The 248581-nt window shown below is 58.6% G+C and overlaps 2 protein-coding genes, 1 long non-coding RNA gene and 1 other non-coding gene across 6 annotated transcripts; 2 read left to right on the forward strand and 2 right to left on the reverse strand.

The window, feature by feature from the left end:
- Positions 1-4470: 4470 nt before the first annotated feature.
- SH3TC1 (SH3 domain and tetratricopeptide repeats 1) lies at positions 4471-62361 on the reverse strand. Of its 3 annotated transcripts, none has more exons than XM_043906087.1 (17): positions 62230-62361; positions 36720-36912; positions 31809-31901; positions 28705-28832; positions 27355-27460; positions 26525-26671; positions 25777-25969; positions 24547-24623; positions 23439-23634; positions 20658-20791; positions 17958-18002; positions 14404-16071; positions 11668-11848; positions 10097-10370; positions 9019-9169; positions 7845-8041; positions 4471-4810 (listed from the first exon to the last, which is right to left on the reverse strand). In XM_043906087.1, exons 2-17 carry the CDS (start codon positions 36862-36864, stop codon positions 4589-4591), a joined length of 3957 nt encoding a protein of 1318 aa, XP_043762022.1. In that variant the 5' UTR covers positions 36865-36912; positions 62230-62361; the 3' UTR covers positions 4471-4588. The 3 variants fall into 3 exon arrangements, with proteins under 3 accessions (XP_043762022.1, XP_043762021.1, XP_043762024.1); XM_043906086.1 differs by lacking the exon at positions 62230-62361 and adding an exon at positions 43455-43767; XM_043906089.1 differs by lacking the exon at positions 62230-62361 and adding an exon at positions 43384-43714.
- A 22049-nt stretch (positions 62362-84410) lies between these two features.
- Positions 84411-98541, forward strand: LOC122696291. Its single transcript, XR_006341728.1, has 3 exons — positions 84411-84566; positions 88234-88235; positions 98529-98541. It is a non-coding gene; the product is annotated as an uncharacterized LOC122696291 (long non-coding RNA).
- A 13667-nt stretch (positions 98542-112208) lies between these two features.
- ABLIM2 (actin binding LIM protein family member 2) lies at positions 112209-243444 on the forward strand. The gene is given in 23 exon segments (XM_043906090.1): positions 112209-112342; positions 131297-131440; positions 143618-143801; positions 146001-146070; positions 146072-146117; positions 152921-153047; positions 155951-156044; positions 165736-165823; positions 170930-170988; positions 179434-179511; positions 186942-187088; positions 189204-189236; positions 190856-190976; positions 192782-192880; positions 198678-198779; positions 199309-199362; positions 206755-206807; positions 207459-207600; positions 219704-219765; positions 226789-226843; positions 228378-228385; positions 228597-228677; positions 241676-243444. Coding segments are annotated over 23 exon segments (1986 nt in total). The 5' UTR covers positions 112209-112317; the 3' UTR covers positions 241790-243444.
- Positions 202094-202176, reverse strand: TRNAL-UAA. Its single transcript has one exon. It is a non-coding gene; the product is annotated as a tRNA-Leu (tRNA).
- Positions 243445-248581: the final 5137 nt, after the last annotated feature.

Below are 248581 nucleotides of genomic sequence, written 5' to 3' on the forward strand. Positions count from 1 at the left end.
TTCTGTGGTCGGTCCTCTGCTCGGGGTCTCGGCAGAATGTGGTCAAGCTGGGCCCTGATCTCATCTGAGAATCAGGAGCGCCTTTCAGGCCATGTGGTCGTTGGCAAAATGCAGCTCCTTATGGCTGCAGGAGGGCGGTCCCATACCCTGGAGGGCTGCCAGCTGGGGACCGCTCAGCCCCTCGCCTCGTGGCCCCCTCCACAGGACGTTTGCCCCATGGCATTCTTCAAGCTGGTAGATCCTGTCTTCAGTATCCCAGCTCTCTGCAGGGAAGGCTGGGCCCGCTTATAAAGGACTCACCCGATTAGGTCAGGCCCACCTTGTTTGAGAAACTCAGTCAACTGACTAAAGACCTTAATTGCATCTGCAAAACCTTCACCTTTGCACGTACATAACCTAACTAAGGAGAAGGAAATGGCAACCCACTCCAGTATTCTTGCCTGGAGAATCCCATGGACAGAGGCGTCTGGCAGGCTACAGTCCATGGGGTTGCAAGAGTCGGAAGTGACTTAGCGACTAAACCACCACCACCTCCAACCTAACTAAGGGAGGGAAATCCCATCACATTCACAGTTTCACTCAAGAGAAGGGGGTTATATTGGCCGTTTTAGAATTCTGCCTTCCCTCTGGGTGAAAGCACATCCTTGTCTTTACTCATTGTTTTACATCAACCCTCACTGTCAATGATGGGGGAAATACTAGCTATGCTGTTGTTAGGCACGAGTGGTAAAGAACCCACCCACCAATGCAGGAGACATAAGAGACATGGGTTCAATCCCTGAGCCAGGAAGATCCCCTGGAGGAGGGCATGGCAACCCACTCCAGTATTCTTGCCTGAAAAATTCCATGGACAGAGGGGCCTGTCAGGCTACAATCCATGGGATCACAAAGAGTCAGACCTGACTGAAGCGACTTAGCACACAGTCTTGTTAACAGTCTGATGAGGAACACACCCCTTTTACAGATGAGAAAAACTGAGGCTCACGGAAGGCAGGGCACACTGACACACAAAAGCTACCTTCTGCTGGGTGCTCCAGGTCACAGCAGGCTGGAGGGAGGCAGAGTCCAGACTTGACCTCACACAGACCCCTGCCCGGCTGTGGGAGACGGGTCCCACCACCACGGAGCCTGTGACTGACAGCCGCCCCCCCGGCCCTGACCGAGCCAGGCCCCGGGCACCCACAGAAGCACAAGCTGACGGCTGAGATCCCCGAAAATGTGGAGGGTCACGGCCAACGCAGACCCCAGTCTGAGCGGCATCTTACATCCCTTGCAGGCTCTCAGGGCTGTCTAGCCACACCTCCCCACTCGCAAGGGGGACCTCCGGGGCCTGCTTGAACCCCTCTGATGACAGAGAGCTCCCTCCTCCCTGAGATGAGCTCTCCCTTCTCTGGAGGACTCGGCCCAAGGACCCAGCCTCATGCTGAGACACTCCCACCTCCTTGCGGCTTCAGACCGCCCTTTGTCCCGAGGTGATGGGCTGCTGTGGCTTCACCTTCATGATGGAGATGACTCATGCTGTGCCTCCTTGAGATGGCCACTCTCCCTGTCGGAGCCTCAGTTTCTTGTCAAAACTAGGGGCTAAACCTGGACTTGGTTCTCCAAGGGTGGAAACAGCATGCTGGCGGGGAGTTCCAGGGCCTTGCGATCAGGAAGGGTGCTAAGGGTGCAGACAGCATACTTGGTGGGGAGTTCCAGGGCCCTTGAGGTCAGGAAGGGTGCTGTGTGACCCTGGGCAGGTTGCTTTCCTTCTCTCTTTGGGAAAGTGTGTGGGAGAGCCTTCAGGGATCCTCGCAAGGAGCGTGATTTTATCCGCAGCCCCAGGGGGCTCCTCCAGGAGGGGACACTTGTTCCCCGGTCCGCATGTGGCTCATCCTATGCCTGGCCCGCAGGGGTTACTGAGCTTGCACACAGTAGGTGTGCACACAGTTAGGTGCGCAGTGAACCCAAGTAGGGAGGTGACTGGATGGATCCAATGGAGACACTGGGGTGGCGGGGCCCCTGGGCTGTGTGCTCCAGTGCTGGACGCACGCCTGTCTCACACCCACCACTCTGCTGAAAGAAGAGGTGGGGCCTTGCTTCCCGGGGCCCTGGCCACTGCCGGAGCAGAGCAGGACTGGAGCCCAGACGGCCCGGGGCCCACGGCAGCCAAGCGCTGGCCTCCACCTGCCTGCTCCGTGCCTCGGCCACAGATGGGGGCCGAGAGTGGGGGCTGGGTGCCCTGCGGCGCCTGCCTGCTCCGTGCTGGTACAGTGTCTCTTCACGCTCAGGACCCTGGTGTGGGGTTTGTTTTTGGCTACAGACGAAGAAGAGACTGAGCGTCTGAGAGGCCGGGCGACTTGATCAGAGTGACTCACGCTCTGGTTCCGGGTTCCGTAGCCTGCGGTTGCTGAGGCCCGGCCCTTGGCAATCATCACCGCTAATCGGAAACAGGCCACCGTTAGCCCCAGCTCTGAGCCGAGCCCTCGGCTCCTCAAATCCTCACTTCAACCCCAGACGCAGCGATCATCAGCCCTGTCGTAGTTACGACCAGACTGGTACTCTGAGAAGTAAAGCTTCTCGCCCGAAGCCCCACAGCCTCTACGTGAGGAGCTGGGATTTGAACCCACAGGTGGGATGACTGGGCCTCACCTGGACTTCCAGGTCTGCCGCCGCAGAGCAGGGGGTCCTGGGCTGCCCGAGCCCCCAGGGGGCCTAGGGTGTGGGGCTGGGACCCCGGGTGGGAGCGGCGGAAACCTATCGGCTCCTGGACAGCCAGGGACGCTGCGGGTTCTGAGGCAGGTGGTGAGCCAGGAGTGACCCGGGCCCCACCCCGCGCGGCGCAGCTGCAGGCCCAGCCAGGCAGCTGCCCAGCAAGCCCATGACCTCCGAGCGCTGTGACCCCGGGGTCACTGTGATGGGGCTTCCCACTGCCCCCAGCACGGGCCGTCACGTCTTCGTGTTTTCAATTGCAGCGCGGCCTCCGCCCACTGTGCGAACCCACCCAGCCCTCAGAGAAGGCAGCCCAGGGTCAGGGTTCCAGGGAAGTCTGTTGGCCCCGCTGCTGGGACCTGCTCCCTCCCGCAGGGGAGCTGTTGCTTCTGGAAAGTTCTCTGCTGCCCCCTGGCGGGAGAGGCCTGGGTGGGGGGGGGGTGGCGGCCTGCAGGCATCTCTGAGCAGGAAGAGGACTTTGGGGCTCCAGGACCCCAGGACCACAGAATGGTGGAGCACCCTGCCCGCCTCCCCTGACCCAGGCCTTCCTGGCTCCGCCTCCTGGGCGCAGAAGCAAACTGGGGCTCTCCTGACTCTGTCTCCTTCTGTTAATGAGGGTCCTGGGGAGAGAGATGGGAGGGGCCATGACTGCCCGGTGGTCCAGGAGGCTTCTTTGGGGACACGGAGATGTTTAGCAACTACACGGAGCAGTGGTTGCACAACATTGCAAGTGTTCCCTATGCCACTGAATTATCCACTTTCAACGTGATGTGTGGGCTTCCCTGGTGGTTCAGATGGTGAAGAATCTGCCTTCAGTGCAGAAGGCCTGGGTTTGATCCCTGGAGCCCACTCCAGTACTCTTGCCTGGAGAATCCCATGGACAGAGGAGACTGGAGGGTGACAGTCCACCGGACCGCAAAGAGTCGGACCCGCCTGAGTGATTAAGCACCCACATAGGCACACACACGATGTGCATTTCATGTCATCAAAAGGAGACGCTCGGAAGGGCGCCATGGGGCTGCCCATGGCCTTCGAGCCTCAGCGCCCCATCTGCGCGTCCGGAGCCGGTTTCAAGCCTGCCTGAATTCCCAGCCCTCAGCGGGTCGCTGGGAGGGACAGGAGAGGGGGCGGGCAGGGCCGGGGTAGGTGGTCCAGATCAGCCTTTAACTACACTCAGCGCTCAGTGGACGTCACGTGGGCTGGAGTCCCTGCCTCCGTGTGTCCCGACGGCTGACCGGGAGCCGCAGGTGGGACTGGCCGGGCTGGGCCACCCAGGTGGGGGAATACCTGGAGCCCCTTCCCCTGTCTCCGTCCCAGACGAGGGGCAGAGGGGTTTGGGGGAGGTCCCTGCCCTCAGGTCCTAACGGGACGCGATGTGAGGCAGGGGTGAGTACACCGGACTCCGGCTCTCCGCCCCTTCCTACCTGCTGTGTGACCGTGGGCAATGCACCGAACCTCTCTGTGCCTCCGTTTCTTCAGCTGTTCATCAGGAGATGAGCAGTCCTGACCTCGAAGTGTGGTTCGAGGATTCAAAGCAGAGAGGACCCAGGGCTGGACACTCGGTGAGGGTCTAGGGAAGGGAGAAGGTGCCCAGGGAATCCCACCATCCGCAGCTGACCGTCTGGGGGTACCTGGCCTGGGACGGCTGGACTCCCAGTCCTTCCCGCCCACACCCGAGGATGGGGTGCAGCAGCGGAACGGCCCCCCGGGGACAGGGCCTGATCCCTGGATACTCTCCAGGAGGCAGTCCAGCGAGGGGGGAGTCTGGGGACTCCAGGAGGCTTTCTGCAAAACACATTTATTGCTGCTTGGCCCCCTGACCGCGTGCCTCCCTTTCCCAGGAAACCAGCCCCCGAGACCCTGGGCCAGCCGGAGGCCGTGCCTGCGAGGCCTGGGCTCAGGACGGGGGCCCGGGGACCAGGGGGCCCCGGCGGACGCGGAGCTCGGTGGCGAAGGTCCGTGCCTTCTGGTAGAAGAAGAGGGACATCTCGCGGTCGAGGAGCGAGTGGTGGTAGATGGTGGCCAGGCGCGTGCAGAGCTTCATCTGGGCCCGCTTGTTGCCCAGGTCCACGGCCGCCGCCAGCGCCAGCTGGTAGTACCCGGCCGCGTCCAGCGGGTCCTGGAGACAGATGGCGAGTCACCGAGGGGACAGCACCGCGCCAGGGCAGGGGGCCTCGGGGGAGCTTCTCCCTGGGCTAGGCCCCCAGCCAGGGCAGCTCCAGGGCTGGCCCGTGAGCGTTCCAGGTGGGCAGGACACTTGCTCGCCCCAGACAGGCCAGCTTGGGCGCCTCTGGACGGGCCCTGCATGTTTCCCCCAGGGAGGAGCCACGTGCTCCTCCCACGGCTGCCTGAAAGTGACCGGGCATCTACGCAGGCCTGGACTGGCGTCCTGATGGCCCTGGGACTCCCGATGGTCCAGGGACCACCCTCCCTGCCTTGGCCCTAGAGCCGGGGCCTCAGACCTTGTAGTATCCAGTCCCCTCCTCCCAGAAGCCTCTTTCCTGCTCATCCCTGGGGCCTCTGGAAGATAATCCGTGGCTTCCCCTTGGGCTGGGCTGAGGTCTGGGAGGCTGGGGTCTGAGAGGTCCCTGCAGGGCCACGTGGCCCAGGGTGGCCTGGCTTGACCCCTGCAGCCCACGTCCACACTGATACCAGCATGCCCGGCCTTCCCTGCGCCAGGCCCAGTGCAAAGAGGCTCACAGGTGTCACCTCTCAGAATATCCTGCCACCCCAAGGGGACGTGAACCTGTCCCCCCAACCAGGGCACAAGCTCCCAGTTCAGATGCATCTTTGCCCTGAACGCACCATCCCCAGGCTGGGATGTCCCACGTCCCCTCACCCCTGCCAACTTCTGTCTCCCACCCCAGTCTCCACGTCTCCCACTGGAGGTCACCCGAGGGCCGGCATTAAACCCAAACTTGACTGTCCACTTCTGCTCACAGGGGCTCCCCAGGACAGAGGACAAAGTCCAAAGTCACCAGCCCTGGCTTGTCACTGCCCCCCGCACAGAGCAAAGGCCCAGGAGACAACAGAAGCAGGTGTGTGTAGCAGTTACTGTCCCCAGGCCAGGCGGGGGGACCCTGTGTGTGTGTGTGTGTGTGTGTGTGTGTGTGTTCGGGGGAGAGGGCAGGGAGCCAAACACAGCTGACTCTGGGCAACAGAAACCACAAGATGCAACCAGCCCTGAAGCACAGGGAAGCTCGGCAACGTGCAGGAGCCTGGGAAGCACCTGACAGCCTGGGGTGGGACGGGAGGGCTTCCTGGAGGAGGGGGCGTCCCAACTAAGTGGAAGGAACTGGCCAGAGTGGGTGGTGGAGGGGGCGGGGTGTGCATTCCTGTGCATGTGTGTACACGTGTGTGTAGAAGCTAGTGGGTGGCAGGTCTAGGATTCACACCCACGTCTTTCCTAGTCTAAGTCTAGCTCCTTCTGCTACGACAACACACGTGAGCTACAGACGGTCCGTAAAGACAGCACAGCAGCCCCCCACCTCCAGGACAGAGCCCTCGGGCCCCCTTTCTCCACAGGGCCGCAGGGTCCCAGTCACCGAAGCCCCAGCCCACGGCCCCTCATGCTGCCCTAATCAGCTGTCCGCTCCTAGCCTAGTCCCCTCCCTGTCCCGTGGGGGCACCAGCTCCTGCTGCAGCAAAGCCCGTGGAGAGCCAACCACACACATCCTGAGCAGCCCGGGGCCTGGACCTCGGGGTGGGGGGCTCAGCTGCAGGGGTCAGCACTGCCCGCAGAAGCCCCCAGCGCTGGACACAGCAGTGGCTGCAGGGATGACGTATGGCCAGCAGGTGTCGCCAGTGCGTAGTCTGGGCTGGGGGTTACCTGTGGGCAGTAGGGGGTCTTCCTGGGCCCCAGCTCCTAGCTGCCGCTGGCTGGGGAGGCGGAAGGGGAGAACTCAGCCCCGGGCTGGGGCGCCCTCCCTCCTCAGCCAACACAGATCAGGGACACAGTGCAGAGGCAGGGGTAGACCCAGAGTGGGGCTGACGTCTGCCTGTATGGGGGCGGGGGAAGGGGCAATAGGGCAGACATCCCCAGGCCCTTGTCCCATCCACTGCAGGGCTCACAGACGAATGGAAAAGTGGCCCCAGCTCCCACCACTGCAGCTCCGACTGGGCAGGGGCTCAGCCAGGGTGCCAGGTGTTCCTGCCGTAAAATTTGGGGCAAGTCACGCCCCACCCGAGCCCTGGTTTCCCTCTCTATGCAGCAAGATGGTAAAGAGTGCACCTCCTCTCCCCCAATCCGGGTGATATGAGGCTTCTGGGAAGGAAGAAAGGAAGAGCTCTGCACAGACTGGCAGGCTTCCTGGAGGAGGTGTCAGGGTGTGGGCTGTTCCTTGCAACCTGAACATGAAACGGTTAGCCACAACCCTATGGACTGTAAGACCGCCAGGCGGCTCTGTCTGTGGGGATTCTCCAGGTAAGAATGTGGGTTGCCATGCCCTCCTCCAGGGGATCTTCCCAACCCAGGGATCGAACCTGCATCTCTTATTGTCTCCTGCACTGGCAGGCGGGTTCTTTACCGCTAGCACCACCTGGGAAGCCCAGCTTGCAACATGGGTTTCTGGGAATAATGGTGACACTTCCCCCTTGTGGTTCAGCTGGTAAAGAATCCGCCTGCAATGCAGGAGACCTGGGTTCGATCCCCGGGTTGGAAAGATGCCCTGGAGAAGGGAAAGGCTACCCACTCCAGTATTCTGGCCTGGAGAATTCCATAGTCTGTACAGTCCGTGGGGTCGAAGAGAGTCGGACACGACTGAGCGACTTTCCTTTTCTCGCTTTTTCACTTTCCCCCACCCCAGGAATGTCTTTATCCACCTCCTACATTTTTTGTGGCTCACTCCTGCTGGACAGTGAAGACAGCTTTGCCGTCACCCCATCCAGAAGGTCCCTGCCACCCAACTACACTCATTTCATCCTTTACCCCGTGGCAGCTTCCCCCACTGACCCTGAGCTCTTGAGGGCAAGGCCTGACCCGCCTGGAAGCAAGGACAGTGTCCACTGGCCTCGCCTGCAGCTCACAGGGGGGCCCAGAGCTCCAGGGAGACCCCCGGGACTTGAGGAAGAGGACCGCGATGCCTCCCAAACACCCAGAGCCAGGCGACGGCCCCCACACCCCGGCACCCGGCCCTGCCTGCACCCCTCTGAACCTTGAGGTCGTAGAAGATGATGTCGCCAAGCGCCAGGTACACCTTCACGTAGTACAGGGTCTCCTCGTCGAACTCCAGCGGCGAGGTGCAGAGCGCCAGTGCCTTGAGGTAAAAGTGCTCGGCCAGCTCGCCGTGGCCCAGCCGACGGTGCAGAGAGGCCAGCCGGTGGCAGGCCACCCGCTGGTTCAGCTGGTCCCCTGGGGAAGTCGAGGGGGGCGGATGCCATCTCACAGTCCGGCCAGTCACCTCCCGGCCCCGACCCGACGTCCCATTTGTGATAAGTCACTTCAGTCGGGTCCAACTCTGTGACCGCACGGACTGTAGCCCGCCAGGCTCCTCTGTCCACGGGATCCTCCAGGCAAGGAGACTGGAGTGGGCTGCCCTGCCCTCCTCCTCCCGTCTGTAAGGGGCACCTAATGATGCCCGCTCTCCTGGCATCTCGGGGATGTGGCAAAGTCGTGGAGCAGGACACCCCCCAGCCCAGGCCTGCATAGAGTCCCCTGGACAGGGTGCTTTGCTTACTGTTCTGACTGGGAGAACCCAGAAGCCTGCAGTTTGTGCCCCTGCAGACACGACCTTTGGCCTCCCTGCTATATCCTCAGCCGCTTCCCACTCCATCCTCGGGGGGAGGCACCAGACGAGGCTGCCTGCAAAATCCTCCCACTTTTGGGGTGAGCTCTGCAAGACCTGGAGGCCCACCACCCCCCCCCCCCGGGGGCACACCTACTGTGCACTCGGCCCTGTCGGGCTCCTTGCCTCGGGGAAGACAGACGGCCTAGAAGAGCCAGGCATGGAGGGACAGGCCCCCTGAGAGGCGGACGGGGTTTGGCCCGCAGAGAGCAGTGGGGCCTAGGGGCCAGCAGGGCGGGGAGGACCAGAGGGCACAGCGGGCAGAAAGGCACCGGGCGGCCCCGCCTGGAGGGTCCCCGAGTGTCCGCGGTGCAGGGCGCCCCAGCCGGCTCCCTGGCCAGCAAGGGAGGGGCAGGGCGGGGGGCGCAGAGCTGCCGATGCTCAGGCGGGGCGGGACAGGTTCTCTGCTGCCCATCTCAGCAGCCTGGCCCGGCGGAGGGGGGTGGGGGGTGGGGTGTGGGAGAGGAGCCTGCGGGCCAGGGGACCAGAGGCCCTGCCCAGACCTCAGGGGTGGGGGGCTCTCGGGGCGGGGTGCAGGGCTCACCCAGGGTGAGGCTAAGCGCCAGGGCTGTGTGGGCAAACTCCAGGCCCTCCTGGGGCGTCTCCATCTCAGCCAGCAGCGCGGACAGCTTGTTGCAGAGCCGCAGCTCGGCCTCCCGGCTCCCCGTGGACACCGCCAGGGGCAGCGCCCGGTCCTGGAGGAGAGGGGGCAGGTCAGGCCTACCTCCTCCCACAACGGGCGGCCAGGCCCATGTCGTCCCGAGGGCCCCCAGGTCTGCCCCCGTGAACCCACAGGAGCTTCGTGTGCTAAGTCACTTCGGGCATGTCTGGCTCTTTGCGACCCCGTGGGCTGTAACCCACCAGGGTCCTCTGTCCATGGGATTCTCCAGGCAAGAACAGCGGAGCGGGTGGCCACGTCCTCCTCCAGGGGCTCGTCCTGGCCCGGGGATGGAACCCGCGTCTCCTACACCTCCTGCACTGGCATTGGCAGGCAGGCTCCTTACCACTAGCGCCACCTGGGAAAGCCTTCCCACCAACACCACACCACCAGTTCACAGCTGTGTGCCACGCCCAGGGCCACTGGGGCGTGAGCAAGGGGTGTGAGCCTTGCCCGTCAAGCTACACCGCACACCCTCAGACCAGCCCTGCTCCTCCTGGGTGCAGGGGGGCCTGACCAGGAGGGTCCAACACGCCCTGGGCACTGAAGAGGCTACTTTTATCTGTACCCCGGGGCCCAGCCACATGCGAGCTGGTCAGACGGAGGCGGAGACGCCGCCCTCCCCGGGAGGCACACGCAGACATGGGCCCTGGTCCCAGCGGCCCTCCATCTGATGTGCTGTGTCCTTGGACCTGCCCCTGCGCCTGTCTGAGCTGGTTTCCTTCTCTGTAAAAGGGGGCCAGGCCCTGCCTCCCAGGGTTGTGTGCATCCCTGGGAGGCGAGTCCTCTGATGGGCGTTTCTGGCTCTGTCCCGCCCAGGCTGGGGCTGGGGGTTGGGACGGTCCCTGACCAAACCACCCGGAAGCTAAGCATGTGTGCAAGGTGGGGAGGTCCTGCTCCCCAGGAGGGTCGCCCCTGAAGCTCAGTCGCCTGGACCCACGGGGCAGGGGTGGGGGACGCTCACCCGGTAGAAGGACACCGCTTTCTCGCGATCCCAGGTCCCGTTGAAGAAGATGTCTCCGGCCTCCTCGAAGAGCCGCAGCCCCAGGCCGGGGTCCCCCGTGTACAGGGCGGCGTTCTGCGCCGCCTGGATGTACAGGTCCACCAGCTCGCCCTGCCGCAGCACGTAGTAGATCTTCCCCGCCTGCAGCCAGGCCTGCGCCTCCTTGTCCCTCTTCAGCAGGTCGATGAAGACCCCCAGGCTGCGCTTCGTGTATTCCAGGGCGGACCTGTAGGCCCTGGGGTGAGACGTGGGTGCTCAGAGCAGGGCCTCCCGGGCCGGCCGCCCCGCTGCGTGGAGGGGGACCAGGCTCTCCCTGAGAGCCCGTCTGGACACCCTGGACCTGGGGCATCAGGGGGCTAGGCCCAGAGCCTGCGCGTCCAGGCTGGCGGGAGACCGGGGCGACACATGGCCCTTGTCCAGCAAAGGTGAGGAGGCCTTCGGGAGGGAAGCAGGCAGCCGTGGGGCCTTAAGGAGTGAGCGGTTCATCTCTGCCCCACCTCCACACACACAGGCCCACGTCACCTCCAGACACAGCAGGGGTCGTGACCCTTGGGCAGTGCTTGAGAGCCCGTCCAGCCAGGGGTTCTGACACGGATGGAGCCTCAGAACCGCCCAGGGGGCTGGTCAGACAGACACAGATGGCAGGGCCTGGCTCCCAGAGCTGCTGGCTCAGGAGGCCCGGGTGAGGCCTGCCACGCGTGTGTGCTCAGTCATGTCTGACTCTTTGTGAACCCGGGGACTGTAGCCCACCAGGCTCCTCTGTCCATGGGATTCTCCAGGCAAGAATACTGGAGTGGGTTGCCGTGCCCTTCTCCAGGGGATCTTCCTCACCCGGGGATCAAACCTGCGTCTCTCGAATCTCCTGCATTGGCAGGCAGGTTCTTTACCACTGAGCCCCCTGGGAAGCTTAGGAATGCGCATCTCCAACCAGCACTCAAGTGAGGTGGACGTGCTGACCCCGGGACCCCACTTTGAGGAGCGTTGGTCAAGGGTGCTGGCCCACTGGTCCTGCTGAGGCCCCAGGGTGAGATTCATCCCTCCAGAGTCCTGGGGAATCCAGCCCCTTCTCTGCTCTCGGAGAGCCCCCACACTGGATGGGGTGTTATGAGACTCCGCCAGCCTGCGAGCTGTGTGGTCCAGCCATCTGTCCCCCTCCCCTGGTCAGGACGCTCTGGGTGGGCTTCACACGTGACCCCGAAACCCTGCTCCGGGGAAGCAAGTGGGACGGTCACTGTCTCCTGGGGACGAGGACCCTCCAGGCACACACGGTCACTGTCCTCACACATGAGGGGACAAACGAGGGCCAGACTACGTGGCCTAGTGCTGGGCCAGCGGGAACACACTCAGGGCAGGCCGGGGTCAGCTTCCAGAAGCCGCCACGGCAGGAAGGATGACTCAGGGACACATGCTCCACCCCCACCCCTTGGGGACAAGACGGGGCCTCCTGGCTCGGCGCCCGCCTGACCCTAAGGACAGAGGGACTGTCCTAGGACGGCGTCCGGCACCCTCCCCGCCCCGGCGCCGGGCCTCACCGCTCGGTGCCCAGGGCCAGGTACAGCTGGCTTATGGTCTCCAGGAGCTGCCCCTCCAGCCCCTTGTCGTTCGCCCTGCGGGCCAGCGAGAGCTGGAACTCGTGGTAGACGACGCACCGGGCCTCGTTGGGCACAACCGCACTGTAGAATTGACAGAGCCGCCGGACGGCGAGCAGCTGGCCTGGCGGGAGACGGAAGGGAGAGGCCCCATCAGGCACCGCAGCGCCCTTCGAGGGTCCGCGGCCCCGGCGGCGCCCCCGCCCCCGTGAGCTGGGGTCGCTCCACGTGGGGACAGGCTGGGTGTCCGGCTCGGGGTCACACAGCCGGCCAGCAGCCGTGACGGGGCCAGGCAGGGCATGTCACAGATGCTCGAGGAACGGCGTTGATCCCTGGGGAGCTCCCAGGCTGGGCGGTCCTGGCTGCGCTCCCCTGATGGACCGGGACACGTTTCTGTCTCACAAAGCTCCTCCCAGCCAGACAGGGGCTGCATTCGAGCATGCTTAGCTGCTCAGTCGTGTCCAACTCTTTGCAATCACATGGACTGAAGCCTGCCAGGCTCCTCTGTCCATGGGATTCTCCAGGCAAGAACACTGGAATGGGTTGCCATTTCCTCCTCCAAGGGATGTTTCTGACCCAGGGCTTGAACCCATGTCTCCTGCATTGGCAGGCAGGTTCTTTACCAACTGAGCTGCCAGGGAAGCCCGAACAGGGGCTAAGCCCCCACCAAATGGATCACCAGCTCCCCCACAAGGCAGACAGACAAGCCAAGTCCAAAGCTGGAGCAGAGGACGTGAGGCGGAGATGGGATTCACATCCGGCTCCTGCTTTCCACAGCCGACGCGCCTTCTTGAAGCCGGGCTCCAAGCCCACAGCTTTACTCACCTGTTCTAAAGCCAGAGGACTGGGAACAGTTGGGAACTTACACTATTGAAAATGAACTGGCGGTGTAAGAGTCAGACGTGACTTAGCAGTTAAACCACCACCACCAAATCACCAGTGGGCCAAGGAATGGGGACTTCCTTGGTGGTCCACTGGTGAAGACTCTGCACTCCCAATGCAGGGGACCTGGGTTCAATCCTTGGTCAGGAAACTAAACCCACATGTTGCAACTAAGACTTTGCATGCGGCAACTAAGACCAGCTCAATCAAATAGCTAAGTATTTTAAAAAATGAACAAGCAAAAAAGAATAAACATTTCAAATCAAAAACCTAAAGTTCACCCTTAAGAAACTAGAAAAAGTTAACTCACTCCAAGTCAAGCAAAAGAAAGGAAAAATCAAAGTTCAAGCGGAGATGATAAAATAATAAAGTAGAGAATAGAAAAATAGAGAAAAGCAATGAAACCAAATCATGGCTCTTTGAAAAGGTTAACACAAGTGACAAAATTTTAGCCAGACTGACCAAGGAAAGAAAGGAGTTAGCTGAACATGACTAAGATCAGGAGGGAAAGATGGGACATCACTACAGATCTTATGGGAATAAAGGGGGAGCTGTGAACGGCTCTATGGCAACAAATGAGATGACCTAGATGAAATGGACAAATCCTAGAAAGACACAAACTAGTGAAATGGACTGAAAAAGGAACCTCAAGGACTGGGTGACCCTGGGTGTCCCCGCGCTGTTCCATATGGGGGAGGGGCAGACCCCCTGACCCCCTGGGGAGCCTCCTGGGTCCCCCAGCTCTGCACTCCCAAGGTTGGGGGCATGGGGGGGGTCACAGATGGTTTCTGAGAGGCCAGTGGGGGGCCACGTGCCCTTGGTGACCACTGCCCGCCCGTGCCCAAGGCCGCAGGGCAGGTCGGGGGACCCAGCTCCTGGCTCCTCCTGGAGGTCCAGGGGATTCCCCTTCCAGCCTCACTGAGTGGAACCTACATCCCTCTATTGCTCCCCAGTGCTCTCAGGAAAATGCCAAACCCCAGCCTGGGGTCTTGGGCCCCTGCCTAGCTTCCCACCTGAGGCTCTCACCACCCATCACCCGAGCCACTCACTCCAAACTTGGCACCACCCTGCAGGGCCCATCACTCACCCCGGGGCCTTTGCACAGGCTGCGCCTCCCGCCAGGCCCCCTCCCTCCAAACTTGGCTAAATTCTTCTCATCCCTGGGATCCCAGACTCAACAGCCGGCCCCCTACCGGTCGGGGCCTGGAGCCGCCCCACCATCAAGCTGAGCACCTGCTTCTGTGGCTCTCGTGACCCGAGCATCTGTTTCCTGTGGCTTGACCACCAGCCCCCAGCAAGGACCACTCGGGCGTGTTTGCTAGTGGAGACCCGCCCAGAGCCTGCCACTTGATGAAGCAGCTGCCCCGCATGCTCTGAGCTGGGGGAGGTGTCTGGAGGGCCCGGCTGTTGGGAGACGCTAAGGATACAGCACCAGCAAAGCACCCAGTATGCAAGGCCCACGTGGCCGCTTTGGCTTGGCGGCCCCCCCGGCCTGGCCTTGGCTGCGTCCGGGGTCTCCCACTGGCTGTCTGCCCGAGATGGCCAGGATTCCTGGCTTCGGGACTCTCAGTGCAGAAAGCAGGGTGGTCCCAGGCAAGCCGGGAGGAGCTGGTTGCCATGGTGACATCTGGCCCAGCACGGGGCACCTCAAAGCACCTGCCAGTTCCCACTACTAGGCATTCTCGGTGGAGAAGCAACCGCTCGCCTTCGAGTCGTAAACCCCAGGACTCTCTGAACAGACACGGAAAGAGCCCTTGCTGGCTGGCGTCCCAGGCAGCCGGCGTGCCCGACACTTACTCTCCCAGTGGTCCATCTCCACGGCAACCAGAAAGGCCCATTCGTAGTAGCACTTGGCCTGCCGGGCGAGCGCCCTGCGGATGCACAGGTCCCCCAGCCGCAGCAGCACCCTGGTGAAGTCCGGGCCGCCCTCCCTGCTGGGCAGCCGCGAGAACAGCTTCACGGCCTCCAGGAGGTAGTGCTGCGCTAGCCCGCCGGCGCCAGCCTGCAGACACAGGGCCCCGAAGTTGGCCAGGACCACCGCCTCATTCCGCGGGCGGCCCAGGCGCCTGGCCACCCTCAGGGCGCGGTAGTAGCCCTCGGCCGCCTGCCGGGTCCTGCCGGTCCTCTTCAGGGCGATGGCCGTCATGTTGGCGATCAGGCCCTCCTGCTCCGAGGTGGCCACTGCCGCCTCCAGGACGGACTCCAGGATGTCCAGGGCTGCCGGGCTCTGTCCGTGAAGGATGTGCAGCCAGGCCAGGGCCACCACGTGGTCCATGACGGCGCGGCCGCCCAGCCGGGCGTCTGTCTCCACGGCCTGCGTCATGAAGGCGATGGCCCTGCCCTGCCACCCGTGCTGGCTGTATAGCTGGGCCAGGCTGGCGTAGATGGGGCCATGCAGGGCCCGCCCAGAGCCGGAGGCCGGGGAGGCCAGCGCCTGCCGGAGGTAGTGAGCGAGCTGGGCGGGCAGCACGGGGAGTCGCGGGCTGTTCTGCAGGACCAGGGCCGCGCTCCGGAGCGCGCTGCCCAGCGAGCCCCGTGCCCGCATCGAGGCCACCCTGACGCAGCTCAGCGCCAGGTGCGGCAGGCACCTTTGGCTGTAGATGCCCGCCAGCAGCAGGTAGCAGTCCGTGGGCCAGGAGGCGCCCGGGGTCCCCGCCACCCCGGGGAGCAGCAGCAGCAGCCTCTCCAGGAAGGGCAGGGCCTCCTCCGGCTGCTTGAGGCGGGCATGGTGCTTGGCCAGCAAGAAGCAGGCCCGGGCCTCAGCTTGCGGGCTGCGGCCGCCGATGGCCCTCCGCAGGGCCAGGGTCAGGAGGCCGGATTCGGCCTCGGAGCTGCCAACGTGGCCGGGCGTCCCCAGGAGCAGGGCCAAGGCCTTGGGCACCACCTGTGCGCACTTCTCCTTGTTTTTCTGCCGCAGGTGGACGGAGGCCAGGCAGGTGTACACGGCCGCCACCAGGACCAGGTCCCCGAAGCGGCCCCCGAGCACGCCCAGGGCTTCCTCGAAGTACACGCGGGCCTGGGACAGCTTCAGCCGCTGCACGCACAGCCGTCCCAGCAGGAAGCAGAGCCTAGCCAGGGCCATGGGCAGCCCGGCCTTTTTGGCCACCCCGCGGGCCTCGGCCAGCCGCCTGACCAGCTCCTCCTCGTCGGTGAAGCCGCCAAACACGCCGCTCAGCGTGGGTGGGGAGAGGTCGTACAGGCCCTGGAAACTGGCCTGGAACCCGAGTGCATCCAGGAACAGCAGCTGGGAGCCCAGGGCCTCGGGGTCAGCCCAGTCATCTCCCGCATCCAGGCAGAAGGAGGGTTCCTTGGTGTCCGGCAGGCTTGCTCCGCTGGACGCCCTGTGGACACCGGGGGACCCTGGTTCCTCGGGGCATCCCTGGCAGGACTTGCATTGTTCTAGAACATTCTTCACCTTCTTCAGGATCTCCCGTGGCTCTGGGTTCAGGCAAGGTGGGGACATTTCTGCAAATGACCAAAACGCCCGGATGGGTGAGAGCGGGATCTGAGTCCAGGCAGGGCCAGGGGCGTCCCTTCCCTGGTTGCAGCATCCCTGTCGCCTCCCCCACAAGGCTGCCCTGGGCATCTGAGGTTGCAGTGGACCGCTGGGCACATTGCAGGGCTGCAAGAGTGACTTTCCATGAGAACATGGAGCAAGCTGGCCAAGCCTCTACCAACCTGCGTGCCTCACTGAAGTCCTCCCCTCTCGGCCACGTGCAGGAATCCCCATGACATCAAGCTGTGGCCAACCAGAGCTGCTGACCAGTGTGAGCTCCAAAGCGCCCTCAGAGCTGACAGTGCAGTCTGTGTCCACCTGCCCAGCTCTAGCACGGGGCCCCTCTGACGGGGAACACCGGGAACGGCTCCCAGACCCCGGGGTCCCCCTCGTCCGGGCTGGTTTGGGAGTCTGGTTACTAAAGGGTTAAAAACGAGTGCTGAAGAGTCTGGGGACAGGAGCTGCCCATGCCTGCCCTGCCCGCCTGCCGAGGGCCTGTTGGCCTTGGATGGACTCAGCGCCCGGAGGCATGTCCAGCCTTGAGGAGCAAACAAGCTATGTTTCCTGTTGGGCAAACACGCGCTTTGAAGGGGAATTTGGAAGGAAAGAAGCGGGAGGTAAAGACTCTTCTGTTTCAAGTTCATTGTAAAAAGTGTGTTCAAAGCTATTAGCCTGTAAAGGCTAGGAATTAAAAAAAAATTAAATACGGTTGAGCAGCAAATGTACAGCTCGACCGTGTACTTGATTAGCTGAGAAACGCCCACGTCCAGCGGAGGCGCCTGGTCTCCCCTGGGCATCTTTCTGGACTATCCTTGTTACCCTGCCCCCGCAACAGCTGAGGTCCTCCTGAAGGCAGCCTGTGGAAATCCGGGGAGTGGGGAGGGCCCCGGGATAGCCCTGGGACCCCGGGGGCTACTCCCAGCCTTCCTCCAAGGGGCCCTTCCGTGTTTGCGTGTGGATGGATCCCATTCCCCGGAAATCTCAAAGGGTCCTTGGCTCGTGTGTCCCCAGGCTGTCCCTGACGCAGACCCTCTGCTGTGGCGGAGATGGAGGTGTGGGAAAGAGCAGGTCCTCCAGGGACTTTTCCAACGTAAGTCTCCACAGTAGCGCCCTCTCCACCCCCTTCACCTCTCCAAGTAGTACGCAGGGCAAATTTCAGCTGCTCTGGGTTAAATGAAAGAAACCCAGGGACTTCGTGATGGTCCAGTGGCTAAGTCTCCGCCTTCCAAATACAAGGGGCGTGGGTTGGATCCCTGGTCAGGGAACTAGCTCCCACCTGCCCCAGCTAAGAATTTGCAAGCCGCAGCCAAAACCTAGTGCAGCTCAAAAAAAAGAAAGAAAAACCCCAGAGTCAGGCATAAGCTCATCCCTGGAGGCTCAGCTGGTAAAGAATCTGCCTGCAACGGCGGAGACCGGGGTTTGATCCCTGGGCTGGGAAGATACCCTGGAGGAGGGAACAGCTACCCACTCCAGTGTTCCGGCCTGGAGAATTCCACGGACTGTATAGTCCATGGGGGGGTCGCAAAGAGCTGGACATAACTGAGCAACTTTTTCACTTTCAGGCAATGGCGGGATATGCTTCTTTGCTGGGGACAGTGCAGGGGGCCAGGCTATGGGCTGGGCAGTGGAGAGGTCACCCCACCAACACTGGGGACAGTGCGGGGCGGCGGGCACATTCCCTGGGGACCTGCTGGGCACAGTGCGGAGGGAAGCCTCACCTCTGCTTCACCCAACCTCCCCACAAGGCCAGACCGCATGTCACCAGCTCTTCCCCGCAGAGGAGTGAGGTCCCCGGCCCGCGCCACCCCGAGGCCCAGCCCCACGCCCCCAGGGCTCCCCTGTGGGAAGGACGTACCTCGTTCCTCCTCCTGCTGCTGCGTCTCAGCTTCTTCTGACGTGTCTGAAAAGTCAGAGAGAAGGGAGGCATCACCCTGGGACCAGTGCCCTCTGTGCTGGGGCCGAGGCGGGGGCGGCTCTAGGACGGTAACACCCCTGACACCAGCACCGAGCAGGGAAACGGTCTGGCCTTGGCCAGGGGGGCAGGAGGGGCATCAGCCAAGAAGCCAAGTCTTCCAGGACGCACCCCCGACCCCTGCAGGCCTCCACCCTCCCTAAGAGGCTGCCTGCTCCTGCTGCCCGCCCTCTGGGAGTGGGGGCCGCGCTCTCCCGATGCCGCCGGCTCGCCCCGGGGCTGGGCGGCAGAGCTGGACTTGCACCCCCTCCTCACCCCACCACCAGCACTCTCCTACGCCTCGGTTCCCACCTCCTGGAAACGCCGAGGCTGACTGCCCGCTGCGCTGCCAAGGAAACCAAAGGAGAAAAAGAGCTGTAAAAGGCCAGGGGAGTGTGGGGAGGACCCCACCGCAGCACCAAACAAGACTCCCGACGCAGCCTCTCAGGAAGAGGAGAAACCGTGAGCCAGGCTGGCTTAAGGCTGATCCGCCGAGGTCTCAGTTCTCATTTAACTGCTATGCAGAGCACATCATGTGAAACGCTGGGCTGGATGACTCACAAACTGGAATCAAGATTGCTGGCAATATCAACAACCTCAGATATGCAGATAATACCACTCTAATGGCAGAAAGTGAAGAGGAACTTCACAGCCTCTTGATGAGGGTGGAAGAGGAGAGTGAAAAAGCTGGCTTAAAACTCAACATTCAAAAAACGAAGATCATGGCATCCAGTCCAAACACTTCGTGGCAAATAGATGGGGAAAAGTGGAAACAGTGAGAGACTTTATTTTGGGGGGCTCCAAAATCACTGCAGACGGTGACTGCAGGCATGAAATTAAAAGATCCTTGCTCCTTGGAAGAAAAGCTATGACAACCTAAATAGCATGTTAAAAAGCAGAGACATTAGTTTGTTGACAAAGGTCCGTCTAGTCAAAGCGATGGTTTTTCAGTAGTCATGTGTGAATGTGAGAGTTGGGCCATAAAGAAGGCTGAGCGCCAAAGAATTAATGCTTTTGAATTGCAGTGTTGGAGAAGACTCCTGAGAGTCTTTTAGACTGCAAGGAGATCAAACCAGTCCATCCTAAAGGAAATCAACCCTGACTATTCATTGGAAGGCCTAATGCAGAAGCTGAAGCTCCAATACTTGGCCACCTGATGCGAAGAGCTGACTCATTGGAAAAGACCCTGATGCTGGGAAAGACTGAGGGTAAGAGAAGGGGGCAACAGAGGATGAGATGGTTGGATGGCATCACCGAGTCCATGGACATGAGTCTGCACAAACTCAGGGTGATAGTGAAGGACAGGAAAGCCTGGCGTGCTGCAGTCCATGGGGTGGCAAAGAGTCAGACATGACTGAGCGACTGATCAACAACAAAGGAAGGAAACCCATTAGTTTAAATCTAATATTGGTGGGAAAATTCTTAAAACATGTGCCAGCGGGCAAGCAGGAAAGATATGCATGAACATATGCTTATGTGTATGTGTACATATGTGTATATATATGTACAAGTGTGGGCGTGTAGGTATATGTGTGAGTGCACGTGTATTCACATGAGCATGTGCATATGGACACATACATGTGTGTAGGTGTATGTGTGTGTTTGGGTGTGTCTGTGTGTACTCATATGACTATGCGTGTGTGTGTGTGTGTACACATATCCGTGGGGTGTGTCCACACGTTCCTCCCGCAGGAGGAGCGGATGAGCGGGAACGCTGCGTCCCCAGGGCCCAGGCAGGGGCGGGTAGGCCTGTCCTGCGCCGTCCCCTCTGCCCACGACCTCCGGCTGTGGCTGCCGACACGCTCCCTCCCTCTACTGTTCGGACCGCAGTCCTAGGCCCTGTTGCTCCCCCGGCCCCAGCGCAGCCGGCGGTCTTAGGCTGGCGCCCAGAGTCAGAGAAGTGGCTCGGCTGAGACCCGTCCCCGGGGCAGCCGGGAGGCTCAGGCCCACCTTCCTGCCTCTCCCGGCCACTCCCCCTGCTCCTGCCTCTCTCTCCTGTCACGTCCCCACCTGCTCTGAAGGCAGCGCCAGCGTCTGTCTGGCCGCCTGTAAGGGCCCAGGGGCTGGCATTCAATGCTGCTAATGATGGAGGAGGCGGAAGGTTCCTTAAGGGCAGCGGGATGGGGTTGCCACCGCGGACAGTGGACGAAGCCGGAGCCGTGCCGCACTCCGCAGGGGGGACAGTCCAGCCTTGCAGCGTGGTGCGGGCAGAACAGGGCCGAGGGGTGTCGGCCGGGGGCGAGCTCTGCACCCTTCCTGGTCTTTCCGGGAACCTGCCCTAAGAAAGCTGTTCTAAATCACAGGCTGTAGGGTTCTTCCCTGTGGCTCAGACGGTAAAGAATCTGCCTGCAGTGCAAGAGACCCGAGTTCGATCCCCAGGTCAGGAAGATCCCCTGGAGGAGGGAACGGCCACCCGCTCCAGTATGCTTGCCTGGAGAATCTTACGGAAAGGGGGGCCTGGCGGGCTGCAGTCCACGGGATCGCAAAGAGTCAGACACGACTGAGTGACTAAACACACAAGGCGATTCCAGCTGCAGGTCCTCAGAGGTCCCCGGGGCCATCCTGAGGGGTGGGAGGAGCACCCCCGTGTCCCCCGCCACCTACCCAGGCTGTACACCGTGCAGACATTGGTGCTGGCCGTCCTTCTCAGCAGCTGCCTGGCCTCCTCCTCAGAAAAGCGCCCCTCACGGCTAAAGAAAGACCTTTCTTCTTCACTGAGAAAAATCACATTTTCCAAGCTGGAAAAAATAAAGCGCATGTTAGATTGCACATTTCCAAGTACACATTTCACATGAAGACCCTTGTCCCTCCCTCACTTGGCAGACAATCCCTGCCCAGTGATGAAGACACCGAGATAAAAACAAAATAGGTCCCACCCTCAAGGATGCTTCATCAGGCCAGAGGCAGACACCCAGCAGCAGGAAAGGCTGTGACAGATGCAGCTGATCACAGTTTCTGGAAGGGGAGCTCCTGAGCAGCCTTCAAAACCCCACCTTAAATGCCCCTTCCCCTGTGAGGCAGGCCATGACAGGCAGGCAGACTCAATCCCTCCCCACTGCAATCTCTCACAACTCTTTATACAACACGGGCTCAGAGCACACGGGTACTCAGAAAAGTCAGGCCGAGGAAAAACAGGAAGGAACAAAGCGAGGGAGGGAGGGAGTGGGGGGAGGCAGCTTCTGCTTATAGAACTAAATTAACGGCAAAATATGAAGCTTTCAAATGTACTTCGAAACTTAAGAGGGAGCTATTATGGGAAGTAAAAGAAACCCGTAGGGTGGATTATGACACGTTAGACATAATAAGCCTGTATTCCTCAAAGAAGTCAGTGTCCTAAAGCACAAAGAGACGGAGGAACTGTCTCAGATCAAGGAGATGAGACTCAAGACAAGTGATAATATGGGGTCTGAAATTTTCTTTGGCTCAAGAGGGGATCACTGGGAAAATCAGCAGGATCTAAGCTCTGCAGAAGACAATTCTATCAGTGTTAGTTTCCTGATTTTGACAGTTGTGCTGCGGTCATGAAAGCGATGTCCTGGTTTCAGGAAACACATGCATTATTTAGGGGTAAAGGAACGTTGTGTTTGCAACTGACTCCCAAAGAATTTAGGAGAAAGAAAATGAAGAAAAAAACAAACAGACAGGAGAAAGTAAGTGTCATAACATGTTAACATTTGGGCAAACTGGGTGAAGGACACAGAGGAATTTTACACTCTTTTTGCAACTTTTCCTTAAGCCTGAAATTATGATGAAATAAAGAATAGTCACCAGAATGTACATTAAACAAAAGGTAAAAGACCCAGATCTGGCATAGGAAAGACGTTTAGAAAGTATTTGTTGAGTAAATGAGAGAAGTTGTTGGCGCTTCTCTGGTTGTAAATAGGATCACCGGCACTGGGCCCTGTCCACCTTCTGGGTTAAGGGAGGGCAGCAGACCAGTTCAGACCCACAGCGACTGCAGCGCAGACCCTTGGCAAGCTCAGGACGTGTTTAAGTCACATGGGGCCCGGCTGTCTGTTGAGACATTGCGGTCTCCCCAGGGACGGTGGCAATCATCTAGACCAAGGGTGCCCAAACAGTGTTTCACAGAACACCAGCTGATAGGGTTTGTCTGGAGGTCAGATAAGTGTGAAAAGCACACTTCGACAGGACGAGGAAAAGTTTCACGCTCTGGGTGCCTTCCTTGTGCTGGGAGTTCCACCAGCCACGGCACGTGGAAAGCCCAGCCCTGCTGACGAAGTTTGAGATGAAACCTTGGGGGCAGCACGCTTTGGGAAACTAAGGTCTGGTTTCTACCGTCAGCATCAGAGCCCAGCCCAGCTTCAATCTGCTTCTGATGAGCGGGCGGAAGAGGCTCTGGAGCAGACAGGCCCTTGAGTTAGGGAACAGAGTGACTGGTAGTACCTGTCAGGATGGCAGAGTGGCAACCGAGACTTGGTCTTGGAGGCACTGAGGTGCCAGACAAGAATGAAACAGGACGCCAGGGCTAATGGGGCACTAGGGACAAACATCTCATGATGGACCCAGGGGCAGCTGCCTGCCCAGTAACAGGTCTTTTCTACACACTGACTCCTGGGTGGAGGTCTTAGCAAAAGGCCAAGAACATGCCTATGCTGCTGACCCCTCTCTAAAGGTCGCCTCCTCCTCCCCTGTGCTGCCCAGGGCCAGGTGGTGGGGACCTGGAGGCGACTGGACAGGCCTGGCTCAGAATTCCCCAGATGGGGTCGGGAGGCTCGCACAAGGAAGAAAGCACAGCCAGGAAGGGTGCCGCTCCCCGCCCCCCAGGGATGGCAGACAAGACCAGGGGCCAGCAGATGGTCAGAGCAGTGGCCTCTGAAATGCGGGTCAGCAAGGCCTGGGTCCCAGGGGGCCTTGAAGGTCAACCTTATTTGGAAATAAGACCTTTTTAGACGGGATCCAGCCAAGGATGCTGGTGTGAAGAGATGATCCTGGTTACCCTCACGGGAAACAGGAGACGCGGTACAAGCACACAAAGACAGAGGCAGAGGTGGGGTGATGTGACCACAGGCCCAGAGCCGCCTGGAGCCACAGGAGCTGGGGGAGGCGGGGAGGACCCCCCGGGGGCCCCCGAGGGGCAGGAACTCTGCCGGCACCGGGATTTTCATGTCCAGCCTCCAGTCCGGCGTTTGAAGCCCTCAACATCTTGCTGCTGGCCCCGCGGGCCCAGGACACCCACGCACGTGGGCACCTGTGTGTTTCAGGGGCCGGCCCCGGCCACCCTTGGGGGAAGGGCAGGAGAGGGTTCAAACAGGAAGCGGAAGTCAGGCCGTGGGGACGGCGGGGCGGCCCCGGGCCGGGCCTCAGCCCTGGGGACAGAGGTGAGGGTGATGAGGAGGAGGAAGGGGCAGGGCCTCAGCCACTCACTCAGACGCCTGGCCCTGCACACTGATGAGGCTCGTCCGCACAAATCCGACCTGGCCGGAGGCTGCGTGCCGGCCCAGGCACCAGGGCAGGCTGGGCACCTGGGCGCCCAGGATCTCGATGCGGTCACCGCTTTGGAACGTCATCTCTTCGGGCCCTGAGCCCTGGCAGTCCGCTACAGCCAAGGCTGGGCCTACGGCTGCGGGAAAGAGGCCACGCACAGTGAGGGTGGGGCCTGGGCGGGCCAACAGGAGGCCCTCAGGCACACTGCTGGTATCCCCAGCCAGGGAGCTCGCAACTCTGCTGAGGACTGACCCAGCGCCCGGCCAGGGTCGTGAGACCACAGGGCTGGGTGTCCACGCGGTCCTGGGAGATGGGGCCTTATCCCCACCCTGAGCATAAGAAACTGAGGCCTGGAGATGTTGATCAACTTGGCCCAAGGGCCCACTCGGGGCACATTCAGCTGAAAATGTTCACTTAACAGGTCCGCAGGCCATGCAGACATCAGTCAGTCTGGGTCAGATCAAATGCACTGGGCCTGATGGTGGCTCAGAGGGTAAAGAATCCACCTGCAATGCGGGAGACCCGGGTTCGATCCCTGGGTCAGGAAGATCCCCTGGAGGAGGGCACGGCTACCCACTCCAGTATTCTCGCCTGGAGAATTCCATGGACAGAGGAGTCTGGCGGGCTACAGTCCATGGGGTCCCAAAGAGTCAAAGAGACATGATTGAATGACTAGCACACAACTGGGCCAGGCTGTTTTTTCTGAAGAAGACCCCTGCCTGCTCCACCCGATGGTCTGAGGGTCCTCCGAGGGGTCTGACACAGCACCAGCAAGAAAGCAGAGGCCGCAGAGGTGCTGGTGGGCAGGGTGGTGCTCAGTAGGGGCAGAGCATCCGGGCACCCTGGCCTGGCGTCCCTGGGCGCTGTGAGTCTGGGCCGGCCAGTGGACCTCTCTGAGCCTCCTTATCGTCTCAGGAACTGGAGAGGATCCGAGCTACCTCTTCTGGCTTGGGGAGGACTCAGGGGAGCCAGAAGCTTCTGGAATGCAGGTGCCCGCCCACCTCAGCCCCCTCTTCCCCAGGGAAGGAGGACCAGCAGAAGCACTTACCCATCAGCTGGACGTCCGGCACCACGGGTCCACCCAGGGGGTCGTTGACGGAGTCCTTGGGGACCCTGAGAGCCCACCTGGAGCGGGATGAGCGGGGATTTCAGATCCGGAGCAGGTCAGAGCCGTGCACAGAGCACAGGCCACGGCCACAGGGCCCTGAGCAGAGGCCACTGCCTGCTCCTGCTACATGCACACGGCCCCCAACACACACACACCTACACATACACACACACACCCCTACACACACACACACACACATCTACACATTCACACACACACACCCACCCCCTTCTACTCCCCCCACACACACCTCCCACACCCACGTACACACTCACACACACTCACTCATCCCAACACACACACCTACCTCCCCCACACCCAAACACACCCACCAATACACACACACACCAACACACACACACATATAACCACACACCCACACACACGGCCACAGGGCCCTGAGCAAAGGCCACCGCCGGCTTCTGCTGCACGCACACGGCCCCCAACACACACGGCCCCCAACACACACACACACAGACACACACACTCACCAGACACACACACACACATACACACATACCTACACACTCACACAGCCCCCCACACCCACACACACACAGCCACCCACACACAGACACACACACCCAGTGTGTGGCCTTCAGGCCCAGCTTGCCGCAAGCCCTCTGCCCAGGTGCCTCCTGCCGTTCCGCAGGCTGGTGTCCTCGAAGAACCTCCCTCCATCATCCACGGACTATTTTGCTGAAAATAAGGAGGTCTAGTTTCTCTCTTCACTTCGGCTGCCAGGAAGCTCGAGCTTGACGCCCACTTCAGCCCAGGAACAGGAGCCTGCGAGCTGCCTCTCCCCGCCTTCCCCAGGCCTTCCCTGCCTTGGTTCTTATTTGCATGGATCCCTGCGTGCTCCCTTACTGTGGGCACAGGCTATGTGGCTCCCTCAAAAGCTTTCCGGAATGAGCCAGAACATGAAGCCAGAAGCCCAGGCTGCACACCCCGGCCGTCTCGTCCAGGGCAGTCCTGCCGGGGAGGTGCCACTGTCCTGCCATGCCACACGCTGAGAACGGTGGAAAGTGTGGAGGCCGTGTCTGCTGGGGCTCACACTGGTCCCCAGCCACCCGCCTTGGCTGGCGATCGACCCCGGCCTGGGGGAGTTTCCACGAAGCCTGCCAGCATGCGGGACCCACAGGAGGCAGAGAAACAAAGGTCGGTACCTACTGATGGAACGGAATCAACGGCTCCAGAGTGGCTGCTGCTGCCCCCTCCTCCTCCGAGGACGTGCCAGGACTTGGGGCTGAAGAGTCCACAGCCGCGGCCATGTCTGCCTGAGGACCGCTCGGAGGCCGCCTGAAGGGCTGGGGGCCGTTCTTCACTCTCACGTGATGGTCGGGACACAGGACGAAGAAAGGCCCTTCAAAGTGGCAGAGGGTGGTCACTCAGGCGGCTGGACACAGCGGGCGGCACCCCCTGGGGTCCCCCAGCCCCCGTTTCTGCACCCGCACAGTCTAGAGGCCCAGGGACCCGGGCCAGGAGGCTGGACCCGGGCTGGAGTTCCGCATCCGCCTGGACTTGGCCAGGAGGAGCCTGGCTCAGCCTCAGCTTCTCTGGGACTCAACTGGGCTGTGAGGGGGCCAGATGGGTGATCCCGAGGACCCCCCCACTTGGATCCCCCTCACACCCCTCAGCAAGTCTGGCTGTAGCCAGCCTCCTCCCATCCTCTCTGCAGCCGCGAAGGACCAACTGCTAACGCCCTGCTCGCGACAGGCTTGGAACCCAACTGTGAGACCCCCAAAGCACTCACAGCAACAGCCGGGCCAGGAACTCGGGGGTCGCTGGCAAAAGCCCCTTTTCTGTTACTTCTTTAGGGACTTTCTCTGCCCAATGTCCCCTCAGTGTCCGCTCCTCCAGGGCCCTCCTGCTGCGGGGCCCCGGGCCCTCCCGGGTGAGCCGACATCACCTCGCTCACCTTCCTGGACGAGGAGGCTCTCATACGCCAGCCTCAAGGCGTCCTCATCCACCTGGACTTGGACGGCTGTCTCCTGGTCCTCGTTGGGCTCGAGAAGCCAGAAGGCCTCATCCATGAGCAGGTTCTCCAGGCAGTGATGAGTGAAGCCTGGGGGAGCGGACAGCCCTGGTCACCAGCGGACTCTGGGTGTGTGGAGAGAGGCCCTCACGGTCCAGCGCTGGCCGAGCCCTGCACTGACCAGGGCCTGGGGGCCAGCCCCCTCTGCCCTTGGGGGTTCATGGTACTGTCTACTACCCGAGCCGGGCCATGGGGCTGACCCTTCAGGCTGCAAGAGGACCAGCCGTGACCGTGGACAACTTCTCTGGACTCTTTACGTCCTCTAGGACCGTCAGGCTCCTCCTCTGTGACTTGGGACAAGCGTGTTCAAGGAGAGCAGGACACGGGGAGGGTGGGCACAGCCCTGCTCTGGGGATGCAAGGCACTGTCGGCTGAGTCTCACTTCTCAGCCCTCAGGCGGGGATGGGGCAGAAAGGTTCCCAAGGAGAGGTGCCTAGCCAGTCAAAGCCTTGCTTTGAACAGGAGAAGTTTTGGAAAGAAAGCTCATAGGCTGAGGTTGGTGGAGGGTTTCCTCTATGTGCTCGGCTAGGGATAGCCCGGCTGCCCTGGAAGCCAGGCTCAGCCCTGCCCATCACATCGATCCTCACCAAGGACAGGTGGCCCGTGGAGAGCTGTCGTGAACGCACCTGGTCTTAAGTCCCGATTGGGAACATAAAGTGCTGAGTGCATGCCAGGAGTCCCCAGAACCCTTTCTGGGAGGGTCACCGCTTTACCGAGAGCATGGTAGGTGGAAAACTTCCAGATTTCTTCAAACGTCTTGAACGTCACCACCATCCGATCCTGGTCACTGTGGATGGACAGCAGCCTGGCCGACAGCTCCTTCCAGGGAAGAAACATGTGAGAAACAGTCCCGGGGGCTTTGGGGCGTCTGCCCGTCAGCAGAAACGTTTCACGGGAGTGACCTTGGCAGGGACGGGGTGGGGCGGGGGCGGGGGAATCACACCTGATTCCTTTACTGCCAGGCTGCTCCCCTCCTGCTCTCAGACCAGCCGTGGCTCCCCAGTGCCATGCCGAGCTCTTCCAGAGCTGGCGGCCTCCATGCCCCCTCCGTGACTCAAGGGCCTGCCTCACGCCCTGCACACCAGAGGCCCCCGGGTCTCCTCCACGCAGCCCTGCCCAGCCCCGACCTCACCTCCCGTCCCCTCCCGCAGCAGCAACTCCGACTCCAATCCTAAACCCGGCGTCCCCTCTCCTGACAACTGTCCCGTGAACCCTTCTGGTGGTGCCGGGGCCTTCAAAGGAGCACCAGCCGGGACTTTCCTGAGTGGTCCAGTGGTAAGAATCGGGGAGTGTGGGTTCGATTCCTGGTTGGGGAACCGAGATCCCACTTGCCGCAGGGTAACGAAGTCTGCCAGCCGTGGGTACTGAATCCCACACTGGAAAGCCTGCATACTTCAGTGAAGACTCCGAACAGCCCCTCGCACACACAAAACCCAGCAGATGCCGACCAGAGGAGACGGAGTGCTATTATCGTCTCCACTGGGATTCAGAAATGAGGCCCCACCCTCAACCAGCCACCCAGCCCTGGCATCCCAGGGGCATCACCTCCCCACCCCCGCTGTCGAGTACCCTGGGGGGTGCTGGGGGCACCCTGCTTGCAGTCTGCTGACCCTCACGGCAGCTCCGTGGGGTCACAATTCTAAGCATCCCAGTGAGTGGCTGAGGAGGCCGCATTCACAGAGGCCAAGGGGCGTCAGCCAAGGCCAGGCCGGGCTGAGTGCAAAGTCAGACTCAAGGTCGGGAAACTGAGTCCTAGAGAAGCTGAGGCTGAGCTAGGCTCCTCCTGGGCAAGTCCAGCCTCCCGGCCCTGGCCCCTGGGCCTCTAGAGTCACTGCGTGGATGCAGAAGCTGGGGCTGCATGGCCGCCCTCTGCGGCTTTAAGGGCCTTTCTTCATCCTGTGTCCCGACCACCACGTGAGAGTGAAGAACGGGCCTCTCAGCCCGAAGTCTCCAGACCTCCTCCTAGGCCCACTGCCTTCTTCGAGTCATCCTCCTCCGCCCCATTCTCAAGTGTGGATCCCGTGCCCCCTCACTCACCCAGGACCCCCGGGAGCCAGACTCACCCCCAGGGCGCGGGCCACCTCGCAGCTTTCATTCTCCAGCAGACGGAGCCGGGCCCGCAGGGCCTGTTGCAGGTTGGGGTCGGGCAGCCCGCTCTTCCGCCGCACCGCCAGCAGCTGCAAGGTCAGGTCTGGAAGCGCCAGGCAGATCAAGATGGGAGGAGTGGCGTGGGGTGCTCCCCCGCCCCCGCCAGCCCCCCGGCCCGCAAACCTGGGGAGCCGGGTTCACACCCCACGTGTACCGCCTGGGAAAGCTTCGCAGGCAGCCTGTCTCCCCTGAGGCCAGTTCCTGTCCTTGTAAATGAGTCACGTGCTGCCCACGTCGTAGATAGACGGGAGGAAGTGGACTGTGTCATCGCCCCAGGGCAGGCCAGCATCTGTCTGGCCTCCAGCAAATGGCCTCCAAGTCACCGTGACCTCCAGCCCTGATCTCTCCCTGGCCCAAGCTCCACCGGGGCACCTGACTTCCAGGAAACACCCCACAGGCACCCTCTGCCCCCCACCTCGTCCTTTCTTCACCAGCTCCAGAAAGACCACAGCCCCAGCCCTGCCCGGACCAGCAACACCTGCCTCCATCACCCTCCACATGGGCCCAGCAGCCAGCCCCACTGACTCACCAGCAAAGCCAGGCTGAACCCAGCATGCACACCCACCATGGCCCTGCCCCTTCGGTCTGCCTGGGCAGTGTTTGGGCCCCGGCCCTCTCTCCAGATGGTCCCCTGGTCCGCAGAAACCAGAGGATCCCCTCACAACCACGTCTGGCTTATGGCACACCCTGGCTGTCAGCCCCCCGGGCAGTGCCAGCCCCTAGAAACTTCTGCAGCGATGGGCATGCCTGCTGTCTATAGCGCCCCATGGCGGCCACCAGCCACACGGGCCCATGAGCTCTTGAAATGTGGACAGTGTCATCAAGGAATCAGAGTCTTTATTTTATTTATTATTAAAAAGCAGAGACATTGCTTTGCCAACAAAGGTCCATCTAGTCAAAGTTATGGTTTTTCCAATGGTCATGCTTGGATGTGAAAGTTGGACTATAAAGGAAGCTGAGTGCCAAAGAATTGATGCTTTTGAACTGTGGTGTTGGAGAAGACTCTTGAGAGGCCCTTGGACTGCAAGGAGATCCAACCAGTCATTCCTAAAGGAAATCAGTCCTAAATATTCATTGGAAGGACTGATGCTGAAGCTGAAACTCCAATATTTTGGCCACCTGATGCAAAGAACTGGCTCATTTGAAAAGACCCTGATGCTGGGAAAGATTGAAGGCGGGAGGAGAAGGGGATGACAGAGGATGGGATGGTTGGATGGCATCACCGACTCAATGGACATGAGTTAATTAACTCCAGGAGTTGATGATGGACAGGGAAGCCTGGCATGCTGCTGTCCATGGGGTCGCAAAGAGTCGGACACGACTGAGCGACTGAACTGAATGGAACTGATGTTAAATTTAAGCATAAATGGCCACACCCAGCTACTGTATTAGACAGCACAGAGGTAGTGGTTTTCCATCTCAGGAAGAATAAAATGCAAATCCTTTCCACCTTCTCAGACACAGCCTGGAGCCGCCCGCCCTTCTCTGCCTACTGCCTGCTTGCGGTCTTCTCTCTGCTGCTCTGAGACATCCAGGTGTGCCCCCCCCAACCCCACCCCACCCACCCCACCCCAGGGCCTTTGCATTCTTCATACTGTCCCCTGAAGCACTCTCTCAGACCAATTCCTGCCCGACTGGCCACTCTAGAATCCTATCTCAGCTCAAACGGCCCCTGCCCACCCCTACCCGGTCCCCCCCAGGCTCCAAAGCTGGGGAAATAAGGGGAGGGAAGAGAAGGGAAGAGAGACGGTGGAGGGAGAGAGCCCTCTGGGTAAGCCTTGCACCTGCCTTGGAAATTTTCAGTGCCCCTTCCACCACGCCCCCCTCCCACCACCTCCCTGCAGGAGACTCTGGGATCTGGAATCGGGCCCCCTCCCCCAGCAGGAAGCCAGCCAGCATTTCTCAACCAAGTCTAAGCGGTGGCCCTCCTACTCCGGGAAGAGGGTAGGGTTGCACTTTCACTCCCATGATAACCTGCCTCGTGGCTCAATAGCCCTGGTCATCCTGAGTGACCACAGGCAGCACTGACCACCCGAAAGGCTGGAGGACAGACGACTGTCGAGGCAGAGGTGAACTGCCAACGACACTGGGGTCCCTGTGGCCCCCACCCCCACAACTGGCGCTCCAGGGCGGGGTCTCAGGATAAAAGACTCCTTACTACCCCTCCTCCACCCGGGACCACCTCCCAGCATCAGCGTCTGCGGAAGTCCCGCCATCCTGTCCTGAAAGCTGGGATGCCTCTCCCAGGGGTTGGCGGGTGGCCGGGGGGGGGGGGCCCTCCCCGGCCCTCCCCACCCACCAAGCCCCCAGGGTGCCCCTCTTTGGGTCTCACTTCTGGCCTCCGGGGTGACACCACCTCCTCTTTCACATGTATGTGTGTTAGCTGCTTAGTCATGTCGGACTCTTTGAGACCCCATGGACGGTAGCCCACCGGGCTCCTCTGTTCATGGTATTCTCCAGGCAAGAATATTGGAGTGGGTTGCCATTTCCTTCTCCAGGGGATCTTCCCAATCCAGGATCGAACCCAGGTCTCCCACATTGCGGGCAAATTCTTTACTGTCTGAGCCCCCAGGGAAGCCCTCCTCTTCGGGCAGAAGCAAACAGTCCAGAGAAGGCCTTTGCAAGTGCAGGTGCACCCCAGCCTTCTGTCCCCAAGGGAAAATGCAGAGTCCCGGGCCCTACCCCAACCTCCCAGCGTCAGAAGTGGCCCAGGACCTGAGCATCTGCCTTTAACAAGCCCCGCCCGCACCCAGGAGGCCGTGATGGACAGGGAAGCCTGGCGTGCTGTGCTGCAGTCCACGGGATCACAAAGAGCCCAACGCGACTGAGCAACTGAACAGCCCCCACCCCCATTATGATCTTAAGGCAGGCGTCCAGCAGCCACATTAGAGAAGCCTCCGTTAGACTCCGTTAGCCGGGAGTCCACAGAACAGTCCAGGCTGGAGGGAAGGGGGGACACCCAGGGATCCCACATTCATGAACCCGGCACAGACTTAACTAGCAGCGTGGGGATGCCTACCTGTGGGGCAGGACCCCATCTGGCCAGGGGAGGGCCCAGCAGCCCGCTGAGAGACGCCGGCAGCCGGAGCAGTGTCAGTAGCAGAGCAGGGTCCTGTGATTAGGGTGAGAACAGACAGCCTCAGCTACTACGCAGGCACCAACCCCAGGTATTTCTGGAAGACGGGAATGTCCACGCCCCTCCAAGCCACTGTTCACACCCTTCCTCCACAGTCACAGAGGCCAGCAGGGTCTGGAGGAGGTCTTGGGCTTCCTTTTCTGCAGTAACTAATTACTCCACCCAAGCAGCTTCTGGAAACTGCACAGTGTTATCTGGGGTCAGAAAAGGGTCTCACTGGAGCCAAACAAGGTGTGGGCAGCAGTGGCTCCTTTTGGAGGCCCCGGGGTGAGAATCTGTTTCCTCGCTGCTCTGGCTTCTAGAGGCACCACATTCCTTGGCGTTTGGCCCCTCCTCTGTCTCCAAAACCAGCAGCACCAGCACCTCAGCCTCTCTTTGGTTCCCATCCCAGGGTAATCTCCCCATCTGCAGAGTGTCAAGCCCCTCTGCAAACTCTCTTTTGCCACAGGAGGTAACGTGTGTGCAGGTTGTAAGGATGAAGACGTGGAGTCTCTGTTGTTGCTTGTTGCTCAGGCGCTCAGTCGTGTTAGATTCTTTGAGACCCCATGGACTGCAGCACGCCAGGCTTCCCTGTCCATCACCATCTCCCAGAGTTTGCTCAAACTCATGTCCATAGCGTTGATGATGCCGTGCAACCATCTCATCCTCTGTTGAGCTCTTCTCCTGCCTTAAATCTTGCCCAGCATCAGGGTCTTTTCCAATGAGTTGGCTCTTTGCATCAGGTGGCCAAAGTATTAGAGCTTCAGCTTCAGCATCAGTCCTTCCAATGAATATTCAGGGTTGATTTCCTTTAGGATTGACTGGTCTCCTTGCTGTCCAAGGGACTGTCAAGAGTCTTCTCCAGCACACAGTTCAAAAGCATCGATTCTTCGGCGCTCAGCTTTCTTTCCCTTGTGGCTTCCCTTGTGGTTCAGCTGGTAAAGAATCCACCTAAATGCATGAGACCTGGGTTCGATCCCTGGGTTGGGAAGATCCCCTGGAGAAGGGAAAGGCTACCACTCCAGTATTCTGACCTGGAGAATTCCACGGACTGCATAGTCCATGGGGTTGCAAAGAGTCGGACATGACTGAGCGACTTTCACTTCACTTCAGCCTTCTTTATGGTCCAACTCTCACATCCATACACGACTACTGGAAAAACAGCTTCAACTATGCGGACTTTGGTCAGCAAAGTGACGTCTCTGCTTTTTAATACACTGTCCAGGTTGGTCGTAGGTCTTCTTTGTTGTGTTGTTTAGTCTCTCAGTCGTGTCTGACTCTTCGAGACCCCGTGGATTGTAGCCCACCAGGCTCCTCTGTCCATGGAATTTTCCAGGCAAGAATACTGGAGTGGGGAGCCATGCCCTTCTCCAATAGGACTTCTTTGGGGGCCTCCATTCTGCTGACCACAGAGGGGAGGTGACACTCAGGGGGAGTGCAAGGTCTGGGCAGACGGGGTTGCACCCTCGTCCAGCTACACCAGCCAAAAGCCGGGGGGCCACGGGCCCTCTTGGCCTTGGGAGGTCAGTCCTCTGCTGGTGGTCCCTGCTCCAGCCCCCAGCCTCGAGGCCAGCCCCCAGCTTGCATCTTGGCTAGAGCCCCCACCCCTGCCCTGCGCATTTCCCTCATCTGTAAAATGGGATGAGCGACTGGGACCTTCGGATGGAGGGTGATCTGATCCAGAAACACCTGTGGGTCCAACAGGGGTTGCTGAACCTCAGTGCAGCCTCCTCATCACCCAAGGGACGTCCCACTCAGTGCTGGGGGTGCTGCCCATTGACCCTGGACTGGGCAACATGACCGGATCATCTCTGCTTTCTCCCCACCTGCAGTCCACCAGCCCCAGGCCTGTGTGGTCAGAGCCCATTTCCAGTCCTTGCTTGCTCTGGGTCCCCAGAACAGGGGCTCAGAAAAGCCTGTTGAGTACAAATAAGCGCCTGGCACCCCATCTTGGCTTCAGACTCCATCCTCCCACTGAGGCGGGGGCTCCTTGAGGCATGGCCGATTCCAGGGCTGGGGCAGGGAGAGCAGAGATGGGACGTGAGCGTCCTGGGGCCCCAGAAAGCAGGTGGTGCCCACCGGATGTTGGAGAGGTGTCACAAGACCAAATCAGGGGCCATTTGAACAACAAAATAACTAATGACAGCAACCAATAGCGTCCAGAGAATGAAATAAAGACCTCTGAGCCTGCCCACACTAAAATAAGTGAGTGAGTAACTGGGGAGAGGGGACAGTTCCTCGCTTCAGTGAAGGTCAATTAGAAAGAATGTAGAAAGAATGCAGCATTAGAAAGTCACCATTTAGCAACCATCTTCATGGCTTTTCTGGTGGCTCAGACGAGGCCTGTGATGCAGGAGACCAGCGTTTGATCCCTGGATCAGTAAGATCCCCTGGAGAAGGGAATGGCAACCCACTCCAGTATTCTTGCCTGCAGAATTCCATGGACAGTGGAGCCTGGCTGGCTACAGTCCATGGGGTCGCAAAGAGTCGGACATGACTGAGCGACTAACATGGGTGAGTTCGAAGAGGGATGGAATAGTCACAAAGTTCCCGCAGGCTCCTTACTTACGACAGAGGGAAGAAGGAAGACTTTGACAGTGACGTTTACACGGTCAAACATCCCCTTAATCAAGTGAGCAACTTGAGATGTGAACGCCACCAGGGGCCAGACCCACGGACATTGGGAGGGACCGAAGGTGCTGGGGGTTTCTGCCCGAAGCACCAGCCTGCCGTCCTGAAGAAACACCCGCCTCCACACTGCGGCACCTTCTGCAGGCTGACCGCCTGGAATCGTCAAAATACCAACCTTCAGGTTAAGAAGCTCCAGGGACACACGGCCACAGAATGCAAAGCCTGACCAGGGTTTTGTTTGGTGGAAAGGAGGTTACGGGGACAGATGGTGGGATTGCAGTGAGGTCTGTCTGCAGGTTGTCTCACCCAGGAAAGTGAGTTTGGAATCATCTCACTGTGAGGCCACATGAGCAGGTCCTGGTTTTAGAAAAGACACCAAACAATGGGGGAGGAGGGGCGTCATGTCTGCAGTGGACTCCTAGACCATCCCGGGAAAACATAACCCCTGCCTGAAGCGCAGAGAGAAGGCAAAGTGTTAACATTTGAGGGGTCTAGGTGGGGTGTGTGCACACGCTCAGATACTCAGTCATGTTGGACTCTTTGTGACCACATGGCCTGTAACCCGCTGGGCTCCTCTGTCCATGGGATTTCCCAGGCAAGAATACTGGAGTGGGTTGCCATTTCCTCCTCCAGGGGGATCTTCCCGACCTAGGGATCGAACCCGCATCTCCTATATTGGCAGGTGGGTTCTAAATCACTGGGTCACCAGGGAAACCCCCCTAGGTGGGCCAAGTGGGAATTCTTTGTATTGTTTCTTGTAAATTTGCTGCCCATTTGCAAAAGAAGCTGAAAGGGTAAGGGGTCTGGGGAGATGTGATGGGAGCCCACAGGCCCCTTGGCTGCTTGGGGCTGGGGAGCCTGGGAAGACCAGAGGGGCTCCCCGACCCCACTGCGGGGACTCCTAGACCGTCCTGGTGCCGGCGGATGCCAGCCGTGTTGTGGGGCTGGAGGGGCAGGAAACACCAGGCTCGTGGTCAGAAAGCCCCTGGCTCGGTCACAGCGCCGGACGGAAGGAATCCCGTGCTCTGGGACTCACGGCCCCTCGGGGGCTGGGCTGCCTTGCGGGAGGCTGGTCTGGCCCACGTGTTTCTGGCAGGACCCAGCCCCTCTGTCTCATGGCATCGAGCTCTGGATGGGGCCGCGATCCCGTGAGATCCCCGGGCCAGGCCCCTACCACTCCTCGGAGCCCCTCTTCTGGGCCAGGCAGGTGTCTGACCACAGGAATCAGCCCCCTCGATGGCCACCCACACCCTTCCTATCCCCACTGACACCCCAAAGGACCAAGAGAACAGGAGTGAAAACACCTCCAGTCACCAAGCACGCACAGTCCTAGGCTCTGGGCCTGCTGCCAAGTATGAGGTTTTGTTGCCATTCTCCCAAAGCATCGATCATTTGTCAAATACTTATCGGGCACCTGCTACCTGCCAAGCCCTAGAGCCTCCGTGGCTGACTTAAGCAGGTGACTGGGATGGAGGTGAGGGTCTGACTATGGGAAGATGGGAGAAGGACAAGGGGACAGGCTGTCCCTGGCTCGAGGCCTTCCTCCCTGTCCTTCCCTGCTCTCCTCCAGTTCTAGAGACAGAGGTCCTGGAGACACCCTAGGCCACCCCGCAGGTTTCCAAGTGGGAAAACCGAGGCCCACGTCCAGCAGTGGTCCAGCGGCAATCAGGATGGAAACCGGTCCCCCTGCTGGCAGCCCAGCCTGAGTCCAAGCCCCTCCTGTGCACACCTTGGCCGGTCTGGTGGGAGTCAGAGGCGCTTCTGCCCTCATCTAAGCCCCCGTCCTCTCCTTCCAGGAAGTAATCCTGCCCAAGGCCTGGCCCAGGCGCTGCTCCTTGCCACCTCCCCACCCTGGGCCTGGGTCTGCTTACTGGGGGGAAGGAGGGACACCCCACCCTGAGTAACCCCGGGGGTTCAAAGCCAAGGACAGAGCAGGATGGTGGGAAAACAAAGTCGTACGAGAGCTGTGACCTCATCCGGGGCCTTGTCCCTGGAATCTCCAACCCTTGCCCCCACTGTCGGGCCAGTTTATCACCGATGTGACCCTGGAGAAGTGCGAGGTGGGCCCGCATCCCTCTTAGGCACTCCCTGGGCTGGACACTCTCCATCAACACAGGCAGTGACGGCGCGGACGCCCGGCTCCGTCCCAGGGTGGGCGGGGGTGGACCCACACGGTGCACTTACCCCCTCGGACGGTGGCCCTGGCCTCCTCGGGCCGTGGTTGCTCCCAGACGACGGATGTGCTCTTGGCCGCTTCCCGGACCCTGCGGTCACCACTGCCCCCCGAGGGCCCCTTCTCCCTAGGGGCCGGCTCCGCTGGGCCCTCCATGGCTGGCAGCGGCCTCAGTGCCAAGGGCTCGGCATGCCAGGCTGGCCTCTGTGGAGAGAGCAGAGGGCGGGGATCAGCAGCAGTCCTGGCCTCTCTGAGCGGCCGGGATCAGCGCGGATGTGCCCCCGAGTTAGGGCAAGAGAGGCAAGTGTGCCTCCGCCTTGCCTGGCGGGCTCCCGAGCACCTCCCCGGGCAGGGCCTCCTCCCCGAACAGCACAGTCACCCGGAGCAGACTCCATCGGGGGCGCGAGCCTACGTCTGCTTCCAGCTGGAGGGCCCTGTGGGCAGGGGGCGGGGTGCCGTTCTTGCTCATAACAGACCCGAGGAAACAGCTCAGAACCTGGTGGGTAGAGACTGCTCAGAACCTTCCCACGAGTGCCTCGAAAGGGACGTGGCAATGGCCACGTGGAAACAGGGGACAGAACAGCTGTCCTCTCGGGACACCCCAGGACCCAGCGGTCTAGGGTCAAGCCCACCACACCTCCCACCGGCGAGGGCTGGGATGGACAGAACCGCCCGGAGAAGGCACGCTTCCCATGGGGCTCAGTGGGGCTGTGACTCCAGCCTCAGATCCCCAGAGGTTCCTGCTGCTCCTTATAACTAACCCTGAGGCTGGGGGGGAGTCTCAGTGGCCCCCCGGGTCTCCCACTAGAACAGGCCTGTGCCCGGCAAAGCCCCCGGAAGGAACGCAGGAAGTGGGCCGGGTCCCAGGCTGTCCCCAGGACAGGGGTCAGCGGGTGGCAGAAGGCAGGGAAGGAGGAAATGGCCAGGGAGGAAGTAGCGACTGCTCTCTGAGCCCGGGGTGCCCTGGGGCCCTCCCCAGACAGTGGGTCATCAAGAGAGGGGGACTTCCCTGGTGGTCCCGTGGCTAAGACTCCACTCTCCCAATGCAGGAGGCTCGGTTCAATCCCTGGTCAGGAAACGAGATGCCCCATGCCGCAACCAAAGGTTTCCACGCTGTAACTAAAAGATCCTGCACGCTGCAGCTAAGACTCAGAGCGGTGAACTAAATATTTAAATAAATATACATCAAAATAAAATTTGAGGAAAAAAATTAGATAAGTGAGGGTCTGCACAGGTCAGGGCCTCTGCCACAGATCTGAGGACGGAGAAGGACATGGAGCCGCTTCCGGGCCTGGGGAGGGTGGGCCTGCCGCCGGGGCCGGGAGCTGAGGGGTGCCGAGGCAGGCTCCCCCCGCCCCGAGGCAGCGCCAGGGATGTGGCTCAACCACGCCCCCCTCAGCTTGCACCTCGGGGATGGAGGGGAGGAGGAATCGCCCTGCCCAGCCACGCGGAGGGTGGACGAGGGCAAGGCCGGGAGCCCCGGCCAGGGAGCCCGTCTTCTCGTGGAGCCTTGCTGCTCCCTGATGACGGGCGGGCGGAGCTCCGCCCTGAGCCCAGAGCAGGGTGGCAGGAGGTCCCTGGGCACAGAGCAGGATGCAGAGAGAGACACTTCTGAGCTGCTTCCTGGGGACAAAACTGCACGCTGAGGAGCAGGCCTGCACAATCCAGACCCACCCCCTCGGGGTAGGTGCTGCGGGCGAGCCCCGCCCCCGGAGACCCAGAGAACGCCAGGCCAGCCGCGTGGGACTCAGAGCCCAGACAAGCCCACCAGGGCTGAACGGCCCCAGGAGCCACTGGCCGGCCTCCCAGCTTCACCCGGGACCCTGCAGCAGAGAACGGGCGGGAGACGAGGAGGCAGACTGCAGCATCGCCGAGTCACCACGTGGAGCGGGGGGACTGGGGCACAGGACACGGGGCGTGGGCTGTTCCAGACCGGGGGCGGGGGGCGGTGCCCAGGGCACTGAACGCTCCATGGATGCAGAGGGGCCAGCAGAGCACGTTAAGCCCCGAGAGGACGGCGCTCTATTCCTTGAAAGGTCCATTCCTGAGTTTGGGCAGAAAGGACAGAGGAGGAGAGGCTGGAGGTGGGACTTGCGAGGAGCCTTGGGTTCATTTACCGCCTCGGATGGTCAACAAGATGGGGGGGGGGGCGGACCTCCATTAGACCCAGCATGGACTGTTCTCAGAATTGCGGGCCTCAGACAGTTCTGGAACAGCCGAGATTGTCTGCAGGCTCCCAGAGGGGACGCAAGAATTTGTCACCACCTGCATACCCCAGGCGTCTCGGCCAGGTTCCCAGTGGGGAGAGTACATTGCCCCCTTCTACAGATGGGGGATCGGGGTGGGCTCGGAGGGGTGGGCAACTCAGCCCCCTACATACACACGCACGGACACACACACACACACGTGCACACACACACACATGCACACACGCATACACATACTCACATGTGCACATACACGCGCACACACAAACACTCTCACATTAACACTCTCTCACTTACCCCCACACATATCCTGTCAGTGCCCACATCCTTGTCTTTAAAAGGCAAACAAACAGAGGCTCACACCAAACCCACAGCTCCGGCCACCAGGTGAGGGTTCTCACGGGATGCTCCCCCCGGAGCCATCAGAGACCCCCTTGGAGACATTCGGCGTGGGCCGAGGACCGTCCCACCCAGATGGGGGCGCGGGCTGGGGGCAGGCGGTGCCTGCAGGCCCGCGCCTCCTTGAGCGCTGCTGCTGTTCCCCCGAGAGCCGACCTTGACCCTGAACTCACCCCCAGCAGTGGGCTGGGCCCAGGTGCTTTCACCGTCAGCTCCGCCTGCGGGGTGGGCGGGGGAGGTCGAACCCCACACTCTAAAGCCTTTGGTTGTTTTTCAACAGATCCCGCCGACCCCTGCCCTGTGGCCAGCTCTGTGCCGGGCTGGGGTAGGGGGCACAGAGGAGGGTGACCCAGGCCTGCTGGGATGCAGGGGTTTGGACACGAATGCAGCGGTTTTGGTTCCATGGGGCACGTTCTGGGAAGGGGGAGAGAGTCTGCTGACCCCAGAAGTGGAGGAAGGGAGTCTGACCACCAAGAAGGCCCCGGGGGGAGGCAGGACACGTGCGTGACGGGAAGCCGTGCAGAGAATGGGAGGGCATGGAGTGTTGGCCGTCCACGGAGGCAGGCCAGCCCGCGGGCTACGCCAACAGGCCAGCATTGAGCAGGAGAGTCGTGGGTGCCTCAGGAAGGCCATACGGCCAGGCAGTCGCCGGGCAGCAACTGGGGCTCTGAACCCTTGATCCCAGAGGAGGAAGACCCTCCATCCCCCCGTCCTCATGGACTCGACATACGGGGGCATGAGCTCAGTGCTGCCCTGACCACCCTGCTCCCTGGCCCTCGGGGATTTGAGGCGGGGGCTCCTGCAAGACCAGTACCCTACACCCGGTGCTCCCAGACCAGCCCCGACATCCTTTCATCAGTGGTCCCCAAAGCCCCTGGGTATGACCCCTGTGGGCACCTCTCCGCCGGCGACTCAGGGAAACCGGCTCACATCCCGGGGGACCTTAAGGCATCGGGGGGGGTGCCTCGACTTGCAGGGGCTTCACCAGGCCCGCTGCCCCAGGCCCTCTATTTCCCCCACGCAAGACAAGAGAGCTCCCTGGCTGGGGAGGCCTGCTTTAGCTCATCCCAAGTTGCTCTGATTCCTTTTCTCCAGAACCAGCTTCACTGCTCTCATGGATTTAACACAGAAGTAGGAAAGGCCGTGTTTCTGGCAGGCATTACCCTGGCGCCCCTTTGCCTGCCTCCGAGCTGTAGAGAAAAGCAGGGCGTAGGGGGCCATCTGGCTGTGACCTGGTCCCCAGCCCCCAACCACCTCTAAGGGCCAGGGACCAGGGGCGGGCAGGGGGATGGAAGCCCCTGGCCCCAAGGGGCACCCAGGGGACCCTGGCACCCTTGTAGGCACTCCCAGGGAGGAGGGAGCAGGCTGGAGGGAGCCCCCTGATCAGGGGGCGCAGCAGCGTGGACCCTCGGCTTCTGGGACGCAGCCTTGTTGCAGAGTTCTCCAGCCGCCTTTGGTCAACGTCCAGCGTCGTTTCAAGCCCCTCTGCCTTGTGCTCCCCATTTCCTGCTCCTGGGGGCCGTCCCCCTCCCTCGTCACACAGGAAGTCCTCCCAGCCTCTTTCAGGAGGCAGCGCCGTCCATCTGACGCCCGCCCCCACCCCCAGCCTAGCTGGCCCCTGTCGCCCTCCCCTCCTGACTCTGGACGCAGCGAGCCGCCTGCTCTGCTGTCCTGCAGCATCCCGGGAGGGCATGCGGATCCGTCGTCCTGCTCGGATCCTGTTTGTGGGGTCTCTCTAGCCTCCACCCGGGGGTCTCGCCCTCCCCTCTCTGCTGCCAGGCATCTGACTTGCACAGCCCACATCCAGGGCATCTCTCTTCCCCAGCCCCTGCCCACCTGCCCCCCGAGAAGTCAGGACCAGCCCACCAGCGCCTGCATCCCAGGCCCATGGGCCTGCCCCCAGCGGCTCAGGGACAGTTTCCCGAGAAAAGGGAAGGCTCTGGGGCTCAGGGGACTTCCCACCTGCTCAGCGAGGGGCCTTCCCACCAGTCGGGGCTGCTGCTGACATTCGTAAGCCTGGGGTTCCTAGTTCTGCCCCGCAGGAGGAAGTGGGCTCTCTCTCCCCGGGGAGGGCCCTAAAACAGAGTTGCTCAGCCGGAGAGGCTGCCTATCCCTGACTGCATCTGAACCTGTCCTGAACAAAAGCCTCAAGGACCACGCAGACCTCATCCACCTCCCCAGGAAGCATCTCTCCAGGGATGTCTGGTGACCTCAGTACAGAAGGTGACCGGCGCACCCCTGCACTCACGCCCACCAGTGACCTCAGATTGGGTGGCCTTATTCGGACACAGGATGGAGTTAATGTGCGGTTGCGCTGGGGACGTCCCTGGCGGCCCGGGGCTAAGACCTCACACTCCCAGTGCAGGGGGCATGGGCTGCATCTCTCGCTGCTCAGGGAACCGGATCCCACATGCCGCAAGTGAGTCCAAAGGCCGCAACTGAAGATGCTAGCATGCCACAGCTGGGATCTGGGGCAGCCAAGTACGTAAATACTAAAAATAATAATAATAAGACTGAAGGGGCCCTCCCTGTAGGGCTCTTCGTAAGAAGAGGAGGAACACAGACACCGCGGGCACCCCGGGTGAGGATGGAGGCAGAGAGCAGGGGGACGTGCCCACGAGCCCAGAGATGCCTGCAGCCGCCAGGAGCTGAAGGACCCTCCCCCAGGGCCCCCTGCCCCCCCGGGGCTACAGATTTCCGGCCTCCAGAACCAGGGGAGAATGACCTTCTAGTGTTAGAAGCCCGCGTTTGTGGCCCTTCGTTACAGCAGCTCCAGGCCAGCTGTCGGCCCGGGTCCCTGTGCTTGCCTTCTCTGCTGGGAAGCGGGCGTTTCGGGAGGAGGAGTAAGTGAGCTTGGGCACAAACATTGGCTGGGGCCCCAACACAGGAAGTGCCATCACTGTCAGGAGCCATCACCCTGCAGCGCTGAGGGCCCTCACTCTGTCCTCGTGACGCCTGGGGGAGCGTGATGGGCCCATTTCACAGAGGGGCCATCGAGGCTCCGTGAGCAGCTGTGCTGACTCAGACGGGCCTGGGATGCAGGGGTGGGGGGCACGCTGGTGGGATTGGAACCCAGGCAGGTCTGAGTCCAGCCCTCCACACCCACCCTGAACCTGGGCACACCGCGCCTCTGGCCCCCACACTGCCTCCGTCCACGGGCTCAGCCACAGCCCCCCACCCCCGCTGGGGGAGGCCACACCCAACTGACCAGCAGGTCTGACTCCTCCCAGTGTCTCTCCCGTCTGTCATCTGTGTGAAACCCCCACAGACGGGGCTTGGGGCTCCCAGAGGGGTCACTGCAGGCGGGGAGAGGGTCTGGGTGATGTGCCGGGACCACACGCCCAGGGTGGGTGCTCAGTCGCTCAGTCGTGCCCGACTCTGCGACCCCACAGACTGTAGCCCACCAGGCTCCTCTGTCCACGGGGCTTCTCCAGGCAAGAATACCAGAGTGGGGTTGCCATGCCCTGCTCCAGGGTCTCTTCCCGACCCAGGGATCGAACCCAGGTCTCCCGCATTGCAGGCAGATTCTTTACCGTCTGAGCCACCAGGGAAGCCCCTGGCACTAAAGGGCCTGGGTCAGGGTCTCCCTAGAGCTGTCCGGCCGGGGTTCCCGAGCAAGTCACCCGTCCCTTGGGTTGATGGGGAGGAGGCCCAGGGCGGTGACCTCAGAGGGGCTGGGTCACAGCTGCATTGCCTCCCTGCTCTGGCATTTGTGGTGTCTGCCAGAGGTGGCGCCAACCCAGGGTGGGGGCCCACTTGAGGGCCCCTGGGCCTGGAACCCTGCTTGCTGGCGACACAGCTCCTGCATCCTGGCCAGACCCTCGGGACGGGTGTCTGGGTGGCCGAGGGAAGTGGGGTCAGGTGAGATCTCAGAGCGGCGGTGCTTTAGCAAAACCCGACGTCAGCACTGGGACAATAGCTGTCAGCAGCCACGGGGCCCTCCCGGAGCTCCACTAGCCAGCGCCCATGGCCTTCCGGCCTCTCCAGACACCAGTTCTGTTCCCTCCCGATCCTGAAACCTCAGAAAACTCTCTGAGAAAGTGAAAAGCAGGAGACAGCTCAGACCCACCTGTGGCAAGACCCGGCTCTGTGGACGGTGCCCGCTCGGCCTCCATCACCCGCCCGCCCAGAGCCCTGTACCTGCGCCCCGCTCCGTGGGACAGTGGGCACTGGGTGGCCGCTCCCTGCTCCTCGCTGGCGGGCCCCGCAGGCCGTCTCCGCCGCCCACAGCCCAGCGGACTGCACAGCGGCCGCCACCGCCCCCTGCTTCCTGCCCCACTTCCTCCCTGCGCCTGGGCCCGGCGAGAGGCAGGCCTGAGCTGCTGCGCCGCCTCTGAGGGCTGGTTGATCATTAGCTCCAGCCTGGGCCGGCTCCAGGCCCTGACCCGCCTGCCTGCTGCCTGGTGTCCAGGCTCGGAGGTGGTGGCCAGGGGCCGCCCAGGCTCCCGCCTCAGCTGCCAGGATTGGGGAAGTCGGACAGTTGCCCTGCCAACCTCAGCCCTGCTCTCTCTTCCTCTTCCACTTACTGCACACACACGTGCACACATTTACATGCACACGTTTACGTGTACACATGTGTACACACATGTGCACACACGCACACACCTAAAAATGCACACCCGTGCGTGCGCACATGCACGTGTTTACACACATGTGCACATACTTGCACAGAGACATTCGTGCACACGTGTGCATGTGCATACATGCACATGTGTGCAATCACATGTGTACACACGTGCATGCACAGACACACATGCGCCCATGTGTCCACACATGTGTGCACAGACAGACACGTGGTTCCTTCCCACTGCTGCCCCGCCCAGTGACACAATCAATGGGAACACATACTGGGGACAGCTGGGGGTCTGCCTACAAGCTCTCCTTTCCTTGTCTTCCCACCGGCTCCAGGCCTAACCTGGGTTTGACAGCAGGGGTTTGAGCTCAGGGCGCAGGGCTGGGTTTCCTGGCTGTCAGACAAGCACCAAGAACTGAACCGGGGTCAGCCCCGGACCTACCCACCCATCGGCTCTCAGGCCCTCGAAGAGGCAGGGGGTGGGCTCCGGTTGCTGGCCCCAGCCCAAACCCAGGAGGCCACCTTCTCTGCCCCAAGCTTGGGAGAGGCACAGCCTGGCTTCCTGACCAGGAACAATGTCTATGTGCTAATGTGTCCATTTCACAGACAGGGAAACTGAGGCTGAGGAGAGGATGAGGCCCAAGGCTGGTGACAACTGGAGGGTGAGCTGGGATCCAGGTCTGACAGACCCTGAGATCCTTGAGCACGGTGTCTAACGCCGGCACTGCTGGTGTTTGGGGCGCTTGCTCTCTGTCCTGGGGAGAAGCTGCCATGTGCACCCTGGGGTCTGGGCAGCGTCCCTGGCCTCAGTCACTAGAAGTTGACCCCAGGGTGGCAACCACGCCTGTCTCCAGACACTTGCTCCCTGGGGGCACTCTCATTCAGGCTGAGATCTGCTCTGAGCCCAAAGCGGGCTATTTCTGGTTGCCCCCCTCCCGCACCGTCCGCCTTTATCCGATCAACTCCTGGCGTTATGCATGGTCGCGCCAAAGTCACAACCTCCCCTCCCTTCCCCAGTGGGCCAGAGCCCAGGCGTGAGGGGCACAGCCGGAGACGCCACGGGCGTGTGGCTGCCTCACACTGGAAGGGTCCCCACTGAGGGCCAGTGTGGAGCCTCAGCCCCTCAACGGGCAGTGCTGGCCACTGGGGGGTCCCCAGCAGACCCGGGCCCAGCGCTCGGGCCCCTCACACCCCCAGCCCAGCCGGGCCCCAGGCCACACACCACCGACACGCTCGGACACGCTCGGTGACCCCGAGGCGGGAGGCAGAGGCTCAAGGGGGGCTGTTTTCACTGTCCCCCGTGGCGGCAGGTGGAGTAGCAGGGGAGGGTTTCATATCACCCCGTGGGCCCCGCGGGACCAGGGGGCCCCAGAGCAGAGCGGCAACTGTTCCCCCAGCAGCTCGCCTGCCCCCCGGGGAGCATGGCCTCTCCGAGCCCTGCCAACCCCTCTCCTCCCCTCTCCACGAGCAGGAGCGGCAATCTTTCTAGCTGTGATAGTCGTGAAGCGAGCGTCCAGGGGCTGCCGTGACAAAGTACCCCAGACCCGGCAACTTAAAACGGCAGAGGTTTATTCTCTCCGAGCTGCTTGCTCCTTCCTGCTCTGTTTTTCTGGGAACTGTGTTGAAAGAGGCCCCCAACGGCTCCATATCCATAAAAGGGTCTGGACTTGCTTCCTCTCCTGGCCATTGTGACCCGCGGCAGCCCGAGACCCGCATCCTGTTTGCCTCTGCAGCTGTGCTCTTGGCTCAAGGCCGGGGGCTTTCCACGAGCCTCCCCAACTGTGCCCAGTGTCCTTCCACTCTGCATAGGGCACCCCAACCCTGAACAGCACCCCTAATTCTTCACACTGCACCCCGACTCCTCAGAATGTAACTCAACTCTTCAAGAGCACTCAACCCTACCCAGTACACCCTAATTCTGCACACTGCAGCCCGACTCCACAGAATGTAACTCAATTCGGCTAGAATACCCCAACTCGGCATACAGCACCCCAACTTCATGGAGCGCACCCCAAGTCTGCAACTGCACCAGAAAAGACTTCCAGAGGAAGAACATGAGCCTTTGGGGGGGGGGTCTTACCAGGTAAGGGGTCCCTCCTGGAGGTGGCAGCCCCACACAGCCTTGCATGTGAGAGGCTGGTCTCAACCCCTGCCCAGCCCTGCCTTTGGGTCCCTCTGAGGGAGCCTGTCATCCCCTGGGCCTCAGCTCCCCCCTTTCTGATGGGCGAGCTGGGCTTGGGGATCTCTGAGTGCCCTCCTAGGTCAGCAACTCTAACCCTCTCAGGGATTTACCTTCACTGTGCAGTTATCAGTCACTTGAAAGACACTAGATCTATGGATTGTGGCCATCCCAGTGTACTGCCATGATCCCACCTGACTGAGCGGCAAACAGACTTAAGAGATGCGGGAACTGCCCTGAGCCACACAGCCCCCAGGACAAGGCCAAGACCTCTAGGGGGGCCGAGGCAGACCCCCGACTCCCTAAGGCATGAGACTCACACACAGTCAGAGGAAGAGCTCCCAAGAACTTCCTGTTGGAATGCTTACACCTGCTCCCCGGTGACCCAGCTGCAGCATCTCCTTAACCATCTCTGAGGGTCTGAGTGACCCCCGCCCACTTTAGCCTGCCTGGACTCTCCTCTGCCATTGTGGACAGAGTTCCTGATGAGCCTCCAGGACGGCTCCCGCCTGACCCCTGGACCACAGACACCTGCTTGGGCTGTAATCCGGAGCTAGCGGCCGGGCGCTGAGGGTTGCCCTGCCTCTGTGCGTGCTGCGTGCCAAGTCACTCAATGGTGTCCGATCTTTGTGACCCCATGGACTGTAGCCCACCAGGCTCCTCTCTCCATGGGGATTCTCCAGGCAAGAGTACTGGAGTGGGTTGCCATTCCCTTCTCCAGGGGACCTTCCCGACCCAGGGATCCAACCAGAGTCTCTGACAGCCTCCTGCATTCACAGGTGGGTTCTCTACACTCAGGCCACCTGGGAAACCCCGCCCCAGCTTCTACCCTCTGCTTATCTTTTTAACTCGTGGGGCAAGTAGCAACAATTGTGGTCCTACAAAGGCAAAAAGCAATTACTAATTCCATCACGCCATCTCAGAACGTTTTCAATTCCCTGGGACTGTGTGGCACTATGTCAGCACATCTCAGGCCTGAAGGGGTGACCCAGCCCAACCCCCAGGCCCAGCTAGGGTCCCCTGGACGGCCTCCCTGGCACGTGGTCCGGCTCCTCTGTGGATCCCCTACTCCACCCGGTGATTGCTCTGCTCTTCAGAATTCAGAGCTACCCCTGCCACCAGCCATCTTGGCTCCATCACCCCAGGTGCACCTTCAGGTCCCCAGACACGAGGGGCTCACACAAGTCAGGGTTACAGACTTGGAAGGCAACTGGGATGGTGTCCTACCATCTGTGCAGCCACAGAGAGACGGGGGAGAAGAGGAGGGAGAAACCCTGGTAGGCTTCCTGGAGGCAGAGGCTCCTCAGCTGAATGTGGAGGAAGAGGGGCTGGGCAAAGAGAGAGTATAAAGGTCCTCCTGCGGAATGGGGCCAGTCAGAAGAGTATGTACGCCCGGCCTGCTGCAGGTATGCAGCTTGTCAAGCCTCCAACAGCCACTTCCAGGGACTGCAGATGTCCGGGTAGGGGGCGGGGGCTGAGGGTTAATCTACAACAGGCCATAAACGTAAACAGAGAATCCCAGGAATGCAGAGGCCCCCAGGCGGGTGTGGGGTGGGAGGACAGTTCCTACTCCCTGCTGCTTCACTCCAGCACCCTGGGCAGGAGGAGCAAGCACACAGGTGACCCCAGAGCAAGGGGCGGCCGCCCTCTCTAAAGAGCCAGAGAGTAACTACGTTTAGCTTTTCGGGCCATCAAGCGGGCTCTGCCCCCACCCCACTGTTACGGCCGCAGAGCACACTTGGGTGATAGGAAATGAGAGCACCTGGCCGTGCACCAAGAAAACCTTATGTGCAAATCGGGGGCAGGATTTGGCCCTGGCTGTGGGCCCTGCTCTAGAGAAGGGGCGGGGTGGGGATTCCTGGAAAAGCATCTCAGGACCACCCCGCAGCCCTGATGCAGGAAGGAGTCAGCACAAAGGCACCCCCCTCCCCCACCCCCTCGACCCGGACGCCTGCCCGGAACCAGGATGTGTAAGGTTCACCGTTAGGAGAGCAGGGGCGGGCGAGTTAGGGAGCGGGTGAAGCTGGCACCGCAGGGCAGCCTAGAGGGGAGTAATGATCAGGCGGCTGAAGACCCTCTATGCCACACGCCGGCTCAGGGCAGTCCAGGGCGCGACGCCCTGCCTCTCTCCTCCCTCTGGTTAGGATGGAGCTGTTAAACTTCAAAGATCACCAAGAACCAGCCCCTAAGAAAGCTCCTGGGACTTCCCCTGGCATCCAGTGGTTGAGACTCTACACTCCCAATGCAGGGGGCCTGGGTTTGATCCCCGGTCAGGGAACTAAGTTTCCACACACCATACGGTGCAGCTGGAGAAAAAAAAAAAAAAGAATGCTCCCAATAAGGACAGGTCAAAGTAAGTTCCTTGGGCTTACAAATGGGGAAACCGAGTCTTGGGAAGAGAAACCCACTCGCAGGAGGGAGTGGCCCCAGCATTCCCATCATATTTCCCAGCCTCTGGTTCCCTGTAAGGTGCATCTGTGACACGCCTTCCGAGGCCCGCGCATTCCTGAGCCCCACCCGGTCTCCCAGGCAGTTCTCCTGAGATGCCCTTTCTGGCAGTTTGCCTTGCACACTGAAGCCTGAGGTCAGAGCCCGCGATGGAGTGAGAAGCCTGGAGTTGGCCTGGAGCCTGGCACCTGGCCGCCGCTGGGCCCGCTGGAAGGGCTGCGATCCCGTGTGTGTGCCCAGCGGGGCTCGTCTGTGTTTGTTGTTTCTGGCCTAAGCGGCTGAGACCAGCCCCCGTCAAAGCTGAGCAGACCTCCAGGCCCCGTGATTTCAGGAACTGCCCTTTACAAAACAAGGATATCGGGACCAAACAGGCTGTCCAGATGACTGATGCCCCCCGGGCCGGGTCGAAGGCCTGCAGGAAGCAGTCAGCAGTTCCCCTGAACTGAGGACGCCACCCCCACTGGCTCAGGCTCCGTCCGGGCAGGCATCGCCCTCTGCCCAGGGATCACTGATCCTGCTGCCCTATCTCCCCCTCCTTGGCCCATGAGCTGGCCAGGGCCGGGGACTCCTCCGCATTTAGAAGAGGGGTGCTCCCTCGTCAACGGCTTAAGTAACGTGGCGTGGGCACTCGGAGGGAGTTGGTCAGAAAGGACCAGCCTACATGGGAGCAAGGCCCAGACTGGCACACCCTCTTATCACACCCGCAGAGGGGCTCCGTGATGCCCAACACGTCAAAGCAGCCCCTTCCTTTTAAAAATGAGGGATGAGGGGCTTCCCTGTGGGCTCAGTGGTAAGGAATCTGCTTGCCAGTGCAGGAGACGTGGGTTCCATCCCTGGTCTGGGAAGATCCCACTTGCTGAAAAGCAACTAAGCCCATGTGCCACGAGTACTGAGCCTGCGCTCTAGAGCCCGGGAGTCACGACTACTGAGCCTGCGCTCTAGAGCCCGGAAGTCACGACTACTGAGCCTGCGCTCTAGAGCCCGGGAGCCGCGACTACTGAGCCTGCGCTCTAGAGCCCGGAAGTCACGAGTACTGAGCCTGCGCTCTAGAGCCCGGAAGTCACGAGTACTGAGCCCGCTCTCTAGAGCCCGGAAGTCACGAGTACTGAGCCTGCGCTCTAGAGCCCGGAAGTCACGAGTACTGAGCCCGCTCTCTAGAGCCCGGAAGTCACGAGTACTGAGCCCGCTCTCTAGAGCCCGGAAGTCACGAGTACTGAGCCTGCGCTCTAGAGCCCGGAAGTCACGAGTACTGAGCCCGCTCTCTAGAGCCCGGAAGTCACGAGTACTGAGCCTGCGCTCTAGAGCCCGGAAGTCACGAGTACTGAGCCTGCGCTCTAGAGCCCGGAAGTCACGAGTACTGAGCCCACTCTCTAGAGCCCGGAAGTCACGAGTACTGAGCCCGCTCTCTAGAGCCCGGGAGCCGCGACTACTGAGCCCGCGCTCTAGAGCCCGGAAGTCACGAGTACTGAGCCCGCTCTCTAGAGCCCGGAAGTCACGAGTACTGAGCCTGCGCTCTAGAGCCCGGAAGTCACGAGTACTGAGCCTGCGCTCTAGAGCCCGGAAGTCACGAGTACTGAGCCTGCGCTCTAGAGCCCGTGCTCCACAACAGGAGAAGCCTCTACAATAAGGAGCCCTTGCACCACGATGCAAAGAAAAGCCCATAGCAATGAAGACCCAGCATGGCCATAAATAAATAAATAAAATAATTTTTAGCAAAATGAGGGACGAGGTTCTGAGCGGCCAGAAGGCTGGCAGTGGCCGGGTCGCAGAGGTCCCTCCCATCAGAGGACAGGCTCGCCCCACTCCCCTGGGCCATGTGGCCCCTGAGTGGTGGTGGTGGGGGCCGGGAAGGGCTTGCCTGGAGGCGATGGGAGTAGGAAGCCCCCGACTGGGATGCATGGTGATGGCTTCGCCGCTGCTGTTTCCTCGGGAGCCTGGGGAGATCGCTCAGTGATAAATGAGACCCCAGGGACACCCAGATCCCACAGGCCCTCACAAGGTCCAGAGCACTGACGTTCCTAAAGCAGGGTACGGCCACCCCCTAGAAACTCGGACCTCCTCCCAGCCCAGGCACCAGGGGGTGGATCTTGAACTTGGCTAAGCAAACATTAATCCAGCCTCAGCACACAATTTAGAGAGGCCTCCTCGGAGGGCAAGGGTCCTCCCAGCCAAGATCCCCTCATGGAAACAGGGTCTCACAGCCGGCCGAGCAGGGCAGGAGGGCCTGGGGGGAATTTCCGCAGGACTCCCCTGACAGTCACTCTCAGCTGTGCCTGAACTGCACGTGGGTGATGCCGCCTCGGATTGGGGGCGGGGGGGGGGGGGGGCCCAGTCCCCACTTCATTCATTTAACTGCTTCCCATCTCCTCTCCCTTCCCAGCGAAACCTCAAGAGCCCCCCACCCCAGCCAGCTCTGCTTTCCCTCCTGAGCCTGGCCTCCTCCACTCCCCACTCCCCAAAGCAGCCCTCATCTAGGCTGCCAGCACCTTCCAAGATACTAAGTCTGATGGCTTTGTCCGCATCTGCATCTCACCAGCCCCTCAGCGGCCACTCTCTGCCCAGCTGACCACACCCTCCTCCCGCTCACTAGCCACTCCACTCTGTCTACACTCATCCTTAGGTGTGAGCACGAACGTCGAGGACTTCAGAGCCATCTGCCCGACTCGGATGGTCCAGGTGCCACTCTACCCTGAGGGCAGAGCCAGGCCTTTCTCTCAGTGGGACTGGAAAAGTGCCCTATGGCCCACCACCCACCTCTCCTTCCTCCAAATCTCAGTAGCGGAACCACCAGCCACTTGGCACCTGGTCTTTCACTTTCCCCGGACCTGTCACGTTCAAGCCACCCTGTTCCCTAAGCAGTTGGGGCCCTTGGGCTCCTTGAGCCCCACTGTGGTCCTCTGCATTTGCGCCTCCTCTTCCTGGTCAGCATCTCTTCCAGGTGCCGACCCTGACTCCTGTCTGCCTCCAAGTCTCCCTCCTGCATCGCCTGACGTGGACAAGCCGTCCTTTCCCCAGCGCCGAGGGCCCCGAGCACCTTTGGGCTGAACCCAGGTGCCCCTAGATTAACACTCAGGATCCTCAAGGGCTATGTCTGGGCAGTCTGCAACCGTTTGTTGAATGACTAACAAACTGGTGCCTGAACAGGAGCTGTGTGCGGGGGGGGGGGGGGGGGGGGCTGGGCCTGCCCGTCCCAGACACGCAGAAGGGGCAGCCCCCCAAGTTACTGCCTCTGATCAGGCAAAGCCGTGCAGGACACTGACGCCTATCTCCCGCCCATTTCCAGGTGTCCACTTTCCTCCTGGTTCTCCAGGGGGCAGCTGGGTGGGAGGGACTCACTCAGGTCTTATTCACAGGGCCACTGCAGGCTCCGAGCAGCAGCCCTGTGGCAGGCGGATGTCCACACCTGCACCCTTCACACATCCAGCCACCCAGCTGCAGGTTTCACAGGCCGCATGGTGTGGGGAGTGGTCAGAGCACCCACAGGTTCGGTGCCAATCCAGGTGGGAGCCCGGAGTCTCCCCTCAGTGTGCAGGTGGGCATGGCCTCCACCTCCCTCCCCGCACAGAGCTCTTCGGCCTTCACAGAGGGCAGCTCTGGGTCCCAGCACCTCACACACCAGCCCTGGTAGTGCTGCGCTGACCTCGCATGCTATGAGCTAAGGCGGTGAACAGCACAGCTTCCGTCCAGGTGGGAAGCTGGGTGAGCCCACTGCTCTGGCCTCCGTTGTCCACCCTGGCCGGGGGCCCAGCACCCACCTGGTGTGGGGAAGGGGAGCCCATAAAGGAGAGCGATGATCATCATAGCCGGTGGGGGCAGGGTCTGGCTGCTGGCAGCACTGCCCAGCCCCACTCTATGCCCGGCCCAGTGCTGGGCACTGGGGACCTGGGGGGATGGATGAATCAGATGGCCCTGCCTGCGGGAGCTCTTAGCCTAGTGGTAAAGACAGCCAAGGAAACAGAGTGACCATGATGGAGGATGAGCAGGGAGGCCAGGGCCACCAAACAGCCCCCAAGTTGCCCGGAGAAGGCCAGGGAGGCTGCCTGGAGACGGCCAGGGAGGCTGTCTGGAGGAGGGGCTCCGAGCGAGGCCTTAGCATGTGAAGCACATTCCCTGGTGGGAAAAGTAAGCAAGCCTGAGACATCTTGTAGGTCCCGAAAGCAGGAAGTGGGTTAGATAGATAGACAGACGACAGATGGGTGGATAGTTGCTAGATCTACGGGTCCCCACAATGACGGGACCAAGTCAAAGAGACGCAGGGAGGGGCCCATAAAAGAGCGATGACTATCATCAAGGCCAGTAGGGGCAGGGTCCAGACAAGAGCTCACAACGGCCAAAGCTGGCACAATTTAAGGAACAAAATAAAGTGGTATTGGATGATAACCCCAGGTATGAAAGCCTGGTGGGCTGCAGTCCATGGGGTCGCATAGAGTCGGAAATGACTGGATGACTGAACAACAGCAATAAAAGGAATATCCCTAAGTCCATGCCAATATAACTCAAAGATTGCCTAAGTAAATGGAGGAGAAAGAGGTGAATCTCCCATGTAGCAGAGCTCCAAGTGATTTATGCAGCTGCTCCACCCCCCAGGAGGGGCGTCTCCCTCCCCAGTCCTCAGGGGTGACTGGGCAGGTGACTTCCTTCTGGGAAGCAATGCATGGAAATGAAAGAGAAGGGTAATTTCACGGGAGAAAGCCTGACAATCACTACCTGGGCTGGGGGATCGAGGCCGACATTGGCAGTGACAGGTCTTGTCAACATCAGGCACCCTTGCCAGGACAGAATGAAATGGGCATTTAACCTCTGTGGCCTTCCTCCCCCAAACCCATGACCCCAGTATTACCATGAGAAAAACTTCAGACAAACCCAAATTGAGGATGTACATGGGTGGGGTAGGGTGTCAGGGGTGAAGAGATTAACTCAGCCTGGGAGTCAGAGAAGGTTTCCTGGAGACGGTGACATTTGCTTAGGGCCTTGCTTCCCTTGGTATGCAGATGACACCACCCTTATGGCAGAAAGCAAAAAAGAACTAAAGGGCCTCTTGATGAAGGTTGAAAGAGGAGAGTGAAAAAGCTGGCTTAAAACTCAACATTCAGAAAATGAAGATTATGGCATCTGGTCCCATCACATCATGGCAAATAGATGGGGAAACAATGGAAACAGTGACAGACTTTATTTTTTGGTCTCTAAAATCATTGCAGATGGTGATTGCAGCCATGAAATTAAAAGACGCTTGTTCATTGGAAGAAAAGCTATGACCAACCTAGACGGCATATTAAAAAGCAGAGACAATACTTTTCTGACAAAGGTCCATCCAGTCAAATCTATGGTTTTTCCAGTAGTCATGTAGGGATGTGAGTTGGACCTAAAGAAAGCAGAGTGCCAAAGAATTGATGCTTTTGAACTGTGGTGTTGGAGGAGACTCTCAAGAGACCCTTGGACAGCAAGGAGATCCAACCAGTCCATCCTAAAGGAGATCAACCCTGAATATTCATTGGAAGGACTAATGCTGAAGCTGAAACTCCAATACTTTGGCCTCCTGATGCAAAGAGTTGACTCACTAGAAAAGACCCTGATGCTTGGAAAGATTGAAGGCAGGTGAAGAAGGGGACGACAGAGGATGAGATAGTTGGATGGCATCACCAACTCAATGGACGTGAGTTTGACCAAGCTCCGGAAGTTGGTGATGGACAGGGAGGCCTGGTGCACTGCAGTCCATGGGGTCACAAAGAGTCAGACACGACTGAGCGACTGACCTGACTTGGCTTTCTTAGTGGCTCAGACTATAAAGAGTCCATGGGCAATGCAAGAGATCTGGGTTCGATCCCCTGGAGGAAGAGAATGGTATTCTTGCCTGGAGAAGTAAATGGGCAGAGGAGCTTGTTGGGCCACAGTCCATGGGGTCACACAGAGTCAGACACAACAGAATCACGAACACTTTGGGCTTCCCAGATGGTGCAGTGGTTTAAAAAAAACAACTCTACCTGCCAGTGCAGGAGCCGCACGAGATGCAGTTTCGATCCCTGGGCTGGGAAGATCCCCTGGAGGAGGAAATGGTGACCCACTCCAGTGTTCTTGCCTGGAGAATCCCCATGGACAGAGGAGCCTGGCAGGCTACAGTCCATAGGGTTGCACATGGTCGGACACAGCTGAGCAGGCACATAAGCTAAACAACCTTGGAGGGTAGGTCAGAGCAGGCAAGGGAGGCTCAGATAGACGTCCCAGCATGGCCAGAGGGCAGGGCTGGGTAAGGGTGAGGAGGGAGCGGGGGTGGTGGCCGCAAGAAGAAGGGCTTGTCATCCCTTAATAGGAAGGGGAAGGAAAGTGCCCGTGATCGGGGCCAAACGACAGGAGGGTGTGACAGACCTCCTCACAGCATCCACGTTTGGGCAGCGCGGCCCAAAAAGAAGCCAAAGGCCCTCAGGACCGGAGGCCCTGGTGAAGCTCAGGGACTGGAACGGTGGGTTCGGTTCACGGGAGGCTGATGGCGTGTGTGTGTGTGTGCACATGAATGTACTCAGTCGTGTCCAGCTCTTTGTGACCTCAAGGACTGTAGCCTACAACAGGAGGCCAACTGGGCTCCTGCCAAAGTGGACCCCCTACCTCAGAGTCTGGGTTGCAGATTCTCATCACGAAGCCAAGGGTCAGGCAGGCAAGGCCAGGGGGTTCCCGACACAAGAAACATGCATTCCTGCTGGAGAGACAGGGACACAGCAGGCCCAGAAGAAGCCAGGAGCCCTCCGCCTGGGGTCTCCAATCATCACCCTCTGCACCCACGCCCGGTCAGGGGGCAGGAAGAAGGGAGCAGCCTGTGCATCACTGCGCTTGGCCATTTCTCATAGGGAGAGCTTGGCTCAAGCTGCTCCCATGCCCAGAATACCTTCCCTTCCCCGTGGCAGCCAGATAGACTCTTACACATTCTACCAAGCCCTGCTTGACCATCACCTCCTCTGGGAGCCCTCCCAGATCGCTCCCAGTTCCAGGAGAGAATAAGAAGGAGCAGAACAAGCTGTTTCTTCCATTGCCCCCTGCCTCCCGTGGACACTGACCTTTTCCCTGCACACCCCTCACCATGGGTCGGCTACGAGTCTCCCTTTCCATCTGGTCCCTGCCTCAGAGCCAGCCGTGGCTCCTGACACGGGGTGGGGGCTCAGGCTTCATTAGCTTTCCTTGGCCTTTCCTTAATTGTCCTCTTCTATCCCCAATGGGCCCTGGGGACACCACCTTGCACTTGAGCATCGCGTCTCTTTAGGCTCCTCTGGGCTGGGACCGACCATCAAATTTTCCATGTTTTCCATGACTTTGATAGTTCTGAGGACGGGCCAGGCACTTTTGCAAGCTGAACTTCAGCTGGGGTTTGTCTGCTATTTTCCTCAGGCCCTTTACTCTTAATTTTCAACAAACAGAATCTGCTGTGGGTTTTGGTTCCAAGTCAGGCTGGACCACACCCTCTCTCAGCAGGTATTTGTAACTGAACCTCACCTGAGACCCCATGGCTCAGCTAGTAAAGCATCTGCCTGCAATGTAGGAGACCCAGGTTCGATCCCTGGGTTAGGAGTATCCCCTGGAGAAGGAAGTGGCCACCCACTCCAGTACTCTTGCTTGGAAAATTCCACGGGTGGAGGAGCCTGGTGGGCTACAGTCCATGGGGTCGCAGAGTTGGACACGACTGAGCGACTTCACTTTCTTTTCTTTCTTTCCTACCTGAGACGCTGGAGGAAGAGAACAAGGACTCCACAGAAAACAGGGCAGACTGGAGACAGTTCCTATTTGCCTGTGTCCTTAAAATATACGAAATGAGGCTCAGTGCCCCAAGCCAGAAGGACAAAGTGGTCCCAAGACACCCTCTGTCACCTCCCAGCTCCTCCCTGACATCTGTTGGCACACCCTCGGCAGGCTGTGGGGCGGGCAGGGCCACGCCAAGCTGAGGGCGGGTTACCAGTCAACCAGCCAACTCCTATAAAGCCACAGTGCCCTTTGCCCAGAAGCCCCACCTGTGGGAACACTCTGCAGACGACTGCCCGCTTCTGACAGGTCAGGGTTCCGAGGGGGTGGGGGCTCTGCAACAGTGACGCCTTGGAAATGACCCAGGTGTCGCATAATTCACGCTCCAGGCTGGCACTGAGCAGCCTGAAGCCGGTCTCAGGGCCTCAGCAGGGGAAGACCTCTGAGCCACAGTAAGTGGGGAAAGCCAGAAGCAGAGTGATCTGTGCGCTACCTTCTGTGTTCTGAAGGGGGTTTAGAATTTCTTCATATTCCCTGCCTTTGTGAGAACAAACTGGAAGGATCAATACATCAGCGGCCTCGGAGGGCTGAGCAGGGAAGCCCCGGGAACTTTTTAGGGTGGTCCTGTGATGGCGGCTACCTGATGCTGCGCGTTTTCCAAAGACTTTAAACTTTATAGCACAAAGCGAACCTTAATGGATGAAAATAAAACAGAATAAGGAGGACTCAGGAATCCCAGGATGGAGGCCGAGTCCAACAAAGCTGTGAACTGTACGGTGAATGAAAAAAGTGCCTCACTGACCGGAGGTGGAGGCGCCTGCCCACCAGCCCAGCGATGAGTGCCGGCTGAAGACTGAAAGTAAAGGCCCCACCTCTGTTCCCGGGCTCAAGCTGGTCACCATGTTTCCCACGGGGCCTGGGTTTCAAAATCTTAACGCTTCTGTACGTGTGTCCAGCGGTCTGAATGTCTACAGTTAAGTAGATGGTGGTCGGTGGTGACAGACGGGTTTCTCACTGTTGGAGCAGGAGTTACAGAAAACCCAGGAGAGGAAGCTGGAATGACCCGTGGGGTGCTGGCTTAGAGATGGAGACACCAGTGCAGATTTGAATTTCACTGGGCAGAGATACATGTGTCACATGTAGAAATACTCATTAGATGTGTGTGTATACAGGTTAGAATACACGTATACACAGGCAAACTTGCAGATATATGTATGTAGACAGGTTAGTATACACATACACACACCAACTCATAGTGGTTGGATGAATCACAAGCTGGAATCAAGATTGCTGGGAGAAATGTCAATAACCTCAGATATGCAGGTGACACCACTCTAATGGCAGAAAGTGAAGAGGAACTAAAAAGCCTCTTGATGAAAGTGAAAGAGGAGAGTGAAAAGGTTGGCTTAAAACTCAACATTCAAGAAACTAAGATCATGACATCCAGTCCCATCACTTCATGGCAAATAGATGGAGAAAAAGTGGAAACAGTGACAGATTTTATTTTCTTGGGCTTCAAAATCACTGCAGATGGTGACTGCAGCCATGATATTTATAGACACTTGCTCCTTGGAAGAAAAGCTATGACAAACCTAGATAGCGTATTAAAAAGCAGAGACATCAGTTTGCTGACAAAGTCCATCTAGTCAAAGCTATGGTTTTTCCAGTAGTCATGTATCGATGTAAGAGTTGGACCATAAAGAAGCTGAGCGCCAAAGAACTGATGCTTTTGAACTGTGGTGTTGGAGAAGACTCTTGAGAGTCCCTTGGACTGCAAGGGGATCAAACCAGTCCATCCTAAAGGAAACCAGTCCTGAATATTCTTTGGAAGGACTGATGCTGAAGCTGAAACGCCAATACTTTGGTCACTTGAAGTGAAGAGCTGACTCATTGGAAAAGACCCTGATGCTTGGAAAGATTGAGGGCAGGAGGAGAAGGGGACAACAGAGGACAAGATGGCTGGATGGCATCACCGACTCGATGGACGTGAGACAGAGCAAACTCTGGGAGACACTGAAGGACAAGGACAAGTTCACGGGGTCGCAAAGAGTCGGACACGACTGAGCGGCTCAGCAACATATACAGGCTAACTCATAGATGTGCGTGTTTACATGGATATGTGTACACATACTCTTGTATCCATCCATGGGTTTATATATATGTATATGTCAGCTGAGAGGATCTTAAAGAAAAGACACACGTAGCAACAAGCACATGCAGCATGCAGATAAAACACCTCGGCTCCTAAAGCCATTCTCCAAGAAGCAGAACCTTTGGAGAACTGGCTGATTCTAGGACTGGGTCAGCACAGACACATGGTAAGCCTGGCCTGTTGTGACAGAAACATATCTGGGGTTATTGATATTTCTCCCAGCAATCTTGATTTCAGCTTGATATTCATCCAGCCCAGCATTTCCCATGATGTACTCTGCATATAAGTTAAACAAATAGGGTAACGATATATAGCCTTGTCACACTCCTTTCTTGATTTTTTTTTTTTTTTTGGTCTCTGGGATGGTTTTTATTTTTTAAATGATTTTATTTTTGGCTGCACTGGGTCTTCACTGCCGCACACGGGCTTTCTCTTGGTTGCAGCGAGCAGGGACTACTCTCTAGTCGCTGGGCATGGGCTTCTAATTGTGGTGGCTTCCCCTGATGCAGAGCAGGGGCTCTAGCACACGCAGGCTTCAGCAGCTACGGCAAGCGCACTCCACGGTTGTGGTTCCCGGGCTTAGCTGCTCCTTTCTTGATTTTGAACCAGTGGGTTGTTCCATGTAAGGTTCTAACTGTTGCTTCTTGATCCACATACAGGTTTCTCAGGAGATGTGTAAGGTGGTCTGGTATTCCCATCTGTTGAGGAATTTTCTAGTTTGTTGTGATCCACACAAAGGCTTTTGCATAGTCAATGAAGCATAGGTAGGTTTTTTTTTTTTTAATTCCCTTCCTTTCTCTATGATCCAACAAATGTTGGCAATTTGATCTCTGGTTCCTCTGCCTTTTCTAAATCCAGCTTGAACATCTGGAATTTTTTGGTTCATGTACTGCTGAAGCACCGTCAAGTCAGTGATGTCATCCAGCCATCTCATCCTCTGTCGTCCCCTTCTCCTCTTGCCTTCAATCCTTCCCAGCATCAGGGTCTTTTCAAATGGGTCAATTCTTTGCATCAGGTGGCCAAAGTATTGGCCAAAGAATGGTCATCATCAAAAAGTCTACTAAAAACTTGCTAGATTGGATGTAGAGAAAAGGGAACCCTCCTAAACTGTTGGTGGGAATATATATTGGTGCAGCCATGATGGAAAACAGTATGGAATTTTCTTTAAAAAGTAAAAACAGAACTACCATGCAGTACACTGTGCTAAGTCGCTTTAGTCGTGTCTAAGTCTTTGCCACCGTACGGACTCAAACTCGCCAGGCCCCTCTGTCCGTGGGATTCTCCAGGCAAGAATACTAGAGTGGGTTGCCATTTCCTACTCCAGGGGATATTCCTGACCCAGGGGTCAAACTCGTGTCTCTTATATCTCCTGCACTGGCAGGCAGGTTCTTTAACCACTAACGCTACCTGGGAAGCCCCAGAACTACCAAATGTCCTAGCAATCCCACACTTGGGCATATATCCAGAAAAAATTCTAATTCAAAAAGATATGCACTTTCTTGTTGGTCCAGTGATTAAGAATCCGCCTGCCAACGCATGGGACATGGGTTGAATCCCCGATCTGGGAAGAGTCCACGTGTTGCAGAGCTACCAAGCCCTTGGGCCACAACCAGCGAGCCCAAACGCCTTAGACCCCCTGCTCCACAACAAGGGAACCCACCTCGATGAGAAGCTCATGCACCACAGTTAGAAAGCGGCTCCCGCTTACTGCACCTAGAGAAAGCCCACATGGCAATGAAACCCAGCTCAGCCAAAAATAAATTTTTAAGAAAAGATGCATACTCTCCTGTGTTCATAGCAGTTCAACTATTCACAAGAGCCAAGGTGTGAAAACAGCCTAAATGCCTATTGACAGATGGATGAATAAAGAAGATATGGTACATGTATACAATGGGATATGACTCAACCACAAAAGAGAATGAAATGATGCCATTCGCAGCGACGCAGATGAACCTAGAGAGTGTCACGTTAAGCGAAGTAAGTCAGAGAGAGAAAGACGCTTACATGTGAAATCTAAATATCGACAGAAACTTATCTATGAAATGGAAAAAGATTCACAGACACAGACAATAATCTTGAGGTTGCCAAGGGGGAGAGGGGGATGGAGAAGGGTATAGTGGGAGTTTGGGGGTTAGCAGGTGCTAACTATTATATATAGACTGGATGAACAACAAGGTCCTACTGAGTAGCACAGGGAATTCTCTTCAACATCCTATGACAAACCATATGGAAAGGAATATGAAAAAGAAAGTGTGCCTATGTACATGCATAAAACTGATTTGTATTTCTGTACAGCAGAAATTAACACAACACTGTACATTAACTGTACTTCAATAAAATAAAATTTAAACAACAAACAAACAGGGAAAGTCTGGGCAACTGTCCCAGCCCAGGAGCCCTGGGAGATGTGATGACTAAATGTCACATGGTGTCCTGGATGGGGTCCTAGAACAGAAAAGGGACATTAGGTAAAAACGAAGGGACCCCAAATGAAGTATGGGCTTTCCTTAGGAATGATGAGCAAACCCTGGCTCACGAGCCGTTACGGGCGCCGCAGACGCGTGGGGTTGCAAGAACCCTATGTGCTCTATTTGCAATTGTTTTGGAAGTCTAAAACTGTTCTTTAAAAAAATCAAATCTATTTTTTTTTTAAAAAGGCCCAGTAAGGTGGAACCACCTGGAAGTGTACAGAGAGAACAATTAAAGGCCAAAGAGCCTGGAGGTCATGTCCCAGGCCAACTTGCTGTGTGGCCCTGGGCCAGCCTTGCAGCGTCTCTGAGCCATGCCTCCCCCAGCAGCAGGAGGAGGGTGAGAGGGCCTGAGCCTGGCTCTCCTTGCCATCCCTGGGGCCCCAGGAAGACCAAGGCAGACCTTCAGAAGAGACCCCGGTTCCAGTCACTATGAGCTGGGGGTCCCTAGCAAGTTATTCCACCCCACCCCCCCGGAAACCCAGCGCTGGGCCAGGCCCTTCCATGGGTCACCTGAGAATCCCATAGACAAGACTCTGCCTGGGGCCTCACCCGCAGCCCCCGGGGGAAGGAGGAAGGGTCACCAGGCTCACAGGGTGTAAGGGTCGGAGGGGCACGGCCTCGCCTGGATCACAAAGCTGCCCCCTCACCACCCGTCCATCTGTACGAAGTTGGCAGTGCATCCCAGGACCCGGGGACAGAGCTGCCACCCCCTTGACCCCTCTGACCCTTCCCTGTCCAAAAGGCCCTCTTGGACAGAGGGACTGTCCCCAGGGCTGCAGGGACATTGGCCCCTGGGGGACTGGGATGGGAGCTGGGGAATGGAGAGGGAGCAGAGACCCCCCGGGGCTGATCCCCAGGGAGGGTGGACAGCCTTAGGGGCAAGGGACATGGCCCACACCCCAGCCCTCCAGCCCCAGGCTCCCGCTCCTCTCCAGGATCATTGGTGCTGGACTCAGCCCCTGACTGCCTAGGGACACTCTGCTGGCCCCAACACGAATGCTGTCATCTTGCAGATGGCAAATTGAAGCTCCGAGGTGAGTCCCTTACTCGCAGGCCAGGGGCTCAGACAAGATCGGAATCTCTGGGGCTGTAGCCTCCGGGGCCATAAAGAGGCCCACCCCCACCCCGACCTGGGAAAGGCATGCACCTCCTGCTTCACTACTGCCGCCTCGACAAGGTCCAGCTTCACGGCTCGCGGCCCCCTCCTCGGACATGGGGCCGCTTGAGCACTGCCCCACCTCTCCCCAGACAGGATGGTTTCAGGGTGCACGCCCGTGCACACCCTCCCCTGGCTTCGCCTGTCCTGACAGGTGACCCTCCACACGCACGCACGGGGCTGGGGACAGCTTTGTAGGCCGTCTGGAACTTACCACGCTGAGCAAGGGAAGGGGGAGGCTCCTGGGGCCCCGCACCTGCCTCGGTTCCTGTCCTGGCCCCTCGCGATGGTCCCGGCCGTGTGATGCCTGTCCTGGCAGGAAGGCACACAGTTGCAGCGAGCTGGCCCTCCAGGCTCCGATCAGGTGGCCAGGGCTGTCAGCCCGGGTCATTGGCTGGGCCTGTGGCTGGCCCGCCCCGCCGGGAAGGGGCCGGGTCTCCTCCACGACCTTCCTCCTCCTTATCTGCGTCGGTGGAAGTCAGCAATTCCCAGGTCAGCATTCCCCGGCCGGGTGGGGAGGAGCTGCCTGCAGGCGCGAAGAGCAGGAACCTGGCTCCCTGACCGGCCTGGGTGCCAGGGGACATGGGGACATGGGGACACCAAGTGACAGGTGCCGCCTCTTGGGTGTCCGTGCCTCAGAGAGGTAGGAGGCTGGGCCTTTGGATGCTGGGCTGCTCACAGCTCTTTCTGGGTTGGGTTTCTATAGCTAGGGGCTCAGCAAATGTCCTCTGAGCAGCCACTGTGTGCTGGGTCTGGCCACGCCAGCAGCGGGCCTCAAGGCGTCCAGAGGGACCATGTCCCAGATGAGCTTCTAACCAGACACCGGGTGGCCTCAAATTTACAGATCCTTGACTCCAGACCCACCAGGTCAACACCCACTGGGGCAGGGCCTAGAAATCTGGATTGTTAACGAATCCCAGGTGGCCCCTGTCATCAGGCAAGGGGTCCCCCGTCCCAGATGATATGTCTTCAGACATCCAAATAGGTGGGCAGAGTCACCGGGGGCCTGTGACAGACGTGCCCCTGCCCCTTCTCAGATCCCCGAACCACCGCAGGGTGGGGGCCGTCCAGGACTGGCTGTGCGGCTCGGAAGACCGCTCAGTACCAGCCCCTCGTCCATGTTTGTGAGGAATACATGCGTTAGGAAGTTTCGAGGGCTCAAAACAAAGCCCTGCCCACAGACATAAGCACACACACATACCCATATACACACACACACACAACACACACACACCCATACTCACAATCCATCCAAACACATACACACACCCACACGTGCACAGACACACACACACCCCCACACACAATGCACCCATACACATATATACACATACACACAGACACACCCATATACATACACACCCATACACACAGTACACGCATACACCCACAAACACACACACACACACACACACACACACCCCCAGCTGGGCAGTCTTATCAGGCCCCCTGTGGCTCTGACGTGTCTGCACGAGGTGCAGTGTGCTGTCCCGGGGGAGAAATGGCTCAAGCAGGAAGGGTGGGGCTGGAGCCGGCCGCAGGGCAGACAGGAGCTGGCCGCTGAGTGCCCGCCGCCTCTGAGGATGGCCGAGTGAATGGGCGAGTGGATCAATGAGGTACGAGGTGCCTGAGGCTCTCTCTGCTTTGACTCACGAGGAGAGCGCAGAGTTCGCCCCCACACACCCTCCAGGCCTGTCCCTGTGGCCCCTGCCGCTGTCGCTCCAGTCCGGAAGCCCGGCCGTCCCCCCGTGCTTCCTCGGGCTCGCCGGTCCGGCCTGTCTGAGGCCGGGGCTCTGGCCTCGGGGCTCACGCTGCTGCAGTGTCCCCAAGTGTCGGCCACCCTCGGTCCACAGGCGAAGGGCTTAAAGCCCTCTGCTTCATTTTCAACAGTGGAAAGCTAGAGATTTCACCCTAAACCAGGTATCTGGCTGTTCTGAAAAGTCGGGACGTCTGGACCTACAGGGCTGTGTTCCCCGGCGCTCACCAAGGGCCCGCTGCACCCTCGTAGAGGGCACGCTGTCCCGCGGCCACTGGGAGTGCCCCCCGCTCCCGGCTGGTGCCCTGCAAGGGCTGAACCGTGACCCTCGTCCCTAGACCAGGGCTTGGCGGCTTGGTTCCCAGGAGCCAGCTCAGAGCCTTGGCATTCTCAGTCGTGCCCCCGCCCCGCCCTCAAGCTCCGTCCTGTGACTAACCCGCAGACCCCATCCAGCGGCCAGGGGAGGCTGCCGGTCCCTGGCCCCAGGGAGGCCAGATCGAGGGCTGAGAGGTAGTTAGGTCCTGGCTGCCCTTCTCGGGAGCCCTCCCCCAGGTCGAGGGCCGGCAGGGGCCGGGCACCGGGCTCAGGCTTAGACTCCCACCACCCGGCCAGTGCCCTTTTCATGATGGAGACCAAGGCCCTGAGCAGCCCAGGGCCTTGGACAGAATCTCCCCCCGGATGTCCCCAAGCTGGGGTCCCACCACGCGACTTCCCGCCTCTCAGGTCTCAGGTCTGGAAGCTCTTCAGTGCTGGAGACCTGTTCCCACCCCCCTACCCCCCACACTCACATAACCCCTTTGGTTTTCTCATGGGTCCCTGTCTTTTCTTTTCCTCTGCACCACACTGCTTGAGTGATTTTTAGTTCCCTGACCAGGGATCGAACCTGTGCCCCCTGCATTGGAAGTATGGAGTCCCAACCATTGGATGACCAGGGAAGTCCTGTGGAGCCCTATATTTTTCAGTCCCAGGGCACGGCGGGGCAATTCACAGGTCTCTGGGGAAATTGAGTTTCCCCATTTGCAAATGAGAAGTGGCTGGGCCGGGAGCCCTCTGGGGACCACAGTCCCAGAGCGGATGCCTCCGCTTCTGCTGGACAGCAGGTATCACTGCTCCTCTCGGTAGGGCTGGCCTTGGCCTGAGGCCATCGTGAGCCTGCCTGGGAGGCCCTGACGCCTCTCCTTCCTCTCTGAGAACCCCCTCAGCCACGCAGCAGCCTCACATCCGTCCCCCTGCCCCTGACTGTGATGGGCTCGGAACTGGTACAAGGAACCCGAGGGCTTCCCTGATGGGCATGAAAAATGCAGACCGTCTCACCATGGGGACTGGTGCTGCGGAGTCCAGAATTTGCTTAAACAAATCACCTACGTCCCAGACTTCTTGTCTTAACCTTTTAAAGACCATTTTGGAAATCTTGCTTTAAGGAAACGAAAGCCAAGTGCAACTTCTTTTTTACCAGCCTTGATCCTGAAGGGCGGGCCGGGCCACCCTGGTCATCCAGGATGGAGTGGTGTCGGGGGCGGGGGGGCTGATCAGGGCCGTCGGCTAGATGAGTCTCTCCAGCCTGGAGATGCCTGGGCAAGCCACGCAGAGAAGGGTGGACGGTGGCCTGAGGGGCAGGCATGACCCCTCCTGAGCGAGGAGGACCTACAAGAAGCTAGAGGGCTGTAGAAAATGAAAGAGTGTCGACAAGCCGAGATACTCATGGTGGGGAAACAAAAGCGTGAGTCGAAGGGATGGTGCTTGGTCTCGCTCCTTCTGGGCTAAGCAGTGCTCCCTGCAGCCAAGGCGACGTCCCGAGGGGCAGGGCCCGAGACTGGGACCGGCATGCCTGCCGGCAGAGGCACGGCCCCAGCGGCTGCAAGGCAGCTTTATACAAGAATCGGAGGTTGAGGCAACACCCCAAGGCCATATGAACTTGGTTCCTGAGTCAGGGTCACCGGGGCTGTCTCAGCGCACTCCTGTGAAGTCCCTGGGGCTCCATCCAGGGTAAACACTGACTACATGAAAAATATTCCAATTCTCCAAGCCAGGCTTCAACAGTGAACTGTGAACTTTCAGATGTTCAAGCTGGATTTAGAAAAGGCAGAGGAACCAGAGATCAAATTGCCAACATCCGCTGGATCACTGAGAAGCAAGGGAGTTCCAGAAAAACATCTATTTCTGCTTTATTGACTACGCCAAAGCCTTTGACTGTGCAGATCACAACAACTGTGGAAAATTCTTCAAGAGATGGGAATACCGGACCACCTGACCTGCCTCCTGAGAAATCTGTATGCAAATCAAGGAGCAACAGTTAGAACTGGACATGGAACAACAGACTGGTTCCAAACCGGGAAAGGAGTACGTCAAGGCTGTATATTGTCACCCTGCTTACTTAACTTATATGCAGAGTACATCATGAGAAGCACTGGGCTGCATGAAGCACAAGTAGGAATCAAGATTGCTGGGAGAAATATCAATAACCTCTGATATATAAATGACACCACCTTTATGGCAGAAAACAAAGAAGAACTAAAGAGCCTCTTGATGAAAGTGAAAGAGGAGAGTGAAAAAGTTGGCTTAAAACTCAACATTCAGAAAACTAATATCATGGCATCTGGTCCCATCACTCCATGGCAAATAGATGGAGAAACAGTGACAGACTTTATTTTCTTGGGCTCCAAAATCACTGCAGATGGTGACTGCAGCCATGAAATTAAAACACACTTGATCCTTGGAAGAAAAGTTATGACCAACCTAGATAGCATATTAAAAAGCAGAGACATTACTTTGCCAACAAAGATTCGTCTAATCAAAGCTATGGTTTTTCCAGTGGTCATGTATGGATGTGAGAGTTGGACTATAAAGAAAGCTGAGTGCCAAAGTATTGATGCTTTTGAACTATGGTCCTGGAGAAGACTCTTGAGAGTCCCTTGAACTGTGAAGAAATCAGACTAATCAATCCTAAAGGAAATCAGTCCTGAATGTTCGTTGGAAGGACTGATGCTAAAGCTGAAACTCCAATACCTTGTCCACCTGATGCAAAGAACTGACTCGTTGGAAAAGACCCTGATGCTGGGAAAGACTGAAGGCAGGAGGAGAAGGGGACAACAGAGGATGAGATGGTTGGGTGGCATCACTGACTCAAGGACATGAGTTTGAGTAAACTCCAGGAGTTGGTGATGGACAGGGAGGCCTGGCGTGCTGCAATTCATGGGGTCACAAAGAGTCGGACATGACTGAGTGACTGAACTGAACTGAACTGAGCCTGCAAGGGCTTCCCAGGCGGCACTGGAGTAGGTAGTCATTCCCTTCTCCAGGGCACCTTCCCAACCCAGGGATCAAACCCAGGTCTCACACATTGCAGGCAGATTCTGTACCAGCTGAGCCACCAGGGAAGCCCAAGAACACTGGAGTGGGGAGCCTAGCCCTTTTCCAGCGGATCTTCCCGACCCAGGAATTGCATCGGGGTCTCCTGCAGTGCAGGTGGGTTCTTTACCAGCTGCCCAGCAGTAAAGAACCTGCCTGCCAATGAAGGAGGCAAAAGGGACGTGGGTTTGATCCCTGGGTCGGGAAGATCCCCTGGAGGAGGGCATGGCAACCCACTCCAGTGTTCTTGCCTGGAGAATCTCATGGACAGAGGAGCCTGGTGGGTCACATGGTGTCGCAGGCAGTCAGACATGACTGAAATCACGTGGCCCGCACAAGCTGCAAGGCTAGGCCAGAGGAGGGGATTTCAAAACATCATGGGTGACTGGAGCCCATTTTTGGTTTTGAAAATGCTTTCGAGTAAAAGAGAATGGGTCATAAGAATACAAAACTGTTCTCTGTGGTCATCAGAGTGATGAGGTCAGGGCCATTAAGTGTTCATTAGACTCTTTCTGTATTTTCAGGGTGTATCACTCCTATAATCGGAGATGGCTATTTTCTAATCAGAAAAAGTGCAGTGAATAAGGAAACTGTCTTGGGGTGCACGTTCAGACACGAAGGCCTTCCTGAACAAGTTTCTGAGCCCGAGGGTGGGCTCCTAGCACCACTGTCCTCAGCAGACCTGGGCTCGGGACCCTCAGGCCCCCTCCCCCCAGGTTTGCTCATGGTGTATCTGCCCCCGCCCCCCATCCACCACTGTGAAGAGGCGTGTGCGGGGATGAGCCCCAGGGAGGCTGGGAAAGGGGAGTAGTTCTCTCCTTGCGTTGTTTTGAGCAAGTCCTCCCGGCTGTGTCTTCTCCCTTTCCCCTCTCCACATCAGATCAGATCCCTGGGGGTCCCCACCTTCATGTTCAGTCCAAACCCAGGGGCTGGCCCTGCCCACCACCGCCCTCTAGTGGAGGACTGAGCACAAAGCACCACGTGGGGCACCCCTCTGGGGCACAGGGGCTACGACCCCTACAGTGGGCTCAGGAGGAGCGCCCCCAGGCTGGGTTCCTGCAACCACCCGCCACCACCCTGGCCTTCTCCACTTGTTAAAGCCCCGATTCTTCATCACACAATAGCACTACGAATTTAGTCACAGGTAATGCATATCACTGCAGATGGTGATTGCAGCCATGAAATTAAAAGACGCTTACTCCTTGGAAGGAAAGTTATGACCAACCTAGACAGCATATGAAAAAGCAGAGACATTACTTTGCCAACAAAGGGTCCATCTGGTCAAGGCTATGGTTTTTCCAGTGGTCATGTATGGATGTGAGAGTTGGACTATAAGGAAAACTGAGTGCTGAAAAAATGATGCTTTTGAACTATGGTGTTGGAGAAGACTCTTGAGAGTCCCTTGGACTGCAAGGAGATCAGATCAATGCATCCTAAAGGAAATAAGTCCTGAATATTCATTGGAAGGACTGACGCTGAAGCTGAAACTCCAATACTTCGGCCACCTGATGCGAAGAACTGACTCACTGGAAAAGACCCTGATGCTGGGAAAGATTGAAGGCAGGAGGAGAAGGAAATGACGGAGGATGAGATGGTTGGATGGCATCACGAACTCTATGGACATGAGTTTGAGCAAGCTCCAGGAGTTGGTGATGGACAGGGAAGCCTGGTGTACTGTAGTCCATGGGATCGCAAAGAGTTGGACATGACTGAGCAACTGAACTGGACTGAACACGTGTCAGGTGGCTCAGTGGTAAAGAACCCACCTGCCAATTCAGGAGACATGAGTTTTATCACTGGGTTGAGAAGTTCCCCTGGAGGAAGAAATGGCAACCCACTCCAGTATTCTTGCTGGGAAGTCCCACGGACAGAGAAGCCTGGTGGGCCCCAGTCCATAGGGTCGCAAAGAGTTGGACAGATCTGAGTGACTTAGCATGCATGCGCAGCACGTATTAATGGCTTGCAGTGACGACGCTGTCCCAAGGCACATGGGTCACACAGGTCCTTGCCTGGTCACCAAAGCAGCTCTAGCAGGTGGGTGTTCTGGTCTCACACTCTTAGAAAGGAGCTAAGAGGAGACAGAGTGAGCCCAACATCACCCAGCTGGTGAAGGGGGTGAGCATCAATTAACACAGCCAGGGGCTCCGCCAACACCACTGGCAGGACCCATGGCCAACCTGGTGCCTGGTGCCCTGTTCTTGGTAGCCAGTCATCAGCTGACCAAGTCAAGGTGAGGTGCTGAAGCTCTTATCGGTCTCTGCTCTCCAAATGAGGAGCTGGTTGATGGGGAAGAATGATGATGTGGTCAGAGTCCCAGCTCCACCAGATGCCCAGCAAGAGACCCAAGCAGACAGATGCCCCCTCCCAGCCGAGTAGCATCTGTGAGGTCAGAGCAGGGATGCTGAAAGAGCCAGCCAAGCCAGGACTCAGAAGGGCAATATCCACGGAGCAAGTCCATGGAGGAAAGAGCAGGGGTCCTTCCCTTGGGGACCACAAGCACCATTCCCCCCTGGCTGCCTCTCACACACACACCATTCACAGGAGGCAGGGTCAGGTGGAAAGGAAGAAACTCCCCTGGTTCTGACACTGCGGGCTGTGTCTCCTTGAGTCAGACACTTAAACTCTCTAACCTTCAGCTTGTCCATCTTGGAAAGGAGGCTCACACGTGAGCAAGCTCAAAAACGATCCTTCCCCTCCCCAGCAACCTTCAGATGAGACCACAGCCTGGCTGATGCCCTGACTGCAGCCTTGCAAGAGCCCTTGATCTACAGAAACTGTGTGATAAGAAATGTTAGCGATCCACTAACGTCACATGTGTCAGCTGGTAAAGCATCTGCCTGCAATGCGGGAGACCTGGGTTCGATCCCTGGGTTGGGAAGATCCCCTGGAGAAGGGAAAGGCAACCCACTCCAGTATTCTGGCCTGGAGAATTCCATGGACTGTATAGACCATGGGGTCACAGAGAGCTGGACATGACTGAGCAGCTTTCACTTTCACTTTCAACACCACTAGCCCCAGTTTCAGTGAGGGGAGGCCGACGAGGTGGTTCAGACCACGGATGGTGGCATCAGCCTCACTTAGGGTCTGTGCACCTCTCTGCTCTTGCCATTTGCTGGCTTTGGGTGGACCTTGGGGAGGGTCTCAGTTTTCCCATCTGTGAAATGGAGCCAGCAACCTCAGGGGCTGCCAGGAGGACAGACAGCATGACTCGGGTAAGGGACATGCGATAGCTTTGTGGACAGTAGCGCCCAACCCTCTGGGGCCGAGTCTTCGGCAGATGGTAGCTGCTTCCTTAGCATCACTCCCTCCCCCCACGGCTCTGGAGAAGGAAGCGCAGGAAGGCCGCAGGTCTGTTTGTCTGCACCTTGGGAAAGCAAATGACAAACAGGACCTGATTTTCTGGAAGGACGAGGATGAGACTGACTTGACAAAATGCTCTGGCAGGCCCCCTTAGTCACCACAATTCACACACAAAAAAGCACCTGGGATTAGAAAGCAGGGTGATTTGGGTGGTGTTCCTGGTTCTCCTTCCTGGAGGAGGAAATGGCAACCCGCTCCAGTATCCTTGCCTAGAAAACCTCATGGACAGAGGAGCCTGGCAGGCTACAGTCCGTGGGGTCGCAAGGAGTCGGACACAACTGAGCTCACAGCACGCACGTACGCCCTGGCTCTGCGGGTGGCTGGCTGTGTGACTGCAGGCAGGGTGCTCACACTCTCTGAGCTTGGTGCTCCCAGGGGTGAGATGGGTCACCCGTGGACTAGATGGCACACGAGAAGTCCTGTGTCTGTTCGTTCTCCCCCCACCTGCCTGCCTGCCCCCAGCAGTCTGTCTGGAAGACCCCAGTTCCCCTCGTCTGCCTTTTCAACTGAATCCAAATTTTATTCAGTCAATATAAAACCTCCCGGGCTTCCCTGGGGGCTTAGTGGTAAGGAATCTGCCTGCCAAAGCAGGAGACATGGGTTCAGTCCCTGGTCCTGGAAGATCTCACACGCTACAGAGCAACACAGCCCGTTGCAACAAAGCCACAACTGTCGAGCCTGTGCTCTAGAGCCCAGGAACCATAAGTACTAAGGCCAAGCCCCACAAGCAGCTACCGAAGCCCATGTGCCCTAAGGCCAGGCTCCGCAACAAGGGGAGCCTCGGCGAGGAGACGCTCGCTCGCCGCGACTAGAGAAAAGCCTGTGCCGCAATGCAGACCCAGCACAGCCAGAATAAACAAACGAGATTGTTTTCATGTAAAACCTCCGGGCCCTGCTCTTACGGTCAGATCCTGTCTCACTGCAGGACTGCTTGCTGGCGTTCCTTCTTCTACCATATCCACAACCTCAACCCCCCCGTGAGGCCAACACTGTCACCCCCATTTGTGGATGGGGGAAGCTGAGGCTCTGTGGGGTCAGGGAACTTTCCCGGGGTCACGGCAGCAGCCCAGCTGGGCGGGAGCCTGGTCCGTGGCCCTCCCGGGAACCGCCTCTTCCAGGGGCCCAGGAAAGCCAGCAGGAGCAAGGCCACAGGTGGGGGTGAGGGGGCAGGAGCCCCAAGAGAGGCAGGGAGAGAGGGGTGCTGGTTGCCTTCCCCCGCTCGGGCCTGGCCTCCTCGGGGCCGCCTTTGCCAGACTGGCTGTCGCCGCTGCTCTCAGCTCCCAGCTCCGAGAGGGAAGGCCTGGTCACCTCGGCCCTGGGCAGCCGCGGGGGGCTCCAGTGACAGCCAGGGAAGTGTGGCTGTGTAAGATCCCTGTTAGGACTTCCTGGTGGCAGAGCGGATAGGAGTCTGCCTGCCAGTGCGGGGGACATGGGTTCGATCCCTGGTCCGGGAAGGTTCCACGGATCGCGGAGCAACTGAGCTCGGGCGCTAGAAATACCGAGCCTGCGGCGCTAGAAATACCGAGCCTGCGCTCGGCAACAAGTGACGTCAGAGCAGGGCGGAGCCTCCGGGAGAGCAGCCCCGCTCGACACGACCAGAAAGGCGGGTGCTCAGCAACGCAGACCCAGCACAGCCAATAATACTCATAAAAGAAGATCCTGGTTAACCAGCCACAGGGACGGCAGGAGGCCCCAACCCGGGAGGCACGGCCTGCTCACTCAGCAGCCGGGCTGGATGGCGGGAGGGACTGCATGGGCCTTGGTCCAATGCTTCGTCCAGACCGCAGCCCAGCCCTGCACGCCTGCTGTGTGCCAGGCCCTACAGAACACAGTGTGGATGCGCGTCTCTGGTCCCCGAGCCCTGACCCCCAGCGACGTGACCTGCGAAGACCCCTCCCTGCGTCAGCCTGCTTCCTTGCCTGTACGAGAGGATCGTGACACGGAGTTGGTGAAGGACGATGAATAAAGTTCGGGAATGCCCTGTGCCCAGCACAAGGAGGGCACTTAATTCTTGCTGTTCCTCAGCTCAGTTCAGTCGCTCAGTCGTGTCCGACTCTTTGCGACCCCATGGACTGCAGCACGCCAGGCCTCCCTGTCCATCACCAACTCCTGGAGTTTGCTCAAACTCATGTCCATTGAGTCAGTGATGCCATCCAACCATCTCATCCTCTGTCGTGCCCTTCTCCTGCCTTCAATCTTTCCCAGCCTCGGGGTCTTTTCAAATGACTCAGCTCTTTTGCATCAGGTGGCCAAAGTATTGAAGTTTCAGCTTCAACATCAGTCCTTCCAATGAATATTCATGACTGATTTCCTTTAGGATGGACTGGTTGGATCTCCTTGCAGTCCAAGAGACTCTCAAGAGTCTTCTCCAATACCACAGGTCAAAAGCATCAATTCTCTGGCGCTCAGATTTCTTTATGGTACAACTCTCAAATCCATACATGACTACTGGAAAAACCATAGCCATGACTAGATGGACCTTTGTTGGCAAAGTAATGTCTCTGCTTTTTAATGTGCTCTCTAGGTTGGTCATAACTGTTCTTCCAAGGAGCAAGCATCTTTTAATTTCATGGCTGCAGTCACAATTTGCAGTAGTTTTGGAGTCCAGAAAAATAGTCAGCCACTGTTTCCACTGTTTCCCCATCTATTGCCATGAAGTGATGGGACCGGATGCCATGATCTTCATTTTTTCATTGTTGAGTTTCAAGCCAGCTTTTTCACTCCCCTCTTTCACTTTCATCAAGAGGCTCTTTAGTTCTTCACTTTCTGCCATAAGGGTGGTGTTATCTGCCTATCTGAGGTTATTGATATTTCTCCCTGCAATTTTGATTCCAGCTTGTGCTTCATCCACTCTGGCATTTTTCATGATGTACTCTTGCATATAAGTTAAAACAAATTTTACAAAGAGAAAATTTTATTTTGTTCTGGTGTCCCGTGTTACGAGCTTGAACACATCTAATCGCTCCATGAAAATAGAAAATAATACTGTCGCGTCTCCAAACACGCTCTGACCTGTGAAAGCAATGCTTTTCCCTAGAGGCGGTCAAGTTGGTGGGCGGGACCCCATGTCCCAGTCTGGTCTATGTAGATGGTGGTTTCAGGGTCAGTTCAGCTGTCAAAGCCTTTGCAGGGCTGTTTGGATCTGACATGCATGTGCGTGACCAAGACCCTGACTAAATCTTAGTCAGTCCCTCTGAGCCCTTTTTAAAATGTTTTAGAGTGTTGCTGATTTACAGCGTTGTGCTAGTTTCAGATGCGCAGCAAAGTGAATCAGTTGTTTATACACGTGTCCACGTTTTGAGATTCTTTCCTGATTTAGGTCATTACAGAGCATTGAGTAGAGTTCTGTTCCCTGTGCCATAGGGTAGGTCCTTGTTCGTTATCTATTACATGCCGCCCAGGGTTCCTTCCAGCCTTGTCCTCAAAAGACAGAACCGGGCTAAACCGGTCTCATGCCTCGTCCCGAGCGCCCCCTAGTGGATGCCTGATGTCCCGCCTTCAGCAAGGATGCTCTCAGACTGTTAAGCCAGAACCGTCCTCAATCTGGTGGTCTCCCTCAGTGATTTTTCCATCCACTGACCCCACCTGCTCCTGGGCCATGACCCCCATGACCCTGTACTCAGGACTGAGCCTGGTTCCCCCACCGCAATTATGGTTGTTCAGTCGCTCAGTCGTATCCGACTCTTTACGACCCCACGGATGGCAGCACACCAGGCTTCCCTGTCCCTCACCGTCTCCCGGAGTTTGCTGAAACTCACGTCCATTGAGACACTGATGCCATCCAACCATGTCACCCTCTGTCATCCCCTTCTCCTCCTGCCTTCAATCTTTCCCAGCATCAGGGTCTTTTCCAATGAGTTGGCTCTTTGCGTCAGGAGGCCAAAGTATCGGAGCTTCCGCTTCAGTATCAGTCCTTCCAATGAATATGAAGGGTTGATTTCCTTTAGGATTGACCTGTTGCAATAGTCCAGAATAAAATCTCTCCAGCTCTGGGTTTTCTCTGACATGCGCCCCCCCACCCCCCGCCCCAGGATCCTCTTTAGGGAAAGCCCTAAAGCTCTCATAGCTTGGGGGTGGGTTGTCCCCCTTAAACACCCAGGACAAGGAGGGCGCTTCACTGAGTAGGGGTGGTCGTTCTGCTCACAGTGAGGACTTCTGTGGGGCAAGGTCCATGGCGGCCAGAGGGCTGAAGCTGCCTGAGCCAGAGACACTGAGGGGCTCCCAGGGCCCCTGTTTGCCTGTGGGACTGGGGGCGGTCACTGGGTTCACATTACCTCAACAGCGCATCCCAGCCAGCCTGCGAGGGCCCTCGCATTGTTCCCATTTCAGAGATGGGAAGAGTGAGGCCCAGAGAGGGACCACAGCATGACAAGCAGAAATCCATCCTCTGTGGCTGGTCGTTGGGTTGTGGGTGTCATTGCTCAGAAAACCCACATGCGGGGTTTTCCCTGATTAGAAGTTGGGCTTTGCTGATGGCTCAGATGGTAAAGAATCTGCCTGCTGCACAGGAGACCCAGGTTCTATCCCTGGGTTTGGAAGACCCCCTCAAGGAGGGCATGGCAACCCACTCCAGTGTTCTTGCCTGGAGAATCCCCATGGACAGAGGAGCCTGGTGGGCTACAGTCCATGGGGCTGCAAAGAGTCTGACACGACGGAGGGACCAACTCAACTAACACTTTCATTTCCAGAAGTTGGAGGCTTCAGGACCACCACTGTGTTTCTCTGCCTCTGTCTCTGGGTCTGTCTCCCTCTCACCGAGCGCAAGAAGGCAGATGGTTTGCTGTCCAGAGAGCAGGTCAGATTACTTGCTATCAGCAAGAACCACCCCGCCCCACACACACCCTCTCCCCGTCCCTCCCAGCAGCCTGGGACGGGCTTAGAAAAAGGAGAACGGTGACCAGGGGGCAGGACTCTGATGCCAAGGAAACATCCCTTGACTTTTCCTTCCCTTGAGCCTTTTTCATCCAGGGTTCCTTGAGAAAATGGAGCTCTAGAGCCCTCCGGCATCCACCGTTCTCATGAGTGAACCCCCTCACACCCCCGTGCGGCTGGAATGTCCTCCGCCCGCCGAGCATCCCAGGGAGAAAACAGCCCTCGCACCCCCCTCTCGAGTCCTGGCGTGTGAACTGGGCCGGGTCCGTTCTCCGCCCTCCACCTGCACCTCCTCCTCTGTGACTTTGCTGAGTCTCTGTCTCCCTCCCCCGACCCCACACGTGTGGGGTCTGCGGTCTCTGCCGTCTCCCTGTCTCTGCAAAGGTCAGGTTCATGATCATAGTCACTCAAATAGCTCAGACACAAGACTCAGCCTCTCTGAGATTCCCCAGGGAGTCTGGCCCCCCGGGATCTGCGTCTGGCATCGGGGCTCCTCAGGACAGCTCCCCCACCCCCCCAGTCCAGGCAGCCCCCTGTCCTGCTGCTCTGACCCCTCCACATCATAGCCTGGTCTCCCCTCCCCAACTCCACTCCAGAACAGGAGACAGGGCTTAGAAGAGGAAGTTTACTATGAACGGGACTCTGGGGATGGACTGGGTCCTGGGGAGAGGACAGAGGGCAGTGACGAATAGACACTGTTGATCTGGTCAGCCTGCAGGCACCGGGGCCTTGATCCCACTGAGATCTTCTAGGGGGCCGCATGGAACGTGCCTCGGGGTTGAGCCTAGAAGAGGGGCCGTGGGTGCAGAGGCTCGCATGCCCCCTTGACTGGTCAAGAGTGGCCTTGCTCCCCTGGGTTGGCATGCTGGGCAATCTCGCAGGCACCCATGACCCGTGTCAGCGAAGCCCAGGGCAGAATCGAGGAGACGTGCAGGGCTGTGCCCGACGTGCCCCACAGTCCAGCTCCGGGGGATCCACTCTGCTCACCCCACCCCCGTCAAGGCCAGGCCTCCAGGCTGCCTCCTAGAGGCGCGTGGTCTCTACAGACTCACCCAGGAGGTTCAGCACAACAAGGCGTGGCCCCGTGGCTTCAGAAGCGGTTCCCGGGGACCCCATTCTCTCTCCCCTCCACGTCCTGGGCCGGCACTTCCAGCAAGGTCTCTGGAGGCCCAGACCCTCTCCAGCCCTCCCCGCTGGTGGTCCTTGCCCCGCCTCCCCTGTGCCTACTGCCATCGCGGCGGAAGAGCCCAGGGGTGCCGCTGTGGTCCGCTGGTGCCAGGCTCACGCCCCCTGCCCTCACTGTAGGGGCGCCCCTACCTCGTCATGATGGTCAACCACCGCCCCCCCAACTCCCACCCCCCAGAGAGCGACTCTGCCTTCTGGTCCACCGGTCTGAGGTCCCCATGAGTGGTCAGTTTCAAGTTCAAGGAAGTCTTTGCTCCATCTCCTGTTGGAAGCTGGGGTCCCCTCCATGCATGCTGAGCCAGAACCCCTGGTCCAGCAGAGCCCGAGACCACAGAGATGAGCGGCACACACCCTAATAGGGGGCCACTGAGGATGATGCCAGGAGCGCTCTGCCCTCAGTTCTGGCCCCGTGAACCTCCTGCTTTTTCTGAGCATGTACTGCATCCTGGAAAACAGGGCGCCACCCACAGGGAACGGTCCCTGCGCTGCGCCTTGGAGGTGGGCCCTCCATCAGCTGGCAGCTTCCAGAGATGTGTTTTTTGCGGGGGGGAGGCAGGAGAAGTAGACCTCATGGTCTGGGACTCAGAGTCATGCACTCTTCGCTACAGAACGAGGTTCTTGGTCTGTCCGATTCTTTGTGACCCCGTGGACTGTAGCCTGCCAAGCTCCTCTGTCCATGGGATTCTCCAGGCAAGAATACTGGAGTGGGTTGCCGTTCCCCTTCTCCAGGGGATCTTCCCAACCTAGGAATTGAATCAGGGTCCCCAGCACTGCAGACGGATTCTTTACCATCTGAGCCACCAGGGACGCCCATATAGACAATGCTGCCAATTATTATTCACGCTGAACACTGGCTTTTTACCGGCCCCCAAGGGGTGAAGAACTGGGGGCCCAGGGAATACCCATGGTGAGCCTACTTCTCCTTCCTGGCAGGGTGACCTCTGAGGCATTTCCCTGACACACAGCCGATACGCTTTTCTTGCTGAGTCTTGCCTGGAACAGAGTTGGGCGGTGTCACCTTTCTCTGCATCTCAGATGGGGTCAAGCAAGCCAGAGGCTCTCAGGAATTCCCCCAGGTCCCCTGCCAGGCCGGGGGTGCGGTAGGGTGGGGAGCAGGTGAGGGGCAGGCTTCCGGCACCGTCCTGTGGCTTAGGTCAAGAGCAATCCCAGCACCGAGCCATCTGGAGGGAGACTCTGCCCAGGACACTTCAGTATGATGTGGCTTCAGCGACATGACAAACACCGATGCCTTAGGGGACCTGTGGGTGGCTCCCGAGGCTGGGGCGTCCAGATGACGGCAGCAGTGGGAACCTGGTTCCCTGTGTGGCCCGGCGTCTCTCTTCTCACCAACCAGGGGGACTCAGGCCTGAAGCTTTGCTCCCAGGAGGCCCTTGTGCGGGTGATGCTGGGCTGAACCATATCCCCCTCCCTCTCTGCTACCCAAGACAGGCTCAAGTCCCACCCTCTGGGACCTGTGAACTTGACCTTACTTGGAAATAGGGTATCCACGGATGCCGTTAGCTAAGATGAGGTCATGCTGGAGGAGGGCAGGCCCCCAAACACCAGGGGAGTCACAGCCCTGAGCCCAGGGACACCAAGGGTGCGCGGGAGACCCAGAAGCCAGAGAGGAGCCTCCCCTGGAGCTCCTGGGGAGGGGGCGGCCTTGCCACCACCTTGATCTCAGACGTCTGGCCTCCAACTAGGACAGCAAACTTCTGTCGTTCAGGCCCCGGTTCGTGGGGCTTCGTCCCGCGGCCCCAGGACACCAGGCCACCTCGCATTCGTTACCCCTTGGACCAGCCCGGTTCTTCTCTCATCTCCAGCACAGGGGCTGGAGCACAGGAAGTGCTCAATCAACGCCCTGCCCAGTGCCCTGCATCCGTGAATGAGCTGGCCCTGCCCTTTCACTCTCCATTTCCCTCACGTACTCCTAACTCCCCTTGTCTGTTTTCTGCTGCATGGGCACCAAATTTAATTAGAGAAATCGTTTCTTGATCACTAGCCAAAAATCCAAGTCTTGCCCATGGTGTGTCCTTTCCTGAATCAGGCCCCGACGTCCTACTTCATTACTTGTAATGAACCCTCTCGTGTAGTTTCTCTGTGATGGCGAAACAGTGCCAAGTCTGCAAAGCGCTCGGAGTTAACCGGGCCATCCAAATGACGGAGCAGACTCGGCCGTCATGGGCGATGAACGCACATGGCTTTTTCTGTAGCGCCTGGAGAGCTCAGGGTGAGTGACAGGCACGGGATGCTGAGGCTGGATCTGAATCCGCTGAATAATCCAGGTGTGTGGACCCGTGTTTGACGAAGTGAGGCTCCAAGGAGTGAGTCACATGTTATTTTTACTCCTGGTTTCATATGGCCTGGTTTTAAATTATTGAGCGGCTGGAAAGCTCCCACAATGAAATCATCATATTTCATTTGTTTCTCCATTTGGCTGTTAAGTGAATCAATTTCTGGGCTGGGTTTGGAGGTGAAGAAAGGACAGAGATGCCCGCTCCGCTTGGACGAGAGAAGGCCCAGAGATGCCCTGGGTGGTCTGGAGTCTCTGGAGGCGGCTCTTCCGTGGGCCTGGGGCCTCCCACGCGCAGGATGTCTGCACGGCTGGGCTTCCAGGGCGGTGCCTTTCTAGACCAGGCCCCAGGGGAGCCCGGCCACACTGGGCACTCTCTAGGGAGAAGCAATTGGAGGGAAGTCTCAGCAGACGCGGGGTGAGGTCAGGAATGTGGGGAAGGGGAGGCTCACATCTTTGCTTTTGCTGTGAGTGAGAGGCAGAAAAGGGAGCACTGGGGCGGGGGGCGGGGTAGACACTGATCCTGGAGTTCAGTGGTTACGCTCCTCCATGCTGGAGATCCCGGGATGCCCTGGAGATCCCAGGAGGCACTGGGGACCCCAGGATGCCCTGGAGACCCTGGGATGCCCTGGAGATCCCGGGATGCCCTGGAGATCCCAGGATGCCCTGGAGACCCCGGGAAGTGATGGGGACCCCTTGATAAGCCCTTGCCTGGGCAGCTGACGTTTGGTGAGGGCATCAGACAAGAGGGATAAACAGCAAGAGTACACAGCAACCTGGCAAGGACAGTCAAGGCCTCGGGGAGTGGAGGCGGCCCCCAGTTTAGCCAGGTTTCAGGGGTCTTCTCCAAGGAAGGACTCTCTGGTGGAGTCCAGTGGGTGACGCTGAGCTGTCAGGTGAGGCTGGGCCATCCCCCAGCCCAAGGGGGAGAGGGCCTGGCATGGTTTGGCTCCAGGGCCGCAGGTCCCTATGGTCCGAGCCCCTTATCCTCAATTCAGTCCCCTCAGCCTCATCTCTTGACCTCCTCAGCGCTTCTTGAAGGCCCAACAGACCCAGGAGAGATCCCCCAGGTTCACTCTTCAGAAGAGCCTGGGTGTGCATCCCAGCTCTTCTGCAGGGGACCAGTTTGCATTTGGGCAAGTGAAGCCTCAATTTCCCCATCTGTTAAATGGGTGCAAGGATGACACTGAGGATAGTAATGGAGGGCTCTCTGGCACAGAGCGGTCCTGGAGCATTGCAACCCTGGTCCTCACTGCTTGCCTCACCTGCCTTGGCCCTTGGCATCCTCCTCACCTGTATTTCATGCCACCTCCACCCCACCCCCTTTTTTGGGCCATACTGTGCAGCTTGTGGGATCACAATTCCCTGCAGGGATCAAACCCAGGCCCGCGGCAGTGAAAACTTGGGGAGTCCTGACCACTCTTCTGCCAGGGAAGTCCCTCAAACCCCTTGCTCCTCCTACCTGAGTGTGAGGCTGGCCCCACTGGGGGCTAGACAAACCCCTCCACCAGGCTCTGCTGCCCCATTTAACCAGCCCTCCCCTCCTGACCTTTCACCCTCCCAGCCCCTCCTGGCAGGCCTCAAGAAAGCAGCACTGATGCCCACTGGCCCCGGACCACACAGTTGGCGTTGTGCCCAGCTGTCACCTCATCCCTCAACATCCTTCCCTTCCCAAGGGCTTGAGGCCCCACAAAAGGGCAGTAAACATTTTTAGGACAGATGACCTTAGTTCTGAAGGGATTTCCAGGCCCTCGGAGCTGCAACAGACGCCTGTATCCTCCTCCGGGGCGTTTGTCACAGAAAGAAAAGGCCTTTGTCTGTAGGTCACCGGACTCGTTGCTTGGGAACCTGTACCTGGCACGGGCCATGCAGGAAAAGTACCCCCAAAGGCGCCCAGGGTGGCTGTGCTGTGGGCCAAGCACGGCGTCTTATGCAGTTAGTAGACGCTTGAGAAGGAACACTTAGGCTTTGATCATTTTTGTTTTGTGATCACCTCTGGGTCACCAGGGACGGAACCTCCAAATGATAGCCTGGTGCCCACAGGAGAGCAGGGTTTGCTGTGAGAGGCTCGACTCTAGGACCAGCTGGGCCCGGGGCGGGGGCAGAGGCTGCCCTCCCTGTTCTGCAGTCTCCATCACCAGCACAACCCACGTCTCCTAGTAAGTGGTCAGCAAACAGCAGAGGTGGAGCTCTTCATGTCTCCTCCAGGGTCCTACCTGGGCTCTGCCCATAAGACCCCTTCAGCTGCCTGGCACCTGCCTGCTGGCACTTAGGCACGCCCTCCTTTATGACCCAGGGCTCTGCCATCCAGCCCTGATTATACCCCTGGCTTCCCTGGAGCCCGGGTCTGGACAAGGAGGGCACCGGGCCACAGAGCAGGGGGCAAACACGCAAGGGCCCATATTCATCTTGGAGACGGAAGTCTGGGCACCCCGAGGCCCATCCCAGGGTGGGGACATGGACCAGCATTGCCGCTGGAGGCGCCAGCCAGGGAACCCAGTCAACACCCTGGAAAGTCAACCCCTTCTGTGCTTCCCCTGAGCGCAGCCTGGCCAGGTCGTGTCCTCTCCCCAAGCCTGGAGGTGGAAGACTAGGGCCCTGCTTGTAGGGTCACGGGGAAGATGAAACCAAAGGAAACCTGCTAAGTCTTCAAGCAGGAAAGATGGGGCAAAGGTGGAAGGAATGGGTGGAGGGCCAGCGGAGCCACCCGGGGAACCCACTCCTGAGGGCCTGGAAGGGGGTCCCTGTGAAATGAGATGGGGACTTCCCCGGGGGAACATTTAGGGGTACGTGGGCCGAGGAGCAGGTGTGGCTTCTACCCTGCCTGCAGGAAGGGGCCTGGGTCACCCCAGGGCATTCCTTTCACCCACAGGTGTGAGCTTGGCAGGAGGAGAAGGTGCGGGGTAGCCACTGGCAACCAGCAAGGCCCAGCGGGTCCTCTGAATATCTGAAAGCATGCAACAAATGTTGTAAGCGTCTTGGTTTGACCGTGAGCCTGTCTGGGAGGTCCTTGTGTCAAGGAGCCCCTCTGACACTCCCTCCTTCAGGGCTCTTTCTGCAATGAATTAGATGACTAATTTGAAAACAAATTTCTGTTTTCTTTATTAAAACAGTGCCCAGTTCACTGAAGGTACTGAATACATGGTGGATGGATGGATGGATGGCTGGAAGACAGGTGAGAAAAGGCAACACCCTTTGAGGGCTGGTGATGGCCCATACTGCTCTCCGGTCTGTTTCAATAACAATAAATACAATAACGATCATTCCCTGAGCCCTGACTTTTTTGCACTTCGAAGTGCTTTATTCACATGACTCACGGGATCCTCCTAAGAACCCTGTGGGTCAGGTGCTGTTTCAAGGATGAGGAAGCTGAGACACGAGAGGGTGAACGAGCTGCCCGAGGTCACACCTGGTTCACAGCATCAAGGATGACAACCGAAGCCTGGTTCCATCCACCCAGCCCCCGCGGGCGCCGTGCAGGAGGAAGATGAGTGAGCAGACCTGGCCCACGGGGAGTTCCCCTGTGGGAGAACCAGCCGGGCCAGGGCAGAGGGGGCAGAGGTGTGGCTACAGGACACCGGGGTCCTCCCTCGCTGCCAACCTGCTGTGTGACCTTGGCAGGACTTCCTGGGGCCTTCAGATCTACCCCAGTGAAAGAATGTGCTGGAACCACATGACCCTGAGGTTCCTTCCTCAAGGAGCTGAGAACGGCTATGACTCCCCAGTCCCTGCCCCATTTGAAGGTGCCTGCTCAGAGAGGCAGGGCAGGCCCCACTGGGAGGCCCTGGGTGGCCGCATGTCGAGCGGACTTCTGGAACCAGGCCACTCACACTCGCCCTCTGACTCACAGGGACTTGGGAGCAAGGGACCGTCCACACCTTTCCGTGGCGAACTCGATGGTGAGCTTCCTAAAGAGGACACGTGGGGGCAGCGGGTGCTCTGATATTGGGTGGGTGTCTGGCCTGCTGCCCCGGGTGATGGCCTGGAAGGTACCGGCTGCTCGGGGTCAGCACCCTGTCTCCTTCCCTCCCTTTCCTCAGCAGGATATCTGTGGGGTGCCCACTCCGTGCTAGGCTTATACAAGTCACTGAGAAGGATAATAACTGCACAATAATATCAAACACAGCTACTGATCTCAGCTGCTGCTGGGGCCCAGTGTGCATTAGCCCATGGGAGCCTCAGAAGTATCTAGAGAGGCGGGGACTGCTCACAGTCTAACACGCACACGGAGAAGAAAGCAGGCCCCCCACCAGGGGGTCAGACCCCCCAGGCCCCCACCCTGACTGGCCAGGCTCTGTCCTCACCACAACTAACCACCAGAATATAATGCTCTCATCCGTGGTGGATCCTCCAATTGGCCACTTCACGGATGGGGCGCTGATGCCCACAGAGGGGCAAGGACTGCTCGGGTCTGCACTGCTGAGAGGGCCGCTGGGTGAAGAAGAGGGCACCTGACCCCTGCTCGTTTCCTTCCATCATCACACCCACTCGTGTTCTGGGCAAAAGGCCCCAGCGGACAGGCTTGGAGCCGGGCAGCCACACAAACAGCCAGCCCAGCCAGTCTTTCCAGGTTGCTAGGGCGCATGGGGCTTGGGCCAACCGGCCGCATTGCCCAGGCTGGTTCTCCCCAGGAACCGCAGCCTCTCTACTCCCGCAGGCCCCTCTTGGGAGTAGGTGGACGCTGCTGGAGGCCCAGAAAGAGTTATCTGCTCCTGCCTCAGAGTTCTGTTCAGAGTTCACCTTTTCTGGGACCAGCCCTCTCTTCTCCCCCACCAGGTGGGGCCAGGTCCAGGGAGTCCACCTTCTGAACCGGTCAACCCAGACCCTCCACACCCACCCCCAAAGACCCCTTCCATCAGCACCAGAAACTCACTGGGGTCCCCGTGCTCCCACCCGGGGCCTTCCCTCTGCCCTACCGGGGACCCAGGCCCTCCCTGTGATGGACCAGGGAGGTCACTGACGTCACAGAGGACAGTCGGCCCCCGGGGATAGGGGGGGCGAATGGAGGCCCGCAGACTGCGCCACCGGGATCAGACCACGGCGCCAGCCGATGCGGCGCTCTGGGAGACTGGGGCAGGACATCGGGTCGCCGCCGCCAAGCCCTAGATACGGGGTCAAGAGCGCAGGCCTCGCCCCTCGCCGGGGCAACTGGGCAAACCCTGCCTCCCCCCGCTTGCCCCCGCCTCGATTCTCTTCTGCAAACTGGGGAGGGAGGGAGTTGCCGCTGTGCGGCTCGTTGCACCAAGCTTGCGCCTCACCCGGCCGCACTCCTGGCCCGTTCGTGGGCTCTTGGCAGCAGCCGATGGCCAGGCCGCCAGCCAGCCAGCCAGGCCGCGGGGACAGCTCCGCAGAAACCCCCACGAGTGGGCTGCGGGAGGCCGCAGCGGCGTCGCCAGCCTGCGCATGCGCGGGCCGCGCCGCCTGCCGGAACTGTAGTCCATCCCTGGGGGGCGGCAGGTGGCACCGAGCGAGGAGGAGCGGAGCGCGGCGCCTACATTTCCCAGGGTGCATCCGGTATGGGGGCGGGGATGGGGCGGGGCCTCCGGGCGGGCGGGGCGGGGATTCGGGTCTGGGGCGGGGTCTGTGGGGCGGGGCTGGCGCGCCGAGGGGCTGCGGCGGAGCTGCGGGCGGGCGGGCGGCCCATCCCGCCTGCAGGCGCTGCACCTGCGGACACGAGCGTCCGGCTGCCGCCCCGCCCCGGCGACCCGACTCCAAGCTGCCGCTGAGATGAGCGCGGGTGAGTGTGCGGGGAACCGGGGCCTCTCCGAACTGGATCGCGGCGCCGCCAGGGCTGGGGTGGCTGCACCTGCAGACGGGAAACCGCCCCGCGGCTGCCGCCGACTTGCGCTCCAGGGTCTGCAGTGTGGCAGGTCAGGCGCGCCCCCCATCGCCCGCCCTGTCCCTGCGCCCGAGGGGCCGGGAACCCCTTTCACCGAGCGCCGCACCGCCTGGCTGCGCTGGGCTGCCTGGACTGCGCCGCTCCTTTGCTTTTCTCCCCGGCGTGCGGGGTCGCAGCAGGGTCCGGGCGAAGGGCGCGCGGCCGCCGTAGACCCTGCGGCGGAGAGGTGTGTGACACGGGTCGGGGGGTGGGGAGGGCTTGGCGGCAGGGGGCCGCCGCCCCTGTGTGACTCCCGCAGCGCCTTGGTGGGTAGGTGGGTTGGGGAGGGGCATCAGGTCGACCCCCGCCCCCCCCCCCGCCGGCGCCCTGGGCTCGCCCAGCGCAGACTTGGGGGCGCGGAACCGCAGTTTGTGTGCAGCCCTCCGCGATGCGCGCGCGTGCTCTCTCCGGCCCCTCGTCCCCTCCACTGCGTACCCAGGCTGCTGCCTCTGGGGCCGCACCCGCAGGGTCTGACAGCCTCTGTGCGGCGCTGGAAAAATCCCACGTCACCACCACCTAGTGCGCTGGGGGAAACTGAGGCCTACCGCTGGGGGCCTTGGCTCCTGGAGAGACTCTGAAGTGACCAGAGCCCCGTTTTGAGAGCCTTCTGGGGACCCAGCCCTGGCTGGAGGGCTTGTCCCTACATTCCCTGGCAGGGAGAGGCCATCACCCCATTTTCCAGGGTGCGACCGAGCCTCACCAGGCTTGAGTCACTTGCTCAGGTCTTGCAGTGGGGCTGGGTTTTGAAGCTGGTGCTTCCTGATTCCTGTGTCCTGCCTTGAGTCCGTCTCCCCGAAGACTACATTATGGACCCCCGGCCACCCCGCAGAAACCAGAGGAGACAGCTGTTTCTCCCTGAGGGGCGGGAGGGTAGGGAAACAAACAGGACTGTGGAGGGAGTATGCCTTTAGGGACCATTTCCTGTCTGCTGTCTGCTTGGAACCTGTGTTTCCCCGGGAGCACCCCCCAAGGGGAGTCTATCCCCTCCCCCTCCTAGTTGAGGAAGGAGGGACCACACGGGCAGTGGGAGTTGGGAGAGAAGCTGAGAGCAAATGGCAGGCTGGAGGAGGCAGACTTCTCTAGAAGAGGATTTCTGAAATGGCCAACCTGTTCTTTGGAGGTGGCTGGGGAACAGGGCACCCCGCCTTGGCAGAGCCTCCAGACACATTTATCTAATGGTAGGTGGGGGGGAGGTAATGGCAGGGTGCACCAGGTAATTTTAGGCTCTCCCCAACCGTAATTGATCCCTCCGATCTCTCCTGTAATCAGGGGGAGCCCTGGAAGGAACCATGGCATTTCCCCCCTCATTTGTGGTTGTCCTGGGAGCAGGGGTAGGTGGTCACCAGGGGTCCTGGGGGGATCAGAGGGCAAGGAGACTGGGGTTTGAATCATAGTGTCCACCTGCTGGTCTTGGACACAGCGTGACCGCTTCTTGAGCTTGGCTTCCTGAAAGCAGTATCGTTGCCCCCGTGGAAAGGATGAGGTAATAGCGGAAACCCCGCATCTAGTAGGTCCTCCCTCAGGGGCTCGTGTGGGTCAGTAAACTTCAGCCTCTCTGAGTCAGCGCAGCCCCTTGGGACTGGCCGTGGGCACACTGACCCGCCACCTGTCGCTCATGGCCCGGCGCGTGACCTGCACAGCAGTGAAATTTTCACCCACAGCCATGATGGGAGAGAGCAGACGGTGGTCCCTGGCGCCGCGTACCTAGGCTCTTGTGGCCACTGTGCGCATCTGGAAGGCCAGGGGCTTCCCTCGTCCACAAGGGCAGGTCCCCTGACGGCCCTTCCCAGGGAAGGCTGGCATCATCCCAGAGCTGGGCGCCAGCAGGCGTGGCTGGGAGCACGTGGTCCAGTCTCCAGTGGCCCAGACCAGCCGACGGTCGGAGCCTGAGGGGACCTGAACGCCGGCCCCGGGAGGGAGGCTCCCCTTTATGCTGTGCCGGCTGCGGGCGTGTCTTCCTTCAGTCTGATCACTCAGGGCACCTTTGAGGGGGCTCTGGGGTGGCCTCCAGGCCCCGTGCCTACTTGCTTTGTTTTGCATTCATTTCAGTGTTCAGGGGGATGAGGAAGCAGCGCGGTGAGGCGGGAGGAGCTGGCGTTTCGCGTCAGATAAGCCTGACCGAGCGCGCGAGCTGTGTTCTGTTTGCAGTCACCGTGCCCTGCTTTCCCCGCCGTGTGGAGGGAGCCCCTCCGGCTCTGCGCGCACTGCTGGCCACACCCGGGCTCTCCTAGCCACTGTGCGCATCTGGCAGGTCGGGGACTTCCTTCGTCCACGAGGGCAGGTCCCCTGACGGCCCTCTCCAGGGAAGGCTGGCATCATCCCGGAGCCCAGGTGGGGCCCAGGAGACAACGGTGAGCCTGGTGATGGTCTTCTAGCGTCCCAGTCCGTGTGGTCACGGGGGCAGGGCAAGGTGGGGCAGAGGGACAAGCCTGAGCCCAGAGGGGCTCCAGAGCCAACCCTGCCACCTCTGGGCACCGGGTCTGTGCTCTCTTGGTGCCTGTGTGTCCTGCCCGGGCGGCTGCAGGTCTGGTGGGCAGGATTCTCCCAGGTGAGTTTCATGGGGGGCAGGCGTTGCATTAGTCTGCCAGGGCTGCCGTAACAAGGTTCCCACTGACCATGCAGCTTAAACAACAGAATTGTATCTTCTCACACTTCTGGAGACTGGATGGAAGTCTGAGATCGAGGCGTGGGCAGGGTTGGTTTCTTGAGGCTTCTCGCCTCATCGTGTAAGTGGCCGTTCCCTCCCTGTGTCCTCAGATGCTCTCTCCTCTCTGTGTCTGTGTCCTTCTCTCTTCCTAAAAGGACACCAGTCATACTGGATTATGGATTTGCGGGACGGATGCAGTTCAGCCCAGAAGGGGAGGGCAGGGCCAGGCGGAAAGCTGGGTGGCAGCTCAGCTGTCTTCTTTTCCTGTGGCTGATGGGTTAGCAATGCAGAGCTGGAAGGGGCCTGGGGGATGCTCCAGTCCTAGCCCACCCACCCACACAGAGGGGAAACCGAGCCCCGGGGAAGGAAAGGCGGCCACGAGAGGGTGCGGTAGACGCAGAGCCCGAGCCCCAGTCCTCTGCTCCGGTTGGTGCGGCCCCGGCATTTGAAACAGAGAAACATGTTTCTAATCTGAGTCGGGGCTGGTTCACCACGGCATCCCAAACAGCAGCAGAAAGTCAGAAACCTGCTGCGTGTATGTGGTGGGGAGTGACGGGACATGGGCTGTGGGTCCTTCGTCCGGTCCTTCATCCGTGGGTCCTTCGTCCGGTCCCTCATCCGTGGGTCCTTCGTCCGGTCCCTCATCCATAGGTTCGTCTGGTCCTTCATCCGTGGGGCTTAGATGTTTCCTAAGCCCCTGCTGTGTGCCCAGCACCGCCCCAGGCCCGGGGCTCAGCTGTAGACCAGAGCAAGCGACATCGTGTCTTCCTGGGGGAGGGGGCTGGCGAGAACATTCTAGTTACTTGTGTGACTGGAGTTTCTCACGTTAGGAGAAAGTGCTTAAGAAAAGCTTCATTTAGAAAACAGCTGAGGACACAGTGGTGCGTCCTATGTGACCTCCGCGCTATGAAACAGTGCAGGGAGCAGACCAGAAGGAAATCGTGACGTCCAGGGCGTGCCCCCTCTGTTGGAGGCGGCGAAAGAGCTAGTGCTCCCCGCCCCCCGCCACCCCCCCCCGCCATCTTTACGCTTCCTGTCACCTTCCCCGGTTTTGTTTTTTTCATCGTGTGTGCTTGCCTTTTGCAATGAGGAATCAACAAGAAGGGTGTTGGTTCCGGGTCTAGGGTGGACGTGTGCTGCTTCCAAAGCCCATGACTTTGTGACAGGTTGGGCAATTCCATCCACAGGGGCCACTCCTTTGCTCGAATGGAGGTCTCCCAGTTGGCAGCACACGGATCTTAACACACGTGCCCAGTTTCCATGGGTGACAGCATCTGACGTAGGTGTAGCTGAAGACAAATCATCCTGACCCAGAAATTCATCTGAAATTGCACCTGAACAGGATGGTCATTGCCCCAGAACCGGCAGCTCTTGGACAGCCCTGGAATCCTCATCTCCAAACTGTTGGTCCTTCGAATCCATGGTCACTTCCTAACCCGCCACCTGAGGTGCTTCGATTCTTTCTAGTTTCTGTCCAATGAAGTGGTTTGGGGGCAGTCGGCATATTCTCTGGACCCAAATCCTGACTTGGGTGAACTCTTGGAAAGCCCAGTCTTACTGTCTCAGCGAAGGGAGTGTGACCCACACCCTGGACAAGTCGTTGGTCAGACACCCTGACCCTCCGGAGCGTCTGCTGTCTTGTGTGAGAGCTGTGAGCCGGCTAGAGGGAGTCGGCAAGTCTGGTGGTGCAGGGAGCCGGCAGGGTGGGGTGGAGCCTCTGGGAGGGGTCTGTCCTGCTGGTGGGCCTCAGGGCCAGGCCAGCTGTCGTGACCCTGAGCTGCCCCGTGGGTGCCCAACTCTGGTCCCTGGGTCGGACGGCCCCTGTGCTGCAGACACGGGCTCTTCCAGGCTCGGGTTCCAGCTCTGCCACCTGCTAGCATGGGATCCTCGGACCTCTCAGAGCCTCTGATGCTACCTCTTCTGGGGTCTCCATAGGGACCGAGGGTCCCAAGTGCCTGGTATGTGGGAGAGGCTCAGTTCAGTTCAGTCGCTCAGTCATGTCTGACTCTTTGCGACCCTATGGACTGCAGCACGCCAGGCCTCCCTGTCCATCACCAACTCCCATAGCTTACCCGTACTCATGTCCATTGAGTCAGTGATGCCATCCAACCAGCTCATCCTCTGTCATCCCCTTCTTCCGCCTTCGATCTTTCCCAGCATCAGGGTCTTTTCCAATGAGTCAGTTCTTCTTATTGGGTGGCCAAAATATTGGTGCTTCAACTTCAGTATCAATCTTCCCAATGAATATTTAGGACTGATTTCCTTTAGGATGGACTGGTTTGATCTCCTTGCAGTCCAAGAGACTCTCAAGAGTCTTCTCCAGCACCACAGTTCAAAAGCATCAATTCTTTGGCGCGCAGCCTTCTTTATGGTCCAACTCTCACATCCATACATGACTACTGGAAAAACCATAGCCTTGACTAGATGGACCTTTGTTGGCAAAGTAATGTCTCTGCTTTTTAATATGCTGTCTAGGTTGGTCATAACCTTCCATCCAAGGAGTAAGCGTCTTTTAATTTCTCAGCTGCTGGAGAGGCTGGAGAAGCAGATAAAATAGTTGGGACAGGAAAGCTCGGGTTGGTGTTCAGATGGCGGCTCATGTTTCCTGGTGATCGTGTGGTCTCGCGAGCTGCTGCGGGCCCGAGTCAGAGGGGTGCCAACCTGCTGGGCTGCCTCTGGCCGCTCAGACGCAGGGCAGAGCAACCCGAGTGTCGCGTGTTTGTTTACCCGGGGATGTTTCCATCGCCAAGGTCTCTTGGGTGTCAGGCAGCAGCCTGCTTCAGTGTCAGGGTGTCGCCGCTCGTGGGGCCCCCCTCTCGGGCCCTGCTCCGCCAAGGGCTTCTCAGGGCTCCTCAGGGTCGCCGGGGTGTCCCCGCCTATAGATGGGGAGGTGGACGCCCAGGAGGGCGCCGGGCATCACATCCCACCACTGGTGAACGACAGAGCTGGATTTGAATCCTGTGTGTCCAGCTGGCGGGAGGGCGCTGTCTGTCTGTCCCTCTGTATGCATTAGGGGCTGCAACGGTGACTTTGTGACGTGTGGCTGAGTGTTTGGGGTGGGTGAGGCTGAGTGTTTGGGGTGGGTGAGGCTTCGTCCCCTGGGGGCCTCACGATGACGCTTGCTGGTGACAGCGTGGGGCGGGGACTCACAGCCGATGTCCTCACCTGAGCCGAGGAGCCTGGCCCCGTTCCGAGGTGTGGCGCCTGCCGTTGTAGCTGGGAAGGCAGAGCCAGCCCCAGCCCAGCCCTGTCTGCTCCTGAGGACTTGCCCTGTGCCTCCAATGTGCTCCTGTCCAGGGTCATGGCTCAGCCCCAGGGATCCACCCGGGGATGGACCGCTCAGACCGGGAGAGGGTCACCGCGTGGAGTCCACACGCCTCCCTGTAACCTTGACCCCTGGCCCTCGCTGTCCCCTCTGCCGGGTCCTTGGGGTCTCCTGGAGCTGACCGCTCCTGATGGAGGGGGCACTCACGGCCGTCCCAGGCTTCTCCAGCTCCAGCCCCGCCGGCATCAACCGTCCCGTTAGTGTCTGAGCTCCCCGGACTCTCGGGCCCACCTGCCGGACCTCTCTGTGACCTTGGGCCAGCTGACTTCCCTCTCTGGGCCTCAGTGTACCTGTCTGAAAACACGAGGGCCACCGCCATCCTCAGAGGTGTGACCTGCTTTCTGCTGACAACCCGCCCCCCTCCCCCCACTGCAGTGGGGAGATCGTCTGGGTTTGAGGCTCAGCCTTCGTCCGTTCAGGGAAACACACGGTGTGAGCCATAAGTCTCGGATCACCCTTCTGGGCCCCGTGGACCTCATCTGACGGTTTCATGGCAGGAAGCACGTTGCCCTTCACGCCGAGGGGGCCTGGTTAAGGGCCTTTCTCTGCAGCCTGCCAGGGAAGCCACCTCTGTGGACATCTGCCTGGTACCCAAGCCAGCAGAGCAGCTGAGTCCGAGTCCCGGGGAAGACCTGGGGAGGGGAGGTGTGCTCTGACCTCTGCCGGCGTCTCCTACCCTGGGCGGGGGTGGGAGGCTTCCAGGCTAGTGGGGAGCCAGACCCAGGCTGAATCAATTCCGTTGCAAAGTGATATATTGGGGGTTTCATGCGCCATGTTGCCTTGGCTGGAGATTTCTAAGCAACAAGGGAGGTGGTCTTGATTGATGCCTCGAGGGCTCTGGGGTCAGAACACCTGAGTCCCAGTCCTAACTGTCACCTGCTAGAGTGTCCCGGCCACCAGGTTGCACAGGTCCCCCTCTTTGCCTCGGTTTCCCCACCTCCCAGGTGGAGGTAATAGCACCTGCTTTTCAGGACTGACCGTGGGCTTTGGGGCCAGGGGCCTGGGGTGGGTTTTTTTTTTTGTCACAGCCAGACATGCTGTCCCAGGGCTTGAGGCAAAGCCTGCAAGGTCCGCCGGGCATCGGCTGGCACGGCCTCCGGTCCGCGGCACTTCCTCTGTTGCTGGTTCTCTTGCCTGCGCTGCCCAGCCCACCCGACGCTGTTTTACAGTCCCTGCCCGGTGCCGGGGTCAAGAGAAGCCCAGTCCCCCGAGAGCGGCCCTCCTGGGTTCTGAGCGGCGCTTTGGATGTCAGCCCCGACTCAGTCCTGCAGGGCTGTCCTCACCGCACACACAGGGCCTCCACCCGGCCCCTGCACAAAGCGGGTATGCTGGGTGGCCTGTTTCTTCATAACAGAACGAGGGGTTTGACAGATCGGGCCACCCGACTCCAGCCAGCGCCCAGTGGCCCCGCTCTGCACACCTGCTGGCTGAGCCGAGTGGATCCCCCCTCCCGAATCCGCACAGACTGCCTCAATTCAGGGCTCCGTGAACAGCCTCCAATGGAGGTCGGGTGCTAGATGGAGCTCGGGTCCCCGCTTCATGCCCACCCCCCCCACCCTCATCCCGGTTGAGGACTCAGGGTCAGGCCTTTCTGACCTGCTGCTCTGACCTCCTGCTTCTGCTTAGATGTCAGGGGCCCGAGGATCTTGCTGGAAAATGGCATCTCCAAGGCCCCGGTTAGCGCTGCAGTTGGGCGTGAAGTTCCAAGAAGGAGGAATTATAAGGACCACCCCGTGGCCCCCCCATCAGTTTGGCGACCGAGTGTCAAATGTTCCCGGGGGCCCACCCCCACCTTTTGTTCTGAGTGACTAGGCTGAGGCTGCAGGCGGTTTACCTGGGAGGGGGTCCCAGGAAGCACAAGGGTGAGGGCTGGGGCGTGGAGGCGGGGAAGAGCCATGGGGCATTTGGATGGGTGGGTGGCCGCTGTGGGCTGTGGGGGCTCAGTCCTGCTCGGGGACCGTGCAGAACGCTCCTAAGCACCAGCAGGACCCTGGGGCCTTCGTCGTCCTGGACTTGGGGGAGTGGCTGGTCCTGGGATCGTGACCCCCCCACCAACACACATTGCACGGTGTGACTGCCACAGCCACGCAGGGGAGCCCAGGGGCGGGGTGAGGGCGGGTATCACGCCACAGCACCCACAGAGGGCCCACGGGCTCAGATACGGGCCAGCATCAGCCTGACTGGGGCCACCGCTGTTCCCAGCCTCAATCCCGTCGGGGCCACCTCTGATCCCCGCCATCGGCAGCCCCTCGAGGGCTCAGGGCTGTTCTAGAATGCCTGTTTACTTGGTTTATTGAGCACCTACTGTGCACATTTGAAAAGGCCCTGATGCTGGGAAGGATTGAAGGCAGGAGGAGAAGGGAATGACAGAGGGTGAGATGGTTGGATGGCCTCACTGACTCAATGGACATGAGTTTGAGTAGGCTCCGGGAGTTGGTGATGGACAGGGAGGCCTGGTATGCTGTGGTCCATGGGGTCACAAAGAGTCGGACACAACTGAGCGACTGAACTGTGCACAGAGCACTGTCCTCGCTAGTGATTCCCCCAAACGCTTGTGTTTTCTCCTGCCACCTTCTCTCCCCCTCCCCACCCCCTGGTGCTGGAATTCCTCCTCCCAGAACCCAGAAGGTCCAAGACCCTTGCCTCCATCCTCAGGACCAGTGAACCAGAGCTGGAGCCGGGGACTCCAGGAGAAGCCGTGTGCCTGCTCCCAGCTGCCGTGTGACCTGTAGGTGGGCACTCCCCCTCTCTGAGTTGCTTCATCTCTGAGCAACGGCCCCCAAGGATGCCCCTGGCCTCCTCCCCAGACAGGGGGGATATGTTACACACATGGCAAAAGTGACCTTGAGGATGGGATTAAAGGGATCTTGCAGTTGGGGGGTGGTACTCACGGGGGGCCCATGCTGTCTCGAGGAGCCTCCGAGGGAGGAGGCAGGAGGGCCAGAGAAGAGGGGAGGCGGTGGCAGACGCAGAGGTCGGAGAGGAGACGGGGTGCGGCATGGCTGGCTTTGAAGATGCAGGAAGGGCTGCCTCAGTCTGCAAGCTAAAGGGCTTCTGCAGCCACTATGTGACTTGGTGTCACACACAGTGGGGGCCGCCTGCCTCCCGGGGGGTCTACTGAGCACCCACGAGGGGTAGTGAGAGGCAGCGTCACGGGGAGAGTGCAGTCTGACACCCCCAGAGTGCAGGGACGCGGGGCGGCGAGGCTGAGCCGGACCCGGATGCTCTCGTGGGAGAGGTGGCCGGCAGGTGCAGGGGCGGACCGTCCAGGGTGGCTGAAATGAGCCAGCCACCCAGGATGGGCCGGGGTGGGCAGCGAGGGGGCCGTCGGGCCGAGCCAGGACCCGGCCAGCCCCTTCCTGCTGCTGCTCTGGCTGTGGCCACGCCGACCCCGTGACACGCGTCTCCCGGCCGCCCCCATCCCTCCGTTCTCCAAGTCTGAGCCTGGCCACTTCTGCCAAGCACTTGAGGCGTAGCTGTAGGGTGCGGGGCTACAGGCACTGGTTCCCTTGAACACACCCCTGACCTGCCTCGGAAATCAGGAAACACCATCTGTGTGCAGAAACCCAGCATCCAGCCAGGCGCCTCCCTGGCTGCCTCTGCCGGGCGCGGGGTGCGGCCCGGGCCTGGGGCACGCACGGCGCGTGAGCCGCAGGGCAGGTCTGCATGCTGAGGACCACAGGCATCCTGCCAGGACCCCCCAGGGCCGCCTCCTGCTTCCTCGGGCAGGGGTCCCCGCCAGACCTCAGCATCGCCTGCACCGCTCTTTCCCGCCAGACCCCGTCATCCCCCCGCCTCACTCTTTCCGCTCCGGCAGAGCCAGACCCCCCCAACCCCCCGCACCCGCCACGGGAGAGCTTTGCTCTGCCCTTGCCGTGGCCACCTTGTCTTCCTCAGTCAGCCCCCGTCCCCTGACCTGACCCCCCAGACTCCTTCTCTGAGGGTAGCTTGCTGGGCGGAGCACCCAGCCAGCCGGCAGCCTCTGAAAAGGAGTTGAGAGGACTTAAAATCACTGGCAACAGCTCACACACCGAGCCCTAAGCAGGCCCCTGGGGGGACACCCTGCAGCCCAGCGCAAGGTTTTCTAGGAGCTGGTGCCCAGGGAATGGGGTTGACAGAGCGGGGAGGCAGTCCCCAATACTGGGGCATCCAACAGGAGGGGGATGGCTGGCGTGAAGCTCCGTAAACCTCGGGGTTAAATAGCAGAAAGTTATTCTCTCCCAGGTCTGGAAGCCCGGGGTCCAAAATCTGTGTTACTGGGCTGAGGTCAAGTCTCGGCAGGGCGGGGCCTCCTCCGGAGGTGCTGGGGGAGTCCCCTCCCCGTCTCTCCTTGGCTGCCAGAGGCTCCCTGGCTTGTGGCCGCGTCACCCGCACCTCAAGGCCAGCCTCTCCAGCACCTTCGGACCGCCCGCCGCCCCGTCCGAGTGTGTGGCCGGGTCCCTGCCTCTGCCTCTGAGGATGCTGGCACGTGCGCTTGGGGCCTGTGACCCAGGGTGACCCTCCCATCCCAGGGTCCTTAACTGTATCCCATCTGCAAAGACCAACCATCGCATCCTTTTAACCATATGATGTCACACCCATGGGTCCTAGGGATAAGGACACAAGTATATTGGGGGGGGTGGGCATTATTCAGCTTTCCCAGGCAGCTTCTCGAACATTCTGTTTCTGAGACTGAAACCCTTTTTTTCCCTCCTTGCGGGGTCTGTAGAAGAGCTAAGGGTTAGAGAAAAGACCTCTCATGGGATAAAAATTGTGCCTCTCAAGTCAGCTGAATATAAACATCCCAGAGTCCCCACAGCTGATGGCCTCAGGGGCCTCTGTGGGTCTGTGCGGTCTCTTGGGAGCAGCTAGGCGAGATGCATTGAGCCTTAAATACGCTCATGCCTTCGGTAGAAGAAGGCGGCTCTCCGGAATCTTCTGAAGAAGCGGTCTGAAGCACAGATATGGTTGGTGCATAAAAACTCATTCACTGCAGGGGTCACAGGCTCTGCAGGGTGAATGTCCAGCCAGAGATGCTGACTCAGGAAATTACTGTCCGTCTGTGTTTCCGTAGCAGCTATTCTCCAGCTTTGAGGGCTTTGGACCCCTTCACTCAAAATTACTGAGGACCCCAAAGAGCTTTTGTTTAAGTGCATTGTATTTATTGATATTTACTGCCTTAGACAGGGCTTCCCTTGTGGCTCAGTCGTAAAGAATCTGCCTGCCAATACAGGAGATGCAGGTTCGATCCTTGGGTTGGGAAGATGCCCCTGGAGAAAGAAATGGCAGCCCACTCCAGTATTCTTGCTGGGAAATCCCATGGACAGAGGAGCCTGGTGGGGTCATGAAAGGTCGGACATGACTGAGCGACTAAACGACAAGTGTATAAGACATTAAAATGGAAAATTTTTAAGCATCTTTAATTCATTGAATAAGGAAAATAGCCCGTTGTATGTTAACTGTGAGTGTTTTCAAGAAACAGACTGGCCTTGCTTCACAGCTGTGCAAATCTCATTAACGTCTGGCTTAATGGACGGCGGCTGGAGCCTGTGTCCGGCCTGCGTTCTGTCAGTGGTGATGCCACCTGTCACGGGGCCTCGGGCAAACTCCAGCGTACATTTGGGAGGGAGAGGGAACGACGAGGGAAAATAACATCTCAGTCTTATTATGAACATGGCTTCGACCCGGCCGGCACCCTGCTTGCATCCTGAGGACCCCAGGGTTCCTAGACCACACTTGAAGCTGGTGATAAAAGATGGAGTATTATGCAGTCGTTAATACGACTGTCAAGGAGTAGTACAAGGCGTGTGTCCGCGCTGGTGATGAAGAATACGGGGTCCCCAACTTTATACAGTGTCATCTACAAAACAGGCAGAAAACGCATTGAAATGCAGGAGTTATGGGCAACTCTGCCTTTTTTTTTTCTTCTGATGCTTTGGCTGTTTTATTTTCCCAGCTTCTTCATTTTAAGGATGTGTGGGGGGGATGGGTGGGGGGCAGGCTTGTGCTCAGTACTGGTCTCAAGAGGCTTGAGTGGAGACCAGCTGTCTGAGCCCCTGGCACCAGCCGGCTCCTGCTCCAGGGATCGGACGGCGTTCTCTATTTTGGGAGGTGGACTCTCACTGTGGCACTAGGCCTTTGAGTGTCACCGACATGATGCAGGGATTGTGTGTGTGTGTGTGTGTATTCGGGATAATTTCATCCACTGTTAGAAGCAAGAGAGCAGTTTCAGTGGGCTCTGGAGCAGGTTTCACAGTGGCTGATGAGCAGTTGGGGCTGGTCTGAAACTCGGCATCCCCTGCAGAAACGCCCCACCCTGGCAGGGCTCCAGTGGAGAGCTAAATATAACCTGGGTGTGTGCTGGCAACCTCGGGCACCCCACCCCCCAGCTGGTGGCAGAGCTGAGCCCAAGGGAGCAATTGATTTGTCTAATGGAGCTCAGTGTCCGCCATTTGTGGGGCATCTGGTAACTGCGGGCGGGTGGGGAGGTTGTCCAGGCCCTGTCTGGAATGCCACAGAGCCCGGCAGGGCACGGATTCTTGCTCCCGATTTTCAGATGAGGGGGGCAACTGGACTAAGATGGGAGGCAGGACCCATGGTCACGTGGCTGGTGAGGGGGGCAGTGCTCTGAGCTGGGAGCACCCTCAATGCCCCTCCCCTCTGGGGGGCACGCGTCTCCCCCACTGGGTCTTCTGATCCGAGGACTGTAGTCACGTGTTTCCGAGGGACCTGGCCTCACCGGTGGCAGAGAAATGGTCTCAATGATCATTGTAACACCCCAGACAGCATCCCTGCCTGGGTCCTCCAGACGCTGCAAGAGTGGTCTCCGTGAGTGCCCATTCTACAGGTGGGCACACAGAGGCCAGGTGACCTTGAGAAACCCTCCCCGGGGACCCGGCTGGTGGCGGGAGCTCCTCCAGGTCCTGGGTGCTGCTGAGCTGCGTCCTCCCTCCTGCGTGAGATGTGGGTCAGCGGCTCCCCGGGCCCAGCAGGAGCCCTGCGCCGAGCACCTCCATGCGCTTGTGATTCTCCTCCACACCTCACCTGGCAGATGGTGGGTGGGGGGGGGGGGGCGGCTCGCTCCCACTCCTCCCACTGGCCCGGGGCATCACGGGACAGGATGATGTCATCACCCTTGGGGGGGGGCGGCAGGATGGGGTGACCGGTGGGGGCGGGGCAGCCTTCTGAAAGGGACTTGCAGAGAAACGATCCCTCTCTCAAAGTACAGCCCGCCACCTCCAGGATCGGCACCTCGGCGAGGACATCTCACAGGAGACTGGGGCCCTGTGGGTAATTCCTGCCCATCCCTGGCCACAGGGGGCCGCTTGCCCATGGACACCCTCCTCCCCTCACTCCCAGGCACCCTTGCAGCCTCCAGGAGACCTCAGCAGGGCTCTGCTCTGGATTTTGGGGTGATGGAGGGACAGCTGGCCTCAGCCTGCCTCCTGGGACCCCCTTAAAGCAGTCTTCAGGGAGAAGGTGGCTCCCTGGATTCCCCCACCAACGTTCCTGTTTCCTCCATGAGGACCTGCCCCTTCCCAGGGAAGGGACACTCCTCTCTCACAGGGGGCCCTCCCCACCTCCCTGGGTCTCATGAACAGGCATCCCCGGGGGAGGGGGAAGGAGGTGGTTTCACCTGAGCGTGTGGAGCTCTTGGTCAGGTGCAGAACGTGACCTTGAGGGAGTTCTTCCCTCCAAAATCTTCCAGCCTGGTAAGAAAGGAGGACAGCATGTGGGGAAGACACACCATGAGAAAAAGCACTCCCCCAGGAGGCTGTGGGGGAATGGACAGAGGGCAGGGAACTGACCTGCTGTGAAAGAGAAATCCTGGCAGACTTCCTGAAGGAGGTGATGGCCCACCACGTAGGAGTCAGAGCCGTAGGAGAAGGGAAGAGGTGAGCCTGTAGGGCGTGTGAGGAGTTTCACTCACTCCTCCACCCCATGCTAGGCCCTGGGTAAGGTGTCATCTGCCTCTCAGGCACTGTGATCCCCTGTCCGCCCTCATGGTACCTTGCATAGCGCCTCGCCGGCAGGAAGTGCTCAGTGATGATGTGGCTACAGGGGGCCGAGGAGTCACGGCATCCAGAGAGGGGACAGGGAGGGAGCATGGAGACCATAGGCACCCGGGGGTCTGCTAGACCCACCCCGCCCTGCCCCCATGACTGCAGGCTGAGCCAGGGTGCGGGTGGGGGCGTCAAGCACTCTCAGCATGTTTATCTGTGAAGGGGGGCGGGGGCAGGTTAAAGCCCCCGTGTAGGTGTGGCCAGGACTCAGGGAGCACGGGTCACTCTAAGTGGGGGGGAGGGGCGCAGAGGGGACATAGGTGCCCCGGTCGTCCATCTTCCTTGACCCCTCGTCCTCCCCGAGAGCTTGGACTCATCGAGGGCCACACCAGGCCCACGTCCTTGCAGAGGGCTTGGGGGCCTGGCAAGCTGAAACAGGAACACTGACCCTGTCCGGGGGTCTGGGTGGGGGGCGGGTGTGTGGGGAGACCACTGGGGGTCCAGGCATGGCCCCTAGTTCGGAGGCCAGGGCCCCCTCCCTGCCCTGCAGCAGGGAGGCTCATGACCTAGCGCTTGGCAGCTGACCCCATGAGCCCTTGCAGCCCAGACACAGCCCTGCGTGTCCTTTTGTTCGGGAGCAGAGACGGCTGGGGGCAGAAGAGGGATCGTCCATCCCTGCTGGGCAATGCCGGGCAGTGCCCACTGGAGGCACGGTCCAGCCAGGGAGGCAGGCCTATGAGGGGTGGGTTGCGGCAGTGGGCTTTGGTCCAGGGTAGACTGGTGAGACCCGGAGACCCAGAGAGGGTCTCAGGCCATGATGGAGACCCTGGCCGCGGCCTGGCCCTCCCTGTCCCAGTTCTGGGAAAGAGGGTCACGCCAGGAATAGAACCTTGTATTTCCCACGGCTCCAAAACTGCCGCTCCAGGCCGCAGCAGTCTGGAGAGGATCGGCTCCAGGCCTGTGATCTGCGGCTCTGGGTTGGAGTGGCGGGTGGGAGGCAAGTCACTGGCCACCTGGCCAGCATCAGGACCGCGGTGCCCAGCGGTTGGGTTTTTTTGTCGCCTCCTGCTGGGAGCCATTCTCTGCCCGGGGTGACCGACCCACTCGACACGCAGGCTACAAGTTGGGAAGTTTGGGAGTCTTGGCCCCAGGCACCTGGGCAAAAGGAAGTTCACGATGGATCCCCGGACCGCCTGGCAAGCCAGCGCCTTGTCACGGTCCTCCTTTTACCTGGGACCCGGGGTCGCCCTCATCTGTGGACCTGCTGTGTGCTAACCTGCGTCCAGGTCTGCTCGGAACATCAAGCCCAGCCCGGCCCAGCCTCCCCTCGTCTCTGGAAGCAGAAATATTCAGATCCCATTGACTTGGCTCTGCTTGAGCAAATAGACCCGAATCCTATTAATATTCGTCAAAGGCCACTTCCCTGAGTGCCCGTGAGCTGCTGCGGGAGGAACATGAATTGCAGGGCAGGCTCTGAGCGAGGCCCCGTGGGCTGTGGTCTTGCCGAGGAGGGTCCAGGGAGCTGGTAATTAACTGCTGGCCACGTCTGGGGCCCAGACTTGTGGGTCTTTCCAGGTCTTATAAAAGCCGTGGGATTCCAGCTCGCATTCACTTGGGCCGTTGCTTCTCTGCGCACTCAGGTATCTGTGACCTGGTTAGACTCCTCAGATCTGCTTAGGGCTTTAGGGGTTGGGCGAGAGGGGTGGCTGAGGTCACAGCTGGACGAGGCAAACCTGCGATTGGAGCCCAGGGCTCTCTGTCTCCCGGCCTCCCGGGTCACAGGAGAAGGGGGTGTGCAGACAGCAAGAGCTGCAGGTCAGGTACCCGAGCTTGTAGGAGGAGTGTCCACAGGGAAGCAGGCAGAGCCGCTGATTTTTTTAAAAATTTATTTATTTTAATTGGAGGCTAATTACTTAACAATATTGTAGTGGTTTTGCCATACTTTCACATGAATCCGCCATGGGTATAAATGTGTTCCCCATCCTGAACCCCGCTCCCACCTCCCTCCCCATCCCATCCCTCAGGGCCGTCCCAGTGCACCAGCCCTGAGCAGCCTGTCTCATGCCTTGAACCTGGACTGGAGATCTATTTCACATATGATAATATACATGTTTCAATGCTATTCTCTCATATCATCTCACCCCCGCCTTCTCCCACAGAGTCCCAAAGTCTGTTCTTTACATCTGTGTCTCTTTTGCTGTCTCTCATATAGGGTCATTGTCACCATCTTTCTAAATTCCATATATATGCGTTAGTATACTGTATTGGTGTTTTTCTTTCTGACTTACTTCACTCTGTATAATGGGCTCCAGTTTCATCCATCTCATTAGAACTGATTCAACTGCATTCTTTTTAACGGCTGAGTAATATACCATGGTGTATATGTACCACAGCTTCCTTATCCATTCGTCTGCTGATGGGCATCTAGGTTGCTTCCATGTCCTGGCTATTATAAACAGTGCTGCGATGAACATTGGGGATGCACGTGTCTCTTTCAGATCTGGTTTCCTCGGTGTGTATGCCCAGGAGTGGGATTGCTGGGTCATATGGCAGTTCTATTTCCAGTTTTTTAAGAAATCTCCACACTGTTTTCCATAGCGGCTATACTAGTTTGCATTCCCACCAACAGTGTAAGAGGGTTCCCTTTTCTCCACACCCTCTCCAGCATTTATTGTTTGTAGACTTTTTGATAGCAGCCATTCTGACTAATGCTGTCGATTTAATGAGAAAAGAGGCTTGAGAAGACCCTGCTCACACACCCAGGTCTCCTGGGCTCTGATTCAGAGTCTGCTCGTCCTCCAGAGTTCCTCACAGCTGACCCTCCAAACCGGCAGGCTGGACCCCAGGCATCTCTCTTTTGAAATGACCACTGGCTCTTAACCTTCATCCCACATATTTCTGGGTGCCATCCTCTGCTACCAGGGATCTTAAACAGGGTGCATGTGGACTCAGTCGTGTCCGACTCTTTGTGACCCCATGGACTGTAGCCCGTCAGGCTCCTCTGTCCATGGGATGTCCCAGGCAAGGATACTGGGAGTGGGTTGGGATTCCCTTCTCCAGGGGATCTTCCTGACCCTGTGATCAAACCCGCATCTCTTGTGCCTCCAGCACTGACAGGAGGATTCTTGACTGCTGGCGTCACCTGGGAAGTCCCAAATAGGGGGACCTGACCTGTTTTAGGGGTCTCACTCTCACTTGAGTTTCTTGGAGTCTGTTTTATTATCATTAATTGTGCAATAAACCAGACAGATGTTCATTTTTTCAAGAACAGGGGATTGAGGAGGGAGTGGTCTGTGACCCCCTCCCCGGCCCCACGTCTGGCTCTCTGCTCTGCGTGGACCCTGCCTGCGAAGCCTCTGGCCGCGTCCTGCGCGCCCCTCCGACGCCACCCAGGCAGCGCCCCCGAGTAGGACGTGCTCTCGAACAGTCCTTCTCAGCGGCTGCCAGCGGCTCTGTGGGCTTCTCTGGTTTGTTTGGCCAGGTTCTTTCTCCAGCACTAAGTACGGCATTTTCTGCGTGAACGTGTCTCATCTTGTAAAAGACACATAATCTAAAGTACGTCACGTTAGCTGTTTTTACGCACGTCACCCGTTGCTGTGAGACCTTTACCACCCTCCATCTCTGGCCCTTTTCCTTCTTTCTCAGCTAACGGTCCCCACGAAGTCACTCCTCATCGCCTGCCCTCCACCCCTCCTGTCCCCCCGCCCTTGGCACCCTCAGTTCTGCTTTCTGCTGTCCCTGTGGATCTGGCAGCTGTCGGGCCTACGCAGAAGCGCAGGTGAGCCTCGGAGCTTGTCCTTTTGCGGCCGGCTTCTTTCACTGAGCGTAGCGTCCTCCAGATTCCTCATGTTGCAGCGGGTGTCGGAATGTCTTGCCTTGTGCCTGCGTGTCGGGGTAGGGGAGCCCAGGCCACAGCTCCCGGGACCCAGGAAGCGTCTCTGTCCAGCGGGGCAGCCTCGCTTCCCTGGAGCCTGAGTGGGAACCCGGCCGTGCCGGGGAAAGCTGCAGCTGGACCCAAGGCCACAGCGCAGGACGCTGCTGGGTTAGCGAGGGATAAATTTAGCCACGCTGATGGAAAAGCATCCTGCGTCTTCCTTCCTCTGCTTCCCTCAGCCCCGAGGACGTGACTCACGGGGGCATGGCTGTGCCTCCCCGCAGCCCACCCCATGGTCTAGAGACGCAGAGATGCCGGTCTAGAGGGTGAGGGACCCCGACCCACAAAGCAGAGCCGGTGGGGTCAGTGGATGAGGGACCCCAATCCACAAAGTGGACCCGAGAGGGGGTTAGTGGGTGAAGCCCCCTCCTCCCCTTGTCTCAGCCAGAGCTCCACCCCTCCAACACCCTACTGCTGTGAAGTCTTGCTGCCCTAGGCACTGGGCAAATTAAACTGCGGTAAAATAAACACAAGATAAAGTTTACCCTCCTAAGCTCTGTGAAGTGTACAGTTCTGCGGCATCAAATACAGTCGCTTGTGCGGCCATCGCCGCCAACACCTCCTGAAAGCTTTTCCTCTTGTGAGGCTGAAACTCCAGCCCCAGGACACAGCGGCCAGCCCACCCCCACCCCCAGCTCCTGGCGAGCACAGCTCTGCTTTCTGCCTCTAGGGTTCTGTCTGCTCCAGGCGCCTCACGTCAGTCAGGCTCTGTAATATCTGTGCTTCTGTGACCGGCCTGTCTCACTCCACAGAGTGTCCCTGGGGCTCATGCGTGTGGTAGCCCGTGTCAGCTTCCTTCCTCTTGAAGCTGAATAATATTCCATCGCACGAAGAGCCCACAGTTTGTCTGTCTGTCCATCCGTGTGACCGTGGACGCTGGGGCGGCTCGCCCCTTCGGCTGTTGTGAGTGATGCTGTTATGATAACGGGTGTGAAATACACGCTTTGGGTTTTTACCGCAGCAGCTCTGGGGCAGGTGGCCCCGTGGGCCTGCCCCAAACAGGCCAGGGCAGAGCCCTGCACGTGTGGGCCTCCACTCTTCCCTCCCCACTGCCCAGAGAAGTGTGCGCTCCTCCCGTCCCGGGTGTAGATGGGGAAACTGAGGCCAGCGGGGTGAAGGGACTTCCCGCCACGCCAGCATCTGGGCACGGTGCCAGGGCGCTGGGCGGTGGGGTGGGGCTCCACATTCAGAACCCACGCCCTCACCTTTCCCGTGGGGCGCCCAGCCTCCCATGTGCTTTTGTCCATTCTCCCAGCTGTTGGTTCATTCATCAGACCCTGAGCGGGTCCACTCACCTCCCTGTCCTGGGCTGGGCCGGGCGAGACGCATCTAGGTTATACGTCCCGCCCTTCAGAGCTCACAGGATGGAGACCGAATCACTCAGAGGCAAAGAACCGGCGATGGACTACCCACGCCTGCCACAGGTGCCGGCCGTGGCTGTGTGCGTGTGCGCAAGCCACGCATTTGCCGACTCTGGCTACAGGTGAGGGGCGGAGGGCGGAGGGGTCCCTGAGCCCAGGGCCAGGTGTTCTGAGCCGGGTCTGTCTCTGTCGCTGCAGTATTTTTCCAGGATCCATGAGGATAAAGGTAGCCAGTCATGGTCTATCCTGTTCCTGGGGGGTTCTGCCTTCTTCATCAGTTCCTCCCCCAGATCTTTCTTTTGAAAGATTTTAAACATATAGAAAAGTTGTTGGTGTTGGAGGGTCAGTACAACGAATACCTTGTGATAATTTTTCACCTGAATGCATTAACTATTAACATCTTGCTGCATTTAGCCGTCTCTCTCTCTCTCTCTTCTGAACCATTTGAAAGTTAGTTGCATCATAACTCCCAGGCCTTAGCACATGTCTATACCCAAATATCAGCCACAGAAAATCCCCGTTTGCTGTCGCCCCCTCCCCACAGGGCCCCTTTACAAGTGTTTGTCTACATTTTCTCCTCCAGGAGCCAGGCTGGGGTCTACACCACAGCCGGTTAACATGTCTCTGTCTTTGGTCTCCGTTATTCCGGGATGTTCTTCCCACTTGTTTTCTTTAGTTTTCCGTTCATGCCGCCGACACTTAGAGAGTCCAGACCTGTCTCCCTGTGGATCACGCCCTCCCCGATCTGGGCGGGTCTCTGCTCCTTGGTGATGGGCTTCGGGCTGAGCGTGTTTTGGCGAGAGGCTGCTGTGTGGCGGCTCCCCGCACAGGAGCCCGCAGGGCCTCTGGTCCCGCGCGTGGTCAGGTTTTTAGCACCGCCCGCGTGCATCCAGCCGGGGTGCGAACTCCCGCACCCGTGGCTTTGCACCTGTGTGCAGACAGACCTGTGAGTGGAACTTATACGTCTGCCCAGAAGCGGAATGTGAAATGGGAATGTCGTCTGTCTGCCAAACCACTGTCCCCAGAGGCGGGTCCAGGTCACACCTTTACCCAAAGGACACACGAGTCTCTTGTCCCTGTCCCCTCCCGGCCCAGCACTGGGCACTGTCCGCCTTCTCAGATTCGCCAGCGGATGGGGAGAGGGCCCCTCCCTGCTTTCCCCTGCCCGCCCCGGGTGCCGAGGGCGTTGCTCTGGCGTCCGGGCCCTTTGTGTTTCTGTGAGTCTGCTGTTCCCTCCGTTATGGTTTTCTGTGGGACCGCTTGTCCGTCTGCGTTGCCCCAGCAGGGGGATGGGCGCGTGCCCTGCGCTCTGTCCGGCCGGGATGAGGAATCGCTGTCCATCTGAGCTCGGGTGGTGGGGCCCAGGAGCCGGTGTGTGTGTGTGTGTTGGGGGCAGGGGGCAGGCCAGGGGCGCGGAGGGCTGCGTCCAGGTGTGTTGCTGGGCAGGGAACACACTGTGGGCTGAGGAGGGGGCGTCTCTGAATCAGGAATCAGAGGCAAGATCACCTCTGATCATCCTCACCGGCCATCTCCCTGCTCGCCAGGCTCAAGGGGTTGCCGAGACCCTCTCCCCTTCTCGTCCTGCGGGGCCTCCTTTGGGCCTCTGGGCAGCCTCCTCCTCGCCTCGGGCGCCTTCCTACTTGCTGACTCCTCCGCTGGACTTGTCCACCTGCTCTTAAGTTTTCTCTCGGCCTTTGAAGTCAGCTTCAGCATCCTCTCCTCCTCCGGGAGGCCCCCTGACCTCCACACCCTGCGGCAGCCGCCGGCCCTGCTCCTGCTTTTCCTTCCCGTCACACGCTGATCGCAGGATGAGCCTGCATGTTCGTGTGCCTGCCTGACTGTGTTTGTCACCCTGCCAGCCTGCCAGCTCCTGGTGGGAGCCTCAGAGCTGATGGCCAGCCCGCCTGCCCCGACAGAACACCCTGCTCAGGGCGTCCGCTCCTCTGTGACCAGACAGGACAGCCTCTGACTCGCTCAACCCTTGGGCGTCCGGGCTTGTCTGACTGCAGCCACCTCCTGGCTGGTGCCTTGGGGGTCCCTGCTCTCTGTCGCCTTAGGGGGACCTTGGGCTTGCTGTCTCAGGGGCATACGTGTTGTAGACAGTGGTGCGGATGCTGTGGGGGGTGGCGGGCTGAGGTGTGACCCCTTTGGAGCTCAGCTCCCCTGACGTGGGCATGGGCGAGAAGAGTGGAAGGAAAGGACGTGGTCCAGGCTGGCGTCTGGGACGTGGAGTTTGGTCTCCATCCGGGAGGCCCCCTGAGCCCCCCACCCCAGACATGGTGCTCCGTGCTGGGGACCCGGAGGTCAGCCTGGCAGGGAGGAGGGATGGGGGCAGAGTCTCAACCTGGTGAGAAAGGGGGTGGGTGGGAGGACCGAGAGAAGGGGCAGCCCGGGGAAGGAGGGAGAAAGCCTAAGGGCAACGCCGACGTGTGGCATGCGCTGCCCCGAGACCACAGAGGGTGTTGGTGACGACGGGCAGGTCTGTGTTCTGGGCTGAGTTGTGTCCCCGAAGCGTGGTGCTGAAGTCCCGACTCTGGTCCCTGTGAACGTGACCTTATTTGGAAGTAGGGTTGTTGCAGATGTGGCTCGTTGAGATGAGGTCACATGGAGTAGGGCGTCCTGATAAGACGAGGAAGAGAGACACGGACACGGAGACACGGGAGGAGGGCCCCAGGACCGCAGAGGCAGAGGCTGAAGGTCTGCTGCTCCGCGCCAAGCATCGCCCGCGACCCGCGTCAGGAGGGGGCTGGGAAGGGCTCTCCCCTGGGGGTTCCCGAGGGACCACGGCCCTGCTCCACCCTGATTCAGGACTTCCGGCCCCCAGACCGTGAGAGAATAGGGTTCTGTGACTTAAGCCGCTCAGATTGTGGCCATTTGTTCCAGCCAAACTCATACAGTTAGGAATTGGGAGAGGAGAGATGCCGCTCACCAAGTGCCCATCATGTGCCACGTGAGGTGCCTGGCGGGCAGGTACCCCCATTATACAGACAGGAAACCGAAGCCCAGAGAGGTGAAGCCAATGGGCCCAGGGCACACAGTGGCTGAGAGATGGAGCCGGCGGCAGACACAAGGCTGCCTGAGTTTCAGAAGGGCAGCCAGCTGGGCGGCGGTGTGGGTGTGGGATGCGCGGCCCTGTTGGAGGGTGGGGAGAGGGGGCGAGGGAGGGTGGCCATGGTGAGGCATTCTCTTTTCCGACCGTGAGGCTCCTGGAGGACTTCCAGGTGGAGGTGTCCAGCACTCCGATGGCTCTGGGGGTTGAGTGCTCAGGAGAGGCCTGGCTGGGTCTTAAGGAATCCTTGTCCAGGGACTGGACGATGTCTCAGATCCCTTCAAAGCTAATTTTTATGCCCCTGAGAAAGCACTGGTGTCTTCCTTGCCTTAAACTCACCTGAAAAACCAGGACCCACATGTCATAAAGTTTTCAAACCCTTGATTTCATTTGTTCCTCATCTTTTTAAGCAGCGTTCGGCAATGAAGATGCAAGTGGGTCTCAGTTGGGAAGGCTCGGGGCTGTGTGGACACAGAGTGGGCTGTTAGGGGTGAAGAATTTTTCTGGAATGTGGGGCAGGGAGTGTGCGGGGAGGGGGGCAGTCAGGGGCTCGGGGATGCAAGTGGGGCCACCGAAGCCGCCTGGGACCACCCTCCCCCTTGCCTTTCTGGCTGGAGCCAGCCTGCTGCGGCCACAGGTGGAGGACCGTCCACGGGGCAGGGAGGCCTGGATCACGTCCTCACGTGTGGGGGTCCTTCCAGGCTTCTGCAGTCCCACCCACCCCCTGTGTCCAGAAAGAGCGTGTTTCTCTCTCTTCTTTAAATCACCGTCATTTCTGCCTGGTCCCCCTACTCTGGCAGGGGTACAGGCGTAGAAGTCAGGATGGAACTTTCTCCACTGCAGGTGGCGACCCATTTGTGGGTGTGAAATCGGTTTAGTGGGTCACAGCAGCCTTTGTTACATAAGAGGTTGAATTGAATAGAAAAAGAACAGACCCAGTCTGGAAAAAGAAAGGGAAATAGCAGAGCACATCCCAAGTAATAGGGCGAAGTATTGTTTGGTGAAAAGAAAAAAATCTGTTACGTATTCACATATCGTATAAACTATTGCTATGTCGGGGGCAGGCTGAAAAATGCTCCCCCACCCCAATACATCACATCCTCATCTTAGGACCTGTGAGTGTTTGGGGAAAAAAATGGGGGTTTTGCAGATGGGATTAAGGTAAGGAGGCTGCACTGGGGAGATTATCCTGGATTATCTGCATGATATCCTAAAGGCATCACAGTGACTCTTAGAGGGGCAGAGGGAGGCTACAGACAGACAGACAGAGGAGAAGGGGCCGGGCCAGCAGGGCGGGTGGAGGTGGAGTGATGCCTCGGCGAGCCGAGGATGCCGGCCGCCGCTCAGAGCTGGAGGAGGCGGGAAGGCTTCTCCCCCCGGGCCCCGAGGGAGCCCTGTCCACAGACACCTGCATCCCAACCCCGTGGTGCCAAGTTTGGACTTCCGGCTTCCAGAACTGTTGTTTTACCAGTTCGTGCTGATTTACAGGAAACTAGTACGCCGTGGAATGAACAACCCCAGAGCTCAGAGGCTAAATCGGCAATCAGTTATCCTGGCTTGGGGTCTGTGGGCTGGCCGGTCAGCTCAGCTGACCAGACCGGGCTCTCAGGGGGCTGGCCCTGTCCCACCTCCACCTTCCTCCTGGGACCGTCGGGCTGGCCTGGGGGATGCGCTCTGTGCAGGAAGAGCGGAGGGAGCTGTGTGACGCCTGAGCCCACAGGAGGTCACTTCCACTTGCGTGCGTGCAGTGACCAAGCCAGACGCGGGAGCTGACGCCAAGTCACGGGGCCAGAAGAGCCCTCTGGCTCCGGAGGGGACCCTGGTGAGGGGGCGGGAGCAGGGGGGCCCGGACCCAGTCCATCTGCAGGCGCGCACCCCTGTGCATGTGGGGCCACCGCCTGGCAGACGTGCCTCTCTGTGCGCTGATGCTGGAACCGTGTGGAAGCTGCCCGCCGGCGGCAAAGCCTGGTCCCCGTGCCCTGGACGCAGCCGTTCGTGGGTTTTCAGGGCTCAGCTCTGCCTCTCTGCGGCTCTCCCTGAGAATCAGTCTGGAAGGTTCCGGGTGGGGAAGGGACAATGTCCCACCTCACCCCTCACCCCGCATCCTCAGAGGGATAGATGCGGGCTCATCCTGTAGGGTCCGGGGTGGGGGGACCGCTCCCCCACAGCCCCAGCTGGTCGCCATCCCAGGAGGGGACGTGCACATCCACCGTTAGCTTGGGCTCACCGGGGTCCTGGTCCTCCGCCTTGAGCGCACACGGGGACTTTGGAGAGGCCGCGGGGCAGGAATCTCCCATGATGACGCTGGCGGCCCTGGCCCGTCCTCCCAGTGGGTGCTGCCTTCTGTTGCCCCTCCTGCCCCCTCCCCCCGGAACAGATACGGAAGAGGGGCAGGGCCCAGGCAGCCCCCCCACCCCTGGTCCTGGGAAACCACCTGAGGCCGTGGGAGAGGAGGCCGTGGGTCCCGGACCCCTGGAACCTCTGTGGGCAGGGGAGGTGCCCCCACAAGCCAAGTGCAGTCTCCCACGGGCCTGGCAGCCACCTCACTGGTGAGTCATGGCATGCGGTGGGGGGCCCTGGGCTCCATGGGGGCCTTGGTGCAGGCCAGGCCGGGTGGGCAGGGAAGGTGCCCGGAGCTGAGGGTCGGTCAGGCAGATACCTGGAGAGGCACGGAGCCCAGGGAAGGCCTAGTGTGGTCAGCGAACACCAGATCAGGCCAGCTGAACCAGGCCCGGGGCGGATTTCTGCCCCAGGGTCCCAGGGGCCAAGGAGCCCCCGGCCTACGGTTCCCATCTCCTGGGAGGCCCTTCTGGCAGTGTTGTGGCCATTTGTGCCATGCAGAGGGGTCTTGGCCCCCCCAGCCCAGATGGACAGGAGGCATCAGGCCCGGGGTGAGACCCTGGTGGGGGAGGCGCCAGCCCTGGGGAGGTAAGGCTGGAAGGCAAGACCAGCTGGCCTCTGTGCTCCCCAGGAAGCAGTGGGCTTGGGGTTCACGTCCAAGCTGTCTTCGCTGGGATGCACGGGAGAGGGAGGCAGTCCTTCCGAGGGGGCCTTGAGCCACGCTGAGTCCGGGCGGGAGCAGTGCCTGCCCTGTGAATGGACGGTACCCGTGGTTCCTCCTACGGTGATTCTCTGCCTGGGCAGACCCCAGCCTCCCTCGTTCTCAGGGTGAGACTGACCCAGGGTTTTTGATGGAAGGTCTGTTGCCCTGGCCGCTGCCCACCTTCCCACCCCAGCAGAGCCTCATGTGGCGGAGAGTGTCGTCCTGCCGGGAACATCAGCTCACTGTCTCCCCTCTCCAACGTCCGTCCCGGAGTCGAGCAGCTCGCCACCTGCTGGTCTCTGAGTCACCCTGGGTTCTCTCTGCCGGGGCGTGCCCTCAAGCCCCCCAGGAGCGCCCACCGCTCCTGTGATACCCCGACTGGTCGTATCACCGACTGGTCAAGCCCCAGTCGCCGGGTTTCCCTTCTTCTCCCACTGACTCTCAGACTCAGAGCCTGCGAGTCTCTCTTGTTCACTAGAGCTGGCCCAGCTCCCCCTGTCTCTGCCTCGGTGTCCTCACGGGGCAAGTAGGGACGTGACGATCCCTGCCTCGGGAGTGGGGCTGGCTGGGGGCTCAGCGGGGGCTGCTGTCCTTGTCGCCATCGCCAACGCGGTGGTCGTTTCAGCCCTGAGCTGGGCACAGACCGCAAGGCATAGAAGCTGCAGAATAGATGAGTGGAGAGAAGCTCTCCTCTGTAAGCCCGCGGGGCTGTCACTCTCTTCCTGGGATGCGTCATCCGTACCCACCCGGGGGCTGGCCTGGCGTGAAGCTGCCGGCAGCCCTGTGCTTACCACCCCCTCCCCCCGCTCCCCGTCCACCAGGCGGAGAGGTTCAGACCAGTGCGATCAGTCGTGTAGTGTTAGCCGCTCAGTCGTGCCTGACTCTTTGCAACCCCAAGGACTGTAGCTCGCCAGGCTCCTCTGTCCATGGGATTCTCCAGGCAAGGATACTGGAGTGGGTAGCCACTCCCTTCTCCAGGGGATCTTCCCAACCCAGGGATCGAACCTGGGTCTCCTGCATTGCAGGCAGATTCTTTACCGTGTCAGCCCCCAGGGAAGACCTAGTGTGGTTAGCGAATGTCAGATCAGACCCGGAGAGTCCCCGCCGGCGGCCAGCACCCGCTCTGACTCTTCAGAGCCGAGCGGATGAGGTGCTTTCTGCTGGCTGCAGGTGGAGGGCTGACGTGGCCCCCCCCACCCCAAAAGCCGCTGCAGCTGAGCGCTGGAAAATATGACCTGTGTTCCAGGGCGTGGCCACTGAGCCTCTCCGCTGTGGGATTCTGGCCCGCGGCCACTAGGCCATCACACGCACGGTTAGGCAGGATAACGCCTGCAGGTTCTCAGGGGCCACGTGCTGGGGGCCAGGCAGGCCTTCCTGCTTGTGTGGTTCACGGGTCACAGGGTGTTTCTGCCCCCGGAGAGCTTAACGCCGAGTGTTGCAGAGAAGCATCCACAGGGGCCACCCAGGGGACGAGGGGTCTCTCACGCTGCCTTTATGCCTAGGGCCCCCCCCCCCGAGTGTCCCAAGCCTGAGTCTCCTCCCCTCTGGCACACGGGGGCTGCAGAGTGGGTTAAGTAGGTCACCCCGACATTCATGTCCATCCAGAACCTTCACGTGTGACCTTATTTGGAATAGGGTCTCTGCAGGGTAATCAGGGTAAGGATGGAGAGGAGGTCCTCCTGCAAGAGAGGGGACCCTAAATCCGGTGACTGGTGTCCTCATATAAGAGACAGAAAAGGACACGCAGGGACATACAGAGAAAAGCCAGCCCTGTGAGTTCGGGGGCCGAGATGGCAGTGATGTGAATGTTAGCCTGGGTCGCCCGGAGCCCCCGGAAGCTGGCAATGACAGGAAGCATCCCCCCACCACCGCCCCAGAGCCTTTGGGGGTTTCTGTCTGCAGACTGGGGGAGAGGCCACAGCTGTGGGGCTTGGTCCCCAGGATGCGGGCAAGGGCTGGGAAGCGCTGGGGGGCCATGTGGGGCCGCAGACCGACCCAGCTCCCCCAGGACCCTCCCCCACTGCCCTTGCAAAGCCGCTTTCCCGGACGCCCGGGAACAGGTGCGTCTCTGGAGCGGGGTGGCAGTCTATTTCGGTGTGCCGGGCAGGGCTCGGCCCGGCCCTCCTCAGGCATGAGCGCGGCGGCTGCCTCGTGACCCTCTGGCGTGTCCCCCGAGGGCCGTGCTGGCCGCAGAGGCTCCAGCCCTAGGCCAGCTGCCGCCCGCCCGTGGCCTCCTGGGTGCCGGCCGGACTCGCGGAGGTCACAGTCCATGGGGATGCCTGGAGGAGGGACAGGTAAGGCCCACGCTGCCCTCACCGCTCTGACCATCGGCCCGGGAGGAAGGCTTCTGTTCTGACCGGAAGTCTCCAGGCCCCCCAGAAAGCCCGGGGTCCAACCCGAGGGGAGGCAGCGTGAGCTCTGCCGTGTATGCAGGCAGACGCGGCCGGAGCTAACGCATGCCCACTTCGTGCCTGGCCTCGGCGACTCTCCTCTGGACTCTTGGTGGCCGCCCTGTGTGGTGACCCATTTTACAGATGAGGAAGCTGAGGCTCGGGGAAGGGGAGGGTCTGGGCAGGCAGAGCGCGGTGGGTGATGCTGTCGGGCCCCTGCTCTGGGTTGAGCCTGTGCCTCCCTGCCCCTGCCTTTTGCTTCTTTGCTGGTGGTTCTGTCTTCAGCCAAGGCTGACTTTGTTCCCGGGGGAATGTGGGAGGTGTTTGGCCCTGACTGGAGCCACTTCTGATGGTCTCAGCTTGGCAGGGGATGGGGTGCCACAGGCCCCTGGGGAGGGCGGTTGAGGCCAAAGACACCGCTCAGCTCCCCGTGGTACACGGGACGGGCCCGCAGAAGCGTGGTCCAGCCCAGGGTGTCGGTTGGGCCCGAGGCTGAGAAACCGGCCTTAAGAGATATCGTCATGACTTTGGTCCTTCTGCTGTTGATGCGAAGAGCAGGGCCCATCAAGGTAGAAAGAAACGCTAAGGAGCTTCCAATCCATTCCACCCCGACCTCGGACGCGGATGACAGATGACGGGAAGAAAGCTCTGGGGCAGGGGGAGGGGCTGGAGGAGGAGACGGAGTCGCGCGGGGCGGGGCACAGGGGAACGAGCCTGGACCCCCGGAGCAGAGGGGGTGGGGTGCAGCGGGGAGAGCCTCTGAGAGCTGAGGTGTGCAGGGCTGGGGGGCTCCGGCCAGGGTCCAGCCTCCATCCTGAAGGGCTCCCAGCCTGGTCCTCAGGGCTCCGTCCTGGTATGAGGCTCAGTGCCCAGCAGACCCTGTCTCTGGGCAGCTGGGCAGAGAGTCCCCGCCTCTGGCGTCCTCTGTCTGTCCGGAGGCAGGATCTGGGACCCTCATCCATGTGTCCCTGTCAGCACCCCACACTCTGCCGGCTCAGGGGGGATTTTATGTAGGAAGCAGCTCCCGGGGTGCTGGGTGAGCTGCAGCAAAGGTTTGAAGCCGGACCTGCCTCTGGCCTGACCCCACTGTGGGCCTGGTCTGGGCGCTGTCTTGCTCTGGGGTAGGGGGAGAGGCACATTCTGGACCCCCTCCGTAAAGTGGGGGTGTTTACAGTTCTTCCCTCCCGGGGTGCCCTGAACCCTCCTAGCAGACTCTCCATGTTTGTCCCCCAACATGTGTAGCTGTGGGTGCCCCCGCCTCCCCGGGCTGGCTGGACACAGCCCCACATGGAGGTCTCGCTCCTGGCCTTAGAGCTCCGGCTGGCTGGGGGTCAGATAACATCCCCCGACCTGCACTGTGGACTGGATTGTTCTGAAAACCCCGGCACATTCCAGGAGCTGAGACATGTGACGGTGTTCGCTTCTCAAATGGAATTTCCAGGCCGGCGGCTGGGCGGGTCTCTCCACGCGGCTGAGGACTTGGTGTCCTTCACGCCCTGCTCTCACGGACAACGGGCAAAACAATCGTGATATTAAAAGCCGCGCAAACCCAGTGAGATAAGCCTGTTGTTCCAGACTCATAGACAAAGAAATGGCATCTTGTGATAAAAGTGCCAGGGAGGGAGAGGTGACTCTATTTATGTAAAATCGTAATAAGAGTTAAAAGTTAAAGAATGGTAGAACTTTTGGAAGAGAATATTTTATCAGGGTAAGGATTTGTGATCTTGGGGGTTTCTTAGAAATGAAACTAACTACACAAGCAAGAAGACAAAGATACACTGGATTTCTTCAAAATGAAGCAGTCTTATGCTGCAGAGAGCTTTATGAAGCAAATGGAAGCACAAACCACAGAACAGGAGACAATGTCTGCCAATCATGTATCAGAGGATGCGCTTGTGTCTAGAACAAGTGTGTGCATGCGTGCTAAGTCGCTTCAGTTGTGTCCGACTCTTTGCAGCCCTATGGACTGTGGCCCGCCAGGCACTTCTATCCATGGGATTCTCCAGGCAAGAATACTGGAGTGGGTTGCCATGCCCTCCTCCTGCAGAGCTTCCTGACCCAGGGGTCGAACACGCATCTCTTCTGTCTCCTGCGTTGGCAGGTGGGTTCTTTACCACTAGCGCCACCTGGGAAGCCCTTCTGGAATACATGAAAGTGAAAATCGCTCAGTCGTGTCCGACTCTGCAACCCATGGACTATACAGTCCATGGGATTCTCCAGGCCAGAATACTGGAGGGGGTAGCCTTTCGCTTCTCCAGGGGATCTTCCCAACCCAGGGATGGAACCCAGGTCTCCCGCATTGCAGGCAGATTCTTTACCACTAGCACCACCTGGGAAGCCCGTCCAGAATATATAAACAACTCTTATAACTCAATCAGAAGAAGCCAAATTCAATGAACAGAAGATCTGAATAGACATTTTTCCAAAGACGATATCCAGCTAGTGAACAAGCACGTGAAAAGATGCTCAGCATCGGCAGCTATCAGGAGATGCAGACCCAAGCCACAGTGAGACACATCTCACGCCCATCAGGGTGAGTGTGTGCTCAGTCGTGTCTGACTCTGTGACCCCGTGGACTGTAGCCCACCAGGCTCCTCTGTCCAGAGGGTTCTCCAGGCAAGAATACGAAAGTGGGTTGCCCTGCCCTCCTCCTTCAGTCCCTGCCATCTTCCCGACCCAGGGAGTGGACCCGTATGGCTGCCTGCATGGCTGGTGGATTCTTTACCATGGCGCCACCTGGGAAGCCTTTCGGGGCGACGGTGATGAAAAGGACCAGCGGTAAAACCGATATTGATGAGGACGTGGAGAAGCTGCTGGTGGGAGGGTGAAGTGGTGCAGCGTCTTAGGGAAGCGGTCTGGCAGTTCCTCACATGGTTAAATGCAGACTTACCGTATGACCAGTAAGGAAAGGGGAACGTCCTCACAAAAGGGCCTGTGCCGGAGCGCCCAGAGCAGATTACGTGTAACAGCCCCAAGGTGGTGACCACCCCGGAGGCCTTGAGGTATGTTCCTGTAGTGGACAGTTATTTGGACATAAAGAGTTACGACGTGCTGACCCCTGCTGCAGCGTGGATGAACCCTGAAAGCCTTAACCTGAATAAAGGAAGTCAGACACAAAGGACCACGTATGGTATGTTTGTCTTTATATGAAATGTCCACAGTAGGCAAACCCATTACAGAGACGGAAAGGTCCATTGGTTGCCAGGAGCAGAGGGAAGGGGGTGGATGGGGAGGGATGGTAATGGGTGAAAGTGAAAGTGAAGTCACTCAGTTGTGTCCGACTCTTTGCGACCCCATGGACTGTAGCCCATGGAATTTTCCAGGCAAGAGTACTGGAATGGGGTGCCATTTCCTTCTCCAGAGGACCTTCCCTTCCTGGGATCAAACCCAGGTCTCCCTCTTTGCAGGCAGAGGCTTTATTTTCAGAGGGATGGAAATATTCTGAAGTTGACTGTGGTGGTGGGCACACCTCTATGAACGTACAGCCATCCAGACACCCAGTTCTAACGAGACACACACACAGGACACGCTTCCCCTCCATCACCCTCCTTGGACCAGTGGGTTAGGTGGAGAACACGCGAAAGGACAGAAGGCTAAAGGAAGTGGGGAGGGTGGGGAAGCCAGAAGAAACGGGAAACCAGGCCGGTCACACAGAGACCTGGGCTTGAATCCCTCCCCTGCCGGTTACAAGCTGTGTGATCTCAGCCGGTTGCTAAGCCTCTCTGAGCCTCGGTTTCCCCGCCAGCATGCTGCAGGAGGTGAGCGTGCATCTCCAGCCAGTTGGCGTGCAGAGCCCACAGCCAGGCAGAAAGGAGAGTTGCGGTATTTCTGGGTGGCCGCTGGGGACAGAGCCTGCCCTTGGAAGTCGCAGGCCAGCTGCTGTCCCTGTTACCCTCCCCCAGCCCTAGCGGCCCCTCCGAGAAAGGAGAGGAGACTGGAGCTCCTGCAGGACCACCCAGCAGATACTAGACCCCCCATCCCTCCCTGCTCCGTCCACAGACTCCCGCCGGGGGCCCGGCAGCACCAAAGCCAGTGGGTGGGGTGTCTTACTTGGTTGAGGATCGTCCAGCCCAGATTTTCAGACCCCAGCTGAGACCCCTTCGTTAGCAACACAGATCACCAAGGAGGCTCGTAAGGTCCACCCTTTGTGGAGAAACATAAGGGTTGTAGGGCTGGCCTTCCCTGTGGATCTGGAACCGTGTGTGTGAACGTCGTGGACAGAGGTGCCGTGGCCCCGAGGCGCAGGTCGGAGGAGTTTTAAATTGAACGTTGCTGTGGGTCTTGCATGCTTCAGTCACGGGAAGCCGCTTCGTGACTTGGGGGAGGAGGGTCTTTGTCTACCAGGCAAGCATCTGGGGGGCAAGTACGGAGCCACGAGGCCAGGTTCTGGAGGAGGGTCAGGCCGGGAATGGAGACCCCAAGAAAGGGCTGCTGGCCCCGGGAAGGACGCAGAGAGCCTGGGCTCCAGGCTCAGGTGAAGGAGGGCCCTTCCACCACCGGAGATGGTGCTGGGCTGACGGCAGCTGAAATGGGTGCTTTTGCCGAGGCTATGAGCCTGCAGCTGCTGGGCTGCTCAAAGTCCATGAACACAGCTGTGGACAGGAAGGTATGCCAAGCAGGGGCACCCCGGGAAGATGCCACATAGCGAGTTAGGTCCAAGGTGGGCCTGCCGCCCCCAGAGCTGGTCCCCTCCCTGCCCTCTGCCCCTCGCCTGTCTCCTCTACCCCCAACCCCGCCCAGCATGACACAGAGGGGAGAGCAAGACTCAGAGAGACTGGGCTTCCGGTTCCGGCCTGGAAGCTGCTTCGGTCCTTGGAACCTGTTTGTCCATCTCAGAATGGTTAAGAGAGGATGTTCCCTGATGTGTAGAATGAACAGGATAATTGGACTTTAAGTGATGGGTCGGCAGCAGGCTCTGGACGGTAGACAGCGTCCTCCTGGGAGAGGGGTCAGGAGGAGAGGCTGGGGGAGGGGTACGGTGACCTCTCGGACGCCTGTGCCGTCCTTGCTGGGTTTAAAGCCAAGGGCTCTTCTGGGCCACGGGGACTCGCCGATGGTGACCTGAGGGGCAGCTGGGTCCCCATCAGGTGGGTGGTGTCTCCAGGCCAAGGCTGCAGCCCCATCTCCAGGGGCCTGGGCAGGAAAGGGGGGCAGCTTCTGACTCTGAGCGGGCCCGCGTGCACAAGGGGCATATCGGCCAGTCCCCCAGCTGGCTGTGCCCCCCGACTCTGCCTGGAGAGTGAGGGTCCCTGGCAGGATTAGCTCAGCCCTCACAGACCCTCAGGCTTCCCAGGTGGCCCAGTGGGTAAAGAATCCACCTGTAATGCCGGAGATGCAGACAGATGCGAGTTCAGTCCCTGGGTTGGGAAGATCCCCTGGAGGAGGACATGGCAACCCACTCCAGTATTCTCGCCTGGAGAATCCCATGGACAGAGGAGCCTGACGGGCCACAGTCCATGGGGGTCGCAAAGAGTCAGACATATCTGAAGCGATGCGTGCAGCACGCACAGACCCTCCTGGTGGCAGCTGACAGCCGGGGCTTGGGGTCCTGCAGGCCTGGCTTCCAGTCCCCGCGGTGCCGTATGCCCACTCCTGGCTCTGTGACCCAGGTCACTGGTGGGAATCACCCAGTGCCGTGTCTGGCCGTTAGTCTAGGCCCAGGAGCCGAAAGCTGATGTTGTCACTCAGACTGTTACTTCTCACCCCTGCAGGGCGCCGTTCTGTGCTCTGAGTCACCAAACGCACCCCCGTTTCCCATCAGATGTCAGAAATATTCATGGGGCACCTGCTGTGAGCTGGGCCTGAGCCATACGCTGAAGACCCAGACGAGGTCCCTGGCTGGCCCAGCGGTGGCCGCCTGGCCCACGGCGAGGTGACATAGGGGACATGCGGTGGCTCTGGCCTGGGAGTCCAGGGACCCAAGCCCTGGCCCCGGCCTGACCTCACACCTTCCCTCTGCTTTCTCCTGTGTTTGGGTGGGGGACAGGCCCAGATGCCCACCTAAGCCCTGACCTTCCGGAATGCCGCCCGTGAGATACTCAGATGCCTCACCGGTCAGGAAGGGCAGCTCTTCCGGCGATGAAATAACACCCTCCAGGGACGTGGGTGGCCGGGGCGCCTGGGCCAGCTGCTCGAAGCTTCAGGAGTCTGTGAGTTGCCAGAAGCTGGAGCCGAAGGTAGCTGGGCGCCCCCCATGGGCAGCCTGAGCTTCCGGGGGTTAGGGGTGGGGTTGCTCACTGCCATGTTCTCGCAGCTTCTGCCTCGGGATGGGGGGCAACCCCTCTACCAGCAGACACCACCCCCTGCAAAGCCCCTAGCACGTGCCAGTCTGCAGAAGCCCGGCCTGGGGCAGTCTGACTGTCCCCCTGTGCAGAGGAAGACAGGCTCGGGGGACAGCGGAGCGGCAAGTCCCCAGCCCTGCCTCCCACTCCTTGTGGTCACGGGAACAAATCCCGCAGACCTTTCTTCCCAGACAGCTCTGGAGGCCAGGGGCCTAAGGTCGAGCTGTCCCCTGCACGGGCTCCTTCCGAGGTCTGCGGGGACGGGGCCTGTCTTGGCGTGACGATGGCCGTCTCCTCCCTGCGTCTCCACTCCTCGAACCTCTGTGCGTCTCTGCCCCAGTTTCCTGTTTATCAGGACACAGTCGTGTTGGAGATAGACCGACCGAGTGGCCTCACTGTAACTGGCGTGCCTCTCTCCAGGCCCCGGTCACGTTCCGAGGAGCTGAGGGCCAGGACTCCCACATGCGGGGGACGCGGTTCCCTTGTGTGGTCTCCCATTATCCTCGCCGGCTGGGAGTCCATGGAGGCTCCTCTTTCCGCAGACGGTGGGATCATCGCCTGGGCGGTGGTGGTGTTGCGTGGGCGGGGGGGTCATTGTGTGGGCGGGGGGCCGTCCCTGCATGAAGCAGGAATCTGGGGTTTCCCCGCTTGAACTCTGCCTGAGCTTTGCCGTTGGTCGCTGGGGCCGGGGCAACTGACCTGCAGTCCCACCCTGGCGTCTCCCTGGCTGAGCAGCTGGGCCCAGGCGCCTGGGGGATTTTGGTGTGGCATCTGCGTGGGAACTGGCTAGGGCAGCCCTGGTTGAATTTGGAGCAGGCAGGACCCGTTTCTGGAACCAGACCCAGAAGGTGATAAACTCGTCCCAGGGCAGAGAGATCACACCAGTCAATCCTAAAGGAAATCAACCCTGAATATTCACTGGAAAGACTGATGCTGAAGCTGAAGCTCCAATACTTTGGCCTCTAAGAGTGTCAGTTCAGTTCAGTTCAGTCGTTCAGTTGACTCTTTGCAACCCCATGGACTGCAGCACACCAGGCTTCTCTGTCCATCAGCAACTCCCAGAGCTTACTCAAACTCACGTCCATTGAGTCGGTGATGCCATCCAATCATCTCATCCTCCGTCGTCCCCTTCTCCTCCTGCCTTCAACCTTTCCCAGCATCAGGGTCTTTTCCAATGAGTCAGTTCTTTGCATCAGGTGGCCAAAGTATTGGAGCTGACTCATTAGAAAAGATCCTGATGCTGGGAAAGATTGAAGGCAGGAGAAGGGGACGACAGAGGATGAGATGGTTGGATGGCATCACTGACCCGATAGACGTGAGTTTGAGCAAACTTCAGGAGATAAAGTGAAGGGCAGGGAAGCCTGGCGTGCTGCAGTCCATGGGGTCGCAAAGAGTCGGACACGACTGAGCGACTGAGCAGCAAGTGCAAAGAGAGCTGAGAGCTGCTGGGAGCAAAGCAATCTCATCAAGCGAGGAGCTGTCTTCTTGAAAAGCAAGGGGAGGTGGGTGCAGCCCAGGAGAGGCTGAGGACCCAGAATGAGAAGCTGCCGTGGGCGGGGCTGTGACTGGGTGGAATCTTTATGGGTGGAGCCTGTCGTGGGCAGAACCACAGTGGGTGGAGCCTGCAGCTGGCAGAGGAGGCTGATCCTGGGTTGCAGCTGCCTTGAGCATGGAAGAACTGATGCGTTTGAACTGTGATGTTGGAGAAGACTCTTGAGAGTCCCTGGGACTGCAAGGAGATCCGACCAGTCCATCCTAAAGGAAATCAGTCCTGAGTATTCATTGGAAGGACTGATTTGAAGCTGAAACTCCACAACACTTTGGCCACCTGATGTGAAGAGCTGACTCATTGGAAAAGACCCTGATGCTGGGAGGGATTAGGGGCGGGAGGAGAAGGGGACGACAGAGGATGAGATGGCTGGATGGCATCACCGACTCAATGGACGTGAGTTTGAGTAAACTCTGGGAGTTGGTGATGGACAGGGAGGCCTGGCGTTCTGTAGACCGTGGGGTCACAAAGAGTCGGACTCAACTGAGCGACTGAGCTGAAATGAGGGTTCCAGGAGGGAGGCCGACCTGGGGCTGAACCCTAGCTCCACCCCTCTGGCCGTGTGGCTTTGGGCTGGTTACCGACCTTCCGGAGCTCAGTTTCTAGCTCTGCCAAATGTACGTAACGATGTCTACCTCGCCGGGTAGTTGTGACGACTCCAGTCAAGGTAACATCAGACTCTGGGCACTTCCTTTCCTGGATCAAAAAGGCCAGCATCTATGGGACTTTGGCTGTGGAGGCGGTGACCTTACCGTCTCTGGAACAGACTTCAGGCGGGGCAGGCGCAGGGATGGGAGAGGGGACCTTGTACAGACGCGGCGTGGGGCTGCCTGGGCTGGTGGTTGGCGTGGCGTTCTGGTTTTCTATGGCTGCGTAACTAACTGCCCCAAACCTTCATGGCATCAGACAAGCGTTCTGTGACACTCACAGGTTCCGAGGAGCAGAGATTCTGAAAGGGCTCCGTGGGGATGTTTTCTCTCTCTTCCACGGCATCTGTGGTTTCAGCTGGAAAGCAAGAAAGCCTGGGGTGACTCAAGCCCTGGGGACTGGCATCTCTGGAGGCGCCCCGACTCGCAAGTCTGGGGGACGTGCGGGGTGATCTGGGCTTCCTCACATCCTGGCTGCTGGGTTCCCAGACTTGGCAACCTAGGAAGCCAGGCAGAGGTCTGTGGCTACTGTGACTTGGGTCAGGGCAGCGGCAAAGGTCCACCCAGGTCCTGGGGAGGGTCTCAGAGCTCACCGCTGAGCAGGAGGAGGGTCAAAGCCTTGTGGGAGAGGAACCTGAGGTTGGGGCTGGTGTTCGGCTGTCTTTACACATCCAGTCAGTCATGTGATCAGTTCTATCTGCACATGCTTGTGCTGAAGCTCCGGTTCCAGGCCTGAGACCCAGGCAGAGCGGCGCTCGTCGCTGGCTTCGGGGAGCCGCCGTCTGGCCGCGGGGCAGGTCCGGGGCTCAGCTGAGGACAGGGGGCTGCACGGGGGTCACAGAGACCACGCTTGTGGGGAATCTAAGAACACAGGCAGCTTCGCACGGCGATGACACCCCAGCGGGCCCCTGCCGTTCGCTCGTGAAATTATAGACTCAGGCCTGGGGACGGGTCTCAGGGTGAACATTCCTGTGCCCGGGGGCCAGCGTCCGTGCGATGAGCTTCCTGCAAGGGGTTTCCACGTCTGTCTCCACCTCCATGCCCTTGGGTGTGAGCTCCTCAGGGCGCGGGACCGTGTCTTCGTTGCCCCATGCCAGCCAGAGCGCGGCAAGGAGCCGGTATCACCGCAGCCTCGCCGAGGACGGATGAAGGATGTGTCTGCAGAGGCTTCAGGCCTGGCAGTGCGGAGACCCTTGCAGCCGGCTCACTGGGTTCGGGCTGCCCACAGCCTCGGCGGGACGGGCCGGATCAGAGAGCCGCGTCGTGGTTCTCGGTTTCATTCACAGCCAGCCCTTAAGGAGGTGATGATGGGGAGGACTATAGGCGCTCTGCTTTGATTTACCAACACATAACAGCAGGAGAGGCCAGGCCTGCTCCTGAACCGGACGACCTGTAAAGAGTGTCCTGAGGGCAGGGGACACAGACCCCCTGAGGTCTTCGTGCCGTCAACTCCCTGTTTAGAAAGCCGGTCTGAACAAAGCCCTCTGCTGGAGGCTGCGCTAGCTGCAGGGGTGCTGGTGGTCGCCAGGTGTGTGAGCACCGTCGCCCAGCCGGGCCTGGCTGAGCGCCCCGTGCTCTGTCTGCGCTGGTACCCGGCCCGGGGGAGCTGCGCTTCTCAGACCTGGCCCCTGGCCCAGGAGAGGAACGTGGTGATGGGCGCTTGCTGCTGCCCTGAAGATGCCTGTGCAGAGCGTGTCAGCTCCTCCCGGAAGCCCTCCCTGACTGCCACCTCCCCGCAGCCCCGTAGCCTCCCTCATTACCTCTGTGCTCACTGTCACGGTTAGAAAGAAAAGCCCGAGAGGGGAGGTGAGAACTCGGCCCCTGGGACCCGCTCTGGGCACATCGGAGCCCCAGGAGAGGCTGGGACGCACGGTCGTATAAAGCTTATTCAATATTAGAGCGGACTTATCAAATGCAGAAACCCCACACCAGCCGTTGGCGTGATACAGAGAGCAAGATGGAGAGTGCTACAGAACCATCACACTGATGGAGCTTGGGTTCCCCTTGGATTCCCCGAGGATGCAGGGACTCCACGTCCCGATAGCGAAGTGGATTGACCCTGAGAGCGAAGCCTGGAAAATGAGCTGAACACAGACTATGGGTCTTTGTCCAAACCAGCAGTGCCTGCTCGGGGTCTGGTGTTAACTGGACCCTCCGGGAAGGGACAGGGCCAGATGTAGAGGCTTTGAGGGAGAGCAGAGATACACAGTCAGAGAAGTCCCCTAGGACACCACAATGCCGTGTGCTTTGCTGTCTGGAGCGTGAGGGATGAGATGAGTCCCTGGAACAAGGGAGGTGCCTGCCCCCACCTCCACGCGCTGGGCCCCGCGTGTCCCGCCACACCAGTCCCTGGCCAGTTTGCACACCCGCCTCCCTGAATGCCCACCACCTCCTCTGTTCCTGATTGGTGAACAAGCAAGTGCGTGATTGGGACTTGCAGACCAGCAGATGGCAAAGGGGCTGGCGATATTGGACACCTGAGCAGCAGGGACCCTGGCCGAGTCCCTAATCCAGCCACGTGGCTTTGGGAAAGCCCCCAGGCATCTCTCAGCCTCTGTGTGTACTCAGCAATCAGTCGCGCGTCCGACTCTGCGACCACCGTGGACTGTAACCCCCAGGCTCCTCTATCCTTGGGATTCTCCAGCCCAGAATACTGAAGTGGATAGCCATTCCCTACTCCAGGGGAATCTCCCCGACCCAGGGTGGAACCCAGGTCTCCTGCATTGCAGGTGGATTCTTTACTGTCTGAGACACTAGGGAAGCCTTCATATCTTCACCTGTAAAATGGGGGTGACAGGCCATTTCCGTGGGAGGGTTGGGGTATGGATCAAGTGAGGGCCAGGACTGGGTCTGTTTTGTTCCTGTGGGACCTGGGCACATAGTAGGTCTCAGACGTCTGTTGGGTGGATGACTGAACGGTGAACAAGGAGAGGAGCTTTGTTGGCTGGAGTCGGGAGTTGCTCACACTTTGGCCGAGCAGCCTGCAGTTCTGCCGCCAGAATGAAGTCGCGGCGACCTGCAGTGGTTTCCATGGTTAGGGCGCCGAGAGGGAAGGGAAAGATGCTGGGGAAGATTGAAGGCGGGAGGAGACGACAGAGGATGAGATGGTTGGATGGCATCACTGACTCAACTTGCTCAATGAGTTTGAGCAAGCTCCAGGAGTTGGTGATGGACAGGGAGGCCTGGCGTGCTGCAGTCCATGGGGTCGCAAAGAGTCGGACACGACTGAGCGACTGAACTGAACTGAACTGAAGGGTCAGGGTAGATGCTCTGAGGCAGGAGGAGGCCAGCCCTCCATGCTCCTGCACAAGCAAGGATCCCGCAGAGGGGAGGCAGTGGACACGTGTTGAGGCGGCATCTCAGCAGCTTCCAGGTCCCGCGATGGGAACGCATGACACGTTTGCTCACGAGTCTTGAAGGAGGCCAGGCTGGTGAATTTCTCTGAACCAAGTGGAGATCATCCCCCGGCAGGTCTGTGCCAAGGGAGTGAAGCGGAGAACGGAATGTTTGGTGGGTAAACCAGCTGGAAGGGAAATCTACAGTCCCCCTGATGCCCTGGCCTGGTGTCCTGGGGGCCCCCCACTGCGGTGGACATGAGCCGGGAGGTTGACATCAACCTTGGCAGTGGTGCCTGTGGGGTTCAGCGGCCAGGACTGCTCCCCGCGTCAAGCTCCAGCAAGGTTCAGGGCTGGGTCTGGGTGGATCCCATTTGGGTGGAAGACAAAGCCAGAACAGGCTGTTGATGAGGCTTTGGGGTGAGCAAAGGTGTGGCCCCCAGGAGCTCCAGGTCCCCTTCCCCCTTCTCGAAGCCTCTGCCCTCCCCACCCTGAGTGACTGGTTTCCCCCTGGGACCCAGGAGAACTAAGCCAGCAGCTGTTTGTCGGCGACACCCGCCAGTCATCACATCCAAGCTCTCTCCACTTCACCTGATTCCAAACGGTGCCTCCTGAGACCAGGCTCCACATTACAGATCTGAGACTTCTCAGAGCTCGACCAGCCGTCAAGGTCACACAGCTGCCCCCCTCCCCCCGGACGGTGGGCCCAAGCCCGGCCTTGCTAGCTGCTCTCCTGGCTCCTCCAGGCCCTGGACCTGGCTGGTGGATCAGGATTGTACCCGGAGGGATCACAGGAGAAGGGTCACAGCGACTGCCAGGTCAGACCCAGGAAGCCACATGCCTCCACTTTGAACGCGAGTTCCGTGTTGATGTTACTGGTAATTGTTCTCTTATTCCCAGCAAGGCTTCCCCGTGCTGGGATTTCATTATCACGGGGGGAATTAAGTGGTCACAGCCCCGTGGGATTGATCCTTACCACTTGACTTTATGTTTCATGTTATTATCGCAGTGAGGGACTTGTTAAACCAAATGTTAGAGCCAACCTGGAAATTGTAGTGAAATGAACCTGCTGGGTTTGGGGTTAGGTCTGGAGTGTGGTGGTTCCTGCTCTCTCTCTTTTTCTTTCTCACGTTTTTTTAAACGTGGCTTTTTTTCTTGGAGCAGTTTTCAGTTTATAGGAAGTTGGACAGTAAGCAGGGAGTTCCCACATAGACTCTCCCCCAAAGCCCCAGTTTCTCCTGTTAACATTTTGCATGTTACATTTGCTGTGACCTTTGTGTGCGCTACATTTGTCATGATGGATGAGCTAGTTCTGGTATGTCGTTATGATATAAAGTCCACACCAGCATGCATCAGCGATTGCTCTTGGTGTTGTGTGTTCTCTGCGTTTGGATGAACGTATAATAATATATGGGCTTCCATGGTAGTTCGTCTGGTAAAGAATCTGACCCCGGTTCCATCCCTGGGTTAGGAAGATCCCCTGGAGAAGGGATTGGCTACCCACTCCTGTATTCTTGGGCTTCCCTAGTAGCTCAGACAGTAAAGAATCTGCCTGCAATGTGGGAGACCTGGGTTCGATCCCTGTGTTGGGGAGATCCCCTGGAGAAGGGCATGGCTACTCACTCCAGTATTCTGGCCTGGAGAATACCCCTGGACAGAGGAGCCTGGTGGGCTACAGTTCACGGGGTCACAAAGAGTCAGACACGAGTGGGCGACTGAGCCCAGCACAGCGTAGTGAGGTGTGTTTACCATCATGAGATCACGCAGAACTGTTTCGCTTGAAATCCCCTGAGCCCCACCGGTTCATCCTCCCTGCCCCCAGCCCCTGACACCCGGTGATCTTTTACTGTCTGCGTGATTTTGCCTTTCTTGATGATGTCATAGGGTCAGAGTCGTGCAGTGTGTAACCTTTTCAGACTGGCTTCCATCACTCAGTAACATGTACCTGAGGCCCCTCCAGGTCTTTTCATGGCTTCACAGCTCATCCCAAGAGTTCTTTATGTGACGAGATCTGGCCTGAACCACCCCATCCCGGTCTAAGGGCCCACTCCTGCCCTGTCCTGCCACTCAGAGGGTCCTGATTCCCTCTTGTTGCATCCACGTACCCGCTGGGCCACCTCCCCCAGCCTCAGTCCACTCACTGGGTGGCAGGATCAGTGACCACGGCCCTTGCTCTGCAGGCTTCTGTGAGCACTGGTCCCCTTTGCAAAGCACCCGACTGGTGCAGCTGCATGAGGTCCGAGGACTGAGTCCATCTTGAAGGGTAAGAAGGCCCAGACCTCAAATCCACAGGACCCTCAGGCTGGGACCTCAGGGACAAGCGGGCAGATGCAAGCTGGATGGGACACCTAAGCAGGTGGTACCCACACCGACAGGCCCCCTCTGGACAGTGTCTACTTGCCACCACCAGGGGGCAGCACCCGGCTCTCACCCAGCCACCCAGAGCCGCAGAAGGATGCTCCAGGCAGCAGAGCTGGTGCTCCCACAAAACGACCCTCTTAAAGCAGCTTTCACCCCAGATCAAGTATATTTCTGTTAACCAGGAAACTGGCCGTGCCAGGCTGTGAGTTCTTGCGAATGACAGCGGCTGTTGCGAAGGCGGGAGAAGGGGACGACAGAGGGTGAGATGGTTGGATGGCATCACCAACTCGATGGACGTGAGTTTGAGCAAACTCTGGGAGTTGGTGATGGACGGGAAGCCTGGCGTGCTGCAGTCCATGGGGTCTCAAAGAGTCAGACATGACTGAGCGGCTCAACTGAACTGAGCTGTTGTGTATTGATCTCTTATGGTTTGCGGGACTCTGGGCTGCTTGTTACGCAAGCCTTTCTGCCTGAGGTCCTAGCCACCCCTGGGGCAGGTGCTGTGAGCAGAGGGCAGACGTACAGACAGCCGGATGGCTGGGAGTTCCAGGTCACTGCCTGCTGGAGGTGAGGCTGGGCTGCACGCAGGTCTGCCCGCCCCTCGCCCAGGGCTCTGACACTGATCCATCCCACGAAGGTGCTAGTGTAAGACTTTGCCTGTCCACTTGTGGAGACACAAGGCATGCTGTCCTTTGTACGCTTAGTGGGTGAGAAGATAACATGCGTTCCCCCCAACCCTCCCCCAAATCTTGATTTAGCCTCAGATGCGGACGGGGTGACTCAGGAGCCTCTCAGCCCCACGTGAGTCCCAGGCAGCCCCAGGGCAGTGTACAGCCGTGAGTCGGCTCTGCCTGAGGTTTCAGTCCTCAGGCCCCGTGGGGAATCTTTAACTCCAGCCCGGGACATCCTTGCTGTCTGCGCACCACCCCCCATCAGTTTTATTAAGTACTGGATGAGGGGGTTTCTGTGATGATCGCATAGGAGAAAAGAGCGAGGGGCAAGCCTGCCGCTGATGCTCAGAGCAGAGTGGAAGTGTCCCCATGGCGTCCAGGACGGCCGTAGGGGCTCCTCAGCCCTCACTCGGCTCCGCACCGCCCAGTGAGCTGTTTGGTCCCCACCCGTCTGAGACCTCGAGGCGGTCCTTAACGCTGGGCCTGGGGTACTGGGGGTGATGCCAGGCTATTTTTTTGTGCCAGTTGTCTGCTTTCCTGCACCTGCTTCTCCAGACAGGGTCGCTTTTAAAATATGAAAGTGAAAGTGAAGTCACTCAGTCGTGTCTGACTCTTTGCGACCCCATGGACTGTAGCCTGCCAGGCTCCTCCATCCATGGGTTTTTTTCAGGCAAGAGTACTGGAGTGGGGTGCCGTTTCCTTCTCCAGGAGATCGTCCCGATTCAAGGATTGAACCTCGGTCTCCCGCACTGTAGGCAGACACTTTACCATCTGAGCCACCAGGGAAGTCCTGGTATGCATATATATCTTTTAAAATGTATATGTCTGTAATTTTTCCTGTTGATTTACTTCTGGCAGTGCTGGGTCTTCCTTGCTGCACGCGATTTCTTCTCTCTAGTTGTGGAGAGCAGGGACTCTTCTCCAGCTGCTGTGTGTGGGTCTCTCATTGTGGGGGCTTCTCTTGCCACAGAGCGTGGGCTCTAGGGTGCCCAGCTCAGGCGTTGTGTCTCCCGGGCCCTGGGTGCCCGGCTCAGCCGTTGAGTCTCCCAGGCCCTAGGGTGCCCGGCTCAGCCGTTGTGTCTCCCAGGCCCTGGGGTGCCCAGCTCAGGCGTTGCGTCTCTCGGGCCCTGGGTGCCCAGCCCAGCCCTTGAGTCTCCCAGGCCCTAGGGTGCCCAGCTCAGGCACTGCGTCTCCCGGGCCCTAGGGTGCCCGGCTCAGGCATTGCGTCTCCCAGACCCTAGGGTGCACGGCTCAGGCATTGCGTCTCCCGGGCCCTAGGGTGCCCGGCTCAGCTGTTGCGTCTCCCAGGCCCTAGGGTGCCCGGCTCAGCCGTTGCGTCTCCCGGGCCCTAGGGTGCCCGGCTCAGCCGTTGCATCTCCCGGGCCCTAGGGTGCCCGGCTCAGGCTTTGTGTCTCCCGGGCCCTGGGTGCCCGGCTCAGCCGTTGAGTCTCCCGGGCCCTAGGGTGCCCGGCTCAGCTGTTGCGTCTCCCGGGCCCTGGGTGCCCGGCTCAGCCGTTGAGTCTCCCGGGCCCTAGGGTGCCCGGCTCAGCTGTTGCGTCTCCCGGGCCCTGGGTGCCCGGCTCAGCCGTTGCGTCTCCCGGGTTCTCGAGCACAGACTCCGCCGTGCTGACGCCCGGGCTTCGTTGCTCCGCAGCACGTGGGATATTCCGGGGTCAGGGGTCGGACCTGTGTCCACTGCGTGGGCAGGTGGACCCTTTACTGCTGAGCCCTCGGGGAAGCCCCAGGATGGCTTTTGGCCCCAGACGGCTGCCCCTGCCCGGGGTCTTCAGAGCCTCCTCCTGGAAGGCCTGGTGCCCCCTGCGTGGCCCGCGCCCTGCGTGGAGCTGCCTGCGGTCAAACCCTCCCCGTAGGCGGGACCCAGAGGAGGGGGCCCTGCACTGCGGATCCGGGGGCTGTGGGGAAAGGGGGTCTGGAGGCTTGGGGGGCAGGCTGGAGGCTGGATGGGGAAACGTCCTCTGTGTGACATCAGCCTCCTCCATCTTTACAAGAGTGAGCAAAACTTCTGTGCCTAGTACTCCATCAGTGATGGTGTTAAAACAGCGTCTAAATGTGTATGCGTGTATCTGTGTGTATATATGTACATTACATTTATATATTTGTGTGTGTGTGTCTGTCCTTGCGTGTGTGAATGTATACTTCAGTGTCTCTATGTGTGTCTGTGTGTGATTGTGTACGTATGTGTCTGTCTGTCCATGTGTGTGAGGGTATATTTGTGTCTCTGTGTGTATGTATGTGTGTCTGTGTGTGTATTTGTCTTGTCTGTCCATGTGTGTGTGAACATATGCTTGTGTGTTTGTGTGTGTGTGTGTCTGTCCATGTGTGTGTGAATGTATATTTGTGTGCCTCTGTGTCTCTCTATGTGTGTGTCTGTGTCTGTCTGTCTGTGTGTGTGAATGTATATTTGTGTGCCTCTGTGTCTCTCTATGTGTGTGTCTGTGTCTGTCTGTCCATGTGTGTGAGGGTATATTTGTGTCTCTGTGTGTATGTATGTGTGTCTGTGTGTGTATTTGTCTTGTCTGTCCATGTGTGTGTGAATGTATATTTGTGTGCCTCTGTGTCTCTCTATGTATGTGTCTGTCCATGTGTGTGTGAGTGTGTATTTGTGTGTCTGTGTCTGTCTGTCCATGTGTGTGTGTCTGTATGTCTCTGTGTACGTGTGTCTGTGTGCCTACAGCCCCCTGGCTTCTGAGCTCCGGACCTCTGCTAAAACCTCAGAACTCATTCAGCCCAGAAAAGGGGGCCAAGAGCCCTGCTCTGGGGCAGCCCTGACCCGGGGGATGGGGGGTCGGTGCCCCAGCCCCCTGCCCTCCTCCTGAGGGATGCCCTGGAGGGTCTCCCAGGGGGAGATCAGCTCGACAGCACGCTCTCCTTCCTCCCCACTGCTTTCTGCCACCTGGCGTCCCCTGGGTACACCGCTAGGACCGCATCCTTGCCTCAGCCTCGGGTCAGGGGACCCCAGAGCGAGATGGAAGGTGGGACTGGAAGATGTGGGTCCTCGCTAGGCTGTGTGCTTGGAGCTGGCTGAGCAGGGGGTCTGCTTCCATCCCTGCGCCTGGCAGAGACCCAGAGGCAGGCAGAGGAGCGGACGAGCTTCCCCGCGGAGGAAAGGGGACCAGCTCCTCTCAGGGAGTCACGTGAATCTCAGGGGGGAGGCAGTGCTGCAGGCTGGTACAGAAGCCTGCTGGGCAGAGAGCGCGGCCCACACTGGCCCCTGCAGCCCGGGTCCACCTCCCACCCAGGACCAGCCTGAGAAGGGCGAGCCTGCCCCTAGCCAGGCATGTGGGATCCGCCCCCCGCCCTTTCAGTAGCCTCCCGGGTGCCCCAGGCCCCCAGCCCCATCAGGCCTGAGAGGAGCTGGTCCCTGGCCCCTGGTCGTCCCCTGACCACCTGGCCGTGGCCACTGCTGGGCTGGAGCTCCCTGGGCACAGACGCTGCGTGGGCCCGAGTGACCTCACACTGGCCCCTGTAGGTGCTTCTGGAGGGTGTGGGTGAGCGGCGGCCCTGCCGAGAACCCCTGGAGCCCCACAGGTAGGCCCTTCGGCCATCCACCCTGACCCGTCCCTCTGGGGGTCTCCATGACCACCCTCGGTCGTGGCTGGCTGTAAGGGGGAACAGTGACAGTACTCAGGTCGCCGGCCCCAGGCCACAGAGCGGATTCGAAGCGAGCTCACAGGAGGATGCGATGGTTGTATGGCACAGGAGAGGACCTGGGTCCCCGTCTGCAGAAGGACTCACGAGCTCAGCAGTGTGTGTGTGTTGGGGGGTGCCTTGCTTCTGAGGCCCCGGAGGGCCAGGGGGCATCGGCTTCCCTTTGGGAGGTGGGGGACAGGACCGCCGTCAGAGTCTCCCATCTCCTGACCTCCGCTGGTCCCCCGTTGCCCTCTGGGTCGTGCTGGGGGGTTATGTGGGGCCCCGAGCGCTTGAAGGGTTTCGGGGTTGCTCACCTGTGCCTGGCCCATCCCGCTTTCTAATGCTGCTCCTTTTTCCCCGCAGTGTCAGAGCCGCAGGCTGCTCCCAGCCCCCCGGAGAAGCCGCCCAGCACGGCCATCCTGTGTAACACCTGCGGGAACGTGTGCAGGGGCGAGGTGCTGCGGGTGCAGAACAAGTACTTCCACATCCAGTGCTTCATCTGCAAAGGTGAGCATCCCGGCCGTCTCCACCGCGGGGCCCGGCACAGCCCTGCCGTGGGGCGGGGCCCGCCTCCCAGCTGCCTTGCTGGGCCCCACAGTGTCCCCGGGAACTCCTTAGATCTGGGCTGTTGGAGAAACGCATCCCCAACCTTCATATACCGACGTGATCTTTTCAGCATGGCCTGACTGCCTCCCTTATGGGGGTGACGAGAGTTCCTGCCCAAGGGGGCGGTGGGTGAGAGGATGAGGTCTAGGTCCTGGGCAGCATCCTCGATGGCTGCAGCCGTGTCCGAGGATTCGGATCCACTGGCCAGAGCAAAGTGGCCACCTGGGTCCCAGAGAAACGTAGTAAATGGCCATTGCTGGTGGCGTGAACTCAGCGTCTGGGGGTGCACGGGGCCGAAGGTGGACTGTGAACCTCAGGCATGCCCGTCCTCACTGGAGGGGGACTGAGAACGTTACTGCTTGCTCCAAATGAAAATGACCTTTTATCTGGTTATATAAAGTGACATGTATATGCACTAGATTCAAAGAGATAGTTTGATATTCAAATATCAGAAAGATAAGAGAGTAAAGTAAATGACAAGAAATCCCTCTGCTTGATCCTTTCTGGGAGCATCCTTCCAGCCTGCCCATCCTCCCTGCACTAAATGAGTGTATATTCTGGCGTGCACGAAGGGATTTCGTGAATTTACATTTAGTTTCCTAAAAACATGGCTTCCCTGATAGCTCAGTTGACAAAGAATCTGCCTGCAATGCAGGAAACCCCGGTTCGATGCCTGGGTCAGGACAATCCACTGGAGAAGGGATAGGCTACCCACTCCAGTATTCCTGGGCTTCCCTTGTGGCTCAGCTGGTAAAGAATCCGCCCGCCATGCGGGAGACCTGGGTTCGATCCCTGGGTTGGGAAGATCCCCTGGAGAAGGGAAGGCTACCCACTCCAGTACTCTGACCTGGAGGATTCCATGGACTATATAGTCCATGGGGTCGCAAAGAGTCGGACACGACTAAGCCACTTTCACTTTCCTGAAAACACATGAAAAGCAGCATTTGGGGGAAGGGATGGACAAATCAAAGCAATCTGGCACTGTGTCCAGACTCAAAGAATTTATACGTGCATGCTAAGTTGCTCAGTTGTGTCTGATTCTTTGCAACCCTATGGACAGTAGCCCACCAAGCTCCTCTGTCCGTGGGATTCTCCAGGCTAGAATGATGGACTGGGTTGCCATGGCCTACTCTAGGGGATCTTCCCAATCCAGGAATAGGATTTCCATCTCTTATGTCTTCTGACCTGGCGGGCATGTTCTTTATCACTAGTGCCCCCTGGGAAGCCCTGTAGTTTTAAAGAATTCTCTCAGTGACCCTGCAACTCCCACCTTACCTCTGGGCAGCACGCGGTGTTGTCACAGCCTGCCGTCCGGTGGGTTTGAACGCCGCCCAGAGATGCACGGATGTTCACAGATGGATCTTGGGGCCCCAGGCAGTGACGGCCTGGGCTTCCTGGTCCAAGTAGGGAAGCAAACACGCCACGTGTAAGATCGCGGAGCACCGTGGCTTTTGTCAGCACCACGGGGCCGGTTAACTGCCTGAGTCCCTTCAGCCCACCGTGGTCCCAGGAGGTCCTACTGTGCGCCAGGCCCGGCCTTTGAAAGTGCTGAGTAGGAAGGCATGAGACCTGGCTTGGAGGCTGCGGTCTGGTCAGAAGATAAATCTACCAGCTCAGTGGAGAAAGCTGGTGGTTAGTGGTCGAAGCCGAGAGCTGGGAAGGGGGCCCCTGGGGATGCAGCAGGGCCCCAAGGAGCCCGCTGGTCCTGTGAGGCGCCGGAAGCCGGCTTTTCTCCCCTGGCCCTCACCTCTGCTGAGCGCTTCCTGTGAGCTCAGTTCTCTTGTGTGTTTCCGCCTAAAGCCCCCCAGTCTTGGGGGATGGGGTGGCTGTGGCCTTATCTCCACTGAAAATGAGGATTCAAGGGTGGCTGTGACTCACAGCTGTCCCCTGGGGGAGCCACTGGTGTGAGTCGGGGTGGGGGTGCCCTTCCCATGAGTCTCAGCTCTGCCCCCCACCCCAGCGCAGAGGGACGGGGTGCGGCCCCCAGCAGGGTCTGTGTCCCAGTGAAGAGGGGGCAGGAGGTGAGGGCCGGGGGTCAGGGAGGCCACGGTCATCGGTGAACAAAGATGGACCCTGTGTTCAGAGCTGCCACCTCACCCGGCCGCCCCGGAGCTTCAGAATTACGGATCTCCTGGTCCACGCCCGTCCTTTCCCAGGAGGGGAAACTGAGGCAACAGGGGAACCCTTCTTGCCCAAGGGGGCAAATCCAGTCAGCTGCTGGAGACCCCAGACCCGAAGATCTTCAAATGAGAGCAGGAGAAAGCAGGGGGAGAGAGGGAGGGGAGGATAAATGCGGATGAACGGGAGAAACAGAAAGAGCAGCCCCCACGTGAGCCTTGGAAGGAGAGAAAACCCCAATGGCCAATTGCCTTCCACCCCCCACCCCACCCAACCCCGGGTCAGTGCCGGGTCGCCAGCGGGCCCCTGCCTCCGGCCAGTTCGCCCGGCGGGGACCAGAGTGGGCTCTCCAGGCCGACGGACCTCGGCCTCTCCCATCGCCTGGGTAGCGCCTTGAGTTTACCTGGCCCCAGGTAGCAGGCGCCTCTGAGCTCAGCTGGTGCACCCGGGAAGGGGCTGTGTGTGCAGGCGGGGGCGGACGGGGTGGGCCGGGAAGGGGGGGCGGACGAGGGGCGGAGGGCGGGTGCATTGTGAGGGTGAGCGGGTGGGGGCACGACTGGGGGGTGGATTGACGGGCACGCGGAGAGTGGGCATGGGACAGACAGGAGCCTGGCCGGCTGGCTGGAGCTGAGTGGACAGGTGCCCTGAGGCTGGCCAGGCCTTCTGGCTGGAGCGCGTGTTGGGCCTGGCCTTGCCCCCACCCCTCTGGGCCCAGGCTCCCGCCAGACCTTGAGATGGCACATGGCCAGACGCCCAGATGGTGCCCCCCAGGGCTGTGAACAGGGTGTCTCAGGAGCTCAGATCTCCCTGTCGGGGGTCCGCATGGAGGAGGGGCCCTGCCGGCCACTCAGTCTCCCCAGGGGCACGCAGACACTGCCCTGGCCCTGGATCCTCCATCCTTGTCTCTTGCTAAGACCCCTGAATGGAGGTCTTCCCTCTCGGGTTCCGTGGAGGGGCCTCCTGGACAGGAGGACGAAGGGGGTGGGGAAGGAGGGCAGCGGAGAGAGCCCCCACCCCCCAGGAGCCCCACCTGTAGGCGCATCAAGTCACAGACTCTGTGGGGGCTCTGGTGTTGAGTCTGGTCATTTGAAAAGAAAACTTGAGGACCGCAGCCCTGCCCTCAGCCATGACCCTGTGCCCTTCACTCAACCCTAGGCCCACAGGGCTGCCCCGATGCCCAGGGACGTTTCCCGGGGAGGCCGTGACCCGACACCCTGGCTGGGGCCCTGCCCGGCCCATTTCTTCTGCTCTTCAGCACCGCCCTGGCCACTGCAACATCTGCCTGGCTCAATCTCCTCTGCTCTCCTGCAGAAGCACGTGCTATGTTCATGGAAAGCCAAAGCCATTAGATTGCTTTTTTTTAAAAGCTGATTTTAAAAGACCCAGGGGAAGTGCTCGCTGTATTTAAAAGGATTGTCTGGGGGCACTGACCCTAGGAACTGGATAAAAGGCATTAGATGTCCAGCACCCAGCCCATCACCTGCTGTGGCCCAGGGGGTTTGGTTGGTGGCGGGGGGTGGGGGGCGGGAGGGCTGCCCCAGGTGACCCTCCCCCAGGGTCCTTCTCTGGGCTCCAGCCTCCCGAGGAGACCTGGGAATGGGTCTGACCTGGTCCTTAGCAGCCGGGGTGGGCAGTGCCGGGCCAGCATCTGGGCCTCACCCTTAAGCCCCAGCAGCTGCCTGGGGCGGGTTGCCATTAGTGGGGGCAGTGGCAGGAGTCCGTGGGCATACAGGCCTGGTTCCAGGACCCCCAGGCATCCACCCACCCACAGGCTCATTCTGTGCCAGGAGCCCTGTCAGCCTGCAGACACAGCTGGGCCCTTGCTGTGACATGTCTGCTTAACCTGCTGAAAAATGACAGGAACAGCTAAGATTTCCTGCGAGTTTTAAAGAGCTGTGTTTATTCAAGCACGAGGATTGCACAGTCTTCGATTGATCTTTTATTCACCGCTCATGAAAATGCAAAGTCTATGAGTCATTGAAGATGCTCTTGGATGAATAAAATAAAAGAACCAACTTACACTGTCTTAAATTACATGGGTATTTATCATCTTTACAGGAAGCCTGGAAGTAGCCTTCTTACCCACCAGAGCTTGTTAACAAAGTCATCAAAGACTGGGTTCTTTTTTCACTTCTCCACCCCAACTGCCCCACCCCCAATCTTTTGCATTTCAACAATGCCTTTCCTCATGGTCTCAAGATGGCTGCTGTAACTCCAAACATCCTATCCTCACAGGTTGAGACTCAACCCTGGGGACGAGGTTGGGCAAGGATGTGCGTAGGCAAAGGGGCCCTCCGCCCCCCATGATTGCCCTGTTTGGTTAATCAGGGCAATCTCCCTTTGATGACAAACCTAGGCAGTTTATTAAAAAGCAGAGAAGTCACTTTCCCAACAAAGGTCCATATAGTCAAAGCTATGGTTTTTCCAGTAGTCATGTATGGATGTGACAGTTGAACTATAAAGAAAGCTGAGCGCCAGAAGAATTGATGCTTTTGAGCTGTGGTGTTGGAGAAGACTCTTGAGAGTCCCTTGGACTGCAAGGAGATCCAACCAGTCCACCCTAAAGGAAATCAACCCTGAATATTCATTGGAAGGACTGATGCTGAAGCTGAAGCTCCAATACTTTGGCCACCTGATGTGAGGAGCTGACTCACTGAAAAAGACCCTGATGCTGGGGAAGATTGAGGGCAGGAAGAGAACAGAGGATGAGATCATTGGATGGCATCACTGACTCAGTGGACATGAATTTGAGCAAGCTCCAGGAGATGGTGATGGGCGGGGAGGCCTGGCGTGCTGTGGTCCACGGCACGCAAAGAGTCGGACCCGACTGGGTGACTGAACAGCAGCAGCCCTCTGATCAGGGAGGAGAACTTTTCCCTGGAAGCCCTCACAGGCTTCCTGTGTGACTCACCGGTAGAACTGGGTCACTCTCGCTCCCACCAGTAAAGAGGAAAGGGAGGGCGGGGACTGACTGACTCCAGCCATGTTCCTCCTTCGGTGGGTGTGTTGCCAGTCCAACTGCAGCAGGGTCTGTTAGCACCGAAGGCAACTGTGTCTAATGCTGACCTGAGATCCCCGCATACCGGGGTCCTGCCACCCAGGTGCTTGCTTGACGTGACTTGGTTTACCCAAATATGAAAATTCGTGAAAGGAAGCACATCGTTTTCCAGACCCTCTCGACATTGTCAAGCTTGGGCCTTGCTGCCAGGCCTGGGTTCCAATCCCACCTCTGCCACTCACTGCTCACATGGGTCTCAGACACATTTCTTAGCCTCGGTTTCCATTCGACAACCGTACTGGGCACCTGCTCTATGCCATGCAGTGTTCTGGGTGCTTGGGATTCATCCATGAACAAAACAGACATCCTTGTCCTCGTGGAGATCATGTTCTAGGGCCGGGAGACAGAGAAGTCTCACTAGATAGAGAAAATAAGTAGATCTTTATTATATACTGAAAGTGAAGGACTAGGGAGGGGAGACAAGGCGCAAGATGCAGACAGAGTTGGAAAGGAGTGCCAGGAAGTCACTATTTTAAGTTGGGTGATCAGGGCAGGCTTCACGGAGGAGGTGACCTTTGTGTGACGACTTGAAGGAGGCGAGGGAAGGACATTGCAACCAGAGGGAACAGCCAGGGCAGTGATACTAAGGCAGGTAGCTGTGCCCGGCAGTCTCCGGGACAGCAGGAGGCCTGCATGGCTGGAGGAGAGTGAAGAGGGAGTGGGGAGGGCTGGAGGAAGAGCTCAGGAGGGTCCTGTGTGTCTCAGTGTCGTGGCCTCTGGGTGCTGTGCTGATGGGAGGGCAGGGTGGGGAGAGGGGCCCAGAGCCCCAGCCCGAGACCGCGGCAGCTTGGACGACAGTCTGAGGGGGCATCTCCTTCCAGATTGTCTTAGAACCCAGCCAGCTTCACGGTACACAGTGGGACTCCGTGTGAGACGGAAATAGGTCAAACATCCAGCGCATAGCAGGTCCTTGGGAAAAAATGAAAGCTGTTACCGTTGTTACAAACAACTTGAAACTTGCCCAGGAAGATGAATCTGGTCCTCTGGACCTTCTTCCCATGACCGAGTTCTGTGCTTTCGGAGCATCTGTTTCCAGCTGGGGTCTTCTGTCGTCCTGCTCATGATGCTTCAGCACGAGCCCCGACTCCGAAATGATGAGAAGATGAGGAAGTGAGACCAGGAACGCAGTGCTTTCTGATCCGTGCGGTCCGGGGGCTGGGCGTGCTCGTGTTTGCAGAAAGAGTGAAGGAGACACGGGGGGAGGGATGTGTGTGTGTGTGTGTGAGTGTGTGTGTATGTGTGAGTGTGTGTGTGTGTAAGTGTGTGTGTATGTGTGTGTGTGTGTTTGTGAGTGTGCATGTGTGTGTGTATGTGTGTGTGAGTGTGAGAGTGTGTGTGTGTTTGAGTGTGTGTGTGTGTGAGAGAGAATGTGTGTGTAAGTGTGTCTGTAGGTGTGTGTATGAGTGTGTGTATGAATGCATGTGTGTGTGTGGTGTGTGTTTGTAAGTGTTTGTGTGCATGTGTGGGGGTGTGTGTGCGTGGTGTGTGTGTATGCGTGTGAGTGTGTGAGCTTATGTGTGTGTGCGTGTGAGTGAGTGTGCGTGTGCATGTGTGTGTGTGCATGTGTCTGTGTGAGTGGACATGTGTCTGTGAATGTGTGTGTGTTTGTGTGTTGAATGTGTGTGTGAGTGTGTGAGTGTGTGTGTCAGTGTCAGTGTGTGTGTGTGTGAGTGTGGTGTGTGCGTGAATGTGTTTGTGAGTGTGTGACTGTGTGTAAGTGTGTGTGTGTGTGTGTGTGTCGTGCACCAGCTCTGCCTGTAACTTGGTAACAGCAGGTGGGGTCGTCCACAAGGACACACCCCTCTGGGGATCATGGACGGCCACACCCAGAGCTGGTCTGGGCCTCGGGGGGGTGACAGGGACCTGTGTTCCAGGAGCGTTCGTGGGAACCGGACGCCAGGGGAGAGCGGTGGACAGTCAGGGCAGGACGGACTCTCAGATGATGTGGGCCTGTGGTTTCCACAGGGAGGGTCTGCGTCCGAGGCGAGGCTGGGGCCTGGGCGGGTGGGGACCCCGCTGCCCCCAGCCAGCTCGCTCAGCTCTGCGGACGCCTGAGTTCTGGGTCCGCCTGTTGCTGTGGCGTCAGCCGCTCTCCTTGTCCCAGGCCCCAGCACCGAGCGCCCCTCAGCTGACCGCCCCGAGGGACTGCCCTGCGCATCCCAGTCTCTGCCTTTGTAAGAGTTTTCCATCCGGCGTCCTCTTGTCTACATACTTTCGTGTCTCTTTAAGGGACTGTGTGAGCCTTTTCCCATCATGCGTTTGTCATCACGTTTCAATACCTAACCAAATTCGTTCAGTTGCCTGGCCCACGGCAAACTTGGAGCCATTCCTCAGCTGTTAAACGGTTGCATGGATTCCAGCCGGCGCCGGGGTGATCAGTCTCCTTTGCCTCATCTCACTGATTTATCGTGACAACCGTGGGAGATCAGTATGATTAACCCTTTGTTACAGAGGAGGACTCTGAGGCTCAGAGAGGTTCAGTTACTTGCCCCAGGTCACACAGCTGGCCAGCAGCGGGAGCGAGGATCCACACCCAGGCTTCCTGTCTCTAAAGCCCAGCGTTCACGTATCACCTCATCCTGTAGTTAACGCTGCAGCTGACACTGTGCGGGTGGGCTTCTGTGGACGTTCACAGTCGTTTCCTTGAGATAGAGTCCCAGAGACAGACGGCTGGGTTAGCGGGTAGGAGCCATTCGCAGACTCCTTTGAGTCGGTGCCAAACGGTATTCCAGAAAGTGCCACCGATTGTCTTCCCACCACGGCCCGCCCCCTCCTGACCGTTTCTCAGAAATGACCATGGTTGACCGCCAAAGGGGGGGCCTCTCGGGTCACCCACAGCGGCTCGGAGCCCTTCGTGACTCTCGGCTACTTGCTTAGGCAGATAGAATGTAAGGATAGCATACTACCTTGATGAGGACTTTTAGCAGACGACAGAGGATGAGATAGTTGGATGGCATCACCAACTCGATGGACATGAGTTTGAGTAAGCTCCGGGAGTTGGTGATGGACAGGGAAGCCATGCAGTCCATGGGGTCGCAAAGAGTCGGACACGATTGAGCGACTGAACTGAATGTATTTGGACTCTATTTTTAGCAGGCAGAGATCTGGATTTACTGTCTGGCCTTAACCTCAGGCACCTGGGCAGCTACAGTCCACTCAGCAGCAGAGATAACCCGGGGGGGTGGGGGGTGGGCACTAGCGGGACCCAGCTCTCGGGGCAGAAAAGCTGCTTTTATTCAGTCTCCTGGTGCCTCCGTGATGTAGACTCAGGTTTAAAGGGGCACTCGATATCCCTCTGCACATTTTTCTCCTTTGAGGAATAGTCAGTGCCGTCATAGCTTTAAGAAGATTGGAAAATGAGCCAAACCCCAGAGCCAAGGGTGTCCGGGAGCCAGCCGTCACTGGGGGCCGAATCGCTGCAGGCGGCGTTTGCAGAGGACAACAGTTCTCCCGCACAGGCCCCGGGGGAGCCTGTTCTTCCCAAGTCGGGGTGCAGCTGCAGGAGTTACACCGGTGCAAGATTGAACAAAGCGGGCTCGCTCGCTCCCGGCAGGGAGACAGATCCGGAACCGAGTGCTGGTCTCCGACCTCCCGGGTGAGTGACGTCAGTCCAACAATGACCTGGACGGTGTCCCCGCACGACTCGGGGCTCACGTCACGCGCGCTCGTAGGATGCCCTGCACGCTGCTGTCCTCCCAGCTCAGCAGACCCAGCCGAGGACGCGGGGCCCAGAGAGGTCAGGGACCTGCCGAGGGGCACACAGCACGGTGCGCGGGGCGAGCCTGCATCACCCAGGTAACCCCGACGTCCAGGCTCTCAGCTGCTCAGCTTTTTGTCCAAAGAGCCAGCCGCTCCTTGGAGACGTGGAAGGAAGGCTTTCCAAGCCCGCGGGCGGCTGTGAGCATGGAATGGTACATGCAGTCCTGTGCCCTGGGCGAGGGGATGGGGGACGGGGAGACCCAGGAGAGGCCCACCACCTTGGTCCGCGTGGGGCTGGGGGCTGAGCTGAGAGGGCCCCTCCCGGCAGGGCCACTGGAGCCCCCAGGTCGCCGTGGGAGGGTGCGCTGTGGGCATTGACCAGTCCACGTGCTGAAAGGCGCTGCTGACCGGGCTGAGCAGAACCCGGCCCTGGGGACCCTGAGACCCTCCGGAGATTCCGATTCCTGGAGAGCTCTTCCCAAACCGACCAGCCTGAGGAGCCACCTGCGGTGAAGGGAGGCTGCCCGATTGCCCTCGCCTCCCGAACCTGCAGGGCACCACACAGGACGCTATTCAGAGGTCGGGGCTCCCGGATCAGACCCCAGGAGCTCCTCTCCCCCGCCACCATCCGTGTCATCAAGACCTGCACTGCAGAAGGCTCTTACCCTCTCCGGGTAGTGATAACCTCCGTGTAATAGCAACACATGTGTTGCATTCTGATTTTCTGTGTTTATCTTGGCTGCGTGGGTCTTGCTTACTGTGCGGCTTCTTCTCTAGCTGTGGCGGGCAGGGCTAGCTGCGGTGTGTGGGCTTCTCATGGCGGTGGGTTCTCTTGCTGTGGCGCGCCGGCTTTAGGGCGTGCAGCCTTCAGTGCTTGCAGCCCTCAGCTCAGGAGCTGTGGCGCACAGGCCCAGCTGCCCCGCGGGTGTGGAATTCTCCTGGACCAGGGGCGGAACGCCTGTCCCCTACACTGGCAGGGGGATTCTTTACCACTGACCACCAGGGGAGCCCCGTCATAAGTGTTCTTCTGATAGCTTTGTACTTGTAATTTTTACTAGTAACTAGCTTTTTACTAGTTACTTTTTACTAGCTTTTTACTAGTACTAGTAAAGTAGTACTAGTACTACTTTGTACTAGTAGCTGTAATAACAACCTCATCCAGAATAAGCTATTAAATATTTAGAGCCTGTGACCATAAGAACCTAGGCAGCATATTAAAAAGCAGAGACATAACTTTGCTGACAAAGGTCCGTCTAGTCAAAGCTGTGGTTTTCCCAGTGGTCATGTACGGATGTGAGAGTTGGACCATAAAGAAAGCTGAGTGCCGAAGAATTGATGCTTTTGAACTGTGGTGTTGAAGAAGACTCTTGAGAGTCCCTTGGACTGCAAGGAGACCCAACCAGTCCATCCTAAAGGAAATCAGTCCTGAATATTCATTGGAAGGACTGATGCTGAAACTGAAGCTCCAGTACTTTGGCCACCTGATGCGAAGAACTGACTCATTTGAAAAGACCCTGATGCTGGGAAAGACTGAAGGTGGGAGGAGAAGGGGACGACAGAGGATGAGATGGTTGGATGGCATCACTGACTCAATGGACATGAGTTTGAGCAAGCTCCGGGAGTTGGTGATACATAGGGAAGCCTGGCATGCTGCAGTCCATGGGGTCACAAAGAGTTGGACAGGACTGAGCAACTCAACTGAACTGACCATAAGGAAGGGTTTCCCAGGTGGCGCTAGTGGTAAAGAACCTGCCTGCCAATGCAGGAGACACAAAAGATGCTGGTTCGATCCCTGGGTCGGGAAGACCCCCTGGAGGAGGGCATGGCGACCCACTCCAGTATTCATGCCTGGAGAATCCTATGGACAGAAAAGCCTGGCGGGCTATAATCCATGGGATTGCAAAGAGTCAGACACGACTGAAATGACTTAGCAGGCACGCACACAGCATGTCCATAAGAAATTTCTAATAAATCGAGTTCCGCGGGGACTGTGGGGTTTTTGTTGTGGAACCATTGGCGTTTTCCATCTCAGAAACACCCCTCTTGCAGATGGTTCTGTGGGTAGGGGGAGGGATGGTAATTGGCTTTCTAGGCAGAAGGGGGACGAGGTGAAAAGCCTGCTTTTACTCAGAGCCTGGCTCTGGGATTTTAAACAGAGGTCCACGGTCTTGCTTTGGCATCTCCAATCGACTAGTTAAAGCTGCCCATTCTTAGACTTTCCCAGAAATGATATCCTCTGCAATCAGTTAATCTTTAAACATTTGTTTATGTATTTGGCTGTTGCAGTGTGTGAACTCTTAGCTGTGGGGTGTGGGGTCTAGTTCCCTGAGCAGGGTGCAGACCCAGTCCCCTTGCTCTGGGAGCACTGAGTCTCAGCCCCTGGACCACCAGGAACATTCCCTCAGTTAATGTTTTGATGAAAACGTTTATGCATTGATTCGAAGACGGGCTGCAGAGTTTTTTAAGACCCTGGCTTAGGGGCTGCGACGCTTGAAGACCCCAGACGGACCAGATGGCAGGCTGGTCCTCCGCAGGGAGGGGCATGAAGGCTGCTGCCTCAGGAACCAAGCCTGGCTCCCACGTGCCCTGGGGCCTGTCCTGGGGGAAGGCGCCCCCCCCACCACCCCGCGGGTCTCCCCAGTCCTCCCAGGGCAGGAGGTGTGTGTTAGGGTCAGTGCCTGCGTGCCCGGCCTGTCTCCCTCCTGCAGGGGGTCTGGCCTCATCCCCACTGGGGGAGACGGGTGCGGGGAGTCAGGAAGCCTCACTGTGGTCTGGAGGTGATCATGTGTCCTTATGGAATCTTCCCATCCAGAACAGGGCCTAGCACATCGTAGGTGCCCAGGTACCTGGGACTGCCTCCCCCATCTGGTATTTCTGTGCCGGGGACTGCAGAGCTGGAGGGGCTGGGGGCTCATGGGCATCTCTGCTTCATCCCTGGGGGGCTCAAGGAGGTGAGGAGACCCCAGACTGGCCCCCAGCACGGCCTCGTTCTCTTCCTGGGCCGCTGTCCCTTTTTAGAGGCTTCCACAAGGAGGTCCACTCGACTCCAAGCTGAGGGGCCACAGCTGGAGTCTGAGCCTGGAGCCCGGCTTCCCAGGGGCTCAGCGAGCCAGCCCGAGTTCCCCCCAAGGCCCGTGTGTGGCCCGTCAGGACCCGGGAGCCGGTGGCCGCCTGCTCACTCGGCTCCGCGTGTGTGTCCCCAGCGTGCGGCTGTGACCTGGCCGAGGGCGGCTTCTTCGTGCGGCAGGGCGAGTACATCTGCACGCAGGACTACCAGAGGCTGTATGGGACCCGCTGCTTCAGCTGCGACCGCTTCATCGAGGGCGAGGTGGTGTCGGCTCTGGGCAAGACCTACCACCCGGACTGCTTCGTGTGTGCTGTCTGCCGGTGAGCGGGGGCCCGCCTCCCTCCTCCCGCCTCCCCACTCCCGCCTCCCTCCTGCCCTTTCCCTCCTCCCACCTCCCTCCTCCCTCCTCCCTCCCCTCTCCTCCCTCCTCCTCCTTCCCTCCTCCCCTTCCCTCCTCCCACCTCCCTCCCCTCTCCTCCCTCCTCCTTCTCTCCCTCCTCCCTTCCTCCTCCCTCCTCGCCTCCCTCCTCCCCCCTCCTCCTTCCCTCCCTCCTCCCCCCTCCTCCTTCCCTCCCTCCTACCCCCTCCTTCCTTCCTCCTTCCCTCTCTCCTCCTTTCCTCCTCCCTCCTCCTTTCTTCCCTCCTCCTTTCTTACCTCCCCTCTCCCTCCTTCCTTTTCCTTTCCTTCTTCCTCCCTCCTCCCTTCTCCCCCCTCCCGCCTCCCTTCCTCCTCCTTTTTCCTCTCCTCCCTTCTTCTCCCCCTCCTCCCTCCTCCTTCTGCCTTTCCTCCCTCCCCTCCCTCCTCCCTTTATTTTTCCTCCCTCCTCCTTCCCTCCCTCCTCCCTTCCTCCTCCCCTCCCCCTCCTCCCTTCCTCCTCCCCTCCCCCTCCTCCCTTCCTCCCCCTCCTCCTTCCCCCCTCCTCCCCCTCCCCCGTCCTCCCCCTCCTCCTTCCCCCTCCCCCGTCCTCCCCCTCCCCCGTCTTCCCCCTCCCCCTCCTCCCCCTCCTCCTCCCACCTCCCTTTTCCTTCCCTCCTCCCTCCTCCCTCCTCCTTCTCTCCCTCCTCCTTCTCCCACTCCTCCTTCCCTCCCCCCCACCCACGTGCAGCCCCAGATACATGGCTCCCCGGGGAGGTTCCATTTCTAGAAAACAAAGACTGAAAACCTCCAGGTTTGTTTTCTCTGTTCTCTGCCTCACCCCACCCAGCTGAAAGGGGACTTTTCTGAGCGCTGTTCCTGAAGCCGTTTTCGGTAGTTATGGCCTCTGCTCCAGACAGAAATGGGAGCTTTGTGAAGGGTGGGGGAAGGTGCTGAGCCAGGAAACCAGGATGACCAGGGGCGTTTCTAACGGGGGGTCACTGTGTGTCACGGCAGCCTGCCTGGGTCGTTTCCCCAAGGGTGATCTGCATGTTTGATTTCTCTGCGCGTAGCTTAGAGACATAATCACTGTGGGTTTGAAGGGTCACCTCTGTGATCCACCCTTTTAAAAATAACAGCTGACAGCTTTGTGGTTCTGGAGTCCCCGGGCCTGGACTTATCCAGCCACTATAAATAACCAGAAAATAAACCAAGAAATAGAGAAAACAGGGGGTGCCGGGGCACAGGCAGCCCAGAACTAACAGAGGAGACAGATGCCAGGACCCCGGTGGCCACCCAGATTCCGCCCGCAGGCTGTTTCTTGAGCCAAGGAGGACACGGCGTCCTCCCTGGTTAGGAGACAGTGATGTGGGAGACAGACCAGCGTGGCGAGGGGAGAGGGCCGTGCAGAGCAAGAGCGGGAGAATTGTGTAGAGCTGCCTTTGGATCCTGGACCATGATGACAAAATGCCGGACTTTAAAATAAAGACGGAACCCAACGTGCCGTCTTGCACGCTCCTGGTGGCCGAGCTTTCTGCGGGACCCAGGCAGGAAGGCAAACCACGCAGCGCTGGAGCCAGACAGGCCTAGGTTTGACTCTGGTTCTGAAAGGCAGCAGCTGTGTGTCCTTGGCAGAGTTAACTGCCTTCTCTGAGCTTGAGTTTTCTCGCGGATAGAGGAACATGAAGACCCACGTGGACAAGCGTGTTAAGCAGCTGTTAGAGGAGGCAGGAACTAAGGAGTCTGTCATGGAAGCCGGCCTGGCAGCAGCAGGTGCTCAGTAAATGGTGCTGTTGCCTTGAGCGCTGAAGTGAGCAGCGTCCCGAGTGGTCGGAGGAGGCGGGGTCGGATGCGGGAGGCCACAGCCTAGACTGCGTGGAGGATCAGTGGCTCGCCGCCGTGTGTAAGCGCCGGCCGGCCCCCACCGGCCCTCCGCACGGCCCTGCGGTTCCGCCTGCTGGTTTGATGAGGAGACCGCGGCCAGGCGGTCCAGTGACCAGTCTGAGGTCGCCCAGAGAGGCCGCGGCGGCGCCTGCAGGGGGAGACCCTGCGTCTCGGGCCTGGTCCCCGGAGGAGGTGGTGCATGGTGTCCAGAGTGGTGCTCCCCCAGGAGAAGAGCCAGGTGGGGGTGGATCCTGGCTGGTAACACGCTGTCTTGTTTCAGGTCGCCCTTCCCGCCGGGGGACCGAGTGACCTTCAACGGCAAGGAATGCATGTGCCAGAAGTGCTCCCCTGCCCAAGTCAGCGGGCAGCAGCGTGCCCCTGTGCCAGGGCCTCTGGAGTAAGTGGGCGAGGCGGGGGTGGGAGGGGGCCTAACGACCCCGGGACCCAGAGTGGAAGCAGTGGAAACAGATAACTGCGGTTAAACATACCAAAAGGAACCGGGGCCAGGGGCCTCTGGGGCCCTCCCGCCTCCAAGCCTTGGCTCAGCCCGCGACGCCCCCACCCCCCGCCCCCCGTGTGCACTTCTGCTTTCAGCCCGGCTCTAGGCCCCCTCCTCCAGGAAGTCTTCCAGCCTCCTTCCAGTCCTCTCCCTCCGTGGGTCAGCTACCCACGGTTCACTCCACACCACCCAGAAGCCCGTAGGGAGGGCCAGTAGGAGAGCAGCGACCTCTGGGCTCCTGTGGTCTGTGGCTCTCTGGTAACTGCTCCAGCCCCTGGGAGCTGAGCCAAGGCGTGTCTGCAGTGGGTGCTCAATACATGCTTCTGAATGGAGAAGGGGGTTGTCAGGAGCCTGTGGACGTGGGGCAGAGAGGTGCTGGCCTCCCTGCCTGGGTGGCTGTTCTGGGACCAAAGATGGGACAGAGGGGTGGGGAGGGAGCCCAGCACTCCGGGATGGCTCCCACAACCTCCCACTGCAGAAACGGCGTGTTCAGAGCCCACCCTACGTGCAGGGTTGCTGTGGTGTCCCCAGGGCCAGGGCCATATGTCCTGGGACAGAGGAGGGGTTTCTACTGACCCCCAGAGCCAGCCCCTTGCTCACAGTCCCCTCCCCACGTGCCCACCTTGTCCCTGACACTGAAATCTGCAAGTGAAGACTGAATATCCTCCTAGGAGCTAAATGTTGGCTTCAGGGGCTGGTAAGGATTTTCTCAGATAAGTGAAGTGAAGCCTTCACCCCCAGGAAGGCAAGCTCACGGCAGGCCCCACTGGTGAGGCTGTGGCTTTGGGGTCTGATGGGAGAGGTCTCCATTCACAACTTTCTCTGCAACTGAGGTCTGGATTGATTAAAGAATTTGAGGATGTGCTCCAACAAACAATCCTATTATCATTTAATCTGAAATAGCAAAAAAAAAAAAAGCTACAGCATAATTCAGAAAGGCAGGGTTTAGTTTGAACAGTCTATCCAGAGCATCCTGGCAGCCAGAGTGAAAAGGGAAACCTGTCCAACCACAGACTCACTGTCTGAGACTTCTTTTTGAGATTTTTAAAAAACGCCATGGGCAGAAAGGCTGCCCTCTCCAAACGGAAATTTATTTTAAAATATCAAATTTTCAAAAACAAATGTTCTCCTGATCCCCAGATGGTCTACTACTATAAGCTACCCCTCCTCCCAGTCCACGGTGATAATCTGCCACTTAGAACCACTTTTGTGCCTTATGGTTGTTCAGTCGCTCAGTCGCGTCTGACTCTCTGAGACCCCACAGACTGCAGCACGCCAGCCTCCCTGCCCTTCAGTCTCCCAGAGTTCACTCAGACTCATGCCCATCGAGGCGGTGATGCCGTCCAACCGTCTCATCTCTGCTGCCCTCTTCTCCTCCTGCCTTCAGTCTTTCCCAGCATCAGGGTCTTTTCCAATGAGTCGGCTCTTCGCATCAGGTGGCCAAAGTGTTGGAGCTTCAGCTTCATTTTTATGCCTAGAAAGCACTGATCATCCATCACCAGCTCTTGGCTTCCGTGTGGACATCTCCGCATCCCAGCTCCTGCCTCCTTTTGTCCCCAGAGCAGCGCGGAGGCAGGGGTTCCTCTCTCCTTCCCCAGGAGCGTACATGCCCTGAGCCTGGTGGGGAGGGCGGATGTGCTGGGTGCCCAATGTCCAGCGAGGGACAGGTGGGGCTGAGGTTGGAGCCAAGCCCTTTAAACTCCAAAGAGGGGAGCCTGCCCCGCTGTGAATAGAGGCTTTCTGAGATGCCATTTGATCTGAACCTTGAAGCACTGGCTTCAGGAAGTGGGCACTGAGGTGAGGGCACTGCATGAGCTGGGGGCAGCTGCTACCTCCATGTGAGTGGACAAGGGGGCTGCTGTGTGGGGGCAGGGAGCAGAAGTGACGCCAGGGAGACCATGACCAGCTGGCAAAGCCATGCCAGGGGCTCCAGCTGCATCCTGGAGGCAGCAGGGGGCAGAGATGGCTACTGAGGGGCGGAGCGCCCACGTGGGTTGGGGGCACGGGGAGTGTGAGCCTGAGCTGCGTGGTCTGCCCTGCAGCGGGGTGGGGGGGACCCTGGGGGATGACCCAACCCTTCAGGTCCCCCATCCTTCCTGCCCCACAACCCTTCCTGCCCCCATGCTTCCTGCCCTGGCCCTTCACCCTTCCTACCCCCCATCCTTCCTACCCCCCATCCTTCCTACCCCCATCTTTTCTGCCCCCCATCCTTCCTGCCCCAGCCCTTCCTGCCCCCCAGCCCTTCCTGCCCCCCCACCCTTCCTGCCCCTCTCTGTTCTTCCTGCCCCCCACCCCTTCCTGCCCCTATCCTTCCTACCCCCCATCTTTTCTGCCCCCCATCTTTCCTGCCCCCGTCCTTCCTGGCCCCCCCTTCCCTCCTGCCCCTGATCCTTCCTGTCCCCCCCCCCCCCGTCCTTCCTGCCCCCCCCAGCCCTTCCTTCCCCCAGCCCTTCCTGCCCCCCATCCTGCCTGCCCCAGCCCTTCCTGCCCCCCGTCCTTCCTGCCCCAGCCGTTCCTGCCCCCCCACCCCTTCCTGCCCCCTCAAGCCCTTCCTGCCCCCCCAGCCCTTCCTGCCCTGGCCCTTCCTGCCCCGGTCCTTCCTGCCCCCGTCCTTCCTGCCCCCTGTCCTCCCTGCCCAGGGTGGAAAGCTGCAGGTGGCCACCTTTGCGGGCTGCCTTCCCTGGGGGAAGTAAGAGTGACTGGCTCCTCCAGTGGGAGTCCTCGCTGGGTCCCAGGGCCCTGAACCTCCCTGCCCCGCTCTCTGGCCTGAGCCTGTTGCTTAGTAACAGGATCCGTGCTTCTGGCTGGACGCCCACGCCTTCCCCAGGCAGGGATGCGCCCCTCCCTCTGAGTGTCCAGCACCTCCCTTCTTGCCTGAGCCTCCACCATGCTCCGCCCTGGGCTGCCTCTCCCACCACCTGGGAGAGGGTGTCCTCCCAGAGGGCCCCCTTTGCTCCCAGCCAGGCTCCCCTTTTCCAGGCTGCCCCCTGACTCTCCAGCTCTGAACTGGTGGCTGGTTGGAGCTGTTCACAGCCTCCGGGCACAGTCCAGGAGGCTCCTCTGCTTTGCCCACGTACGGAAACCAGAACCAAGGCTCCAAGCAGGCTTTCTTGACTTGGGCGCCGTTGACCTTTGGGACCTGATGATTCTTCGCTGTGGGGGTGACCTGTGTTCCTGGAGGGTGTGTGGAGCATTCCTGGCTTGGCTCACAGAGGCCCAGCGCCACGCCAGTTGAGGGGCAGCTCTGAGGCCAGGCTGCATGGAATGGACCCTGCCTCTCACCACTTGTGTGCCCTGGGTGAGCGGTATCCCCGCTCTGGGCCTTGGGGATGGACATGGGGTCAGTAGTGGGTGTGCGTGGTGGCCCGGAGGGGCAGCCTGGGGTGGGGGCAGCCAGGAGGTGGGAACCTGGGGCCTTGGACGGGGCAGCTCTGTCCACGTTGAGGAGCCCCTGTGGTTCTAGCCAGGAGGGGGTCAAACCCTGAACCTGGGGTCCCCCTCGGATAGAGGACCTGGAGGCCACTAGAGGCAGGGGGCGGGGAGAGGGGTGGGGGAGGGGCGGGGAGAGGGGCGTGAGAGGGGCGGGAGGGGGCGTGAGAGGAGCGGGAGGGGCGGGGAGAGGAGCGGGAGGGGCGGGGCCCTGGCACCGGGGCCTCTGCAGGGTGTGTGCTGATGAGGGGCCACAGGTGGGGTGGGCCTTCACCACCTGGGTGGAGGCCCTGGACTCGTCCGTGTCTTCTGCTCGCGTGACATTGCTCTGTCCACGTGATCAGGGGTGGGTGATGGCGCCGGAGCCTCAGTCCCCCTTTCTGGAAATGGGGTGAGGTTCGATGAGGGGTAATATGGAAAGATAAGGGGGGACCGGGTCCCAGGGGAGGAGCAAGCACGCCGGCTGCCTTGTGGGGTGCAGCGGCTGCTTTGTGGGGTGCCCGGAACCAACATCCCTCCTGCCCCACCCCCGCCACATTGCAGTCATGGCCTGCGGGAGGGTGGGATGCGCTTCAGTTCAGTTCAGTCATGTCTGACTCTGCGACCCCCGTGGGCTATAGCACTCCAGACCCTCCCTGTCCATCACCAACTCCCCGGAGCCTACTCAAGCTCATGTCCATTTAGTCGGTGATGCCATCCAACCAACCATCTCATCCTCTGTCATCCCCTTCTCCTCCCGCCTTCAATCTTTCCCAGCATCAGGGTCTTTTCCAATGAGTCAGCTCTTCGCATCAGGTGGCCAAAGTGTTGGAGTTTCAGCTTCAACATCAGTCCTTCCAATGAACACCCAGGACTGATTTCCTTTGGGATGGACTGGTTGGATCTCCTTGCAGTCCCAGGGACTCTCAAGAGTCTTCTCCAACACCACAGTTCAAAAGCATCAATTCTTTGGCTCTCAGTGTTTTTTATAGTCCCACTCTCACATCCATACATGACTACTGGAAGAGTCGTAGCCTTGACTAGACAGATGCACTTGAACATGCTTTATCTTTCCCAGCGGCTGCTCACAGCTCTTCCCACGCAGTCCAGTTCCTTGGAGAAATCCCAGGTCGAGCCCATAATTTCTCAGGCACTTTTAAGAATTAGAACCCAGTTGGTTCCTTGCCATCAAAGGCACCCTCTGATTTGACTCAGAGCTCCCTGACCCGGATAGATCTGCGGGGACACTGGGCTTCACCCCACTCCCGCCCCAAGTCACAGCTGGGGCTCAGAGGCCCCCGGCATGTCCTTAGTCTCAGGCACCCTGTCAGTGACAGGGCCGGGCCTTGAACCCGTGACCAGGTCTGGCAGAGGAGAGGGCACTTGAAATAAGGAAACTGGAAGATTCTAGAAGGTCACACTGGGGAAGGGGCCCAGGCCCATCCTGCTGCTGTGATGGCAGAGCCAGGTCCAGGTTGCAAGAGTGAGTGGGCAGTGGGCTTTGGTCATGTTCCTGGTGATCTCTACCCCAGTGACCTCTGCCCTGGGCTGTGGGGGCACACTCCCTAAAGGACAGCGGGAGCTCATTGACAGCAGTTGTCAACTGGATTCCTCACCCAAGGTTCCACTGTCACTGGCAAAGTGGTGGGAACCCATGCTGAGCTCCAGATGTTTCTAGAGAAGGATGATTGCCATCTCCATGACAACGGTCCTTGCCACGTGCTCTGGCCTCCCTGTTCACGGCTCACTGTTAATGAGACTGCATCCCGAATTCAGGGAGGATGAGTGAGGGGCTTGGGATGAGGCGCACGTCCCCCGGCAGCTGCAGGTGGCACACTGGCCTGAGCCTCGGACCCTGCCCCGGGGGAGGGCGCGCTACTGATGCGGCCGGAGGCAGAGAGAAGACGTGAACCTCTCCCCAGGGCTTCCTCTCAGCAGTAGCAGGGGTAACTCCAGTGTACACATGCGCTTATTTGTCTATCAAGCGCATCTTCCAGCCCACGGGCCTCTGTTACTCCTCTTCACCCCCTGACAGCCGTGTGAGGCTGGTTCCTTTATCGTCCCCATGAAGTGCGTCCGTGTTTTCGCGGGCACAGAGAGGTGAGGCGACTCGGTCACTGTCACACAGCTTGGGGGGCAGCCTGGTTCCCAGGACCGTGTTTCCAGCCACTGCCAGTGGTCTGCCTCCTCCCGGGTCTGTCTGGCACGGTCCAGGAGGCCCCTTTGCTTTGCCTACTTGGGGAGACCCAAACCGAGGCTCCAAGCAGGCTTTCTTGACTTGGGCACTGTTGACATTTGGGGCCGGATGATTCGTTGTTGCAGGGATGACCTGTGCCCTGGAGGGTGTGCAGAGCATCCCTGGCCTCCAGGCTCCGGGAGCACCCCTCCCCACCCAGCTGGGATGGTCAGAACTGTCTCTAGACGTTGCCAAAAGCCCTGGGGAGCACAATGGCCCTGGTTGAGACTGGCACAGTCTGTGCGTGTGCCCAGGGTCACCTACTAGGTGAGGGCCCAGGGTGGCTTGATCAGGGATGGGCCCGGCTGGAGGGACAGAGCGGGGGGCCGACCAGGAGCCCAGAGCAGGATGGGGACCGAGGGTGGGAGGGCACCAGTCACCTGGGGACCAAGGCACTGCCAGGGGCCTGGCTCCACCCTGGGCTGGGACCCGGACCTAGAGGGCAGGAGGAGGTCAGAGTGTCCGGCGTCCGGCACAGAAGGAGCTCAGAGGCCAGGCTGGAGGGCTTCCTGCAAGGTGCATTCTGGCAGGCAAGCACTTGGAGGTCAGGCGTTGGGGCCTTCCGCCTCTATATCTCTGCGCCTTTCCTTAGGGGGCACGGTTAGGGTTAGAGTCCACCCGCCAACAGAGGAGGGCAGAGGGGCCACCAGAGCTCCTGCCGTCACAGCATCCTGCCGCCCAGGGACCCTCCCTCTGGGGACAGCCCCCAGTGCAAAGGGCCCCTGTCCAGGTCCATATCTGCTTGCGGAGGCCTGGAAGCCCATCTCCGGAAGGCGGGGACTCCATCCGTTCATCCCGGTATCTCTGGCTCGCGGCCTAAGCTGCGTGCAGTCAGCGCTCAATGCATGCAGGAATGAACTTCAGGGTTTGTTTTCCACATGGTCACATCGGTTGTCGTGTAATAGCGTCCTCCTTCAACGCTGGACGGCCCCTCTGTCCCGCCTGCTGTCCCTGCCCTCATGGCTTCTGCCTGAAGTCCCAGCGCTGCGGGCCCCCCTCCCCAGCCCCACGCCCCTCGCCCGGAAGGATGACGTCTGTGCTCCGTTCTTTCTCCCAGGCTGCGGGGGCTGCGGAGCCGAGATCAAGAACGGCCAGTCCCTGGTGGCCTTGGACAAACACTGGCACCTGGGCTGTTTCAAGTGCAAGACCTGCGGCAAACAGCTGAACGCGGAGTACATCAGCAAGTGAGTGGGCGGGGCCGGTTCACCTCAGGCTTGGAAGGGGGCGGGGCTCCCCGGTGTCCACCCTAATCAGCAAGTGAGTGGGCGGGGCCGGCTTGGAAGGGGGCGGGGCTCCCCGTGTCCACCCTAATCAGCAAGTGAGTGTGCGGGGGCCGGCCCACCTGCGGCGTGGAATGGGGCGGGGCTCCTCCGGTGTCCACCCTGCACTCTCTGCCTCTCAGCCCCCACCCCAAGTCTGCAAGGCGAGCCCCGCCAGGACGCCAGGACGTGGCCTGTCAGTCCCAAAGCGCTCGCCCTCCCCCGCCACCAGCCTGGCTTCCCTGATGCAGAGACGTTCATTTCTGTTGGTTGAGCCGAGGCGTTAGCGCTCCGCCTTTGACCTTGTGGCGCTCCTCCCAGCGCCGTCCCTGGGGGTCGCCCTCCCTATGGAATCTGCCGCCCGCGCTGGCACCCGGATCCCCAACAGCACATCGTGGGGGTCAGCCGAGGCTGCAGTCAGGGAGGGCTGACGGGCTCGGGAGCCCCAGGTGCAGCTGTCCTCTGCCGTGGTGCTCCCGCGGGGTCCCTGACGGGTGCTCAGGGTACAGGGGTGGCTGGTTTGGGGTGCGTGGGGAGGGAGCTTGTGCAGATCGGGGCCGAGCCCCTTCTGGTTGGCCAGGAGGGGGCTGCGTTCCAATCCCCAGAGACCCTGGGGACGGAGAGCCTCCCAATAGCACAGGGGAAGGATGGGTCGTGGGCTGAGCTCACCGAACAGCTTCTCTGAGGGCAGAGCGACTGTCTCCTGCCAGTCAGGGGCGTTTGGGACAACTTCTATCAAAGGCTGTGCTGCTTCTTGATGCTCTGGGGGAACAGAACCATCACAGGAGTTGATTGGGTTAAAAAAAAATTCCTGCAATAAAACTGCAGAGACTGAAGCACACATATGTACACGCGTGCACGTGTCCGTGAGAGGTGCGTGTACGCCGGGGGAATCCGGTCACTGCATGTACCCACGTCAGTTTCCTGGTGGACCTTGTCCCCTAATTCTGTAAGGTGTGTGAGCTTTGGGGAACTCTGGGGAAGGCTCTCCGGGTTTCTCTGTATCGCTTCTTACAAAAGCGTTTGGACCCACAGTTATCTCAAAATCAAGCGTTGCCAGGGAAACCAAGATGAGCCTCTGTCCAGGCTGGGTCAGGCTGGGTGAGTTTCTGCTGCCTGTTTCATAGTAAAGAGGAGTGAGTGACATGCAGAGGCAGCCTTGGGGATGGAGCACTTAAAATAAAATGCTTCCCAGCCCCCTGAGTGCAGCAGCTCACCCACACAGCATGCGTGTTACTTAGCAGCCTCCGGAACTCTCGAGGAGGGGCCTTGGGGTTGCCGTGGAGATGTTATCTTTGAACCTCCTGGGTTTGCTGCATGTGCAACCTTTTTGGGGGGCCATGATCGGGGCCCTGAGGTCAGGGCATTTGAAGGTGGACCCTAGGAGCCCAATTGACGTGTTCCATCGCCTGTGCAAGGAAGGACTGCTTTCTCACTGGGACTGCGAGAAGCACCAGGACCCTGCCCCAGGTCCGTCCACTCCTGCCAGCATCCGTGGGACCCAGACAAGGTCCCGAGCTTTGAGGAAAAGAGCGTGCCATCAGCTCCTTCTCCTGACAGCTCGAGAAGCCTTGCCTTCTGTTGGCAGCTGAGCAGAAATCAAGACCAAAGTGATGACACAGCAACACATCAGCAGTGCTGGGGGGAGACAGACCAGATGCCCCCATCGCCACCCTCCGTGCCAGCCGCCTCCACATCCGACTCCTGATGGGCCGGGCCTGGGCCAGGGGCACCGTCCTGGTTGGCAGTGACAGCGGCCTCAGCCACCGGTGGGCTAGGCGCCGAGTGCCAGGCACTGGTCACCCCTTGTCATACACAGACCATGCTCTCACGACCCCCGCCTCACAGGCAGGAAGCTGAGGCCCAGGCAGGTTAAGTGACCGCTGGGACTGGGCATCTGAGTGCCAGCCTGTCCAGTCACCACTGCCCAGCCCCATCCCACCCCCACCCACATGGAGTGCTAGCACTGTCCTGACACCCATCACTGCCATGTGCCCCGCTGGGTCGACCTCATCGTGATAATTACAACCACACGCTGTTCAGGCCCGTGCCTGCGTTCCTGTCCTTCGACACCCGCAGGCCAGCTGTATTCTTGCCGCCCAGTGCAGAGAGCCCAGCGTCTGAGCGGCCCGCCCACAGCTGCCCGGATCAATACTCAGGGGCAGCGCCCACCAGGACTCCCCTCTCGTCTGTAATCCCCAAAGCCACACGCCACGCCCTGCACAGAGTTGGCCCGCCGCGCACGGGCAGCATGAACGCATTGCCGTGTGGTCTCCCAGCTTCTTCCCGAGCAGCGGAAGGTTCAGTGCGGGGACAGTGAGGGTCAGTCCTAAGGCCTACCTGCCCCATTTGGATCTTGTCACCCCCAGTCCTGGTCTCCGACGTGGGCAGCTTTGTCAGACCCCCTTGTCGGCTTGTAAGGATGCCCCAGAAGGAACAGTAAGCCACCCAATGAGGAAATAGACCATTTCATACCCCACCCAGATGTTGAGTGTTGGACAGAACGAACTGGAATGAAGAATCGCGTCTGCAGGAACTTCTTTTATTTCCCAGGCGCGGCTTTGGTTCCTTGGGCTCTCTGGAGCCCTCCACCAGCCCTTTGCTCACCCCTGGGCAGGCGGCCCCAGTTCTTGTACCTTGGTTTCTCCACCTGTGAAATGGGATGATCTTTGTGGTATTTCTCACGCTGTCCAAGGGCCCGCTGTTATCCCGAGTAGGAGGCAGTGGGCATCTGCCCCTTGGTCACAGCCCCTCTCGTTGGTGAGGACTGTCGGGCCTTGGGGTCCTCAGGGTGCCCCCGCCCGTCCTGACTGCCGGCTCTATTGCAGGGATGGACTGCCCTACTGCGAGGCTGACTATCACACCAAGTTCGGGATCCGCTGCGACGGCTGTGAGAAGTACATCACGGGACACGTGCTGGAGGTGAGGAGGCCAGCTTGGAGGCGGGGCCCCCCCGCAGCTTCCGCCACCCTGAGCACAGTACTTGCCCTCTGAGCTAAGTCCTGCCGTGGGCCCTGGTACCTGCCTGCCCACGAAGGACTTAACCGAGAGGATCCGAAAGGGCCTTTGTGCAGGAATCCATGCCCCTGAGCCTCTGCCTCCCTCTTCCTCCCAGCTCTGCCAGAGGACGCGGGCTAGGCTTTGCTCAGTGAGTGCTGCCTCCTCCAGGAAGCCTTCCCTGCCGCTGTCTCTCAGCTCTGCCCTTTACAAGTTGACAGAGGTGGGAAGGACTTGTGATCCGGGTTCAGCCCTTTGGCCTCCAGATGGGAATCTGAGGCTTGGGGGTTTTAAAAGTGCACCTGTACCCCTTAGCTGTTTCTCCCCCATACCCCGAACCCATGGCAGCGCCGGTCTACTTGTGGTCTGTAGAGTTTCCAGTTCTGGGCGTTTCCTATAGATGGAGTTGTACGCCCTGCTGTCCTCTGTGACGGCGTCTGTCTCACGGGCACCATGTCTCATCACAGGACTAGACCGGAACTGTGTAAGCTGATCACTTGTTGTTGGACACAGCACTGCTTTCCATGCTTTGGACGTGATAAATAACACTGAGATGAACCTCTTTTTTATTGCCTAGTTTCTAGTTTTCCTGAAGGTTAGTTCACGGACGTTTAGAGACTGAGTCAGCAGCTGTGATCGTTTTCAGGTTCTTGAAAGTTATAAGGCACTTTCCAAAAAGTTTATTCTGATCTCCCACCCTGGGAGAAATTCTGCGCCAAGTGAGAATGTGAACCTCTCTGTCACGTGCCCCCCTTCCACTCCTAGAGGTGCTGTTTCGTCATTTTTAACCGATCAGAGTTCTTCTTGCATTTCAGTTACCATTCATCAGTGTTGCCTGATTATACACTGGGGTCAGCCAATCAGAGTTCTTGCATTTCAGTTATCTTTCATCACCGTTGCCTGCTTATGCTCTGGGGTCTTCATGTTTTTCTGACGCAGTCGGGCAGATGGTCACACGATGAGATGGTTGCGGTCTGGTCTGCCAGACGTCTTGTGTCTTCTTGGGTGGTGAGCAGGCTGAGTGTCCGTACCCACATCCTCTGAATGTGGACGAATGCTGCGTCCCTCCCCGCAGCCCCGTGACACCTTACCTGGCGCCCCTTGTCCCAGGCCTCTCTCCTCACCCAGCCCTTTGCTGCAGATCCTGCTCTGGATAGTCAGCCCCGCTCCCACCCGACCCAGCTGCAGGACTGAGGCTTCTGGACAATTCCCCCACCAGAGCCCCACCTGCCGCAGGGTGCCAAAGACTGTTCCAGAGCTTCCGAGCTCCATCCTCCCCGGGGCTGCTCCCCCCTCCCACCCCAGCCTGCCACCCACAACGACTTCATCTGAGATTTAACCCCGGAGAGGCCAAGGTCACTAAGGGCTATCTGCGAAGCTTCCTGGTCAAGGCTCTGTCCCTCCTCCAGCTCATATCCTCTCTCACCTGTTCTTGGTCTGAACCCCTCTGCCTCTAGTGGGGCCTGACTCTGCAGCTCCCTTTCTCCCTGGGGGGTCACACCTCCCCTCTCACAAGGCATCCTCCCCCCACCCCCGCCTCCTCTGGGGCCTGACCCTGCAGCCCCCTTCCTCCCTGGGGGGCCACACCCCCCTCTCACAAGGCATCCTCCCCCCACCCCCGCCACCTCTGGGGCCTGACCCTGCATCCCCCCAGTGGCTACATGAACAACTCCCGTCCCCTCTCTGCCTTCTCCCCCTCCCTCCACAGTCAGGTGTCTCCATGGAATGCCGAGCCTCCCCCACCTCCCTCCCCAGGCCACACTCTCCTTGCCTCCCACAGGCCCGTCTCTGTGTCCGGGAGAACACGTGCTGGGCCAGCGGCCACCGCCACGCGGGGCCGAGCCCACGTGAACCCAGGCTGCCCAGCCAGGCCGCCCGCCCCCCGACCCCCGGCCTCTCCCTGTGGAGCCACTGGTTGGTGACGTTCTGGTTCAGTGCCACGTCGGTGCCGCCCGATGCCCTGAGCGGGGGCCTCTCGGGCCCCGTGGCCGGCGCGTTGCTACTGCAGGTGTGCGGGTGGGACGCTCCTGACCCGGCCCGTGGGTGGGACGCTCCTGGCCCGGACCCTGGGGCCGCCCGGCCTCTCCCGGTCCTGGGCCCGCCCTGTGCCTGCTGAGCGCCCCCATCCTCAGAGCGAGCCAGCATCTCCTCGGGGGACCCTACAGGACGTCCCCCCAGCTCAGTGGTGGCCCCCGGGGTAGCGGGTGGGGTGGGGGGTCTCCCCTGATGGATCGGGTTCGGAGGGCAGGGAGGGACCCGTCTGCGTGTTGTTGTCGTTCAGTCTGCCTGTGAGCTCCCTGAATGATACTCGACGCGGGACCCAACACAGGCTCCGGGCGTTTGGGCAGTGTGAGTGGGGCGACCCCTGGTCCACACCTTGGCTGTGAGGAGCAGGAGAAAGGCAGGGCTGCGTGGAGGATGCAAGAACCTCCCGGGAAGATTAATGCTTTTGTTTTCGCCCCTGCGGGTGAGCTCCGGCGCGCAGTGGTGGCTGAGTCGTCGGCGGGGCCCTGCACGGCTCAGAGCTTCCTCCCCAGCAGCGGCTCCGCAGAAGGGGGGCGGCCGTCACCGCGGCGGCACTGCCTGGGCTTGGCCCAGAGCCTGCCGGCGACCCGGCTGGCCGGGCGGAGGGCTTCTGGTCGGGGGGGAGGGGGTCGGCAGGCGGCTGGCCGGGGACGGGACCGCAAACCGGACAAGAAGGATCCAGACCGCCGGCTGGAGGGTGAGGGTGTCCGTTCCTGCCGGCCTGTCCCCAGAGGGGGCGCTGGAGAGGGGCCTTGGGAAGGCAGGTGGGGGCGACTGCTTGGACTGGGCTCTGGTGCCAGGACCGTGTGCAGGTAGGAAGCTCCCTGGGCCGGTGGGGAGGCCGTGCTGGCGGAAGTGGGGTGGGCTTGCTGGGAGCCGGGCGGATCAGCAGGGGTGGGACCCTTGAGGCACCTGCCACCACCCCTCACCCCGCCGACTTGCCCCCCAAGAGGCTCTCCCCTGCAGAGCCCAGGTAGGAGAGCAGCCCGGGGCCCCTTCCCTGCCTGCAGGAGTCTGCCGCGTCTGCATGCCCGGCCCCGGAGCCATCTCATGCAGGCGCCCGCCCGCCCGTGAAATGTGCCTTTGACTCCCTCAGCCGCTCTAAATACTGAGCGTCCTCTACCCCATATTTGCCCACATCCTGCGTGTCTGGGGTGTCTGTCCCCACGAGCTTGCTCCACGCTGGGTCCGCAGGGGACCCGGGAGGGGCTGACGCAGGCCCCCACCCTGTCGCTGGCTGGCTGGCTGGCCCCCTGGAGCGTGGGAGCAGCCCTGCTGAAGGACTGGCTCCCGGGGATGGAGTCGCTTCGCAGAGCGAGCTGGAAAGTGGGCTGGTGCATGGCCAGGGGACAGGGCTCTGAGCAGACCAACCAGCGTCTGATCCAGAGAGGAGGTGCCCAGGGAGGGGTGTCCCTGGCTCGGCGCCCCCATCACCACCTTCTCTTCTTGTTCTCACTGGTATTAGCAGGAACAGGTGGGAATGGGGGGCGGGCAGGCATTTCTTGCTCAGCCCCATGCTCCGTAACCTTGGTCCTACCTGCCTCCTGCTGCCTGGCTGTCTCCATGGTAACGAGAAGCCCAAGGTCCCTCTGGAATCACTAATTAACCCCATCGTTCCTTTATTACTTCCTCTCTGCTTCCCTTCCTCCTACTCCTCCCTCCTCTACCCACCATGCACCTTGCAGACCCTTCCTGAATACTCCCACCGTGGCCTGGGGGCTGGGCTCCCAGGGATGACCTTGGTAGGAGCTCCTCTGCCTGGAGAACCCCTGGGGGCGGGGGTGGGGTGGCCAGCTGAACGAACATTTCTCCATTTCAAGTGGACTGTCTCTCTGACTCCAGAGCTGGCGGATTTGTTCCCCCCTCTTCTTTTCAGCAGTTTCCTTTTCACCCTTGTAAGCCACAGGACTTTTATCACAGAGAAAAGCAAGCCCTGACTCTGAACAAATAAAAGCATTTCCTAAGGACAGAGATGAAGTCAACTTCTCTCTCTCTTTAAAATTTAATGAATGTGAAGTCAACTTCTCAAGGCCCCAGCTTCTCTCTCTCTCTTTTTAAAGTTTAATGCATGTGTTTATTTTAAAATCACGCTCAGAAGGAACACTTGTTTGTCATAAAATAAACCAAAAATCATCCGTAATGAATGTCATCACCCAGAAAAACTACCGTTAGCATTTAAATGTCATTCTTGCTCATTTTGTGCACCCCACGTAGACGCAGACGCACTCAAATACACACAGACACACACACACACACATAGATGCACACAGATAGACACAGACACACTCAGATACTCACACAAAGATACACACAGACACACACAGACAGATGCACAAACAGATACACATAGACACCCACAGACACACCCACACAGAGACCCCCAGTGCAGGCACATGCTGACTTGCCGGCAGCCTGACGCCACGCCCCTGCTCATCACCAGCAAGGAGCAGCATCTCCACTCCTAGTCTTCAACCGTCCATCCGTCACCACGTTCCCGGGCATCTGGGTTGGGGAAGCCGTGCAAGAGCCCTGGGCCGATGTCCTCACTGCAGGACTTCTCAGAGCCTTGAGCGCTGACGTGCCTAGAGGTGGAGTGTGTTTTCTGTCTGCTCCCACACTCTGCTGACCCTGTCGCCTGGGACCCCGTTATGCACGACGGGTGGATGCTGTTTCCCCATTCTGAACATCTTTATGGGATACCCCCTCTGCATGCAGCTCTGCTCTAGGGCCTGGGGACTGCAGAGGACAAGGCAACACAGCTCCGTCCTGGAGCAGTCACCCCAGATTGAATGGGGGTGAGAAAAGGACAGGGCCAGGGGGCCACGCCAGCCTCGACATGCTCCCCGGAGCCCCTGAGCCTGTACGAGCCTGTCCTGAGGCCAGAGGCATCAGCCGTGGGTCCAGGCTGTCAGGGGCTCTGGGGAGGGTCTTTGCTGACATGGCACACAGCCAGGCTCTTCTTGCTGGGGTGAAATCTCCTTGGGCGGGCCTGGGGTGGCAGAGCCCTCTGTGTGGGTTCCTTCACCCCACCCCCACCCACCCCCGCCGCATGCTTCCTGCTAAAGGTTTTCGATGAGCTTCTCGGTAAATTTCATTTGGTCAGCGTGGTCTGTGATTAGATCTTTTAAGATCTGGATCCGGTTCTGGTCATTCGCAAAGGAGAATAAATTAGCTTCAAATCCGGGGATGTGCCAGGAGCAGCCACAGGGAGCTGGCCATCCTGGGCTGGGGGGGGACGTGTGCCCTCCTGGCCTGGCCCTGCAGCGGGGGATTTGAGGGGGGAACCCAGGGGAGGCCTCAGAAAGTAGGTGGAGGCCAAGCCGGCTCTCCCGAGACCGGAAGAGGCCGTGGATGTATCTGGGAGGAGCAGGGATGTGCCTGCCTCTGATGGGCTGTGGGAGGCCCAGCCTCTGTGCTTCCCACGTGGAGAAGGGAGCTGGGAGGGCTTGCCTGCTCCTCTGGCAGGGAGGGGAGGGAGCTGGGGACCCAGAGGCTCGGCCACTGCTCCGTGGTACCAGCCCAGCCCTCCTCATTTGTTGCCTTCGGAACCCTCCCCTCTGCCTGGGGGTCCGTGAGGAGCAGAGCTCCCTTAGGCTGTGTTCCTAACGAGCCTTGTTCTGCCTGATTAAAGATGACAGCCGCTTGTGGGAAGGCACCCGGCATCCCTGTAAAGGCCCACGCTACAGACTCTCACGGGCTTTTCATCACCTTGGTAACCTGTGCCATCTTGAGTCCCACCTGGGTTTAAGGGGCTTGTGCCGCCTGCCCGTCGGGGGCTGGGGTGTCGGCGACACAGGTGACCCCCCGGGGGCTGACGCCTGAGGCCCTTCTTGGGCAGCATTGGGGGGGACAATGGAGCAGGGGGTACAGTCATGTTCTGCTGACGGGGAATGCCCCGGCCAGCGTGGCCACACCAACAGTACCAGAGCAGCGAGGGGGGCTGATGGAAGGGGTGAAGACACATCTGTGAGTGACCTTATGAGCCTGTCTTAGTTGGCCTGGGCTGCTAGGCTGTGAACTGCGAGGCTCAAACAATAGACAGTTATTTCTCACATTTCTAGAGGCTGGAATTCCGAGACCAAGGTGCCAGCCCTTTGGGTTCCTGGCTTGGAGATGGTCACCTTCTCCCTGTGTTCCCCCATGGCAGAAAATGCTGATATCACATCTTATAAAGACACTAATGTCCTTATAAAACACCACAGGGGCCCCAAGTGTCAAGACTTCATTGCCTTTTATGGATAGATCTATAAATAGTCTTCCATCGTGTTTATCACACTCACCCATTGATGAACATGTGAGCTGGTTCTACCTTCTGGCTGTTGGCAATAATGCTTCTATGCAGATTTATGTGCAGGTTTTTGGGTGGGCATATACTTTTTTCTTGTTCTCTTCATTTTTCTTACATACGAAGGAGTAGAATTGCTGATTATCTGGGTCGTGAAGATCTTTTTTCTACAGTTCTTCTGTGTCTTCTTGCCACCTCTTCTTGATATCTTCTGCTTCTGTTAGGTCCATACCATTCCTGTCCTTTATTGAACCCATCTTTGCATGAAATATTCCCTTGGTGTCTCTAATTTTCTTGAAGAGATCTCTAGTCCTTCCCATTCGATTGTTTTCCTCTATTTCTTTGCACTGATCACTGAGGAAGACTTTCTTATCTCTCCTTGCTATTCTTTGGAACTCTGCATTCAAATGGTTATAATTTTCCTTTTCTCCTTTGCTTTTCACTTTTCTTTCCACGCTATTTGTAAGGCCTCCTCAGACAGCCATTTTGCTTTTTTGTATTTCTTTTTCTTGGGGATGGTCTTGATTCCTATCTCCTGTACAATGTTACGAACCTCTGTCTATAGTTCATCAGGCTCTCTGCCTATCAGATCTAGTCTCTTAAATCTATTTCTCACTTCCACTGTATAATCGTTAGGGATTTGACTTTAGGTCATATCTGAATGGTCTAGTGGTTTTCACTACTTTCTTCAATTTCAGTCTGAATTTGGCAATAAGGAGTTCTTGATCTGAGCCATGGTCAGCTCCCGGTCTTGTTTTTGCTGACTCTGTAAAGCTTCTCCACCTTTGACTGCAAAGAATATAATCAATCTGATTTCGGTGTTGGCCATCTGGTGATGTCCATGTGTAGAGTCTTCTCTTGTGTTGTTGGAAGAGGGTGTTTGCTATGACCAATGCGTTCTCTTGGCAAAACTCTAATAGCCTTTGCCCTACTTCATTCTGTACTCCAAGGCCAGATTTGCCTGTTACTCCAGGTGTTTCTTGACTTCCTACTTTTGCATTCCAGTCCCCTATAATGAAAAGGACATCTTTTTTTGGGTGTTAGTTCTAAAAGGTCTTGTAGGTCTTCATAGAACCGTTCAACTTCAGCTTCTTCAGCATTACTGGTTGGGGCATAGGCTTGGATTACCATGATATTGAATGGTTTGCCTTGGAAACGAACAGAGATCATTCTGTCATTTTTGAGATTGCATCCAAGTACTGCACTTTGGACTCTTTTGTTGACCATGATGGCTACTCCATTTCTTCTAAGGGATTCCTGCCCACAGTAGTAGATATAATGGTCATCTGAGTTAAATTCACCCATTCCAGTCCATTTTAGTTCGCTGATTCCTAAAATGTTGATGTTCACTCTTGCCATCTCCTGTTTGACCACTTCCAATTTGCCTTCATTCATGGACCTAACATTCCAGGTTCCTATGCAATGTTGCTCTTTACAGCATCGGACCTTGCTTCTATCACCAGTCACATCCACAGCTGGGTGTTGTTTTTGCTTTGGCTGCATCCCTTCATTCCTTCTGGAGTTATTTCTCTACTGATCTCCAGTGGTATATTGGGGACCTATTCACCTGGGGAGTTCATCTTTTGGTGTCCTGTCTTTTTGCCTTTTCATACTGTTCATGGGGTTCTCAAGGCAAGAATACTGAAGTGGTTTTCCATTCCCTTCTGCAGTGGACCACATTCTGTCAGACCTCTCCATAATGACCCATCCATCTTGGGTGGCCCCACACAGCATGGCTTAGTTTCACTGAGTTAGACAAGGCTGTGGTCCATGTGATTAGATTAGTTAGTTTTTTGCTATTGTGGTTTCGGCTGTCTGCCCTCTGATGCCCTCTCTCAGCGCCTACCATCTTACTGGGGCTTCTCTTCTCTTGGACGTGGGATATCTCTTCACGTGGGTTATATGGTAGCTTTATGTTTACCTTTTGGAGTCACTGACACTGTTTTCCCAGCGGCTGCACCATTTTATATTCCCACCATCAATGTACAATGGTTCCAATTTCTCCACAGCCTCGCCAGTACTGGTTATTTTTCATTTTTTTTTTTTTTTAAATTAGACCTGGTGGCCCCGGCGGTAGAGAATCTGCCTGCAGTGTGGGAGGCTTGGTTGATCCCTGGGTAGGGAAGATCCCCTGGAGAAGGGAACGGCTACCCACTCCAGTATTCTTGCCTGGAAAATCCCATGGACAGAGGAGCCTGGCAGGCTACCGTCCATGGGGTCTCAAAGAGTTGGACACAACTGAGCAACTCACATTTTCACTTTCACTGGTGGGCGTGAAGTAGTATCTTGTAGGCATTTGGACTTGCATTTCCTTAATGACAGTGGTAGTAAGCATCTTTGATTTGCTTCTTGGCTGTTGCTGTATCTTCTTTGGAAGAAAATGTCGCTTCACGTCGTTTGCCCATTTTTTAACTGAGCCCTTTGTCTTTTTGTTGTTGAGCTGTAAGAATTCTTGATATATTCTGGATCCTCAGCCCCTATCAGATCTATGATTTGCAGCTATTCTCTCCCATCTGTAGTTTATCTTTCCACTTTCTGTCATGCTGAAGACAGTATTTTGGGGTGATTTCTTTGGTACCTTGTAGAAATAAACCCGGGTGTGGCTCAGCTAGTAAAGAATCCGCCTGCAATGCGAGAGACCTGGGTTCGACTCCTGGGTTGTGAAGATCCCCTGGAGAAGGGAAGGCTACCCACTCCAGTATTCTGGCCTGGAGAATCTATACAGACTGAATCTATACTATACAATCCATGGGGTTGCAAGGAGTCAGACGCGACTGAGTGACTTTCACTTTCATGCCGAAATAAGTCAAACCAGCCAGTGTCCTTTGTTTTGATTATTTTGCTATTTTAATTGAGTTGGATGGATTTTAAGAACAATAAAAACAGTAAAACACTCATGGAGAAAAGCGAGCATTACAGAGATATGAAAATGACCTGTCATTTTCACCCCCCTGTCCTATCCCTCCCCTGGGGAAGTAACGTTAGCTCGGTGTCCCGAGATTCAGGTGCGGGGACCTGGCCCCCTCTGCCTCCTGGGGGTGGTGGAGACGGGAGAAGTGGCTGCCTCCGGAGGTGGGTCTCTGCTCCCAGGTCTGGCCCCCAGTGGGCAGGGGCACGTCCGCACACACACGCCCTGGACGGCCTGGAGCGTCACGGGCCCCGACCCCTCCCCACGGTGTGGACTGTCCGCTCATGGCCGGCCTGCGCACCCGCGTCGGCGGTGGGGGCTGGCTGTGGCCCCAGCTGATGCGGCAGATCCGAGTCCCCCTCCCCGGCAGACACACCTCTGCTTTCTGCTTCTTCCAGGCCGGGGAGAAGCACTACCACCCTCTGTGCGCGCTATGTGTCCGGTGCGGCCGGATGTTCGCAGAAGGCGAGGAGATGTACCTGCAAGGTAAGAAGAGGAGCGTGCCGCCCGGGACCCGGGGGCACCAGACTGGCGCTCGGGGATCCACGCCCTGTTCCGGTGCGCTGGCGGGTCAGTGAGCTTTCCTGCTGCTTAGGGAGCCCTGCCTCCCAGCGGGGATGGGTGTCAGGGCTGGCAGGCTCTCCCCACAGGGACCCTATTCAAGAGCAGGACCCAGAACTGGTGGACGTGTGGGTCCCAGTAGCATGCGGCCTGCGGTCACTTCAAAGCCTGTCCTGAAAGGCCCTTAGCCCAGGGCAGGGGTCAGGCAAGTCTCAGGGTTCCCCCCCACCCCTCCCTCTAACCCTGCAAGCTGATGAGAGGGTATGGAGGCCACCGGCTGCTCCTGAGGCTTCTTTCCCCGTCAGGGGAGTCACCAAAGCATCGGTAAAGAGAGCTTTAGAGAAAGGCCTGGCCAACCTTCACACGCATTCCGTGGGAAATCCTGGAGGCATTCACCATTCAAATCACAGTAACCATAGAAAAAGGCGTCCTGGGGCCCCAGACCGGGAGAAACAGCAGGTCACGGCCAGGCGTCCCCTCCCTCCTTCTGCAGGGGGCCTTCTTTGTAGCTCATGGCTGCTTGTTTAAAAAAAAAAAAAAACAACTATATCAACACTCAGACCGGAGCACCCAGCTCCCAGCTGTTTCTTCACGTGTTTATTGCCCAGGGTGCGGGCAGGTCTCCTTTGAACTGCACCTAGTTTTATCATTTTGATGAACCTCTCCCCCACCACCACCACCTGTGGCTTATTCATTCCTGACCTTGATAAAGAAAGATGGTTCACATGCTTGTCAAAAAGGTAGGAAGATGGTATACAGGTCATGGCAGTTGGGGAGAGGGATCCGGCTGAATTCGCCAAGGACGGTGCAGGGGATTTATAGCCAAGGCGCTGGGGGTTGGGGAAATAGGTGGATGGAAAATTATCAAGAGGAGAGCCAGAGGGGGACCCCTTGCTGAAGGCAGGCAGGGGCCTAGAGGCCAAGTCAGAGGTGGGGGCTGAGGAGCTTGGGCATCTATCAAGGGTTGGGGAGTCCCCGCACCCCCCCGCTAAGGCAGCTCAGCTGGATTCTCCCTGGACCTGGGTTCGCAGGTTGAAGGCCTTCCCCGAGGGGCCCAGCAGGATGGTTGGATGCTGAGACCCCTCCCCCACCCCCACTGCGGTCACAGCGTCTTTTCTGTCTCGTGACCCTGGAGGCAAGCCGAGCGGGCTGCACAGTGGCCCCCAGATGGGCCGTGGGATGACCTCACCCGGGGACCGTGTGGCACACAGGCCTGCTTTTCTGAGACAAGCTCGGGAGCCGACGTCAGCCAGGACGGCCTGGTCCCCGTGTCCCCTCTTGTTCTTTAGTCTTAAGAGCTTATCAAAGGGGCCCTTTAGGCCCCTCCCAGCTGTGCCGGGATGTCTTGGGTGGGGAGGAGGCCCCCTGCAGCCCGAGGCGCCCACCCCCCACCGCGACAGCGCTTTCGGGACGTGCTGACACCAAACACGCGGCAGCTCGGGACACGAGCTCGCCATCAAGGGGACCCAGTCTCAGGACAAAGATGCTCTTCATGGCTCTGTGCTGAGGCCGGCTCCCTGTTTCTAAAGCCGGACCTGCCCTGACCTTCTGTGGGGTGTTGAAGCCTGTCCCCTCCCCAGCCTCCTGTTCTCCAGTCTGTGCCCTGAGGGTGCAGACCCGGTGGGTGGTTTTCACGCCTGCTCCATGGAGCACGGGAGTTGCGTGGCAAGGCCCCCGCCCTGCACAGACGCAGTGAGACCCGCAGCCTCCACCTGCATGCTGGGGCTCCAGGAGAATGTGTTTGATGGGTGAATCCCGAGCAGTAAAAGCTCAGAGGAGCAGGGTCCCGAGCCCTCTGGCCTCCGAGCGAGATGAGGCAGCCCTCCCCCACAAACTCCCACCAAATACCAGCCCCGCCGCCCACCCCTGGACGCACCTGCCTGTCTGCAGACTTGGTACACAGGGGAGGAGGTTGGCGCTCACTCATTATCAGAGGTGGCTGTTATGTTAGTCTCAGTCGTGTCCCGCTCTTTTGCAGCCCCACGGACTGTAGCCCACCAGGCTCTTCTGTCCATGGGATTCTCCAGGCAAGAATACCGGAGTGGGTTGCCATTTCCTCCTCCAGGGGATCTTCCTGACCCAGGGACTGAATTTGAGTCTTCTGGGCGGGTGGATTCTTTACCACTGAGCCACAGGGAAGCCCAATTATCGGGGGTACTCAGATTAAAATAACGATTAGATGCTATGTTCCCCACTGGATCAACAAAAGTTAAAAGGACCAATGCACCCCGCTGTTTGGAGAACTGGAGTAGACAGGCCTCTTACCTGGCTGGTGGAGCAAAAATTGTGAAATTGCCAAAATGCCTCAAAGAGCCTTAAAAATGCCCACACTCTCTAAGCCAGGACCCACGTTTAGGAAGCTTTCAAGTCAGTAAGAGAGATGAAGTGGAACTTGTGTTTCATGGAGTTCCTACAACTTTATTTAGAAATAAAACGTCGGAAATAACAGGGAGCAGATAAAGAGATTCCTATTGATCCTTACGATCAATAGGAATATTATGGAATATATTGGAAAATATATATGGAAAAATAATAGGAATATTATGCAGCCCTTAAAAGTTACACTTTTGATATTTAATTATGTGGAGGAACACTAAGACATTTTAAATCAAAAATCACAGAATAAAAAACTGTGTTGCTGCTGCTGCTGCTGCTAAGTCACTTCAGTCGTGTCCGACTCTGTGTGACCCTACAGATGGCAGCCCACCAGGCTCCCCCGTCCCTGGGATTCTCCAGGCAAGAACACTGGAGTGGGTTGCCATTTCCTTCTCCAGTGCATGAAAGTGAAAATTGAAAGTGAAGTCGCTCAGTCGTGTCTGACTCTGTGCGACCCCATGGACTGCAGCCCACCAGGCTCCTCCGTCCATGGGATTTTCCAGGCAAGAGTACTGGAGTGGGGTGCCATCACCTTCTCCGAAACTGTGTGCAAACATTGTATTTAATGTGCACGCGTACACTGGACGACAGCAAGTAGGAGACCACAGATGACTCTCATTTCTTTAAGGTCTTGTTTAAATTTTAATAAGGAGTATCTATTACCAGGAGTTCTCTGGTGGGTCCAGCAGCTTAGCCTCCTCACTACCAGTGCAGGGGGCACAAGTTCAATCTCTGGCCAGGGAACTAGATCCCACGTGCTGCAACTAAGGATCCTCCATGATCCTAAGACTTGCGGCAACCAGATAAGAAATTTTTTTTTTTTAAAAAAAGAACATCTATTACCTTTGTAATCATAAACTATTTTTTTAAAAAGAAAAGCTATGCACACATCAATCAAATCCCAGTCTGTCTGGGAACTCCAAGTTGGTGCAGATGTTGTTCCAGGGAGGGGCAGAAATGAGCTCCCTTCCCAAGTGTTAACTCGGGTGACCTAGAGGCTTTGCAGGCAGAAACAGGGTGTCGCTCCTTCCTGCCACAGGTTTAAGGCCCGCTAGTGTGTCTACTCTGCGTGGCTTGTTCGGGGGACCTGAGAGGGCATGGACACAACTCCCATCTCCCAAGGGGGCGTGGGCTGGCCTGGCACCGGTGGGCGGACGCCTTCTACCCGCAGAGGGCGTGCGAGTGGGCTGTGGGTGGGTGGAGGGCGCAAGGGGGTCAGGCTGAGTTTCAGCGAGGGGGGGAGCAGTTATCACCTGAAGTTATTACCCTTGTTTCATTGCATTAAGTTCTCCCAGTGGTCTGCTGAGGTAGGATTATTGTTGGCCGCGTGTGAAGGTGGGAAAAGCCTGAGGTCTAGGGAGGTCGAGTTTGAATTAGAGAAGAGCAGGACCCTTGGGTGGGGTCAGGGGAGGGTGCTAGTGGTAAAGAACACGCCTGCCAGTGCAGGAGACATAAGAGATACCGCGTGATCCTTGGGTGGGGAAGGTCCCCTGGAGGAGGGCACCCCACCCCAGTATTCTTGCCTGGAGAATCCCATGGACAGAGGAGCCTGGCGGGCTATGCTCCATAGAGGCAGACACAATGAAGCACCTTAGCATACACGCAGGGCCCTTGCAGCCGTTGGGGACCTGTGACCTTGATGGTGGGGCCATAGACGGGGAAGCCGGGTGGGGCCGGCATGACTGAGACAGCTCAGACACCCCGGGAATCAGTGAGGGGCTGGGCCCCGGCCCGCAGTGCCACTCTCCAGCCCACACTTCAGGTTCCCACCTGAGGGTCCTCCTTCCCGCCTTCCAGCTGAGAGCCCCGCCCCAAAGCCGTCTTCTCCCATACAGGTCACACCCAGCTCCAGCCTCCACCGGGCCCCGGGCTGGGCCTGGCCACTGCCCACCTCACGGAGAGGAGCAGGTGGAGGCCACACAGCAGCCCCCTTTATCTGCTGCCTGAATTGTCTGGCTCTGAATAGAGGCCACACACAGAGCCCTCCTCGAAGGCCTCCTCTGGGTGCTGGGCATCCGAGGGATCCCATGGGAGCATTGGCTCATGGTGAAGCACTACCTGTTTATTCCATGTCGCCAGTGGGACTGTGAGCCCCTGGGCCCTGAGAGCCCCAGACCCAGGAGCAACTTGCACAGAGGAGAGGGTGGGCCCAGTGTGAGCAGCACAGAGGAGGGGGCGGGTCCAGTGTGACCAGATCAGAGGAGGGGGCGGGGCCAGTGTGATCATCACAGAGGAGGGGGCGGGGCCAGTGTGATCATCACAGAGGAGGGGGCGGGGCCAGTGTGATCATCACAGAGGAGGGGATGGGGCCAGTGTGACCATCACAGAGGAGGGGGTGGGCCCAGTGTGATCAGCACAGAGGAGGGGGCGGGGCCCAGTGTGATCAGCACAGAGGAGGGGGGTGGGGCCAGTGTGACCATCACAGAGGAGGGGGTGGTGCCCAGTGTGACCATCAAAGAGGAGGGCGGTGGGGCCCCAGTGTGGACACTGACCCCCTCCTCCTGACCGCCTCCACTGTCCTACATCTGGGAAGGAAGGGAAGTTGCTCAGTCATGTCCAACTCTTTGCAGCCCCATGGGCCTACCATGCTCCTCCGTCCATGGGATTTCATCTGGCAATCCACACTAACTCTTCCTCTCGGGAATCTGTCTGCAGGCTCCTCCATTTGGCACCCGGCCTGTCGACAAGCAGCCAGAACTGAAGATAAAAACAAGGTTGGTGGAATTCTCCCGATGCCCTTTCCCCAGCCTCTGAGCGACATTACACAGTTAAGGGGGTGCTGACTTGCCTGCAGGCTCAGTGGTCAGTCCCAGCAGGCCGTGGGGCAGGTGGCCTGAGGCCCACGAGTGTCCAGGTGGAAAGAGCAGGTCAGCTGCTGGCCGGCCCGGGGGCTCCCTGCCCTGGCCCTCCTTCGTCTGGTGGATGCCTGTGGCTGTGCAAGTTCAGGGACCACTGGAAAGGTAGCGGATCTCTAAGAGTCCCCAGGAACATCCATGCTTCTGATGCCAACAGCTGCTTCACAGGGTCTCCCCAACTGCCCTCAGGTTCGATAACAAGTTAGAAGGACTCAGTGCAAAGTGTCACAGCCCGGTTACAGTTTATCCCGGGAAGGATGGCGTGGACTCAGCCCAGCATGAGGCAGGGTCCAGGGGGAGGTCTGGACCCAGGTTGCCACCGTCCTCTCCTGGTGGAGTCCGGATTCCCCACCTCCCAGTGCCGGCACACACGAGGCGTTGCCAACCAGGGAAGCCCTGTGGCCGGAGATCTTATCGGGACTCCGTTAGTCAGTGGACTGCTTTATTGATTGATTGCCATGTGGTTGCTTTCACTCTCCCGGTGACATCACACAGGACCACCAGCATCTCAGGGCTGGTCTTTCTGGCGTGACCCACCCCACCCTGAGACCTTGGGGGTGTGGTGAGCACCCTACCCCCGAACATAGAGCTCTTACCAGGTATGACACTGATCACCTTCCAGAAGCAAGGCAGGATCCCTGTCTAGGCCAGGCCAGCCCTCCCTCTGGGCCAGGCGCAACTTCATCCCGCAGAGGCCCTGCTGGGGCACCCAGCCAGAGGTGCCGCGTGAGGGAGAGGGCTGGCCCGCCTCGGGGCCCTCCTGGGCTGATGTCCCCAAGAGAGATAGAAATCAGTGCCTCAACAAACAAGTGATGCAATGGGCTGGTGGGACCAGAGAGCAGGGGAAGGACCAGCTTTTCTGGGGATGGTGGCGGGGGGACACGGAGGGGTCCTTCGGAGGAGTTGAGCGGGAGCGGAGCCTGGGAGATAAGATAGCGCCAGCCCTGAAGAGAGGTGGGGGGTCCCTGGCAGGGCTGGGGGCTCAGGCAGAGGCCCTGGGGCAGAGCAGGCCAGCTCCCTTGGCTGGGGCGGTCAGCAGGGCAGGGGTCCTCTGCCCACACATGCAGAAACACATTCCTCCAGCCGGGGCCACCCACTTGTGCCTGGCATCCGGCCTCCCAGCAAACTCCTCCTGTGGGCTCTCAGATTTGCCTAGAATATCATCCCCTGAAACCTCGCAGATGCCTCCGCTCACACCCTCTTCCCCTGGAGCCTCCTCTCCAGGCTCCAGGTTCCTACATCTTGAACCCCCTGGCCCCGAGCCGAGCCCTGGCAGATGACAGAGAAGTGTTTGCAGGATGAAGGGAGGAAACGAATCTAGGTGAACTGCAGCCCTGGGGCCCCCCAGGCCCCTCGAGGGGAGGCATGACAGCCAGCTTTGCTCTGTCAGGGACCACCCACACCCCTGCACAACCCCCGCTGGGATCCACACCGTGCAGACCCCAGGAGCGAGTGCACATGCCCCCACACTCCGGGGGGGTGAGTGGTGTGTGACCCACAGAACTCCTGGCCTCGTCCCAGCGACCCCCGGCCTCCCACGCCACCCCCCCCATGAGGGGCGCCCAGGCATCGCCAAGACTTTGAAAGTCGCCAAACAGGCTACGGGTGAGCCACTGGGCAGATGGGCCCTTGAAGACCCTGGTGACTCAAATGCCTCATAGTGGCGGCGGGTCTGCATCCAGTTGGGGAAATGACAGCTGGGGGACTGCAGGGTGGCTGACATGCCTGCGGGAAATCAAGCGGGGTGTGCGGAGTCACTCTGGGATTCCCACAAGAGCTGGGACCCAGGCCTCTCGGAATCAAGGCTGGGGGGAGCGCAGGGCTTGCTTTGCTGATGGCAGCTCCAGGTCAAGAGGTCAAGCTGAACAGCGGGTGGCGGTGTGATCCCTGAGTGGAGGGTGGGGGGGGCGGGGCTGAGCGGAGCGGAGGCTGGAGAGTGAGGCAGGGCCCCAGGATGAGCTTGGGAGGCAGACTGCTCTTGGGGAGGGAGGTCTCAGTGGCCCACCCTGAGGGTCTCTTGCACCTCCGTGCGTCAGAAGGGGACCACTGCCCAGAGGAAGTCTGGCCCTGAAGGACAGGGGCAGAGCTGTGCTGTGGGGGCACTCTACTGTTAGCTAGAGATGCTGGTTCTGCTCACCGAGTCCTTTAGTGACACTTCCACCATGGGAGCAAGGGGGTCCAGGGCTGCAGAGTCCCGCACTCTCAGCCATGGGGGGTGGCTGGGGCCCAAACGGAAACCATCCCCAGACCCAGCAGACGTGGTGGTGCCCAGGGCTGGGAATTTGCGGCGGAGGGGTTGGTTCGGAGATGCACCCTCATGAACGTTGTCCTGGGAGACGGGACAGGTAGCAGGCTGGTGGAGGGACCCTCCTCCTCGTGTGGGCCCCTCAGGGAGGGTGGGACCCACCACTTGAGCAGACGCTTGCCACGCCCGTTCTGAAAGAAGTCAGCGGAGGGAAAGTCTCTCTTTTCCTCTAGCGGTTGATCTCAGTGGGTTTGGAAGCTTCTGCTTTACATGGGTCCACCGTTTCATGATTCATTCGTTCAGCACAGCTTCAGCGAGGGTCTGGCTCTGCCAAGCCCGGTTCTCGGCCTGGGGCACCGAGGTGATGTCACAAGTCCTGGCCCGAAGCTGCTGCTGATCGGAAGATAGAGGGAGGACCTGTGGACTTACCTGCAAGTCTCGTCCGAGGGCCGTGGGGACCGTCCCACTATACCCGGCCTGGCGTGAGGACCGGGGGAAAGGTGGCCGTGGGCCCGGGGCGGGAGGGCCCCATAGAGGGGACCAAGTGCCCAGGGTCCTCTGTGCCCTGCGCCTCCCCCGGCCGGGTCAGGGTGACCAGTGCCAGCCCCGGATGCTGCACCCCCTGTTGAGCTGGGCTCAGGGCCTGCGGGGAGCCCAGCTCAGGCCTGGAGGCAGCAGGCACGTCTGCTCTCTGCCTGGAGCCCCGCCCTGGATGACCATGGGCCACTGGCCCAGCAGGAAGGAGACCTTCTGGGCGCTGGAGGCTGGCAGGACAGGGCAGAAAGAAGGACCATTGTCTTGGGGGCTGGTCACGGCCCCAGAGTTGGCTTCCGGGGCTCATCTCCACAGATGCTTCGGGAACATTGAGGGCAGAGGCCGGCAGCCTGGGACAGCTGTCCCTTGCTTCCGGCGACAGGATCCAGGCCCTGGTCATGCCCTGCGTGTCCCTTGGTTCACCCTCCCCACCCCTGCCCCTCAGAGCCTCTTCTGTCTTGCCTGAGAAATGAGAATAAACCCTGGGCAGGCCAGGCAACAAATGGACAGGGCAGTGGGTGGAAGGGGCAGTCAGTGTGCAGGGCAGTGAGTGGGCAGTGAGTGGGCAGTGAGTGGCCAGAGGAGCAGGTGGACAGGGCAGTCAGTGGGCAGGGCAGTCAGTGGGCAGGGCAGTCAGTGGGCAGAGCAGCAGGTGGACAGGGCAGTCAGTGGGTAGGGTAGCAGGTGGACCGTGTGGTGGGTGGGCAGGGCAGTCAGTGGGCAGAGCAGTCAATGGGCAGGGCAGCGGGTGGACAGGGCAGTCAGTGGGCAGGGCAGTCAGTGGGCAGAGCAGCAGGTGGACAGGGCAGTCAGTGGGTAGGGTAGCAGGTGGACCGTGTGGTGGGTGGGCAGGGCAGTCAGTGGGCAGAGCAGTCAGTGGGTAGGGTAGCAGGTGGACAGGGTGGGCACAGATGACTTTCCCGGGCAATCGGGCCCCATGGAGACAGCTCTCCCAGCCAGCTGACCGCCCCTGGCCTGTGCAGCGGGAGAGAGCCGTGTTTTTCTGTAGTGTTTGTTGAGTGGGAGCCAGCTAACGAGCATGAACCTGCTGGACCCGGTCGGCTCTGGGTCAGCCTGGCGGGGTCTGCTGGGCGGCCGTCAGCCCCGGGGATACCGCAGAGGTGGCGTCACTCTCTCTGAGTCTGGCCTCCGGGCGGAGGTGGCTCCGCCGTAACCTGGCAACCCAGACGAGAGCTAAGTTGCCCATCTGGAGGGGTGCTCCGTGGTCAGCTAACTAGGCATGCCAGGCCCAGTGGACTCCAGGACTCTCCTCTGGCTCCAGAGGCCAGCTCGGGTCTCCCTGCGAGCACACCAGGAGAGTGAGAGCAGCCCTTTCACTCCTGGAAGAACCCTGACTGCGTGCCCCCCCGGGGAGGGGTGCCCCCCAGGACAAGGATGCGCGTCCACTGAGGGTGCCCGGGGGGAGACCCGTCGGAAGGCTGTGGTCCTAACGGCCCGTCCACAGTGCCTCGCTGGGCATCGGATCGAACCCTCATTCAACACACGTTCACCAAGCGCCTGCTGTGCCTTCCAGGCTGGGCGCCAGGAACGCAGAGGTGAATGAAGCCGGCGGGTCCCTGGCCCTACAGCATCAGGCGGCGGGGAGACGGATGGGCCGGCTCCAGGGTGCAGGATGCTTGCCTGCGAGGTGGGGAGGGACGGGGCCCGCTGGATGGGCCTGGCGGGCGGGGTTGGGGGAGAAGCCGGCTTCCTGGAGCCAGGACTTGGCAGGTGTGCGGAAGGGTGGGTCACAGGGGCCCGCCCTGCTCTGGGGGTGGGGCCCCAGTCTGAGGAGCCGTGAACAGGTGGGGATTGAAGGAGGGTTTCAGAGCCATGGGAAGGGGCGGCCCTGTGTCTGCTGAGTATCTGGAGAGGCCTCGGCGCGTGGAGAAGGTGGCCGGGGCAGGGAGAGGCCTCGGCGCGTGGAGAAGGTGGCCAGGGCAGGGAGAGGCCTCGGCGCGTGGAGAAGGTGGCCGGGGCAGGGAGAGGCCTCGGCGCGTGGAGAAGGTGTCTGGGGCAGGGCCAGCCTGGTGGCTTCTGCTCCGGTGGGACCAGAGGGAGCCTGGACGGGAGGGCTGGTCCCCTCCAGGCTGTGGCTGTCCGTGGTCACACCTACCCTGGGGGCGCACGCAGGTCCTGGCTGCTTACTGCGGGGCAGGTGGGAACCCAGAGGAGGAAGCCAGAGCCCCTGCACTGACCCTGGGGCCTCTGAGCAGAGAGAAGCCAGGCTTGGTGAGGCTGCCCCGGAGGCCTGAACACAAGGACAGGGAGACTGACCCTGGGCGAGGATGTTCCAGCGGAATTCGCAGCGGCTGCCGGGGTGGGAGAGCCTGAGCTGCCGTCGGAGCCCCTGTGACCCTGGGCAAACCACCAGCCTTCTCGGAGCCTCAGCTCCGCTTGGCTTTAACGTGGAGACGAGCGGGCGCTGACCTCTCTCTGTATGTCCACGGAGCCTGTAGGAGACCTTAATGAGAGCCAGGCGCCCCCCGACCCTGTTGTGGGACGGCGCTTCCTGGGGCCGGGCTGGGTGGACGGGGCTGGACGACTGCCCGGCCTCGGGCGGGTGTGAACAGCACCCCGGAGAAGGCAGCTGGGTGCTGGGTTTGACTGTGAGGCTCCTTTGGGCCGGTTGGAGGCAGGGCAGAGAGGAGATGAGAGAAAGCCCAGGTCTCCTGATTCTGGGGGAACCGCCTGGACTCAGCCCCACTCCGTCTGGGCTCCCGGACCCAGAGGACATCGCGGTGGGGTGGGGGGCACGCTGCTCTTCTCCCCGCCCCCCGTTTCTCCAGGGCTGGGAACTGGGTCATGGCGGGGACACCATGTAGCCGCCCAGCTGCTCGGGACCCTGAAACGTGCAGGAAAAGCCGGACCCCCCTGCTGCCGTGCCAACAGCCCAGGCCCCCTTCCGCCGGGGTCGTGGTGTCAGTAACCCCGGTGCCACCCCGACAAAGCCAGGAAACGTCCCTCAGGGCCTGGGGTCCGTTCTTGTGACTCTGCCGTTGCTCTCAGCTTCAGGGCGCTTTCTTCTGAAACACCCAGTGTTAGTCGGCTTTGTGAAGAAGGGACTTCCTGCCGTGAGCCGCAATCAGCTGAACTGAGATAAAAGCAAGGGTGATTCACCAGAGCCAAGCTGCGCCTCTGAGTCCTCAGCAATGGAAAGATCCTTCCAGGCAGGTTTTTCCGTTTCACAGAGGAGGAAGCTGAGAGTCTAAGGTTGTTTTCAGACGTGCCAAACAGACGCGCACAGCGTTTTTGCCTAACCAAACAGGCAGCCTGGCCACCGGAACAGCGGTAAAACACAGACCCTGTGTTTTCCGCCTCCCACGATGCGTCTCCCTTGAAACGGCAGCTCGTGATGTGTGTCTTCCTGGGGGTGGCCGAGCCTCAGGGGTCAGGCTGAGCTTCTCGAGGGACCCCAGCCCCTTGCCAGCCTTTGCGAGCCTGTGGTCTGAGGGGACAGGCAGACCCCTGAGTCGATGCCCCGTCCCATGTGTGCAGCCGGGCCGTGGGGCCTCAGAGAGGATGCCAGGGTGATACCCGGGGAAAGGAGGCGGGCTGGACCGGCTGACGAGTGACCGAGCGCAGCAGTGACGACGGAGCTTCACGCCCTGTCCTTCTCTTTCCTTTCTAGATGCAGAAGCAGGTCTCCCATCAGGTTTACCCGGGCGCCTCCCCCTATGCCTTTCAGGTTTGTCCCTGCCGCCGCCGTGTCGGGCTCACGTCTGGTCCTGGTGTCGTCCCATCCCCGCTGGTGTCTCGCTGAGTGTAGGAGGAGCTGTGGGTCATCTCCCTGGAGGGGAGGAGGGGGCGCTCCACGACAGGCGTTTTTGTTGTTGTTCAGTCGTGTCCGACTCTTTGACCCCGTGGACTGAAGCACGCCAGGCTTCCCTATCTTCCCCTAGTACCTGGAGCTTGCTCAAACTCATGTCCATTGAGTCAGTGATGCCGTCCAACCATCTCATCCTCTGACGTCCCCTTCTCCTCCTGCCTTCAGTCTTTCCAGCATCAGGGTCTTTTCCAATGAGTCAGTTCTTTGCATCAGGTGGCCAAAGTATCAGAGTTTCAGCTTTAGCATCAGTCCTTCCAATGAATATTCAGGACTGATTTCCTTTAGGATGGACTTGCAGTCCAAGAGACTCACAAGAGTCTTTTCCAGGTGTTAGCCACACCAAACGCGCTTAAGCAACGGAACTGTGTCCTCTCTCAGCTCTGGAGGCTGGAGCTCCCGGGCCCACCGGCGGACTTGGCTCCCCATGAGGCTTCTCCGCTGGGCGTGTGCACGGCCGTCTCCTCCCTGTGTCCTCACAAGTCATCCGTCTGTGCCTGTCTGTGTCCTAGTCTCCTCTCATAAGGAAGACAGTCAGATCCAGGCCTGTCCTGAAGGCTCCATTTAAGCTTAATTACCTCTTCAAACATCCTACCTCCAAGCACCTTCTGGGGTCCTGGGGTGTGGGCTTCAACCTATGAGCTTTGGAGGGGAGCAGTTCAGTTCATGATATGGCCCCTCCCAGGCTCCTAGTGGGCGGTGTGGACCGCTGGGAGTGGCTGGACAGAATTTCAGGGGAAATTCAGGATTTCCCTGCTTAGAAAACGAGAGAGGAGTTGGCCCTCCCTGGCAGTCCTGCGATTAGGACTCCTCACTTCCACTGCAGAGGCACGCAAACCCTGAGGCCTGGCCAAACAAAAACAAACACGGGAGAAGCCGTGAGCTGGGGGGCAGGAAGCAGGAGCCCCTTCGTGGAGATGGGTTTCATTCGGATGAGGCGAGTGAGAGGCCTGGATAGTTGGGTGGGTGGGTGGTCCCAGCCAGGGAGAGGGCTGGACCAGGAGAGGGTCCAGGAGCTGCCAGGTCACACATGGCAGGCGGGGATGGAGACAGGTGCAGAGAGCTGGGCGGGAGCTGGAGAGAACCAGGGTCCTCACGGTGATGGAGGACCTGATCCAGAGGAGCAGAGGAGACGGACGGTTGGGGGGTCTGTCACCTCGGGGGTGCGGACGTCATGGGCAGAGATGAGCGAGGAGGGCTGGGGGGTGGCTCCCAGCCACAGTGGGCACGCGAGGAGCAGGTCCCAGATGGGAAGGCCATCCTGTCGAACCACAGAGGCAGGGCCGGAGGCGCAGCAGCCGTCCCGCAGAATTGATGTGGAGAATCCACTCTCCGAGCGGCTCGATCCTGCCTTTGCCATTGGGGCACGCAGAATCCCTAAAAACACATCGCTTGCCCTCACCCTCCAAATAGAAGATCATTTCAGCGACCTGAGAGCTTTGTGGTCGTGGAGCGAGTCCATCCGGCCCTGAGAGCACACGGCCCCTTTGCTGGCAGCCAGGGCCACCCGCTGTGTCTCCCGGTGACAGCCTCCTTGTCGTCCATCCAAGCCCACGTGTTTCTCTTTCATCCTGCCCGTAGAAAGGGTCTCGTGAGCTCCAGCGCTTCTGCTGGTGCTCCACTCGCGATAGTTGCCTCCGGAAGGTTCTCTGCATCAACAGAGTCTGCTTCAGCCTCTCCCTGTTTCCTTGTCTCCTAGGAAACCAGGACGTCCTCAGAGAGCATCATTTCGGTACCTGCTTCCAGCACCTCGGGGTCTCCAAGCCGCGTGATTTATGTAAGTCGGATTCCCTCTCTGGAGAGGGGAGGAGACCAGGGGCCTGGGGTCCTTGCTGAGTGTGCCCTCGGCGGGTGCAGGGCCGCGGGAGAGATTGGCACAGACCCTGAGGCTGACTCGGGGCCTCCAGTGTGGATGTGTTGTGTGACCACGGCTGCCCCAGAATGTGGCATCCGGTGCGCAGAGAAATGTACTCACGGCCGTGGTTTCCGGCGGTGTCGGTGAGAACACGCCTGCATCCCGCAGCCGGGACTCAGCTGGATAAACCGCACTCACCAGTAACGGTGCAAATCTGTGCCTGTTGGTGCGGGAAGTTCCTGGTGTGCATGTGAAGGATGACGTGTGTCACGTGATCCCATTTTCATTTATGTGTATGTGTATTCGTATGCACGTAGGTATACATATGTGTATTGTGTGTATTTCAGTGTGTGCATGTATATAGGAATGTGTGTATGCATATGTATGGATGGATATGTGTATGTGTGTATCTACATATGTGCATGTGTGTGCAGGTATGTGCAGGTATGTATATTTTGCGTGTGGGTGTGTGTGTCTCTGTATGTGTACATACAAGTCTAAATGTGACTGAGAACATTTTAACTAATTGTTGATAGCAGTTACCTCTGGGTGGTGGCTTTAGAAATGGAAGGTGACCGTTATAATTACTTGCTAGTTTGCTAGTCTAAAGAGCCTGTGCCGCAGCGGGGGAGCGGGCAAGCGGGGTGAGCCCTGGACTGGGCGTCTTGGCCCAGCTTCACCTCTGCAGGCTGGTTGGCCAGGACGAGTCTCCTCTCCCACTCCCCCCAACTCACGGCCAGAGTCTGGTTTTTCTCTAACACAATGGAGATTGGGTTCCCTCCTCTCGACACTTCTTTTTAGCCCCCAGAACTCTCTCTGGTTGGACACAGGGCAGTTCCTGCCCTAATTCTGATGGAAGATAAGAACCCGGGTTCTAGTCTGGAGGGCGAATGGCCAGATGACCCTGGGCAGCTGCAGACTCGGAGGTTCAGAAAGACAGCCTGACGTCACCAGGCCAGCTGTGTGCCCTCAGGCAAGGCATTAGCCTCTCTGAGCCTCCGGGAGCTCACCCATACCTGGGGGCCCACAACACCTGCTGCCCAGGGCCACGGAGGTCCTGAGTGGGAGGCCCCGGGCACAGCCCTGAGCCCAGAGCGGGGGCCCAGGAAGCGCTCACTGGAGTCACTGTTGTGACATCAGTGATCGTCTGCAGGGCCACCATACCGAGGGCCCAGACCAGGGGCCTCAACCACAGAGACGTACCTCCCCACCGTCCCGGAGCCTGGGAGTCCGAGTCACGGTGTCGGGAGGGTCGGTTCCCTGCAAGGCCCGTCTCCTGGGCGTGTGGACGGCCGTCTTCTCCGCCTGTCCTCCAGCTGGTTGTCCCTCTGTGCACGTCTGTGTCCTGACCTCCTCGTCACAGGAGGACCCCTGGGCGCTGGCTCAGAGCATCCCACCCTGCTGACCTTGGTTCACCTTAATCACCCCTTTAAAGGGCACTGTCACCAAATACAGATTCTGTAGTGCTGGGGGTTAGCGATTCAATGAAAAAAGGAGGAGAACACAATCCACCCCAAATGCCATCATCATCAGGACCAGTAATAGTGACTGTTACTGTTTGAATGAGAGCGTGTCTGTGGCACAGAGTGTGGTCCTGTCCGCAGATGGCAGCTGCTGTTGGTAACTGCTCCTTGCTGTCTTCAGTCACTCAGTCGTGTCCGACTCTTTGCGACCTCGTGGACTGCAGCACGCCAGGCTTCCCTGTCCTGCACTATCTCCCGGAGCTTACTCAAAGTCACGTCCATTGAGTCGGTGAGGCCATCCAGCCATCTCATCCTCTGTCACCCCCTTCTCCTCCTGCCTTCAGTCTTTCCCAGCATCAGAGTCTTTTCCAGTGACTCAGCTCTTTGCATCAGGTGCCCAAAGCACTGGAGCTTCAGCGTCAGTCCTTCTAATGAATATTCAGGACTGATTCCCTTTAGGATGGACTGGTTATCCATGTTTTGAACAAGTTGGTGTTTGTAAGGGGTTCAAGTACAGTGCTGGCCATACAGCAGTGCAGCCAGCAAGGACGTTGGTCTCCGAAGTCCCTGTTACTTTATAGAGATCTTGCAGTGGTAAGCAGTAGAGCTGGCTTTGAGACCAGGTCTTCTCACCCCAAAGCTTGGGTTCTGCTCAGGGAAGCCGGTTGCTCAGGGCTGAAAGCCAGCCCTGCTGGGTCCCTCCTTCACCAGGCTGTTTTCAGCACAGCCATGGCCACGTCCCCCAGGCCAGGTCCCCTGATGTCCCCACCCTTGGGGAACAGCAGTTTGCCGAGGGTGATGGTGGGCCAAGAAGGTCCCCACCAGCTGGGTGTGCCTTCAGCCGAAGTGGATTCTGCCTGGGCACACCGTCCCAGCTGATATAGGCTTCTTGCTTGGCTAATACCCCTGCACCAGTTTTAAACAGACGGCCTCAAGAGGATTCATGTAACCCAGACTCCTGAGTCTGAAACACCTGCTCTCAGCTGAGATGCCTTGAGGACTGGGTACCAAGGCCCACACCTGCTGCCTCCTCCAGCTCTCAGCATCCCACTTCTCAGATGCAGCTCAGAGAGGGGCAGAAGCTGGTCTGTGTCCCAGCCTCTGAGTCAGGGAGCCGCCATCCAAGGACACACGGCCGCTTCCAGCACGTGGACTCGCAGTGCCGTGGCCGGCGCCCAGCCTGGCCCCCCCACCCCACCCCCGCTGCCGTCCCTCCCAGTCAGGGCTGGTGTCGGCTCTGGTCAGCAGTGCATCCCTGCGGTTCCTTCACCAAGGAGACGGGAGTCTGGTCAGGCACGCCTTCTCAGGCTCACTCCTGTTGTCTTCCTGCTCCCGCTGGTATCTGCTGTCATCCTCCTGTGTGCCTGACTTGGCTCCGTGCTGGGCACGCTCAGGACCTCAGGACCAGGGCCCCAGTCCATGCGCCAGGTCAGTGAGCTTTAGAGGGTGCTGACCACCCCATCCGGCAGCACCTGCTGTAGTGTGGTTGTCATCAAACGCAGCCTCCCCGCCCTCGTCCTTCCCCCATTCAGGAAGAGATCGCTGCCCCCGTGAGGCCCCCGTGTGCAGGAATGGGGCAGAATTCATCGTGTGCTGTGGCTAACCTCTTCCCCTTGGGCTGTGAGTGCTTGGCGGGCAAAGGTCGTGCCTCATTCATCTTAGCATATATACAGGATAAAACATGGGCACAGTGTGTGGGTTAGCCGCTCAGTCGTGTCCGACTCTTTGCGACCCCGTGGACTGTAGCCCGCCAGGCTCCTCTGTCCATGGGGATTCTCCAGGCCAGAATACTGGAGTGGGTTGCCATTCCCTTCTCCAGGGGATCTTCCCAACCCAGGGATTGAACCCAGGTCACCTGCATTGCAGGCAGATTCTTTACCATCTGAACCACCAGAGAAGCTCAATAAATTGTGGGGTTTTAAAAAGCAATCTTTTCACTGCCTTTTTCTTTATTATAAAGGTAACCCACATTTATTAGGAAAAAATAGTGATTGGTATAGAGACAAAAATGAATACCATTTATAATCCTCCCAGCCAGAGTGGCCCATTGTTAATATATTGAAGTACACCCTTTCAGTCTCTTTTTCTCCATGTGCATGTATTTTCTTTCTTTCTTTTTTACAAAATGAAGTCACATGGGCTATATTGTTTTATAAGCTTTCTTCACCATGGCAATAAAGCAGTGAGTTGGCATAGTGTATCATTAGATTGTTTTATCGGTAGGATTATATTACAGCTATAACATCATATACGGTCACATCCTAGGGGCTTCCCACATGGCGTTAGTGGTAAAGAATCCATCTGCCAATTCAGGAGATATAAGAGATGTGGGTTCAGTCTCTGGATCAGGAAGATCCCCCTGGAGGAGGGCATGGCAACCCAGTCCAGTATTCTCGCCTGGAGAATCCCATGGACAGAGGAGCCTGGTGGGCTACAGTCCACAGGGTCGCAGAGAGTTAAGACAGGACTTAGCACACACACATGCTAGATACAGTGTAGGGAGAAGAAAGCTGAGGGGAAACACTCGCAGACGCACACACCCCAGTGGCCTTCCGCCAATGGGAGGGCATAGCCCGTTGTCACAGTGACCCCCCCAGGACCTGGGTGCCAGGAAATGGATCTGTGAGCCCTGCTGGGTGGTGTGGATGTGAGGAGCCAGGAGCATGGCCCCTTAGCCACCTGGCTGGGGGTTGGGGGGTTGGGGGCCTCTGTCTGAGCTAGCTCATGTTGATGTAGTTGGCATTGTCAGGCTTTCTCTCTGATCCCTGCAGTCAGAGGCTGACCCAGGGCAAGGTGGGCCCCGCTGACCGCACGTTTGGGGCAGAACAAGCCAGCGGGCAGCTGATTGCTGTGATCATAGCAGGGCAGAGGGGGCAGGGTGGGTGGGCACAGCCTCCGCCAGCCCCATGGCAGCGTCGCCCTTTAGGTCAGGCCATGTGGATGTTCAGAAATCCAGCAGGTGGCGAGGCCCAGGTGGCATTCCCATTTTCAGGGGGAGACCAAGGCCCAGAGAATCCGCCTGGCTTTGGCGAATGCACGATCTATTTTAGTTCAGTGCGGCTTGCTTGCCCTGAGGACCGTGTCATGTCCATCGTGGAGTTGGGGGGAGGGGCTCCATGGTGAAGCAGAGTCCTGGACCCACAGCCCCTAGCCTTGCGGGGAGGGGACACTGATGCACCAACGAAGATCAGCGCCTTTACTCAAAAGAGGAAAACATCCAGCCAGACGGCAGAGAGAAAGCCGGAAAGGCTTCCTGGAGGAGGAGGCCTCTGCTGACTCTGGAAGGACCAGAGGATGAGCCGGGCAGAGCGGTCTGGGGAGGGCCTCTTGGAGGGCGGGATCTACATGTGCTGAGCCCTTAGGCTCTGTACATGGGGAAACGGTAAGGAGTCGGGTGTGGCTAGTTTCCTGGGCTGGGCGGTGAGGGGCTCTGATGAGCAGATACACAAGGGCTAGACCTCCAGGGGCCTGAGTTCCAACTTCCCCAGAACACAGAGAGGAGCAGCTCAAAAACGCTGATCAGAGGTCATCATCACGACAAATGGCACACTCAGGGTTTGAACTCAGGTCTTCCGAGTGCTGCCCAGGGTTCCGAAGGGAATCGCCAGAGCCTGAGACATCAGGTGTTCACTCTCTCAGCCTACGTCACAAACGGCACGTGGTACCCAGTGCCTCCCGGGAGCCTAGGAGTTGGGTGGTCAGGGAAGGCTTCCTGGAGGAGGTGGGCTAGAGCTGCCAGACCTCGGAGGAAGCGGGACAGCTGGAGCGTGGGGGCTGAGCCGGCTCACCGAGGGCAGGAAGAGGAGACAGTGTACCGCGGGCAGACTAGAGACATCCGGCTGCAAACATCAAGTCTGGAGACCACAGTGAGGGCTGTGTCACCTGCCCCTGGAGGGGGCCGCCAGAGGATGTGAGCTGGAGGGTGCAGGGGGGGCAGCTGGAGCTCGAGAGACGTGGCCCTGGCGGAGAGGAGAGCCGGCTCTGCACGCAGACCGCCTGCTTCTGTTCCCCGGCGGTGGGACTCCGGGCTCTGCTGCTTCCCTGTGAAGTGGAGGTCCTGTGTGTGGCCAGCTTCGTGGGCTTGGCCCACTGCCGTCTGGGGCGGAGCGCAGAGCTCACGGTGCTGTTGGAGTTTGAAGAATTGCTGGCAGGACGCCCCTCCCCGCTCACCGCCCCCCGACACCCAGAGGCAGAGGTCAGATCTGGACTCCGGCTGTGAGGACCTTGACCAGAGCTGCCTGGGGCTGGGAGGGGGTGCAGAGAGGCAGGCAGGGGCTGTGTTGGCTGGACCGGGGGTCCCCCAGGGAGGCTGAGGTCGAGATGAGGGTTCTCGAGAGGTTTGGGGGGTCAAGCTGAGCTAATGGGGGCAGCCCGACTGGCCAGCTCTGCCCACGACTGGCAAGGCCAGGCTGAGACTAACCCTCAGAGGGGACACGGGGGAAAGGAGGTGACCGGAGTGTCTGCTCCAGGAGGGACAGCAGCCTGGGCGTCCACTCCGCTGGGAACCAGGCGGTGCTGGGAGTGGGCTGGGGCCGCACGTCCCTTCTTCTGTGGGGATCGCAAGCTGTAAACGTTCCGTCCGCACTTGGGGGGGTGTGTCACAGGAACACCGGGGCTGAGACCGGGATTTGAGCGTGGATCTCAGCCCTACTGTGAGAGCCAAGTCTTGTGCTCAGCTCCCGGGCCTGTCTGGTCACGCGCCCCCAGGCAGCCCCCAGAGCTGGGAGGAGGGGCTGGCGGGCAGTGCGGGGAGGCTGAGCCCAGTTACAGGACAGTGGGCCGCCAGGTGGACCTCACCTGAGCAGATGCGGTGGTTCCAATGCTCACTCATCACCACGAGTGAGGGCCTCTGTGATGACCTCCGTGAGGTCACACACCAGCTGCCTGTCCCCTGTCTCATGTCAGGCTGTTGGCTGTGTGTAGGGAGTGCTCCAAAGCCCTGGGCGTGTGTACGAGTGGCTGGGTATGGAGGTGTGTTCACGAGTGCTGGTTTGGGTGTGTGCGAGTGTGTGTGCAAGCATGTGGGTGCCTCCAGGTTGTGCTGGTGAGTGTGACTGGGTGGAGTTGTGGGTGTGTCAGGGTCTCCCTCCACAGCTGTAGGCAGGCACATTCTCTGTGTGCACACGTGTATTGTGTGTGCAGGCCTGCATGCGTGTGCTGGGTGTTTGCATCTGTACATACATGTGTGCACACATCGAGCAGGTATTTAAATGCACGTGTGTATGTCCTTTATGGATGTGTGTATTTTGTGTGAGCACATGTGTATTTGTGTTTGGATGCATGCAAGTCTATTGTGTGCAGGCGTTTGTGAGTATGCGTCCATGTGTGTGTTTGTATGCATGTGTACATGTTCGCTGGTAGCTCAGCTGGTAAAGAATCCACCTGCAATGAAGGAGACCCCGGTTCGATTCCTGGGTCGGGAAGATCCCCTGGAGAAGGGAAAGGCTACCCACTCCAGTATTCTGGCCTGGAGAATTCCATGGACTGTATAGTCCACAGGGTTGCAAAGAGCTGGACATGACTGAGTGATGTGTTTTCTGTGCCTACATGTACATTATGTGTGTATGTGCATATCTGTGTGTGTTTGCATCCAAGTGTGTGTTTGTATGCATGCACGTATGTGTGTATATGTGTGTTTTCTGTGCCCTCACATGTGTATTTGTTTGTGCATATGTGTGTCTGTGTGTATGCAAGCATAACTGAGTGAGTGTGTGTTTAGACTGCAGATGGAGTTCTCACTGTCTGTAGGACCAGGAGGCTTCCCCACCCCCCTGACTTTGCCCATCCACTCGTTTCACTCAGACTCACCTCCTCCCACGTCTGCCGGGCGACACGGCCCCTGGGTGTGGGTCTGACCAGCCCTCGTGGCCCCTTCCGTCCCTCTTTCAGGCCAAGCTGGGCGATGAGATCCTGGACTACAGAGACCTGGCCGCTCTCCCTAAGAGCAAGGCCATCTACAACATCGACCGCCCCGACATGATCTCCTACTCGCCTTACATCAGCCACTCGGTGGGGGACCGGCAGAGCTACAGCGAGGTATGGGGCCCGCGCAGCAGGTCGCCTTGGCGGCCTCAGCCCCCCTTACCCCCTCAGACAACCTGCGCCTCCTCTTCAGAGAGTCCCCAGAGTGCTCTGGCCTCAAACCACCTCACGAGTCTGGACGGGGAGCCCCCTTGGAGTGGGGGGCAGGGAGCAGGAAGCTCGAGGGTGATCGGGAAAGCAACAGGGGCAAAGCGAGCATCTCTTCCGTGTCCTCAGTCGGGCTGATGCTCATCCCCGATGGACCGTGTTCCTTTGTCCAGCCTGCTTCTGGCCCCGCTCCCTGCTCACGTGCCTCCCCGCCCCGTGAGCCCCTCGAGCTGGTCTGACCCCTGGTTGGACCGCAGATGACTCCTCCCTTCTGTCCCTCGGGCGATGCGCTTCTCGGGGCCTCCCTGCTCACGGCGGCACCTCTCCATTTAACTGGAACTTGCTGCTGGGTTTGGCTTTTCCTTTTTGAGACTCAGGTGTGACCCTGGGGGCGGGGCTGGAGGCGAGGAGTGTTTTGTCAGTTGCTGGCCGTGTCCACGGGCCGGTCACATGTGGTGGCCTGGCCCGGGCGGCCCCTTGGGGGGCAGAGCTCAGCCCTGGCCGTAACTGAGTCCCCCGAGGTGTGGTCAAGGCTCTGGGGTCTCCAGGTTCGATGGGGGTCATGCGGGCAAGCTCAGCTTGGCAGGCGCTGCTGTGGGATACAAGGGCGGGGCGGGGTCCTCCGGGGTACACCCACCGGTCACGCCACAGCAGCTGGCCAGGGCCACCCCTGCCGTGGCCACTCGGTCACAGTCACCACGCACGCACAGACCCGCTCTCACTCTGCCCTGGCACCGGGCTTGGCACTCCCCACCTCCCACGGCCCAGCGCTCTGGGAATGCCCCCTCCCCGCAGGACGAGGATGAAACGAGGAGACTGGGGGGGACGTGCTAGCCCCAGGACCGTGGGGCTCACAGGGCAGAGCTGGGGCGTGGGCCCGGGTGGCCAACTCTGGTCACTGCTGCCTCCGTGCCGGCTTCTACCATGGCGCAGAGCGAGGTGTTGGGTTGCGTCCCTTCTCCATCTCTGGGGACCTTGAGGGCTTGCATCTCTGCAGGCCCCACCAGCCGGGGGCCTGCTCGGAGGGGGCCTCTGAGGGGCCTTTCTGTGAGTTGATGATGAAGGGGGGCCCGGGAAGCCCCAGAACGGGGCTTGGGGCATTGAGCTGGGCAGACACGGCCTAGGGCTGGACAGCTTCTCCCGCTGCTCTAGACCTGCAGCCTTATAGCCGCTCATCCCAGGGCGGAAAGCTCACAGCGGGAAGAGGAGTGGGCCGGAAGCACAGTGCTCTGTCAGCCTCTCTGAGCCTCAGTGTCCCCGTCTGTGAAATGGGCAGATTGGGGTACAAGTTCCCCCTTCCCATTCTAAGGGCGGGGATTGTACAAGAGCGAGCCCCCAGCCATTCGGGGCTCCTCCTCGGAAACTCTCCACAGCATCTTCTTACCTGTTCAGGTGTGGGGGAGACAGGTGAGCTTTCCTGCCTGGAAGCTCAGTTTCCAGAGCCCCTTCTGCTACTTGCTGCTTCCCTGAGCCCGTATACAGATGGTGGATGACCCAAATACCGACCCATATACACATGGTGGACGGTGCACTTGTTCTAACGGGAGCTGCCTGGCTGGTGACCGCTCCCCGGGGCCCCGATGGCCCCCAGCCCCTCACTGTGGTCCTCACCCCAAGCCCTGAGACTCCGAATCATCCTTCCTTTCTCCGGGCCCCTTTATCTTTTCTGAAGAAGACCTGCGGGCTCACGGGGTGGTGACTCCTGATGCCCTGAACCAACAGTCCTCCTACTGGAAACGGGGCTTTGCGGGAGGGTGGCAGGGTGGGGTGGGACAGCCAGGAGGAGGCAGGTCCACGCTGATCCGCACAGAGCTCTGTCCTGGGGGCCTCTTTCTCTGGGGGGCATTGACTGAATGTCTCCAAAGAGAAGGCTTTGGAACCCATGTGGGGTCTTGTAGGGAGGAGTCCCTTCCCGTCGGGAGGAGGGTCCCTGGGGTGAAGGTACCTGGGCCGGGTCTGGGCCCCTCCCCGCGTGACCGCCTGGTGCCGGGCCTAACGGGGTCCCCTCTGTTGTGTCCACAGTCCCCCCAGCTGCTCTCGCCAACGCCGCCCGAGGTAACCGCCCCCCAGCCCGCCCATCTGCTCATCACTCCGCTGCCTAGATTATAAAGATAACTGCCCGAGGCTTCCCCAGGAGGGCCCCCCAGGCCCTTGGCTGTGGCATCTGGCCCTGGCGTCAGTCCATGGCCCTCTGAGGCTGGGGTGCCCTCCTCGGTGCTGGTTATTTTTATAATGGTGTCTCATTCGCATGCTTCCCCGTGCGTCTGCCAGCCCTGCGATGCGGACATCTGGGACACAGGCGTCCTGCGGTCTGGTCCACGGCTTCCTTTAGAGGGGAAAAAAAGTCCAGGGGCTGGGGTAGCTGGGGCCACCTCATCCGCCTCTGAGCGGGATTATGGGAACATCCTTGGGGCCTTGAGGGTGAACGTACTGAAAGCGTTTCTGTATCAAATAGCGTTTATAATTAGCAACCCGCCCTGTATGTCTGTTTCTCAAAATGGATCCTTGACATAGATGGCTGCCAATCAGACTCCATAGGTATCAGATCCTGGGCTCAGGAAGGTGACAAATGCCTGTGGGTGGGCAGCTGGCACCGAGTGGCCATGCCCACGTGTGGTTGCGAGCCCCGGGGAGAGGGCAGATGAGGAGACACCTGTAAAATATAAGCTGGCCAGTGGGGCTGTGCAGAGAATACCCGGGGATGGAGATGAGATGGCCGGACTGTGGCAGCCCCAGAGGAGACAGTGTCCATCACTGGGGCAGTGGGGGGAGTGGCAGGCCAGGCCAGGAGGTCAGTGTTACGCACAGCGGGGGGCGGGGGGGATGCCTGACAAGTGCACTCCCAGCGTGAGGGTGGCCTGAGCAGAGCGTGGAGGTGGGTATGCAGGCAAGATTTAGAGACAGTGGATCGGGCGGGTTTGGCTGAAGAGGAGCCCTGGGAGGCAGGAGGTAAGCTGGGAAGGGCATGGGAACCGTGAGTGCCAGACCCAGACCCTCCCAGTGCTCATCCCCATGCGGCCTGGCGGGCAGAGCAGCGGGGTCCACCCACGGCAGGAGGCCGGGCCGCGTCGTGATTCCGGCCAGGGTGCCGAGTTGCGGCTGGTCGGTGGTCTGCTCTGCCCCCAGCCTGCGGTGCCACGCCATCTCACGCCACCCGCTCTGACCACTCGAGAGGGTGGCCCGTCCTGCTTGAGTGGAGTCTGTGTTGTCAATGACTATGCATCTGACTCAACTGAGCTTCTGGGCCCTGGGGTTCAGGGGCTTCTCACCTCCCACACCTGGGGAGGCCCTGTTGAAGCTGGTTACAGAAGCTCTGTGGGTCTCAAAGTGTCTCCCAAGGACCCTTGGGGACCAAGGATTGGACAAGAGGGGGACCGAGGGGAGTGGGGGGAGCCAGGTGCCTTTACCCACCCTTGGAGCCCAGCCACAAGGAGGTGCTGTGGGAGGGATGGATACCATCCATCCAGGTGCTAAAGGATGCTCAGGCTGAAGGGAGTGTCAGCACCAAGGCCAGCTCCCCGCCTGGCTCTTCAGAGGTGCCCTGGCAGGTGTGGGCACTCCATCCCGGGGCCACGTTGAGTCAGCCTCCGGGGTCAGGCGCGTGGAGGGCGGAAGGGTGGGACGGGATGGGTGGTGGTCCCGGCTCAGCGTTCACTGGGCTGTCTTCCTCCCAGGGGGAGCAGGACGACCGCTCCTACAAGCAATGCAGGACCTCCAGCCCCAGCTCCACCGGGTCGGTCAGCCTCGGCCGATACACCCCGACCTCGCGGTCACCCCAGCACTATAGCCGTCCAGGTACTTGCCCCCACCCCTCACAGCTTCTTTTACCCCCCTGAGCCTGTGCTTCTTGTTGCTTTTCCTCTGAGGAGTCTGTCTGTTACTCTGCGCAGCTGGAGAAAGGACGGACGGGGAGATGGGGAGCTGTGCTTTTAGTGACAGAAGCAAAAGGCCCTCTGCGGTCTGGGTGGGGAGGTGAAGTGCAGAGGCAGCGGGTTAGCCCGTCAGTGAGAGGGGCCATCCTGGGAGACACCCGAGGCAGTGCTGAGCACATAGAACCCAGCTCACTTGTTGGTGTCGGGAAGGTGAAACCACACCCACTGCAGGAGTCACCGAGTTCCGAGCTCACGGAGTCCTAGGGAGGTTTGCGCTGCGAACGCAAAATCAACGGGCAGAAACTGGCCTCAGCATACGTGTTGCCGCTCCCCTGTATCTGGGTCAGTGGCCCCAAAGACAGCCGTGGGGAGAAGCCTGAGGAGGGCCCTCTCTCCCCTGCCCCGGCCTCACCCCCTGCCTGGCACCCAGCTGCGTATTGCTTCCCCTTCCCATTTAAAACTCTGAGCTGCCTCATTGTGTCAGAGTCACAGGGACTCCACTCAGAGGCTGCTTTCCTGAGGGACTTTTCCAAGCATCTCCTCCCCGGCCAGCTGCTGCATGGCTCCTTTCTCACCTTCATGAACTCAGCTCTCGAGTTTTGTGGTCCTTGTGGAAAAGTCAAAGCTCCATTCATTGGCAAAGTTATTTTCATTACCTCCCTGCCATGTGCCTGGTACATCTTGCTCAATAGAAGTTTGGAAAGTCGGCGAGTGAGTGAGTGATGAGTGACTGACTCAGTGAATGAATGAGTAAGTGAATGAGTGAAAGAGTGGGTGAATGAATGAATGTATGAGTGAGTGAGTGAATGAATGAGTGGGTGAGTGAATAAATGAGTGAGTGAGAGAAAGAATGATGAGTGACTGACTCAGTGAATGAATAAATGAGTAGGTGAGTGAATGAAAGAGTGGGTGGATGAATGAATAGATGAGTGAGTGAATGAATAGATGAGTGAGTGAATGAATGAGTGGATGAGTGAATGAGTGATGACTGACTCAGTGAATGAATGAGTAGATGAATGAAAGAATGAGTGGGTGAATGAATAGATGAGTGAGTGAATGAATAAGTGAGTGAGTGAATAAATGAGTGGGTGAATAAATGAATAGGTAAGTGAGTGGGTGAGTGAATGAATGAGTGGGTGAGTGATGAATGAGTGGGTGAGTGAATGAATGAATGGGTGAATGAGTGAATAGATGAGTGAATGAGTGAGTAAGGGAATGAGTGACCAGGCAGGTGGGTAGGTCAGGGAGAAGGGCCGTCAGCCTCTCTGAGGACCTCTCTGTGGACCCCTGACCGCTGTATTTGGGTCACCTGGGCTGGCCAGCTGGTGCTTGGCCGGATGGCCACCCCAGGGTCAAGGCCTGACCCTCTCCTGGGTGAGGCCTGGTGCCTGTCCGGTGACCGACCCCTCCCCGGTCCGGCTAACTGCCCTCCGCCCGGGTCCCAGATCCCAAGAAAGCCCCTTCCTGGGGCAGTGGGCAGGACCCGGGGGCCCGCCGCTCCCACCCAGCAGGCCTGTGGCGGGCCTGGGCACCCCGACCCCAGCGGGCAGGCCTTCCGCCCTCCGAGCCCGGAGCAGAGGCGCCCTGAGCATGCTGGGCAGCCCACCCCCTCGAGGGGCCTCAGAAAGGTGTGTGTTCTTGGGTCGAGACGGCAGAGCGGGGCCTGGGGCTCTTCTGCGGCCATGTGGCCGGGCGGGCTGACTCTGACTTGCTCTCTGTCGCCCGCAGCTGGTACTGCGAGCGTCGGTACCAGTAGCTGCCTGTCCCTGTCCCAACACCCAAGCCCTTCTTCCGTGTTCAGACATCATTACATCCCGTACTTCCGAGGTAAGGCGCGCCGCCCGCAGAGCGTCCGTGTCTCGCTGTCCTGTGTCCGCTGCCGCATGGCTTCCCCGAGCCCCCGTCTCACGCCCGTGCTCCCCACTGTGTCATGTGTGTCCAGCTCTGTCGGTGTGTCCGTGTTCCCAGGAGGCAGCTTGTCGTTCAGAAACACGAGTGGCGAGGCGGGGGGAGGGTTCTAGGACCTACCCAGCACCCACCTTGGGCTGGCTCCGGAGCCTCTACCTAAGTCATCCCGTGTTGTTTCCCTCTCGGCTCGGCAGGCGTGGGGGACTGCTCGCCACAGTTATCGGGAAATGTCCACGGCTTCAGTTCATGGTGGCCGGGCACCCCCCGTGGCTGCAGCTCCTCACAGGGCACAGACCTGCCCGTCTGCCCCACCCCTGCCTGGGCACTTGTGTGTGAATCAGTCCAGGAAAAGGGCCAGTTCCTGTGTTATGGACTGACTCGTGCCCTCAGATTCATTTGTTGACATCCTAAGCCCCCGTGAGCCTGCGTTTGGAGAAAGTGTCTTTAGAAGGTTATTAGGGTGAAGTCATAAAGGTGGGGCCCTAATCCAATGGGGTGGGTGGCCTTTTTGGAGGAGGAACAGACAGTCTGTCTGCGTGTGCTCAGAGGAAAGGCCATGGGAGGCCAGAGCAGTGTCTTCTGCCAATGAGAGAGGCTGCACCTGAGACCCAGCCCTGCCAGACCTTGATCTGGGACTCCCGGCCTCCGTTCCTGAGAGAAACGAATGTCTGCTTTGCAAGCCAGGCAACCGAGGTGCTTTGTTACACAGCCCTAGCTGACTGATACACCCTGGAAAGACTCCCAAAGCACAAGAGGAGCAGCAGTGGTCTGTTGATTCCCCCGGAGTGAGTTAGGGTCCCCGTTCCTCACCGCTGCTGAGTGCAGAATGTTTCAGGAAAAACTTCTGACCCCGAGAGACGGGGAGAGGCCAACCCAGCGGGATTAATGCATCACTGATGGTCACCCATCCCGGCTCCTTGGAACTTGGACGGTTCTCACGTGCATCGTCATCACCCATCTGAGTGACCCTATTAGTCTAACGGAGAAGAGAGCCCCCTGGTCAGTGGGGTGCCTTCTGCTCCTCTCTGTGGACCTGGCCCCGCAGCTCATGGACTTTTTTTTGGATGTCCTGGCTTTTCTGAGAAGGAGCAAAGCCCCCAGATCTTGTGAGCAGGAGAGCAGCGTGGCTCGCGTGCATCCGTGTAGACAAGGGTGTCATGTGATGGGTGTGGCCTCACCCAGAGGCAGACAGAAGACTCAGTGCAAATCAGAGGGAGCTTGACATTTAGACACGTCCCCTCAGGTCACACAAGCAGGCGCCCATTCTTGTCTCGAAGGTCAGAAAGCTGAGCACACGGCTTTCCTCTGCCCGACGTGGCCCTGCTTTGGGGTCCCTGGCAGAGGTACGGCCCAGAGGCAAGGCCGGGCAAGCTGCCCCACCCCGGGAGCTGGGCTGACTGCCCAGGAAATGGCTTTGTCCACATCCGTCCAGGCAGCCTCGGTGACTGCCCTTCCGCTCCCCACCCAAACGCGGCTCAGAGACTGTGCCACAGCCCCTCCAAGGGCGTCCCTGAGGTCAGGGAGGGGGGCACGGTGCCCTGCGGTCTGCTCCAGGAGGGCTGGCTCCACAGTGGGCCACCCTGCTTCCCTTCTGCCTGCTCTTTCCCCAGTTCTCTTTGTCCAGGAATCGGGCAGAGCCCCCACCCTCCTCTCTCATGGAGGATGTGGGGGGTGCCTGGCACCCCCAGTTCTGCCTGCTGCCAACCTCCAGGGCCGCCCATGACCTCAGGAGCCCCAGCTCCCTTCCCGGACTCTCCCCTGGGGAGACGGAGGCGCAGGGACAGCTCGCTGGGCTGGACCCAAGGGCGGGCCCTCGCTCACCAGGTGCGTCCACCTGCAGGCTGTGGAACCGCTCCCTCTCCCCAAGGCCCACGGGCTCTGGTGCATCGCAGCTCGTGGGCGCTCTGTGGCCAGCCGTGCCAAGGGCCACCTGCCTTCCTCTCGGCTGGTCATGGGGCCTGGTGTCCACCCGCACGCCAGGAAAGCCTTCTCTGGCCGCTCCTCCCAGCAGCTCAGCTTTCTTGGCTGCCCAGCTGGAGATTTTCCCTCCGGACGATGCTACGGGTGGAGGGCTCTCCCAGGAGGGACCAGTGCTCGCCCTGACCTGGCCACATGCCCCTCTGTCCCCACCTCACCCCTCCATTCCCAGACACACCTTCCCACCATATCCTGGCTCCTGGGGCCACCCTGCTGCCAAGACCTGTGTGCAGCATAGGTGCCCATGGCAGCCATTTACACTTTAGTATGAATTTCAGTCCCTGGTGTGTCTCCCAGGACAGTGTGAGGTTTAAGCCTGACCTCTCTCCTGATATGGAGCAGGTGAGTGCAGGAGAGGTGATGCTGGCAGAACCATGCTGCTGGGCAGTAGGGGGAGGTGACCCGTGAGCCCCCCACCTCAGTGTGAGGGGGAGAGGGGTGCTGCAGAGGTGGAGCCTCTGGTCGGAGCCCCCTTGACCACCCGATGGCTGCGCCTGTTGGCACCTCCTCATCTCACCTGCTTCTGGAGCCGCCTGCCTGGTGGCTGTGGTGAGCCCAGGTGGCCTGAGGCAGCAGGCTGGGCAGGTGGAACCCGCCTGCATCGTGGTGTCCCATGGGAGCCCCACAGGGGGCTGGGGGCTGACCTCGCCTCTGGTCACCTTGAGAAGATCACAGAGCCAAGTGGGGGTGTTCCCGAGGGCTGAGTGTGGACTGCTGAGCAGCAAAATGAAGGGCATTGCAGCTGGATCGGAAAGCAAAGTACAATGTCCACGCGTCCACACCCATGGAAAGGCATGACCGAATAATAAACCAGTGGGGAGAAGAGACCGACTCCCGGCAGAAGAGACCCCAGTGATTCACGGGGAACCTCTCCCCTCCCCACTGTCAGGTGGAGGCTGTGCCTGGCAGCTTCCCCGCAAAGAGTGCAGAGTTGGGGGAAGAGGAGCCGGACGTGGAGAATCCTGGGCCAGCGCGACCTCGGGCACGGGGTCAAGGTCAATCGCAGCGCCAGGTCATGTGGATGGCAATGGGGGAGGGCACCTCCCCTCCAGGCTCTTCCCCCCAGACCTGTGGCCCCGTCTGGTCACGAGAAGACACCCAGCAAATCCTCCCTGAGGGGCAGTCTGCCAGACGCCCGCGCGGTGCTTCTCAAAACCGCCAGGGTCGTGAGGTGCCCGAGAGTGAGAAGCGGTCACAGCCCTGGGGGGCCTGGGGGATGTGAGGACCGTGTCGCCTGGTGCCCTGGACGGGTCCCGGGGTACCCAAGGGACTCGAGGGGAAAACCGGTGAAATCCAAGTGAAGCAAGGCATTTGGACAACACCAGGGTGGCGACACGCCGGCTGCATGTAAGGTGGAACCGCGTGGGGATCACAGGAAACCTCCGTGTCACCCTAAACTCCTCCACAGCAAAGCAGTGACTCCAGCGGGCAGGGGAGACAGCCGTTCACGGGCCGGGGCTTCCCGGGCTCCGAGATGGCCCCTTCCCGAGGTCCTCACGGCTCCCTGAGGGTGCTGAGGACCGTCCATAGCAGAGGTCAGAAGCGACCTGCATCCTGACCCGCCTCCAGGAGAAGCCACGCATCTGGGCACAAGGGACTGTCTGCCTTTTCAGCGTCGCTGCACGGCTGGGCTTGCTTCTGGATTCTCCCATCCCTGGTGATGTCGGTGGTGGGGGTTTTGGCCACCAGGATCCACGGGCACGGCGCCCAGGGCTCGGTCTCGCCAGAACCCCAGGCCCTGCAGAAGGTGGCCATGGGGAAAGTGGTCTTGGAGGCCCCACGTGGGGTCGATGCGAGTGTGCACTTTACCGTGGATAGCGACACAGTGACTGGCAGGTGGGCGTGTGTCCAGAGAAGGGAATGGCCAGCTGGGCTGTGTCCTCTGGGAAGGGTTTGCACCTGAGCCTTGACCCAGGCAGAGTCTGGACAAGCGGGGAGGATTGGAAAGGGGGTCCCCCGGGTGGGAGGGGGGGTGGTGAGCAGAGACAGATTGGATGAGGTCCTAGTCTTAGAGTCTGGTGACCGGTGAAGATGGCAGGTGTGAGGTGGGTGTGACCTGCCCCCTGACCCCGGTGAAAGCCATAGTCCTCCTCAGACACACATGCTCATGCACACACACACATGCACACGCACACACATGCACATATACACGTGTATACACATATACAATACAGGAGTCTTGCTTGTGAAGTCGGATGCCGCACGGTGGCCCTGAAGACTGGGGAGGACGGGGTCCCATGACATGCTGGAGTCTGCCCCACCTGGGGGGAAGCAGAGAGAAACGGGCCACAGCGCCCCAAGTCAGGCCGTCCTCAGCTGCTCCGGGGTCCGAGCAGATGAGTGTGAAGCCCCGGCTTCCGAATGTTCTGCGCCCTGGGGGTGATGAGTCACGGCCAGCAGGGGGGCCTGTGGTTTCCTTCACTCGCCCGTGGGCGTGGTCTACCCACGGGGAAGCGCAGCCCAGCCTGAGGCTCCAGAAGACTCTGAGCTATGCTGGAGGGCGGTGCTAAGGGAAAAGAGGGCTTCACACCCCCTCCCTGGGTCCGGGACAGTCCTCTACCCGACGTTCCGTCCGCGCTGACAGGTGAAACTGGTGCCCTGGCGGGAAGCTGATGGAAGCTGCAGTCAGTCTGGGGAGCTGGCTGTGGTCTGCTGCACCCACCCTGCCCCTTGGGCCCCCTGAGGACCCCCACACACCACCCCAGGGCAAGAGCACCCCTCAAGCCCATCTACTGCCCCACCCCGTTAGCCCACGTCCAGGTCGGCCCGCCCTGCCTCATCACATGTCACCCTGGGGTCCTTCGAATGCCAGTCCAGGGTATTTTCGTCAGGGTGTCCCTTTCCTTTCACCAAGCTGTCGCGGAACGTGTCCTGAGCTGAAGGGCGGGGAATGAGTGGTGCGTCTGTGTGTCTTGCTGAAACGAGCCGTACACCTCTTGTGCCCCGTTCAGTGCCCATGCCACCCTGTGTACCACCCCATCCCTTCAGCAGGTGTGGGGCGGGGAGGGGAGGGTCACCGGGTGACCACAGCTGTCTAGAATCTGTGACTTGATAATCCAACCTGGTCCGCAAAAACTGAACTGACAGGTCCAGGTGGGGTAAAAGTCAGAGCCAAAATCAGAGGGCTCTTTCCGTTCAGTTTGGCAAAAAAAAAAAACAAAAAACGGCTTTACTTGGGAACACGGCAGCTGATGAACGCCAGTTGCCTCTTTTTCTCCTGTAGTTGATAAAATTGTCCTCAGTGGCTTTTAAAAGACAGATGTTGATGAATTCTGGCACTTCAGTCCCCTGTTGTGAATGGATGATTTGTGAATCCTCCAAGAAATCAGCGTCTTTTTACACAAGGATACTTAGGAAGAGCTGGGGGCACTGAGTCTTGGTGAATCTGTGATTTTCTAGATTCGGGCAGCAGCCTGGCCATGACGCCCCCTCCCAAGGAAAGGGGGGCACTGTCGATGGCCCGGCCAGCCGTCCCGGGAACTTGGAAGCAGGCTGGGCCCTCCCCTGGGCGCTCCTGCTCCCCTACCCTGGGGCCACGGAAGGCGGTCCCTCAAGGTTGGATTAACGAGTCGTGGGGCCCCATCTGGAGGTGTCGGTGGGGGGGGGTCACACTCCCTCCCCTGGGCAGAGGCCCCACGAGGCAGGGGAGACAGGGGCTCCCGAAGCTCTCACGCTTGAAATGCTCTCCTCTGCTTCCCCCTCCCGCCTCTGTCTGCCGTCTTCGCTCTTCCGTCTGGAGGCAGTGAAAGTGGCCGGAGCACTCCCAGCCTCTCTGTGCTCTCAGACAGCAAGCCTCCCCCCTCCACCTACCAGCAGGCTCCTCGCCATTTCCACGTCCCAGGTAGGCGCCCAGGACGCACGGCCACTCACCAGGCAGACGGGCCGCCCCCTGAGCTGTCGGGGCGGGCGTCTGCCGTTACCTCTTGGGAGTCGCATGTTCCCCCGGCTTCTTCATCCCCCACCCCACCCCCCCAATTCTGAGATGCTTTAAAAATCCACCAATGGGTGGTGTTCACGTCCCCAGACCGGCACATGTTTGAGTCTCTCCCGAAGCCCCACAAACACCGGGGAGGCGCGGCTGCCCTTCCGGGAGTGCACTGGAGACGGGCCGGCCGGGTCCCGGTTTGTCACTGGACACCCGCTCCAGCCACTCTCTCCCTCTGCCCCCTTCACAGCGGGGGGTGGCACCTGGGCTGAGTGCAGCTGATGTGTGGGGCCTGGGCGCCCGTCGCTGGGGTCCCCGATCCTTGCTGGGGGCCCTGGGTGACGGACTGCTTGCTGACAGATGGCGGGAGAATGGAAACCATCACACAGTATGCTTGCTCACCCTGCTGTTTCTCTCCTTTTTTTTTTTCTTTCTCCTTTCCCAGACACTGGCGTCAAAGATAACATCTATAGGAAACCCCCCATCTACAAGCAGCATGGTACATACAGTCGGATTCCTCTGCTGCTGTGTTTGCCCTGCATGCCTGTCAGTGCCTTTGCTTCTGAATGCTTACACTTGCTCTGCTTTGATACATGATGGGGAGGGTAACCGCGGGGGGCTGCAGCCTGAACATTAGGTACGTGGTGTTTGCTGGCGGGACCCCGGGAGGCCCCTTCATAAATTACAGCGGAGAGTGTGTCCAAGTAAGCGCCTCTCTGTGTGTGTGAACCCAGGGCTGACTCGTGGGCCGGGCTGCAGATGAGGGCTTGTAACGGCGAGCTTGTCCCCGTGTGTGGCTTTGGGGGTACTGCTTTGAGGGGAGCAGCCAGGCTGCCTTTAGCCCAGATGGTGAGGGACGGAGGTGCTTGAACCCCAGGGTGACCCAACCTGGTCTTTGGAAAACAGCACAGACCAGAATCAGTCCTTTAGCCCTCTGTAAGAATGTAAGTCCTGTGTTTTGAGAATCTCTGATGGTAGAATTAACGACTTGGCCTTTGGCTAAAGGGGTTTCAAACCTCAGCAAATAGGGGCCGGCGATGTCTGCCGGCGAGGGTGTCTCTCACCGCTCCCCGCCCAGCCTCCGCCTTCAGTTTCCCTCCTAGACGTGGCCAGCCATCTCCACTCCACTGAGCCTGCAGGGGTCACGTGTTCAGGGGACAGGAGGCTCCAGGTCTCACCTCTGTTTCGTCAGAGAATTTCTGGTGATTTGGGATGTGTTGCTTCGCCATCCTGAGCCTCTGCTTCCTCATCTGCAGAACAGGGACGATCCTCCATCCTGCCTTTTGGACAGGCTGGTTGGAAGGACCCGGGTGGGGTAATGAACGTGAAATCACATTCTAAACTGTCGAGGACTGTGCAGGTGATGCGGGATTGTTATTAAATCCCTAGAGAGATGGGAAGGGGAGCTCCCATACTTAAAGTTCTTGCCCAGAGGCATCCCCAAGACGGCCACGACCCCTGTTGACAACTGGAAGGATGCTGTGGGGTGAAAGCTGTCGAAGTGTGTATTCTGGACTTCCCAGGCGGTCCAGTGGTTAAGACTCCATGCTTCTAATACAGGGGGCGTGAGTTCAATTCCTGGTCGGGAAACTAAGATACTACGTGACACGCAGCGTGGCCAAAGATAGTGTGTTTTTTTGTGGCTTACTGGGCTTCCCAGAAGGCGCAATTGGTAAAGAATTCATCTGCCAGTGCAGGAGACACAAGAGATGCAGGTTCGATCCCTGGGTCGGGAAGATCCCCTGGAGGAGGAAATGGCAACCCACTGCAATATTCTTGCCTGGGAAATCCTCTGGACAGAGGAGCCTGGCGGGCAACAGTCCGTGGGGTCGCAGAGAGTCAGACACGGCTGAGCACGCGCTGGCCGGCTGGCTGGCTGGCTGGCTGTGGCTTACTGACAAGCCGTGGTCTGTCTGTTTTATAAATTTTCTGCTTGACGGCAACAGGCCCTGTGCTTGATTGTATTTCTCCCTCTTCCCAAGAAAATAAAAGACGACTGGGAACTCCTGGGCTTCCAGAAGGTGATGCCTTTCACTGTTGCCCTCGATCAGAGAAGCAGGGAACCCAGATCTTCCCGAAGGATCAGAGAGGGCGGGGCTCATGGACCCCAGGACCCTCAGAGGTTGTCCAGACCAGCCTCCCGTGTCACCCATGGGGAAACTGAGGCACAGGAGGGCAGGAGCAGGCAGAGAGTGATGTTGTTCCGCCGGGGCACCCGTGCTCCAGCCTTGAGGCTGTCCTCGTCTGCGGGGAGAGCTGACTGACTTGACCTTTGATCAGCCGGTAACACATCACTTACACATACAGGGTCGGATGACCTGCCCCTAGGAGGGGGCTAGGTGGTAAATCAGGTTATGAAATTGCTCCCTAGCGTCTGATGGAGCCCGATGATCCTAGACTGAGAACTTCTCACACTGAGTCCCTTAACTGAATCATGCCACGGAGATTCAGTTTACCTATTTTTTTTTGGCTGCACCGTGCAGCTTGCGGGTCTAAATTCCCCGACCAGGGATTGAACCCACGGCCCCTGCAGAAGCGCAGGGTCTTAATCACTGGACCGCCAGGGAAATCCCAGTTTGTTCTGGGGTGATCGTCATATATATTTTTTTTAATCTGGATATTTACACCTTTTCTATCGAAAGGCAAGTGAATCCCTATTTGAACCCTGAGTAATGACCCAAACTCTTTTAACGTTCTGGAACTTGGGCTTATTGATGACTTTATGAAATGAACCTTATAGAGTGCGTGCTCTCTGCCGAGCGTTCAGCCTCACGGCGGGATGAACAGCAGCACAGACAGCCCCTGCTTGACTCTAAAGGGGCCGTGAGAGGGGCAGGCGCTCTCGGGGGCCTCGGGTCCTCGCGTCCAGCTTTCCTCGGACAATCCTCAGGGCGTGAGGGATAGGTGTGATGGAGTGCATTTGAGATGCTTTGATTTTATAAGATTTCCCCCTCTAGCTGGACCATATCCACCGGAAGTGCCTCAGGGGCGGGAGCATGCCTGTGTGTAGCATGTGTGTGAGCATGCGAGTGTGTGCATGTGTGTGTTTTCAAGTCCATGTGCAGTCCCTACTCCCCATCTCAGCAGCAAACTGAGCGTCCACTCAAGGGAGAGAGGAGCCCAGCTCAGGCTGGAGAAGCCGTCAGTTTAATCTCCCGACTTGCCAGAAATAAACTCCGGGTGGTGACATTGAGTTCCTGGACCATTTAATTAGTTTGCTAAGTCACTATTGCCGGGAGTGGGGTTTGAACCCACGCAGACACATGTCCATTGGATCTTAAGTCCAACGCCTTAACCACTCGGCCATCCCAGTGGTAAGAATACTGGAGTGAGTTGCCACGTCCTCCTCCAGGGGATCTTCCTGATCCAGGTATCGAACCCGCATCCCTTACTTCTCCTGCATTGGCAGGCGGGTTCTTTACCACTAGGGCCATGTAGGAAGCCGAATGGCAACCCACTCCAGTGTTTCTTGCCTGGGAAATCCCATGAATAGAGGAGCCTGGTGGGCTACAGGTCATGGGGTCGCAGAGTCGGACTCGACTTAGCAACTAAACCACTAAGTCACTTCAGTCGTGTCCAGCTCTTTGTGAGCCCATGGACTGAAGTTGCCAGGCTCCTCTGTCCATGGGGATCCTCCAGGCAATACTGGAGTGGGTTGGCATGCCCTCCTCTCAATTAGTTTAAGATGGTGTATTCAGTGAGCTTTAAAAATTTATGCTTTTTAATTAATGTATTTACTATTTAACTTTCTATTGCCAAGTCATCAAAAGTTGTGTTTAATTTAGCAACAGTCTTTCTTGGTGCCTTCATCCCACTTGCGTGTTTGGGGAAATGAGCCTGCAGCATGAGGGTGGCCAGGCCTGAGGACTCGGTGAGGGGCGGGCAGGGGGCACTGACGCTGAGGATGGGGGTCAGGGTTAGGATTAGCGGTTGCATAGCTGCCACAGATGTACCACGTGTGTTGGGGTTCCACCTCGACATAGCCCGGTTAGTGGCTCCTCAGTCCCTCAGTCATGTCTGACTCTTTTCAGCCCCATGGACTACAGCACGCCAGGCCTCCCTGTCCATCACCAACTCCCGGAGCCTACTCAAACTCATGTCCAAGTTGGTGATGCCATCCAACCATCTCATCCTCTGTCACCTCCTTCTCCTCCTGCCTTCAATCTTTCCCAGCATCAGCATCTTTTCCAAGAGTCAGCTCTTCGCATCAGGTGGCCAATGTATTGGAGCTTCAGCATCAACGTCAGTCCTTCTAATGAATATTCAGGACTGATTTTCCTTTAGGATGGACGGATTTGCTCTCCTTGCAGTCCAAGACAAGTAAGCTAAGGTCAGGGCCATGAAGTGGCCATCGTGACCAGTTGATGGGCAAGTCACCCCCAGGTCTGCCTGACCCCTGAACCCGCTGCTCTCACTTAACATCATTAGGGACCAACAGGATTTTCTTGGACTACATTAGTTCCATCTCTTGTTGTTCAGTCGCTCAGTTGTGTCTGACTCTTTCGACCACATGGACTGCAGCACACCAGGCTTCCCTGTCCTTCATCATGTCTCTGCTTGGTTACAATTTAATGACATGTTTTTAAAAAAGGAATGAGAAAGAGAAGAAAGGAAGCAAAGGAACAGAGTGGAAAATAAGGACTAGCAGAGGGTGTTGGACAGGCTGGGGGTCCACAGGGGGCCTTGCACCGCCCGCTAAACCTCCAGCTGTGACGGGGACCTTTTTGGGGTCCTTTGAACGGCCTCGAGTCACCCGCAGTGTTGAGCCCAGTGTTGGCCCTCTGTGAGGCGGACAGAACTCCCCCACCAGCCCTGTCTCCTGCTCTGGGGGGCAGGGTTCTTGCTCCCAGGGGCTCCACATGCAGCCCCATGATGCCTGGCCCAGAGCGGGAACTTTCCTCCCAGTGGAGTGGAGCTGGCCCAGTGTTGAAAGTGAATTCAAGAGGAAAACGTGATGCCTCCCTCCAGACTTCCCAGGAAGCTGTCCAGCTGTGAGGACAGATGTTCTGTTTCACCAGCCAGAGTGTGGGAGCTGTTAGGTGGCGGCGTGTGTGGGAGGCGGTGGGGGGTGGGGGGTGCGGCTCACCACCTCCCACACCTGCTGTCAGCAAGGGGCTCCCTCTTGCCTCCCAGAGCCGCCCACTCGCACCAGGCCATAGGGGCCACCTGCGCAGTCTGTAACTATTTCCCTGGTGGCTCAGATGGTAAGGAATCCACCTGCAATGCAGGAGACCCAGGTTTGATTCCTGGGTCAGGAAGATTTCCTGGAGGAGGGCATGGCAACCCACTCCAGTATCCTTGCCTGGAGAATCCCATGGACAGAGGAGCCTGGTGGGCTACAGTCCTTGGGGTTGCAAAGAGTCGGAAATGACACAGTGATTAATACTTTTAAGAAATTAATCGCATCTCATGTGTCTCTCTGGGATTCCTTCATAGTGGGTTGGAGGCTCATTTTGGCTTTGAGATGAGGGGGAAGGGGATGGCTCTGGGCAGACCGCCCCTCTCATCAGGGTGCTTCCCGAAAAGGTCCCGGGCAAGCAGGGGCAAGGAGATCAGCCTAGCCCCAAAGGGTGCTCATGGCAGATACCTTTCACGGCTCGGATGGAGCCGCCTCGTGTGACATGAAAGACACACACAAGCCCGTTTCTCTGCTTGTCCTGAACCGATCTGTCTGTTCCTGACACCCCGAAACGGCCTGCTACAAATTAGCTGCATGATTCGCCTCTCGTTTATTCCTAATATTTCAGACCTGTGAGCTGAGCTCCTCATATGTGACAGGATCCATGTTCATCTCACGGGATCCTCTTCAAGTAGTGGGGGTGGAGTGGGTGTCATTTGCCCATTTTACAGATCAGGAAACTGAGGCTCAGGGCCATGAAGGGAGCAGCCCGCAAACCACACGAGACACCAGGGTCCTCTGTGTCCTTAAGCCCATCTCCCATTTCTGGAGAGACCCCGCCGTGTGTTATACGGCTCTGGAAACCCCCTGTTTGAGTCTGGTTAGCTTGTACACACCTCTCGGAGCTGGAGGCTTTTGCAGAGAAAACTTGCTGCATGTTGGTGGAATCCCCCCCACCATCAGAGGTGGGGCGCTTCTTTGAGCCCTGAGCTGGCTCTACAGCCAGAACTCTTCTGCCCCCATGTGACCCCCAAGGCTTCGTGGAGTCCTCAGACCCAGGAGGTGGGGGTGAGGGCGCGCTGGTCCCCGGGCTCCGAAGTCTTAGGAATCTCACACCCTCCAAAGCCCTTTGGCTGGAGCCTCTTAGTTGTTTGTGCATTTGCGAGTTACCCCAACTGCAGCAGTGCCAGGGGCCTCTGCGGGCTGCTGAGGGATGAGGCTCACTCACTTTGAGCAGAAGAGCCAGCCCTGGAGGCCGTCTCTGGGCTGGACAGTGGCCGAGCTCTCAGAGCCCCCAGTAGCCGCTGGCCGGATTGTCGCTGAGGCTGCTGTGCCAGCCGCCCAGAGTCCCGGCTGATGCATGGCCCGACGCCCAGGGCTCTGCTGCCCAGCAACAGCCATCGTCTGGGCAGCGGGAGCGCCCACGCTGATGGGCGTGCATCCGCCTCTGTGCCCCGTCCCCTGCCGCTCCATCACCGTGCCCCGCACGCAGGCTTGGCACCTGTTGCCCTCTGTCGGTGGAGAGAGCGAGGTCTTTGTTTTCATGTTGCAAACCGCTGTCTCTCCCGGGAGAAGGAGAAACAGGGAGTCGTTGGGGATAGCGAAATGTCAGAGCATCCAGAACAGTCTTCAACTGTGGCCTTATCTTGTCAAGGTCCGGTAGCCCAGTCCCCCATTTCCAAGCTCTCGGGTCTGATGTCAGTCTTGTCGTTGGTGGTGCACAAGGCAGGGTGCTCCCAAAGGCTAGAAGGTCTGAGCCCTCCGCAGGCTGCAGGTAAGGAGCCCACCCTGGGCGCGTCCTTGGTCTCGGCGGCTCGGTCTCCAGCCTCGGTCTCCGTGGCAGGTGGCGAAGGACCCTGGGCTCTTCCTTCCGTGGTTCCGTGCATGCCTGGGGCCAGTGGTTTAGCTCGGGATGCACAGGATGGGTCGTTACTGAATTGGATGCTGAGAACTGTCCGCCTTGCCCGCGTGTGGTTTATTTCATCCTGTTAGTTTGGAGATGATAACGTGGGCCCAGCTGGGTGACCATCCCCACGCCCCCCCAAAAAAGGGAAACGGAGGACACAGACACCTCCTGACTCAGCTCCAGAGAGTCTGCCGAGTGGCGGACGTTTGCGCGCGCGCTCTCATCGAGCCCACCTCCGGTCGTGTGTTGCACCCCCTCATTGCTCTTCCTGGAGTCCTCCCACTGGAATTGCTCACTCCATGTTCTGTGTCTTGCGGGCAGTGAGGTGAGGCAGACAAGAGGAAGGACTTTGGAGTCAGACCGCCCGAGTTGCATGTCAGCCTCTGCCGCCCGCTGATCTGTGATCTCGAGAAAGTCACGTCAGGTGTCTGAGTCTCAGTGCTCTGATCTGAGAAATGGGTCACGTGGGGGTGAGCAGTAAAGTCTGTGAAGCCCAACCCAGCAGAGTCTGACCCACCGGGGGCTGGACCACGGGGCCCTTCTCTTACTTTAAAGTTAAACTTGGAAGGTAGAAAGCGTGATCTTCGAAATGCCAAGCGGCTGAGGAGGGGTCGGCTGGGATGTTAATGAGACATCACTTCACACACCTGCTCTTGTTTTAGCAAATCCCATGCAAGGCCCCCCAGCCCCTATTCATGCGGGGATATTCCCCAGCCGATCTGGTTCCTCAGTCCTCAAAAGTACAAGTGCTGGCGACTTTTCTTTTTTTTTTTTCCATTTTGAGCATGACTGTGAAGTGGGAACCAGGACGTGCAAACCCACCACCGACGGTGCGCTCCCTTGACCGATCGATTTTTCCCTTCCAGCCGCGAGGCGATCCGATGGGGAGGATGGAGGTTTCGACCCGGATAACAGGAAGGTAATGAGGGGCAGGCCCGGTGTCGGGGGGCCTTCTCCAACTTGAAGCCGCAGCTCCTCCTCTTAGGTTCTGCCCCTTAGGGGTCCGGCACGGGCCACCTGGGACCAAATTTAAGGGGTGGTCCCACCAGCCTCCTTGCACTGAGGAAACAGCACCTCTTGTCCTCATTCTTTGCTTTCACTTGAAAGTGAAAGCGTTAGTCGCTCAGTCGTGTCCAACTCTTTGTGACCCCATGGACTGTAGCCCGCCAGGCTCCTCTGTCCATGGAATTCTCCAGGCAAGAATACTGGAGTGAGTAGCCATTCCCTTCTCCAGGGAATCTTCCAGACCCAGGGACTGAACTCAGGTCTCCTGCATTACTAGCAGATTCTTTACTGTCTGAGCCACTTTTGGTTCTTTAACCAACGAGATGACTGAAAAGAAAGGAAAATAAATCTTGAGTCCACCCTGGCTCAAGAGCTAAGACCCTTTGTTCTTCTTTAAGGAAGGTGGGTGAGTATGGAAGGAGCCCAAGGCTGGCTTACCCGACACCCGCCACATGTGATCTCACTTCGGGCCCTGACTTCCCCAGCCTCAGTCTCCTTATCTGTAAAATGGGTCAGTGCCCCTGCAGGTCAAGTTGAAATTCACAGAGCTTCTGTTTTTTCTCAGCAGAAGACCAGCTGGCTGATTCTCAAGGAAGAGGCAGACACGAGGACCAACTCTCCAGACCTAGACAGCCAGTCTTTGTCCCTCAGTAGCGGGACCGACAGAGGCCCTCCCCAGACGGTTCCAGGGGACAACTTCTACTCACGTGAGTGGTTCTTCTGAGCAAGAGGCCGTCGGTGTGGCATGAAAGGCCTTGCAGAAAAGGGGCCCATGACCTCGAGCTGATCCCCCCAGATCTAAGCCTTGCTCCTTCAAAACTCTGAGAGCAAACCTCCAGACAGAGGGCAAGTCGGGTAGGGAGCAGGCCCCTAGCCACGCACTGTTCTCTCCTCAATGGCGTCCGAGCCAGCAGGCTGCCCGCAGGTCGTGCCAGTGTCCCGCTGAACTCTCAACGGCTGGGAGGAGGCTGACTCACACTCCTGGGGTCCTCGGGGGGAAAGGGCTTCCAGGCTGGAAGTGAGGGCCTGTTTTCCTCCGGAGTGGACAGAGCGTGGTCCAGGCGGTGAGTCCAGACTTGGGGCCAGGAGCAGCGCTGTCCAGGGCGGTGTGTGAGAATGCTGACCCGTGTTATTATGTGCCCCTCCTGAGCAAGGGGCCGGGACCCGGGACCCCATGTCCTCAGGGAGCGAGGTGGGACAAAGACCCCCATCTGCCTGATCCAGGGGATCGTGATACTCAGTAGGTGTGCCCTTCAGATGTTGAGCAAAACTCCCCGTAACGCTCTTCACATCCAGAGGCTGTGAATTATAGAGGAAACAGCAGCAAGCTGGTGCACGCAGTAGATGACAGACAGACTCTTTGGGTCTCAGCGGCTGTGGGTGGGTTTCTGTGGACAAGCTGGAGGTGTAGTTTGGAAGTAGAGAAGGCCAGGAGGGGACGGGGACGGGTGTGAGAAAGCCCAGGAAAGACACTGGCTTTGCCTTGAGAGAGGCCTAAGTTCAAGTCCCAGCTGGACGCTGACCTTGAGCCAATTACGCCAGTACTGGGCCTCAGTTTCACCCGTGTGCCTGGAGGGGTTGTTAGCCACCCGGGGCGGGGAGGGGGTCCGGGAGCCGCCAGCGCTCAGCCGAACGCATAGTAGATGCTCAGAGAACAACTGCTTTTCCTCACCATCATCGTCATCCTCGTCCTCCCAACTGTAAACTGTCTCACAAATGAAGGCGCGTGTGTTCCGACGTGGGCGGGGGACCAGGAAGCGTGGAGGTGACCCCTTGTTAAAGAAGACGTCTAAACGGAGCAAGCGTGTGTCGTTTTATGTGCCGTCTCTGTAGGCGGGCGTCCGAGTGCCCCGTGCCTCTCCAGCCTGGGCGGCCGCTGTCCAAGTAGAAGCCAGAGGCACTGCAGGGCCGGCATCCCCACGGGAAGGTCACACCGGGAAAGACCCTCAGCAAGACTCATTCACTCAGCGGCCTGGGGCAGGAAAGGCCGAGGCAGGTGGGGTGGGGGTGAGGGGTGCAGGGCTGCTCACAGGAGCAGTGAAGGGCAGAACCCGACCTGGCAGCTGCAGCCGGACCCCCAAGCCCCTCTCTGTCCGGGGAGGTTCGGAACTTGCCCATAGCCCCGTGTCACTGGCCTTGATCATGGCCCTTTCTACTTTTCCAAATGGCAGTTGTTTGGAAGGTGGAGACCTACTGCGCCAGCCCCCCAGAGCACCCCCAGCAGCACCCCAGTAGCCCCCCTTGGGGGCACCAAAGCACTAGCTCCCAGGAACGGACACTCTGGGGTCCTCAGGTGGGCTTTGCCAGCCTCGGTTCTTCCCTTGCTGGGTGGTGGGCAGGCCCGTGTCTGCAGGGCTGGTGGCCTCCCCTGGTCTCTCCTCTGGGGCGGGGAGCAGGCAGCTGCTGTCCCCAGGGAGTCCCTTCGTGGCCTGCCTCTGGCTTGGGGCTTAGGGAGGGGGGCTCCATCTGGGGAGAAGTCCAGGCAGGAACAGGCTGCCTCCTGGCGACCTCCCTGTGCTGCGCTGACCTGCCCTGTGACCTGGGCGTGTTTGCCCACCTGCCTGCACCGCTTCCTCATCTCATGCCACATGAGGTGCCCTGGGGTCACTCCAGGCGTTCCCCCCGGGCAGTAGACCCTGCAAGGCCTGTAGGCTGTGCAGCCGTTTTGGGCAATGACACACCTGTGAGGTCTGTGTCAACCCCATTCCTTGCTGCCGTGTTCCCATCACAAGCTGCAGGGGCGCCCAGCCTGCAGGAACCGCAGTGTCTGTGTTGGAATTCATGTTCTAACTGGGCGAGCCCTCTGAGGTACAAACAACCTGTGTCTCTGTATGCATGTGTATGTGTGTATATGTATATATGTGCGTACACGTGTGTATGTATACATGGGTGTGTACGTGTGCAGATGTGTATGTGTGTATATGTATGTATGTGCGTACACGTGTGTGTGTGCACATGGGTATGTACGTGTGCAGGTGTGTGTGTGTGTGTGTGCACGGGCATGTACATATGTGTATGTGTGCGTGTGTACACAGCTGTACATGTATGTGTGTACATGTATGCATGTGTGCACGCCTGTGCGTGTGTGTACATGTACACATGTGTGTGCGTGTGCATGCATGTCCTCCTTCAGGGATGCAGGCTCACAATGACTGTGATAATGCTTCTGTCATTGCTTCACTTTCTGCTGGTGTTCTGACATCGGTTCCTGCAAATGGGAAGCCCATGGTGTCTGACCACTGCACCTGTGACTTCATCTCTGCCCTGGTGATACCGCTCTGCTCCCATCCTGCATGGAAATAGCAACGAGGACCCAGGCTGCTGGTCTTGCCTAGGTCAGGCGTGCCTTGCTGTCTACCAGCCTCCTGAGAAATTTGGGCGGGATGAGCAGCGCCCCTAAACTGAGAACAGAGGGGTATCCACCTTCTTTTCTCAAGTTGCATTGAGAAAATGCAAGTGGCTCCCAATCGTGAGTGCATTGACCCCAGTTTAATTTGCAGTCATTACTGAACAGAGTGGTTTGCACACAGCAAGGCAGGCCTGCCTGCATCCCGGGACATCATCTGTAGCGCGCCAGAGGAGGGTAGGACTGTGACACTCAACACAGCGGGCGCTCAATAAATGTTTGTTGAATTGAGATGCGCTAAATTCAACGGGTATTTATTGAGCACCCACTCTGTGCCAGACGCTGTGCGGGGCGCTGAGGGAGAAACCAAGAAGACAGGAGCGGCCCCCGCCCTGGAGAAGTGTGCAGGGAGCTGGGACAGGCAGAGATGCTGCTGGGAGCCAGAGCACACACCCCACCACCTGCCTGGGGTCCTCTGTGGGCTCACAGGGACCAGGCACAACCTCATCCCACTCATGACACCATCAGCACATCTCACCTGAGGCTGAATTCATCGTTCAGTCACTCACCCATCCCTTCACCAAACATTAACTGAGCACCTACTATGTGCTGGACACAGCGCTAGGCAGCAGAGAGGAGGTGATGAACAGGACCCAGTCCCCGCTCTCCTGCAGGGAAGCAGGTGGCTGAGAAACCTGTGTGATATCCTCCTCCTCTAAGGCAGTGTTTCTCAGCCGGCACGGCTCATCCCTCCAAAGAGGTCTCATTGAAACACGTTTTATGGTGGAGTGCCGTTCTTTTCCTTTATGCGACACCTCGGGCGTTACCTGTACTAGGCATGTACTTGTCTGCGCTTCCCTGGTGGTTCAGCTGGTGACGAATATGCATGCAATGCGGGAGACCCAGGTTCGATCCCTGGGCTTGGGAAGATCCCCTGGAGAAGGGAACAGCAACCCACTCCAGTATTTTTGCCTGGAGAGTTGCATGGACAGAGGAGCCTGGTGGGCTAGAGTCCATGGCGTCACAAAGAGTCGGACACGACTGAACAACCAACGCTTTCACTGGCTTGCTTTCTTTCATGCCTGTAGCCAGTTGTATTATTGATGAATCTGATTTTTGCCCAGGAAAGGGATGGTACTGATTTTCTGTTACAAGGAGAGCATCTTGAGCCTCACAGGATGCGGTTCACAGGATGAAGGACCCCAGGATCTGTGGGCCTCTCACCTGGCCTGGACCCTGTGGCCTGGCCTGCTGCTGCTCTCCCTAGCCCTTCAAGTCCTGTCCTCCCTTTTGAGGTTCCCCACGTTCCCCCAACTCAGGGGGTCAGAGGTGTGACGATGTCAGACAGAGCCCCAGGCTGGCTGAGACCCTTCCCTGAGGACTAGGTGAGCCCTGGAGAGGACCTCACCCTTTGGAAGGGAATCAGGCACGTGAGGGTGGGCTTGGAGGTCAGGATGAGGACTGCTCTGCATGGAAACCAAGGCGGCACAGAGGGGTGGTCCAGTGGGGGCCAGCGCTCCCCACCCTGCCTGTGACTTTGCTGTCTTGTGACACCTTCTGGGTATCCGTCCCCGTGGAGTCCCGTCCACCTGTCTCCCGCCTGCTGCCCACCCAGCCAGGGCCTGGCCGGAGGCTGGGGTCTGAGACTGTTTCATGATCGCCAACCCAGTGCCCACCAGGGAAGGTCGGGAGACAGCATCTCTGTTCATCTCTGTCTCCCTGCTAACAGCAGCAGGAAAGTGGGTGTCAGGCCCGCTCGGAAGTGGCTTTCCCCGTCCTCTGTTAGTCCTTGGGAGTTTCCAGGCTGTGGAGGAAAGAAAAAGATTGTTCTCACATTGCCTAGTCCGTGGTGGAAAGAGGGAGAGAACCGATTTGTGGTGTGCCAACCCCATGAGAATTTCAGAGCGTGGGGGCGTGCTCAGTTCTGGGCGTTGTGACCTGAGACCCGGGGGGCAGAATCCACGAGCATCACACCGATGGGACATCAGTCCTGGCCCTCCTTGTCGGACAAGCAAGAGAAGGCCCGGAGACGGGGCGCGACCGCCCAACCTCAACCAAGCTTTGGTGAGGGCTCCCGCGCCCTGGCCCTGGGTGTGTGCTGGGGGCACAGCAGAGTCTGCACAGACGGTACCCCCAGCCCAGGAGCTGACGGTCTAGAGCGGGTGGGGGGTGACACAAAGTCCAGATGAAAAGGTGAGACGTATGGCGCCTGCCTTTGCATGCTGGACGGCATCACTGACTCGATGGACAGGAGTTTGAGCAAGCTCCGGGAGGTGGTGAAGGACAGGGAAGCCTGGCGTGCTGCAGTCCATGGGGTCGCCGAGAGTCGGACACGACTGAGCGATTAAGCAGCAACAGCATAGCGCCTGCAGGTCAGGCGGCCAGGCCCAGCCCGGGGCTCGGGGTAGGAGGGGCTAAGTGAGCAGGCTTGAAGAGGGAGGTATCTGGGCGAGAGGACCCTCCCAACAAAGGTGAAGCCTGGCTGCTGGGCCCTGGGTGGCGTGGGGGCTGGGATGTGCAGGGTCACACAGGGTTTTGGGGGCCTTGGTAGGGCCCGGCCTGTCCTGCGAGTTCTCAGCAGCGCCCAGACCGCCTCTGACCGAGCCTCCAGCAGGACTGTCGGGGGCGGTAAAGACAGTAGGAGACTCACTGTGGTCATCCAGGCTGGGGAGGAGGCTTCTGGGGGTGTCCTGGGGGTGTCCCCGAGAAGGACCTTCTGAGCAGCACAAGCAACCCACACTGGGGCTAGAGGCAAGAAGCGAGGTGGCCGTTTGGGAAGCAGGAGGCTGGGGGCGGCGGCCAGAAGCCAGTGGTCCGTGTGCGATTGCTGGGAACATTATTCTCTGTCTTCAAAGACCAGAGTCAGGGCAGCAGGGTTGTGAGCAGGAGATGAGGTTGACAGTTTTACCCATTTAAACACGGATGGGAGGCTTTGCAGAACATAGACTAGAGGCTGCCAGGCCAGGGCAAAGGGGACGGCGGGGCCCAGAGGAGCCGCAGGGAAGCCCCTTGAGCTGTCTGAGCAGCAGGACCGGTGTGAGCGGTCAAGGTGGGGGGCGCGTAGGATCAAGAATGATCCTTCAGGTCGTCCTGGCTCAGGTGGGCGGGGTCACCTTTACTCAGAGGCGGGGCAGGAGCAAGGTGGGTTCTTCATGTTGAGACAGGAGTCTGAGACACCCAGCCAGAGCTGCACGGAGGTGGATGGGCAGGCGGGGCCCTCAGGAGAGGTCTGGGCTGGAGGCAGAGTCTTCGGGGCCCTTGGCTCCCAGGTGGGCCTAGGGGTGGGGTGTGGGTAACCTGAGACCCAGCCCCACCCTCACTGGGCGGGGTCTGGAGCCCAGAAAAGCTGCGATTCTCCTGCTCAGCACCCACCTCTGTCCCCGTCCTCTGCCTCCATTCCCCTTTCCTGCAGGACCTGGGGTGAGGGTGGAGAGAAAGCGTGGTCAGGAGTAGCCCCTGGAGAGCCCTGGGGGTGGAGAGAGCCAGGGCTGGGCGGAGGGTGGTGGGGGAAGCCTGGGAGAGAGGCCCAAGCGGGCTTTAGGGCTCGGGTCAGGCGCCCAGCGTCCTGCAGGCGGCCGAGGGGCCCCTGGGGCAGAGACAGCTGGGAGAGTGTGGCTGACCTGGCCGCCGGCTGGATGGACAGCCTGCCGCCTGCCCTCCTGCTCACATTCGGCCCCAGCAAGAGCAATGGGGGCTCCAGACGTCAGGGAGGGGACCTTGGCCCAAGAGAAGCCCCCTCACATGCGAGGGCAGAGCCTCCCTGCCCTTCCCTGGGGACTGGCTGGGACTCTGCTTTCAGCAAAGGTCCCTGTGACCCCCTGTGCTGGACAGGCTTGCCCCCAGCCTGGGGACCAGATGGGGTGTGACCTTGGATTTGTGGTCAGGGACACAGGCCATGCCCAGACCCTCGGGTGTCCAGGGGTGAGAGCCCACATCTCAGGTCACAGCTCTCAGGCTTCCTCTGTCCCCCCAAGTTCAGCTCTGGGTCTCGTGGTACCCACCTGGGAGCTCTGTCTCTCCTCCCCTGGCCCCGGCAGGGGACACCTTATCTGAGACTCTGTGTCCTCTCTCCCCTGAGGACCGTCAGCCCCTGGGGGCAGGGTCCAGGGGGCCCCCTGTGCCTCCTCTGTGCCTGCAGCAGCCCCCCAGTGAGTGCCCACGGGGCAGCGGGTGCCCAGGGCTTCCCTGAGCAGAGCCTACCTCCTTCGTGGGTCCCAGCGTGGCAGGGGCCCCGCGGGCAGTGACCATGGACATGAGATTACGTGAGGGGTCAACGGAGACGACTAGATCTGGGTGCCGGTCCCCCTGGGGGTGAATCCTGGCTTCTGCCTTGCTGCGTGACCCTGGGTACAAGAGCAAACCTCTCTGAGTGTGGAGTCGCCATCGCCTCGTCTGTGAAGGTGGGCATGGTGCAGTCTTCCCGGCAGGAAGCACCTGAGCTTTGGGGCTCCAACGTGAGCATCCTGTGGGCTGAGCCCTGGGGTGTCACGCAGGGCTGGTCGGGTCCACGGGCCCGCCGTGGTGAGCCTAAAATGGACCCCTCTCACATGCTCCTGAAGCCTGAAGCTCAGGTGGCCCAAGGGGCCTCGTGCCCACGGTCCTGGGGCTGAAGGCGGTTCCAGCCCCTCCTTCCTTGGATGGGGACACCGAGGTGCCAAGAGGGGACCTGAACCTGAGCAGGGCCGTGCAGCTGCAGACTTCCGTATCTGTGATCAGTGAACCAAAACCTGTTCACTGTGCTGGTGAAGCTGACCGAGATCTGCCCAGGGGAACGGCTCCCTGCCTGTTATCCACAAGGCATCCTGGAGGGGCCGTGTGTCTCGAGATGCACCTGAAACAGTCATCCACCCGCAAGGGGCCTCTCCTTGCCCATCCGTGTGGTGATCTAACCTCAGATGACCCAGACCCAAGTAGTCACGCTCAGGGCCCCACAAGCAGTCCCAGAAGAACACTGAGGGCAAGGTTGCCACAGGAGGGCTTTTGGGAGGAGGTGACAAGGGGGCCTGGTTAGGCTGAGCTTGGAAATGGGGCATGGGCAGGCATGCAGAGCCTCTAAGGCCTGTTGCAACTCAGGGTCCTGAGTGCCCAGCAGCCACCTGACCTGCCTTTTCTATGCGCCTTCCCTCTCCCTCTAAGACACACACTGCACATACTCTTAAGGCCAGCCGATGCCATCTGACAGGCAGGCCCCTAGAAGACTCCCATGCCTGCAGACCCTCACCAGGGCAGAGCTCCTGTAGCAGAGAGGGTTACTGGGGGAGAAAGTATAGAGTCCCGGGAGCTTGTCTCATCCTCTTCATGAGTAATCATTTGACCTTCTACAGGTCATTTGGTTTTCCTGGGCCTCAGCTTCCTCACCTGTAAAATGGGCTCATGTGTAATGCCTTGGCTCATGATGGTCACATAAAATCTCTGAATGTGTGAAGGGAGCTTTTAACCTAGTGGTTCTCAATCCTGGCTGCACCCAGGGTCCAGTGACCTCTGAAATCTACCGATGCCTGGTCCCATCCTAAGAGTCCCATTCTAATGGGTCTTAATAGTACCCCAGGGATGCGATAAGTGGAGACTCTTCGCTCCCTGCTCTTCTGCACTTGTTACAATGGAAAAGCCCTAGAACAATAGGGAGGATGGCTGTAGAACTCTGGAAGGAGGAAGGTGGACTGGCCAGAGACCTGAGGAAAAATGCAGGACCTGTGTCTCCCACCTGCCATGCAGTGGACAAGGAGAGTAAGTAAACTGCCCTCCCCGGCACCCGGCCCAGGGAGACACTCTCCATCTACGGCCAGTGTCTCCCACCCTGACCCCAGGGCACAGAGCAACCAGGAAAGCACCTTTCATCACCAGGGCATTACCAGCAACACCAGTTGGACGCTGAAGACCAGAAGAGCAGTTTAACAAGCATTCTGAAAACTAACTCGTCTTCAGAAGCACAGTCCCCAGTAAGCCAGGCCCCACATGTTAAACCTAAACAGGGAGATGGTCTGCTAACATGGAAGACTTAACTAGGATCCAGACCTCCTAGCATAAAATTCTCATGTCCGGGATACAGTAGAAAATCACTCATCGCAGCAAGAACCATGAACATAACTATTTGGATGAGAGAAGACAGTCAGCATGTCCTTGCTGTTGTTCAGTCCCTCAGCCGTGTCCAACTCTGCGATTCCATGGCTGCAGCACGCCAGGCCTCCCTGTCCTCCACTGTCTCCTGGAGTTTGCTCACTCATTTCCATTGAGTCAGTGATGCCATCCAACCATCTCATCCTCTGTCGTCCCCTTCTCCTCCTGCCCTCAATCTTTCCCAGCATCAGGGTCTTTTCCAATGAGTCAGCTCTTCCCATCAGGTGGCCAAAGTATTGGAGTTTCAGCATCTGTCCTTCCAATGAATATTCAGGGTTGATTTCCTTTAGGATGGACTGGTTTGATCTCCTTTCTGTCCAAGGGACTCTCAAAAGTCTTCTCCAGCACCACAGTTTGAAGCATATCCTAACACTGAAAAGACATTAGAATTATCTGAGGAGGATTTTTAAGGCAGTCATCACAAAAATGCTTCAACCAACAATTACAAATACTCTTGAAACAATTGAAAAAGTAAAAAAAAAAAAAAAAAGTCTCACAGAAGGAATACAGGTCCTAAAACAAAAAGAATTCAATGGAAATGATGGAACTGAAAAATAAAATAAGCAAGATTTAAAAATTCATGGGTGAGTTCCCTAACAGAAGAGAAGGCTATGTCAGAGGAGAGACTCTGAGCTTGAAGATGGAATAAGAGAAATGATCCAACCTGAACAGCAGAGAGAAAATAGGAAAAAAGAGTGAACAGAACCTGTAGGATAACAGTTATGCCATTGGAGGCCCAGAGGGAGAAAATGGGTCCAAAAAATATTCACAGAAATATTGCCTGAAAACAAAAAATTTGACAAAAAGACATAAACCTACAGGCTCAAGAAACTGAGTAAACCCCAAGTAGATTAAGCCCAAAGTTATCCACAAACACACTTAAACTTCAAAACCTGAAGACAGAAAAAACAATCTTGAAAGTAGTCCAAGAGAAAAGACACTTTTTACTCCCTACCAGGGACTCCAATGCGAATAACAGCCAACTTCTCCCCAGAAACCATGGAGGCCAGAGGAAGATGGCACATTTTTCAGGTGCAGAGCAGAGAGACATTTGCTGTCGATGTGAATTCTATCTTGGGTGGAAATATCCTTGGGTGGAATGAATGGCACATGGACACCTTCTCAGACAAAGAAAAACTCAGCAAAGCTTTCACTGGCAAACATACTTGTCTAAAGGACATACTCCATACGGGAAGTGATTAGAGGGCTCAGAAATTCAGAAAGGAAGAACATCCAAGTAGGTAACAATAGAGGTCAACATATCAAACTGTCTTTCATTTTGATGAGTTTCTTAAGTCATTGTTGATGATCAAAGCGAAAATCATAGCAGCCTCCGATGCGGAAACTCAAGGCAGATAGAAGAAAGAGCTAAGACAGTCGTAGTTGATGAGTCAGGAAGACGAGGTGGCCTGATGGAAGCAAGGTCTCTACGCTTCATGCGAGTGTGGGACACTCAGACAGAGGCCGGCAGCCTGAGCCCGGGGGGTTTTAGAAGCTGGTTTTAGAAGATGGCAGTGCTTCCATCACTGGTTTAGAGCAGATACGATGAGAGGGGAGGACATAGATGATCCCAGGATCCTAAGGGGTGCCAAGCCTCAGTGAGCATCAGAACGCCCTGGAGGGCTTGTAAAACACAGGCTGCAGGACCCCAGCCCCAGAATTCTGCGTCTGTAGGTCTGCGGTGGGGCCGGAGAATCTGCCCTTTCTGACAAGTTGCCTCCAGCGCCGCTCGCCAGAGACCCCGCTTTGAGGTGTGCCGCCAGCCACCCTTGGCTGATCAGGAGTTCCTGGGTCTCCGCTGAGGTCCCCTTAGACCCTCAGCCCCACAGCCTCACACCCCTAAGAGTTCTGGCTCTGTGCGTAAACTGGGGAGCAGGTGTGTCCTGGAGGGACCCCGGGACTGTAAGTCAGGAGGCCTCGTCTTGCAGCTGAGGACCGGGTGAGCTTGGCCAGGTTCCTCTGTGGCCCTGGGCCTCCATCCCCCTTTCCATGAAATGGGAGGAGCTGGGGCCCAGGGCGACAGCAGAAGTGAGAGGCGCCCAGCAGGCCTGGCCCGGCAGCCTCGCCCCGCTTCGCTTTCTCCAGCTCTGCTGTCTTCTGTTTCACATATCAGTTTTCACACAGGTTTCCTGTGACGAGAAGGCTCCTTGGCTAAAACAAGTGTGAGACCCCTGCCCTTGACATTGTAAAGGGCCCCTCCTGACCCTCATCTGGAACCTCCTCACAGGCCATCTGGGGACACACGGGTCCCCGAGGCAGGTCTCCAGCTGAAGCCTTTTCCTGCGAATGCGGCCTATTTGGAAGGCCGTCTCTCCCTTCCCTCCGCCAACCCCCAGGAGAAAGGCACCCGGATTAACAGCACCCTCTGTTTGGAAGCTGGCCTTCCTGGAGTGGGCTGCAGGGCAGGGGGGGGCAGCAGGCGGTTCTGTGCACAGTGCCCGCCTCACCTCCGGGGGCTCGGTCCTCCGTCTTTGGGGACATTCCAGTGGCTCCCAGGAGCGCGTGCTGGGAATGGGGGTCCCTGGAGTCGGCAGGCGTGGCCGCTGCTCTTCACGGGCCCACAGACTATGGAAAGACAGATGTTCAGACACCCCGGGGAAGTCCGCACCCCAGGGTGGGTAGGGGTAGGGGTCCCCCCCAGGGACCCCAGCTCTGCCCTTTGTTCTCCTTCCGGGGCACGTCCCACACTCCTCTCTGAGCCAGGAACTTCTGCTCTGTTCTCTCTAGACGTGGCACTGAAGTGGTTAATGATGAGGCGGGGGTTGGGGGGCGTCTCAATGTCCTGGGCCCCCCGGGGGAGCCAGGAAGGTGAGCGATGGAGGGGGATCCGTTGTGGGATTTGCACAGGGAACTCAGAGTCCGTGTCTCAGACTGGCCCCTTGAGAAGTTAGAAATTAGGGTTTTAATGTGAAACCCCCCAATTGCAAGCAGCTCCAGGGTTTTGAAAGGTAGTCTGCAGGCCCCCTCTGGTGGAGCTGGGCCTCCGCTGGTCACCTCTGGCTCAGGGTGGCCCAGTCCTGCCCACATAGGGCCCCTTCCCCCCTCTGCCCCCAGCTCTCCTAGTCAGCCGGGTGAGGGGCTGGCCAGGGGACAGGACACGCGTGCCTGCCAGGCTGGGTCAGGCTCCATGGCATTCCTGGGGTCAAGGGTGGGCTTGGGGACACCGCCCCCTTCCCGTGTCTGTCTTCAGTCCGTGCCTGGGGGATCGGGGTCTGGAATGAGGCAGGTGGGATGTTCAGGGCCCTCCCGTGTGACCCAGTCACCCCCCACCCACCGGGGCGCACCCCCTCTCCCGCGCCCGGCCGCGCCTGGCCGCCCGCATGACAGATGTGCTGTGTCTGTTCCAGGGCTCCCCTATTCCAAGTCTGACCCTGTCTCAGGACATGGCAAGAATGGCTTGGACCACCGGGTAGGTACTCGGCACCCCGCCCCGCACACCCCACCCCGCACACGCGTGCTAACCAGCGCCCGGGGCTGGTGCGGGGCCCACAGCTTGGGGACCACTTGGCCAGGAGGAGGGCCCAGGGGACCCCGCTCACCCGCCTGCCTGCCTCTGCCTGCTGCCCCGCGAGGGCCAGACCGCCACCCGGCAACACCCTTCCTCCGTCGCCCCCAGCCCCCAGGGAGACCCCAGCGTTGGGGGGCGATGGGGCCACTCAGAGGAATCAGACCCTCGTAAGGCCTTCCTGACCCCCTCTCCTGTGACCTGGAGCCTAACGAGGACCAGGAAGAATGGAGGCGTGCCATGAGCCGTGTGGGCCCGGCGTCCACCTCCTCTCCTGGCGTGCCCTTGCCCCCCTCCCCACGGTTAGTACCATGACCGTGCTCGCCTCCGACGGTGCCCTCAGCCCTGTGAGTGCTCCTGGGGTCACACGGGGGCTAGCGTCCTCTGCCCTCTCCTGCTGACAGCTGCTTTGAGCACCCCCTGCCCGCTCCCCAAATGTGGGGACGTGAGACTGTAGCCCAGACGGCCTAGCACCTGGCGTGTGCCCAGCCGGGCCCTCTTCCCAGAGCTTGTCCAGGTCCCCAAAGAGGAACCCCGGGCGGGCTGGGCATGTGGCGCTGAACCTCTCCCACGGCAGACAGGTGGACGCACACACACACCACACACACACACACAGAACACACAACATACACTCAACACACAACACAGAGAGAAACACACAACATACAGAACACACACAACACACACATACACACAGAACACACAACATACACAACACACACACAGAACACACAACACAGAGAACATACAACATACAGAACACACAACACACAACATACACAACACAGAGAACACACAACACACACACGACAAACACAGCACACAGAGAGAGAGAACACACAACATGCAACACACACAACACAGCACACACAACATACACAGCACACACCACACACAGAGAACACACAACATACACAGAACACACAACACAGAACACACAACATACACAACACACAGAACACACAACACACACAACACACACAGAACACACACACGACACACACACATAAGACACACACACATGCACAGAACACACAAGACACACAGAACACACAACCCACAACATACACAACACACACAGAACACACACACGACACACACACATAAGACACACACACACATATGCACAGAACACACAAGACACACAGAACACAGAACACACAAGACACACAACATACACAGAACACACAGAACACACAACACGACACACACCACACACAGAGAGAACACACAACATACCCAACACACAACACACACAGAACACACATACACAACACACAATGCACACAGAACACACAACATACAGAACACACACGACACACAACACATAAGACACACACACATAAGCTCACATACACATACCACACACACACAGCCCCAGGATACTTGCTGCCCCAGAGGCAGCCTCTTACTTACGGATGGAGGACACTGTCCACAGACTGAGCACTTCCATCCTCCCAGAGAAGCCCCTCAGACTTGTCCCTATTTGTTCCCCTGGGGTGGTCCTGTCCCCACGTGTGTAATGCAGGGAACGGTGACCCCTTGCACTGACCTCCGACGCAGGGTCCAGCCACGGGGCACATCCTAGAACAGGGGCCCCATCATGGAAGCTGTGGGCATCCTCAGGCCCTGCTCCTTACCCTCGGCCTCTGTGGGCCCTGCTGCTGCGTCTGTTCCGGGCCCGGTGACGCTGTAGGGCTTGCTCAGGTGGACCACACACATCCCACTGACCGCTCAGGTGGACCACACACATCCCACTGACCACTCAGGTGAACCATGCACATCCCACTGACCACTCAGGTGAACCATGCGCATCCCACTGACCACTCAGGTGAACCGCACACATCCCACTGACAGCTCAGGTGGACCACACACATCCCACTGACCACTCAGGTGAACCATGCACATCCCACTGACCACTCAGGTGAACCATGCGCATCCCACTGACCACTCAGGTGAACCGCACACATCCCACTGACAGCTCAGGTGGACCACACACATCCCACTGACCACTCAGGTGAACCATGCGCATCCCACTGACCACTCAGGTGAACCGCATTCATCCCACTGACCATTCAGGTGAACCGTGCTCATCCCACTGACCGCTCAGGTGGACCACACACATCCCACTGACCACTCAGGTGAACCATGCACATCCCACTGACCACTCAGGTGAACTGTGCACATCCCACTGACCACCCAGGTGAACTGTGCACATCCCACTGACCGCTCAGGTGGACCACACACATCCCACTGACCACTCAGGTGAACCACACGCATCCTACTGACCGCTCCCCTGTTTGTTCAGAATGGGCTGAGCTGAGACAGGCACGTGGCATGCTTCTCTTAATTTCCTTTAAGGATTTCTCCGCTCCTGTCCTCCGGTCCTGTCCACAGGACCCCCGTGGCGCCGGAGAAGGTAGATCCTTAGGTTCAGCCTGAGGGTCCTGAGGTTTGAGGGAAGGGGTCATAACGCTCCCTGAGTCTCTGCTCTGTGACTCGGGCCATGAGCGCCAGGGTCACTGGCTGGACCACGTCCATGCCAAAGCGTTCCCCCCACCGCAAGCCGAGTCCAGGGGTTTATCTCAAAATGTGAGAGACAACTAAGTGGATGAGTGTCCGCACCCGCAGGCTTGCATCCTTGGTGGCCGAGCTGTGCGTTGTCTAGGGAGAGTTCCCTCTTGGCTGCCATGCTAGAAGGATGCTGGTCAGTGGCCCCCAGCCCCTGCGGGGAAGGCATGGCCTCCAGACCCTCCGCCCCCAAGGAGCCTGGGAACAGCTGGTGGAGACAGTCTAGGGGGGACACTGTCTCCAAGCCTCTCCTAGAGCAGACAGCAGACGCTTAAGCTTCACAGAGTTAACAGCTGAGCCCTCCGGGAATGTTTTTCCTGCTGGCCTCAGGGTGGGGAGCAGAGTGTTAGGAAATCTGTGAGCCCTTCTCTACATCTTAGGGAGTTGATAAAGACGGAATTCATCATCCCATGAGGACCTTTGTTTTTCACATTAGACTACCTGGGAGGTTGGTGAAAATCCTTGTTGACTTTTCTTTGGGATTCTTTTTTCCCTACTTATGTTCTCTCCTATTTTTTTTCTTCACTCTTTCTAAGACTCTTATGTAATTGTATGCCTGTTTTTTGGCCAGAAGACTGGATAATTGATGGCCAGTCTTTTACAGTTCAGCCATGTCAGATTAAGTTGTTTTCTTGGTTTGTTTTTTTACTTTCTGAAAGGATTCTAGGTGACCTAAATTAGAAGCACAGATGCAGGGAGACCAAATCCCAGAGGAGAGGAGAAGAAAGAAATGGGAGAAAATTATGGCAGAAACACACAAAGGAACACTGTCTGGAAAAACCATCGAAGCTCAGCTGCAAGCTTCCTGATGACCAGGGCGCAGAGGCTGGTGGGACCAGCTGTTTGTCCTCATTGTCAAGTGGAAGGAAGTTAGTAAATCAGGAGGCGGAAATTCGCCTGGTTCTTGTTCCAGGATGGATTTGGAGCCAGGACCCTAGGTCCCACAAGGGCTTCCCTTGTGGCTCAGCTAGTAAAGAGTCTGCCTGCAGTGCGGGAGACCTGGGTTCCATCCCTGGGTTGGGAAGATCCCCTGGAGAAGAGAATGGCTACACGCTCCAGTATTCTGGCCTGGAGAATTCCATGGACTGTATAGTCCATGGGGTCACAAAGAGTCGGACACGACTGAACGACTTTCACCTTCACTTTCATCCTAGGTCCCAAAGCTTGTTAAAAAGTCCTGGTAACTAGCCAACCACAGAGCCTGACGTGGTGGATAGTCACACCTCTCTGTAGGATAAATAGGAAAAGAACCACCTGTGAAAGTCCTTCCTGTGGACCAGAGAGCCCCAGTTCCAACATGTGCCACCTGGCCTGCTATTAAGAGACTAGAGAATTCCATGGATAGAGGAGCCTAGTGGGCTACAGTCCATGGGGTCCCAAAGAGTTGGACACAACCAAGTGACTAACACTGAACAAGGTAGAAGTTAAGGTTAAAAGTGAACTAGTAGTTTTAGTGGTATGAAGAGGGAACAATTCGTTCTTGATGACCCAAGTTATAAATCAGTTACAACATTCATAAACTTAAATGTACCAAGCAACATGGCAATGCCAGAGACCTTGATAAAATGCAAGTATGGAAAGCATTTTGAATAAGGCTCTTTTGAAATCAGATAAGAATCTAGTGAAGGAAAAACGTATAGAGAGCAATTTAATAGTGGAAAGAACAAAATTAAACTAATAAGGGTATGAAAAATCCATATTTTCTGAATTAGGTTTTCACATGTCCATAAAACATTATAATAGAAATGCTCGTGTATATCAATATGAAGGAAACCTTAACGAAGTGTAGAAGTCTGATATTTTCCAACTGTGATGCTGGAAAGAACACATGCATTAGCGTCAGGCAGCCCTGAGTGTAGATCCCAGTCCTGCCACATACAGGGTGTGTGTTTGGGAAAGTTACTTAAATTTCGAGTCTCTATTTCCTAGTCTTTAAAAAAAAAGCATGGCAACCTACTCCAGTATTCTTGCCTGGAAAATCCCAAGGACAGAGGAGCCTGGTGGGCTGCAGTCTGTGGGGTCACAGAGTCAAATATGACTGAGGGACTGGGCGTGCGCGCACACACACACACACACACACATACTCATCCTTGCCTCTTTAAGCTATCATTAGGACAAATAACATGACGGTTGTGAAATCTTCTAAGTTCTGTAAGCCTAGTTCCCAAATGAATAATTATTATAGAGCATGTCTCCACCCTTTCTTACCTCCATATCACTGGCCCCTAAGTAAAACGTGAGCTTTAGCCAGAAAAGAACAACAGTCAGTGGTGAACGGCCACAGTTTTGTTCTCCCTGTTATCAATCCCAGTATAATTTTTGGAAACTAAAAAGCATTGGTTAAATCTTTTACAGTTCCATGTATTAGCTGTGTGATCTTGGGCAAGTTTCTTTACTTCTCTGAGCCTCAGCCACTACACGCTGATAATAATGCCCACCTCCTGAGGCAGCAGGAAGATGAGTGAACGCGTGTGTAGGGCAGCTGACTCCTAGTAACACCAAACAAATGGGAGAGGTAAAGGGTTGGTTGCCTTTAGAGTCTCTGTTCTCTGCTGAGAACTGCAGAGGGGTCAGCTAGGGGTGTGCCTGTGGATGAGGCCTTTGTGGGATCCCCCCAGGCCGCTTAGCTGTCCCGCCAGCCCACGCATGGAGCCAGAGGCCCGGGGCTCCCCTGCACCAAAGAGGTCGTGAATGTCCCCCCACACTGCGCACTTAGAAGGTCAGGAGTAGACTGCTCTTCCCCTGCTCTGGACTGATACGATGCCCCGCCTCCACCTGGGGGTTGCCCCCCTCCCTGCTGAGAGTCTCTGGCCTGTCTCCGAGCCTGGCTGACCAGACGATGCAGGTCCCGCTGCCCGGAAGTGGGTTTCCCACAGCCCCAGGTGGCGGTGATGGTCCGTGGCCGGGGAGCTTGCCGCCTGCGATGCAGAGCAGTGGGCACTAGGGGGCAGCATTTCTCTTTCATATTCCGAACAGGCCCCGGGAAAAGGCCAAGGTGGGAGACAGACCGGTCTTGCTTTGTGCAGGAGGTTCCCTATCCAGACAGGTGCAGGGGCAGGGAGGATGTTTGTCAGCGGCCTGAGAAACCGTCTCCAAATATTGCTTTTGAAACTCCCAAGGGGAGTCCTTCACGGGCGACTCGGTGGGTGCGAGGTTGCCCGGCCCCAGGTCCCAGCGCTGGGACTAGGGTGCGGCCTGCCAGGCTCTTACCAAAGGACTCAGTAATCGAGATAAGCAAGATGCTCATACAATGTTTGTGAAAAATCCAAATTAATTTTTAAAATATTTGCGATGGACAAACGATCAGACGCGGAAAGACCGGCGCAGCCCTCCACTTACACGCTCACCTGCCTGGCCGCCTCCTCCCGCCATCTCTGGGCCTCAGTTTCCCCCACTCAGGATGAAGGACGTTGCACTGGGTGCTTCCGGAGGCCTCACGCTGCGCCACGCTTGCGAGGACTGTGACCACTGCTCACTTGTCACCTCTCGCAGTAAATGAGTGCTGGAAGCCCTGTCCCTGTAACACGACCCCAGGGTGAGGCGGTAACGCCCCCCTGAACCGCAGGGCTCCCTCTGTGGAAATTTAACCACTGTGCCCAGTTTCAGAAGCGCTGGCCAAGAGCCCTGACCTGGGTCAGATGCTATACCTGGGGCCAGACGTGAGCACACGTGAAATGTTTTCCTCCACTGCGGGCAGTTGACTCAAGGCCCAGACAGACTGGCCAGGACAGGGGCTGACCGGCCTGCAGGGCCCCGGTGCTGGTGGCGCAGGGCGGGGACCCTCCGGAGAGGTTTGCAGGATGACTTTTTCAGGTGGGCAAAGGGAACGAGAGCTCCAGACATCAGGGTTGGCCGCTGAGATGCCACGGACAGGTGAGGGAGGCACCTGAGAGGGGTGGCCGGGCTCCCAGGTCCACCGCCCCTCCGAGGGCCAGGCCTTGAGTGCCAGCATGCACAGCCACGCTCATGACACGCGGGGTCTGTGCCAGGGGCTTTACAGGCACCGGCCACCCGGGGCCCCTGGGGCCCGCTCGTCCAGTGGGACCGGAGGCCCCGTGCTAGAGCCCCAGCCTCGGTGAGACGCCTGCGGGGTCCGGGCCAGCTGTGGGACCGAGAGGCTGGGCGCCCGGGAGCTGCCATCTCAGCGGCTTAGGAGCTGGTGGGACAGGCAGGGGCGGCCTGAAGGCGGCAGGAGGCGCGTGAGCACACCCGCTCTTGGGGAGCTGGCGGCCTTTCCAGAGCCTGGTCTCAGCGGGCACCCCGGGCCGACCCGCCTCCCCCGCCCAGCTGCCAGGACCCTGGAGACAGCCTGCCCCCTGCAACCTGCCCCTGCTGCCCTCTCTCTTTCTCTTCCAGAATGCCAATGTGGGCCCTGGTGGAGCAGACCCGGATGCCGGCTGGGGCACGCGAGGTACAGGAGGCGGGGACCCCGCGGGTCTCTGGCTGGGGCAGGGGCCGCTGACAGGGCTCCACGAGTCTCGTTCCGAGACCACCCTCCCCCCAAGCGCCGCGGGCAGAAGGCTCCAAGCGCCCGGGAGGCGGAAGCCGGGGATGCGTGTGTCCCCGCCTCTTCCGGTCACGGTCGCGCTTTGGTTCGCCTCCATCCTGAGTTACCGACATGCTTCCTCTTCTCCCTGGGGTGTCCCCCTCTAATTCAGGTGCTAACTCAATGCTCCCCCATATCCTGCCCTAGGTGCTCCCCTCTGGAGCACGGCCGACCCTGTCCTGACCGACTTATCACTCCAGGTCACTCAGACGAGAGGTCTGTGTTTGAATGACCAGCCCAGGCCAGGGCGGGGGCCAACCAAACAGCGACTGGCACGTCCACGCCACTAAGGGAGGCAGAGCCGCAGGGAAGCGCCACCTTGGGGCTTCCCAGGCGGCTCCGTGGGTGAAGAATCCACCTGCAACGCAGGAGCCCCAGGAGACGCGAGTTCAGTCCCTGGGACTCCCCCTGGAGGAGGAAATGGCACCCCACTCCAGTATTCTGGCCTGGAGAATCCCTTGGCCAGAGGAGCCTGGCGGGCTGCAGTCTGTGGGGGTCGCAAAGAGGTGGAAGGGTAAAGCCCGCTCGCTAACACTGCAGCCTCCTGGGGCCTCACACCGGCAGGATGGCCTGCAGGGAGGCTGGCGTTACTGGAGAGACCTGGTCACGTGGCCGGTGTCCGCCCGGGAGGCTCTGCCAGCCCTGAACCGTGGGGCCGCAATGCTCACTCATGGTTGTTACCCAAGGGTGATGGGAGCCTGCTTTCCAGGGCTGGTCCACGCTGGATGCTGGAGTAGGGGAGAGGGGAGGGAGTCACAGCCTGCACCCTCTGAGAGGTCTCCGGGCTCAGAGCTGGCCTGGCCAGGCCTCCCGCACGGCACACCGGGGAATTCAGGGACCAGCCGCCCAGTGCCCGAGCCCCTCACTGGTGTCTCCCGCCCGAGAGGGAGGCTTTGCAGCCAGGACCCAGAGATGCCGCCCTGTCGGGGGGAATGTGTGCTCACGGAGACCGCCCATCCGTACGATTTTATTTTGTTTTTAACAAGCTGCTTTTAGTCTGGAAGAAACAAAAATCTTTAATAAGCTAGCGTGTGGGGCTGTGTATTTAAAAGGAGGAGCTGAAGGGTGAAGAAAGTAAATACAGTAAGAGGCGGGTAAGCCCAGGGGGTAAACTGAGGCAGGTCTCGGGCTCCCCTACCCCCACCCCGGGGAGACAGCAGCCCAGCTAAGAGAGAACACAGCGCTGCCTAGGGCTCCCAGTCTGGGCTCCAGTCTCCAGACCACGCCTCCCGCTCCTAGCTTCCCACGGGCCCCCCTGCCCCAGCTCCGAGGATGCTGCGGGGGTGGAGGCGCGCGGCGCGGCTGGCCGCAGGGCGGGGTCCGGGCAGGATCGCTCCCCCTTCGGGCCGAGCCCGTGCGAGTTCTGAGCCGGCCCCTGTGGTCTCTGCTTCTCTTACAGAATACAAGGTAAGGGCCGCCCGCTCCCGCGCTGACCTCGGCCTGCTGCTCCGCGCCTGCCCAGGTTAAACGTTCCTTTTGTTGTGCTTTCCCGTGAAATGTGTGTGTCAGATGCTCACGCACGTACGTAGCTCTTCCTTGGCCTCGACTCGGCTCTTGGCCCCCTTCCTCACAGACGCACCCACTCCCTGGGTGACCCCGGGCTTCCTTCTCCCTGCAGATCTATCCGTATGATGCCCTTATTGTCACAAACCGGATCCGAGTGAAGCTGCCCAAGGACGTGGATCGGACGCGACTGGAGGTGAGGGGGCCGCAGGGGTGGAGGGCCACGTCCGCCGCACGTCTCTCCGCATCCGGTGTGTTGACGCACGGCCCCCGAGGTCCCCATGGTGATGGTGCAGGGCCCGCGATGGGCTCAGAGTCAAGGACTCGAGTTGTTTCCAAGACCCAAGACCGGAGAACGTGGTTATGTGCCCAGCAAAGATGGCTTTGCCAAGGGGCGCACAGCTGCCATGGTTTGGGGTCGGGAAGCCTGCGTCACTGCACTTAACTGGGTAACATTCGCCTCTTCCTTGAGCGCTGGGAAAATAAGCACAGTTCCTGGTTTCTTATCTGATCACCTTCACCCTAACCTTGAATGGTGCTTAACGCAGGGAACCAGGGTATATTTAAAGGACCCGCAGGACCAGGGCACAGAAGGTGTGTGGGTGACATCTCTTGACCAGGCCCCACCAGGAGCCATGGTCACAGGTGGTCAGCATGCATAAAAGCTTTCCTTCATCCTCACCATCCTTCCCCCAGGAAACCAATGTCCAACAATGGACCGCACCTCCCGAGCCGTGTTGGGAAGGCTTCACAGGGGTGAGGGGTCTGGGGGCTCCTGAAGGCCCAGGGCCACCTGCCCCGTCTGTGCCCGGGGGCTGGAAGCAGCTGTGGGGGCGGGGGGGAGGGTAAGGGCGTGGATGTGGCCCAGGGGCCCCAGCAGTGCCGGGGGCTCAGCAGGGCTGCCAGGTGGAAGCCCATTCCAGTCCAGGCCAGGCCGATCTGAAATGAAGTGCAGTGTCAGGGGGTCCAGACGGACGCTATGGGGCCCTGATCTCCCTCATGAGGTTGATATCTGCTGGGTGGGTGGCTACGCTCACGGGAGCCCCTCGCCCAAGGCTCCAGGTAGTCGTGGCAAGGAGGGACGGGGACGCTGGTGTGGCTGCAGCAGTTGGGGGAGGGGGGGACTCAATCTTCTGTTGTGATGACGGAGCCTGACCGAAAGTTGTTCAGTCGCTAAGTCTGACTTAGCAACTCCACGGACTGCAGCACACCAGGCTTCCCTGTCCTGCACCATCTCCAGGAGCTTGCTCAAACTCATGTCCATCGAGTCCGTGAGGCCATCCAGCCATCTCATCCTCTGTCGTCCCCTTCTCCTCCTGCTGTCGATCTTTCCCGGCATCAGGGTCTTTTCCAGTGAGTAACCAGAAGGGAACTGCTAGCGCGTCTGACCCACGGGGCTTCAGGGGAGGTCTGATGACGCCTCCACAGCCAGGTTCTCTTGTTTCCTGAGCGCCTCCTCTGTGTGTCGGCCTCACAGATGGACAGACTTTCACCTCCCCTCCCCCAGACTCGAAGTCTGGATGGAAGAGACCCAGTGGGGCTTCCGGAGGGGCTCTGGGACCTGAGGCCTGGGGCCTAGAGACAGGGGGCGGTGCTGGGCTCTCAGATAATTACGGTATAAATAGGTAATATGGGGTAAATACGGCCATTTATCCACTTAACCCTTTCCTAGCAGCTCTTTAGTGATGCAGCTATTGTTGAGAGTTGAGAACATAAGGACAATATTAACTAACAAGACTGGTTTTTGTGTGTGATTTGAGGTACTAGTTTCCTTCCCTTATTGATAAACAACACAGGACTCTCTCATTTCTCACAACCTGCCTTAGCCAAAATCATACATGGAATGTTTAATTGCAAAGAAGCCTTTTTATTACCTGTGAATAATTGAAAAACATGCCGTGCATTAAAAATACTTCACAAATTATTTGCTCATGATTATGACATTAAGGCTTCCCAGGTGGCTCAGTGGTAAAGAATCCGCCTGCCAAGGGAGGAGATGCAGGAGATTTGGGTTCGATCCCCGGGACAGGAAGATTCCCCACTGGAGGAGGATATGGCAATCCACTCCTGTATTCTTGCCTGGAAAATTCCATGGACAGAGGAGCCTGGTGGGCTGCAGTCCATGAGGTCACAAAGAGTCAGGCATGACTAAACACGCGCAGAAGGAGATAACGACTGTGGCCTAGTTCTGCGAACTGTCCGGTGTGGTCTGACGTTGTGCATGCGTGCTAACTCGCTTCAGTTGTGTACGACTCTTTGTGACCCTATGGACCTTAGCCAGCCAGGCTCCTCCGTCCATGGGATTCTCCAGGCAAGCATACTGGAGTGGGTTGCCATGCCCTCTTCCAGGGGATCTTCCCAACCCAGGGATTGAACCCGAATCTCTTACATCTCCTGCACTAGCAGGTGGTTCTTTACCACTGGTGCCGTCTGGGAAGCCTGGGATGAACAAAGCAGGCCCCAAATCAGGCACATCTGGAGGATGGGGCCCAGGGCAGCCGCTGCCTGGGCCTCAGGGTGACCACCCCTGAGCGCTTTGCAGGGGACGCGCTCTGGTTCCTGCTGAAGTCGGGCCCTCGGTAACTGTGCTCAGGTCTCACTGCTATAAAACCGGGCACGTCCGGGCTGAGTGGCTCTGTCAGGCCCTGCCTCCGGGGATCCTGTGGTGGTGCATGGTTGTTCCCAAACCGTGAACGTCCTGAGGGCTCCCACTCCCCCCGCAGGGGTGGCAGGGGAGCCGGTGAGCTCAGAGCAGGGTACCCACAGCTCCGGCTCCTGACCCACCAGCGGCCGTGGGGCCACCACCCCACTGGGACTTGGCTGCTTCCCTCCCAGGGAGTGGGGTGCCCTTTCACCAACTCCCATATCCCCCCCTTTATTTTGCCACAATACAGAATGAAGATGCAAAGTAGCAAATGGTTAATACATGTAAACATTTCCCTTTTATTAAAAAAAAGCCTTGGACATGAAGGTAATGAGTTTCATCACCCCCATTTCCAAGAACACCCCAGAGCGTGCGTTGCTCTCTAGTCATTCTCTTCCTGATCTCAGCCACGCCAGGAGGCAGACTGGAGGTGTTACCACACATGGTGTGTCTCACATCATCCAGGGTTGGGAGCTGGGCCCTGAGCCAGGAGGGGCTCCGGGGGTAGGAGGTGGGGTGCATCTCAGCAAGAGAGAAAGATACAGCAGTGTTTTCATCTCAGGGGAGAGAGCTTAATTTTTAATATAAAAACAGTTCATAACTCTTGTAAAAGTCTAGAAAAATATGAAGAAGAACGTAAACATTCCATGGAATTCCCCCACAGAGTCATCACTCCTGTTAGCCCCGGGGCGGACCTGTTTCCGGAAATCTTTTTTTTTTTCTTTTTTTCTCACAGATGCCCAGAGATAACTGAATTCTGATCTGGATAAGGAGGCTTGTTCTGCTGGTGCAGCTGGGCACCTGCTTTGTTTCTTTTAAATTTGTTGGGGACCTCTTCCACGCCAGTTCATGGGAGCCTGCCCATCCTTTTAGACAGCTGCGTGCTAGTCCCGTGGCCTGGTCTGTTGCCAGAAACTTGGCCTGTGTGCACTGCCGCCAAACTGAATCTCCAAGACGGGGCTTTGGGCCAAGTAGGAAAGAAGAGCTGAACTGCTCTGCCAGGCAAAGGGGGACTGTGTGCCCCAACCTGAGAGGGTTTTGTTGAGTTTTCTAGCAAAGGTTCAAGGGTAGAGTTGCTGATAAGGTGTCTACAGGGTCTGCAGTCATTTAATCTGGTCTCAGGTAATCTCTTGACGAGCTTTTCTGGTTCCTTTCAGCTTAAGGCCTCAAGTGGCCTTCCCTGGAATGAAGAGTGCTGACATCTTCCATTTATTGGGGGTTTTATTAGATTGGGTTAATAAAACTGGGGGTTTTATTGAGACTTCCCTGGTGGCTCAGACGGTGAAGCGTCTGTCTACAATGCAGGAGACCCGGGTTCAAACCCTAGGTCGGGAGGATCTCCTGGAGAAGGAAATGGTAACCCACTCCAGTATTCTTGCCTGGAAAATCCCATGGATGGAGGAGTCTGGTAGGCTACAGTACATGGGGTTGCAAAGAGCAGACACGACTGAGTGACCTCACTTTCACTTATTAGCTTGGTGCAAATGTAACTGCAGTTTCAGACTGTGAATTTCAAATCATTACAACTAGGCTCAGACACATCTTAATTAATCAAAATAGGAACCACTGCAATCCACAGATTTTTACCAATGAGAAATAAGTTTGCTTATCCCTGTAGCATAAGAATCAGTGCTTCAGGATTCGATGAACTCCTGGAAAACATATTCTACCTCCTGCTGGTTGTGGAAGCATTTTCCCTGCAAAAAGTTGTCGAGGTGCTTGAAGAAGTGGTAGTTGGTTGGCGAGAGGTCGGGTGAATATGGCAGATGAGGCAAGACTTGTAGCCCAATTTGTTCAGCTTTTGAAGCGCTGGTTGTGTGATGTGTGGTCAGACGTTGCCGTGGGGAAGAACTGGGCCCCTTTCTGTTGACCAATGCTGGCTTCAGGCATTGTAGTTTTCATGGCATCTCATTGATTTGCTGTGCATACTTCTGAGATGAAATGTTTTCGACGGGATTCAGAAAGCTGTAGCAGATCAGACAGGCAGCAGACCACCAAACAGTGACCATGACCCTTTTTTGGTGCAAGTTTGGCTTCGGGAGGTGCTTTGGCACTTTTTCTTGGCCCACCCACTGAGTTGGTCATTGCCAGTTGTATAAAATCTACTTTTTGTCACACGTCACAATCCCGTCAAGAAATGGCCCACTGTTGTTGCCTAGAATAAGAGCAGATGACACTGCAGAGCGCCGGTTTCTGTGATTTGCGGTCAGCTCACGAGGCATCGAGCTTTTTCCAGTTTGCTTCAAGTGCCGGACGACCGTAGAGTGGCTAGCCCTGAGCTCTTGAGCAGCTTTTCGTGTGGTCGTAAGAGGATCCGCTCCGATGATGACTCTCGGTTGTTGCCGACTTCCGATGGCCGGCCGCTCCACTCCTCATCTTCGAGGCTCTCGTCTCCTTTGCCAGGCGTCTTGAACCACTACTGCACTTGTACGTGCACGTGTTAGCAGTTCCTGGGCCAGATGCGCTACTGATGTGAGTTGGCTCCACTGCTTTATGACCCATTTTGAACCCAAGTAAGAGAAACCACTCGAATTTGCTTTTTGTCTAACACCGTCATTTCCATCGTCTACAATAAATATAAAATAAGCAGCAAGGAACAAGTCATTAGCAAAAAAAAAAAAAGTGAGAAATGCATATTAAAATGATATATAACCTAATAACATTTATTTAGAATGTATTCTACTATCAAATGGCAAATTTCAACAGTGCAAAAATCACAATTATTTTCTCACCAACCGGCTAGTTCTAGGAAAGTGAAAGTGTTAGTTTCTCAGCTGTGCCCAGCTCTTTCCATGGACTGTAGCTGGCTAGGCTCCTCCGTCCTTGGGATTTTCCAGGCAAGAATCCTGGAGTGGGTTGCCATTTCCTCCTTCAGGGGATCTTCCTGACTCAGGGATGGAGCCCTCGTCTCTTGCATTGCAGGCAGATTCTTTACCTTCTGAGGGCTTCCCTGGTGGTTCAGGTGGTGAAGCGTCTGCCTGCAGTGCAGGAGGCCTGGGTTTGATCCCAGGATCGGGAAGATCCTCTGGAGATGGAAGTGGCAGACTCCTCTGTCCATGAGTCGCCAGCTCATGGGACCAGGGATGGTGGCTGAGAAGGTAAAAAGTCTGTGTTCAGTGCAGGAGACCTGGGCTCAATCCCTGAGTTGGGAAGATCCACTGGAGAAGGAAATGGCAATCCACTCCAGTATTCTTGCCTGGAGGATTCCAGGACAGGGGAGCCTGGTGGGCTACAGTCCGTGGGGTCACGAAGAGTCGGACACGACGATGTGACTAACACTTCCACTTTTCTGAGAAATAGTTCTATAAAGAGCTCAAAAGGCGTTATTAGGTGCATCCCTTCAGGCAAACCAGGACCCTCCCAAGGCTGCACTATTCCTTCCTGGCTGCTCCTCCTGTGTGTCTGAATCCCCTCCCTTCCCTGATTAGCAGCTGTTTGAATCTGCCCTTTAAGACTCCGGGGAGGTCATGGAGGCTGATGTCTGTCCCTGACAGACAAGGGACAGGGGAAGGCTTCCATGCCCCGGAGCCCCGCTGGGTCCTGCTCTGTTCCCATCCCACGCAGGGGAGGGTGGCAGGGACCAGGCTGTGGATGACAGGCCATTGGTTGGGGCTCCGTCACCCAGCAAAGCAGTGGGTCTGCTGTGTGCCCAGCAAGGGGAGACGGTGGATGTGGGCAGACAGCTGGTGGTGCCCAGACACCAGCACACCAGCAGGGATGTGGGGTCAGTCCCTGGAAGGAGGACCACTCTGTCTGTCAATGGTCAGAGCTTGTTATTCATCCTTACCGCAGAGTGTTTGGCTGAGCCTCACTAGCCTGGTGAATTGAATATGGGTTAGGCATCAAGCCGGGCCTCGGGGATGCATGGTGAGCCGAAGCCAGCAGGAGTTCTGCCCTCAGACTCAGCCTGATGGGGAGGCAGATGTCCATCAACTGATGACAAATGAGGGTGTAAAATTATACCCCAAGATTGGGGCTCTACAGGAGAGGAGCATGGGCCCGTGAGCATTTTAAAAGGGATACAGTGAAGAATTGATGCTGTTGAACTGTGGTGTTGGAGAAGACTCTTGAGAGTCCCTTGGACTGCAAGGAGATCCACCCAGTCCATCCTAAAGGAGATCAGTCCTGGGTGTTCATTGGAAAGACTGATGCTGAGGCTGAAACTCTAATACTTTGGCCACCTGATGTGAAGAGCTGACTCATTTGAAAAGACCCTGATGCTGGAAAAGACTGAAGGCAGGAGGAGAATAGATGAGAGAGGATGAGATGGTTGGATGGCATCACGGACTTGATGGACATGAGTCTGAGTAAGCTCCGGCAGTTGGTGATGGACAGGGAGGCCTGGCGTGCTGCCGTCCACGGGGTTGCAAAGAGTCGGACACGACTGAGTGACTGAACTGAACTGAGCAGTTAAGTGGGTGTGGTAAGTGCCTGAACGTGTGTGTGTGTGTGTGTGTGTGTGTACCTGCACAGAAGCTGAGAGCTGCAGGTGGGAGGAGAATTCCAGGAAAGCACACGGCAGATGCAAAGGCCCTGGGGCAGGCCGCAGCCGAGGCTGTGCTTGAGCCAGTGACGGGGAGGAGGGCCAAGCCTCGTGGGGTCCTGCGCTTAGGTTAAGCAGTTTGGTTTCTAGCCAAAAAGAAGTGACTTTTAAGTTGGGGGACGACATGATTACATTCTTATTCAAAACTGTGCCTGAGTCTGCACTGTGAAGCCTGGGCTGGCTGTGTGTACCTAGGAGACGGTTGAGGAGGTGATTGGCTGGTCTGGGCTAGAACTGATGGCATCTTGGACAGGACAGTGGAAGTGCTGAGGTGAGAAGTGGGTGGGTTCAGGCTACACTTGGGGGTCGAGGTGGGAGGGTGTTGTGGGCAGGGGCGGGGACATGCCTGGGGTGACTCCAGGGTGTCGGGATGGAGTGGTGGGTACATGGCAGTCACTGGATTCAGTGGGATGGACCCGGATTCTGCTGATGACTGGTGCTCTGGCCTATGAGGAACGGACAGGGAATAATGCAGGACGCTCAGCCTGGCAAAGAGAAAGATGCCACATGGGCACCTGGTAGCCCATAGTAGGTGCTCAGTTAAGGTCGGTGACTCAAGGAGGAGTCTGGAAAGGCTGTGGTGGCCCTCCCCGCTGTCACATGGACGGCGGTCGGATGCATCCTGTATCGCCATGGGCAGCGCGAGGACCAGGCTTCCCAGGGAGACCATGCCTGCGATCCAGCACGTTCTCTCCCAGAGGGTCTAGGCCCCAGCCCTACCCCAGTACGCAGGGGCTCATGCCTCGGGGGCTCTTGGGTCCTCCTGCATTTGGCAGGTGCCCTCTGAGGGTCTGCCATGCCTGGAGCTTCCACCCCGAGGGGAGGAGCCTTGCCTGCCCTGGGCAGACTCCAGCGTCCACTTACTAAGGCCAGCCCTGCACTCTTACGCCCAGCATTCGCCAAAAGACATGGCCATTTCGCTCTGTGTCAGCCTCTTGCCGTCCAAAGGTGGCACCCTGGCTGAGGGGGAGAGAGCAGCTCGGGTCTGGGTGACCTGGGTGTGAATCAGTCTCCATCATGTTTCTAGCTGTGTGACGTTGGACCAGTTAGCCACTCTGAGTCAGATGACATCACTGTGCCAGTCGGCTGGGCAGTTTGGGTGATTATTCACTTGTTCAGGAGTTGGGAGCGCTTGCCATGAGAGAGCCCTAGGCAGGTGTGATGTGCAGTTTCAGTTGTCTTGTCCGTGTCACCCCCTCTTTACCAACCTGACAGCCAAGTGGGCCAGTAGAACTAGAGAAAGGCTTCCATGGAAAAGGAGTGCTATGGGCGGGCCAGACAGTGCTTGCTGAGAACTTCACGGAAAAGCAAGGTGGGTGGGGGTGAATGGAGGCAGGGTCAGGCACAGGCTTGGTCACCCGCAGAAGGGAAGTCCCTCCTGGATGCCTGGTACTGGGAAAAAGCAGGATGTTTGAGAATTTATCAGATTTGGCTTATTTAACAAGCACTTGATCATCACCACCAAGTTGTTCCAAGGACTTGACGTGCTGGTGCACTTTTCACAACTCGGTGCGGCGGGTACAGAGGAAGTTTGTGGCAGGGGGTACAGAGAAGGCTGGAGGATGTCCCCAGGCCTTGCAGCTTCTAGGAAGCAGATGTGGAGTTCTGGTTAAGATGTCACGCGGGGCCACTCTGCTGTGCGTCTTCCCAGATTAATTACAGTATGGAATATTGATTTCTAACCCCTCTTCCACACGCCAACCTCCCAGAACACACAGTCCGCTCCTTAGGTAGGAAAGTATGTCAGCCAGGGCCTTCCAGAGAGACAGCAGAACCAACAGGAGACAGATGGATAGACAGACAGACATAGAGAGACGCAGACAGACAAGTATTGAGTTGGCCCAAGAGTTCGTTTGGATTTTTCGGCAAGATGTTATGGAAAACCGGAATGAGCTTTTTGGCCAATACAACATCAAGAAATGTAACTTAAGGAATTGGCTTCCTGTGGGGCTGGCAAGTGTGGCATCCGCGGGGCAGGGCAGCCGGCTGGACACTCAGGGGGGAGCTGACACGTAGAGGCAGAATTCCTCCTCCTCCAGGAAGCCCTCAGTGTTTGCCCCGGCAGAGTGGAAGCAGCCACTGCATCTTCACTTAAAGGCTGATTGTAGGCATGACCATGTGGTAGAATACCTTCACCACCCCTGGACTGTTTGGCCATACAGCCGGGCATCAGCGCCGGGCCAGGCCTGGCTGACTCCTGCAGAGAGCAAGGCTGGCAGATGAGTAGGTGGGGAAGGAGGGTGTGCCCTCCCGGGGCCTGGAGGCTGTGGTCCCCGGGGTGCTCCTTTCTGAGGCTTGGCAGAGGCAGGGCTGAGCAGCTCCCCGGGTGGAGCGGTGGTTTCAGGAATGCCTCTGCCAGACCCTGGGGCTAAATGCACACCTGAGTTTGCCCAAGCAGGAAAAGCCCCAGTTGTAGGAATGCACCTGAAACCCCAGGTCCTGAGGTTAAAGAATACATCCTTTGTTTCGACTCATCCGACCGGTCTGATGGGTCTCAGAAGAACTCAACAGGCTGATGGTGACTGTTCCCAGCTATGCGGACGCGTCTGGGAGACGCGTCTGCCAGAGCCTCCGGGTGAGACACGGAGAGCAAACAGGAGCCGTCATGGAAGGCCTGGACAGGTGGTAAGACTTTAGGGGTGGAGGGTGGGGAGGGAAGAGGGAGGCGTGCGAAGAGAAGGGCAGGCCTGCTGGAGAGGGGGAGCTGGGAGGCAGCGTGACTGGGGAGGTGAGCCGGATTTGGACTCAGGGATGCAAAAGCATGGATCATCCCTGGATGAGGACAGGAATCAGGCCCATGCTGCCCTAGAGGGGCTGAGACAGACCAGGTCAGCTGTGCTCAGTACTGAGGGACACACATGGCGCGGGGCCTGCTTGCTTGGCTAGTGCAACCCAGGAGGGCCCCCGGGAGGAGGGGACATTTGAGCTGGGACCTGCAGAAGGAGGAGGAACTGCTCTGTGAAGTAGGGGAAGAGTACTGCAGGCTCTGGGTGGCAGAGAGCCTGGCACATTTCAGAACTTATAGATGCCCGCCATGGGGCAGAGCCGTGGTGGGAGAGGTGGGAGAGGTGATGCAGGACCTCGGGGCCACCTGGCAGCCACGTCAGTCCACATCTCAGAGCTTCCATCCCCATCCTACCCAGTAAGCTATGGCAAGGTCACAAGCCGGTGATGGAGAGCTTCTGGCCCTTGTCTGGCACAGAGGAACACTCCAGGGATGGCAGGGGCCATTGTCTTTATGACAACAATGATGTTGTCATGGTGATGATGTCGTCATGGTGATGATGCCATTATGGTGATGATGTCATGATGATGTCGCGATGATGATGATGTCATCATGGTGATGATGTCGTCCTGGTGATGATGTCATTGTGTGATGAGGTCAAGGAACAAGGAACATGGACCCTGCTCAGCAGGAGTCCCCTCTACAGACAGGGCCTCCCTGTGCCTTGTGACAGTGTGGGGATGCCCTGTGGGACCCAGATTCTGAAGGAACACAGACCCTAGAGTCACAGGCTGAGGGGGTCTGCGCCTGAGCCCACCCACTCAGCACCACCTGGAACAGGGGGCCTGGTGGTGGCTGGTGGGCTGCAGTGGGCATCTGAGCTTGGTGAGGTGGTGGGACTAGGAGAGCCCTGCGGGGGAATCAAGACAGGCCAGTCCCAGCAAGCCGGGCAAGCACAGGCCGTGGGCCTTCACCACAAAGCCTGGGATGCTTCCAGGAGCATCCATGGGGGTCACAAAAAGTTGGACATGACTGAGCAACTCACACTCTCTGTGATTCAGCATAAAAGGGTCCCTTGAGTCCCCTCCCCCGTATCATGCCAGTGACTGGGCTCCAAAACCCAGTGCAAGTCACACAGGGCTGTGACTTCTCTGAGAGAGAGGCCTGGCGGTGATGGTTGTTTCTGCTTTCCACAGTTCCCCACGGGTCTTCATACCATTTTCTCTCTCGATCATCACAGTAACCTTTAGTAGGATGTGTTTTTTAAATTCAAGAAAGCACTTTTTTTTTTTTCCTGGCAGGAACTGGATTTTTTAATGATAAAATTCACAATTGCAGCCATTTTATTTATTTTTTATTTTTTAGATTTGATTATTTTTATTATAAAAGTAATTTAGATGTTTAATTTTATGCAGGAACAATGAAATAAGTACTGTTTCAAATATTAAATGACAGTAGAAATGAAAGCATATTAGAGCACTTTCTTGTACTTTTCATATTAATTGCAGCCATTTTAAAGTGTACAGTTGACTGCCTTTAGCACACTCTCAATGTTGTGTGACCTCCACTACCTCTGCGGGATTCTAGAACGTGGTTGTTGGGTCCAGGGGGAAACCGCCCGCCCACCGATCAGCTCTTCCCCAGGCCCCTCCTCTCCCAGATGTCGGCAATGACTGAGCTGTGTGGTCCCTGAGGATGTTCCCCACTCTGGATGTTTCCTACAAATGGACTCGTTTAGCCTGTTTCCTAGCCCCTCCATGTTGTAGCACAGGTCAGAGCTTCACGACTTTTTATGGATGAATCATGTTCCCGGTGGCACCAGTGATAAAGAACCTGCCTGCCGATGCAGCAGGTGCAGGAGACCAGGTTTTTGATCCCTGGGTCGGGAAGATCCCCTGGAGGAGGGCATGGCTACCCACGCCAGTGTTCTTGCCTGGAGAATCCCCATGGACAGAGGAGCCTGGCCGGCTACAGTCCGTGGGCTCGCAAAGCATCAGGCGCGACTGAGTACTCCTCAGTCACGTTCCAGAGTCTGAATCGACCGAGTCTTGTGTGTCCCTTTGTCCTTCCGCGGGCACTTGGGTTGTTCTGGTTTTGGACCGGTGTGGATAATCTGCTGTGAACACGGGTGTGAAGGAACCCGTGCAAGTCCCTGGTTTTGGTCTTTTGGGATCTGCTGGGTCTTGAGGTGCTTCTGCTAAGCGTGCGGAGGAACGGCCAGGCTGGTTTCCACGCAGCCGTGCAGAAGCCACACTTCTTACATGGGGGTGGGAGGGGGTTTTGAACCAGGTCCTCCGGGGCTGGAGCTCGACCCCTCCTGCTGCAGGCTGTCCACCCCCCTTTCCATTTTCTCCCCATCTCCTCCCAGGCTGGGGGGGGGGGTGGCTGGCCTCACTCCTCCCGGGAAGCCCCCCAGGAGAGGGTGCCGTGCCCACCTGAGCCGGGTCTTGAAGGACAAGAAGAAGTTATGCAGCACCAGCTGAGGAAGACAGACATGGGGGTGAAGGGAGTAGACACCTTCCTTCCCTGCAAGGAAGAGTCTAGAATTCAGGTGGCGTCAAGTGGCGACAGAGGTGGCTCTATCTCAGGTTGTAATAACTGTGCCCAGGGCTCACTGTTCCTGCCCAGGGCCAGGCTCAGCCCTGGAGCTGACCTGGGCTGACCCGTTCACCCTGAAACTCTGGGGGTGCCAGGGTGACCCCATTTACATGCGAGTAGGCTAAGACTCCAGGGGGCTAGCTGGCGCTGGTGCCCTTAACACTGTCCGGCTTCCCCATTGTGCCCGCCAGGACTGGGGCTCAGAGAGACAGGAAGCTCACTTGGGGTCACAGACCAGAGGTGGGGTGGGGGGAAAGGGAGGATTTGAAGTGAGGCCTAGGCCTGTCTGCCTCCGTGTCCTCGCGCGAGCCGTGGGGACACTTCCTGCTCAGACAGCAGCCGTGAGAAGGACATGAAACGGTACACGTGACCACGTGTGCACACTCCCTACCATTTCCAGGCCTGATTTGCGCTCAGTCTGCGGTGGGAGACGCTTCTGCAGGTGTCGGGAGTCAGGGCTCTGGCCCCTGCTTGGCAGCTGCTCACCGTGGGTCCCCTCACCATCCCTCTTTCCTCTGGGCCAGCTTCTGTGCCCTGCAGAGCAGACCGGTGGGGATGCAGAGGGAAGCTGGGGAGCCAGGTGTGCCCAGGGAGACCCCCCCATCCTCTCTGCAGGTCCCGCCTCCAGGGGCGCTTGGCCAGGTCGCTCACTGCCCCCCTCTGGGTTGCCCTTTTCATTTTCAGAGACACCTGTCGCCCGAGGAGTTCCGAGAAGTGTTTGGGATGAGCATGGAAGAGTTCGACCGCCTGGCCCTCTGGAAGAGGAACGACCTCAAGAAGAAAGCCCTGCTGTTCTGATGCTGCTGGGGGGTGGGGGGCCCTGCCCACGGGTGTGCCTGCGGGAACCACCAGACCCCCCTCTCTTGCCCTCGGCTCTGGCTTCTCTGTGTCCACCGTGGGCGGGTGGGCGGTGGGCGCCTAGGAAGGGCCGGTTGGGGGGCACTGGGGGCGGGAGGAGGTCCCATAGCAGGTAGAGCCCCCGTTTCTGGTTTCTGCCAGCACCGCCCCCACGCATAGTCTGCCGCCCAGACCCCTGGCTTTGCACTGTCCTACCCCGCTGCCGCTTGCCATCAGGAAGGAAGATGCGGCGAGGTCGCTGCCCAGAGACGCAGGACCACTTAGACGCACGCAGCCCACCCTCCCACCTCCCTGCAGTGCCCTCCCCGCACTGGGCCCCCGGGGTACACAGAGGACGGGAGTGGACGCCTGAGGGGCTTAATCAGTGACGGGCGCTGACGGGTTACGGTGTGGGCACCCTGCTCCTGGTGTCCATGGCCCCGCTTCCCTGCTCAGCCTGGGAGGCACGGCCTGGCACACAGGCCCCCGTCCCCCGCCCCGGGCCTCCCCGGGGCCGTCAGAAGCATGGGGGGCAGTTTGCAGCCTTCGTGATGAATCTGTGTTTAGGGAGGACCTTCAACCCGAAGGCGCACCTTCTGCCGGGGATCCCGTGCGCTGCGTTCCTCTTCCAGGTCATCCCTTAGATGCCTAAACGATATCTTTAAAGTTAACACAGAAGTTTTTATTTTGTTAAAGAGTAGAGCCTACTTAAACACAAAGACGACATATATAAAGAGTTTAATTTTATGGTCCCGCTGAAAGGGAGCGCGCCAGCCTTATTCTCCACCGTCGCATCTGTGTTCCAGGTTTCATGTGTGTTCCTAATACACAGGACTCCTTGTCCGTTTCCTTTGTGCTTTTTTTTTCTTTTTTTTCTTTTTGGCCTGTCACACAGGCACCCCGAAAGGCAGAAACCCGCCCACACGCCCCATACCGCGGTTTGTAAGGACCCCTTAAGTACGGCCACACTGTTTCTCGCTGTCGTTTTCCAAGTCTTGCAGAAAACATCCTCCCCTGATGGCCAAAGCCCCCCAGTTAAGGGTTCCCATGGTCCCGGATAACGCTTGATGCAGCTTTCAGCGCACCCTCTTCGTCACGTGGCCGGTGGAGTCCCCCTTTGCCCCCCTCTCCCCGTAAACCCCCCGGCGAGGGAAGGCTGGTGTCCAGTCCTGAGACCGACGACACCCGGACCCTCCGGGAAGACGGGATGGGAGATGCTGCCGAGATCGGCCAAGTCGGCAGGGAGACCTGCCAACCACGCGGGTAGAGTGTGGTTACCTGAACGTTTGTACAATGCATCGAGGGGCCTGTGAAACACTGCACGGTGTCCCGGAGTGTGGGCCCCGCCTTCGTGCCCCGCGTCCGTCTGTGCGTCCTGGACGTCCGTCTGTTCCGTCCGCGTGACTCCGCCCCTGTAGTCCTGCTGTGCGCCCGGCTCTCCAGCGAGGCTTGGCCTGGGAGGGGGTTTCTCAGCACCAAGCATATGCTTCCCTCCGTGTCGCGATCTGAGCCCGAGCCGCTGGAAACCCCTATTTTCTCACTAGTGAGCGTCTTGTCAGACCAGGGGAGCCTGGAAAAAATAAAGGATGATGTATTCTAACTTGTGAAAGTGAAAAGCCACTTCTTATAAACGCCTGTCATTTCCAGCCACGGGCCCCCTTCTGCCGCCAGCGCCTGGGGAGGGCATCTGCTAAAAGTGGTCGTCCTGGAAGTGGGCATGGAGCCGGGGGTGGGGGGGACAGACCCCGTGTCGGCCTCGGGATGGCCCTAGGACAGCCGTGGTAGGGGCAGCCCCTCGGGCTGGGGCCCTAAGCCCCTCACCCAGGAGCCCTTCACCCAGGCCAAAGTGCTGACAGGAGAGATGCTGATACCCACCCCCATCAGGCCAGGAAGACAGACCAGCATACCGACCATGATAAGAATGACCCTTTGGAGCAGGTCCCCAAGGGGGCCCCATAAATACCCCAGAGGTCAGCGGAGGCTTTCTGAGAAGGCACTGCCAAATGTAGGTCTTGCCAGATGAGGCTGCATACCTGGAGGCCAACAAAGGGATGGGTGTTCTGGGCTGAGGGGACAGCAGTGGATACAGGGCTGGAGATGGCATCCCAGGATCCGCAAACAGGCTGTTGGTTGTGGCCCTGGAGCTCGTGGCTAAGGAAAGGACGGGCACCTGCCCAGTGGGTTAGCAGCTGCTGCCCTGGGATGAAACAGTCTGTAACCGCCACCTCCGTTCTCTCAAGCTGCTCTAACCAAAACTGCAGACAGGAGCCTCAGACGACAAAACGCTGAGTTCTCTTGGTGTCGGTCAGAGTGCTGGTCGGGCCAGGTTCCGGCAAGAGGCCCCTTTCTGCTCTCAGATGTGTGGGCTGGGTCCTCAGCTAGCAGATAGCATCTCTCTTCTCACCTAGCCAGCTTCTTACAAGGGCACTAACCCCCTTGTTGAGGGCCTCACACTCACAATCTGATCACCTCCCAGAGGCCCCCTCCTGCGTCACACAAGAGATTTGGGCATCAGCTGTGAATCTGGGGACACAATTTAACCCACAGCAATCTCTAATCTTATTGCAATGACAGTAATGACTCTCACAAAGCCCCCAAAGCCTGTCCACATGTACATACTGCGCCCCATCTTGGTATACTCGGTGATGCAAGTCAGAAATGAGAGCATTTCCCTCCCTCCCAAGGACGGCCCATCGGAGGTCCTGGATTCACCCGAAGCATGTCTCTTCATCTCTCCATCTCAGCAGACACCTGCTCGGAATTATCCAGATCAGAAAACAGCCCAAGACTAGAAGGTGGTAGTCACCAATGGCCCTGGGACACAGTGTACACCGGGCCTGTCCCATGCCAACCAGGTACGTGGTCACCCTGACCATATACCCTCTACTCTCAGCTCTCACCTGAGTGAACACAGCTTCCCAATCAGAATTCTGGTCCCAGTCTTGCCTGGGAGCAGGTCATTTCCCACCTGACAGCTGCAGTGATGCTTCACGGCCACCGGTCAGATCATGTCAAGGTCCCAACAGCACCTTCTGTGGCCGGCACTCTGCCCCCTCCCGTAAGCCACAGCTATGCTGCCTTCCCTCGGCACAAGCCCTGAGCTTTTACACTCTCTCCTCCTTCCCAGGGCCTGGGGCTGCTGCTTGTTTTCCAGGTGGAGCCCCACTCTCCCCTCTCGGTTCAGCTCTGAAGTTCCCACCTCAGACAGTTCAGTTCAGTTCAGTTCAGTTCAGTCACTCAGTCGTGTCTGACTCTTTGCGACCCCATGAACTGCAGCACGCCAGGCCTCCCTGTCCATCACCAACTCCCAGAGTTTACTCAGACTCTCAGACAGGCCCGCTGCTGACTCCAGGAATTTCCCCACCCATACCCGGAGGTCATCATGCCTGCCCATATGTCAACACATTCTTCTCTTTCTCTTTCTTCTCCCAAATCACATTTTCACTTTTATTTGGGGATATCTTGTATTTTCTCTCTTCTTTTAATTTGGTTATTTTTAAGAATTCATTTTATTGAAGTATAGTTGATTTATTGTTGTTGAGTGGCTCAGTCGTGTCCGACTCCTTGCAACTCCATGGACCACAGCACACCAGGCTTCCCTGCCCTTCACTGTCTCCTGGTGTTTGCTCAAACTCATGTCCATTGAGTCAATGATGCCATCCAACCACCTCAGCCTCTGTTGTCCCCTTCTCCTGCCTTCAATCTTTCCCACCAACAGAATCTTTTCGTGAGTCTTCTCTTCACGTCAGGTGGTCAAAGTATCAGAGATTTAATTTCAGCATCAGTCCTTCCAGTGAATATTCAGGATTGATTTCCTTTAGGATTTTTTAGCTGATTTATAATGTGGTGTTAATTTCTGCTGTGCAGCAAAGTGATTCAGTTATAATCATATGTATGTTCTTTTTCACATTCTTTTCCATCATGGTTTATCACAGGTTGTTGAATAGCATTCTCCAGCACATTCTTCTTGTCTGTTTACTGACACTTTCCCTCCGAGAGGGCTGGCAATTTTACAGCAGTGCTCTGTGACCCAGAATGTCACTGGAGTACTTGGTAATGAGATGAGAGCCCAAAGTTTTCCCAGGTGTCAGTGCTGAGAACAGTCCAACCCAAAAGAACTTTCTGCAAAATGTTCTGTACCCACTCTGCCCAGTACGACAGCCACTAGCATTTGAAGTGTGACTGGTGTGACTAGGGAGTTAAATTTTCATTAAAGTTAAGTTTAAGCAGCCACAGGTGACTAGCAGCTTCCAGTGAGACAGCACAAACCTAGAAGATTAGAAACTTCTGCTGCCCTGACCGTAGAGACTGGATCCCTCGGTAGGCTCGGGACCTGTCATTCTGTCTAGAGGAGTGCCATTTGGTGCCCAGGGTGTAGGGTCATTTAGAGCATGCACTGTCTGTGCCTGGCACTGTCTTGGGTGCTGGAGGTTTGGTAGGCTAGCCTGTGTGCCTCAGAGCTCATGCCCACCACCTGAGCTTCAGTGGCCCTAGGTTCTAAGGAGCTGCCCACCCCAAAGCCCCAAGCCAAGTCCAGTCCCATTTTCCATGCCAGCCTTGGTGTCTGCCACCGGCACCAACCTTCCCAAACCAGCCTCAGCCTGGGCCTGTGTCAGAAGCCCTGGGACCCAGGGGGTGGGGAGATGTCAGCCTCCAGCCTTTCTTTCTGGAACCTTCTCCCAGGGTAGCTGTGCCTCCTAAGCCACTGAAATCTGAACCCAGAGCGGCAGAATTCACTGCTTTGAATGAGAGGAGGAAGACGGCCAGGCAAGTCACACTGCCCATCTTAGGGTTTGGCTCAGAAGGGACACGTGTCACCACCAGTCCCACTCATTGGCCAGAGGTGGTCACGTGACTCCATCCGACTGCAAAGGCATCTGGGAACACAGCACTCATGTGTTGAGAAGCCAGCCAGCACGATTGGTGGGCACTCCCAGCTCTGCAGCCCAGGCTCTCCAAGACCTTCTTGTCCCCGCAGTCAACACCACCCCTCCCCGCACCTTTGGTGGCTCTTGGCAGGAAGCCCCCAGCTGCCCCTGTCACCATGCTCTTGGTGCGTGAGGCTTGGTGAATGAGGCTTGCCGTCCTCATTCGTCATGCCCATCTGCCCGCCTCACCACATGACCTCCAGCCCCTTCCAGTCTTTGCCATGTTCTGTGTCCCCTCCTGAAGGCGCTTTACCCACAAGTCACCGTGTCCTGCCCATGACCTGCTGCCCCCGGCACAGGCGATTGGATCGAGGGTGGCCCCTGAGGCCCTGGACTTCCTGGTGACCCCACGCGGCCTCTCTCCCCCAGCCCCTAGCCCAAGAGGCTTCGCTCTGCATGGACATGGCCCACCCAGTTAGCACTGTCTCAGGGAGCTGCACTATGAGTTGCATGAGTCAAGGGAGGTGGACAAAAGCAGGGGACAACCCCCCGAGAGCGAGCCAGCGGGGCCCACACGGTAGAGAGAGGGCACACGGGATAGTCGGTCAGGAGAGCGAGAGAGGGAAGCAGAAAGGAGACAGAACTGGAGGGGCCATCACCAGCGGGGGGGACACCGTGAGTGGCCCTGTGGATGGCTTGGGGCTGTTTAACCCCACCCACCCCGCTCTGGGTTCTGAGCCGGCTGAGAACCAACGGGAGATGGATGAGTAAGCAGGGACTGTATCATTTTCCTTGGTGCATCAGATCCCAGAGCACCAGTCCAAAGCTTCTGGAACAGCTGAGCTGGAAGATGTTGTTCAGTGTGTTTTAGATCAGAAAAATCTGCAAGGATGGTCCACCTCTTTCCCCACCTGCTCCTGGATATAGATTTCCACCAGGTGACAGCCGGTGGTGAAGGGGGTGGTAGAAGCACCCCCACTGGCCAGTGCAATGGGAGGAGACTGCCCGTGAGCCCACCTCCCCGGGCAAGCAGAAGGAGAATGGGCTCCGGGCCCATGCCGAAAACCCCCGCCTGGGTCCTGGCCTGGGCACGGCTCCCGCAGGAGGTGGAAAAGTGAATCAGTGTAGCATAGATTTCCAGCTCTCGCTCTCTGCCTCTCCCTGTTCTGAGCACCTGGGGTCCTTACAATAATACTGTGAGATCCTTCCTAATCCCCACTCTACACATGGGGAAACTGAGGCACAGTGACCCAGCTGGGAATGTCAGACGAAAGATCTAAAGCTTGCCCTCTGCCTTTAAATAAGGGGCATCGTCCCACGGATGCCTGCCTGAGCAAGCCTGCCCCGAGATCCCTGGGCAGAGCTTGGGCTCAGGTCGTCCTCAGACCAGACCAGCGGCTCCCTGCCTCACCGTCCAGAGAAGCATTTGTCCGTGCGGACAGTCAGGGACACTCCCCACTGTGCCAATGATGGCAGTGGCCAGCTGTGTCCTGCACGGGGAGGACTTTGTCCCAGGCCAGGAGGCCTGGCCATGTGGTACTGAGGTCACTTCCGGTCACACTTAGCTCACAAGGCTCCCTAGACGGCCCACCGGCCCCAGGGGCGCTGAGGTACCCTGATCGTCGGGCTTCCGTAGGGGATGGGTAGGCTCCTCCTGGCCCAGCCCTGCCCCCTCCCCCCAACCCCACTGCTCCCACCTGTCCTCAGGCCTCCTCCAAGGCCGCCACCCTCCTTTCCAGACCCCTCCCCTACATCACCTCCACCCTTGTCATTGCCCCTCTAGAGGGAAACCTGTCTACTACACAGGTGAGAGCTGGGTCATTCCAGAGGTCAGTTTCCCTCGACCCCTGGACCCCTGGTCTCCCCCTCCCCGACCCCCACCTTC

Source organism: Cervus elaphus, chromosome 6 (assembly GCF_910594005.1).
Source record: "Cervus elaphus chromosome 6, mCerEla1.1, whole genome shotgun sequence".
Lineage (NCBI taxonomy): Eukaryota > Metazoa > Chordata > Mammalia > Artiodactyla > Cervidae > Cervus > Cervus elaphus.

Coding starts and splice junctions, on each gene's coding strand:
- SH3TC1 (XM_043906087.1), bottom strand. CDS start 36,864: ATGGAGGGCCCAGCGGAGCCGGCCCCTAGGGAGAAGGGGCCCTCGGGG. Junction 20,792..23,438: donor GTGCAGGGCCAGGCGTCTGA/GTGAGTGGCTGA, acceptor TATTTTTTCCAG/CTTGGAAAATGTGATTTTTC. Junction 4,811..7,844: donor TCATCTTCTACGACCTCAAG/GTTCAGAGGGGT, acceptor ATCTGTCTCCAG/GACCCGCTGGACGCGGCCGG.